Genomic DNA, 288358 nt, shown 5'->3' on the forward strand with positions numbered 1-288358 from the left:
ACCATTTCCTTGCACTTGACCCATATCCTTGAATGTTATGATATTTCAAGTGTTTATCCAAATATTTTTTAAATATTGTAAGGTTTCCAGCCTCCACTACCTTCCCAGGCAGTGTATTCCAGATCTCCACCACCTTGTGAGAGATAACATTTTTTTCTCAAATACCCTCTGGATCTCCTGCCCCTATGCCAGTTAATACTGTAAAAGGGGGGCATGTCTTTCCCCTCTGAGCTCCAGTCACCCTGTGTCAATACAGTCAAGGGTGCCCTTCACTACTCCCTCTCCTCCAACCTGAGGGAGGATGGTCAGATGAGACAGGGACTTTGGAATCTCAGTGAGAGTAGGTCCCTCCAGATTTTTAAGTATATTTAAGTTTTTTTTATAGTTTTAGAAATAGTCTTACTTTAGCACTGAAATACTGTGGAAATCATCCAGTTGCCACACTCCAGTGCCTGTTCAGGTACACTGAGGGAGAATTTAGCATGGCCAATGCATCTAACCAACATGTCTTTCAGACTGTAGGGGGAAACGGGAGCACCTGGAGGAAACCTAAGCAGACACAAGGAGAATGTGCAGACTCCACACAGACAGTGACTCAAGCTGGGAATCGAACCTGGGTCCCTGGTGCTATGAGGCAGCAGTGCTAACCGCTGTGCCACCGTGCTGGCCCGGTTGGCAATCTGCCAGTGATTGCCACTCCAAGAAAGATAAAAACCATGTTGTCCTGTCGGCAAAAAAAGCAGACAGACCTAGCGGAACTGTGCAATATGTTGGATTGTCACAGGCAACCAACGTGAGGATGCTATCAGTAAGATCATTGCTTGGAGTGCTGTGAAGCAAGGAACAAGATTTAACACTCCTGTTCCCTCTTCATGAGGATCTGACCCTTCTAAGTGTAGAGAGAATTGTGTCTCCATGTTGTGATACATTTTGGGTAGAATTTGGTTGGCTCGGGTTGTTTTCATTGGATAGAGAAGACTGAGGAGCGACCTGATTGAGGTCTGTAAGATTATGAGGGACATGGACGGGGTGGCTAAGGAGCAGCTGTTCCCCTCAGTTGAGGGTTTAGTCACGAGGGGACATAGGTTCAAGGTGAGGGGCAGGAGGTTTAGGAACGATGTGAGGAAAACCTTTTTACTCAGAGGGTGGTGATGGTCTGGAATGCGCTGCCTGGGACCGTGGCAGAAGTGGTTGCCTTACATCCTTTAAAAAGCATTTGGATGAACACTTGGCACATCATAATATTCAAGCAATGGGCCAAGAGCAGGTAAACGGGATTAGGTGGAAGTTCAGTGTATCTAGCGTGTTGGTGCAGACTTGTTGGGTCGAAGGGCATCTTCTGCACTGTATAATTCTATGCTTCTTTACGAATGCAAGCATGAACCTCAATAATGAAACTGGTACGGTCTTTGAATCTCATTCACACCCAGGGATGGGTTATAACCCCATATATAGTTTCAAACCATTTATATTCTGTGTTCCATTTTTACTGACCTCGACTGTACCCTCTAATTTCCTTCACTCAACTGTTGGTGGCCTTGCCCCTACACTGGAGTCCTCTCTCTAAATCTCTCTGCCCATCTGTCCTCCTTTATGAATCTCCTTAAAACCCCCCTCTTTCTTCAAGATTTTGGCTGTTAGTTCTGATATCTTATGTGATTTGATATTGAATTTTGTCTGGTATTGCTCCTGCGAAGTGCCTTGGAAAGGCATCATAAGTGGATGTGGTGATGTACTGGTACTGAAACAGGACAAGGGGACTGCTCTGGCGACCCGGATTCGAATCCCACCGTGGCAGATGGTGACATTTCAATTCATTAAAAATGTGGAATTATAAGTCTAATGATGAGCATGAAACCATTATTGTAAAAGCCCATCTGGTTCACTAATGTCCGTTAGGGAAGGAAACCTGCCATCCTTACCTGGTCCGGCCTGCATGTGACTCCATTTTAGATGATTTGGCCTGCAGGGGCCAGCATGTGGCAAAAATCTATTTCTCCTTCACTGAGTTCTGGTGCTTCCTGTATATGTTGCAATAAAATCAATCTTTTTTCTTATTTATTGTTGTCACAAGTAGGCTTATGTTAACACTGCAGTGAAGTTACTGTGGAAATCCCCGAGTCACCACACTCCAGCCACCTGTTCGGGTACACTGAGGGAGAATTTAGCATGGCCAATGTACCTAGCCAGCACGACTTTAAGAGTGCGGGAAGAAACAGGAGCACTCGGGGGAAACCCATGCAGACATGGGGAGAGGGTGCAGACTCCACACAGCCACCCAAGCCGGGAATTGAACCCAGGTCCCTGACGCTGTGAGGCAGCAGTGCTAACCATTATAATCACTGACAACCATCGCCAATCTGAATCTTCTTTCCTCCCAACTGCCTTAAAAGATGGTGTGCCTCCTCAAAATTCCTGTTTGAATTTTGTGAAATTGTAATTCTGCCCCTCTCCTGTCACTCAAACCCATCTAAATAAATTCTTGAATGATACTCTCTGTGATTGTAAACATGGTGCTTTGCCTCAACTCCTTAATCTCCTCAACATCTCTGTGACCTTTGGCAATGTCAACCACACTCTTTTTCTTGGCAACATCTTCCCTTGATCAGATTGGAGGGTCTACTCTTGCTTGTTAGGGATTATTCTTGCTTGTTAGCTTATCCATCTGATTTTCGATAGTAACGGTTTCTCATCCCATTGTTCAAACTGTCAACTCCTGAGGTCCCCTGGAATCTGTACTTGGTTCTCTTCTTCTTCCTCATCTGCATGTTACCCAAGTGTGATATCCATTGAAGACATGACAGTAGACCTCACCAGCAACTCTAAATCCTCCTGCCCAGCCATTTTCTTAAGCTTAATCAGATAGTTTGATATCCTGATTGATTCCAAGTTGGGTTTCTGATCTCATGACCTTTTCATCATTATCATCTGTATCACTTCCTGCCACTGTCTGCCCTGAACTGAACTCTTTGGTTTTTGGCAAATATGTTCATTTCAATGTCCTCCTAGCCAACCAAGCATTCTTCACCACCTTTAAAGCCAAATCATCTAAAATTCTGAGGCTTATATCAAATATTCCCAAAAGTCTTGCTCACCCAATTCCTTCTCTTTACAAGCATATGTTTGTTCCTGGTCTGTGATGCCTCAAAATTAAAATTCTACTCCTTGTATTTAAACCACATGCTGGTTCTGTAACCTCAGCCAGCCTCCACAACCTCTCCCTCACCTGAACTTTCCATTTCTGTGACTCCTGCCTCATTGCCCTTCCATTAGTTCCTGTGCCTTCAGGCACTTAGAGCCCATGCTCTGAAATGCTTTCCCCAAACCCCTTTGCTTCTTTAAGAAATGTCCCAAAATCCACCTCAATGACCATGTTTCTGAAAATCAGTTCCTAATCTCTCCTTTGGCCCCAGCATCTGTTTTTCCTTAAACCTCTCTGTAAAACACCTTGAAATGTTTTTCCATGTGAAATGCGATTACATAACTGTAGATCATTGTTTGTTGTTGTTACATTCAATTTATATATATGAAAAAAAGAAATCGAGAGAGATGAAGTGGAAATTCTCACTGACCTGCAAAGGAGAATGAGTGAGACAATAAGTGCAAGTGTGGACTGGTGTGTTTCTTTTTTAACTGAGATGCCTCACAATACAATATTCTAAAGTTTAACGTTTATTTATTAGTGCCACAAGTAGGCTTACATTAATGCTGCAGTGAAGTTACTGTGAAAACCCCATAATGCAGGTTAGGTGGATTGGCCATGCTAAATTGATCCTTGTGTCAGGGGAATAAGCAGAGTAAATATGTGGGGTTATGTGAATAGGGCCTGGGTAGGATTGTGATTGGTACAGACTCGATGGGCTGAATGGCCTCCTTCTGTACTGTAGAGATTCTTTGAAATTCCAGTTGCTATACTCCACTGCTTGTTCGGGTACACTGAGGGAGAACGTCAATGCGCCTAACCAGCACCTAACCATTAGGACTGTGGGAGGAAACCAGAGCACCCAGAGGAAGCCCACACAGACACGGGGAGAATATGCAGACTGCGCACAGACAGTGACCCAAACTGGGAATCGAGCTTGGGTCCCTGGCACTGTGAGGCAGCAGTGCTAACCACTGTGCCACCATGCCGCCCTATGATAACTGAACAGTGGAAGACAGAGAAGGGAAGAGAGGTGTGAGTGTAAAAAGTGAAATTAGTTACTGAAATATTTCACCAGAAGCTTGGGCAGAAGTTGCTAGAATTAAATGGAATACAAAATCAAATTCATAGTTACCTGCTCTATTGTGCCTGAATTTGATGGAGTGAGGAAAACCAATCTGAAATCAGCAGAGCAGTTGGCAGGGAATTGAAGTGAAATGTTCATGACGGAAAATGAAAATGTTAGCATAAAATACAATTATCCAAAAGTAGTGTCATGTCAGAGGTTCCATAACAGACATCAGTATGTAATCCAGTGAAGCATACTCGAATTTTTACAGCATGGAAAGTTCAAATTAGCTGAATTTATTGAACGTCAGACCATTTCATAACAGTGTTCAGTGAGCCCAGATGACAGGGAAGTGAGGTGGAAAGGTTTCTCTTATCCCTTTGTGATACTGTAACATATTTGGCAATGTATTTATGATGCTGCTGCAGATAGCGAACAGACTAATTCTTTCCCCATGTTCCGAGGTCAACTCAGGTGGCCCAAATCTTGCACCAAACATTCCAAATTCAAGAAGTTGACTCAGTCGAGCCGAACCAACTCAACATCCTGATCACTAATGGGAGGATGCGCTCCACTCACAGAGGAAATGCATAGAGAAGCTCACCCACAGTCCACTTCAACAATTTCTACTCTAACACACTTGCTTCCACCTCTTGCAATACTCTTTCCCCCAACTCACGTGACTTGGCTATTGCTTGGTGGGGAATCATAGAATCACTACGGTGCTGAAGGAGGCCATTCAGCCCATTGAGTCCACACCAACCACAAAGCCATCCAGACCCTATCCCTGTAATCCCCAATTACCCCTGCAAGTCCCCCTGACAAGAAGTGGCAATCTACCTTGGCCTTGGGGCAGCGCGATTGCACAGTGGTTAGCACTGCTGCCTCACAGCACCAGGGAAGCAGGTTCAAATCCGGCTTTGGTCGCTGTCTGTGTGGAGTTTGCATGTTCTCCCCGTGTCTGTGTGGGTTTCCTCTGGGTGCTCTGGTTTCTTCTCACAGTGCAAAGATGTGCAGGCTAGGTGGATTGACCTTGCTAAATTGACCCTAGTATCAGAGGATTGTTGGGGTTTGTAATGGGGGGTTGCGGGAATAGGGCCTGAGTGGGATTATGGTCAGTGAAGACTTGAAAGGCCTAATGGCCTTTTTCTGTACTGTAGGATTCTATGGTTCTAATCTGCCTAACCTGCACATCTTTGGACTGGGGGAAGAAACTTGAACACCCGAAGGAAACCCACGCAGACACAGGGAGACCATGCAAACTCCACTCCACACTGATAGTGATTCAGGGTACTTGGCACTGTGAGGCAGCACTGCTAACCACTGTGCCACCATGCCAAATGAGCAGAAGAAATTCCAACTTGGAATATGCCAGAAAAAGAAAAATATGGTTGCGTACGTATGTGCTTTTGGGAGCACATGATTCAGCTTTGGGTGTTTGCTTTACTAAAAACTTGTGTTTTGCCTACAAGAATGATCTTGATCCCCTTGTGAAATGACACCATAACTTTTTCTTCTAGACCCATTATAATCCTGTGCATCTGGCTTTCTGTACTTCAAAGCAGGACCCACAATTTACCATCACCTTGGTACACTGAAGCATTCTATTCTAACATAATCTGTTTAAATCAGGCTGTGTGGTATACATTTTGACTCCAAGCTTAGCTATCCCTCCCCGTGTCTTTTCTCTTACCAATATACAATTTCAATCTCTGCTTCCAGCGCTGTCAAGAATTTAATCCTTTCCTTCCTACCCCAAATCTCAACACCTCTGCACTCTCCTCAGCTCCTTTCTACCTCAACCTAATTTGAAATACCGACATCTCGTCTTGCACGAAGTGCATTCCCCAGTATCTTCACACTCTCCAAATTTCAGTGGCTCTTCTTCTTGCTCCAGCCAGTTGTGTTCAATAATCATGTTCTCACTTTGCTTCACTCATAGAATAGAATCCCTACAGTGCAGAAGGAGGTCATTTGGCCCATCAGGCCTGCACCGATCACAATCCCACCCAAGCCTGATTTCTACAACCTCACACATCTACCTTGCTAGACCCTGACAGTAAGGGGCAATTTAGCATGGCCAATCAACCTAACCTGCATATCTTTGGACTGTGGGAGGAAACTGGAGCACCCGAAGGAAACACACACAGGCATGGGGAGAACGTGTAAACTCCACACAGACAGTGACCCGAGGCTAGAATTGAACCCGGGTCCCTGGAGTTGTGAGGCAGCAGTGCTAACCATTGTGCCACCGTGCCACCCGACCTAGACTAGACTGTCAGCAATATAAATGAGGGAGTGCCACATAGTCAGTCTTTTGGATGGGATGTTAATTCAGATGGGATGTTAAGTGGATGTTAAAAAGCCCATGGCCCTATTTGAAGAAGAGCTGAAACATTCTTTCTGTGTTCTCGTCAATAAATGTCCTCAATTAGCATCTCCAAAACCAGATTAACTGGTCGTTTATCACATTGTTGACTGTGGAACTAACGCTATGTGACAACCCCATTGTCTGCACTCTCCTTTAATGGCCATCACAACAACAGCTGATTCCATGAATCTGAACCTAAAAACAATACTTCAAAATAACATCTGCGTTGCACTCTTGCACAAAATAGGCATAGCAACATGACAAGTTTTAACATCCTTGCCTGCTGGCCAAATAGCAGAGACTTCAATTTTGTTGTTATTCTGTTTTGATTCCTCAATTTTCAGCGTGTCTCTGTCCGATTGCAAGGTAAATATTGCCTAATGCAGAACTCCATATGAAAGTGGCCTGGAATGAAAGTTACTCAGTGATTGTAATGAACCAGTCTCTAAGAACAAACATTGAAAAGCTGTTAAAATTTTATTTATTGGTGTCACAAGTAGGCTTACATTAACACTGCAGTGAAGTTACTGAGAAAATCGCCCTAGTCACCACACTCTGGCATCTGTTTGGGTAACTGAGGGAGAATTTAGCATGGTCAATGCACCTAACCAGCACGTCTTTTGGATTGTGGGAGGAAACCCATACAGACATGGGGAGAACATGCAGACTCTGCACAAATTGTGACCCAAGATGGGAATTGAACACAGGTCCCTGGTGCTGTGAGGCAACAGTGCTAACCGCTGTGCCACCGTACAATGAATGAGTAACCAAAAAGGCTCATTGAATGTTTGTTTTGTTCATTCATGGGATGTAGGCATCGCTGGTTAGACCAGATTTATTGCACATCCCTAACTGCCCTCCATTTTATAGCTTTTGAAAATCAACCACATTGCTGTGGCTCTGGAGTCACGTGTAGGCCAGACCAGGTAAGGACGACAGATTTCCTTCCCTAAAGGACATTAAAGAACCAGATGGGTTTTTACAACATCGGTGGTCTTTTAATTTCAGATTTTTAAATTCAAATTTCACAACCTGCCATGGTGGGATTCAAACCTGGGTCCCCAGGCCTTGCTCTGGGTCTCTGGATTACTAGTTTAGTGATGATACCACTTAGCCACTGCCTCCCCTTGTTGGCATGTAAAAGGGAGGAAATGGTCCTACAGTTGTACTAGAGTAAGGTTAGACCATGTCTGCAGTATCTTGTTCAGCTTGTAGGTTAATATGAAGAAGGATATATTGGAGGGGGAGGGAAAACAATGCAGATTTACTAGTACAACACCAGGGTTTAGAGGATTAAATTATAGAGGAAGGTTGAATATGTTTAGCTTGTATTTGCTTAGGTTTAGAAGGTTGGAGAGTGATTTTAATTGTGGATTTTGAAAGCAGTCTATATAAAATCCTCCTTCGAAACAAATCTTATTTTCGCAACAGGAAGGGCACAGCCACTGCAAATCAGTAGAAATCTAAAGAATACCAGCCTCCTGCACTTAAGGAGGCACGGTAAAGTAAAAATAAAGTTTATTTATTAGTCACAAGTAAGGCTTATATTAACACTGCAATTACTGTGAAATTCCTCTAGTTGTCACAGTCTGGCACCTGTTCAGGTTAATGCACCTAACCAACACATCTTTCAGATTTGTGGCAGGAAGCCCAAGCACCCGGCGAAACCCTCGCAGATACGGTGAGAATGTGCAATCTTGGCACAGGCAGTGACACAAGCTGGAATGGAACCTGGGTTCCTGGTGCTGTGAGGCAGCAGTGCTGACCACTGTGCCACTGTGCCATTCCACCACCTTGTTCATATTCCCCTTTCCAACATTTCCTTTCTCCCTCCTCCTGCCCTGCCCTTCTGTGCTCCTTTCTGCTCCCTGCCTGACTCCACCATGCGAGCTTGGAATATTCCTCATAGCCAAAGTCATAGTCATAGAATTTACAGCATGGAAATGGGCCCTTTGACCCAACTTCCCCATGCCGTCCAGTTTTTACCATTAAGCTGGTCCAAATTGCCCACATTTGGCCCATAAACCTCTATATCAAGCTTACCCATGTAACTGTCTAAATGCTTTTCAAAAGACAATAGTCTCGCTGTCTCAAGAGTGAGTCAGGTGGACTGAGTTTTTCAAACACAAGTAAAGTTTCCATTTAAGTATTTTTTAGCAATTTATATATGTTGTGTAGGTTTGAAATGCTATGTCTAAAAGTGGCCAAACTTAATTTACTATTGCTCAAACTTTTCCAGTAGAATATACGTATCAACCATTGTATGCTCAATGCGACTGTTGCCAGTTTTCTTTCATGGGGATCTGGGCTTTGTTGGCAAGGCCAGCATTTATTCCCTGTTCATTATTGCCCTTGAACTGAATGGTTTGCTAAATCATTGCAGAGAACAGGTAAGAATCAACCACACTGAGCACAAGAACACAAGAAATAGGAGCAGAAGTAGGGCCAATTGGTCCGTCAAAGCTGCTCCTCCATTGAATATGGTCATGGCTGATCTTGGGCTTCAGCTCAATTTTCCTGCCTCCTCCCCGTCTCTCTTAATTCCCTCATAGGCCAAAGATCTGTCTATCCCACCCTTAAATATATTTAATGGTGGAGCATCCACAACCTTCTGAGCTGGAGACTTCCAAAGATTCTCAGTCATTTGAGTGAAATCATTTCTCCTCATTGCAGTCACAGAATTATTACCATGTAGAAGGAGGCCATTTGACCCATCTTGTCTACACCAGCTCTAAGTGATCATTGTGTCTTAAAGCCATTACCATGTCTTTTCCGATGTTTCTATTCAAGAAATCATCTAATTCCCTCTTGAATGCCTTAATTAAACCTGTCCCCACCTCACTTCCAGGCAGTGTTTTCTAGATCCCAACCACTCACTATTTTTCTCATATCACATTTGCGTCTTACGTAAATCATTTTAAATCTGTACCCTGTTGCTCTTGATCCTCTTGCAAGAAGGAACAGTTTCTCCTAATGGAAACACAGAAATCTGAAGCAGGATTCAGCCATTTGGCCCTTCATTTTGATCATGGCTGATCATCAAATTCAAAATCTGAATCCCACCTTACTCCCGTATCCCTTGATCCCTTTAGCCTCAAGGGTTATATCTAATTTATTCTTGAAATCACACAATGTTTTAGCCTCGACTACCTTGTGTGGTAGTGAATTCTGTACATTCACCGCCCTCATGGTGAAGAAATTTCTCCTCACCGGAATCTTAAAAGGTTTATCCCTTATCCTCAAACTATGACTCCGAGTTCTGGACTCCTCCACCATCAGGAGTGTTGTTTCTGAATCTACCCTGTCTGATCCTGTTGGGACTTTATAAGTTTCTATAAGATCCCCTCTCACTCTTCCAAGCGCTAATGAATACAGTGCTAACAGACTTAGCCTCTTCTTAAATGACGGACTTTCCATCCCAAGAGTCAACCCAGTAAACCTTTGCTGTGTTCCCTCTATATCAAGGACATCCTTCTTCAGATAAGGATACAAAAACTGCACACAATACTCCAGGAGTAACCTTACCAACATGCTATACAATTGCAGTAAAACATTTGTATTCCTTTACTCAAATCTTCTTGCTTTAAGACCAACATACCATTTGCCTTCCTTACAGCCTGCTGGACCTATGTGTTTACTTTTTGCAACTGATGCACAACAACACCAGAGTTTCACTAAGGACGCACCTCTCTCAATTTGTATCCATTCAAATAAGAATCTGCCTTTCTATTACTGCTACCGAAGTGGATAACCTCACATTTATCCACATTATACTGTATCTACCATGCACATGCCCACACACTCAGTCTGTCCAAATCATGTGAAATATCTCTGCATCTTCCTCTACCTTGCCCAGCCGCCTCATGATTTTTGACACCTCTATCAAATCTCCTATTTACCCGACTATTGATTCTATCCCAGAGAATTGTTTTGAGAAGCTTTTCAATCACCAAAATTAAACTGACTGGTTTGAAATTGCTGGGCTTATCCTTACTACACTTTTTGATCAAGAGTGTAATATCTGCAATTCTCTAGGCCCTTGGCACCTCCCTGAGTCTAGGAAAAACTGAAATTATGACTCTGCCCTTGTTCTGAGATTGTGCCCCGAGTTTTAGACACTCCAACCAGTGGAAACAATCTATCAGTGTCTACCCTATCAAGCTCCTTCAGAATTTTGGAGGTTTCAATGAAGTCGCCTCTCATTCTTCTAAAAACCAGAGAATATAAACCCAATTTACTCAGTCTCTCACAATAGGGTAACCCACTCAACCCAGGAATCAATCTAGTGAATCTTTACTGTACCGCCTCCAATGCAATATATCCTTTCTTAACTGCACACGTTATTCTAAATGTGGCCTCACCCATAGCTAAACTCCTTTATTCCTGTATTCCAATCCCCTCGCAATAAAGGTCAAAACGCCTTCATAATTGCTTGCTGCATCCATTTGTTAATTTTCTGCATTTCTTGTACAAACACACCCAAATCTCTTTAATCATCAACACCTAGAAGTCTCACACCTTTTAAATAATATTCTGCTTTTCTCCTCACAACTAAAGTGAATAACTTCACACCTCCTTGCATTATTTTCCATCTGCCACTTTGTTGCCCACTCAGTTAGTCGGTCTGTGTCTCTTTGCAGCCTCCCTGTACCTCCCCCTAGCTTATCTTTCCATCTAGCTTGGTTTAATCAGAAAGCCTTGTTATCTTGCTGTCTGTCTTTTCATTAAGTCATTAATATAGTTGAAGCCCCAGCAAAGATTCTTGTGGCACTGTGCTATTCATTGCCTGCCAATTTAAAAAGACCCTGTTTATGCCCACTCTCTGCTTTCTATCCATGAACCAATCTTGTAACCATGCTAAAATATTGCCCTCAACTCCTTGAGATCTTACCTTGCCATTAATCTTTTGTGTGACACTTGATCTAATGCCTTTTGGAAATCTAAGTTTATTTCATTTATTGGTTCCTTTTTACTTACCCTCTTACATCCTCAAAAAACTAATCAATCTGTCAAACAGAATTTCTCTTTAGTAAAACAATATTGACTTGTTCTAATCATACTATGCTTTTCTGAGTTCCTTAATAATGGACTAGTTATCTGGCAGTATAGGATTTGAGTATTGCTTAAAAAAGGGACATGTTGAAGCTTTTCATCTTGTACTCATCAAGTTTTTTACACAGAGGGTGGTGGGTGCCTGGAACTCGTCACCGGTGGGGGTAGTGGAAGCAGATACGATATGACTTTTAAGGGCATCTTGGCAAATACATGAATAAGATAGGAATAGAGGGATATGATCTCCGAAAGGGTTGGGCAGCATGGTTGGTACAAGCTTGGAGAGTCAGAGGACCTGTTCCTGTGCTGTAATTTTTTTTGTTCCTTGTTGGGACATTTCACAAGAATACCAGTGTAAGGGGAAAACAATAGTTTATGCTGCATGAGAAAAGAGTGCTGAATGGTTGGCAAGTGGACTCTTTTTTGGTAGAAGCACTGCCATGGATATTTGCACCGATTGATGTTGACTGTTAGTTAACTGCCAGGCATTATTTGAAATTTAAATCAGGCAGCTTAACCCTGACTGGTCAAGCATTGACCAAGGGAACTAATCACACAGCATAAATTGTTGTTTTCCCTGTATGTTGGTATTCTTGTTAAGTGTCTGATGAGTGCAAGATGAAAAGCTTTGACGTGTCTTTTATTAAGCAATAGTAATAAATTCCAACATTTTCACAACAACTGATATGGGATAACTAGTCAATAGTTCATGGTTTTCTCACACCTCCTGTCTTGAAAAGCGGTTTAATATTTGTCTACTTCCAATCTAATGGGACCATCCCCAAATCTAGGGAATTTTGGAAAAGCATAGCTAATGTATCCACTATCTATGCAGCTATTCATTTTAAAACATGGGGTGGAGGCCATCAGGTCCTGGAAATTTGTCAGATATTAGTCCCATAAGTTTTGCATTACTTTTTCTCTGCTGGTATTAATTTCCGGGCTTTTTAGCTTCGGAGTCACCATTTATTTCAGACTTAAACTTGCGGCTTCTCCTGTGAAGATGGGCACAAAATATTTCTACAATGCATCTGCTATTTCTCCTTTTGTTATGGAAATTTCTTCTGGCTCTGGTTCTATAGGACCAATGTGTATTTTAGCTACTCTTTTCCGTTTGTATTTACTGTCAGAAGCTTTTGCAATCTTTTTTAATATTTCTTGCTCATTTGCTCACATGTTCTATCTTTTTTTGTCAACTTTTTGCTGGTTTTAAAAGCATTCCAATCCTCAGGTTTGCTACTGTTTTATTTTGCAACATTGTAAACCTGCTGTGGATTTGGAGACATGTATAAACCAGACAAGGTAAGAACAGCAGCTTTCCTTCTGCAAAGGAAGTTTCATGGTTACTGAGACTAACTTTATATTCCAGCTTTATTTGCTGAACTCAAATACCACTAGCTGCCACGGTGGGATTTGAACCCAAATCCCTGGAGCATTAGCCTGGATCACTGGTTTATTAGTCCATGATAAAAGTTATAATTAGAATATTATCAACATTCCTTTCACAGATTTCATTTAACTGTGAATACTTACTGTACTGCAAGTATAACTGACTTAAGTACACATTGCAAACAAATCCTCTCACCTGATAGACTCAGTGATCTATCATAGTGATAATATATATTCATGGCATTTTTGGCAGTACATGTATCTTCAGAAATGCGTACAATCTGCCCAAGTATTATTGCAGGAGTACCTTATAGTGCACAAGACTGTTTTGTAGTTGACCGCTACTTAAATATTAAATAAGCTCTTGTTACAGAAAGGATTTGTTTCATGCTTGCACTGGCCTTGGGAAGTGATAGCTTGCATCACTTACCATGAGCTAAAGCTTTCTGTTCTTAAAATAATGATAAGTGAAGGCGATTACAAAATTATGGGTTTTCTGCCTTAATATTGCAGCATCTGCAGTACTGGTTGAAGCTAGGAGATACTTGTTTATAATGTCCACATTCCAATTTATCCCAGTCTGATCTCTGTGTGGGTGCGGTTACAATGCTCCCATCCTCATGATTAGCATGTTAATGTTTAGAGAGCACAGATATATTTCCCCCATCTCTCTGAATATTTAAAATCAGGTCTATGTGTGTTTACAAAAAAATGCTCAGGAACTGGCTTAGAACATGTAAAATTAAAATTGAGACTATAGCAGGGTGTCAGTCTTTGGCAATTGGTAGCACTTTTGCCTTTGAGTCAGGTAGTGATGGGTTCCTGACCCACTCAAGAGGCTTGAGCCCATCATTCAGGCTGACCCATTACTGCTGTACTGTACTGAAGAAATACTAAGCCATTGAAGGTGCTGATTTATTAATGAAAAAAACTCTCAGATGGATGCTCTTTTAATCCGAACAAGGGAATGATCCTTGTGATTTGATTTGATTTGATGTATTATTTTCATGTGTATTAGCATACAGTGAAAAGTACGGTTTCATGTGCGCTATACGAACAAAGCATGCTATTCATAGAGAAGGAAAGGAGAGAGTGCAGGTTGTAGTTGTACAGTCATAGCTAGGGTGTAGAGAAAGATCAATTTAATGCGAGGTAGGTCCATTCAAAAGTCTGACAGCAGCGGGAAAGAAGCTGATCTTGAGTCGGTTGGTACGTGTCCTGATGCTTTTGTATCTTTTTCTTGATGGAAGAAGGTGGAACAGAGAATGCGGTATCCAGGACCATAGTGATCTCTCAATTAACATCTGGAATAGATAGATGTTGTAGTCATTACCATGTTGCGGTTTGTTGAAGCTTGCTGTATGCAAATTGTCTGTCACGCCTCCTTACATTATAAACACGTTCACACCTCAAAAGGACCATATTGGTAGTAAAGTGATTTAGAATGTTCTAAGGTTGTGCAAGGTGCTATGTCAATGCATATTCACAGTGGATTTGTCAAGCACGCTGGGTCAAAACAAAGCATTGTTATACAGCCTCCTCTAAAGGCTCTTGTATTGCTTCTTCTGGGAGTCAGGATAAATCCTGATGGAGCAAATTAAAAGTTGTACTGCCATTGCATCCGAGGGTACATGAAATAGAAGCGACCTGGCAGAGTCTAGGCTAATAAAAAAGATTATGGGCGGAATTTTCCTGGCCCGTCTGCCATAGGAATTGTAGCGGGCAGGACAGGACAATACACACGTCTCTTGACCTCGAGTGGGATTTTCCGATCTTGGGATGAGCACAGCCAGAAAATCCTGCCTCTATGTGTTCTCCCTGTATCTGCATGGGTTTCTTCTGGGTGCTCCGGTTTTCTCCAACAGTCCGAAGATGTGCAGGGTAGGTGGATTAGAAATGGTAAATTGACCCTTAGTGTCCCAAGATGTGTAGGTTAGGGGGAATGAGTGGGATAAATTCGTGGGGTTACAGGGTAAGGATCGGTGCAGACCCAATGGGCCAAATGGCCTCCTTCTTCACTGTAGGATTTCTGTGTAGGGATTCTGATTATCATGATTTCTCCAGGAACGTTTAGCGGTGGCACGATGGCACAATAGTTAGCACTGCTGCCTCACAACACCAAGGACTTGGGTTCAATTCCCAGTTAGGGCCACTCTCTGTGTGGAGTCTGCACGTTCCTCTCCTATCTGCATGGATTTCCTCTGGGGGTGCTCCAGTTTCCTCCCACAGTCTGAAAGATAAGAACATAAGAACATAAGAAATAGGAGCAGGAGTAGGCCATCTAGCCCTTCGAGCCTGCCCCGCCATTCAATAAGATCATGGCTGATCTGTCGTGGCTCAGTTCCACATTCCCACCCTCTCCCCATAACCCTTAGTCCCCTCTCTTATCAAAAACCCATCAACCCGCGTCTTAAAAATATTTAGCGAGGCAGCCTCCACCACTTCAACGGGCAGAGAATTCCAGAGATTCACCACCCTTTGAGTGAAAAAGTTCCTCCTCAACTCCATTCTAAACCGCCCCCCCTTTATCTTGAGGCTGTGCCCCCTAGTCCTACTATCCTTTCTGAGCGGGAAGAGTCTCTCCACCTCTATCCTATCCATCCCATTCATCATCTTATACGTCTCAATGAGATCTCCCCTCATTCTTCTAAACTCTAACGAGTACAAGCCTAGTTTATTCAGCCTCTCCTCATAGCTCAACCCCCTCAACTCCGGCATCAGCCTAGTAAACCTCCTCTGCACTCCCTCCAAGGCCAAAATATCCTTGCGTAAGTACGGCGCCCAAAACTGCACACAGTACTCCAGCTGCGGCCTCACCAATGCCCTATACAGCCGCAGCAAGACCTCCCTACTTTTATATTCAATCCCCCTCGCTATGAAGATGTGTGGGTTAAGTCGATTGGCAATACTGATAGGATCTGGGTGGGATTGTGGTCAGTGCAGACTCAATGGGCTGAATGGCCTCCTTCTGCAGATTTAGGGATTCCATGAACATTAGGAAGAATTGCTTTTAATGTTTCCAGTACATTTATGTACAATTTAATTGCAATATCTGTTTCAGGCTGAAGGTATAACTTTGAAACTTTTGATTGGGTTTCTTTTTAATTTTCCGGAAGGCCGTGTTATGCTTAAAGCTACAAAAAGGTACTTAGCATGAAATAACCCCATTGTGGCAACTTGTGCTGAGTTAATAATGAGTAGCCCAGCTAAAATGATCAATTTAGCTTCTCCTGCGTTTTCTGCAGTGATTTTATTTGAGATTGTAGGAGTTAATGTTGTTCACCTACAGGAGCGTGTGTGTTGTGTGTGAGGAGGCAGGGGCGTCCCAGACTGTCAGTCAAACGATATTGAACCAATTGAGAGCTCCGTGTTGCCTCTGGGGGACGGCGGCAAGAGATTTTGAGTGCAGCCACAGAGAGGGATGTGAGTGTGTAAGAGTGCGAAGTGGAAGGCACTGAGAACAGGCTCATCACCTCCCCCACTTGCTAAAACATTTCAAGCAAAAGCCCACCGAGTCCTCTCCTGGCATCAGATGGCTGGGTGCAGTGCTCCGGCTGCCCGTCTGGCTCTCGTTCTGTGGATTACAGCCGGATGGAGCTGGGCTGCTCGCAAACAGGAGGAATCGCTGGCCACCGACAGTGTGTCCAAAGCCAGATGCACATCCCGTTGTCTGAGCCTTCACATCACTCGCCTCTCAGCCTTGTTCAAGAACTTTCAGGTAGACCACAGATCATTTACTTGCACACAGCCGCGGTGGAAGTGGCCCTCGGTGCGGGCAAGCTATTCCCCCCCTCCCAGGCTGGTCTTTTAAACACTTTCGTGAAGTTCTCATTACTTTGGAATGGTGCAGGAAGTGGTGATGTGAGGATATTCAGGTAGAAGACAGGTTCACGGTTCCCAATTAAAAGGGAGGTTTATTTGATCTCAGCGGGCAGAGTTTTATTTACAGGTTGAATGTGGAGGGTAAACTTTGCCTACTCCATCCCTTAACTGGAATCATTGCACTTTTGGAAATTGGGAGTGGAACGTTTTGATTTGGAGAGGAGAGACTGATGCTGGGTCCTGTTTTGTAAGGTGTTCTTTCCTTCCGACAGATAACTCCTGTAAAGAACTGGTGGGACATGTGCAGATGGGAATAGTTGTCCTTTCTGTCACACCAGATGAATTGGCAGTGTGTGTGTGTGTGTGTGTGTGCGCGTGTGAGAGGTGCAGTCAGGGGATGACTGGGCTGTGGGTTACATGCTATTCAGCGCATCAGGTACATTATTGTCTAACATGCCAGTACATGTACTCCTGAAGGAAGCGCTGGCATTTCCCCCACATTCCCCTAGCATCCACTGAAATAGTTTAACATCATTTTCAACAAAAATCCCGAGGAAAGACACCTCGATTTTTAAATGCCGGAGATATTGCTGTTTGCCCTCGGATTCTGCCTCTTCTCCAATAAAAGGCGCTGGCAATATCAGCCGGTTTCCTTTCCAACCTACATGGTGCAAGCGGCTTCAGTATCGGGGTTCCTTTTATATTCTTTAGCTCTGGGTATGTGTGTGTGTGGTGAGGGGATACTCGGCTGCCTGAAATGCAGCACACTGTTATTAAAGTTCCATGTTTCAGCAGCCGGAGTATCATCTGTCACCCTTCCTGTAATTGTGATTTGTCGTAACTGAACTAAAGGGTAACACAGGCGGGAGAAGTGTGTCAGGGTATGTATGTGTATATATGTCTGTGTGCATATCTGTGTCTGTGTGTACTGTGTCTGGAGTGTGTGTGTGTCTGCGCGTGTATCTCTGCATCCGTGTATGTCTTTATATACGTGCCTCTGAATCTGTGTCTTGTATGTGTGTCTGTGCGCCTATCTGTATGTCTGTGCGTGTGTGTGTGCATGTCTGTGTGTCTGTATGTGTATATTCTGTCTCTGTATATGGGCTTGTCTCTTTAAAGCTTATTTATTAGTGTCGCAAGTAGGCTTACATTAACACTGCAATGAAGTTGCTGTGAAAAATCCCCTAGTCCCCACACTCCTGCGCCTGTTCGGGTGGACTAAGGGAGAATTTAGCATGGCCAAAGCACCTAACCAGCACTTTTTTTCGGACTGTGGGAGGAAATCGGAGCACCTGGAGGAAACCCACGCAGGCACGGGGAGAACGTGCAGACTCCACACAGACAGTGACCCAAGCTGGGAATGGAACCTGGGTCCCTGGCGCTATGAAGCAGCAGTGCCAACCATTGTGCCATGGTACCATCAGTCTGTGTATGTGTGTGGGTGGTGTGTTATGTGGTGGTGGCGGGGCGGGGGGTGGGGGGCTGATTTCTAAATGACACTGAGTCACTGGAGTTGGGCTTTTAACCTGCAGTCAGTTGTTCATCCACACTCTGCAGGGAGCATTCCAATTATTCCCCCCACCGTTACTGACAAACAGCAAACACAAGTGTTGAGTTAGAAAAGAACCCTGAGCAGGTCAGGTAGCATCTGTGGGAGAAGAAATAGAGAGTGATAACAGAACTCTTTATGAATTAGAATTAAAGAATCAGTGCAGGAGAGACCATTCGGCCCATTGAGTCTGCACCGACCCTCGGAAAGGGCACTGCTCTGAGGACCAACCCCTCGGGAAGAAACTCAACTGTTAAAGAGTGTATATTCCTTCGTGAGGGAGGCTGCTTTGGATTTTAACATTAGTAAGCACGGTGCCTAGAAAGAGACTTTTGATGCAGTTGTTTGGCGCTTCGTATTTTTCTCGAAGTTAAAGAGTCCAGATTTAAGTTTGTCAAAAATTAAAAAGAAATTTCAGCAGAATAACTCCTGGTCGCGCTGTAACTTAATCAATGCAGAATGGGTAGTTGTAGCTGGGTGGGGAATTCTCAGAATGATCTCCACTGATAGCATTGCTTTTGGGGGTTACTGTTCTCCAGCCCTACCCCTCTCTGCAATCGTCTGGAAAGCCCACACTGCCAAATCGGGGCATTAAATCAAAGGGGCGCCGAGAATCTCCAGCAGGACGCTCCCTGTGGGACCCCCGGCTTTTTGTGTTCTGATGTTGCAAGCATGCTTTACATTACAATTCCCCCAAAACGATATTCTGCGGAATGCAGAGTAATAGGAGGCACAATGGGCGAAGGCATTACACAGCCGTACACACACGTGGCTCTGTTTATAAATTACAGCAGGCAAGCTCTGAACTCAGAGAACTCGGTCTGATATAGCGGCCCTCCCCTAGCTATTTTACACTACAATTAGTCCTTTTTAAAATTACATGCAAGGAGTGACTATCGATTAACTCCACACAGCAGTGTTACTGGTTTGTGTTAAGGGAAATAAATAAGACAAGCAAAGATTTGATTTGATTTAGCATTGTCACGGGATGGCACAGTGGTTAGCACTGCTGCCTCCTGGCTCCAAGGACGGCTTCGATTCCGTGTCACTGTCTGTGTGGAGTTTGCACATTCTCTCCGTGTCTGCGTGGGTTTCCGCCGGGTACTCTGATTTCCTCCCACAGTCCAAAGATGTGCAGGTTCTATACGTTGGCCATGCTAAATTGCCCTGGAGTGTCCCAGGATGTGTAGGTTTGTGGGATTAGCGGGATAAATGTGTGGGGTTGTGGGGATAGGGCATGGGGTGAGATTGTTGTCACTCGACGGGCCGAATGGTCTCCTTCTGCACAGTGGGGATTCCATGATTCTATGTATTTGTATACAGTGAAAAGTATTATTTCTTGCGCGCTATATGGACAAAACATACAGTTCTTAGAGTACATGAGGAGATGGAAAGGAGAGGGTGAATAATGCAGTGTTACGTAGCTTCTGGAAGAAAAACTAAAAGCAGAAACTTGCTGGAAGGATTCAGCAGGTCTATCAGCATCTGTGAAGAGAGAAGTGGAGTTAATGCTTCCAGTCCAACATGACTCTCCATTCGAATTCATACTGAACTTGAAATGTTAACTCTGCTTCTCTCCCTTCACAGACCTGCTAAGTTTTTATTTCAGATCCCCAGGATTTCACTCTTACGAAGGGAGATAGGCCACTCAGTCCATCGTATCCGTGACTGAGCCCCCACAACGAAGCCCGGTCCTCTTATGGCGAGAGGCTTTTTAGCATTGAAATGGTTTGAAATATTGCTAACTCGCAGAATAAAGGTGACGCGAGAATCCCTGTGGCCTTCTGTCGGAGGGGAACCTTTATCCATAGGGAGGTGGAGCTTTTCTGGCACTTGTCTTTGACTTGACCACATGGCAGGCTGCAGTTCCGGCTGGTAAAACCATTGATCCGCCTCGTTAACCAGCTTGTGGCCAGGAAAGGTTAAGTTCACCAGCGAGCTGAACAAATATCGAAAGGTAGTGTCTTACAACAACATGTCACAGCGAGTTCCTGATTTCAGAACATCAAACCCTGGAGCCTTTATTGACCCTGGGTGGTCCTTGTGGCCATTTAACGTTCATTGCAACTGTGAACCAACCTCTCCCCACCCACCAAAATCAGCCTTTAGGGAGCGGGTTAGCGCATTTACAAAGGAATTCATTACTGCTGAGATTCTTGGTGACTTTTCTATCTGTTGTCCCAGCACTCACCACTGTCAGTGTCAGAACCCAATGCTTTGTACCTTGTCCTGACACATTCTTCCTCACACATCATCATGTTTCCTTGTCCCACCCCACAAGCATCTCCATTCATTCAGCCCCCATCCTCACTCCCAAAGCTCTTACTGACTGCTTTCCTAATCTCCCTACTCCCTCCACAGCTCTTAACTTAGTGACTGCCCCCCATATCTCACAACCTTCCCCTCAGCTTAGCAACTGCCCCTACTCCCTACTCCCCCCCAACGCTCTTAGCTTAGTGACTGCCCCCCACACCCACACCTCCCCCTTACCTTAGTGACTACCCCCTTCTCCCCACCAGCTCTTAGCTTAGTGACTGCCCCACCATGCCCCGCAGCCCCCCATTACCTTCGCGACTGCCTGCCCCCTACTCCCCACCAGCTCTTAGCTTCGTGACTGTCCGCCTACTCCCCACAACTTCCTTCCTTGTCTTAGTGATTGCCCCTATCCCCACTCCCCCAGCTCTTAGCTTAATGACTGCTCCCTGCCCCCCCACAACCTCTCCCTTACCTTAGTGACTGTCCCCTTATCCACCCTCCCCAAACTCTCCTAGCTTTTCTGACCTGCACACTTTGCCTATTCTTCCTTTTCAGCTGATTTTGAAACACAAACTAAGAGACTGAGAGATCATTCATGGTCAATGTAATTTTACCTGAAGATGAGATTCTTCATCCAAATAAAGAATACAGCCTCTTATTGCCAGCTCAATGTTCTGCGGTGAGCCTGTACAGAAAGAATTCTCTTCCTGTATCACCGTGCAGAGGTGACCATATCAGGGAAGCTCAGTGGCTGCTGTGATCATTACTGGGCTAAGGCAAGGACAAAATGTGACTCTAAGTTGAAACATCCTCTGGGGTTACTTTGACCATTGCTCAGGTAATCGGATGGACAGAGTGAGTAATGTTTAACAGTGGATCTAAATTGAGGGGTGATAATTATAGGACGGATGTCAGAGGTAGGTTCTTTCTTCAGAGGGTAGTAAGGGAGTGGAATGCCTTGCCTGCAGCAGTTGTGGACTCGCCAACTTTAAGGGCATTCAAATGGTCAGCGGATAGGCATATGGATAACATTGGAATAGTTTAGGTTAGAGGGTCATTAAATTCGTTCCATTGGTCGGTGCAACATCGAGGGCCGAAGGGCCTGTACTGCGCTGTTATGTCCTATGTTCTAGATTGGAGAGATATGTACATAGTTAAAAAGAAGTGAAATTTAGTTATTAGTCACAAGTGAGGCCTACGTTAACACTGCAATGAAGTTACTGTGAAATTCCTCAAGTCACCACAGTCTGATGCCTGTTTGGGTCAATGCACCTAACCAGCACGTCATTCTCAACGTGGGAGGAAACCAGAGCACCCAGAAGAAACCCATGCAGACATGGGGTGAATGTACAAACTCCACACAGATAGTGATCCAAGCCAGGAATCAAACCCTGGCACTGAGGCAGAAGCGCCAACCACTGTGCCACTGTGCTGTCGATGTCATTGCACCCAATAGTTAATGAGTATGATTTCATATAGAACAGACACCATACTCACAATCTGTCGCACGTCAATCTCTAAATATTCAATACCAGCTGAAAGAATGAAAACATTCTTATGTGCGGGTGCTCCGTTACAGACTGTGTGGATTCATTCTGCAATATTACAATGTCATTATTTTCTGTGTCTTTCCTGGAGAGGGAGCTAGATTGTGGTTGTAACATACTACAGCCTTTCTTCTAAGACACACAAACTGTTAGCTGCAGTGGGTTAGTCATTTACCAGGAACGATCCGTGAGTGACTTATGCTATATACAATATGTACGACTCACCGAAATCATCATCTAGAAAGCAAAAGTAGGTTGTATTACTGGTAGACAGTGTGGCTCACAGTTTTAAAACATCTCAGAGATTCATTTCAATTAAAGTTACATGTGAATAATAAAGGCTGACCTCCAAGCAGTAAAACTTAGATTCAAAATGCTAAGTGGACCTACCAAAGTATTCAGTCTGATATCATAGCGCATCATAAAGATATACAGCATGGAAACACGCCCTTCAGCACCAATCACACAGTAGCACAGTGATTAGCATTGCTGCCTCACAGTTCCAGGGACCCGAGTTTGATTCTCAGCTTGGATCACTGCCTTGTGGAGTTTGCATGTTCTCCCTGTGTCTACGTAGGATTCCTCCGGGTGCTCCAGTTTCCCCCACAGTCCAAAGATGTGCAGGTTAAGTGCATTGGCCATACCAAATTTTTCCTTAGAGTACCTGGAGTGTGGCGACTGGGGTTTTCACAGTAACTTCATTGCAGTGTGAATGTAAGCCGAATTATACCATTAATAAATAAACTTTAAATTCATCCATTCCAACCAGGTTTCCTAAGCTAAACTAGTCCTATTTGCTTGCGGTTGGGCGATAGAGTCATATCGCAGTATGTTAGGTCTTTATTAGAATTATTTAGATTTCTCTCATCCTCTTCAGAGGCATAGAGCATTGTTCTACTGATATTTGCTAATTCTCTAACCACATGGCTTTTTTTTATATTTGAGCTGTGAACAGTAGGTAGAAGTCAAGTACCTTATAGGTGATTTGACTGTGCAAAGCATCTTCTAAACATGTTTCCGTTGTCACTCAACATCTGCAGAGGCATGCTTTCGAGCCTGAGTCCCTGGTCAGTGGTCAGGAGAAGAAACCCATTCTTGTCATTGCCACCAGTGCTCCAGTTGGGCACACTCTCAGCTCTGAATCAGAAGGTTATAGGTTTAAGTTCCACTCCAGAGGCAATCTTGGTTGATATTCCAGTGTCATTGAGGGGTGCTGCACTATTAATAGTACCAACTTTTGGATGAGATATTAAACAAGCCCCCATCCATCACCTTAGGTGGATGGAAGTGAGCCCATGGCCATCACATTATGTTGAAGACTTTGGCCAGCATCCTGGCTAATATTTACACCACAACCAACATTGCAAAATGTCATCTAGCCATTATCTCATTGGCATGACTTTGCTGTATGTCATTTGGCTGCCGTGGTTTCTATTCTAGATCAGTGATCATCAATGTTCTCTCAAAGCTGTGTCAGTATATGGCAGTGCAGCAGTTGTGAAGGTACCACGCAAGCCACCCAGAAGCTCGATATATCCTTTAATATTACGCATGTAGCTGTACAAAATAAAAGGTACGGTGCATTGAAATAATCAGGCAGCATGAAATAAGGACAATCATTTGGGCAATCATTGATGGTTATATTTCAGAAGTATTTAGTTGACTATAAAGTGGGATGAGTGATGAAAGATAAAGTCATGAAAGACGCTATATAAGTGCATCTTTCCTTTTTGTTCATAAGAGCTGAGGTAAAGTCAAGAACACAGATTAGCAATCCAGCTACAATTAACCAACTCCACATTAGCTGGAGACCAAGTCTACGATCGAGGGCAATATGGTGGTACAATGGGTAACACTGCTGTATCACAGCGCCAAGGCCCCGGGTTCAATTCCAGTCTTGGGTGACTATGTGGAGTACGCACATTTTCCCCGTGTCTGTGTGGGTTTCCTTCAGATGCTCTGGTTTCCTCCCACAGTCAAGATATGCAGGATAGGTTAATTGGCCATAGTAAAATTGCTCCTTAGTGTCCCAAGATGCGTAGGTTAGATGGATTAGCCATGAGAAATATGTAAGGTTATGGGAATAGGGCAGGGTGAGAGGATCTGGGTAAAGGTACTCTTGATGTGGAGATGCCAGCATTGGACTGGGGTGAACACAGTAAGAAGTCTCACAACACCAGGGTGGCAAAAGCCACCAAATAAAGATACTCTATCAGAGAGTCAATGCGGACCTGATGGGCCAAATGACCTCTTCTGCCCTGTAGAGATCCTATGATTCTATAATCTTTACATTTCATATAGCTTGGTTCCAAACATATCAGTCCCTTTACCAATAAAATAGGCTATTTCTAATTGTCATCAGTATATGTTGAGACCATCATATTACCAGCTATTTTAGTAACTGTCAAGGTAAAACATTTATCATTTTAAATAAATGTAAAAAAGTGCTGATGTTCAATGTTCCTTTATTTAGAGAGTTGAGTTGCTACACACCGATTGCATATATGCTGTAATGAACCATGGTGGGGTCATTTGTGTTGTAGCAGCAATGTGTTGTATAACTACCAAACATATAAAATATGACCACTGTGGGAGGATAGGCTCCTTTATACTAAAGTGGCAAACTGAACAGCTTGTGTTAATTTACATTGAAGTTTTCACAAATTGCATTTATTTGTGTAGCTGGTGACATAGTGAAAAGGATCGTGTGGATATGAATAATTCATTTTTTAAATTAAGTTTTGAAAAAAAGCACAATAATCACATGTGATAATTAGTGCTATAACCGCTCTGGGGAGTGGTATTGATTTACTGATGAAAAATGAGTCACACAATAGATTTACCCATGTGTGCAGTGTCAGTGAGTTATAGGGTCTATAATTCATAAATGAAAAGTCAATATCACACTTGCGATGACCTGTTGTCCTCCAATTTATCAAAGGTTGTCGGGGGGGCTTTTCCTGAAATTACAAGTCCCCCTTAATGATCATTGAAACTACCCACCTTTTTGAGAATGAAGCCTTTTGATTCCCATGTACCTCAAGGGACCCAGCTGGTTAGTTCAAGTGATAGGAGAGAAGCATGACCCTTGATTTTTTTTAATTGGCATTTCTTCAAATATTTTCTGAATCATATGTGTGTGATTTTAACCAACCAGCTAAGACATCATTCAATAGAATGTAATTTTCAACTCATCAGAAATTGCAATGTTGGTAAAGACTCCTCCAGCCCAGCAATGGTCATGTTCCATTTGAATCTTTGGCCTCTCTATGGAATGCTAGCAGCAAGTTTAGCATTGTTACTGCTATATGAATGTTTCATATTAAGCAAATGTTACACTCGTGAACTGCTTTTCTGTGTTGATGATTTATTGTTATTGGGAAAACAGAGGTAGATTGGGGTTGTCTGGTGGCACAGTGGTTGGCACTGCTGCCTCACAGTTCCAGGGAGCTGGGTTCGATTTCTGGCTTGGGTCGCTGTCTGTGTGGAGTTTGCATGTTCTCCTCTTGTCTGTGTGGGTTTCCTCCACGTGTTCTGGCTTCCTCCGACTGTCCAAAAAGATGCGCTGGTTGGGTGCATTGGCCATGCTAAATTCTTCCTCAGTGTACCCAAACAGGTGCTGGAGTGTGGTGACTCAGGGATTTTCACAGTGACTTCATTGCAGTGTAATGTAAGCCTACTTGTGACACTAACAAACTATAAAAAATTTTAGATACATTATTACTAAGTGGAGAAATTCCCCTTAATATTCCAACTTTAGCACTGTTGGAAAGAAGGGAATACTTCTCTCATTCGTATATGAACACTTTCCTCTCCATTTGTCCTTTATACCTTTCATCACTTTGTCTGTTTTCTGTCGCCACCTTGTTTCCTCACCATCTTTTTCTCTTCTCCAAAGCCTTCACTTTTTTATTAGTGTTTTCTTCATTTTTCTTTTTTGATGTCCTTTCCAGAACCGTAATCTGTCAGGAAGTTGCCGTCATTACTTTAGCTTACTGTTGCTATGGGAGACATCTTGTCCTAAGAACAAAGAACAATACGGCACAGGAATAAGCCTTTTGGCCCTCCAAGCATGTGGTTGTCCCATCCAGACCAACCACATATCTCTCTATTCCCGGCCTGTTCATGTGTCTGTCCAGTTGAGTCTTAAATGTCACTAATGTATCTGTCTCAACCACCTCACTTGGCTGTGCATTCCAGGCTCCCAGCACCCTCTGTGTAAAAAACTTCTTTCACACATCTCCATTGAACATTTCCTCCCTTACCTTGAACTTGTGCCCCCTTGTAATTGTCATTTCTGCCCTGGGAAAAAGCTTCCAATTGTTCACCTTACGTATATTCCTCATAATTTTATAAATTTCTATAGGTTGCCCCCTCATTCTTTCCAGGGAGAACAATCCCAGTTTATTTAATCTCTCCTCATTGCTTACACCGTTCATACCAGGCAACATCCAGGTAAACCTTTTGCTCACTCTCTCCAAAGCCTCCACATCCTTCTGGTGATGTATGGTGACCAGAATTGGACACAGTATTCCAAATATGGCCTAACTAATGTTTTATAGAACTGTAACATAATTTGCCAACTTTTGTACTCAATGCCCTATCCATTGAAGGAAAGCATGCCATATGCTTTCTTCGCCACCTTTTCCACCTGTGCTGCCACTTTTAAGGACCCTGTTCCAGATCTTGTACCCATCAAAACAAATTTGGGATTAATGGCTCTTTTATTGTGCCAAGCAAAGTCTTAAGACAATAACGATTGGAGACTGCAGCCCTTAGATCGGTACGCATCTTTTCAGTAGGAACCCAAAAGTGGTAAAGCAGTATGTAAAGGGTTTTCCATTCTGTCTCTACTGAGAATGAACGTGATTCAGTGCTCCCTAATTATCAGGCCCTGCGAAGGGATCTTGAATTGTGATTCATAGTTATTTCATAAAATGTGCAGTGCACTTCTGATTCATTAGTAATTCAGAATTCTTGAACTATTTTTGTCTAAGGTAGTTGAAACAGGAAACTTTGTCAGCAGTGAGTGATGTTCAAGGTTGCCACGCAAGCTGCTGTATCCATGCTTATGCACTTTAAATAGTAGATTTGGTGGTGCAATGTGCGCATCCCCCAAGACTGTTCACCTTTTTGTGATGATTGTCTCACCACAGTAAAAACGACACTGCTGATTCATATCCGAGAATCTTTATATCTGAGATATGCTTCCAAGTAACGGGAGTCTGGGAGCTAATTTGTGAACGAGTGCGACGGAAATATTCAAAGTACACAGGGATGAGAAAAGGATGACATGTCTGATGATTGATAAATGACTACCACTAACTAAATTACGTTCATTTATGTTGCTCTTTCGGTAGTGTGACGTGGCAAGGATATTCTTGTCAGTGAATTAATATTGAAAAATAAATTGCATGCTGTAGGAGAATGGAACGGACAACTCTCAGACTTATTTGAGTAACATGATGGTTAGAAGGTTTTAAATAGTTTGCCTAGTTTTCTAAATTTTTTGTTTTAGAATCCCTACAGTGCAGAAAGAAGCCATTTGGCCCATCGAGTCTGCACCAATCACAATCCCACCCTATTCCTAAAAGACCACCTATTTCATCCTGCTGATCCCCCTGACACCAAGCGGCAATTTAGCCTGGCCAATCAACCTAACCCGCACATCTTTGGACTGTGGGAGGAAACCCATGCAGACACAGGGAGAACATGCGGACTCCGCACAGACACAGATCCAAGGCTGGGAATTGAACGCGCGTCTCTGTGAAGCATTCACAGAAAATGTTTGAATAACTCAGCAGGCCAGGTGGAGAGAAACAGAGCAGTTTGTGAGGACCACAGACTTTCATTCCCTTTTATGATGAAACGTGTCCTGTCTGATTTGCTGAGCATTTCCAGCATTTTCTGTTTTATATTTGCAAGTCTACACTGAAGCCTCAAGAGTGAGCTTTAGAGTGTTAGTCACTGTGCCACCATGCCGCCCACCATTTCATTCTGCTCCTGAATAATATTCTTATTTCTCTTCACATCCTTATTGTGCTGTAGTCAAAACTCTTCACAATATCTGACCCATTCTTTTTGAAGACCTTACACTGTGGCCTTTCGGGCCTTTTCTTCAAATAATTGATTGGCATTTTAAAACACAAACTATGGTGCAACATAAATTCGGCATCTTGATTCACTTCGGGCTTTGCTCATTCACCTTTCATTCATGGTGGTGTCCAGGTCAGCGACCCTTCCTCCTTCAATTAGGATTCTAAGTGAAACATTTGACAAGCCTATTTTTTATAATAATATTTTACATCTTATTGCAGTCATTTTAATGAATTAACTTTCCAGTTCTTTCACTTGATAATATATACACATGTGAACCTTGCGTGTTCCCTGTTGTATGGTGTCATCTGAAAATTAATGATCTGTTTTGATGACCCATCTGTGCCCACGTAAAGAGGAGAAGTGCGAACAAGTCATTTGGCAGCAACAGATTGGATTTCTGTTTTTAGTTGCGTTTGCAACCCCAGTTTTCTCCTTGTTGGGTAGCGCAGTGCCATTATTCTCAGTCACCTCAGGTACGTGATGGTTCTTATGTTCGGGGGCCGGGAGGTGGGGGGGTGGGGGTGCGGGGAAGGGAAGATGATGCCTCCTGTTGCATTCCACTTCCTGTGGGAAGCTTACATTGGGTGTCCACTCTTCCTCTCTCCACCCTTTGAAAGTGATAGGAAGCCAACAGGCTGGCTTGCAGTCAGCTGCAAAAATACATGGGCCCTCTCAGCACCAAATGTGAACCTGATGGGTTGCCTGGCTTGTGTAAAGGTGAAGTCTGAAAAGTGACAAAATGTGTTCCTTTCACTCACTAGCTAGCAAGTGACTATATACCTGTGGACAAAAATCAGAACTTCTTTCAAATGTAACAGATAAAAGTGTGTGCGTGCATGTATGTGTGTGTGTATGTGTGAGAACATAAGAACAGGAGTAGGCCATCTAGCCCTTCGAGTCTGCCCCGCCATTCAATAAGATCATGGCTGATCTGAAGTGGATCAGTTCCACTTTCCCGCTTTCTCCCCATAACCCTTAATTCCCCTGAAACCTATCTACCCGTGACTTAAATATATTCAGCGAGGTAGCCTCCACCACTTCAATGGGCAGAGAATTCCAGAGATTCATCACTCTTTGAATGAAGAAGTTCCTCCTCAACTCTGATCTAAACTGCCCCCCCGCCCTTATCTTGAGGCTGTGCCCTCTAGTCCTGCTGTCCTTTCTAAGCGGGAAGAATCTCTCAACCACTACCTATCTATCCCCTTCATTATCTTATATGTCTCTATACGATCCCCCTTCAGCCTTCTAAACTCCAACGGGTACAGACCCAGTCTATTCAGTTTCTCTTCATAGGCTAACCCCCTCATCTCCAGTATCAGCCTAGTGAACCTCATGTGTGTGTGTGTGTGTGTGTGTGTGTTTGTGCATTTGTGTAATAAAGAAAATGGCAATGTTGCTTTTGATCATTGTTACACATAATTATGAACAAGTGCTTTCTGTGACATTGAGTTTTGTTTAAACAAAGTAAATTTGTTCATTATTGGCCAGCTTTGTTAATTAGGATGTGACTTGCATGGATGCCTAGCATGGACTTCCTACCTCATGCTGTTGTCGGATTTGGAAGAATTATGAGAGATTCCAAAATTAATAGAAATTTCATTCCAGCGTCAGGAAAGAGTTGATTTGTGGCCCCTCCCCCAAATATCAGGGAATGTCTGTGCCCATGGCACAGCACCATCTGTCCCAATGTGATAATGTCTAATTAGTGACAACTTCTAATTTGTTCAAGAATTGAGAATTCCAAAATTCATTATGTTTAACAGCCTTAGAACTCACCAGAAAGAAGAGATGTTTGTCCTATTTGTTGGGTTGGATTTGAACAGGAGCCAGAGGTGAAAAGTATATGTTTCCCAGTCCCTTTTCTGTTCTTAAACAGGAGACACTTGAAACATTATTTGTTACCTTCATTGCATTACTGATATGGTTTCCACAGGTAAAATGTCATGCATGTTATAGACATACCTGCTGCGCCAAAGCATGCTTAAAAATAAATACAGTTCTTTATCACTACTCCATTGTTGTGTTAGTGCTAATTAAAGATAAAAAAAAAGCAAAACAAAAGACACGCAAGTAGAGCATCAGTTTCCACGAGAAAATAATCATTATCTTCTATTGAAAAGCTTGTTCACCCAATACTTATGCTAAACTGGACAGTTGAATCTTTTAAGAGTGTTAAGTGTATTGCATTTTGATACAAGCCTCTCTCTACACATAGGTGGTTGATGCTTAAACAGTTTAAAATACTAGAAAGGACACTTTCTTTCCTGGTACAACAGGTTATATTCCTAAGACTGTTGGGTAAGCAAAGATACATTGTACCCACTCTGTAGTGTGGTGTTGTCTAGACAGCATTTATATTTAAAAAAACTTTACATCCCTAAAACAATGGGAAGCTTGAATCATTGACATGAGTGGAGTTAAACAGGAGCTGAGTCATAAAATGTTTAAAGCTATCCCCAGTACTTCCACGGTGGTGGTGTTAATGGAGACCCTTGTTTCTATTCAAAGCACTGTTTCTTTTCAACGCTACAAAGCTTTAGTTTGAAGAGAACATCTACTTGAAGGCCTTTTTGTTCTCTGTCCACTCTGCAGTGTTTACCAAGTACGCATGATCAGATAAAGAAAGCATTTTGCTTGCTGGAGGATGTTCTAATTGAGAGGCTACTGTATACTTGAAGTGTGTTGAAAATGATCTTGCTAAATTAGGGTGTTCCATTGTTTGAAAATAAATTAGAGTTCCACTAAGAGTCATTTGATGGAATCACAAATCTTGACACATTGGCTTTTGTAAAATAGGCTACTGTAATGCTCAAGGATCTTTGAAACTACCAACTGAAGAACACTCAGGGAGTGTTACAACTGGTGTGATCATGATTTTTGACAGAGAAACAAAGGTGAAGACATCAAGAGTGGGGTGAATGAGAATTGTGGAATGAAGGAGAACAAAATTCTTCCAGTTTACATATATTTTATTTGTAATATAGCACACATTTTAAAAGTACTTTGCCCAAAGACTTTATTGTTACAGGTGCTTAATGGCTCTTTTATAAACTTTATCAGGATTTCAAGTCTTATTTAAGTTCAGACTATTATAGGATTGAAATTCCTAATACTCTGATGGCTTAAACATCCACATGACAACACATCTCAAATGTTAGAAGCACATTTTTCCCAGTTGTTTTACGTGACTAAACTACATAGGGAAATTAAAGTCTGCATCCTGTGCTGAAGTTATTTTACCCAGGGGGTGGTGACTGTCTGGAGTGCGCTGTCTGACGTGGTGTCATAGGATCCCCACAGTGCAGAAGGAGGCTATTCAGCCCATCAAGTTAGCACTGACTGCCCAACAGAGCATCTTACCCTGGCCCTATTTGCATTACCCCACATATTTGCCCCACTAATCCCTTAACCTTTGGGACATGAAGGGGCAGTTTAGCATGGCCAATCTACCTAACCTGCATATCTTTGGAGCGTGGGAAGAAACCGGAGCACTAGGAGGAATCCCATGCAGATACGGGGAGAACATGCAAACTCCATACAGTCATCTAAGGCTAGAGTTGAACCCAGAACCCTCGCACTGTGAGCCAGCAATGCTAACCACTGTGCCACCATGCTGTCCATGGGTGGTAGAGGCTAGTTGCCTCACATCCTTTAAAAAGTACCCAGATGGACACTTGGCACATCATAACATTCAGGGTTATGGGCCAGGTGTAGGTAAATGGGATTAAGTGGGAGGTCAGATGTGTCGGTGCAGACTCGATGGGCAGACGGGCCCCTTCTACACTACATGATTCTATGATTCTTAGTAGTTCATCTCAGCTGGTCCCACATTGACCTCAGTGCCTTCTAGGCTGAAGAGGCAAAAATTAGTCAGCAGCCTCCTCTCCAATTACTATCCAGTGACCCACACCTTGAAGGTGTGTCCACACGCGAATTAATATAAGCAAGGACAATATCAGAGTCAACCAGGATACTTTCCAGTGTCAACATCCACTACCTAGGCTTGTGTGACATGTAAGAAGGCTGCCAACACCGACGAGAAAAGTACAACAGCTTGTATTTATATAGCACCTTTAATATAGTAGAACTATATTAAAGGTGCTATATTCTAAAGAATATTATCAAACAAAATTTGGCACAAACCACATCAAGAAATATTAGGTACGGCAACCTAAAGCTTGGTGAAAGAAGTAGCTTTTAAAAGAAGGGGAAAAGAGGTGGAGAGGTGGAGGTGGAGTGGGGGGGCACGGGGGTAGTGGGGAGAGGGGGGTAGATGTTCCAGAGCTTAGGGACCAGGCAGGCGAAGATAACAGTGCTGATTAAAATGGGGGCTGCTTATGAAGCCAGAATTGGAGTGCCGATTTCTTTTGATTTGATTTGATTTATTATTGTTACATGTATTTGTATACAGTGAAAAGTATTGTTTCTTGCGCACTATTCAGACAAAGCATACTGTTCATAGAGACGGAAAGGAGAGAGTGCAGAATGTAGTGTTACAGTCATAGCTAGGGTGTAGAGAAAGATCAACTTAATGCCAAGTAGATCCATTCAAAAGTCTGATGGTAGCAGGGAAGGAGCTGTTTTTGAGTAGATTGGAACGTGACCTCAGACTTTGTACCTTTCTGGTGGGATTGTAGGTCTAGAAGAGTTTATAGCAATAAGGAGGAGTGAAGTCACAGGGGTACCTGAAAGCAAGGATAGGAATTTTAAAATTATCATGTTGCTTAACCAGGAGCTAGTGTAGATCAGTGAGCACAGGTGCGATGTGTGAGAGGGAGCTGGAGCAAAATAGACCACATCTGTCCTGATCTAAGCTCAAAGTAATGGCTTTCTGGGCTTGACTTTGTCACGCTCAAGGTTATCAGTCACACATGTCAGGATCCTGCATGACAGATCACACATATGGGATGGAATGTTTCTATCCCACCTGCCTCTGCAATCGTAGCGGGCGGGGCACAGACCATGCAAAGATTTGTTGACCTTGGGTGGGATTTTCCAGCCATGGAGTGAGCACGGCTACAAAATCCTGTCCACGATCTTGAAAGTAAATGGTTGTTCTTGATTCTCTCTTAGAATATTTTCAGTACGATTTTGTTTATATTTTTCAGTTAATACCTTCAGTGCGTTTATCAACCAAACCACCATTAAGCGGAACCCATAGAAGCAAATTGGAACTTTCCAACGATAAATTATAATAAACGTTTGTGATATTTGCTTTTATATCATGTCAAAAAAAAATCATAAAATGCTGCTTATTTTTTAAATGCACTGACTGTTGTTGTGTTAGAAAGTACATTGGCCATTCTCTATTTTAAACCCTGGAATTGCTTCCCTGAACTTCTCTACCTCTCTCCTCTCTTCTCAAACCTACTTCCCAGGCGAAGCTTTTAGTCACCTCTCCTGCTATTTCCGGGTGTGGATCGCTATCAAACTTTGTTCGGTAATGCTCCTGTTAAATGCCGAGGGACCATTCCAGCATTAAGGGTGTGGCATGAATGTGAGTTGTTGGTGTATCCGCAACATTTCACAGACATCAGCGGCATGAGTGACCAGTGAAAATTGGTACTTTTGATTGAGTAAACTGTGCTGTTTTTTCAATGGGAGTTGAGAGAAGAATCTCCCACACTCTGTACACTGCTGAGTGCGTCAGGGAAAATTGCATTAAAAACCACTGGGTGGGGCGTATCTCCACTGGAGAGGCGGGCAGCATAATGCTGGGGGGCCACTGTGCATGCGCTGATCTGTCAACGCCGAGATCAGACCATGTGCTGTGGCCTCTGTCTGCTGGCTTCCTCCTTGGTGGCCAGTCCCATGACCCCTACATCATCCTGCACCTGTATTTTATTCTCATTCTGTGCTTCTAAAACTTAATTCTTTTTTTTGGATTGAATATAAAAGTAGGGAGGTCTTGCTGCAGCTGTATAGGGCATTGGTGAGGCCGCAGCTGGAGTACTGTGTGCAGTTTTGGGCGCCGCACCTGCGCAAGGATATTTTGGCCCTGGAGGGAGTGCAGAGGAGGTTTACTAGGCTGATGCCAGAGTTGAGGGGGTTGAGCTATGAGGAGAGGCTGAATAAACTAGGCTTGTACTCGTTAGAGTTTAGAAGAATGAGGGGAGATCTCATTGAGACGTATAAGATGATGAATGGGATGGATAGGATAGAGGTGGAGAGACTCTTCCCGCTCAAAAAAGACAGTAGGACTAGGGGGCACAGCCTCAAGATAAAGGGGAGGCGGTTTAGAACGGAGTTGAGGAGGAACTTCTTCACTCAAAGGGTGGTGAATCTCTGGAATTCTCTGCCCGTTGAAGTGGTGGAGGCTGCCTCGCTAAATATTTTTAAGAAGCGGGTTGATGGGTTCTTGATAAGAGAGGGGATTAAGGGTTATGGGGAGAGGGCGGGAAAGTGGAACTGAGCCACAACAGATCAGCCATGATCTTATTGAATGGCGGGGCAGGCTCGAAGGGCTAGATGGCCTACTCCTGCTCCTATTTCTTATGTTCTTATGTTCTAACAATGCTCTAATTCACTACATTCTGCACTCCCTCAATTCCTTGTCTATGAGCGGTGTGCTTTGCCTGTATTGCACGCAAGAAACAATACTTTGCACTGTATGCGAGTACATGTGACAATAATAAATCAAATCAAATCAAGTGAAATGATAAGGATCAGACTGTGTGCTCACAGGATAACTTTCCAGCATTCCTGGTCTAGTCTGATTCAGGAAAGATGGCTATATGAACATTGGCACCATACTCCAGCAATAATTACAGCAAAGAACAAGGGAAATTAGGGAAGAAAAGAAAATATCTGCATGCTGATCAGAAAGTATAATAGCAGAACATAAGAACTTGAGAAAAAGGAAAAGTATGTTTGACACTGCAGATCTTCTCTGTAATTCAATTCATTTTGGCTGATCACCTATCTAAATATAATCTCCTCACAGTAAGTTTTAAGTTTATTTGTTAGCATCACAAGTAGGCTTTCATTAACATTGCAATGATGTTACTGTGAAAATCCCCCAGTTGCCATACCCAGGCGCCTGTTCGGGTACACTGAGGGAAAATTTAGTACAGCCAATCCACCTAACCACCATGTCTTTCAGATTGTGGGATGAAACCAGAGGAAACCCATGCAGATACAGGGGGAATGTGCAGACACCACACAGACAGCAACCCAAGCTGGAAATTGAATCAGGGTCCCCAGCGCTGTGTGGCAACAGTGCTAACCACTGTGCCACCATGCTGCTGTAATCCCAATCTCGCTTAATTTTTTTAATGACCAAAGATCCATCAGTGAAGATGGATAACTTAATAGCAGTGACTACTCATTGAATACATCTCACTAACAATGAATATTTTCAGATATCAAAAGCATTATGTGCACAGTTGCTAAGCTGTTCGTGACAACAGAACACTTAGATCACAACAAGTTGACCTTTAACTGATGTGAGTGATGTATATTTTCTTTTGGCTGAAATAATGTTCTCATGTTCCTTTGCTTCTTGTGGATTGAGAAATAACTCACTCCAGATATCAAATGACCAAGAGGACAAGCTTTCATCTTTCCAGCCGCTCCTTCTGAAAGGTAGCTTATTTTGTCATTGTTCCTGAATAGCTGTGTTTGAAATATGTCAGTAGATACCCAGCTTTCACCTACCACCTGCATTTTGACAATCAGCCATTCTATACTTACTTTTATGTCATGGCTTTATGACATTTTAATAATGTTTGTCCCGTGTCAATTACTTTTCATCTTTTCGGGCACAGTATTTAATTATAGTCCAAAGATGTGCATGTTATGTCGATTCACCATGCTGGAATGCCGCTTAATGTTATGGGGACTAGCTAGGCTAAATGCATGGGGTTATGGGGACATTGCCTGGGTGGGACTGTGGTGGGTGCAGACTCAATGGGCCAAATAGCCCCCTTCTGTACTCTGAATTCTATGATTTTATAGGAAGCTGCAATTTTCATTCTCTAAGCCATCTCTCCACATGTTCAGTACAAACTGCTTAACATATAGAATCATAGAAACCTAAAGTGCACAAAGCTATTTGGCCCATCGAGTCTGGACCGACTGTATGGCAGGGCATCCCTATCCTTGTAATTCCCAAATATTTAGAACATAGAACATAGAACATTACAGCTCAGAACAGGCCCTTCGGCCCACGATGTTGCGCCGACCAGTTAAAAAACAATGACCCACTAATCTAAACCAATCCCTTTTCGTCCATAAACCTATCCACGGATCTCTTAAACGCCCCCAAACTAGGCGCATTTACAACTGCAGCAGGCAGGGCATTCCAATCCCTCACCACCCTCTGGGTAAAGAACCTACCCCTGACATCCGTCCTATAACTACCCCCCCTTAATTTAAAGCCATGCCCCCTCGTGCTAGCTTTCTCCATCCGAGGAAAAAGGCTATCACTATCCACCCTATCTAAACCTCTAATCATCTTATATGTTTCAATAAGATCCCCTCTTAGCCGCCTTCTTTCTAGCGAAAACAACCCCAAATCCCTCAGTCTCTCCTCATAGGACCTCCCCTCCATACCAGGCAACACCCTGGTAAACCTCCTTTGCACCCTCTCCAAAGCCTCCACATCCTTCCTGTAATGTGGGGACCAGAACTACACACAGTACTCCAAGTGCGGCCGCACCAGAGTTGTGTACAGTTGCAACATGACGCTGCGACTCCTAAATTCAATCCCCCTACCAATAAACACCAAGACACCGTATGCCTTCTTAACAACCTTATCTACTTGATTCCCAACTTTCAGGGATCTATGTACACATACACCTAGATCCCTCTGTTTATCCACACTATTCAAAGTCCTCCCGTTAGCCCTATACTCAACACATCTGTTATTCCTACCAAAGTGAATTACCTCACACTTCTCCGCATTAAACTCCATCCGCCACCTCTCGGCCCAGCTCTGCAACCTGTCTAAGTCTCCCTGCAAACTATGACACCCTTCCTCACAATCTACCACACCTCCGACTTTGGTGTCATCAGCAAATTTACTAATCCACCCAACTATACCCTCATCCAGATCATTAATAAAAATTACAAACAGCAGTGGCCCCAAAACAGATCCCTGAGGCACACCACTCGTAACCGAACTCCATGACGAATATTTACCATCAACCACCACCCTCTGTCTCCTATCTGTTAGCCAATTCCTGATCCAATTTCCTAGACTACCCTCAATCCCATACATCTGCATTTTCTGCAGAAGCCTACCATGGTGAACCTTATCAAACGCCTTACTAAAATCCATATATACCACGTCAACTGCCTTACCCCCATCCACCTCTTTGGTCACTTTCTCAAAAAATTCAATAAGGTTAGTAAGGCACGACCTACCCGCTACAAAACCATGCTGACTATCTCCAATCAATTCATTACTCTCCAATTCATTTACCCCACTAATACCCCTAACCAATACATTTTGGGACACTAAGAGGCAAATTGGCATCAATCCACCTAAGCTAAAGTTTAAATTTTATTTATTAGTGTCGCAAGTAGGCTTACATTAATACTGCAATGAAGTTACCATGAAAATCTCTGAGTTGCCACACTCCAGCGCCTGTTTGGGTACATTGAGAGAATTGAGCATGGCCAATGCAGCTAATCAGCAGGTCTTTTGGACTGTGGGAGGAAACTGGAGCACCTGGAGGAACACGCAGACACAGGGAGAACGTGCGGACTCCACATAGACTTTGACCCAAGCCGGGAATCAAACCCAAGTCCGTGGCACTGTGAGGCAGCAGTGCCAACCACTGTGCCAACGTGCTGCCCTGCACATCTTTGGAGTCATGATGTGGAGATGCTAACGTTGGACTGATGTGGGCACAGTAAGAAGTCTCACAACACCAGGTTAAAGTCCAACAGGTTTATTTGGACTCATGACCTTTTGGAGCACTGTCCCTTCATCAGAAGAATCATCACTCAGCTGTTGAAGGAGCAACCGTATGAAAATTCATGATTCCAAATAAACCTGTTGGACTTCAGGCTGGAGTTGTGAGACTTCTTACTGCATCTTTGGACTGTGGGAGGAAACCAGAATATCAGGAGAAAATACATGCAGACACGGGGAGAACGTGCAAACTCCACAGTCACCCAAGGTTGGGTATAAATCCAACAGTCACCAAGGTTGGTGCTGTGAAACAGCAGTGCTAACTATTGTGCCAGCATGCCAGCCTAAAATATAGCATGATTTAAGCAAAAAAAGAGTCACTTTTTGAACAGATTGAGGTATGTGAAGTTGAAAACGATTGAGTTGTGAGTTTCTGATGGGAATGGGGTGCAGCAGGAGACCTAGATGATTTTATTCAGTTATTTTGTTTTTGCTATTTATGGGATGTACAGTTGAGGCAAGACTGCTCTTTGGAGACCCATATAAGACATTCTGTGATAATTGGAAAGGGACCCATGATAGGACTGATTAGACATGTGGTTTCAGGAATGACAGGTCTTTTCTCATTCCACACTTTCTTAACATGTTTAAGCCCTTGCGACTGAGCGCTTTCTATCTGGATTTGTTATGATCAATATCAAGATTTTCCATTTTATCTCCCAACAAAGACATTGGAAGCAAAGTGCTGTTTCACAAATCACCATTAAGTTGCATTTCAGAATGACATAAGAACATAAGAACATAAGAAATAGGAGCAGGAGTAGGCCATCTAGCCCTTCGAGCCTGCCCCGCCATTCAATAAGATCATGGCTGATCTGTCGCTGCTCAGTTCCACTTTCCCGCCCTCTCCCCATAACCCTTAATCCCCTCTCTTATCAAAAACCCATCAACCCGCGTCTTAAAAATATTTAGCGAGGCAGCCTCCACCAACGGGCAGAGAATTCCAGAGATTCACCACGCTTTGAGAGAAGAAGTTCCTCCTCAACTCCGTTCTAAACCGCCCCCCTTTTATCTTGAGGCTGTGCCCCCTAGTCCTACTGTCTTTTTTGAGCGGGAAGAGTCTCTCCACCTCTATCCTATCCATCCCATTCATCATCTTATACGTCTCAATGAGATCTCCCCTCATTCTTCTAAACTCTAACGAGTACAAGCCTAGTTTATTCAGCCTCTCCTCATAGCTCAACCCCCTCAACTCCGGTATCAGCCTAGTAAACCTCCTCTGCACTCCCTCCAAGGCCAAGAATGCCCAAGATTGTTAGATTTGCTCAGTTTTTCAGGGCAATTGTACACCTCCACCCCGCAGCCCTTAAGCGATGCTGCAGCACTAAGTTGACGCTCCTGTAATGTAAAACTTAGTGGGTGGGGAAATTGGGAAATGGCATCCTCGAGGCACCCAGACACCAATTAGATTATAAAATGATGCAGTAATTAAAATTAAATGCTCCCTGGAAAAATGATATGTTGGGAAAATGACTCAAAATGTTCCATGAGAAGCTGTGCACAATAGCTTCAGTGATTGATTGTTTTATGTCTTCTTGAGTGGGGTATTATTAAAATGTCTCTCAGAAGGCAGTTATGGTCATGCTGTATCAGAGCTAATGATGTTCTGATTCTGTATCACAGCCAAGTGATACTGATTTATCTTCATAATGGTGCATTTGAAAGGACTGCGGGTATATTTTCATTACATTATGATTCCCAAGTAGAAAGTGATTGGATGTGCTGCATATGTGAAGGATATACAAGTTGGAGAGACTGCTTAACAAAATGTTGCGCTGTACTGAGTCACAAAATAAACACATCTTGAAGCATTAAGGGGCAATTTAGCATAGCCAATCCCACCCAAGTTAAAGTTTAAAATTTATTTATTAGTGTCACAAGTAGGCTTACATTAACACTGCAATGAAGTTACTGTGAAAATCTCCTAGTCACTGCACTCCGGCACCTGAGGAAGAATTTAGCATGGTTAATGCACCTGACCAGCACATCTTTTGGAATGTAATCTTTTTTAACCATGTAGTTGTGTCAACTTTCCCTAAAGATCCTCATCAAGCTATGATTGCAGGCATACAATCTGCCTTTTGGGATCTAACTGTTACTTCTGTCCTGAAAGTGTGCACATTCATAGAATCATAGAACCCCTACAGTGCAGAAGGAGGCCATGTGACCCTTCGAGTCTACACTTACTTTCCGATAGAGCATCTTACCCAGTCCCTATCCCTGCAACTCTTCATATTTACCCCGTTAGTCCCCCTAACTCACATATTTTGGGACACTAAGGGGCAAGTTAGCGTGGTCAATCCACCTAACCAGCACATCTTTGCACTGTGGGGGGAAATGGGAGCACCTGGAGGAAACCCACGCAGACATCGGGAGAACTTGCAGACTCCGCACAGTGACCCAAGCTGGGAATTGAACCCGGGTCCCTGGCGCTGTGAGGCAGCCGTGCTAACCACTGTGCCATCGTGCCACCCAAATTGATTGGTATTTGTTCTTGAGTGGCAATTAAGGTTAGTGATTCTTTCCCTGACCCCTGGTGAATTTTTTGGGGCTATTTATAGGCAAACCCAATTTTACTGTCATTTATTTGTGTTAGTTCTTTTGCAGCACTGCATGATTTAATTTCTTCTGCCCAAGTTGATTGGTATTTGCTCCTGGGGCCAGCAATGGGAATCATTCTGGGTGGGACTGGAAAATTTAGAGAGAAGCCAAAAGGCCATAGACTTTGGGTGGAAATTTGAAAACCCCATTTGCCACTCAGCTGCAGGAATGTTGTGGCTTATTATAATGCCCCTTTCCCCACTGCTGCTGTAGCTGAGAACAAATTAGATGCAAATTAGTGTTGGCGATAGGATCTCACCCTTCAGGTAGAGAACTGGCAGGAGCCCCATATCCCCTCCACTGGGGAAGTCCCAATGGAATCAAGTGCCCAGACCTTCCCTGGGATTCAAGATCTTGGGCACAAAACTCCCACCCTTGAGATCTGCCAATCAACCAGAGCTCTCCATTACCCCATTGTCGCCATTAGGAGCAGTGGTTGCTGTGTGCACCAGAGGTTTGGAACGGCCGAGGAGCTGAGGTCTCAGCTGTGTGAGGACAGAATGGAAGTCACGGAGGGGGGGTGGTTGGAGGAAAGAGTGGGGGGAGTAGATCTCAGCACCCACACCCCCCTTCCCCTCTTCAACACCCTTTCCAATGCTGAGTCCCTAGATTCAGCATTTAGTGCCTTTGAACGAGGGAACCTCTCCTCCCTCCCCATTCCCTTCCCTCCACCCGGGGGCCACTTGGATTTGCCTTCCAGGATCCCTGTGTGGTGACTTCTCCTGAGAGCTACTGGTTGAATACCAGCAGCAGTGGGAGATCCTCAGATGGGCTTTATGTGTCCATCTAAGCTCCTTAGTTGGTGCATGGGTAGGAAGGCAGCCCACCACCCTTCTGGCCCAGGATTTAACTGGGCAGAGGCAGGGTGATGACGTGGAAAGGGGGCAGCATGGTGGCACAGTGGTTAGCACTGCTGCCTCACAACACCAGGGATCCAAGTTTGATTCCTGGCTCGGGTCACTGTCTGTATGGAGTCTGCACATTATCCCCATGCCTGCATGGGTTTCCTCCGGGTACTCTGGTTTCCACCCACAGTCAGGAAAGATATGCTGGTTAGGTGCATGGGCCATGCTAAATTCTCCCTCAGTGTACCCGAACAGGTGCCGCAGTGTGGCAACTAGGGGATTTTCACAATAACTTCATTGCAGTGTTAATGCGAGCCTAATTGTGATGCTAATAAATAAACTGGTTGCCATCACACATTGTCCCACCCAGTTCAATACCCCTGTGCTTCCAAACTCTCCGGTGGGGCAGGGGGCATTAAAATCTACCCATCAGGTTCGAACCCAGGACTTAGCTGACCCACATGGGATAGTGGGAACAGCAGGCAGATGCTTGTGAAAGTTTGGAATATCAGTGCTAGTGAGAGTACAAACAATTATTGGAAAAGTCCTACTTCCACTTCTGCACATTTGATGTTAAGTTCGCCTTGCACCGCACACGCCCCCAACCCACCGCCTTGTGATCACATAACAGGAACACTGGATTCTGTTAGTGCAGTGTTTTGTTGCTGTGGGCTTGGGGTGGGTTTGGAGGGGGAAGTGGCACTGTGAGAGAGGAGAATTTATATTGGAACATGAATTTTTTCTTGCAGAACATTCAAGATAGTACCTGCTGGAAACTACCAACATGTAACAGAAATTATTGCAAGGCTGAGCTCAAAGAAGTAGTTAAATACTGTGTAGGGTCCAAAATGCATTACTGATTCAAAATATAAAAAATCCTGCTCTGGTTTTAACATTTCCCCTTTTTCTTTGCAGAATAATGGATCCCTGAACTGGTGTCAAAATCACAAGCAATGCTCAAAGGTGAGTGCTCCACAAACAAGATGTATGATGTGTGATGTAGGACTTCCTGCACCCAAATTAATACAGTGAATATAACGAGCAATTTAACATGCATTATACAAGAAGCACATTTAGTTGAAGCTAAACTGGCACTGCCCCTTCTCTCTCCTCCTCTCTAAAAGACACTTACTTGCTTGTGTTGGGGCTACCCAGCACCCCAGTCAAGCCACTATTCTTCCTGACACAATGGGCCTGATTTTAACATCAAGTTGCACCCATTTTCGGGCGCGAAAGCTTGGTAAAGTCGGGCGTGATGTGGGTAGTATGATCTGTGTCCGTCTCTGCACCAGCTCCCCCTCTACCAAGGTCTGAAAATGGACGCTGTTGGGACCGTGCCTGAAATAGGTGCGACGTCAATTTAAATGCATTTACCCTTTTACCATTGCGTTTGCCCGTCCAGAATCAGCGCGAATCAGATATGATCCGCAAAGACCTGAATCGGGCACTGCAGCTTCTGAGGAGGTAAGTTCAGAGCGTCCGGTGGCTCTCTGTTTCAGATTGGTGGGGGTGGGGGAGGAGGTGGGTCAGGTGGCTCCTTTCAAATAGGTGGTGAGGGGGGGGAGGTGGAGGAGGGAGGTGGGTCATGTGGTTCCACTCAGGTCAGTGGGGGGACGTGGAGGGATGTGCGGGGGGGGTGTCCACTGCTACTCTGCCTCTGCTCAGTGAGGGGGAAGGGGGGTCCGCTGCCACTCTGCGTGTGATTGGTGAGGGGGAAGGGGAAATCCACTGCTACTCCACTTATGATCGGTGGGGGGAAGGCAGCAGGGGGTCACAATCGGTCTGGATAGTGGAAAGGGGGAATAAGGAGGGCATTAATGTTTTGGGGGGGGGTGCAATGTCTGTGGGGGTCGGGGCGGGGGGAGGCATTAGCCGGCCTGGGAGCGATGTGGCAGGGGAGCATTTTTCTATCTTTTTATTTCTGCGCATTTGGAGGCACTGATCGGAGCTGCAGCATTTCAGGCGTGTTAAGCCCAGCCCACAGGCTTCTGCGACTCAGACTCACTGATATATTTTCAGCAGAGTGCGTTAGGGCGGCACGGTAGCACAGTGGTTAGCACTGCTGCTTCACAGCTCCAGGGTCCTGGGTTCGATTCCCGGCTTGGGCCACTGTCTGTGTGGAGTTTGCACATTCTCCTCGTGTCTGCGTGGGTTTCCTCCGGGTACTCCGGTCTCCTCCCACAGTCCAAAGATGTGCGGGTTAGGTTGATTGGCCATGCTAAGAAATTGCCCCTGAGTATCCAGGGATGCATAGGTTAGAGGGATTAGTGATTATAATATGTGGGGGCAGGGCCTGGGTGGGATTGTGTTTGGTGCAGACTCAATGGGCCGAAGGGCCTCTTCCTGCACTGTGGCATTCAATGAATGGGGGCGCCCGAGAACAGGTCTAAAAGTTGGACCTGAAACACTCCCAGTTTCAAGTCCGCCCAGCACTTAGAATCCAAATGAGTGCTGTCAGGTTACCTAACTGCGGCCAGAAACTGCAGCAAAGTCTACTTTCAGTCTCCCCCAGTGTCCATGCAGCTACATTTCACAGCAAGGTCTTATCGACCCATGAATAAGAACCATTGCTGATATTACTGTCCCTGCCAGATGCAGCGCTGCAGAAATTAATGGCAGCTCCTCCGTTAGCAATCAAACTATCTCTGGGGAATTGAATACAGGCCTTTCCATAACGGGGAATGTGTTTACAATCTCAGCCATGGAGCCAGTACCTAATCTCAACATTTGGGGGGGGATAAAAAGTATCAGATTTAATTTGTGAATCTCACTCGACCCTTCCTTTAACCAATGATATGGTTACAGAATTAGTTATTGATGAAATATGTTTCCAGAATTAAAAGATTTTTGAGGGGGATAAAATAGCAACACAAGCTCCTCAAACCAAACAATTTAAATTCATTCGAGGAGCGGCAGAGATCTACATCAGTCGCTATTTGTCTGTGTTTCTCTGGTAAAGTGTCCGACACCTTTTGTCCTGATCCTCGCTGACTCTTTGACCCCAATAGATCACACAGTAACAAAGCCCATATCTTCCCGGTCAGATTGTGTTCAGGGCTCCTGGTGAGAGGGGACAATGTGCTGGCATCATCCAGGGTCAGGACGACACTAGAAGCTGCAGGCTCCGGTTGTTTCTTTCACACTGATACAATGGGGAGGATTGCCCTTCTGTAGCTCCCGAAGATTATTTCACTCAAAGACGCGAGGAATGAGTGAGGACAGGCTGTCAGCTTCTTTGTCTTCACATCAGTTGTCTAGCACATCAGTGACAACAACAGAAGGGCTTGAGATTCAATCATCTGAAGCAAGTGCTCGCACTTTGAAGTGACTCGATTATAATGTATTAAAATTTATCAATTCATATTTAATGCATGATTCCATTCGACTCTCTATCACACTTGTCTGAATTTTACCTCGAACTGATGAAGTTTTTTTTCCATTTGTTAATTGGTAGTGCACCAGTGAATATCTGTAAAATAATTAATACCTCAGTCTGTCATCTAAAAAGAGGACAGGTATTGCTGGAAATGGTGAGAATGAAGTTCAAACAACTTAGAGATATTTAATGCGAGTTATTTATTATCTTTGCGAAACTGAGCCTAACCAGTTTCCCTCGACATTAGGGATTAGACTGTGGCTTTGAAATCACTCCGAGTTAACCCGACATTATTTATAATAAAAGCCTGTTTCAATTATCTGCGAGCTTTATCTTGTTTCCATATCAGTAAGGTCTTTCTATAACACCCTCCATATGATGGGGTTAAATTTGTCTTGTTGGTAATTGTAATGCAGGTGGGGGGAGGGATGGTGGGGGATTCTTTGCTTTCATGACAACTTTATTGAATGGAATTATTGATTAAAACAGCTTCACTCATCCCCGTATGTGATGATAATCACACAAGATAATTAATTGCTAGAGGTTTATCTCGAAATGTTTTGCAATTTATTCATAAGGTTTGTGTATGTATAAAACTGGGTCTATGTGAATCCATGATACCATAACATTTTAAACCCTCACTCATCCAAGGTAAAATTAGGTGGGCGCGAGGCCTAAACATGCCTCAAAACCTAGTTGCACAGAGCTTGGGGCATCTCCATTAAAGGGGTCCCAATCACAATCTTTATAAATCTCCCTCCTAATCCATGACGGGGCTGATCTCACCCCCTTGTATCACCAGCCCCTTGCTTTTTTGACCAAGCTTTTAGTAAGTCTCTTATGCCATTCGGTACTGTATCTTTTTTTAATCATGCTCCTGTGAAATATCTTGGGATGTTTTGTGACATTAAAAACTCTACTTAAGTGTAAGTTGTTGATGTAAAAATTGCTATTTTGATAAAGTGAGAGAAATAATTGTGATCACACTTTATTTAATGCGATGTGGGGTTTGATATTGTATGTGGGATTTCATTTAAATATGGTTGATAAGGTAGCATTCAAAGATTGTTGGATGGAGAGGTCTGGGTTATAGCAGCAGAGGGCACAGATGCCTTAACTTGGTATTTCTTGAAGTCACTTTCTTTTCTTGGCAACCAGTTTATTTGCTGTGATGATTTTTTTTGGAATTCCTGAGGTGAAGAGTTTCACCTTGATGTACAGTTGAAAAGTGAAGTGGTTAAAATGTTAGAAGAAGACTACGAAAATTTGGTATGTCAGCTACGACTCTCAACAACTTTTACAGATGCACCATAGAAAGTATAGGTTGGTATGGTTCCTGCTCTGCCCAACACTGCAAGGAACTACAAAAGGCCGTGAATGTAGCCCAATCCATCACGCAAACCAGCCTCCCATCCATTGACTCTGTCTACACTTTCTGCTGTCACGACAAAGCATCCAGCATAATTAAGAACCCCACGCACTCCAGACATTCTGTCTTCCTCCTTTGTCCGTTGGGAAAAAGATACATAAGTCTGAGGTCACATACCAACCAACTCAGGAAAAACATTTTCCTTGCTGCCATCAGACTTTTGAATGGGCCTACCTTACATTAAGCTGATCTTTCTCTGCGCCCTACCTATGACTGTAGCACTACATTCTGCACTCTTTCCTTTCTTTCTCTATGAATGGTATGCTTTGTATAGTGCACAAGAAACAATACTTTTCACTGTATGTTTATACATATGACAATAATAAATCAAATCAATTCAAATGCCTGTGGTCAAAAAGTTGTTGATTGATACCTGGCTCAGCTGTTGTGGAGGACTGTTTTCTGTGGGTTACACCACATTCAACGTTGAACTGACGAAGGACCCAGTTATTATGTTTAATTTGAGTTTTTTCGACATGAAAGTATACTCTATTGAACATCTGATGAAAATATGCTGAAACATTGCTATCTTCTAGCTACTTTAAAACACAATAGTGTAGAAAGTGCTATGAATTTGATGATCAGCCGCAATCAAAATGAGCGGCAGAGCAGGCTTAAAGGGCGGAATGGTCTACTTCTGCCTCTATTTTTTATGTTTCTATGGTCCCAGCTGGTGTTATGACTGGACGAGTCAGATTCTATGGGCGGATCTCTCTGGCCGCACTGGTCTAAAAGTCAGAAAATCCCCCTCCCCATTGTCAAAGGGGTTTCATATTGTCTAAAATTCCAGTGGCGGGTGGGATGGAAGGATTTTGGCCTATATTTTTTGTTTGGAAACGTGGAGAGTAGCTACTGAACAGAGTCACCGAGTGCACTGATGAACCATTAACAAAAGAATGAAAATATTTATTGAACAAGAACAGATGAAATATATTACCTCCCCCCTCACCCCACAACCGTAACTTTACAGATATATACAGGTTTGTAAGGAATTGCAAGTTACAAAATCCATCTTATACTCTAATGTTCACAGTAAGTGCACAGTCCAGTAAACCAATTGCTAACTGGTGGTCAGGCATATCACATTCTGAAAACCAAGGGATAGATGTCATCACAAACAGCTGATATGGATCTCTTATCAACTTCCCCCCAGATGTTTGTCACACTGTAAGCCAACTGGTTTTATTGGATCTCTGCCTTTCACACAAGGGTTTCCAAACTCAACATTCAAATACTTTTCTTGATGCCTTCTCAAAGGTCCACCTCCAGGGTTTCAAACTCTCCTTCCGATGTTCTTCTCTCCTAGATCGCCACATGCATTCAAGCTTTGCCTCCTACACACTCCCTCAGATATTCAGCTGTGCCAACAGAAAATCATTGCTTCACAGGTCCACAGTAAGGAGTTACAGACCTTTGGCTGTCTCCTTGGGCCTCTTGCTTCTGACAGCTTTCTCACTTTAAACTTGGGGCCACTCTCTGCACCTCACTCTTAATTTCACCGAACAAGATCTGTTCCAGATTCCCTGTCCTTGCCCTTTGACTTAACTTAAAAGTCTTCTTGGGTCCTTTTCCTTTTCCTTTATGATCAGCTCCCTGTAGTTCCCCGTCCCAGTATACTGCTCACAACTTGGATTGTCCGTTTGAGATCCAGAACTCAACTGACATTGACTGTTACTTAAACTTTAGAGCAACTCATCTAAGTTTCTGAGACTTGTTTTGCTCAGTAATTTGCTGGTGTGTCCAGTTAGAGATTTAAAATTCTCCCTTCACCTTAGAACAGAATCACCAACTCAACTAAAAACTGCTTGATTCCATGAGTTCCCCTATTACTAGGCAACAGCACAGTCTCCCTAAATTAGAGTCATAAAACTTCATTAAAATGCAGATATATAAACAGCTCCACACTTGATCTCTCCAATGTAGAATAAAAACTAGACTCAGTTTTCACCTTCTTAATCCAGAAATAAAGAATATCAATTAAACTTAAACTTATAACTTATTTCAGTTCACATAAATACATATAACTTACTTCAAATTATCTCTAGTTTCTAACACTGGGCATGATGGTTTCATATTGTAAGTGTACTCCTGTGGATTTCTTGGAAAACATATTCTGACATCAATATACACAATAGAATAAATATATAATGTTCATCCTCTGCTCCGAAAGCTTGTGATGCCATATAAACCTGTTGGACTTTAACCTGGTGTTGTGAGACTTCTTACCGCATGGCTTTGGCATCAGTTGGACACCAACTTGAAGTTGCCTTCATGTTTTACCGTGCATCTCATTTTCCTCTATAGAATCATAGAATCCCTACAGTGCAGAGGAGGCCATTCAGCCCATCTGCACTAACAACAATCCCACCCAGGCCCTAACCCCATATTCCAAAGTATTTACCCTACTAATCCCCCTGACACTAAGGGTCAATTTAGCTTGCCAAACCAACCTAATTTTGGACTGTGGGAGGAAACTGGAGCACCTGGAGGCAACCCACACAGATATGGGGAAAATGTGCAAACTCCACACACACTGTCACCCAAGGCTGGAATTGAACCCGGGTTACAAGCACCATGAGGCAGCAGTGCTAACCACTGTGCTACTGTGTCACCCTATATATTCCTCAGAAACTTCATGGTCTTACAGTTACCTCAGTTGTGATGAGAAAGTATAGTGTACAAGGGACTAACAATATTCTCTAAAAAGACTACTGTTTATTGTTTATGGACTCCAAAGTTTCCAATGTGTTTGGCATAAGGACAAGCACAAACACCGCCAATCCTCTTCATCAGTTAGAGTTTTGCAATGTGTCAAGTGTTAATCCAATAAATTCTGAATGACAGCTGCCTGTTTGGAGTAATGAATAGGCAAATCACTTTTGGTGTCTGCCTGTTATTTCAAGGGCAGAGGTGAATATCTGACTCGCCATCACTGTCAAATAAAAATAATTCCTGCTGCGGCTGGAATTTGTAATGCACAATCCCTCTGCCAATGCTTATCGACTGAAGGAAATGTTCCTTATTGTTATGTCAAACATACTGTTACTGCATCATTTAGAACAACGTTAAAATAGGGAATTGAATATGGCCAAATTGAAAAACAATGCTCGGCTGCAACATGTAACATAACTTCATTTTGCAAGGTGTTTTATCGATCTGCTTTTAAGTGCAACAAAGGATCATTTGTTTAAAATGATCAAACAGTACGTTTTTGCAATATCTGCTAAAACATAGATAATAAAACGCGTTTTTTTGTTTAAAGTTTGACAGTTATTGCCATAAAATGTTTTATTTATGAAGTTATGAATAAAGGATATGTTATATGCATGCTAATCTATGTTTTGTAGCCATGACAGCTTCTTGTCATTGTGTAGAATAATGACTCCTGTTGCGGATGTTTCCAGAAACAATCCTTCAGTCACAAAGGCATATTTTCTGAATGAGGAAATGTGTATGGAGCATCATTATCCTTTCTGCAATGCTTAAAGCAAAGTTCACTTTCAATTAAGGATGCATTCAAGAGCAAGAATCCCCTGACTGTAAATTGTATAAATCCACTCCCGCGCCCCCCCCCCACAACCCCCTAACTGTTTTTGCACTGACTGTACAATTCTGTTAGAATTATTTCAAAATCATACTTTAATAAAATAACTTGAAAGCAATCTTTTGTTACCTTTTAGGCCCCCCATTCAATTTCCTCCATGTTTGTTGGGCAGACGCTCGGCCAGTTGCCTTCCTCCTCCTAGCCTTGGCTGTCAATTTTGGTTGATTCAGCCATTAATTTTTTATCCCTCCATCTTTGGACTTGGAATCGGCCTCTTGACTTCTTGCAACAAGACTAGTTTTAGGCTGGCACGGTGGTATAGTGGTTAGCACTGCTGCCTTACAGCCTTGGATAATTGGTTGGTGTGGAGTTTGCACGTCCTCCCCCTGTCTACGTTGGTATTCTCCAGGTGCTCCTGTTTCCTCCCACAGTCCAAAGATGTGCAGGTTAGGTGAATTGGCCATGCTGAATTGCCCCTTAATATCCCAAGATGTTTAAGTTAGGGGGATTAACCATAATAAATGCATGGGATTACAGGCATAGAGTCTGGGTAAGATACTCAGTCGGAGAATTGGTGCAGACTTGATAAACCAAATGGCTTCCTTCTGCGTTGTAGGGATTCTATGAAGACTGGAAACATTACTGTGTAAAGCATCAATGTAGCTCAAACCTGGAAATGACGAGTCCATAAGACATCACAAAGGCCTCCCTCACCCCAAAAATGGGGTCGATTCTCCATGCTAAAATGCCCCTTAGTGTCAGGGCAATTGACAATGTAAGTACATCGAGTTACAGGAATAAGGCCTGGATAGGGTTGTTGTCCATGCAGGCTCGATGGGCTGAATGGCTTTCCTCTGCGCTGTCGGGAATCGATGTTTGTCTGACTCTAAGATTCCAACCAATGTGCAATTCTATTAAGCATGTTATTCTTTTTAAATGTTCAAATTTAACATGGTCAAGAAGATAGCAGGTAACTCCGTCCATTCCCTTCTTTAACCCATTCATCCCAAAAAGTTCAGGTGGATAAAAAGGCCACAACTTTATGATAGATGCTATACTGGCAATATAACCACTGCAAAGCATCTGCCAGACTGCACAAAATATTCAGTGGGCCACACGACAGCCAGAAATCTGTGGTTTGGTAGCTGGTGACCAAATGGGAAACAGAGTTACTGATCTCACCCTGCATGATGTTAGGAACCAGGCCAGAAACTCCAGGTGTTTTATGAAGTTAGCCTACGTTCTAAGTTTTATATTGAATTTTACGTGCGTGAACATAAAGGGGGCAGTTCTCCCAAAAAAAGTTCTAAATGCTGAATTCACGGGAAAACTAATGTAAATCACAATTGTTTTTCAGTGGGAGTTCAGACTCGAATCTCCCACATTCTGTGCAATGCGAAGGTCATAATCATGGATATCATTAAAAGCTTGTGGGCAGGGCCTATTGGCGCCAGAGACTGACAGTTCCAGTACTCTGCGCATGCGCAGAGGCCTGAAATGTCAGCCTGCTGGCCAGTTCGATCGCTGTCCAGCCCGAAATCCCCGCAATGCTGCCCCTCCACCCCTCCATGGCCTGGTCATGGCCCCCCTGTCCATTCACAGGCAAACCCTGATCACCCCCCGTCCCCGCCCCAGAGTACCCCGATCTCCAGCTTGTCCTCGCCCACAGCAGTCCCGGGCCTGATAATGACATTTAAATAACATTAAAATAAGATTAAAACAACTTACCTGCTAGTCCTGCTGATTCCCAGCGCGGTCCCAACCCACCAGATATCCGGTATTCAGAGATGCATGTGCGTCGGGAAAGCATGTGCAAATCCTGTGAATACCTGATTCTCCTGATCCAATGCGCTAAAACCTTCATGCGTTAGGATGGAAGAATTGCCCCCAAGGTGTTTCAATCCAGTATGATTCAAGTGACCCACTAGGGAGCTTTGTCAAACAAAGTGTATTTAAGAAAGGAGTTAAAATATAACAAAAAAACAAGCAAAACCTTTACCAATTACAAGACTCAAACATAACATGGTATACTCCTAACTACTAACTATCTCTGCTGTTCCAAGTTAAACACCATCCCACAGGCATACACCCTTCTTCAGACTTGGCATGCATGAAGCTGAATTTGAAGCTTTTTAACACCTATATGAATTGGCTCTTTGAATGTTGGATCAAATCCCTGAGGCTTCCCAGCCCCGGAACTTTCCAAAAAGCCTCTGGAGAGAGAGAGCGCGAGAGACACAGAGTCATAGCCTTCTAGTAGCAACTGAGATATAAAACTAAAAACTGGACTTTTCTCTGAAGCATAGTTGCCCCTAAAGGTGTGACGTACGCTGTCAATCAATCGCTCCGCTCTGCAATTCCCAATGGACCATTAAAACCCCAGGACACTGCATTGGTCCAGATTAAAATCAACATGGTATCAATTATACCGCCTCAGCAGCAATCAAGGATACAGACAACAGGGCACCAACAAAATGCTGGGGCTTGCTTGAAATATCCTGCAGAGAAAGATGGTCAAAATATCTTTTTTAAAGGTGCAGTATTGTCACAATGAACAGAAATTGCTTCCATTGAGTCAATGTTTTGGTGTTGTCTGAAACTAACCACGATGCAAGCAAACCTTGTCATTTCAAAGCTTACTAACTGATAAAAGTCACCTTACTGTCAATGTTTAGCAACTTGTAGTGTCCTCATGATTGAGTAAATGGGCACCAATGGATCTTGCACTGAACTGAGACTTGTTTTACCCAAGTTAAAGGCTAAGTTTGTATAATGGGAAATATGTTCTTGATTATCTTCATGCTGCAAGGTTTCTTCTTACAATTTCTTGAATTATAATTTTTGGGGAGCTGAATGTGGAAGATTTTCATGTTCCTTTAAAATCTATAAACAGAAGGTTGTCTTTTGAACAGACATCAGAACAGGACTAGACCATTCAGCTCATCAAGCCTGCTCCACCATTTAGTATAATCATGGGTGATCGGACGCTTCAATGCCTTTTACACCCACTATCCCCATAAACCTTTGTTATTGTTAATCAGAAATCTATTAATCCCTACCTTAAATATACTCAATGACTGAGCTTCCACAGTCTCCTGGATTAGAGAATTCCAAAGATTTGAGCAAGTTTCTGAAATTTATCAGCTTCTGTAAAAATTTGCATTAAATCTTTTTTATCCACAGCTAGTGAGATAAAACTTATTCAGTGCACAGCTCTGAGACCACTGCTCTCCATTCTATGTAATAAGGCCAAAGGTAAAATGTTAAAATGTCTCTGGTATTGTCTCACATTTAGCCACAATACCCTAATTCTCACAAAAATAAGCAATATGAAACTAATGCCCTAGATGAACATCCTTTAAGGTGGTGATTTAACCTACAGATCACCACATCTCAGGCAAGGGGCAAGGTTGAGTCTTCATAAATAGCCTTAGCTAGTAGGGGAATTGAACCCTCAGTGTAACATTGACTCTATATTACTAACCAGCTGTTCAGCCAACTGAGCTAAATTGGCCACCAACTATTTAATGGGCTAATATGTAACTCAGCATTGTCACAGTTGCAAGTACAGCAAGCAGCCTGAGGTATTCAGTAGGTGATTTGTTGTTGGAGGTCAGCTATAATGGAGAACTTTTCCTGTTGCTATCTGCTCTTTTGTGTGACGACAGAAATCAGAATATGATTAGCTTCAACATGAGAGGAATACAGCTAAAGATTTAAATTTTACACTGCCATGTGGCAGGATTAGGCTATTGAGTTGGATGATCAGCCATGATTGTAATGAATGGCAGAGCAGGCTCGAAGGGCCAAATGGCCTCCTCTTGCTCCTATCTTCTATGTTTCTATGTGATCAAAAAAACCTGTGAAAGGTGAGCAGTCAAGCTGGTCCTTGAACCTCAGACACAGAGGAGGAAAAGGGAAATAAACGTTCAAGAAAATACTGCAACATGAAAATGACCAACCTGATTTTAATCTTTCTTAAAAAGCAAAACCTTTAAAGAACTGAATTACATATAAATAGCAGATTGATCACCCTGACATTCACAGAAATTGCAATGTATCAAAAAGCTATTTGTTTTCAGCAGTTTTTGTTTATTTAAGTATTATGTGGATGGTGTGAGAAAGTGGAGTTAAAGTAGGAAAGCAGCCATGATGGTGTTGAAGGGTGGAGCAGCCTTGAAGGGCTCCAATTTTACATATTCTTACGTTCGTTATCAAATGATAGAAGCTGATTTGCCTCCAGAATGGCTTGTGTTACAGCTCATTGCGGCTTAATCTCAGTGTGTTTTTGAGCCTTACGCTGGTTCAAATTCAGGGTAGATATCAAATTAAGGATGGTTTGTACGGCTGCTTCACAGTGCCAGAGGCCCGGGTTTGATTCCCAGTTTGGGTCACTGTCTGTGTGGAGTTTGGACATTCTCCCTACGTCTGTGTAGGTTTCCTCTAGTTGCTTCAGTTTCCTCCTACAGTCCAAAGATGTACAGGTTAGGTGGATTGGCCATGCTAAATTACCCCTTAGTATCAGGGGGAACGAGCTAGGACAAATGCATAGGGTTATGGGGATAGGGCCTGGCTGGGATTGTGGCCAGTGCAGATGTGATGGGTCAAATGACCTCCTTCTGCACTGTAGGATTCTATGATTCTATCTGTGAATCTTCCTGAACAGCCTCGCACTCCGTGGACCTACCACATTGATCTTTCTCTACACCCTAGCTATGACTGTAACACTACATTCTCCACTCTTTTCCTTCTCAATATACAGTATGCTTTGTCTATATATCGAGCACGAAACAATACTTTTCACTGTATGCTAATACATGTGACAATAATAAATCAAATCAAATCAAATTTCCACAACCATGTTTGCACCCAGAGCAATCCTGGCAAAAACCTGAGACAAGAACAAAGCTTCATCGCACAACCCTTTCACATCAGCATCAAAACAGACGGAAAGCTCATCTATTTGCCTCTTGACAGTACGATTGCAAGATTTTGATGTTCTCTGGCCAGTCCATGATTTTGTTGTTTGGCTGTAGGTGCTTTTGTACACTGAACAGATGGCAGGTAGTTTGGGGCAATTGACCATTATGGAGTCGAGGCAGCTGAAGCAGGATGGGAGGAACAGAGCAGATCTAATTCAAAATTCTATTTGTATTGTTCTGTCTCCAAGTGAGACCTATCTTCCTCGGAAGAATTTGAACAAATATGTGCTATGTAAGACCAGGAATTCATATTTTGCTGAATTGTACCTGCATTCCAAGTCTCAACTGCAGTTGCAAATGGGCTATTGGATATATGCCATCTGCTGGATGGGGCAGTTTGCAATCTGATGTGCAATCCAGGTGCATTGGGTTTCTGCTCTGTTTACATTTCACTCTAAGGTCCTGTGAGTGGAGAGTAGGCATAGCTTCTGCCCAACTGTGCCTCCATATGTTGTGGGGATATCTGACAAAAGTCCCTGGCCACCCTGGTATTTCTGCCACTGAGCTCCTGTTCATAAAATGGAAACCTCCTGTGCATTATATTCAGGGCCTAGTATCGCCCCCAAAAGTCAATGGAACAAATGGATTAATTGCAAAATAAAAGAGCTCCCTGTGATGCCAACGGAAAAGCTAATTAACCTTTCTCATAGAAATTTCACAGAATCCCATTCGGCCCATCGAGTCTGCACCGACCACAATCCCACCTAGGCCATATTCTTGTAACCTCACATATTTACCCTGCTAATTCCCTAATACTAGTGTCAATTTATCACGGTCAATCAACCTAACCCCCACATCTTTGGGCTGTGGGAGGAAACCGGAGCAGATACAGGAGAACATGCAAAATCCGCAGAGACAGCGACCCAAACTGGGAATCAAACCCGGGTCCTTGGAGCTGTGAGGCAGCAATGCTAACCAATGTGCCACTGTTGCTTTGGTCTGGGAAAGAAGTCTCTGGATCATTCAGCAGCCTGACTGTGGATTATAATTTCCATCAGCCTCCCTCTTTAAATAACCCTGTTCTTGCAATTCTGGGATGAGGAATGCTTCACCTGCTGTGAGTGCATGGGATTTCTGAATTACTGTGCCTCAGGCAGAGCCAGAATCCTCAATTCAGGGATGAGTGAAAATCTCTATAAATTCAAATTTATTTATTAGTATCACAAATAGGCTTGCATTAATGCTGCAATGAAGTTACTGGGAAAATCCCCTAGTTGTCACACTCTGGCACCAGTTGGGGTACACTGAGGGAGAATTTAGCATGGCCAATGCACCCAACCTGCACATCTTTCAGACTGTGGAGGGAAACCAGAGCACCCAAAGGAAACCCACATAGACACATGGAGAATGTGCAGACTCCACGCACAGTGATCCAAGCTGGGAATTGAACCCGGGTCCCTGGTGTTATGAGGCAGCAGTGCTAACGACTGTGCCACCTCACATCTTAGCCTGGGTTTTACTTCAGAAACCAATGTTAGTGGGGAATAGTTCACATGTTTAACTGGCCCATACTTCCTGGTGCCAAAAGCTCACAAATTATGTTATTCAGCTGTCTAAAGTGAGGGGGGGAGGCAATGGCCTAGTGATATGATCACTAGAGTATTGGTTCAGAACCTCAACTAATGTTCTGGGGACCCAGGTTTGAATCCTGACATGGTAGGTGGTAGAATTCAAATTCAATAATAAGTATCTAAAATCTACTGATGACAATTAAACCATTGTTGGAAAAGAGTAGGCCCTTTGTGCTCATTCTGCCATTCTACATGATCATGGCTGATCTCTGTCTTGTCCTAACTCTACTTCCCTGCCTTTTCCCCACAGCCCTTTACCCTGCTTTTGATCAAATATTTACCTATCTTGTTCTTGAATCCATTGATTGATTCTGTATCCACCACACTCTGGAGCAGTGAGTTCCAGATTCCCAACCCACTGTGAGAAGTAGCTTCTCCTTATCTCTGTCTTGAACCTCCCCCTCTTACTCTACAATGATGATGTCTTGTCCTAGGTTGTTCTAGAAGGGGGAATGTTTGGTTAACATTTACTTTATCAATTCCATTGAGTATTTTATTTCACTCAATCAAATGCCCCCTTATTCTTCTGTACTCCAGCGAATACAAGCCCAAGCTACTCAACCGCTCCTCAGGCAATAGCCCCTTCAAACTTGGAATCAATCTAGTGAACGTCTTCTGAATCATTTCCAGTGCCACCACATCCTTCCTCAAAGAAGGTGACCAAAACTGAACACACTTCTCCAAGTGTGGTCTCACCAATGCTTTATACAATTGTAGCATCACTTCTCTACTTTTATACGCTAGATCCTTTGCAATAAATACCAAGATTTCATTTGCCTTCCTTATAACATTCTGCACCTGCACACCCACTTTCTGAGGCTCATGCACAAGAACACCAGATCTATTTGCACAGATGCTTTAAAAATCTGTTTCCCATTTAAATAGTAATTTGCCTTTTTATTTTTCAGACCAAAATGGATAATCTCGTATTTATCCACATTAAACTCCATCTGCCAGATAAAAGCAAGTTACTGTGAATGCTGGAATCTGAACCCAAAAGAGAAAATGCTGGAAAATCTCAGCAAGAATGCCAGACCTGCTGATGTTTTTCAGCATTTTCTCTTTTGGTTCCATCTGCCAGATTCTGGCCCATTCCCCTAGCCTGTTGATATCCATTTGTAAACTTTTTATCACCTAATCACAGCCTGCTTTCCCACCTACTTTCATGTCATCAGCGAATTTTGATATGTGATGCTCTGTTCCTGTTTGTAGATCATTGATATAGATTGCAAACAGGTCTGACAATTGAACCCTGCGGGATCCCACTAATTACAGATCACCAACTGGAGAAGGACCCATTTATCCCAACACTCTGCTTTCTATCAGTCAGCCAATCCTTAATCCAAGCCGCTACTCTACCCCCAACCGCTTGGGATCTAACCTGGATTAGTCTCTTGTATGGCACCTTATCAAATACCTTCTGGTCCCAATGGCCAATCTTATTGAATAAGCTTGCATATGTCTTGTATCCTAGTCATAGGATCCTTACAGTGCAGAAGAAAACCATTTGACCCATCAAGTCCCCGACAGAGCATCTTACCCAGGACCTATCACTAGAACCCCATGTACTTACCCTACTAATCCCCCTAACCCACACATCTTTGAACACTAAGGGGCAATTTTGCATGGCTAATTCACCTAATCTGCATATCTTTGGACTGTTGGAGGAAACACAGTAAAAAGTCTGACAACACCAGGTTTTAGTCCAACCTATTTATTTGATAATATACTCACAAGTAAATAGGTTGGACTAAAACCTGGTGTTGTCAGACTTTTTACTGTGTTTACGCCAGTCCAACGCCGGCATACCCACATCATGACTACTGTTGGAGGAAGCCAGAGCACCCAGAAGAAATCCACACAGACACGGGGCGACCGTGCAAACTCCACACAGTCACCCAAGGCTGGAATTGAACCCGGGTTGCTGGCGCTGTGAGGCAGCAATGCTACCCACTGTGTTACTGTGCCACCCTATCGGTATTAGTAATCTCTGAGGATTTATTCAGTAAGCTCCAGCCCTACTCCGTTGAAGTCCAGAAGCCTTGGCTGTTGTGATCTGTATGCTAGTTCGCTGAACCTGGTTAAGATCCTACAATAACTAGAAAAGCAAAATTCGTACTGGATAATAAGCAGCTTGATTTGGGTGATTGATATCTCAGCAGTGTCTTTTGGAAGTATTGTGTGGATGTGTGCTCACGTCATGGTCCATTCCACAGAACTTACAAAGTGTCAGCCAAAAAGACTGTTTACAAATGGACCATCCTGACAATTGGTCTAAGCAAGCGGTTTTTATATCCATTGCAGTTGGATGTGCGAGCCTGCGTTTGAAGAAGACTGCAACATGAGCATGATGTTAAGTGTCGTAATGAGTATGCATGTAAAAATGTGAGGTGACACGGTGGCAAATTGGTTAGCACTGCTACCTCACAGCGCCAGGGGCCTGAGTTCAATTCCAGCTTTGAGTGACTATCTGTGTGGAGTTTGTACATTCACCCCATGTCTGCATGGGTTTCCTCCGGGATGCTCCGGTTTCCTCCCACAATCCAAAGATGTGCGAGTTAGGTTGATTGGCCTTGCTGAATTGTCCCTTAATGTCAGGGGGAGCAGCAGGGTAAATATGTGGGGTTACAGAGATAGGGCCTGGGTGGGATTGATGTCGATGCAGGCTCAATGTGCTGAAAGGCCCCCATCTGCACTGTAGGAATTCTACGAATATCCACAAATATCTTTACAGAAGTATTTCCTCAGTTAGACAAGTGGACAAACATTAATCTTTGTTGATGTGCTTTCCCCTTTAATTATATTACATGTTTGCACGTTCCCCGTACTGTTCACACCAGGAGAATTGATTACCCCTGCAACATTAATAAAGGCCGGATGATTAGAGTTGCCCATTGTCATACTTTCATTGAAAGTAATTTATTATCTCCAGTGGCCCCTAAAGGACGGAAACAATCACGTTTCTTATTTAGATTAGGCTGCAAAGCGATTCATTTAATCGCAGGCAACTGAGTTCGTGGCAGAGATTAAGGTTGTAGCATTGTTAATGCCCTTTTAATATCTCTACAGACACCACTTTAAACAATCCGGGGACCTGTGAGCAAATGATTTAACTGAGCAGCTGTTTCTGGATCACTTTTTGTTTATAGTCCTCCAGAGACATATTTATCCAGTGACCTCAATGGCCAGCAGGCCACCTGGGGCATCCATTAGCGAGTGTAGCAGCAACCCTTTTTACCCTAGGTGTTGCCAGCTGACTTGAGGATCCCTGTTGATTCACCGGGGATCAGAAATAGAAGCTGGTGTGGCTTGTTAAGAATCGCACCTGCGGAATGGCGGGCAGGATTTTCCCATATTTTTTCAAAAGCTCGAGCTGAGAACTCTCTCCAGCTGTGCAGCCGTTTCTTTCGTCTAAATCTTGAGTCAATCTGAAGAAAAAAATGAATGGGCAGGGTTTATGGCGTCACTTGGACTGGAGCGGGGCCTGAGCAAGGCAGCAAGGCCGGCTCCACAGAAGATTGGGGTGCCATCTTTAAAGGGCGCACCCACCAGAACTAAAAGTAAACGCCCCCTCACCATGGAGATACCAGGGGCTCACTCTATGCCCCCCCGAACCTCTCACCCCTCCACACAATCATTGGGGTTCTCTCACCACCATCACCTTCCCAAAGATAGGGGAATCTAAAACTCGAGGTCATGAGAGGGGAGAGATACAAAAGTGTCCAGAGGGGCAATTTTTTCACACAAAGGGTGGTGAGTGCCTGGGACAAACTGCCAGCGGTAGTAATAGAGGTGAGTACAATTTTATCTTTTAAAAAGCATTTATGCGGTTACATTGGTACGATGGGTATAGAGGGATATGGGCCAAATATGGGCAACTGGGACTAGCTTCGGGGTTTAAAAAAAAGGACAGCATGGACAAGTTGGGCTGAAGTTAGACTCCATGACTCTAAGTATCGCTGGTGTTAACACCCCACCTTTCCCCCCCCAGCCACCGGCTCCCATCAGCACCCTCTTTGCCTTCAAGTTCCCCCTTCACTGCCTGCTGCATCCTTCCATGCCTGCTCCTAAAATAGCATTCTGCACCCCCACCACACATAATGGCACCCTCCACCCCTCCCTGGTTCTACAGAGAGGCTGCTCCCAGGTCTGCCCCAAGGGCCAGTGCTGGGGGGGGGCATTGTCAGGGCATTGCCTGGGCAAGTTCCTCTTTCTCCCGGGGGCGGGGGAGGGGGCAGTGGGGTCTACTTACCTTTATGCCTCTGGGGAAGTGGGGAAGGGGGTGGATTCCCCTGACTGATTCACATCTTCAAATACCTGTTGTAAACATATCTGAGGGATATGTTACTGAGGGAGAGCTGGAGGGATGACTCCTCGGGGACAATGAGTACCCACTCAGGAACTGGTTGATGACCCCAAGCGGAAACAACACCGGATCCCTGTCATTGTGAGGCAGCAGTGCTAACCACTGTGCCATCCTGCTGCTAACTAGTATACATTAGAAAGTAGCATCACAGCCAGATGCTCACCATATCTGTGCCAGTACATGGCTTTGGTTAGAAGATTTGCTTTGGACATTGCGTTCACTTCAGATTCTGCAGTAATGGGAAGATATCTTGTCGTAGCTTCTCTCCACTAATGTTAATCCATTCTCTGTATTTTTGGTGTTATTCCAGTTTTAATTGAAAGTGGCTGTTTTAAAGTGATTCTTGTGTGTGCAGGATTTACTCTGAAATCACTGGCAGAAATGATTTGCCTGTGAACGGGTGATAACTTGTAACTCAGAGCAGATGGGGAACGCAAGTAAAATGGCACAAGGCTTTCAGTCAGTGGTCAGGCTCTCAATGTCAGCTTGCATTAACACGAAGCATGAGCAGTCGTGTCACAATAGTCTCCCGAACATCATTTCGAGCCTCTTCGCATGCTGATTGAAGAGCGAGGGTGCGAAAGAAAAGATAAACAGGATTACAAAGGCTTTAGCCAAGGAAACATCCTACACAACGTTCTGGTTACAGGATAATGTAGTCAGTCTTCTCGAGTCCTTTTCGCAGGTTGTTATATGTGGTGAGATTAGTTAACCGTTGACACAAACAAGTGAAGATTTCCAACACTGCGCCATTTGTCGCTTTGCTGTGGAAATAAATCTCTGCTATTGAAGTGAAGTTGGAGCCTTGAATGCACCTAGAATGGTGTTAATGGGTTGGGTTGTCTTACTCACAGTTTGACAATTGTTGGGGGCAATTGTTAAAGTGCCCTCAGAATCTGGGACTTGGGTAAAGAAATTACACACATTTGGTAAATGACTTGCACATTATTGTACCAGGTTTTCTAGCCTTATCAAATTCTTTATGAATAAATGGCCATCCAAAAATCTTTCTTAATGATTTTAGGTCTTAGTTTTGAGGTGAGCTGTTGCAATCAGCGATGTGGAACTGGCAGTAGTTTAGTTGTGTTGGTTTACCTTTACTCATTGTTCCATTCCAGTTCAGCCAGGTGAAGATACACTATTCTATCTGAAGGACTTTTCAGAGCTGATGGAATGCATGGCTGATCTGCTTTCATGAAGGAACTTAAACAAGTTGAAGAACATTCAGTTGGACTCCTTGAAACTTGGCGTGTACAAAGAACAATACCGTACAGGAACAGGCCCTTTGGCCCACCAAGCCTATGCCGATACGTGGCTTCTATCCCTTTGTTCACCTCCCGTTCATGTGTCTATCAAGATACACCTTGAACATTGCTAATATGATTCTGCCACCTCCATTGGCAATGTGCTCCATTCACTGTCTGTGTGAAAAACTTTCCCCACGTATCTCCCCTAAACTTTACCCCCTCTCACCTTAAACCTGTGCTCTCTTGTAGTTGACCTCTCCACCCTGAGGAAAATCCTCTTACTATTCACCTTATTTATTCTGCCTCTGATTATTTTGTAAACCTCTATCAGGTCGCCTCACAGCCTCTGTCTTTCCAGTGAAAATAATCTGAGTTCAGTGTAGTTGATTGGAGTTGTACTGTAATGACTGTGAAGATGCTCAGTGAGTGAGAATCTTTGACGTTGGCTGTGAGGCAGTGAACTGGAAATAGAAATCTGGAATTGGGGTCCATTCAGAGCTTCAAACTGAGAGTTTCTGGAGTGGGGTAAGCCACTTTGGTATGTCTACATGTTCTGCAAATCCATTATGGTGTCAAAGCTAGTTTTCAGAGTGCTCTTCTGGACACTTTTGTCAATTTTAAATTGGACTCCCCCCGCCCCCCCCCCCCCCCCCCCCCCCTCAACTCCTTAAACAATTAATCATCAAATACCTGTCAAACAGTGCAGCCTCTGGGTGTATGCAGCATGCATTGGGCTCTCTCTCTCCTTTACACAGGACATGCTCCAGTCAGCTAGGTGCTAGGTGATGTGAAACAATGCTGCAATCTAATCCCTGGTTGCTCCTCTCAAGATTGATATTTGCAGTGGATGTTCACCCTTTGACAACTCTAAGGTAGCCTCACACACAACACCTGACAAAAATTCCAACTGGCTGATTTCTTGACAGAGCTGTAATCTTTGATTGGTGCAAAGTCAAGATTACATGGCATCAATGTAAGCATCCTTAGCATGTGCTTAGCATGATAACATATAACATACAAGATCCTGAGGAGGCTTGATAGGGTAGATGGTGAGATGTTTTCACTAGTGGGAGAGTCTTGAGCAAGGAGGCTTAACTACAAGATAAAGAGCTGGTCATTTAAAACTGAGCTGTGTAGAAATTTCAATTTCTTCTCGCGAAGATGAATCTCTGGAATTCTGTGCCCAAAGGGTGGTGGAGGCTGGATCATTAGAAGTATTTAAGAGAAGTCATAGTGGAGGTGGATAAAGGGATTTGGTAGATAAAGGAACAGAGAGACGGCTTGGGGAAATGGCACAGAAAGGGAGCTGAGGCCGGCATAGATCAGCCTTAATCGTATTGAATGGCAGGGCAGGCTTGTTTATGTTTATTGCTTATTGCCACAAGTAGGCTTATATTAACACTGCAATGAAGTTACTGTGAAAACCCCTGAGTCGCCACACTCTGGTGCCTGTTTGGATAACACTGAGGGAGAATTTGGCATGGCCAATGTACCTAACCAGCACATCTTTCAGACTGTGCAGGGTGTCGAAATTTGCTGATGACACCAAGATTGGGGGAACGGCAAATTGTGCGGAGGGTGTGGAGAGTCTGCAGAAGGATCTAGATAGGCTGGGCGAATGGGCCAGGAAATGGCAAATGGAATTTAATGTTGGCAAGTGTGAGGTGGTCCACTTTGGTAGGAAGAATGGTAGGAAGGACTATTACTTACGTGGCGAAAAACTGCAGCAGGCGACGGTGCAGAGGGACCTCGGGGTCCTTGTGCATGAGTCGCAAAAACCCAGCTTGCAGGTGCAGCAGGTGGTCAGGAAGGCGAATGGGATGCTGGCCTTCATAGCGAGGGGGATTGAATATAAAAGTAGGGAGGTCTTGCTGCAGCTGTATAGGGCATTGGTGAGGCCGCAGCTGGAGTACTGTGTGCAGTTTTGGGCGCCGCACCTGCGCAAGGATATTTTGGCCCTGGAGGGAGTGCAGAGGAGGTTTACTAGGCTGATACCGGAGTTGAGGGGATTGAGCTATGAGGAGAGGCTGAATAAACTAGGCTTGTACTCGTTAGAGTTTAGAAGAATGAGGGGAGATCTCATTGAGACGTATAAGATGATGAATGGGATGGATAGGATAGAGGTGGAGAGACTCTTCCCGCTCAAAAAAGACAGTAGGACTAGGGGGCACAGCCTCAAGATAAAGGGGAGGCGGTTTAGAACGGAGTTGAGGAGGAACTTCTTCACTCAAAGGGTGGTGAATCTCTGGAATTCTCTGCCCGTTGAAGTGGTGGAGGCTGCCTCGCTAAATATTTTTAAGAAGCGGGTTGATGGGTTTTTGATAAGAGAAGGGATTAAGGGTTATGGGGAGAGGGCGGGAAAGTGGAACTGAGCCACGACAGATCAGCCATGATCTTATTGAATGGCGGGGCAGGCTCGAAGGGCTAGATGGCCTACTCCTGTTCCTATTTCTTATGTTCTTATGTTCTTATGAAATCGGAGCACCATGCAGACATGGGGGGAATGTCCGCAAAGACAGTGATCCAAGCCGGGAATCAAACCTGGGTCCCTGACACTGTGAGGCAGCTATGCTAACCACTGTGCCACCGTGCAGAAGGCCTGGTGGCCTAATCCTGCTTCTATTTCTTGTGTTCTTGTGTTTAATTTTGGTGTAGGGAGCACGGTACTAACTTGCACATAGCAAGACTGCACAAATGTGAAGAATAAAATGATGCCGTGGGATACTTCCTGCACTGGAAAGTTGAGATGGGACTTCCGTTAATACCTCATCGAAAACTGGCACCTTCAACAGTACAGCACTGCTTCAGTACTGCGCAGGAGTGTTCGCCTGGAATTTTGTGCTGAATTCTTGGCAGTGGGAGTTGGACCCACTGAACTCTGATGCTGAAGAAAGAGAGACCCCATTGCCACCAGGATGTGTAGGTTAGCTGGCATATTATGCATTGAGTCATTGCCTAATTTCAAGACAATCAACATCTTCGTGGTTGTAGCATAATGTTAACCTATCAATGCCATGTGGTGGACCCAGCACGGATTAACATTATTCAATCACCTGGCATGCATATTTTGTTAAAATCTAAAATTGTATGGATTTAAAACAGATGTCAGCTCTTTCTGAAGGGCTTCCGAGAGCTCAAGGGGAATGGAAGTTCTGGCCAGAGAATCAAAGTGTAAGAAGTTTTCAGAAATCTGGAGTTCATCAGCAATTAACATGCAGCTGCCTTACATGGGCACGTTTCATTGAAGCTATCACATCATAAATTAACTACACTTGAGTCAACTATTAAAATGACACCACCTTCAAAATGTGTGACTTGTGCATCTGCGCCAGAAAAATACTTAAGAGTCGCACCTGATCCGCAGATTTAAAGTGGACAGTTGAAAGAACCTGAATGTGGCTGAGAATTGAGCTTGCATATGTAAATAATAGACAGCCCAGCACTGGGGTTATATGGAAAATAATGTACACACTTCAAAGATAACTGAGCTACATGTTTCTCACTGATGATTCCCCCTGTCTCATCATTGCCAATGCCCCTTATTGCCGATCAGCTGGCTGGCTTCTCATTCACCATCCTTCGTTGTCTCCAAACCCAGCTCATCCTAAGCTCTGCTGATCCTATCCTATCCTGTCTCAAATCCAGTTGGCCCAAGCCCTCTGTCCTCATTGGCCTTTGTTAGCTCATGATTTCCCCTCTCCAGGCCTCAAATTTAGTCTTTCCATTCTTGTGTCTAAATCTCTCCGTTGCTCACTCCCTACCTCTGTTCCATCTGTCTGAGCCCATCAGTTCTTCAGACTTGGGCCATTTCTCTTTAGCTGTGCTGCTAATGCTCTACACTCTGGAATTCCCTCTCAAAACCTTCCGGCCTCCTCACCTCGCTTTGAAAACTCACCTTTCTGATTAGATTTTGGCCACCCTTCTTCTCAATCGCTTCTTTGGAGCCTCTGTGAAGCAATGAAGGATGTTTTTCAACATAAAAAGTGTCGGGTCAATGAAGCTTGTTGTTACATACCACACGTACATTTGCTGCATAAAACAAAACAGACTTTTCTTTGATAAAGGTGGTGATGTAAAATGACCCAAGATTATGCAGCACAATCAGCCTTACTTCTGGGTTAAAGAAATAAAACCATTAAGTTTCAGACCAATGTTTGCTTTATTCGTTCCATTCATTGTGCAAAAGATTTACGTCCTTCTAAACGGGAGGAACCTAAGGAGAATGGGAGGCCTGCTGGAGGTGGGTCGTCAACTATTACCCTTGCAACATGCTCGCTAAGACTCAATCTCATCAGAATATTTTAAAGTTTGTTTATCAGTGTCACAAGTTAGCTTACATTAATACAGCAATGAAGTTACAGTGAAAATCCCCTAGTCACCACACTCTGGTGCCTGTTTGGGTACACTGAGGGAGAATTTAGCATGGCCAATGCACCTAACCAGCATGTCTTTCGGACTGTAAGAGGAAACCGGAGCACTCGGAGAAAACACGCACACAACACAGGGAGAACATGCAGACTCTGCACAAACAGTGATCCATGGTGGCATAGTGGTTTGCACTGCTGCCTCACAGCACTAGTGACCCGGGTTTAGTTCCTGGCTTGGGCCACAGTCTGTGTGGAGTTTGCATATTCTCCCAGTGTAAGTGTGGGTTTGCTCTGGTTTCCTTCCCCAGTTCAAAGGTGTGCAGATTAGTTGAATTGGCCATGCTAAATTCTCTCTCAGTGTACCTAAACAGGCGCTGGAATGTGGCGAGTAGAGGATTTTCATAGTAACTTCATTGCAGTGTGAATGTAAGCCTACTTGTGACTAATAAATACACTTTAAGTTGGGAATCGAACCTGGGTCCCTGGTACTGTGAGGCAGCAGTGCTGAACACTGTGCCACCATGCTGCCTTGCACAATCCATGAATTTTTACCATAGTTAAGAAGTGATTTCAAAGGGCGATGTCGAACTGTAAGCCTTACTGGTACTTTAATTCCAAACACCAACTATTTGAAACGCTTATTGGCACTTTCATTTTAAATTGGAAGCAGTGAGCCTTCCCATAACCATAACCCTTTGAGGAAGGAGAGACCCTTTCATTTTCAATATATAATAGCCCATTTGTAAAACATCTGGAAAAATTAGTCTTCTGAAGACAATGTGCTCAGTGGCAGAAGATTTAGCCACTGAACGAATGAGACTTGAGGTAATTGGTAAAAGAGCCAGAAGTGACATAAGGGGAAAAAAATACGTAGCAAATTATTATGATCTGGAATGCACTGCCTGAAAGGATGGTGGAAGCAAATTGAATAATAACTTGCCAAAGGGAATTGGATAAATATGTTAGAGGGAGAAATTTGAGGGCAGTGGAAAAATAGAAGGCAGTGGGGCTAATTGGATAGCTTTTTTCAAAGAGCTAGCACAGGCACGATGGGCTAAATGGCCTCCTTCTGTGCTGAGTCATTTTGTGATTCTGCAATTCTGTGTAGTACAGAGCCTGCGGTGATTTCTGAATTCACAATACAGCTTGCTTAATTGTGAGACCATGCAATTCTGTTAGTTTTGGGAAATATTTTGATGGTGATTTGGTGACATTTCTCACAAACAATGAACTGAATGTTGTTGGGTAAATGGAACATGTGAGGAGAATATTTTACACATATTAAGCAGTACAGGCAAGACACACGACCTTCAGCATTGGCTACGGCATGCTGGTCATGGCTACGATCCTACTTATAGATTGGCTATTTGAGATCAGTGAGATCAGTTGACTAAGAATACAATTGGAATTGTCTAATCACTGGGGGTAGGGGGCGAAGATACAGGTATTTTCACATTATTTGTAACAACATGTCCTTTTGAATATTTCCCTTCTAAGCTGTTCTACCATCCTCACATACTCTCCATCAGAAATACTGTCCATTTTCAACTCTCAGACAGCCTCCTTCCTCAGCCCATCCACTGTTCAGGGCATCATGGTTTTGTCAACTTTGGACTAGGCTGCTTCCTTGGGCAGTGTCTCATTCCCCACGCTCCATAAACTTGAGCTCATCTAAAACTCTGTGCCAAAAGCCCTTCACCTTCACCATGTCTTTTGTCCATCAGCACTTCAGCTGTAACTTCATGTATCCTTGCTCTTAAATCTATTATTCATCTGACCCTTCCCTATTCCTGTTCCAGCCTGATAAACCATACCATAAATCCCTCTGACTTTGGCCTCCTGTGCTTAGAAGGGTGAGAGGAGATCTCATGGAAACTTATAAAATTCAAACAGGATTAGACAGGGTAGATTCAGAAAGAATGTTCCTGGTGGTAGGGGAGTCCAGAACGAGGGATCGTAGTTTGAGGATAAAGGATAAATCTTTTAGGACTGAGGCAAGGAGAAGTTTCTTCACCCAGAGAGTGGTGAATGTGTGGAATTCACTACCACAACAAGTAGTTGAGGCCAAAACTTTATGCGATTTCAGGAAGACTCTTTGGGATGAAAAGGGATCAAGGAATACAGCAGTGGGGGGGTAGGGAGGTGGGGGCAGGGTCAGGATATTGAATTTGATGATCAGCCATGATCGTAATGAATGGCGGAGCAGGGTTGAAGGGCCGATTGGCCTACTCCTTCTATTTTCTATGTTTCCATGTGCTGTTGCTCCAGTGAACATATTCCATTTTATGATGTTTGGTGGCTGTTTTTATCACATTGAAAGCGCGAAGCATATGCATGTTGTAAGAACGTGACTGTTCATTTGTTCCGACCTTACTCATCCTCATTGCGCAATCTCCGAACATTCTGTCATCAACTCATTTATTTGGATCACATCCCCTGTGAATTACATAGAGCCACACCAGGGAATGAGAAACATGTCTGTCTGCCTTTATTCTTCGAGAGACTTTGGTATTGTTAACCCAAGAGATCTCACAGGGAGACTCATCTGTGCAATCGTGCAGCAGAACTTTCAAAGGCGCCCTTAAGACGAGCACACTGAGACATTAATTGTTTCTTTAACTTCACTTTATCTGCATCAGTGAATATAATGTGAGGAGTCAGGGAATTACATGAAGTGGCTCTTTTTATGTGTGGCTCCTCCATTGACTTTTAATTTATCCAGTCAAAAGTCATTGCTTGAAAGCAGTCTATACTAACTGAGCTGTGGAACTTAATCAACTGTAAATTCCAGTCAATTGGTATGAAGATGTTGATTAGCCAGCTCTGAAGTACCTGCCAAAACACATCTAAGGTGAGGAATCTCCTTGGTGTTTCCACACAATGCAAAGCAACTCCCACTGAAACAAAACTCATTTAGTGAGCGCTTTCAAAAAATAATTACGCATGTCTTAAACTCACTTTCATATATCTTTTCAAAGGTTTGACAAATATCCTTCTCCTGAATAGCCATTCAGGAATTCTCCAAAGCCTCTCAGATCTGAGCCAAGTATTATTTGAAGTTTATTTATTAGTGTCTGAAGTGTTACATTAACACTGCATTGATATCATTGTGAAAATTCCCGGATATATAAAATTGGTGGTCTCAATTCCATTTCAAGCTCCCTTACATCTACTTCACTTTTTTTTGCCACTTTTACCTCAGAAAACAGCCTAATTTATCACACAAACCAGCCTCCCCATCCATTGACTCTGTCTGTACTTCCCACTGCCTCGGAAAAGCAGCCAGCATAATTAAGGACCCCACGCATCCCGGACATTCTCTCTTCCACCTTCTTCCATCGGGAAAAAGATATAAAAGTCTGAGGTCACACACCAACCCGACTGAAGAACAGCTTCTTCCCTGCTGCCACCAGACTTTTGAATGGACCTATCTCGCACCAAGTTGATCTTTCTCTGCACTCTAGCTATGACTGTAACACTACATTCTGCACTCTCTCCTTTCCTTCTCTGTGAACAGTATGCTTTGTCTGTATGGCGCACACGAAACAATACTTTTCACGATATACCAATACATGAGACAATATTAAATCAAAATAAATAGTAAGTATGGTTACTGGGTGAGACCAGGGATGTGGTATCATTTACAGGGTTGGAAAGCAGGGAAATAAATCAGCCATCTTTTTGTCATAAAAGGAAAGTTAATTTATTCGTCGTAAGTACTCTTACATGAACATTGCAATGAAAGTATTATGGAAATCCCTTAGTCACCACACTCAAACACCTTTTCAGGTATACTGAAGGAGAACTTAGCATGGCCACTTCACCAAACCTGCACATCTTTGACATGTGGGAGGAAACCAGTGCACCTGGAGGAAAATCACACAGACACGGAGAGAAAGTGCAAACCCCATTACGGACACTGACTCAAGCCGGGAATCGAACCCAGATCACTGGTGCTGGGAAGCAGCAGGGCTAACTACTGTGCTACTGTGCCACCCCCCATGTCCTTTTCTTTAAAAAACCAAGTGCATCATGAAGGAATTTTATCCTTGATCTGTGGACCTCTTGTACAATTGGATTTCTCTCAGGTTAAATAGTTGACTTGCTTCCAGTCCCTTAATTTGAAAAGGCAACAGTGACTAAACAAAGCAACTGATGTATTTAATGAAAGTTTACATTAAAAATGACTCCTGCTGCAGGAACACTCAGAGCTGCTCAAGTGTTGCTTCAACACTGAAGTACTTCAGACGGAATATTTTTGAAGAGATTTTGCTGAGTTATCCAGCCACCATAATTAACTTGATGGTTTACTACGAAACAAATGGAAAATGTTCTGGAAGTGAGGGAACATGACTAACAAAATCCTTGTGCCTGTGTGAGATTTCAGAAGGAGCCACAGCTTTTGGGTTGAAATCACGCTGTGTTATATTAATATGAAACCTGTTCATTCTGTTTCTTTGTATGAAGTTCCTTGGTTGATATTTTGATGGAAATTTGATCAGCGCAACAGCTGTTAAAATGACAACAGAATAATTTGATAGGAAGATGGTAATATTTGTTAAAGAAATCGTGATGATTTGATTTAAAGTATCATTGAAATAACGTCAGCCGTGATCACAGTTTTATGTGACATGTAATAAAAGGGGAAATATCTTATGAAGAATCTCCCAAGCCTGTCCACTGTCATAGAATTCTACAGAGCAGAAGGATGCCATTTGGCCATCATGCCTGCATTGACCACAATCCCACCCAGGCCCTATCCCCCATAACCCCATGCATTTACCCCAGCCAGTCCCCCTGACACTAAGTGGCAATTTAGCATAGCCAATCCACCTAACCGGCACATCTGTGGAAGGAAACCAGAGCACCTGGAGGAAACCCACACAGACACAGGGTGAATGTGCAGACTCCGCACAGACAGTGACCCAAGCCGGGAATCAAACGCAGATCCCTGGCGCTGTGTGGCAGCAGTGATAACCACTGTGTCACCACGCTGTCCCTTCCTTGAAATCTAATTCTTTTACCTGACTATTAATTAATCTTCCAAACTACACTATTTGCTTTTTCAATGACTATATGCCTCATATCTACCCCTGAAGTTCCTTGGGAAGGTTTTCTATTAACATTAAAATATAGATATATGTTAATGTTGTTGATTGTATAAATTATTCTTATTTTTGTTTAATTGTTCAAGGGATGCAGGTATCACTGGCTAGGCCAACATTTATTGTCAATCCATAATTTGCCTCCATAAGTTTAAAGTTTATGTATTAACGTCACAAGTAGGCTTATGTAAACACTGCAATGGAGTTACTGTGAAAATTCCCTAGTCGCCATAGTCTGGCGTCTGGCCAGGTACATTGACGGAGAATTTAGCATGGCCAATGTACCTAACCAGCAAGACTGTGGGAGGAAACCGGAGCACTCGGAGGAAACCCATGGAGACATGGGGCGAACATGCAGACTCCGTACAGACGGTGACCCAAGCCAACTAATCACTGTAATAGTGCCACACCAGAAGGTGATGGTGACCCTCTTTGAACTGCTGCAGTCATTCTTGTCGAGGGTAATCCAAGAGTATTTCTGTTACGGAGGAAGTTTTAGGATTTTGATCTAGTGATCACTGTTTGGCACAGTTTGTGACCTGGAGAACTTTGAAGTGCCCACTGCTCTTGTCTGTCTTGGTGGTAGATCACAGGTTTGGAGGATGCTATTGAAGAAACCTTGATGAGCTGTTGCAGACTTATATGCTGCACAATGCATGCTGCACATCAAGTGCTGGTGGTGCAGGGGATGACTGTTAAGTTGGAGTGCAAATGAAGAGGGCTGCTTTCTCCTGGATGGTGTCAAACTCCTTGAGTGTTGTTCGACTGCACTGAAACAGGGAACGTAAGTCTGACAGTGTCTCTCAGTCATATCTCATTGCTCATTTTATGCTTTGGGAAGTGGATTAAAGGCATGAAACTCCTCAATCATATCATTGAAACAGAAAGTCACAACACCTTGGAGATGGAATCCGACACAGAGTATCTGTTTCCAGGGTCCCTTCGCCCAGCAGTCCTAATGTGTAAAACAGGGCAAATAGAGATAGCAGAGAGAGTAGACCCGAGATCACTGAAGGCTTTGCAATCGATTAAAGGGATAAGGAGGATACATAAAAGACTGGAGTCAGAGGAATGTAGATTTGAAGGAGTTTGTGGGGTGGGTCAGAGCCTGGAAGAATTAGTTAAAGACGAGGAAGAGATTTTTAAATTGTGAGGCATGGTGGGTTGGAGATTCAGTGCAGGTCACTGAGGTGGGATGATGGGTGTTTGGGATTTGCTATGGTAGCGGAGGCTCGGTCATTAGAAGTATTTAAAGTGGAAGTGGATATATGTGTAATAGCTATAGGGAAATGGTATAGGAAAGGAACCAAGGCCAGCATAAATCACCCGTGATGGCATTGAATGGGGGGCAGGCTTGGAGGCCTACTCCTGCTTGTATTTCTTGTGTACTTGTGTATAGGATGTACCACTAATATTTTAGACAAGCTGGAGTTAATGGAAAGAAAATGTTTAGAAGCCACCCTAAATAGCATTAGAATAATCACTTCTACATTTTTAAATTTATTTATTAGTTCACAAGTAAGCTTACATTAACACTGCAATGAAGTTACAGTGAAAATCCCCCAGTCGCCACACTCCGGCACCTATTTGGGTACGCTGAGGGAGAATTTAGCATGGCCAATGCACCTAACCAGCACGTCTTTCAGACTGTGGGAGGAAACCAGAGCACCCAGAGGAAACCCACGCAAATATGGGGAGAATGTGCAGACTCCACACGGGCAGTGACCCAAACCGGGAATCAAACCTGGATCCCTGGAGCTATGAGGCAGCAGAGCTCACCACTGTGCCAATGGTGGATAGGGCTGGTTGAGAGAGTCTGAGGTCTGAGACGCAGCTTAGTGTTAAATGAGACTGAGGTTATGAATAGTCTGGTTTAACCTGACATAATGGCAAAAATAGGATGACATCAGTACCAGTGAAGTGGGATTAGTGACAGGTCATGACAGTTCCTTTAAAACAATGTCATACTGAAAGATGACCTTGTGTATTTGTTCTAGGTATTGTGTATTGAGCCACTAGCTGGTGTTAGACAGTGTTTGCTTCAGGAATCAAGCATTTGTCAGAGATACAAGGTAATACTGAAAAGTTGTTCGCTGGGTTGGTATTCTGTATGTGCGAACATAGAAAAACACCCAAACAGTATTGTTCAATCCTAAATGCTTGGCCTTGCTGATAAAAAGGTTAGCTGAATTAATATGGAACACTTCTGGTAATAAAATAGAAGCAACACCTGATAAGTTAATGATGATAACGGGAACCTGGCCAAAACAGTGAGGCTGAGTGCCAATGGGAATGAGCGGAAAAGAGTGCTGGAGCATCCAAGGTTTATCTGGTTAGACAGTAATCACCAAAAATCCTTGGATTTAAAGTTAAAGCTTTGAAGGGGATTTAGGTAAGGGAACTCTTTTGTTCAAACTGTGGCCCACCATAAACTAAACATACTCACAAAAATTAATGATCACTTCTCCCTCAAAGAAACTCCTAATTTCTCTGTCTAACTGTGAATGACCATTTTGTCTCTGTGACTCCAGTCCGGCAAGGAGATATGTGGGTACTGAATGAGCAGATTCGTTTCAAAGGAACCTACAATTTGAATGTTAATCCAGAACCATCTGCTAATAAGAATATCCAAACGACTGATGTGTGGTTGGAATTGGTTCCAAATCTCTATTGGATCAGAAAGCTTTGTAGCAACTCTGAAGTGATGATTCTCAAAAGTGAAACCATGGACCACTGGTGCTCCACAAAGGTGTCTCCTGAACTGGTAAAAAGAAAGAAGTCTCACAATGTCAGGTTTATTTGGTATCAAGAGCTTTCGGAGTACTGCTCCTTCGTCGTGTGAGTGAAGTGGAGTACAAAGTGGTTTGCACTGATACCCAATGCCATGGCCAAGGTTACACGACGGAATAAACCTTAGCTCTCATCCCCACCACTCACAAAAAGCCACACAACAAGACCGGCTTCCACATGCATGGCACAAGTTCATCATTAGCACAAGTAGCAACATCGTAGTTTTAGAAACACAATTACGTTACCGTGACAACGCAAGATCTGCAGGATCATCCTTTTAACGCCTGTGGGGCTGGGAGAGAGGAGAATCTGGCTGAACCCAGAGTCCTGACATGAGACCGAGATTCTCCAGCTTGTAACCAGATTTCATCTCATTGATGTCTCTTCAAAGGAAGTTCCATTCTTCCCGTTAATTCCGCTGAGTTCTTTTTGCAATGCGAAGTGAAAGCAGGTGGGAGTGAGTGGATGCTCCATGGGATCTAAACATGAGGGCCAGACCGTTCAGGAGAGATGTTAGGAAGCACTTCTACGCACAAAAGGTGGGAGGGGTTTGGAACTCTCTTCCGCAAGCAGCAGTTGATGCTAGATCAGTTGCTATTTTTAAATCTGAGACAGACAATTTTTTGTTAAGCAAAGGTATTAAGGGTTTGATGAAGGGCCATTCAGACTCGAAACATTGGCTCTATTCTCTCTTCGCATGCTGTCAGATCTGCTGATTTTCTCCAGCTTGTTTTTGCTTGTTGAAGGTATTAAGGGATTTGGTCCAAAGGCAGGTATATAGAGATACCTGCCACAGATCAGCTTTGATCTCATTGAATGGTGGAACAGGTTTGAGGGGCTGAATGGCCTACTCCTGTTCCTGTGTTCCTATGTCTTTTGCTCCTTTATATGGTCGGCAGCAGAGAAAGTTTGCCAACCACTGTTTTAATAGCAGGAAATCCAAGATGTCAAGTTCTCATCCAGCAGCACATCCTGAGGATTGGTGGAGTCTATCAATTATTTTTGACTTATGTTTCAGCCGTGGCTCAGTCCTTAGCACACTCATCTCTGAATCATAAGGCTTTGGGTTCAAGTGGCCTGAACACTGACCCACCAGTGCAGTGGTGAGGGAGGACTCTCCTTTGGAAAAGAGATACGTGCTCAGCGGGGTCGTAGAAGTCATAGAACCCCTGCAGTGCAGAAGGAGGCCATTTGGCCCATCGAGCCTGCACTGACAACAATCCCACCCAAGTCTTATCCCGTAATATTTACCCTGCTAATCCCCCCCGAAACAATTTAACATGGCCAATCAACCTAACCTGCCCACCTTTGGTGTAACAGACCCTGGCACTGTTTCAAAGCAGAGGAAGGGATTTAATTCTAAATGCCCCTGGTCAACATTTCTCCCTCAATCAACATCACAAAAACAGAATCTCATTGTCACATTGCTGTTGAGGGGGTTTGCTGAACGCAAATTGATTGATTGCCATGTTTCCCACGTTTTACCACAGTGACTATACTCCTAATAGTAAGTCACGGGTAGATAGGTTTCTGATAGACAAGGGAATTAAGGGTTATGGGGAGAAAGCGGGAAAGTGGAACTGACCCACTGCAGATCAACCATGATCTTATTGAATGGTGGGGCAGGCTCGAAGGGCTAGATGGCCTACTCCTGCTCCTATTTCTTATGCTCTTACGATAAAACACATCGGGCAGGATTTTCCGGCCACACTGGCCCCAAAACTGGAAAATCCTGCCCAACGCATCTTTGCATAGTCTGGCTCCCTCCCCACCCAATACAATTCCTATGGTGGGCAGGAGGAAAACTCTCCCATTCAAGAGATAGGTTCATAAAATCCCTACAGTGCAGAAGAGGCCATTCGGCCCATCAAGTCTGGACGAACTCTCTGACAGAGTATCTATTGTTGTGGAGATGCCGGCATTGGACTGGGGTAAGCACAGGAAGAAGTCTCACAATATCAGGTTAAAGTCCAACAGGTTTATTTGGTAGCACAAGCCATATGCTTTTGGAGTGCTGTTCCTTCATCATCAGGTGAGCGGGAATTGTGTTCACATGACACCTGCTTACCTGATGAAGGAGCAGCGCTCCGAAAGCTTGTGGCTTTTCCTACTAAATAAACCTGTTGGACTTTAACCTGGTGTTGTGAGACTTCTTACAGAGTATCTACCCAGACACCCCTCCCTCTGCCCTATCCCCATAACCTGACACATTTATCATGGCTAATCCATCTAACTTACACATCTTGGGACACTAAAGGACAGTTGAGCATGGCCAATTCACCTAACCTGTGCATCTTTAGTCATGAAAAGTGCTACATGAATACAAGCCTTTCTGCTTTTTACTTTTACATATAGGAAGCTGTCAGAATAGAGAAAAAAAATGCTCCCCTAGACTCCCTCCTCCTTTAAAGAGGCAAAATTGGAGAGAAAATTGATGAAAAACAGACCTGTATATTCAAACACCTCAGGGTCAACTGGAAACTGCAGAAAGGATCGCGTTCTCTGTCGCTTCAAAATGAAATTGTTTTAATGATCAAAGAGGCATAAGTTTCAGATTAAGCAAATTGATTGTCCTCGTGTACATGAGGAATGCCGCTGTACATCATGCTATTGCACTGTTCGTATTATTCCAGCTGCAAGTCATTGGGAATTATTGAGGTGAGATTCACTCGTGTTGCATGTGTAGGGGGGAATCAAAGGTCCCTTTCTGGAGCATCCGAAGTGGGATGAAGCAGCGACGGTGAGCAGCAGAGCGCAGGAATCCACAGTGTGGAGACTCAATCCGCAGACCCCAACCAGAGCGATGTGCCAGAGCCAGCTTCTGGGTGGTGTGAGTGCTGATGCGGGATCGCAGCAGGAAGAGCCAGATCTGGTTACGGTTGTTAATTTTCATTCTGGTCCTGGGACTTAACTGCTGACTGATATCTGTGAGACTCATTATTCACACTCTGGGTGGTGGACCTGGATGCGAAATGTGTGTGTTGGGATCGTCCGAAGACTCGGCTCGAAGGCTGGGAAGGAGACTTTGAGAGAAAGAAACTGGCAAGGAAATAAAAGAAAGATAAATCAAGTTGTTCTTTAGAATGAAACCAATGTTGTAAAAGGAAATGTTTTCGAAACTGAGCTGTGAGTGGAATCAAACCTGCAGAGATGTCATTTGGATGACGTTTTTAATGAACCCCTGCAAAATCATATGAAGTTCATTATTTTTACCTCAGATTTGATGGGACTCAGTAACTCCCAGTATATCTGTTATTGTTATTTATCTGACAAAACCCTTCAGTAGTGAGTACCTGCACACAGATTTCAGCAGCCAAAGATTTTGGCCTTACACAGCCTCTGAGTGAGAAAGACAAGCCAGTACTGTAAGTTGACAAGTCCTTGACTATTGAGTGATCCTTTCACCCTTTCCAACTCTGCGGACTTTTTGAAGAGATCTTTCCAGTTAGTTTAAAGTTTATTTGTCAGTGTCACAAGTAACATTAACACTGCAATGAAGTTACAGTGAAAATCTCCTAGTCACCACACTCCTGTGCCTGTCCAGGTACACTGAGTGGGAATTTAGCATGGCCAATGCACCTAACCAGCACATCTTTCTCACCTGTGGGGAAACCCACACACAGACACGGGGAGAAGGTGCAGATTCTGCACAGACAGTGACCAAAGGCAGGAATTGAACCTGGGTCCCTGGGGCTGTGAGGCAGCCGTGCTAACCACTGTGCCATTGTGCCGCACCTACTGTCTTCATAAAAAATGTTGGCCAAACCTTCTGGTTGCTTCAGAAGAACTTTGTGTAAATGTTTTTCTTTGTCCCAAGTACAATCTGTGCAAGTAGATCCACAGCTTGTATCTAGTTTGTTGACGGTCCTGTACAGAAATCAAACACAATCTATTGTAAAATGTTGCTTTCCACTTGTAAAATGACTTTTTAACAACAAAAGTCAATCCTAGTGTTGAATAGCGTGGTGATAAAAATTCCACGCCTCCATTTACAAAGGTCCCCATTCCAGCTGCACCAGACTTTCTCCCAGGTGCTGTCAGACTAGTGATGTGAACTGACCCTGTCACAGTGGGGCCAGATGAAAGTTTATGGCGTTGGGACAGATGCCTGGCGAACAGCAGTAAGGTGATAACAGAGAGTTTGAAGATGTCATTATGCCCGAGTGTCTCAGCTGCCTGTTAACAGCAAGGGTCCTGATTGCTCTATCAGTGCTCTGTCACAAGCCATGTTTATACTGCCTCCCTTCCGATATAAAACTGGCACTAAATCTATGACAGGGGTATGCTTCATTTGCAACCAGAGCATTCTTGGCAGGGTTGACTCCTAGTAAATTCAGGAATCTCTAAATGGGGTCATTCAGCCACTGCTCTCCCTTTCCCTTTTGCAGCACTGCCCTCCATTTTAACAAATGTTTCCAAATGTGTTAGATTTAATGACCGAATGGTGAGAGGTCTTAGCACTTGTTGAACGTCAGACTTGGTATGGAATGAGCACTGAATGATTCAGTGGGAGAGAGGGGTCAGGTTAGGGTGTGCAAATTGTCTTGACCTTTTTACTCTTCATTACATGCCCTGAAATCCCAAATGTCAAATTACCTTTCCCCCTCTGTTGTCGTCTGCTCTACCCCACATTTAGCACTTCATCCATGTACTGGTGCATTAGTTTGCCTGAAAGAGTTTGTATTCTATATTCAACAAGCATTGGGATGAAAAGAAAGCGCTATTCAGCTGTCAAGCCTGAACTAAACGGCAAACTAAAGAGACTGTGGCTGCATAACAGATCAGGAGACACACATAGACAGCAGGCAATATTCTAGATAATGATGCCTGACACTCCACTCATTACTATTAGTCCCCCCAGCACAGTTAGGTCAGTTAAGGTCAAATTCTCACTGGTTTACGATGAGAGTGGAAGAGTCCTTTGTCAAGACACATGCAATGCCGGAGTCAAATACCACCGTCCTCCTAACACTAACTGGACATCAAACAAAGTAGCTTGAATTGATCCAAAGTCCACTTATTCACAGGATGCCATGAGCTAGTTGCGTGTTTTTGAGCAGTGCGTGCTGGCTGAGACACTAGGGCATAATGACAACTTCAAACTCTCTGTTATCACCTTACTTGCGGTCATTATAGAAGCTTTGTCTGTCAGTTTTGATCAACGAAAGGTATTGCGTTGAGAAAGCATCAACAACAAAAATGTGAAAAAAGTCAGGATTCACAACAGCTCATGCTGCAGAGTTACATTCCAAAGAAAGAACCAATCCTACTTTAAGCTTTCCTTATACTCAATACTTTAGCTATAAATGCCAGGATTCCATTTGCCTTCCTTATTACCTGCTTTACCTGCATACCAGTTTTCTGCGATTCATGCACGAGGACACTTAGATCCCTCTGCACTGAAGCACTACAAAGTTGCTCTCTATTTGGGTAATAACTTGCCTTTGTATTTTTCCTACAAAAAAGGATAACTTCGCACTTATCCATGTTAAACTCCAACTGTCCCATCTTTCCCCATTCACTTAACCTATCCATATCCATTTATAAATTTTGCATCTTACCATCCCACCTATTTTAGTGTCATGGTATGGAAAGTGAGTGGCTGGAACTTGTTGCATACAATGTTGGTGGAAGTGAAGGTAATTAATGATTTGAGAAGGAAATTGGATAGCCACTCGAGGCAAATAAATTTGCAGAACCATAGGAATAGAGCAGATTGGCCGGATTGCTCTACAGGGAGCTGGCATTGATTTGATGGAGCGAATGGCCTATTTCTCTATGTAACTGATGTACTCTATGTAATGCACCAGCATGTTTTAGACAATAAATATACACCGTTTCAATCAATGTTCAAAGGTTACACATCTGCATAGCCTCAGTTGTGAACTTAGGCAGGGAGTACAATAGCTGTGGGAGCAGAACATCAATTTGAAGGCAAGTGGAAAATTAAAGGCGAATGCGAGAATCAGGGGACAAAAGGTCTGAAAACCATCAAGAAGGCACAGAAGACAATCTAACTCATTAGCACCCCTTTGACAAGGCTAAAGAAGTCACACATAGAAAAGGATACCTAAGTCTTCAGGCAGGTAATTGGGATTGGCAACCTTCCAGGATTGTCCCAGTGTCTCTGGAAATTAAGAAAAAAAGTAAAAGTTAAAGTTTATTTATTAGTGTTGCTAGTAGGCTTACGTTAACACTGCAGTGAAATTACTGTGATAATTCCTTAGCTGTCACACTGTTCGGGTACACTGAGAGAGAATTTAGTATGGCCGATGCACCAAACCAAAATGTCTTTCAAACTGTAGTGACAGTGACGCAAGCCAGGAATTGAACCCAAGTCTCTGGCGCTGTGAGGCAGCAGTGCTAACCACTGTGCCACCATGTAATAAGAGTTTTTTATGCATTCACAGAACATGGGTGGCATTGGCTGGCCAGCATTCATTGCCCACCCCTGGTTGCCCAGAGGCAGTTGAGAGTCAACCACATTGCTGTGGCTCTGGAGTCACATGTAGGCCAGACCAGATTTTCTTCCAGATAGGACATTAGTGAATTAGATGGGTTTTTCCAGGAATCCACAATGGCTTCATGGCCATTGGTAGATTCTTAATTCCAAATATTTTTTATTGAATTCATATTCCACCACCTGCCGTGGGTCCCCAGAACAATAGCTGAGTAGCTGGATTAATAGTCTAGCAATAATACCACAAGGTCATTGCCTCCCCTAAGCTATTTGGCTCCTTAGATCTGTTGCAGCATTCAATAAGATCACAGCTGATCTGATCTTGCCATGATCTCCATTTTTCTGGCTGCCCCATGACTCTCATACCCATTCTCATATACAAGAAAAACCTATTAGAACGAGGCCATTCAGGATCAAATTGAAAAAATATGTTTTCATACAAAACGTAAAAGGAATCTTTAGTGTCTGACCCAAAAGGCTCTGGGTGAAAGGAAAATTTCAAGGCTAATAGTGATATAATTTTGCTATGTACGAGTATTAACGTATATGGAGCAAGGGTGAATGAATGAGATTGGAGTTGTTGCAATCCCTGTAGAGACCAGTAACATTTAAAAACAAATTATTTGCCCAACAACCGACTGAAAGAGCTGAAGGATAAGATTCCATTTTTAAGACTTTTACTGTAACAAAATAAAATCAAGGTTGATCAAACATTAATTAATCAGCGACTAATAAACCAAAGAAAAGATATTTTCACATTAGCTAATGAATGTGACCAGAATATGTTTTACAAAATTCTTTCACTGTGTGTTGCACTTTTAGCAGAAATATGGCATTATAGGAACAGCCACATAGTTACCCTGAACTCTCAAGTGGAGGTTAACTATTTCCCACCATGCCAAGTTGAAATTTCCAATGTCCTTTGACAATCGGTGCACTCAGCCTGAGTTTTCCTGGATATGAGTAACCTTAGTTTTGACTCTCTTCCCTAAATTTCCATGAGCTCCATCCATTTTGTTTCCCTTCTTTTAAATGGAAACAAAACTCTTACAAGCATCCTGCTTGGTTGTTAGCACAAAAAAAGTCTGCCATGCTGTCCCACAGCATGTAGCACCTTTGTTTCTCTGTCACAAATAACTGTTGTTATTTTTCAGTGAGATACTGTGGAAAGGTGTTCAATGGGTTTCTGTTTGAGTTTCTCTCCCCATGGCAAACAGGTCACATGGGCTTGTCTCTGAGATGAGATGTTTATCTGCAATTCTCCATTTAACTCCGTGTTAAACATACATTTCAAAACATGATTGTCTTGTAAAGTTTGGCATGACATGAGGAATAGATCTGCCAAGATCTGACTGAATGGTAGGAAGCTGTGGGCTGAATGGCCTACTTTTCTTTCTATGTTATAAAAATAAACAAATAAGGCTTGAAATATTTAGCATGTCTGGTGGAAACTGTGGAGATAGAAACAGAATTAACAGGCTGGATTTTCAAGTGGGTGTTGAGACTCGGGCAGGATTTTCTGGGTGGGCTCACCCCGGTACTGGAAAATCCCACCCGAGGTCAATGGAAATTGCATGGTCCTGTCCTGCCTGCTGTGATTCCCATGGTGGGCAGGATGGGAAAATTCCTCCCCCTGTGTCAGATCCAAATGGAGATCCTGAGCTTGCTCTTGCTGGTAGCTGTATGGGCAGTACGGTCTATTGGGAAGTGCCTCCCAGTTGCTGCCTCCATGCTCATCATCCTATTAAGGGTGGCTAAAGGGAGGCTGGAGGTAGTTGTAGATCCATTAGGAGAGGCAGGTGCTGCTAAGGCAGGTTGGGGCCAGCCTCTCTGATCAACAAAGAAGGGCTGCACTGAAGAATCTTGGAGCTGTTGGAGCTATCCGGTGGAAGGGAAACTATTCTGCAGGATTGCAAGACTGAAACCTCTCCTGTGGTGCAGTCACTGGGCATTGAGCCTCTGGTTCTGATGGCTCCCTAGTCTGCTGCAGAGATGCTGCCTCCAGTCATCTGTGATGATGAGCTGTCTTCTTGAAACGCTGCAGAATCACTTGAAATTAGGGCCTTAACGAACCAAATTGGCCGTCCACCTCCATGGATCAGGTAGCTCTATTCGTGTCACCAGGCCACCCTGGGATAGGTCCATGGCAGCGGAAGTGGGTTATGGAGCCTTTTTGATGTGGCTCCCCTCAATAGTTTCCTGACAGCATCTCCGCCTCGAAGCCCATCTCCATGCGGCTGGGAAAGTCCAGCCTTTGGGCGACACGGTGGCACAGTGGTTAGCCCTACTGCCTCAAAGCGCCAGGGACCTGGGTTCGAATCTCGGCTTGGGTCTCTGTCTGCTTGGAGTTTGCACATTCTCCCTGTGTCTGCAGGGGTTTCCTCTGGGCGCTCCTGTTTCTTCCCACAGTCGGAAGATGCTAAATTGCCCCTGGGTTGGGCGGGATTGTGGTCAGTGCGGATTTGATGGATCGAATGGCTTCCTTCTACACTGTAGGGATTCTATGATTCAATGTTTCAGGTTTGTGTCCTGTTTCTATGTTTCCTGTTCAAGAATGGCATATTCAGGCACCCTTTTGTAAGCAATGTTCTCATCTGTCCCAACCTATTGCACATAATGGAATCCTACTGAGTTATTTACACCATTTCTTGCTTCATTACTTGCCTGACAAGTACAATGAATTGGCTAGCTGAATCTGTACGGCTCTTTCAAACCGTAACTCTTCTGTACAAAATTAAATGAATAACAAATGAAATGATGAATGCTCCTTCACTTTAATTCCTTTCCGTATTCCAGCACCATTTAAAAGGGCTTAAAGAGATATTTGACCCAACATGGCTGTCATCCCAGAGTGACATTTACAATACAATGCTAAGCGGACTTAGAGAGCTGAACTGAAAGAACTTTTGAGCAGTCCACAAACCCAGACAGAGACAACTGGGTAGATACTTGACTTTGGACAATAATGTGTAGAGGGTGGGAACAGAAACTGGCACAGATGTAACGTAAGTTGCCAACATGCTGCCATCTTTTTTAATACCTTCACAAGTCAAATTAGACCCAAAGTGTTTCAATAATTGGTATCTTGAACCAAATAAGAGGTTATTGCATGCTCCAAAATTGGCTGTCCACAACGAAAAGAAGCCATCCTTAATTTTCTTTTCATCAATATTTTCTCTTGGTGTTTCTATGGAAGTTAAGTTGTCAAAATGAATCCCTGTCAACCTATGAAAAATGTTTTTCAGTATACAGGCCTTCAGTGGGGTCAGTGCTTGCCTATTTAGCATGATCAGTTAATCCTTACCAGCGTAAGCCCCGTAAACGTTCTGTTTTTGGCCTTCACCAGAGGATGAGAAAATGCAGAGTTTTCCATAACAGAATACCAAAGGTAAGATATGGGGACATGCTATACAAATGAAGGATTGGCAGGAGTCAGTTTTTCATCGAATAAGAAAGGGTGAAAGTCTAGGTGAATGGTAGTCTAGGTGAAGTCTAGATTGGTGAATACGTATGAAGGATTAGAAGCAGTGCTTGTTTCTTATTTGCTGTAATTAACTATAATTTCCACTTTGCCCGTATATAACTTCAGAAACACTCTGCAGAGGGCTGCTAGTCTGTTTCTCCCTGTGCACAAGTAATTAAAGCTTGTAAGATTGAGTAGTGTTAGGCCGCGATTCTCCCATCTGCGCCCGCCACTTTTCTGGCGGGTCTGACCAGGAGACATGTGTCTGCGGCCTTGAACAGGATTTGGGCCTGCGTAGGGAACACATGCGCATCTCCCAGAGCCAGCAAACAGTCACCGGTCAGACCGTGCTAGAAACTGGCGGTAAGGCAAGTAAGTCATTTAAATCTGTTTTTAAGCTGTTTTAAACATGTATATTAGGTAATTATTGGGACCTTTCCGATCGAATCTCCCACTCCAACAGGAGTACTTCATTCTGGCGGGGTTCAGACTAACTCTTAACATTCGGGGAACTAGCAAGAGACCCCGCTGGAATGAAGGGGGGGGCCAATTGGAGCCCTCCAGGGGGTCGAATGGCGGTGGGAGAGGGGTGCCCATGGGCATAGGCACCCTGGCAGTGCCAGCCTGAGCCCCTGGCACTGCCCAAAAGGCAAAGTGCCCGTGTCCAGGAAGCATTTTGGCACTGCCCACTTGTCATCGGACAGTGCCAAGGGGGCGGGGCCTATTTTGGGCAATGCCTGGGTGCTATTGGTGAGAGTGGGAGTGTCCCACTTGCCACTCTGCATTGGGATTGGTCTGGGATGGAGGGAGTGCAGCGATTGGGGCAGGCTGGGGAGGGAATAGGGGTTAGTCTGCCGGGGAAGGGGGACCTGCCTCCGGGGGTGGTGGGGGGGAGCGGGGGGGGGGGGGTGTCTGAGCTGGGGAAAGGCGGGTCTCGGGGGGGGTATTTTGTTGGGGTGGGCAGAGTGGGGGAATCGCCACTGCTGGGGCGTAGGGGCCTGGGCATTAGGGTGCTCCAGGACAGCGGGGGAGGGGGTCAGAGCTGGCCTGGGAATTGTGGTGGGGGCTGCGATCTGACCATGGGCGGGGAGAGTGCTGGAGGGGCAGCACTGCAGGGGTCCTGGGCTGGCCAGCGACTGAGCTGACCAGCAAACGGGAGTTTGACAATCTGGGGCCACTGCTCACGCGCAGAGCTCCAGAACTGTCAGACTCCGGCACGAATAGGCCCCCTCTCCCCTGGGTTTTTAATGAGATTCATGACTGGGCCCTCTGCAGTGCACAGAGTGCGGGGATTCAGGTGAGAAGCTGAACTGTGAGAACTAGCACGATCTAGAACAGTTTTGCCACCAATTCAGCACTTTTGGGAGAATTGCCCCCATAGCATCTAGTGCTCTTTCTACCCAAGTCGATTATAGTTCCTAATAGAGCCTAATGTTGCTGGCACCCTCGATCTCCCACATTTCTTTTCTCTGAAGGCTTGTTGCAACTTCTCCACAGAGCACCTACGACAAATTGTATTTGTATATACTTTTCACAGTGTAAACTGCCCCAAGATGCTTCACATGAGCATTATATGAGCCATGCAAAGATGCTTCCAAGCAGATGACTAAAAGCTTGGTCCAAAAGGATAAGTTATAAGGAGCATTGCAACAGAGGAAAGAGAGGTAGAGAGGCAGAGAAGTTTAGTGAGGGAATTCCAGAGATCCTGGCAGCTGAAGACAGGGCTGCCAGTAGTGGAGCGATTAAGGTCAAGGAAGCTCAAGGGTGCAAAATTAGAGGAGTGCAGATCATAGAATCATGGAATCCCTACAGTGCTGAAGGAGGCCATTTGGCCTATTGAGTCTGCGCTGACCACAATCCCACCCAGGCCCTCTCCCCATAATCTTACTTATTTACCCTACTAACAAGATTATGAGAGGCATGGACAGATTGGATAGTCAGAAGCTTTTTCCCCAGGGTGGAAGAGTCAATTACTAGAGGGCATAGATTTAAGGTGCGAGGGGCAAGGTTTAAAGGAGATGTACGAGGCAGATTTTTTACACAGAGAGTAGTGGGTGCCTGGAGCTCATTGCCGGGGGAGGTAGTGGAAGCGGATACAGTTGTGACTTTTAAGGGGTGTCTTGACAAATAGATGAATAGGATGGGAATAGAGGGATATGGTCCCTGGAAGGTTAGGGGGTTTTAGTTAAGTTGAGCAGCATGGTTGGTGCAGGCTTGGAGGGCTGAAGGGCCTATTCCAATGCTGTAATTTTCTTTGTTCTTTATTGTTCTAACCCCCTGACGCTAAGGGGCAATTTACCATGGCCAATCAACCTAACCAGCACACCTTTGGACCATGGGAGGAAACCGGAGCACCCGGAGGAAACGCACGCAGACACGGGGAGAACGTGCAAACTCCACACAGACAGTGACCCAAGCCGGGAATTGAACCTGGGTCCCTGGCATGGTGAGGCAGCAGTGCTAACCACTGCGCCACCGTGCCTCCCTCAGAGAGTTCGTTGTAAGACTGGTGGAGATGGGGGAGGGAGACTGTGAAGGAATTTAAATGAGATACGGATAAAGGGAGTAACAAAGGGACATGTTCTGTATCACTATAAATTTGAACTTTCCACTGAGCTACGCCGTGGGTGTACTGCCACCACAAGGACTCCAATGGTCCAAGAAGGCAGCTCACCAGCACCTGCTCAAGGGCAATTAGGAGCTGACATTAAGTGACTGAGGTGGATCACTGCATCTGAGGAAGAGCACTGTACACCTTGTTGACACTCATTTTCGAGGCTTGCTTATGAATGAAAGGCATCAGGGAGAAGCAAGTGTGGCCCATTATCAACACAACTTTCTTTCAGAAGTGTTGGGTGCAGAAAACTGGCACAAAAGTAATCAGAAGCATGGGAATGATCAAAGGAGTGACATTTTCAGTTTTGTCAGAACAAATGAGTTATCAAAGAGTAGTCACAATAAACATTTGTAATGATTGAATAATCATTGGTATTAGCAGACCAGCATCTGCTACTGTCCAAAGACATTTACTGGCTGGCTGTCACCATTTTCTATTCAATTTGCGCAATTTGAGTGATCTCTCAGCGTGGGATTGCAACACTTAGGTTGAATGTATTGAGCGTTCTTGAGGAAAGCAGATGGCCTGGCTGCAGTGGGGAATTTTCCACTCACATCTCTTCTCTCCAGATCCTCTTAGTGTTTGCAGATGTGGCTACATCAGTGCTGTAAGCACACTCACAGGGATTCAGCGGCGCGTTAAGCTGCCTGAGGCAGTGAGGGAGGCCCAAGGGTGTTTTAAAAGCCACATTGCGAATTCAATTGGAAAGTCCACCCCTAATTCTGAGAGGTCCACGGCAGGAAGTCCTCTTGGGCCATGAAGTGTGGTTTACTCATGCGGCGGATGCAAGGCTTCAGGAAACCCCCTGCCCCGCACCCCCTGAGGAGAATTAAAAACCTGACCTGGATTGCAATGCAACCATCCGAGAGCACATTATGGTGGCAGAGTGCAATCCTGTAAGTTGTTGCAGAGCCAATAAAACCTTCCACTTTAAAAAAAAACTTTCCAATCGCAAAACAATGAGGATAGAGAAACAATTGTGGCCAAAGCTTTCAACCTCACTTTACTTTTGAGGCAGGATAGCACGAGGAAGACGCAATTAGATTCGAAATTGAATTGAATTGCTTTTGTGGCAACTTGCTCAGTGAAAATTGGCTGCATCATTCTGCTCGATAATAACAATGCCTGCATTACAAAATCCATTGTTCCCATCCGAAAATAGACAAAGGGAGCCAAGAGGAAGAAGAAACAAGTGTGGTAAAAATCTTAAACCTCATTTTATTTTTAGGAAGAAAGGGATGAGGAAGATTATGTACAATTAGATGAAGCAGAACAACATTGAAGTATAAAAATAAATAAGGCAATTGGAACATGCGAAGCAAGAGTGAATGGGGGAAAGCAGGGACATTTTAATCATTTCCTAAAGATAAGGCAAGTCTTTCATTATTGAATCAACTGATTCCAGTTAGGTCAGGGTGCTTGTAATGGCTGAAAAATTGCCCCTAATATCGGTGGCACAGTGGTTAGCATTGCTGCTTCACAGCGCAAAGGACCTGGGTTCAATTCCAGCCTTGGGGGACTGTCTGTCTGGAGTTTGCGTGTTCTCCCCATATCTGTGTGGGTTTCCTCCGGGTGCCCCGATTTCCTCCTATAGCCCAAAAATGTGCAGGTTAGGTGGATTGGCTAGGGTAAATTGCCCCTTAGTGTTAAGGAGATAGCAGGCTAAATGCAAGGGGTTACAGGGATTACAAGGGTTACTGGGTGGGATTGTTATCAGTGCAAGCTTGATGGGCAGAATGGCCTCCTTCTGCACTGTAGGGATTCCATGATTATTGCTCAAGTGAATTTCACTCACTAAACATGAAAAATTACTCAGTACAAGAATGAGTGGAGATCCTAAGAAAAGGATTATCAATACTGTGATTCGGAATGTTGCATTATATGGGGCTAAAATGTAGACCATGAGAAAAGTGGACATCCAAAGACTGGTGAGCTGTGAAATGTGGTTCTGGAGAAAGATGGAGTGGGTCAGCTGGAGAGAACACAAGAATGATGAAGATGTTGTTAAGATGGTGGAGGAGGAGAGATCATCAGTGAGTAGCATCAAGGAAAGGTTGGATGGCCATGTTCTGAGGCATGAGATCTTGCTGAAGGATGTGATTACAGGCAAGTTAGAGGGACATAGACCAAGAAGGAGAAAGAGAATAATGATGTTCCACAACTGGGAACGGAAAATGGGGGAGGGTCCTATGGGCAACCGAAGAAGAAAGCATGAGGTCATGTGCAAAAATGAGCAGTGGACCTGCCCTCAAGAAGATCACTATGACTACTGCTCAGGTGACCTAGCATCACTGTTCAACTCCAGCCAGTGATCTAGGGCTGGAATTGAACCCAGGTCCCTGGTGCTATGAGGCAGCAGTGCTAATCACTGTGCCACCATTACTTTCTCCCTTACTCTGACTTCACTTATTAACTTACTATTCTCTATACGAGCACTATCCATCCCTCCTAGTATTTTGTACATGCTGGTATTCTCTAATATTTCCACTTGGTTCCCACATCCCTGCCAAAATAGTTTAAACCCCTCCCGATAGCCTGAGCAAAACACTTCGCAGGGAACTCAGTCCCAGCTCTGTTCAGGTGCAACCTGTTCAGTTTGTTCAGATACCATCTCCCCCAGAGCCAGTGTTTCAGGAATGTAAAGCCCTACCTCCAGCGTCACCTCTGCTGATGATGCTGTATTGTTGAGAGTTGTGGGGAAAGGGGATTGAGATGAGATATTCAATATAAACCCAATGTTCCTCTTCAAATGAATGCTAATGATCTCAAGGTACTTATTGAAGCAGTTATCCCGATATCAGGGCCAGCATTCCTTTCTCAGCCACCAATTATGGATTTCGCAATCATTCATCATGTTCCTGCCTGCGGGACTTTCTCATACAGAAGTTACCTGCGCTTCAGAAATTCATTTGTAAGAAGAACTTTGTAATGTGTCCAAGATGTGAGAAGTGCAACAATGTTAAATCTTTCCTGGGGAAAACTGAGGGGAAATCTCTAAACACGTTTGAGTAAAGTACAATTTTAATACTTGGGTTTGTGTAGATCAGAGTTTTAAAAAAAATGTTAAGCATGTTATTTTAAACATCCTGCCAACCTAACTCTTTCCCTTTCTGTCTATGGCGTTACCGTTCTATTTTGGGATACGGTACAGGAATAATTTGAGACATGACATGTGGTGAGTGTAGCAAGTCGGGGAGGAGGAAGATGGCTTTGAACCTTTCTTTGAGTCTCAGAGCTGTCCACCACTGGTGTTTATCCCATACCAATTCTTGACCTGTTGTAGACTAATGGTTTGCTCTGATTGGGCAAAGGCACCATTATTGTTGTGTCGTGTGACCTGCAGGATGGTAGAAGGTGACTTAGATAGACCTTGGTCTTTCTTTGTCTGTTAATTCCTATGTTTCTATTGTAGTACTAACTAGTTAGGCTGTTGACAGCTAGCCCCATAAAACAGTATGTCACACCTCTCTCGAATGTGGAATGGGGGAAGAGCTGTGGGGTTATTTAGTGAGATAAATGTCAATGTAGAATAGATTTGAGATGGAAAACATGGCTGAAAAATGATTTAAACCACCAATATCTCCCTATTTGAAAACACCTTTTGAATCGTTGTGCAAGTTTAGTAAATACTTACATGGAAATATTTTGAAATACATTGGAATACATCTTCAGAATTTATGAATAGGTGAGTCATTGCAGACAAAAATAGTAACCCAGAACACCAACTGAGTGACAGTGGGTCACATCACTCACCAGTTGCGCTGCACAGCAAGTCCTTCCTAATCCCTTTCAACATTGACCCAGATATTTTCTGTTAATCCAGTGTATCTTTGTGAGCTCAAATGATCATCGAGAAAGAATTATTCCAGCAGTTAGGAGCGCATGTGGCAATAAATCACTGTTGCAAATGCCATTCATTGGATAACTTAGTGAAGCCCGAGATCGGGCTCACGGCATACCCTATAGGAGTCAAATGGATACACTGGAGATGCAAGGAGAACATTGTATAACGCGTTGGGATGTGTTGCTACATTGGAGGTACTGTCTAGATTCAAATTGTTGTTATACAAAAATATTTGGTTGCAAAATAATTGCACATGTTTGAAATAAAAAGCGAAACAACTTAATGGCTGCACATTGCAAAATGGGACACATTATCCAGGAAATTGCACTGTTAGCAATCACTCTGTCCTGTCAAATTGCTCTCTGATATTTTAATACAGGTGTTAACTCATTTGTTTTAAACAGTTCCACTCCTCAGCTAAGATAGCGGTCAAGTAATTTTAGAACATAGAACATAGAACATTACAGCGCAGAACAGGCCCTTCGGCCCACGATGTTGCGCCGACCAGTTTTTTTTAAAAAACACTGACCCACCAATCTAAACCAATCCCTTTTCGTCCATAAACCTATCCACAGATCTCTTAAATGCCCCCAAACTAGGCGCATTTACAACCGCAGCAGGCAGGGCATTCCAATCCCTCACCACCCTCTGGGTAAAGAACCTACCCCTGACATCCGTCCTATAACTACCACCCCTTAATTTAAAGCCATGCCCCCTCGTGCTAGCATTCTCCATCCGAGGAAAAAGGCTATCACTATCCACCCTATCTAAACCTCTAATCATCTTATATGTTTCAATAAGATCCCCTCTTAGCCTCCTTCTTTCCAGCGAAAACAACCCCAAATCCCTCAGTCTCTCCTCATATGACCTCCCCTCCATACCAGGCAACATCCTGGTGAACCTCCTCTGCACCCTCTCCAAAGCCTCCACGTCCTTCCTGTAATGTGGGGACCAGAACTGCACACAGTACTCCAAGTGCGGCCGCACCAGAGTTGTGTACAGTTGCAACATGACGCTGCGACTCCTAAATTCAATCCCCCTACCAATAAACGCCAAGACACCGTATGCCTTCTTAACTACCTTATCTAAAATAGATAATTTTTGATGCAGATGTGTGCAGAGTTCCTATGATAATATTGATAGCATAATTTTCAGGCTTAAGAATTGAGATGTAAAACATTTTTTCTTAGTTATATTGAAAGCTGACAGTGATGTTGGTTGTGCTGAATCAGGAATTAGCTTTGGGAATATTCCATTCGAACATTTTAAAATAGCTTTATCCTAGAGTTAGCAGTATGTTCAAATAACTTCATATTTAATTAGCCCTGTTTATATCTGAGCTGAGTTGTAGAGTTCTATTTTATCATTTTGATTCCAAGTGCTGAGCAGACATGAAACTGGGGGCGTTTCAGATCTGACTTTTGGCCACTTTCTGAGGTGCTCCCATAAGCACTCTCCCATAGTCCAAAGATGTGCAGGTGATGTTTATTGACTAAGCTAAATTAATGTCCTAAGATTAGGGGGATTAGCAGGGTAAATACGTGGGGTTCTGGGATATTTTGTCAAGAGTCGGTGCAGACGGTCCAAATGGCCTCCTTCTGCACTGTAGGGATTCTATGATTCTGTGATTCTAACTTCAATGCGCCTATTTTAATATTCTCCTGTGTAGAAACAGTGCCAGGAATTCAAGAAACAAACTTTCAGCATCTTTCATCTCTTTAACTGTGCTTTACGATCACGTGAGTAATTCAGATAATAATGAACAAGGGGCTGTTTTCACATTTTAAACCTACAGTACTGGCCAGTCAGACTGAGGGAACAATCTAATCTTTCTTGCTAAGCTGCGTCCTTGTTAAAATTCACTGAAAGATGAAACCTTTGAAACTGAATGGTGTGTGATTAGAAACAATGAGGTTTCTTAGCTCCAAGAGCGATGTAAACTCATACTGCACCTGTCCAATATATGTAGTGCATTTCGATATATATTATACATAAAAATATACACACATACACAATGATCCCTGACAGCCAGGATGTTGGTTCATAATAATTACATTCCCTGTGCGTCTGGTTCTGTTAGTCTTTTTTTCAAGTCAAATAAGAAATATCCAGGTGCTCTGTTACTAACAGGTATTGTAATGTAAACCAATCTACAGTTAAATATTAAAAGAAAATCCTTTTTGCATGCAGAATCTTAGTAGCGAGCAGAAAGCCCTGGTAAACCATGCCATGTGTGGCCAATATTGTATTACACTCAGAAAACACAAGGCTTTTTGTTCCTCTTACAAGTCAAGTGATAATGCTCCTGTAATGTGGATACCAGACCCAGAGGTTCCAGACTTCCAACTGTGGGTTATTGAGGAATTTTATTCGGATTGGGAAGCGTGTGGTATTGCCTTGCTGCTGAGTTTCAGCTGCAGACAGTTTCTCGACAGAGCTGCAGTAATGACTTTGTCGCAGCCTATGCCACAGTGCTGCCATTATCATGCATCAAGGGCAGGAGGAGGTGGACTGACAGCTAGCTGGCACATTGGAAGTTACCGCAGGCACAAAAAAAAACTGCTCGAAAATAGAACGTCTGCTCTGAAATAGAACAAAATCTAAGCAATGAAGATGACAAGCAAGGACAAGTGCCAGTGAGGGATGTCAGGATTGCAGCCTATTGCAAGGCTTCCAACAATGGTTGGAAATATTCCAGCAAAGAAGCTGAGGACATCGTGACTGAGCCCGCCTGCTCTCCCTCCCAGCAAATCTCCGTGTCAGCATGGAGATTTCACAGTATGAACGGCTGAATTATGTCACGAAGATTGTCCTAGATGACCAAGTGACAAGATGACCATTGACGTTCGAACTGGGCTTGAGACCGAGGACGGAATTCTCCAGCTGCTATGATCTAAAAGCCGGAAATTCCTGTCCGACCGTCAATGAGGTTTCACATTCCAGTGGCAGGCGGGATGAAAGAATTCCAGCCCTCAGGTGGGGCCTCGACGCTCGTTAGTGCAAGCAAGCTGAAACTGTGGGCAACATTGTGGCCTCCAAGACGACACTCCAGCTGGGGCTTGGGGGGTGATGAAGGGCACGATTGTTTGGATAAAATCATTCATAGGACATGGGCGTCACTGGTTGGCCAGCATTTATTACTCATCCCTTGTTGCCCAACTGCAGTTGAGCATTAACGGCATTGCTGTGGCTTTGGAGTCACAGGAAGGCCAGGCCACATTAGGAAGGCAGATTTCCTTCCCTAAAGAACCTTTTGCTGGACCTGTGGGTGAATTCCAGATGAAGGTGGTGCTTTCAAAAGGTGGGGGGTGCACGTGGTGGTCAGTCGAAACCCACATTGTTCCTGTAGAATTGGTAGGAGACCTCCCTTGAAGGACCACTGGTCTTACGGACCAGGTGATCCAGAATGAAGCAGGTCTGGCTAATTCAGAGCTTGGTTCCCAATAGAGTATTGGGCTCCCTGTTAGCATATTCAAGATGTCTGAGGCTTGCATTAGGGAGACTACCAGGAACACCTCTACAGCACCATTATAACATAGGATGTGCTTTTGAGGTTATGGAAGTAAAATGAGAGTAAGGAGGTCCAACGAGGATGGCACAGTGGTTTGCACTGCCGCCTCATAGCACCAAGGACCTGGATTTGATTCCCAGCTTGAGTCACTGTCTGTGCAGAATCTGCACGTTTGCCCCATGTCTGCATGGGTTTTCTTCAGGTGCACTGATTTTCTCCCACAGTCTGAAAGATGTGCTGGTTAGGTGCATTGGCTATGCTGAATTCTCCCTCAGTGTACCACGAGCAGGCGCTGGAGGGTAGCAACCAGGGGATTTTCACTGTTATTTCATTGCAGTGTTAATGTAAGCCTATTTCTGAACTAATAAATAAACGTAAAGGTAATTTCACCTTCTAAATTGTTTTAAAGTAATTGAATTATTTTGGATTACATGTAAAATAGGAGGAGCAAAATCATGCGCTGAACTTGCTGTGGCAGGTCCGCGGTGGTCCTGCCAAAGTGTTAAATCTGTGTGGTACTGTCGGTTTGTGAGCCTGATGGTATCATGTTAGTCCACCAATAAGGGCAGGTGGGCTCTACCCAACATTTTGATATCATTAATTAAGGGCTGATTTAGCTGCTAATGGTAGAACTGGCTGTGATAAAGTCTGCCCATGCTGTAATGAGGTGGGTGTAAATGAGAATCACATTTTCGTTCAAGGAGATCGAGAACTGGTGAACTGGTGTGACAACAATAATTTCTCCCTCACTGTCAACAAACCAAAAGAGATTGTCATCGATTTCAAGAAGTGTAAAGGAGAAAATGCCGGTCTCTGCATCAATGGGGATGAAGTAAAAATGGTCGCGAGTGTCAAGTTTTTAGGTGTCCAGACCACCAACAACCTGTCCTGGTCCCCCCATGCCAACACTATAGTTAAGAAAGCCCACCAACGCCTCTACTTTCTCAGAAGACTAAGGAAATTTGGCATGTCAGCTACGACTCTCACCAACTTTTACAGATGCATCAGCGAAAGCACTCTTTCCAGTTGTATCACAGCTTGGTATGGCTCCTGCTCTGCCCAAGACCACAAGGAATTACAAAAGGTGATGAATGTAGGCCTGTCCATCACGCAAACCAGCCTTCCATCTATTGATTCTGTCTACACTTCCCGCTGCCTTGACAAAGCAGCCAGTATAATTAAGGATCCCACTCAACCCAGACATACTCTTCTCCACCTTCTTCCATTGGGGAAAAGATACAAAAGTCTGAGATCACGTACCAGCCAGCTCAAAAACAGTTTCTTCCCTGCTGCCTTCAGACTTTTGAATGGACCTACCTTGCATTAAGTTGATCTTTCTCTATACCCTAGCTATGACTGTAACACTACATTCTGCACTCTCTCGTTACCTTTTCTATGAACGGTATGCTTTGTCTGTATGGCGTTGGTGGGCTTTCTTAACTATAGTGTCAGCATGGGGGACCAGGACAGGTCGTTGGTGATCTAGAAACCTAAAAACTTGAAGCTCGCAACCATTTTTACTTCATCCCCGTTGATGTAGACAGGGACATGCTCTCCATTACACTTCCTGAATTCAATGACAATCTCCTTTGGTTTGTTGACAGTGAGGGAGAGATTATTGTCACCACACCAGTTCACCAGATTCTCGATGTTGAACGAAAGAAACAATATTTTTCAGTGTTTACGAATACATGTGACAATAATAAACCAAACCAAATCAAAAAGATGGGATACAAAGGATTACATCTGTCTTTGAAGCAGAATCTGGCGACAGTTAGATCCAGGTGAAATTTTGCTGTTTGTATATGTCTGGTCTGATCAAGGCAGTTCCTGAGGGAAGAGGCCTGAAGGGTAGGGCTCTGGTCAGCATTGAGCATTGCAGAATTTGTCCTGTGATACACTGTCTCCTATTGGAATTGTACTTTCAGTGGGAGGGACCTCCCCCAGAGACAAGGGGAAGAGGAGGAGAAGGAAAAAAGGAGGCCAGTTGGCCAGGGGCAAGGGCGACTCGAGTTGTAGGCAACCTGCTGTGGAGAAAAGGGCTGCAGAGAGGTGGCAGCAGCAGGCACACAGAGGTTGGCAAGGGCTCTACAATGCCAACCGAGTCTACCTTTGGATGGTGGAGCAACAGTGCCAGCAGAGACACCATCGTTCAAGAGGGATTGTCACATCCCTCTGTGACATGCTGGAGGGTGGTGTGTGTGGCTGTTTGATGCCTGTGACCTCAAAAGTCACTGTCGCACTGACACTTCCGGCTCACACCAGGCTGCCTTTGGAGACCTCAGTTTGATCCCCCAGACTGCAGCACAACACTGCATGAAGGTCTTCACTGATGCCACCTTTAGATATGCTCGTCAATATATTTCCTTCACAACAGTCAACAGCAGTCAATTAGAAAGAGTTGAGGGTTTACAGCCATGGCTGCTTTCCCACGGTTAGGAGGGGGTGATTGATAGTACCCAGGTCACTATAAAAGCATTGGCAGCGCAGCTTGGGCATTTCATCAACCGAAGAGGGATGCCATTGATAAATGTGTGGACCGTGTGCGACTCAACAGACTCAAAGAATTATAGAAGTGTGTGGGCACAGTACTCAGCCATAATGCATACATCCTTAGACATTCCCACGTATCTGTGGACCTGGAGTCTTTAGATGGATGGCTGCTCAGAGATGAAATATATCCCCTCAAAAAATGGCTGATGACTTCAGTGTGAAGTCCAGGTATGGAGGCTGAGCATTGGTACAATGAATCAGCACCATCAGTGAGCAGACCATTGGTCTAGAGGACGCGTGGATAGGTCATGTGAGTCATTCTTATATGCACCAGCTAGGGCCTCCCTCGTGGTAAAAGTCTTCTGTGCATTGCACAACCTGGCCCTGAGGAGAGAGGAATCCCTGTCAGAGGAGGAGAAGAGGGAGACAACTGGTCCTCTGATGAGGAGCCTGAGGGAGAAGAGGGAGTCTCTGAGGCAGCTATCCCAGCCGGCCACAATGAGGTACGCAGGAAGTTTGGATCATCAGAACACTCCAGTAATTTACAGTAGCCACCTCAATATCACCATCCTGGCCAGCACATCTTCTCCACACAGTTCCCTGATATCAACATGAATACTGGGTTGGGGCAATGTGAGTCGGCCAATTAATGTCGAACAGAAGGATCTATGTAGTCACAAACTCAGACAGTTACACAGAGATAACGAACAAATACAGCCAGTTAATCGCTGGAAAGAACAATCTTTTGTGTGCATAATAACTCAGTAAGAAGTCTCACAATATCAGGTTAAAGTCCAACAGGTTTATTTGGAATCACGAGCTTTTGGAACACTGCTCCTTCATCAGGTGAGTCTTGCTCCTTCACTGAGCTGATGAAGGAGTGGCGCTCTGAAAGCTCGTGATTCCATATAACCCTGTTGAACTTTAATCTGGTGCTGTGAGGCTTTTTACTGTGCCCACCCCACTCCAACACTGGCATCTCCACATCATAATAATTCATTACAATGTGCAAATCTCAAAAATAAGAAAGACACCCATGTGAACCCAAGTATTACTAATGATTCTTTTCCAAGTGCTGTGATGTGGTGCTTGTTTTGAACTTGTGTAGCACTGAATTCACATGTTCTGGTGTTCCAGGTGCAACTTTGCTCAGCTTTCAATAAGGTTCTTGATGTGGTTTGGTACAGGAAGCAGGATTACCATAAGCAGTGTATATTACTCTGATCTCAATTACCATCACAGGCAATGCACCACAAATTGGAGTTAAAAGAGAGAGAGCAAAGAAGAGATGATGGCACCTGGCAGTAGAATCTATCAATGATCATCAGTTATTGTTAGGGATTAAATACTCCACCAGAAATGGTGGCAGCTACAGAATATAGACATCGGTTTCAAAAGGAATGAGAGCTAGTGCATTTGCAATGAGTTTGTTTTCTGTGCGGTAAGTTTAAAAAAATGCAGTGGACAAATTAGGTACAATTCTTAAAAGTAGAAATGTAAACGACACCGAGTTAACTTTGAGTACTCTCGATAACAACCTCTCAAATTCCACTTTGCTGGGACCAAGGCCAGGATTCACCCACTAGCCCCTATAGAATCCCAATGGCCTATTGAATCAGGACATCGAGTCTAATGGGATTCCAGCAAACCCATTACAATGTTTTTGTCAATCCTGCCGGCCCCAATCAGGTTCCTGCCCAGGATAGCTGTTCCACTATCTATCTTGTACAGGGTAAATGTTCCATTACCCATCTGTGTGCAGGGTAGATGCTCCACTATCCATCTATGTGCAGGGTAGATGTTCCACCATCCACCTGTGTACAAGGTAGATGTTCCACCATCCATCTGCATACAAGATAGATGTTCCATTACCCTTCTATGTACAGGGTCCATGTTTCGCTATCCATCTGTGTACAGGGTAAATGTTCCACTATTCATCTGTGTACAGAGTAAATATTCCACGATTCATCTATGTGCAGGGTAGATGTTCCACTATCCATCCATATACAGGGTAGACATTCCACTATTCATCTGTGTACAGGATAGCTGTTCCACTATCCATCTGTCTACAGGGTAGATGTTCCACTACCCATCTGTGTACAGAGTAAATGTTCCACTACCCATCTGTACACAGGGTAGATGTTCCACTATCCATCTGTCTACAATAAGTTGTTTCAGAACACCAGGTTAAAGTCCAATGTGTTTATTTGGTAGCACTGTTGTACTTAAACCTGGTGTTGTGAGACTACTTACTCTGCCTACCCCAGTCCAATGCCGGCAATTCCACATCATCTGTATACAGAGTAGATGTCCCCCTGTCCCTCTGTGTATTTGATTAATAGGTCAGTCATCCATTTGTTTAGCGTGTAACCATAAGCAATGAGACTCCTGTAGTGAAATTACAACCCAGTTATATTAAAGTCTACCCTTTTATAGTTATTCATATTGAGATATTGTTAGTAATCTATTGGTGAAGTGAATTTCAAATTTAATAGAAAGCAATTTTTTGAAACAGCTTGCTTTCACAGCAGGCCATCCTACAAAAGAGTTTCCCTGACTGTTTCTGAAATTGGTTTGATCGCTAATCCTCACATTCTGAACATTCCACTTTCCTCTGTAACTGCACATGTAAGAAAGGTGCTTGTTTTAGAGACATGACCAACCTGTCAGACTCTATTCAACTGTTTCAAGAAAAGGGTAGATATATTTCTGATTAAAAAAAAGGGTTAAAGGGATATGAGGAACAGGTGGGGAGGTGGATTTGAGACCAGGAAGAGATGAGCTATGATCTGATTGAATGGTGGCGCAGGCTCGAAGGGCTGAAATGCCTACTTCTGCTCCTAACTCCTATGTTCCTAAGATCCAGTTGTGCTATTGGCATCCATTTTATCCCTTGGTCACAATCCTTTGCTTCAAAACCATAAAATGCAAAAATTTCTATTCCACAATAATAACAATATCTTAATAATAATAACAATATCCCAATATCTCATGGGGAGGCAATGGCCGAATGGTATTATTATTAGACTATTAATCCAGAAACTCAACTAATGTTCTGGGGCCCTGAGTGCGAATCCCACCACGGCAGATGGCGAAATTTGAATTCATTGAAAAATATCTAGAATTAGGAATTTACTAGCAATTGTGAAACCATTGTTGATTGTCAGGAAATCCCATCTGGTTCACTCGTGTCCTTTAGGGAAGGAAATTTGTCTTCCTTACCTGGTCTGGCCTATGAGTGACTCCAGAGCCACAGTAATGTGGTTGACTCTCAACTGCCCTCCAAGGGTAACTAGGGATGGGCAATAAATGCTGTCCAGCCAGCGATGGCCATGTCCCATGAATGACCATCTCATCAGCAAGTCAGTAACCTCTTTCAGCTGGAGGATGGGATTAACCCCCACCCAGCTGCAGTACTTTGCAGTGGTGGACATGAAGTTGTGAACATTGACTATGTGCTATTTTATGTCTACCATTTACAATTGCTGTTGTATGCTGAGCAACTCAGCTTTAACATGTCCAATTAGGATGCCAGTACTGGGTGGTTGGGTGGGTTGAGTAATGGACTCCAACATTACCAGACCTGAGTTCAGCTTCCAGCAGCGTCCATGCAGTCTTTCACTTTTTCAAGGTGGATAAAATAATTAGAATGAACATTCAGGGTGGTTTCCGTGAATTGTCGCAGACCTAGTCTCCGGCACAAAATGTAGCCAGTGGAGGATGGTTACACTATGGGCAGGATTTCTCTGAAGCTGAAGTTTCCATCCCACTGCCTGAAGAGTTGGTGAGGGTGATCACAGAGGGCCCACAGCCATCTAACAGTCCCAGCATTGGAATTATAGAATAGCAACTGACTTTAGAATCAATAGAACCCTAACAGTGCAGAAACGGGCCATTCAGTCCATTGAATCTAATAGAGCACCTTACCCAGGGCCATCCCCAACCTAACCTGTAACCCCCATACATTTGCCCAAAACCCTAACCTGCACATTTTTGGACATTAAGGGGCAATTTAGCACAGCTGATCCACCTAACTAGCACATCTTCGGAGGGTGGGAGGAAACCGGATCATCTGGAGGAAACCCACGCGTTCACAGGGAGAACGTGCAAACTTCACACAGTGACCCAAGCCGGGAATTGAACCTGGGTCGCTGGCGCTGTGAGGCAACAGTGCTAACCATTGTGCCGTCCCTGATGGACGAACCTGCTGAATAAATCAGGTAACAAATCGATGATTCGAAAGTGCCCCATTACTTTCTCACTCCATTGAACACGTGTGGCCTCCTATCATTCATCTCCCCTTGAGCGACCAGCCCTACAATTGGAGTTGTAATTATTCCTGTTCAAGGTGAAGATCCACAACAGTTAAAATCTGGATTTGTGGTGACTGAAAAAGAATTGAGAACAGACCACCATAGCCAAGCGCTGAGTTTACAACTCCATCTCTTCCTTTATATTCTGCGAGATTTAATTAGTCTATAATCGATTGCTGGTTTACTATGATAAATGATTGCTGTGTGAATAGAGATAACAGGAGGCTTGACAAGTCTTAATTATTTGTACACTGCATTATCTTATCATTCCTGCAGTTGAGTGATATTGGTGGACTGCCTTTGGTATCTCGAGCATTATGAAAATCTTTCAGGAGTAATTAACTTGTGTATTATATATGTCAGAGTCAATACGCGAATGTTTCCCATATTCCAGGAAACCGAAACAGAAATTTGGCTCAAAACCTGCATGCTTATTTGTTACTACATTCTTAACCCTGTGTAGATGAACTCAACAAATTTTTCAGTCGCTGGAAAATGTCCAAGATTCAGGACATACTCAGAAATCAACTTCAGAATGTCACACGACATTAAGCACCTCCGCACAATTGTTTAGACCACACATGATTTAATATAATATACGTTCTGCAAATAATGTATACTCGGGGTCTCAAAGCATTTTACAATGTGCAAGAAAGCTTGCCGTTGGGACACATGCACTATGTCTGCCATCCTCTGGAAACCAGAGTCCTCTCCTGCGTTTTAGCGCAGGCAGGTTTTCAAAGGACGTAAAGGCTTGACTGGGACTCTTCTCGTCGCTGCCTGATCTGGTTTCTGTTAGCACTCCATTGCCAAAGGGTCTCCTTTCACTTTCTGTCAATTGCATTAACGCTGCAATTAAACTGCGAGCCAGTTTGCACTGACTTTCACCCAGCACCTCTTGTTAACGTCAACCTGAATTAACCTGATTGAAATCCTGGCAATAGCTGGAAGCTTAGAGAGATGGAAAGGGATACAGATAGAGGCAGGAAGGAAAACAATAGAGAGGCAGAAAAAGAATAGGTGGGGGTGAATTGAGGAAAGGTAGAGTTTGTGTAGGGTGATTGAGAGCTACAGCGAAATGGGGATTGAAAACAAACTGGAGACAGATTTAGAAATTGGGAGAGTCTGGAGAAGCTGGGATTGTTCTACTGAGACCAAAAAGGAAATTTAATAGATATGTTTCAAATTGCAGAATAAAGATAAAGGGCGCAATATTGAACAGCGGAGTGCCACAACACCGCTACAAAGGCTGATTTTGCTTTGCTTCAGCTTGCATAGTCCACATGGCGTCCTCCATGACACAGTTGTGTTCTCCCATTGGGAATGTGATCGGAAATTAATTGCAGAGGTTAAGACTTAGGGTATGAATTTTCCACAAATAGACAAAGGCCTGTGGCGAATGGGAAAAGCGGCATTGAAGCCGCCAACAACAATGGCGTCTTTCTCCGCCAAATAGTCCAACGCATAGAGAGAAATAAACACCAAGAGGTGGGTCCCACAATATATTGCTGGCTTCTGATTCACCCATCCTGCTAGCAACTTAGCCTTGCGAGGATCGGGTCGCCACTTTTAAAGGCTGCCCCAGTGCAAAGTTTGAAGTTTATTTATTAGTGTCACAAATAGGCTTACATTAACACTGCAATGAAGTTACTTTGAAAATCCCCGAGTTGCCACATTCCAGCGCCTGTTCGGGTACACTGAAGGAGAATTTAGCGTGACCAATAGACCGAACCAGCACATCTTTCAGACCGTGGGCGGAAACCGGAATACCTGGAGAAAACCCATGCGGACACGGGGAGAATGTGCAGACTCTGCAGAAAGTGACCCAAGCCGGGAATTGAACCCAGCTCCTGGCTCTGTGAGGCAGCAGTGCTAACCACTGTGCCACCGTGCTGCACTGCTGGAACCAGTTTTGGGTGAAATGCGTGGGCAGTTTCAGGGAGCAGTAATTGGGTATGATTCTCTACCCCAGTGTGGTGCACTCACCTGAGCTCCCCTGGGAAATTTGCTTGTCCGGTGCACGCATTGGGAGTCCAGTTGGGTTTCACTATGTCTTGCTGTCTTGTCGATGCAAGAGGATCTTCTGGGTGCGGGGGGAGGTTTATTAACTCAGGTGTAGGAGCCTGATAATGATATGTTAATACATACAAATGATATTCCTGATGTTTAGTATCAGGAAACACACCCTGTTAGTGGTGCATTTTCCCTCAGTGTTACATATTATGCAGTTGTCCAATTGTGTAATGTGTGACATTGCAGTAAAACGGGATTTGACTATCCTTGTGTTATTTTCCGCTCCCGTTGGTGAATCTGCTCAATACCATCGGGAATGGAAAATCCCGGCCTTAGAATTTGTAAAAAAAAGTAAATTGAATGATTGCTCATGGAAACTTTTAGGAAAATACTTTAATCCTGTGTCTTATAGAGTGAGAAGTCATTACACTTTGTTTTAATATGACAGGGAGTTGGACAATTAGAAGTGTTTGTTAAAGTATGAGCAAATAATCTCAGGACCTCCTAGTTGTACCAGTTGGACTTTTGTGGCCTGAAGTAACATAGAATCCCTACAGTGCAGAAGGAGGCCATTCAACCCATCGGGTCTGCACCGACCAGAATCCCACCCAGGTCCTATCCCCATATCCCTACATATTTACCCACTAATCCCTCTAAGCTATGCATCTCAGAACTCTAAGGGGCATTTTTTTAGCATGGCCAATCAATCTAACTCACACATCTTTAGGCTGTGGGAGGAAACCGACGCAGACATGAAGAGAATGTACAAAGACAGTGACCCAAGCCGGGAATCGAACTCAGGTCCCTGGAGCTATGAAGCAGCAGTGCTAACCACTGTGCTAACGTGCCACCCAAGTAAATAGGATGGATTAAACAAAATCACAGTTGAGTGATACATTATACACGATGCTATGCTTCATAGAGTCATAGAATCCCTACAGTGCAGAAGGAGGCCATTTGGCCCTTCAAATCTGTACCGACAACAATCCCATGCAGGACCCATCCTTGCAACCATATATATTTACCTGCTACTTTCCCTGACACTACCGGGCAATTTAGCATGGCCAATCAACTTAACCAGCACATCTTTGGAGTGTGGGAGGAAACTGGAAATTCCTTGAAAGTGGAGTTTCAGGTGGACAGAGTGGTAAAGAAGGCATTCAACATGCTTGGTTTCATTGGTCAGAACATTGAATAGAGAAGTTGGGACATCATGTTGAAGTTGTACAAGACATTGGCAAGGCCACACTTGGAATACTGTGTACAGTTCTGATCACCCTATTGGAGGAAGGATATTATTAATCTAGAAAGGGTGCAAAAAAGATTTACCAGGATGCTACCCGGACTTGATGGCTTGAATTATAAGGAGAGGTTTGATAGACTGAGACTTTTTTCTCTGGAGCATAGGAGGCTGAGGGGTGATCTTATAGGGGTCAATAAAATAATAAGGGGCGTAGATCAGCTGGATTTTCAATATCTTTTCCCAAAGGTAGAGAACGTAAGTTTAAGGTGAGAGGGAGAGATGCAAAAGGGTCCAGAGGGGCAATTCTTTCACACAGGGGGTTGTGAGTGTCTGGAATAAGCTTCCAGAGGTAGTGGTAGAGGTGGCACAATTTTGTTTTTTGAAAAGTACAGTTACGTGGTATGATGGGTATAGAGGGATATGGGCCAAACGCAAATGATTGGAACTAGCTTAGGAGTTAAAAAAAGGGGCGGCATGGACAAGTTTGTCCGAAAGGCCTGTTTCCAATGCTGTAAAGTGCTATGACTCTATGGATCACCCGGAGGAAACCCACACAGACACAGTGAGAATGTACAAACACTACACAGAGAGTGACCCAAGGCCTGAATTAAACCTGGGTCCCTGGTGCTCAGAAGCAGCAGTGCTAACCAATGTGCTGCCAATATATTTGTATACTTTCCATGAAAGGGTTGGGGGGGTGTCTGGGTAAAATGTCCTTTCAAAGAGTCTGACTGGAGAGTTGGTGCTGAATGGTCTTCTTCTGCACTATAGGGATTCTGTAAGTTATATAAATTTATTCTCTGATTTGCCACGATCAATGCTGTTACTTCTGTTGAAGATCATCTAAAATGTAACTTGGCTTCTTCAGCATCTCAGTATGAAATCTCGTGGCGTGTTGCAGAAAGCTGATACATTGGTTTTTGTGCAGAACCTTTCATTACAATCCCTCCTTCCAATCATTCTGTTGCTCCAGGAGACAGAAATTGCTTTTTTTTAAATGACTGAGGCAGCAAGCATGCGTTCAAAATGAAGACACATACCATTATCGGTTCCTTAAATAATGTATCAGTTTGACTTTCAGAGCTGTCAACCTCTATCAACAGTTGAGTGGCGGTGCAAATATTTTTACAAGTGTTTTGAGTTAGGGGCGAAAAGAAATGTGCACGTGCTCAGTTCCTTTCGAGTAATTTTTCGATACATTTTTAATAACTCCAAAATGAAAATTTTTGGAGGCCACATTTGGCTTTGTTGAACTCGGCTGCTTAATTCACATCACGTGTGAAACACCGAATGCACAGCGGAATGTACCGGAATGTTATTGTCATGTACACAGGTGCTGAAAGTCCACGCGGGGGACATTTTAAATGTTACTCCCTCTCTTGTTACCACTTATGTCGAAGACTTTCATCGCAAAGCAGACAAACTAATCTATTTATTTTCAGTGCATTACTCGTCTGGATCACTGCAATTATATTTAGCCAACAATTCCTTCCTGCGTGGCGCGTGGCTTTGTGGATGATTCTATCAGGCAAGCTGTCTGCGAAGCTTTCAGCTATTGTTTTGAAGTCGTACAATTTTCAAAATGCATTTGCCAAGCTAACTCATTTTCCTCCCTCCTCTGTGCTTACCACCCAAGCTCCACTCACTGGTGCCTCTGTGCTGGAAGTGCAGTTCCACGGACAACAGCTTTGTTCGCTCGCTTGTCCAATAACCTTTCTTCCCGATGAAAGCCTACATTGAGCATGGGAAACTGTTTAACGCGCACACTCACCCACACATACCCCAAACAAGAAGGATGGAGTGGCATCGCTATCAGTTAGAATTTAGATATACCAGTCAATGATTATTATTGTCACATGTATTGTTATACAGTGAGAAGTATTGTTTCTTGCGCGCTATGCAAAGTGTACCATTCATAGAGAAGGAAAGGAGAGGATGCAGAATGTTGCATTACATTCATAGCTAGGGTGTAGAGAAAGATCAACTCAATATAAGGTAGTTCCATTCAAAAGTCTGATGGCAGCAGGGAAGAAGCTGTTCTTGAGTCGGTTGGTGCATGATCTCAGACTTTTGTATCTTTTTCCTGATGGAAGAAGGTGGAAGAGAGTATATCTTGGGTGTGTGGTGTCCTTGATTATGCTGGCTACTTTTCCGAGGCAGCGAGAAGTGTGGTCAGTATCAATGGAAGGGAGACTATTTGCGCAATACATTGGACTACGTTCACAACCCTTTGTAGTTTATTGCGGTCTTGGTCGGAGCAGGAGCCATACCAAGCTGTGACACAACCAGAAAGAATGCTTTCTATGGTGCATCTGTAAAAGTTGGCGTGAGTCGTAGCGGACATGCCAAATTTCCTTAGCTTCTTGGGAAAGTAGAGGCATTGGTGGGCTTTCTAGATGAAGGCCAGAATTCTCCAGTCATTTACCCCTAACTGCCACTGCCAGAGAGGATGAGGAATTTGGCACTCAGCCAAATCTCCGCTCACTGCAATGGGACGGGAGAATCCTGCCTGGAGTGTACACTGTCACTTCTGTTGGTGGTAAGTGCCGATTCTCTCTGAAACTTTGCCTGAAGGTTTAGACCATTGTCCCACCAGAATTATTTTTTATTTGATGTTTTGAAGCATGTGCACAGATCAAAACTGCTGCACCTGTTTAGAATGAGAAAATAGTCGGTTTGAAATGTTTGAAAAATATGATACATTTTTCTGTCTAGAATTCTATCGATTTCCTTTTTAAAAATATCTTCAGTGACTTGGCCTCCACAGCCTTCTGTGTTAGACAATTCCACAGGTTCACCACCCTCTGAGTGAAGAATTTAGCTTGATTTTCTGCTGGGTGTTAAATGATTGCCAACGGTAATCAGGTTATTTCAATTAATTGGCAGAAAATCGAGAGCGGTGTGATTTTCCATGGGTAGATTGTAGCAGAAGAATACATCCAAAGAAGGTGGATTGGCCATGATAAATTGTCCCAAGATGCGTAATTAAGGGGGATTAGTGGGGTAAATAGTTGGAGTTACGACGATAGGGCCTGGGTAAGATACTCTGTTGGAGAGTCGGTGCAGACTTGATGGGCTGAATGGCCTCCTTCTGCACTGTAGGGATTCTATGATTTTATGATCATAAAAGGAACAGACAACATTTACAAACTGTTTTAGCAAAAATCTTATACTTAATATAATTAGTGATTGATTGGGTCTGTCACTGACTGTAACGCCACTTGTTCAAGAAGAAACTGCATCAGTTTTAAGAATGTGTACCTTCCCAGGAGTTCTGTTTAAATCTAACACTAATTGATGGGATTATTACTTCTTTCTTTTGGCTGTACGTAAAATAAATTGCAGCCGTTTCGATGGGGTTGTTGCAGTTGTGAACCTTCGACTCAAAGCTGTTAATAATTCAGTAGCAATCGGCAGTTTCAATTAAAATGTTTGTGCTGTTCTGGAGTTAGTAATAAAGTGAGTTGTTGTCTCAAATCTGTATCTAAACTGAACCAGGAGTGACAAATAATTACATCACATCATAAAGTGTGAAAAATGCTTAATACTTTAATCCAGGAGGAATTGCCACAACACATCAGGAAAACGATATAAAATTCTATGGTCACGTAACAACCAACTCAAGAACAGCTTCTTCCCTGCTGCCATCAGACTCTTGAATGGACCTATCTCACATTAAGTTGATCTTTCTCTACACCCTAGCTATGACTGAAACACTACATTCTGCACTCTCTCGTTTCCTTCTTTATGAATGGTATGCTTTGTTTGTATAGCACGCAAGAAACAATACTTTTCACTGTATATGAATACATGTGACAATAATAAATCAATCAAATCAAACCAGGTTAAAGTCCAACGAGTTTATTTGGAATTATAAGCTTTCAGACTGCTGCTTCTTCATCAGGTGCTCCCTCACCTGAGGAAGGAGCAGTGCCCCAAAAGCTCATGATTCCAAATAAACCTGTTAGACTTTAACATGGTGTCGTGAGACCTCTTACTGTGCCCACCCCAGTCCAACACTGGCATCTCCTCTTCCCACCATCATCTCGATGAAGTCCATGGCAGTAAGACCCCTGCCCTGATGCCTGATGCAATCAATGCCTACTTAACAACCTCATCACTGTTATTAACCCAGCAGCAAATGGGAAGCTTGCCTGTGGAGAGAATGAGAAGCAAACCTGTTTGTGGTAGTTTACAGGCTCTGGGGGGTGGGGGAACGAGGTGTCCTTCATTTAAATGTACCTCAATACCTAACCGAAGGGTCTGACATCAGGGAGGATGGTTTAGTTGAGGGCCATCTCTCGCTTTTATTGCTAATTCCCCTCAATTCCTACCCACTACCCATCTCCCACCTGGGCTCCAGTGTTGTCATATTGGCAGCTGCCATCAGCTCTCTGCTGAAGCTACTATTTAACAGCAGCTCTCAGTGGGTGGGACTTCTGCCCTTTGAACCAGGGAACGCTCACCACTGTCCAGCTAAATGCCTGAATGGCAGTTAATAAAACAGTCCTTCTTTAAAAGAGGTGATGTTCTAGCCAGTGGATGAGATCACCATTCAATGCAGCTCATTGAAGTTGTGATTGTTAAGAGATGGAGGAACAGTGTGTGTTTGGGAACACTGTTGAATCTACTACATGGCAGCCTACTGTCTCATAAGATGGTGGTTTGTACCATGGGGCTCAGGAGCTCCACTCTGGTATGCCAATCTCTGCCACGTTGGCTGCAGAGGAGGACAGTGGGCAGAGAAGATGCAGGATTGCTGGCCTCTGTGTTCTTTGAGCCCTCTTCTCAGTCAGCTGGGCTTTCCATTTCTACTTGTCTCTTGCAATGTCACCTCTATGTTCCCTCCAACTCATGGGTCTCGCCAACTTGGACATATATCGCCAATCTTTCATCAACAGTGGGCCAAAATTTAACACAACTTTTTCACACTGACTGCAATGGCTCAAGAAGTCCCACCATCACTTTCTTAAGGATGACTACAGAAAATTAGTTTTGTAAATTGGAAGCGTGGGGTTTATTGTTAGGGTACTTTGGAGCATTACTCTGTCATACTTAGACCTGGATTCCATTCTCTCAGAAGATGATGTGAACGTTTCTTCTCTGACCACTTTTGTGGAGGAGTGTACAATAATTTGAGTCACTCTAGGGTCTGAGTCACTTCAATGTTTACATTTGGTATAAGTGATCATTTACTCAGAGCTTTATTTTGAATGCAAGTCATAACTAAATTAAAGTTATGACAGACATTCAAAGGCAACACGAGTCGAACGAGCCGCAGCACAGATTATTTTTACACAGTTTGATTTGATTTGATTTATATTTGTCACATGTATTAGCATACAATGGAAAGTATTGTTTCTTACACACTACACAGACAAAGCATACCATAAGTAGAGAAGGAAAGGAGAGAGTGTAGAATGTAGTGTTACAGTCATAGCAAGGGTGGAGAGAAAGATCGACTTAGTGCGAAGTAGGTCCATTCAAAAGTCTGGCAGCAGGGAAGAAGCTGTTTTTGAGTCGGTTGGTATGTCATCTCAGACTTTTGTATCTTTTTCCCAATGGAAGAAGGTGGAAGAGAGAATGGCTGAGGTGCATGGGATCCATAACTATGCTGGCTGCTTTTCCAAAGCGGGAAGTGTAGACAGAGTCAATGGGTGGGAGGCTGATTTGAGTGATAGACTGGGCTTCATTCAGGACCCTTTTGTAGTTTCTTGCAGTCTTGGGCAGAGCAGGAGCCATACCAAGCTGTGATACAACCAGAAAGAATGCTTTCTATGGTGCATCTGTAGAAATTGGTGAGAGTCGTCTCTTGGGTTGCAAATCCACCAGGATTGTTTTGGATCTCCAAGAATGAAATATATTTCTCCAGGGCATTGCTGCAAAGAACCCAGGGGAAAAACCCTGGGGATCTTTTTAAACATCTGCCTCTTTCATTTTCTTTAGCACTCTTTTTTTAAATTCTAACCAATTTTGGAGTTGGGTAAAAAGAGTGGCTAAAAACAGCTGTTTGACCAATGGTCCAGAGTCGTCCATTCAGGTAAAGAAGAGTCTGTTTGCTTTCCAGTTGGTGGGGGGGAGGGGGTGGCCATTGACCGTGTGGATGGACAGGCAGAGTGGTCAGTGTTGGGATAGTGGAGGCAGAGCTGTGGGAAGGGGGAGGTCATGCATTAAAACTGGAGTTGGCAACTCAGTGCACTGATAGATTTTGCAATATAAACAGTTAAAGTCAACCTTTGCAGCAAACCTCAACTATTTTACTTGACTAAATGATGTGTTTTGTTTTTTGTTTAAAGTTGACTATTACTTCTTGTTCTGGAAGTTGAGGTTACCTATAATCCCTGAGGTAAAGAAGCCCATTAAAGGGAGTGCCATTAGCGGAATTAATTTAGCATTATTTAATACTTACAGAACATGAAACTACAAAAGGAAACTACACCTTTGTATACTACTCTTGAGCTCCGCGAGGGAGGAAATGGAAGAGCAATCCCTGAACGGCAGGAAGTGTGAATCTGAGGTTGCAGTTAACATACATTGTTGGGAATAAGATAGGGAAATTCATGCCATATTTGACTTGGATCTAGAAAGCGTCAGCTGAGGTTCCTGTTCCTGCCCCATCATCATAATGGCACATGCCAGGGAACACAAATCATCTACAGTTTCTTTTGATTCACCGTACAAGTTTACCCCTTATCCTCAAACTATAACCCCTAGTCCCCACCATTGGGAACATTCTTTCTGAATCTGCCCTGTCCAACCCTGTTAGAATTTTATAAGTTTCTATGAAATCCCCTCTCACACTTCTAAACTCCAGTGAATATAATCCTAATCGACTTAAACTCCCCTTATATGATAGACCCACCATCATAGGAATCAGCCTGGTAAACCTTCGCTGTACTCCCTCTGTAGCAAGGACACCTCCCTCAAAAAGGATACCAAAACTGCACACAATGCTCCAGGTATAACCTCACCAACACTCTATACAATTGCAGTAAAACATCCCTACTCCTATACTCAAATCCTTGCACTATGAAGGCCAACATACCATTTGCTTTCTTTACTGCCTGTGGTACCTGCGCGCTTACATTCAGCGATTGATGCACGAGGAGACCAAGGTCTCACTGAGTATCCACCTATCTCAGTTTACATCCATTCAAGTAATAATCTTAATCAATCAAGTAATAATAGAGTATAACGCTAATTGGGGTGCAGGAGCACAGAGACATGGCCGTATATGTGTATAAAACATTGAACGTGAGAGGACAGGTTGACCGTGGTTAATAAAGCAAAAAGTTTCCTTTACAATAGGGGCATAGAGTACAAGAGCCAAAAGGTTATATTCAATTTTTATAAGACACTAGCCTGGCTCCAGCTGCAGTGTTGCATCAGGTTCAGGATGCCACAGTTTAGGAAGAATATGAATATATCAGAAAGGGTGCAGAAAAGCATTCATGAGAATGACCCCAGGGATGAGGAACTTCAGTTATGAAGATAGTTTGGAAAAGTTGGGATTTTTCCTTAGACAAAAGAAGGCTGAGGGGAGATCTGATACATTCAAAATCATGAAGGTTCTGGCCAGAGTAGAAAGGTAGAAACTATTTGAACTCATGAAAGGATTGAGAATGAGGGGGCATAGATTTAAAGTAGTTAATGAATGGAACAAAAGAGGTAGGAGCAAAGGATTTTGCACTGCATGTAGTTAAGGTCTGAATGCACTGCCTGTGGTGGAGGCAGGTTCAACAAAAGGGAATTAGGCTGTTCTCTGAAAGGGAAGAATGTGCAGGATCACAGGGAGAAGACACAGATGAGGGGAGGGAAATGGCAGTCGGGGGGATGAGGTGGTGGAGTGGTGATGTTGCTGGGCTAGTAATCCAAAGGCCCATGCTAATGCTCCAGGGACACAGCAGCTTCATCAATGACCTTCCTTCCATCATGAGGTTAAAAATGAGGATGTTCGCTGATACGTGCACAATGTTCAGCACCATTCACCACTTCTCAGATACTGAAGCAGTCCATGCCAATATGCAGTAAGACCCGGACAATGTTTAAGCTTGGGCTAACAAATGGCAAGCAACATTTGTGCCACACAAGTGCCAGGCAATGAGAGAATCTAACCTTGACATTCAATGGCATTACTATCGCTGAATTCCCCCCAGTATCAATATCTTGGGGGTTGAACAGAAACTGAACTGGATTAGCCATATAGATACTGTGGCGACATGATCAGGTCAGAGGCTGGGAATTGTACAGTGAGTTATTCACCTCCTGAATCCTAAAAGTTCCAGTCTGTCCTTATAACTCAAGCCGTCATGTCCTGGTAGCATCTTAGTAAATCTTTTCTGCACTCTTTCTAATTTAATAATATCCTTTCTATAATAAGGTGTCCAGAACTGTACGCAGTATTCCAAATGTGGCCGTATCAATGTCTTGTACAACTTCAACAAGGCATCCCAACTCCTGTACTCAATGTTCTGACCAATGAAAACAAGCATGCTGAATGCCTTCTTCACCACTCTGTCCACCTGTGACTCCACTTTCAACGAGCTATGAACCTGTATCCCTAGATCTCTTGGTTCTATAACTCTCCCCAACAACCTACCATTAACAGAGTAAGCCCCGCCCTGGTTCGATCAACCAAAATGCATCAGCACGCATTTATCTAAATTAAACTCCATCTGCCAATCGTCAGCCCATTGGCCCAATTGTTCAAGATCCCGCTGCAATTGGAGATAATCTTCTTCACTGTCCATATGCCAGCAATCCTGGAGTCATCTGCAAACTTAGTAACCATGCCTCCTAAATTCTCATCCAAATCACTAATATAAATGAATAACAGTGGACCCAGCACTGATCACTGAGGCACACCGCTGGTCACAGTCCTCCAACTGGAGGACAAACAATTGGAGGAGACCTCCAACTGGTAACTGTATCATTGCATCAATTGAGGTTAAGTACATAAAGGTGGTGGGCATTGGATGAGGGACTACTGAAGCAAGAGTAGAGTGGAGTTAGGAAGATGTGCTTGTAATCTTTAATTCTGCAAGTAAAGCAATTCCAAAACTAGCTCTGGTTTCTTCCTACACCAACTAGTTGAGCACTTAGAATGTTCGACACCATCCAGGTCAAAGCAAACGTCTTGATTAGTACCCCATAAACATTCACCATCTCCATCACTGACACACAGTGGCAGCGTCTACAAGAATGCACTGTATGTAACTTTCCAAGGCTCCTTTGACATCATCTTCCAAACCTGCAACCACCTAAAAGAATACGGCCAGCAGGCACGTGGGAATATGGCCAGTAGACAACCTGGAAGCTCCCCTCCGAATCAGAAACCATCCTGACACGGATGGAAATATATCGCCGTTCCTTAAGTGTTGCAGGTTTGAAAACTTGGAATCCCTCTTCAACTGCACTGTGGGTGTATCTACAATGATGTGGAGATGCTGGCGTTGGACTGGGGTAAACACAGTAAGAAGTCTCACAAGACCAGGTTAAAGTCCAACCAGTTTATTTGATAGTAAACTCACAAGCTTTCGGGGTTTGCCCCTTCGTCAGGTGAGTGGAGAGTTCTGGCCTCAAACAGAGCATATAAAAGGCACACACAGTTAACAGAATACTGATTAGAATGTGAGTCTTTACAGCTAACCTGCTATTCAAGACTGAAAGATGCAGACAATGGGAGTGGAGATAGCATCAAGCATAGGCTAAAGAGATGTGTATTGTCTCTATACAGGACAGAAAGTGAGATTTTACAAATTCAGGCAAGTCATGGGGGTACAGATAATGCGATATGAACCAAAGATCCCTGTTGAGGCTGTCTTCATGTGTGCGGAACTTGGCTATCAGTCTCTGCTCACTCAACACACGGGCTGCAGAGGTTCAAGAAGGTCGTTCACTACCACCTTCTCAAGGGCAATTAGACATGGACAATCAATGCCGCTTTTTCAGTTACGCTCTACAGCCAACGAATGATCAACAAATGAGGTTCTCCATTGCTAGTGAGCCAATGGTTATTTTGAAAAGTATCCTCTAGAATCTTGTTTCTTTTGTGGGAATAGTGCATTTAGAACAAGATTCTCGAAATCTCTGAACTATCCCCCAGCACTAACATTCTTTGATGAGTGCAGAGCTAACAAAAGCAGTTCTTTAAAGAAAGGAGATCCTTAATGCATTGTTGATGGTTGTGGATCTTTAATTGTAGTGCCCAAAGCAAAGACGAATGGGAAAAAGCAAATCTGTAATCAATGAATATGCTGTATTCATTCTCACCCATTGTAACACTAATGCTACTTTACCTTATTTCTTTACCAAGTACGCACTCCTGCTCTTTGTGTTTCACAGGTTTATAGTAACTACTCTTTAAGTATTTAAAGGAACACCACTGTTTCGCTTTGTGAAGGCTAAAAAACCTCTGATTTGTTGGTATGTAAATTGTCGCTACCTGGCCGCAGGCAAGTGCAGTGTATTAAGGGACATTTGTCACAGAAACAAAACTGTAGCAAATCACAGATCAACATGTGGATCAATCACAAATTTGTCCTTTGAATGTAATTTTGATTGATAATCTATTGTAACGAAAGAGTTTTGTCAGAAATTACTCAATAGGTACTGACCAAAATAGTTTCTTTGCTTGACTCCATCCATTTTATATCAAGGTAGTGGGGGCCGTTTCTCCCCAAAACATTCGAAGTGTCAAATTTGTGTAAAATCTGGAGTAAATCACACTGTCCTTTTCAGCTGGAATTTCAAAGTGAGTCTCCCACACTCTGTGCACTGCAGAGTGCCTCAGTGTGAATCACGCTGAAATTCAGTGGATGGAGCCCATTCCGACAGGAGAGGCTGGCAGCAGAGCACTGAGCGGGCCTCTATGCATGTGCCAATCTGTCAGCTCCAAGATCGACACATGCACAGTGACCCCCACGCTGCCAGTTTCCCGATCGCTGGCCAGCTCAATCGCTGACCAGCTCCACGACCCTCACCTCGCTGTCCCTCTGATCCCCCCAGGGCCCAATTGCTGGCCTTCCCAGACAGGTCTGAGTCAGCCTTGACTTCTCGCCCCCCCCACCCTCGCACCCTAGCCTGCTTTAATCTTCTCCCAATCCCCTCCACCCCATTTTCCCCCCACCATCGGCAGCCCCAACCCCCCTCCCCAACAGGCTGACACCCCCCTCAGCCCCGATCGCTAGCCTCTCTCTCTCTCACTCAGCCTGAGTACAGAGTGGGAATGGGACCCTCCCTCACCTCCACCAATCGCCCCTCAGATGTCCTGTCCCCATCAAGCTCTGCCCCCATTAGGCCCCACCCCCTTGAGGCTGTCCAATGCCCAGTGGTCATTGTCAAGTTGCCCCCTGAAGTTGGCACTTTGCCCTTTGGGAGATGCTAATGGGCCTGGAGATTTCAGTCCTCTGTCCTCTAATGAGATTTAAATAAAACTTAAATTGTGATTTAAATAATTTATGCAGCTCTGCGCATATTTCTGGTGCGGAGCTGATGACGCTGGAAATCGAGCTGCCAGAGACGCAGAGAGGCTGTGACGCCCAGCAGGGAACCCACGAAATGGCCTTCGCTAGATTGTTCCGGCTACAAAAGCAACGCAGCGGACTGGGAGAATTGCCCCCATGATGTTTAAAGAAAGATGTAAATATGTGAGAAGCAACTCGGAGCAGGTTTGTAGTCTAAAAATTATCAGGAATGGGCAGGTTGTCTTGTGAGGAAAGGTTGGAGAGGTTAGATCCTGAGGTATATTGACAGGGCGGAGGTGGAGAGGATGTTCCCTCTTGTCGGAGAAACTAGAACTAGGGAGTCACTGTATGAATATAAGGGCTCCCTCATTTAAGACAGAGATGAGGAGAATTTCTTTTCACAAGGTTATGAGTCTTTGGAACTCTCTTCCTCAAAAGGCAGATTCTTTGAATATTTTTAAGGCAGAGTTAGATAGATTCTTAATTAATAATGGGGTGAAGAATAGGAATATGGGGTTGAGGTTACTGCCATGATCTTATTGAATGGCGGAGCAGATTTGAGGGGCTAAATGGCCTACTGGTCCTCCTAATTAAGTACCTAATTCAGGAGGTGTTATAAGCTAGGATCTACCAGCACGTTTGTCATCCTTGTAACACATTACGATGTGATGGCGGTCACTTATCTATCCAGTCCTTTCACAACAGAATGGTAATTTGATTTGGTTTATTATTGTCACATGTATTGAGTATACAGTGTTTTTTGCATGCTGTACAGACAAAGCATACTGTTCATAGAGAAGGAGAGGGTGCAAAATGCAGTGTTCCAATCATAGTCATTTACCAATACTTTCAAAAAATTAAATGGTGCTTTGTTATAATAGAAGTGGTAATTAGACTTGACAAGAACTTCATCAAACATGCGGAGAAATCTGCTTCCATGGTAAGCTGACAGAAGGGGCTGAATTGCTTTCTCTCAGTGCTGAGCAAACCCATGGAAGGACCAAGTAGTTGATATGTGGGACCACAGCCTCATACTTACGCTCTGATTCCTGCTGTCCACACATTGACCAGGTTGGGAAATGTTACCGGTTGCAATCTGACACCCAGGTCATGTGACATCTGATTTTTGATTTGATTTGGTTTATTATTGTCACATGTATTAACATACAGTGAACAGTATTGCTTCTCGCATGCTATGCAGACAAAACATATCGTTCATAGAGAAAGAAGTGAGAGAGTGCAGAATGTAGTGTTACAGTCAAAGCTAGGATTAGAGAAACAACAATTTAATGTGGAGTAGGGCCATTCAAAAGTCTGACAGCAGCAGGGAGGAAGCTGTTCTTGCGTCAGTTGGAACGTGACCTCAGGCTTTTGTATATTTTCCCTGAAGGAAGAAGGTGGAAGAGAGAATGTCCAGCATGCGTGCAGTCCTTGATGATGCTGATTGCTTTGCCGAGGCAAAGTTGGTTTGTTGGTTTGCGTGTTGGATTGGGCTACATTCACGACCTTTTGTAGTTCCATGCGGTCTTGGGCAGAACAGGAGCTGTGATGCAACCAGAAAGAATGCTTTCGCTGATGCATCTGTGAAAGTTGGTGAGAGTCGTAGCTGACATGCCAAATTTCCTTAGTCTTCTGAGACAGTAGAGGTGTTGGCAGGCTTTCTTAACTATAGTGTCGGCATGGGGGGACCAGGACAAGTTGTTAGCGATCTGGACATTGAAAAACTTGAAGCCCTCGACCCTTTCTACTTTGCCCCTGTTGATGTAGACAGGGGCATGTTCTCCTTTATACTTCCTGAAGTCGACGGCAATCTCCTTCATTTTGTTGACATTAAGGGAGAGATTATTGTTGCCGCACCAGTTCACTAGGTTCTCTCTCTCATTCCTGTACGTCATTGTCTGAGATGTGACCCACTATGCTGGTGTTGTCAGCAAACCTGAAAATTGAATTGGAGGGGAATTTGGCTGCACAGTCATCGGTTCATAAGGAGGGGGGCTGAGATCACAGCCTTGTGGGGCACCGGTGTTGAGGATGATCGTGGAGGAGGTGTTGCTGCCTATCCTTACTCATTGTGGTCTGTGAGTTAGGAAGTTCAAGATCCAGTCGCAGAAGGGAATAATGGTGTTGAAGGCTGAGTTGACGTCAATAAACAGGAGAATGGCACAGGTGTCCTTGTTATCTAGGTGTTCCAGGGTTGAATGCAGGGCCAGGGAAATGGTGTTCTGCTGTGGACCTGTTGTGGCGATAGGCAAACTGTAATGGATCCAGGCAGTCTGGGAGGCTGGAATTAATTCATGCCATGACTAACCTTTTGAAACACTTCATAATGATAAATGTCAGAGCCACCGGCTGATAGTCATTAAGGCACGCTGCTTGGTTTTTCTTAGATACTGGGATGATGGTCATCTTCTTGAAGCAGATAGGGACCTCAGATTGTTGTAAAGGAAGGTTAAAGATGTCTGTGAATACCCCCAGCAGCTGATCCATGCAGAATCTGAGCGCACATTCAGGTACTCCACCCGGGCCAGTTGCTTCCCGTGGATTGACCTTCCAAAAAGTTGCTCTGACATCTGCAATGGTGACCCCAGATACAGGTTCCAGGGTGGACGACATGCTCTCACTGACCTGTTGCTCAAAATAGAATGCATTGAGCTCATCAAGGAGGGGTGTGTTAGAGCTGGCAATTTTACATGCCTTCATCTTGTCACCTGTTATGTCTTGCAGATCTTGCCATAGTCGGCGGGGGGTCGGTGTGGCTAGCTTGGAACTCTAGCTTGACTATTCAATTTTATTTTCTACTAATTTATGGGATGTGAATGTTGCTGGCTAGGGCAGCATTTATTGCCCATCCCTAATTGTCCTTGAGAAAGTGGTGGTGAGCTACTTTCTTGAACTGTTGCAGTCCATATGATGTATGTATGCCCTCAGCGCTTTTAGGAGAGAATTACAGGATTTTACCCAAGTGATTTTTCTTTTATTATTCATTCGTGGGACATAGGTGTTGCTGGTTGGCCAGCATTTATTGCCCATCCCTAGTTGCCCTTGAGGGCAGTTAAGAGCCAACCACATTGCTGAGGCTGTGGAGTCACATGTAGGCCAGACCAGATAAGGATGGCAGATTTCCTTCCCTAAAGGACATCAGTGAACCAGATGGGTTTTTCTGACAATCGACACAGGTTTCATGGTCATCAGTAGATTCTTAATTCCAGATATTTTTTATTGAATTCAAATTCCGCCATCTGTCATGGGGGGATTCGAACTCAGATCCCCAGAACATTAGCTGAGTTTCTGAATTAATAATCAAGCAATAATACCACTCAGCTATCACCTCCTCCTTACAGTGAGGAAATGGTGATATATTTCCAAATCAGAATGGTGAGTGACCCGGAAAGGAATTTCCAGGTGATGGTGTTATCAGGTATCTGTTGCCATTGTCCTTCTAGGTGGTAGTGGGTATGGGTTTGAAGGGTGCTGCCTAAGGACTCTTGGTGAGTTCTTACAGTGTATCTTGTAGGTGTTCATCAGTGGTGGAGGAAATGGATGGGGTGCCAATCAAGCAGGTTGCTTTGTCCTGGATGGTGTTGAGCTTCTTGATTGTTGTTGGAGCTGCCCCCATCTAAGCAAGTGGGGAATATTCCATCATACTCCTGATTTGTGTCTTGCAAATGGTGGATAAGGTTTGAAGAATCAGGGACAAGTTAGTTACCACAGGATTCCTAGCCCCTGACCCTTTCTTATAACCACAGAGTTTTAAGAGCACAGCTGATGTTCCAAACCCAATAGTGAGCTTTGAAACTTTGTAGTGTTGCAGTCATAGCTAGGTTGTAGAGAAAGATCAACCTAGTGTGATGTAAGCCCATTCAAAAGTGAAATCTTTGAAAGTTTGGGGGCGGCACAGTGGCTAGCTCTGCTGCCTCACAGCTCTAGGGACCCAGGTTCAATTCCTGGCTTGAATAAGTGTCTGTGTGGGTTTCCTCCGGGTACTCCAGTTTCCTCTCACAATCCAAAGATGTGCAGGTTAGGTGTATTGGCCATGCTAAATTATTCCTTGGTGTCAGGGGACCAGCTTGGATAAATGCATGAGGTTAAGGGGATAGGACTTGTGTGTGATTGTGATTGGTGCAGACTTGATGGGCTGAATGGCTTCATTCTGCACTTTATGATTCTATGAAAAGCCTACTCCTAGCTGTATTTTTGCAATTTGTATAACACAAGGAAAGATGTGAAGACTGGGGAAGTATTTCAAAGTCAAGTCTTTGCTAATGCAAACTCCAAAGGCCAACTCCACAGTAGAACATCCATAACTGTCTGTGTGAGTCAACTGAGAACCCTCTAAGCAAAGAAGTTTCTTCTCATCTCAGTCCTGAATGATCAACCCCTGATTTCATGACGGTATTAGATACTCCAGTCAGAGGAAACAACCTCTCAGTGTCAGTCCTGTCAAACCCCTTCAGAATCTTCTGTTTCAACAAAATCACCTCTCATTCTTCTAAGCTCCAGAGAATATAGGCCCAATTTAATCAATCTCTCATCATGGGCAATCCTCTCATCCCAGGGATCAATCTTGTGAACCTTCTTTGTACCTCCTTCAACGCAGGCACACATTTCTTTAGATATGGATTTTTCAGCCTTGCCGTTAGCGACCCACCACAGGTTGCGAACAACAGGATACCTTGTTGACAGTGGCAGGACTGGAAGGTCCTGCTGGGAGCAAATGTTGGGCTGCCTTTGTTACTGCAAAAATGCCATGGGGGAGCACGAGGCAAGTCCCACTTATGGAGACCAAAACTTCACGCAGTACTCCAGTGTGATCTCTCAAAAACTCAATACAATTAAATCAAGACTTCCTTGTTCTTGAACCCCAGTCCACTTGCAATTAAGGCCAATAAATCATCTCCTTTCTCAATTGCTTGCTGCACCTGCATGCTAACTTTCTGGGCGTTCTTGGTGCAAGTAATCCCAAGCCCCTCTGGACATCAATATTTCAAACTTACAGACCTTTTTCAAATATTCTGTTTTTCTATTCTCCCCACCCGTATAGGAAGAATCGACACATCTCCACATTCTACTCCAACTGCCACCTTGATGTGCACTCACTTAATGGACAGAATTTTCCCCTTCCAGCTGTCATGGGAATCGTGGCAGGCGGGGGGTGGATTATGCAAAGATTCGTTGACCTCTGGCGGGATTTTTTGGTCCTGGGGCAAGAGCAGCTGGAAAATCCTGCCCAGTGTGGGGCATAGTGATTAGCATTGCTACCTCACAGCGCCAGGGACCCGGGTTTGATTCCTGGATTGGGTCACTGTTTGTGTGGAGTTTGCACATTCTCCCCATGTCTGCAAACCCCGTGGGTTTCCTCCGGGTGCTCCAGTTTCTTCCCACAGTCCAAAGATGTGTGGGTTAGGTACATTGGCCATGATAAATCGCCCTTTAGTGTAGGGGGTCTAGCTAGTGTAAATGCATGGGGTTATGGGGGTAGGATCTGGATGGGATTGTGATTGATGCAGACGCAGTGGGCTGAATAGTCTCCTTCTGCACTGTAGGAATTTATAAAATCTGTCTATATTTGATTTGATTTGATTTGATTTATTATTGTCACATGTGTTAACATACAGTGAAAAGTATTGTTTCTTGCACACTATTCAGACAAAGCATACCATTCATAGAGAAGAAACAAGAGAATGCAGAATTTAATGTTACAGTCATAGCTAGGGTGTAGAGAAAGATCAACTTAATGCAAGGTAGGTCCATTTAGAAGTCTGACGGCAGCAGGGAAGAAGCTGTTCTTCACTCGGTTGGTATGTGACCTCAGACTTTTGTATCTTTTTCCCAAAGGAAGAAGGGAGAAGAGAGAATGTCTGGGGTGCTTGGGGCCCTTAATTATGCTGGCTGCTTTGCCGAGGCAGCGGGAAGTGTCAACAGAGTCAATGGGTGGGAGACTGGTTTGTGTGATGGACTGGGCTACCTTCACCACCTTTTGTAGCATCTCATTTTTGTGTCCTCTCCACAGTTAACATTCCCACCTCGCTTTGCATCATCAGCAAGCTTGGGTACATTATGCTTGGTGACTTCATCTATGTTATTAATATAGATTGTAAGTAGCTGAGGAAGAATCCAGTCAGGATAAGAAGGTTGATTTTTGTAACCGGGAGAATTTATTACCTGTGACATGAACTCTGAAATGTAGAAGAGTCTTCAGGAAGGAAAGAGCCAGTAATAATACTGCTGGCTCTTGTTCAACTGACACAGAGGAACTGTTACCGTGCTTTATTGAAAGCCTGCTGAAAGTAATTCGTTCAACATTCCCACACGAAAGTTGCAGAGACCCACCATTACATTTTGTTGAAATCCCAGTGACATAGCTGAGTGCTTGTTTTTAAATAATTTAGATACCCCGGCTGCCCTCAGTTCAAATAAAACATCAGATGCTGGCCACGACGTGAGAGCCTTCCGAATGCACCTCATTTCCATTCACCATAGTTTCAGTTGCAGTGTCGTTCAGAATGGAAGGCACCAGTGTTACTGTTTCCAGATTCTGACTCGAGTGGCAGGATATAATTGCAACCCCCCTGGGAAGTGCATTTGGAGACAGCTACTCCGTCCGTGCCATTGGTACATGAGGAGGCACAGATGCCTGCTGCCAGAATGTATCATTTAAGCTGACTATCAAACCTGACGTACATAATGCGCCATTCAGGCTGTTTCAGTGAGGCGACCTCTGCATATTTTGTTCTGATGTGAAATCTAGACTGAATAGTCTCCTTTGGCTCTTACTGCTTGCTGATACAGAATATATTGCTCCAGGGGAAAAAAAAACAATTGCTTTGTTAATTATGTGCACTGACACTGTGTTCGGTTGCATGAAAAAACACGAGCTTTGCCTCTCTGTGCATTCCAATAGAACTGTGTAATTTTGACAGTCCCACCAAAATAGTAGGACGCAGTACATCGCCTCTTACTTTAGTCTGGTATAATAACTAGCAGAAGCATCCAGCAAAGCTTTCATTATGCAATGATGCAGGCTGTATAATGAAAGCTTTGCTGGATGCTTCTGCTAGTTATTACATTTTCCTCGTTTATATAGCAGTCATTAAAGTAAAGTTTATTTATTAGTGTCACAGTTAAGGCTTACATTAACACTGCAATGAAATTATTGTGAAATTCCCCCCAGTAGCCACACTCTGGCGCCTGTTCGGGTCAATGCACTTAACCAGCACGTCTTTCAGACCATAGGAGGAAACCAGAGCACCGGAGGAAACCCACGCAGACACGGGGGGGAAAGTGCAAACTCCACAGAGACAGTGACCCAAGCCGGGAATTGAACCCGGGTCCCTGGCACTGCAAGGCAGTAGTGGCGCCATGCTGCACATTAAGGAAAATCAAAAACTCTGCATGTTACAGGGCAAATGGCACTTAGAAAGGTGCAGATGTATGTTATACATTGGCCATGCTAAATTGCCCCTTTACTGTCCAAAGATGTGCAGGTTTGGGGTAATTAGTGGACTAACTATGTGGGGTTTCAGGGTTTGGTCCTGGATGGGGTGCTCTGTTGGAGTGTCAGTGCAGATTCAATGGGCCAAATGGCCTCATTCTGTGCTGTAGGGATTCTATTGTGCTATGATTTGTGGTATATGTAATATTCATGGTGTACCTTCATTGTGAGTCATACATCAAGTATGATGATGTGAGTGAGTGCAATACTTAAAGGTTTTGTCATCATTTGAACTTGAAGGTGTGCATCGTACATCTTTAATTTTAAATAACTAGATGAGTCACTGGATTTTCTGGGCACCTTGCAGCTAGAATGTTGCCTTTAGCTATGAAATATATGGAACTCTAAATGGTTGGTTCATCGGAAATACAGAAGTAAAAAGAAAAACAGCTAAAGCAAACTTTTAACTCTTTAAACCAGTATATTTTAAGACATAATAACCATTCAAATGTATCAAACAAAATTCAGTCCATTGCAGTGTGTGAGGCATGTTTGCACAGTGGTTAGCACTGATGCCTCAGAGAGGCAGGAACATGGGTTCGATTCCGACCTCGGGTGGCTGTTTATGTGAAGTTTGCACGTTCACCCTGTATCTGCATGGGTTTCTTTCGGGTGCTCCAGTTTCCTCCCACACTCCAAAGATTTGTGGGTTAGATTGATTGGAGATGCATAACTGCAGGGTAAATACTTGGCATTATGGGGATAGGGCCTGGGTGGGGTTGTTGTTGGTGCAGGCTCAATGGGCCGAATGGCAACTTTCTGCACTCTAAAGGATTCTATTCTATGAAAGCACAATCTGGTCTATAACTGCAAAAGCATCTCAGGAGTTGGACAAAATGCCGCACATAGAACTCAATGGTGCATGTTATAATGTTAATGCTATGATGTTGTAATGAAGTGGCCATCACTCTGACACACACATGAGGAAATTGTAGGCAGCAGAGTTCACTGGTGAGGTTCCATTTATGAGGAAATATGAGGCATGATTTCTTGGGCATAATTCTTGGGCAGGTATTCTTCATCTCAGAGTAGTTAAGGAAGCGGCCCTAGAAATAGTAGATCCATTGGTGGTCATTTTCCAAAATTCTTTGGTCTCTAGAATAGTTCCTACAGATCGTGGGTAGCCAACATAAGCTGTCTATTTAAAAACGGAGGTAGAGAGCAAACAGGGAACTATAGACGATCGCGCCTGATGTCATCTCATAGCGTAGCATCTGGAGTAGTTACAAGTCTCACAACACTAGGTTAAAGTCCAACAGGTTTATTTGGAATCATGAGCTTTTGGAGCGCTGCTCCTTCGTCAGGTGAGTGGCACCTGAGCAACAGAGTTGGCGAGGCCACATTTGGAGTATTGTGTGCAGTTTGGTGTCCTTATCTAAGAAAGGATGTCCTTGTTATAGAAGGAGTGCAGCGAACATTTACCAGGCTGATTTCTGGGATGGCAGGTCTGCCATATGCAGAGACATTAAGTTGGTTAGGCTTATATTAATTGGAATTTAGAAGAGTGAGAGGGGATCTCATAGAAACTTATAAAATTCTAAAATGATTAGACAGGGTAGATTCAGAAAGAATGTTCCCGATGGTGGGGAAGTCCAGAACTAGGGGTCATAGTTTAAATATAAGGAGTAAAACTTCTAGAACTGAGGTGAGGAGAAATTTCTACAACTAGAGAATGGCGAATATGTGGATTTATTGCCACAGAAAGTAGTTGAGGCCAAGACATTGTGTGATTTCAAGAATGAATTAGATGTCACTCATGGGGCTAAAGGGATCAAGGGATACAGGGGTCGGGGTGGGGGGCGGGCAGTGGGGACAGGCACTGAATTTGATGATCAGCCATGATCAAAATGAATGGTGGAGGAGGCTCAAAGGGCCAAATAGCCTCCTCCAGCTTCTAGTTTCCACATATGTTTCTAAGTAAGTCATACATGCTAAATGACTCAACCTGTTCTGATTCCGCGATTGTTAATCCAATTATGTGAAAACTCATTTAATTAAATGGAACAGAAAAGCAACTTAACTTCAAATCAAGAACAAGCCTGTCAGCATCTGAAAAAAAGGATCTTATGTAACTGCAGATTAACAGGTCCTGTCTTTGCTTTAGATTTCCAACATTGCTTTCTCGTTTAAGTTGTGTACCCTACGTGTGACAGATTAGTCCTGCTTTGCGGATAGAATATTGAGTGCAGTCCTCCACCTCAACATATGGCACAGGGGTGGCACAGTGGTTAGCATTGCTGCCTCACAGCGCCTGGATCCGGGTTCGATTCCCGGCTTGGGTTATTGTCTATGTGGAGTTTGCACGTTCTCCCTGAGTCTGTGTGGGTTTCCTCCGGGTGCTCCAGTTTCCTCCCACAGTCCAAAGATTTGCACGTTGTTGAATTGGCTATTCTAAATTGCTACTTAGTGTCAGGAGGACTAGCTAGGGTAAACTCGTGGGGTTACGGGAATAGGACCTGGTGGGATTGTGATCAGTGCAGGCTCGATGGGCCAAATGGCCTCTTTCTGCACTGTAGAATTCTATGATGCTAAACATCAGTTAATGATAGGGCGTTGGGGAGAGTTACAGAACAAAGAGATTTAGGGGTACATGTTCGTGGCTCCCTGAAAGTGGAATCACAGGCTGATAACGTGGTGAAGAAGGCATTCGGCATGCTTGATTTCATCGGTCAGAACATTGAATACAGGAGTTGGAATGCCTTGTTGAAATTGTACAAGATAGTGGTAAGGCCATACCTCGAATACTGTGTGTAATTCTGGTCATCCTATTATAGAAAGGATATTATTAAACTAGAAAGAGTGCAGAAAAGATTTACTAGGATGCTGCTGGGACTTGATGGATTAAGTTATAAAGAGAGGCTGGATAGATTGGGACTTTTTTCCCTAGAGCGTAAGAGGCTGAAAGGTGATCTTATGGAGGTCTATGAAATAACGAGGGGCATAGATCAGCTGGATAGTCAATATCTTTTTCCGAAGGCAGGGGAGTCTAAAACTAGAGGGCCATAGGTTTAAGATGAGAGGGGAGAGATATAAAAGTGTCCAGAGGGGCAATTTTTTCACACAGAGGGTGGTGAGTGTCTGGAACAAGCTGCCAGAGGTAGTAGTAGAGTCAGGTACAATTTTGTCTTTAAAAAGCAGTTAGATAGTTACATGGATACAATGGATATAGAGGGATATGGGCCAAATGAGGACAATTGGGATTAGCTTAGGAGTCTTCACGAAAAAGGGGGGCATGGACAAGTTGGGCCGAGGGTCTGTTTCTATGCTGTAAACCTCTATGACTATATGATTCTACACACTGATGGTCATTACGAACTTGACAGAAACAATATTTATTCTTGTCCTTTCTAGCGATGGATCAGTCACTCCTCTGCATTCAAAGGGCACCCATAAAACAAACCTGTTTTCAAAGATGTATTGTACTGACATCATGTTGAAACGCACCAGTACATATGCAAGATTACTGTGCTCATTGGAATACATGGGGGTAAAGCTCAGCTCAGTGTGATGTTGTAAATTGGATGCTATGAGTTAACAGCTTGGTTTATATTCCTCCTGATTCTGAAATTTTGAACTCACTGGAAATCAGAGCGATGCAAAGCAAGCTGGAGACAGATGGTCCCGAATCGTTTCCACTAGTGCATAAAGTCAAAATCTGTGACATATGTAATCATATATTTGTACGGTATGTTGGGGTTTAGGGCGCACACTGCCGTTTTAAGAGTATTGGGTCAGGTGACCTCTGGGGTGTTAGCCCTGCACAGTGTGGGACCCTATTGGGCACTCTTAGACCTGACTGTGAATGAGAGCATGCATTTAATAAACAGCTCTCTGTATTTGATTATTCAAGCCTACTCTGTAATTCTTTATGGCCCTTAGCCACAGGGACAAACATAATGGAGGAGATTCTCCAACTCCGGGCTGTGTGTTTCCTGCCAGTGGGAGGCAGCGCATTGTTTGCTAGCAGTGGGATTCTCTGGTCCAGCCGCTGTTAATGGGGATTCCTATTGATATTACCCAATCCAGCATGAAACCCATGGGAGGGGTGCACTGCTGGCGGGACTGGAGATTCCTGCTGCTGTGAATGGCCGGAGAATTCTGCCAATATATCCCATTGTCATATATTTTGGTGCAGGGCACAGTGGTTAGCACTGCTGCCTGACAGCGCCAGAGGGACCCAAGTTTGATTCCTGGTTTGGATCACTGTCTGTGTGGAGTTCACACATTCTCCCCATGTCTGCGTGGGTTTCATCCCACAGTCCAAAGATGTGCGGGTTAGGTGGATTGACCATGCTAAATTGCTATTTCGTCGCAGGGAAACTAGCTGGGGAAAATGCATGGGGTTATGGGAATAGGCCCTAGGTGGGATTGTGGTCGGTGCAGGCTCAATGGGCCGAATGGCCTCCTCCTGTATTGTAGGATTCTGTGATTGTTTTGTCCATAGAAACTTTGGCAAATAGTTTCAAATGTGAAACTTTGTCTCTCTTAACTTGGCTTCTGTTCAGATTCTGCGCACATGATGATGACGTTGCCTGAATGATCATCCCTGTTTGATCCAAGGATCTTGCTGCCTGTGAAGTTTAGCTACTCTACTGTTTCATTTGATGAGTGCCACTTGTAATAACTCCAGCAGTTGGAGTTCCAGCCATTTGTATATGCTGACGAAGCAGCAAGATAATATTATTGGGGTAGCTTTAAAATGAAGTAAAGCGTACTCTGACAGAAATGTTGGCCATCCTGATTTGTTTAACATGTTCTGTCTTTCCTCCCAATTTTCTGCACCTTTTCTTCTGAAGTGATTTACTCTTGCTGGATCCAATACCTTGTCCAAGTTGCAGTTGTACAGGATGTTGGTGAGGCCACAGCTGGACTATTGTATTCAGTTTTGATCGCCTTGCTATAAGAAAGATGTTATTAAATTGGAGAGAGTGCAGGGTTGGGGAATTGTGAACTAGAGGGCACAGGTTGAAGAGGGGAAAGAATTAATGGAAACCTGAGGAGCAACTTTTTTACACAGAGGGTGGTACATATGTGGAATGAGCTGGCGGAGGAAGTGGCTCAGGCAGGGACATTGACAACATTTAAAAGGCATTTGGACAGATACATGGATAAGAAATGGTTAGAGGGATATAGGCCAAATGCAGTCAAATGGGGTTAGCTTAGATGGGCTTTTTGGTTGGTACAGACCAGTTTGGGCCGAACGGTCTGTCTCCATGCCATGGATTCTCTGATTGTATGATTCTATGAAGTCAAATTTTACATGTATGAGGTTGGAGATGGTGATTCTGTGGTCTCCAGAACACCCAACTGAGCTATTAACTTCGACATACTTCCTGCCATCACCAAAAAATTACCACCTATTAAAGTACCTTACTACTTGGCCAATAGTCAAAATGAAGTGGCCCTTCAAGTATAATCATTTGATTTTATTTTGATTTGATTTGATTTGATTTATTATTGTCACATATATTAGTATACAGTGAAAAGTATTGTTTCTTGCAAGCTATACAGACAAAGCATACCACACATTGAGAAGGGAAGGGGAGAGTGCAGAATATAATGTTACAGTTATAGCTAGGGTGTAGCGAAAGATCAACTTAATGTATAAGGTAGGTCCATTCAAAAGTCTAATGGCAGCAGGGAAGAAGCTGCTCTTGAGTCTGTTGGTATGTGATCTTAGACTTTTGTATCTTTTTCTCAACAGAAGAAGGTGGAGGAGAGAGTGTCTGGGATGCATGGGGTCCTTAAGTATGCTGGCTACTTTTCTGAGGCAGTGGGAAGTGTAGACAGAGTCAGTGGATGTGAGGCTGGTTTGCATAATGAACCGAGCTTCATTCACAATCCTTTATAGTTTCTTGTGGCCTTGGGCAGAGTAGGAGCCATACCAAGCTGTGATACAACCACGATGTGGAGATGCCGGTGTTGGATAGTCAGGTTCTGAAGACATGAGGACGGTCTCAACCGGGATGTTGGGTTCATGTCACACTATCTGTGACCACCATGACTTGCCTGGGGTTGCAAAATCTCACTATCTTTCCTGGTTTGAGACAATTTACACCTCTTTAACCTGTGTTTAACCCTCTCTCCACTAGCATTGTCTGCACCTGTAAAGACCTGATTACCTGTTAAGACTCGCATTCCAACCATTATCTTGTAAATTGAGTCTGTGACTATATATGCCCTGTTTGTGAGCCCCACTCTTCACTCACCTGATGAAGGAACAGGGCTCCAAAAGCTTGCGCTACCAGATAAACCTGTTGGACTTTAACCTGGTGTTGTGAGAGTTCTTACTGTGATACAACCAGAAAAGATGCTTTCTATAGTGCATCTGTAAAAATTGGTGATTGTCATAGCGGACATGCCAAATTGCTTTCGCCTCCTGAGAAAGTAGAGGCGTTGGTGGCTTTTCCCATAACTATGCAAGTTGTATCATTATAAAGGAACTTATGGTAATTGCAAAGGTGCCAGTGATTGGAAACTGGTTATTGTTGTGTCCCCATTCCAAAAGGATAACAAACCAGACATATTAATCTTATTCTAATTTGTCAAATTGGTTATCTAAAGTTAACTTCGCTACAGTATCACCCTAGTAAACAGCAGTCAACCCAGCTTTAGATAGGAACTAATGTGACAAATTCCACCTTTGTGTAATTTTAAAGCTAAGATCTAGTGGTTTTAAAACTGCAACAATGTGCATTCAAATCTGATTCACAGAACGGGAGAATGAGGAATTTAGCCACCAGCCAAATATTATCTTGTGAAAAGAGCAAAGAGCTTCCAGGAATTAACTTGTCAAGGTGCCTCAAGAGTGGCTGTGAGTCTGTCGTCCCAGTTAACATGTTCAAATGAACATTAAAACTGACAAGTTCAATTATGCCCTCATTAGTTGCTGTCAAAACAGTGCTGTCATGGAAATTAATCTGTTAGTTTTGTTTAGGCTAAACAATGATGCTTCTTTGCAGTGTATCATTAGAAATGCTTATTTGGCCAATTTTGTCCATTAGCACCGAACGGTAGCAGTAGAACTCCTTGATATTTTTGGAATGTGTTTGAGCATTTTGAGAGACATGGCAAAATTTAATGGCCATGGCAGTGGGTCAGCCCACCAGCCAGAAAGCCGGACTCGACACCTTGGTGGCCCCATCCGGGAATGCTGTCGGGGAAACAGGCTGGTTTACGTGGGGGTCCTTGGCTTCACCGGGGTCAATGTCCTAAAAGGCTTTCCTGGGATGAAGTGAATGCCCCCGTCTCTGAGAGCTGCCATCCAATCAGAGGCCAGAAGTTCTCCAATACTGGCAGTGCCTCCCTCCTGGTGCAGTGCCCGCTGTTGTGGGACTGATGCTGGAGTACTCAGTCCAATATAAATGGGGTGGGATTGCCGAGATCAGTCAGGGAGGGGGATCATTGTGAAGAGTCAGGTTGGGGGGGACTCCCTTAGGGTCCCTCTCCCCCAAAACCTGGCTGTAGGCATATCTGCTGGGGTTTACCTGGCTATTTGTCATGGACTTACACAATGAGAGAATGAAGCCCTTATGTTTGCCACTTACTGTCCTCAATTGGCCTTCAGGTGGGAAGGTCTTCCTCGGTCATTATAATTGGCCCTGCATCCTCCCGCTGTATTATACAGCTATTGTTCCTTCCAACCTGTCTCTAGGACAGGGTGGGGCGATGGGGGGAGGGGAGAGGGGCGCATTAGATTCCACAGGCTTATTGTAGAGCATATAATTTTTCTAACCACAGAGATTTTTCCAATTCATACCCAGTGATTAAGTTTTTTAAGTTTATTTATTAGTGTCACAAGTAAGTTTATATCAATACTGCAATGAAGTTACTGTGAAAATCCCCTAGTCGCCACACTCTGGTGCCTATCCGGGTACACTGAGGGAGAATTTAGCACGGCCAATGCACCTAACCAGCACCCCTTTCAGTTTTTGGATAACATTGTAAAGATCCTTGTCTACTTTATTCTTGATCATCTTTACGGACAGGGCTGATGGAATCAATTTTTAAAAAATGAGGCAGGGCTTATTTGCTGCCAAATTTGGATTAAAAGAGGGAAAAGAAAATAAATCTAAAATTAGCGATACAGCGATGGATTTTTAAAATCTATGTATAGTTGGAGGCAGGAGAGAGACTGCAGAAAGTGCGGAGTTCAATGCCTCGGGGTCCTGGGAAAGATGCCTAAAGGAGCAGATTGGGTCCGATATTTTTACTGGGATACTGTCATGACATTGTCAAAGACCAACTTGTTCCTTTATCAGAAGTTTACTCAGATAATAGGAAACTGATTAAAAGTAATCCCTGGGGCATGAAATTATTTGCTTCAAAAAAGGCGAATTAGCTTTGTAATTTACTGGGCCACTGGCATTGTGGCATCCAGCCCATTTGGACTATCAGGAGGATTCTGCAATGCCACCAATAGCGGTGCAAAATACAGTGGGCCACACATTTTTCTCCATGATTGGAGAGGGTCCAAGAAAGCAACTGATGGGAAAACCACACTCCTGAAAAAATATGCCCTGTGCAGCCAAAGCAAGCTGTTCACATTTGCCACCACCCACAGTACTGCCTCTGAAGAAGTAGTCAAGCACTACCTCCACAAACACTAGCTCTCTGCGATGCTCACAATCAACTCAAGGCAGCTCTCAGTGACAGTGCGGCAGTATAACAGGGTGTCATTAGATACTCATAACGGAGGAATCAATCTATCCAGCAGAATAAGCTTACATCGTGCCTGCTCATCGCGGCATCTAGTTGCATCTTAACTGATTCCAGGATTATTGCCCCTAACAATCTGCCTGTTCCAAGTACTAATCACTCTTTGCACTTCCCATTATTTGAGCACACTATACCTGCAATTACATTACATAATTGGAGTGGCACGGTGGCACAGTGGTTAGCGCTGCTACCTCACAGTTCCAGGGACCTGGGTTTGACTGCTGGCTTGGGTCAATAACTTTGTGGAGTCTGCACACCCTACCTGTGTCTGGGTGGGTTTCCTTTGGGTGCTCCGCTCTCTTCCCACAGTCCGAAAGACCAGTTAGGTGCATTGGCCATGCTAAATTCTCCCTCAGTGTACCCAAACAGGCTTCGGAATGTAATGACTCGAGGATTTTCACAGTAACTTCATTGCAGTGTTAATGTCAGCCTACTTGTGACACTAATAAACAAAATACATAAATAAACATTTCATCCCCTCCCCCATTCAGCCCTCTCTTTAGTTTAGCTTATCCTATAATTGCTGCATGGACACCCAGGCTATCCAAGTTTCGTGTCAGCTGCAAATTTTGCATCTGTAAACTTCAAAATTCCAGTCATTAGCATCAGGTGGAAACAGCAATGATTCCAATAATAAGCCCAGGGACAATCCAGTCAACACTTCCCGCCCTCCCCAAACCCTGCCTTACCATGATCCCTCGAACTGTTGCCTTCTACCCTGTCAGCAGATTCCTATCCAAACTGAATCCCCAGATCTCCGAGAAGAATAAAGCCCATTTCAAGTGGAACTTTTTAAAATGTTTTTTGTATGCCTTCAGTACATGACGGGTTTACGAATGTGGGCTGGACGCAGTGAAAGCAAGGAGGATGATTAATAAGGACCTTCCCTGTCTAAAGTTGTGTTGACTGTTGTATACTAGGCTATGATATGAAGAAGTTGGCACTGGACTGGCCTGGGCACAATAAGAAGTCTCACAGCACCAGGTTAAAGTCCAACAGGTTTAGTTGGAATCACGAGCTTTTGGAGTGCTGCTCCTTCATAAGGTGAGTGGAGATAGGAACACAAACCAACCTCCACTCACCTGATGAAGGAGCAGCGCTCTGAAAGCTCGTGATTCCAAATAAACTGTTGGGCTTTAACCTGGTGTTGGAAGCTTCTTACTGTGTTTACTACACTGTTACTGTACAGCTAACACTGGATGACCAAACTTATTATTTTATTCAAGTTAGAGTAGGATTAATATATATGTATATATAAATGTATATTAATATATTTAGTTGCTTACATCCATTTTGTCACCCTTTTAAATAGGAGTACCACAATTGCCTATTTCTAATCTGTTGGCAGCTGTGCAATGACCATTATCTCTTTATAATGATGGTTTGCAAATCTTCCCATTGGAAACCAGGCTCCACGCGCTGGAACACAGAATGTTTACTGGGGGAATATTTACCTCTTTGAGTGTAAGGTCTCTCTTTGCCCCTTTGTTTGCCCTTTCAGAAAGACTCCTGCATGATTTGCGCTCATCCTTTCTTCTGCAGAATTGCTAAAGATAATGTTCCCTCAATCAGTTAAAAAGGACCACTCAGCCCATCAAAACCCACTGATGAAAGGATTCCCATGGCTTCCTGCACAATGGGTTTTTGTACTGAATACTCTTCTCAAAACTCTACTCCTTGGAGGAATGTTCCTGTCCCTCCTGGGAATTGTAGCAGCCAGGGGAGAGGGGCAGACCATGCAAAGACCCATAGACCTTAGGCGGGATTTTCCAGTTTTGGGGTGAGCCTGGCTGCAAAATCCCGCCCATAGTGTTAGTAACTTTGTAATAATCATCCGGGTTTCCTCCAGGTGCTTCGGTTTCCTCCCACACTCCAAAGATGTGCATGTCAGGTTCATTGGCCATGTAAAATTGTCGCTTTGTGTTCTCCCAAGATGTCTAAGTCTGGGGGGGATTAGCAGGGTAAATATGTGGGGATAGGGCCTGGGTCTGTTGAAGAGTCTATGCGGACTCGATGGGCCGAATGGCCTCCTTCTGCACTGTAGGGATGCTGCTATGATTACTGCTCAATTTGGCTTGATGGCGGGTTCTAGATTTTCCTTTCCTGTGCTGGTTAACATGAAGTGAAATAGCTGCCACTTGCACAATGTTGAAAAAGATTCTTGTACCTGCAGAGTGCAAGGTTTGATATGCTTCACACAGGGTGCTGTTGAATGGAGCTCTGCAGCCCTGATTGCTTTGGAATAAGCTGTAACTGTGCCCTGTCGCCCTAAGGCAAGTTTGTACATGACATAAATACCATGCGGTCATTGAAGCAGAAGGCAATAATGGCCCAAGTGAAAGAAAAATGATCCATTGACAGAGACAATGTTCAAAAGCTTTGTCGCCATGTATACAAGTTAATCAAATATGTAATGCAGCTGAATCGTACAGAGGTTGCTCTGTTACGGAGTAATTTACAAGTCCCAGATAAAAGCAAATTACTCCGGATGCTGGAATCTGAAGCCAAAAGGGAAAACGCTGGAAAATCTCAGCAGGTCTGGCAGTATCTGTAAGGAGAGAAAAGAACTGACTTTTCGAGTCCCAGTGATCCTTTGTCAAAGCTAAAAGGCATAGAAAGTGGGAGACATTTGCACTGTAGGGTGAGGGAATGAAAGGTGAATAACAGCCACACAAGCAAGGGAAAAGACTGCTAATGGCAGTCCATAGAGAGAATAGAAGGTGTGAAAGGCCAAATGGCAGAGAAATCAGAGGCTACGCTGTGACAGATGAAGATCTAGGGAGAGGAGGGAAATGGGTGGGAGAGAGGTTAAATTGAGAAAAAGGGAAACAAAGGGGAAGAAAATGTAAGAAAAGGGGGGATAAAATGGGGGGAAAGAGTGGGGGGGAGGATAAAGAAAGACAATAAAGAAATTTACAAGTCCTGTTGGAATTAAGGTTTTCAAAGTGTGTTGGATGATTGGATGAGGTTATTTGGATTCTGTCTGTCAGGTGACAGACAAATGGTGGGTGGAATTCTACCAAAAAATGATCAGAAGTGTCATAAAGGTGAGAAACCAGGAGCAATCCGTGGTGGTCTCTCAGCTGCTCTGCACAACAATCCTCTCACACTTAGTCATTTTTTTGGGGAGTGGTGTGCCAGTATGGGGGGAGGCTTGGGGGAGGGCAGGGAGGACACAAACACGCCAGCGAGCCTGGCTTCAGAGCACTTGGGTCCCATTAAACAAGGGCACCCTGATCTCACAGTGCACTGGGAGACACCTTCTTTCCTTCCCCCGCCACTCCTTTTACAGCATATTCCCCCACTCCCTGCTCTATGTGGGTCACTGGCATTGGGGCATTAGGGCTCTCTCCATGGATCCCCCAATCTGAACCTTGACATGTCTGCACTTCATGGGCTCTGACATACCCTGCAGTTCCTCCCCTCGCAACATGGGGGCAACATAGCCTCCACCTAGGCCACACCCTCTTGGCACTGCCCTGGCACACTGGTGTACCCAGTGGCAGTACCCAGTGGCCCATTGCTGGGATACCTAGTGGGCACTGCTAAGGGTGCACTGTCCAATGAGCACCACCCAGTCATGCCCCCGGTCAACTGGGGGCTTCCATGAATTCCTTGATGTGACCTCCCACCAGAGAGGTGGCAGCATTCCGAGAGGGGAGAACGATTACATGCCGACCTCGCTAATGAGATTGAAATCCAGTCGATTTTACGCCAAACGGCCTTGCGCCATTTCTGGGTGCAATCCGGTTTCCTGCCATTGGAAGTGTGCCAGGGTGATTGGGAACTGTTTGTTGTTGGGCATGAACACAATTTTTTAGGCCTGCACACTATTCTCTGGGAGCAGTGTGATCTGTGCCAGGCTCAGCGAGACTGGAGAATCTTCCACCAGTGTCTTGAGAAATCTGTGTGCTATGTGTTTTCTATATTTCCTGACTTGGTAATATGCAACTAAGGCATAGCATTTTATTTTCCTTTTGTATAGCCCTTGTGAAACAATGATACGAATCACTTGCAGGAAGGGTGCCAGTGTTTCCAGAGACTCCTCAAGGACTGGGGCGGCATGGTGGCACAATGGTTATCATTGCTGCCTCACGGCACCAGGGACCTGGGTTCGATTCGCGGCTTTGGACACTGTCTGTGTGGAGTTTGCATGTTCTCCCCGTGTTTACATGGGTTTCCTCTGGATACTTTGGTTTCCTCCCACACTCCAAAGGTGTGTGGGTTCGGTGGATTCTTCATGCTAAATTGCCCCTTAGTGTCAGGGGGATGAGCTAGGGTAAATGCATGGGGTTATGGGGATAGGGATTATGGTCAGTGCAGACTTGGTGGGCTGAATGGCCTTCTTCTGCACTGTAGAATCCTATGATTCTATATCGTGTCAATATTTCCTAGGGTTCCTACGTAGCAAGATTAGAGAAGAACAATGTGAGAGAGGACTGACTCCACAGGTTATCTGTTTCTTTTGTGTTATTTAATGAGGTTGATTCCTTGCCATCAGCTAGCACAGCCATACTCAAAAGTCAGAGGGTTCCAACACTGGATCAGATTTTCCCTGTGAGTGGAGTCCTCCATTGGGAGAGGAATTAACCATGGAGTAGTTCTGTTTCAGGAAAGGACATTCTCTCCAAGCACCGTAAAGGTTCTGAAAAAAAACATTGGTGCAGAGATAAGAGCGCATCTTCCTCTATCCGGCATTACCTGTAGTCCTAAAGTATTTTCAAAAAGTTTCTCATGTAATTTACATGGCACCCATAACATATGAAACATTGTAAGAGAATAAGATACATAGATGCACAAACGTTGAGTGTAATTAAAAGAAAACAGTCTCATTGTAATAAGGGCTAGATTTTCTTGCAGTCTTCAGGCCCAGATGTTGGGACCAAATAGCACTGCCAGCAGTGAGGGCAGAAACACAATCTTCTGAGAGGCAGCCACCTCAGCGACCGCCTCAAAGCATGAGACTCCTCAGAGTGGAGGGAAAGCCTCCCTGGGGCAATGATTTGGGATGTGGATGTGGCTTCCCCTGCCGGTAGTCTTCCCATTGGGGCAAAGAGGCTCCAACTCCATTAGCCCCATCCCTCCCCCTGGGCCCATCGGCGGGTGTCTGCCTCCAGTGAGCTGAGGGTCCTTGCAATTGGCAAGGGGGCTGCTGCACCGGTGGAAAATGTTGCTGTGACCAGTGAATCACCCTCCTATTGGGGCACTGTAACCATTGTAATTGGCTGCTCACCAACATGGAGTAGGCAGTTGAGAATCCCTAACGGTGCAGAAACAGGCCATTCAGCCCATTGAGTCCGCACTGACTCAGGCCCTCGCTCGCTCTATCCCTGTATCACCACACACTTAATCCCCCTACCCAATATATCCTGGGACACTAAGGAGCAATTTAGCATGGCCAATCCACCTAACTTGCTCATCTTTGGAGTGTGGGAAGAAACTGGAGCATCTGGAGGAAAATTCCTGGGAAAGTTACCCCAGGAAAGTTTACTGTGAGTAGGAGTGCATCACGGCACAATGTTGACATGCCTCCCCTCTGTTGTACCAACTCCTTCCTTCCCAGATGCCATGGATCTGGGAAAATTCAGTCTGAACACTGAGCACAGAGCCTGAATCACGAGGTGCTGTTATTTTCCATATCATCCCTCCCACCCAAATCCTTTTCACTTTTTATCATATACATGGGATGTAATCTTACCAGCTGTTCATACCAGGCACCGCTGTAGCAGGGCTGGAGAATTAGGCCCCCCAGCCAAATCTCTGTTCACTGCAGTGGGATGGGAAATTCCAGCCATAGTGTTAATTTGAAAAAGTTTCCAGGGCTTTCCATTTTTAAGAAGTCTATGTATACCCTGGTGGATGGATATCCATTGGAATATAAAATGCGAGGCCCCAGCATTCCATTCATACGTGATGATGGCTTCGACTGAAGGATTAAATTAGTGACATTATTATCACTGCAGGAGTAGTGGAATTTGATCATGCATGCACTATTGGGAAATGACATGACACCATGGCATAAGTTTTATGATGTGGCACTCTCGGCACAGAGCTTCAGATGACAGGTGTATATGTTAGGAATTGAGACGTCAAGGTCAGCGTGCCTAATGCATCGCCTGCTGCTTCATAAAAAGAACTGGGAAGTGAATTTAACATTGTAATGTGTCATATAATCTCAGACTCCTGATGTAAATTGAAGAGGATATGGAATAAGAAAAGGCCGTGCATTTCAATCCTATATGGCAGTCCAAATTGGTTAGCACTGCTGCCTCACAGCACCAGGGACCTGGGTTCGGTTCCCAGTTTGGGTCACTGTTTGTACAGAGTTGCTTCTTATCTGATTCCAGGATTACTGCCCCTAATAGTCTGCCTGTTCCAAGTACTGATCGCTCTTTGCTCCTCCCATTGTTTGGGTACCCTATATCTGCAATTACATTACAGAACGGGGGTGGCATGGTGTCAGAATGGTTAGCACTGCTGCCTCACAGCGCTAGGGACCCAAGTTCAATTCCCAGCTTGGATCACTGCCTGTGCAGAGTTTGCACATTCTCCCTGTGTCTGCATGGGTTTCCTCCGGGTGCTTTGGTTTCCTCCCATAGTCTGAAAGACCTGCTGGTTAGGTGCATTGACCATGCTAAGTTCTCCCTCCGTGTGCCCGAACGGGCGCTGGAGTGTGGCCACTAGGGGATTTTCACAGTAACTTCATTGCAGTGTTAATGTAAGCCTACTTCTGACAGTTATAAATAGACTAAACTAAATAACAAAGCTTGTATGCTGTCTTATGAATGCTGGCCAGCTTAGGTCACTGTCAGTGTGGAGTTTGCACATTCTCCCCATGTCTGCATGAGCTTCCTCTGGATGCCCCATTTTCTTCCCACACTCCAAAGTTGTGCAGGTTATGTTGATTGGCCATGCTAAATTGGCCTTTAGCGTCCCAGGATGTGTAGGTTAGAGGGATTAGCAGGATAAGTATTTGGGGTTACGGGGATAGGGCCTGGTTGGGATTGTTGGCGGTGCAGATGGGCCGAATGGTCTCCTTCTGCACTGTAGGGATTCTGTGATTCTATTTTTACTGGTTCTTACAGTCTGGAATGTAAATACTGAACCAGTTGACATGACATTGCATGATCCCAGCAGCTCAAGTTCCATCATGTTCCATACAACATTTAATTGCTTCTAGCCTTACATGTTCTTTTGCCTCTCAGCTTTTTTCTGACATTGTTAATCAACATAGGATTAGCTCTGTTAGCTGGGAGTCTGTTCCATCCATTCCACATATCTATGACTCTTGAGGCAGGGTTGCGGGGTGGGGGTGGGTGGAAAGAAATCCTTCTAATCCCAGGCCTTGCTTTATGCTTGTTAATTTTATACTCATGTCCTTTAGTTACACTTGTGTCCTCTGAATGGGCATTATAAATGGTTTCTTGTGGTTTGCAATGTCATTGGAGCCTTTCGATTAGATTACAGTATACTAACTTGCTCAGGGTTATAATATTTTCAATGTCATTCGCAATGGGAGACCAAATACCACATGCGTCCACATAAATAGGGATATCGACCGCCCTGTGTCAAGAATCAAAGATATAAAGGGGTATGTTGGAAATGGATAGAAATGGGACATGATCCAATGGAGCTGTGTTGGTTTACAGATCCAGATGTACTCTGAGGGTAAAGATCTTTTGTTCCAATGTTAATTTTTCTTTCGCTACAAATTCCTCTGTTCCCTTTTACCTCAATTTTCATCCTGGTTCTTCTAAAGGCACGGACCTATGGTTCCATGAGCGCTAACTACCCAACTCCTCACTCAAATGTTCAGTCTGGACTTGCTGATAGATTAGTGGCTGTGTCGAGTATTGCATCCAGCCCCAACACTTACCTAACATCCAGTCATTCTCCCTGTACTGTAGAAGAGTCATCCAGACTTGAACTGTTAACTCTGTTCCTCTCTCCACAGATGCTGCCAGACCTGCTGAGATTTTCCAGCATTTTCTGTTTTTATTTCAGATTTCCAGCATCCGCAGCATTTTACTTTGATCCGAACATCCTCACTGTGCAGCAGTGGGGATTGGAACTAATATTTCCTATCTCTGGCCTAGTACACAGAATCATACAGTGCAGAAGTAGGCCATTTGACCCATTGAGTCTGCACCAATCACAATCCCACCCAGACCCTATCCCCATAACCCCATGCATTTACCCTAGCTGGTCCCCCGACACTAAGGGAAAATTTAGCATGGCAGATCCACCTAACCCGCATATCTTTGGAGTGTGGGAGGTAGCCGGAGCACCCGGAGGAAACCCATGCAGACATGGGGAGAATGTGCAGACTCAGCACTGACGGTGACCCAAGCCAGGAGTCGAACCTGGATCCCTGGCGCTCTGAGGCAGCAGTGCTAACCAGTGTGCCACCATGCCATCCTATGGTTGAAGTCTCTCAGTGCCCTGCTGGAGATCAGGAATCAAAACTGAGACAGTGGGGCTCCTTGGTACTTTCAACATCCCTTTGCCCCTCATGCAGGGATCTGAAATTCGGAGAGAATCCGAAGCGAGCCGTGACTAGATGAATCCTTCACTCGATTTCAGTTAAACTTGTGGGTTGAAGGTTGTCACCATTGAAAATTGAATTGTTTTTGCAGCTGCCCAGTGACAGGGGGAAAAAAAATAAGGAGAAAATGATGTAACCAGAATCAGTTGTTTTTATCTTGCTAGAATTTGTAATAAATCTGGATGCTGGAAAGCAATAAATCATTGATATTGTATTGTGAAATGTCTTAAAATGAAAAGAATTTAATAGAAAGTGACACCTAGCCCCCATTTGAGGAACATTTTCAGATTCCCATTTGATTTGCCTTGCTTCTTGGATTATATACCCAAAGGAACCCTAAAATATTGCAGCTGACATTCTTCAAGAAATGATTGTAAGTGATATGTAGAAAGGAAGGAAGCAGCAGCTCTTAACTTGAAGATCAACGCAGGGCTGACTACAGTGCCCAGCTGGTGTCATGAGAACTGGAATGTGTAAATATGCAACAAGGAGTAAGAATTGTTACCATCCACATGACCAAATGGGTAGACACAAACGGCTGACAGCACCGTCACCAGAGGAAATCAGTACAACTTGGGGAATTGGGACTCCTGGAGCTGGATTGTCATTCTGGAGATAGGAATCGGAAGTCAGGAAATTACCCAATGTCATGATCCTGCTCCCCCCCAACCCCCCGAGCAGCAGTGCCCACCCATGGCATTTTAATGACATGGAGGTTAGGGACTGGCTGTGCCTACCACCTCTGCAGCAAATGGAGGTGGGCTGATGTCAAGATGGCCAGGTTATAATGTTGCCCCCTGTTCATTGAGACAGTTCTGAAGTTGAGTATGAGCTCTTCCAGCCCTTTCCCTGCATCAGCCCCCACTACACCGCCACAGCCCCCATGTGCCCTTTCCTAGTAACCACCATTAACAGAACTCATGAGTCCTATCGTAACATTAAGAAATCTTTGAGAATTTGATAACTCTGTCAAAGTAAGTAAACATTACTTGAAATCCACTTCAAAACATAAGCCTCTTGACAGTTTATAAATCTGTCCAAATAATTTATCTCAAATTCCTCTTGACACCTGGTAAAAAGCAAATTACTGCGGATACTGGAATCTGAAACCAAAAGGGAAAATGCTGGAAAATCTCAGCAGGTCTGGCAGCATCTGCAAGGAGAGAAAAGAGCTGACGTTTTGAGACCAGATGGCCCCTTGACACCTGAGTCAACTAACCCTGCTGCACAGAATGCATTAGTGACTTTACAACTCAGACAAGCATTCAACAAATCTTCATGAGCTGAATACATTAAAGGTAGCCAGAAACTGAGCCATCTGTCAAGGCTTTGAAACAGGCAAAAGGATGCTGAGCTGAACTTCAGTGAAACATGTCAAGGCATTAAACACTATGTTACAATGCAGAATAGCTCATTATCCAGTGGATAATGCACTGGAATACATCTGAAGACATTTCCACTTTCATATTGGCAAAAGTCAGAAGTGACAATCTAATAAACACATCTTATGGTATTTTCTGAGCAACCGGGCTGTGGTATCGTGGAGGCAGCCCGACATTGATCAGTGGTGGGATCTTCTGATCCTGCCATTGTCAATGAGATTTGCCATTGAATGCACTCTTGATGCCGGAAACCCACTGTGGGTTATGTGGTTGGGTGGGATTGGACGATCCTGCTGGTATGAATGGCTGGAAAATTCCAGCCATTATTTAATGATCACTTTTGAAAAAAAAGCCCAGTCACTGTATCAAAAATATATATAACAAATGACGTATGATACAACATCTCATTATGAGAAAATTGGCAATATATTTTGAATTTCCCTTTCGAGCAGTTCCACATGGCTCATGATACCATTGTGCTGGTGTGAAACAGGTTCTCTTCCAAAACAGACCCAAATTCATGAGAACTGTGGAACATTGTCTGCAATGTCCACTTGTACAATGGAGCTGACAATGTTAGGGCAGCCACGCGCAGGCTCATGACCTGCCCCTTATCCCACCCCACCGATAATCATCTGCGCCAGGAATAGGAGTAGAAATCCGGGAACCAGAGCCCAACCACCATCTTTAAAGCCCACCAGGTGATTCGGCTTCTTGTTGGGATGGAAAAATCTGGCCCCAGTCATGGTATCAGTGGGTGGGTGTGAAGGCTGGACTGATGCTTCCATCATTTAGATCAAAGGAATGGAACAAACATGAAGGTGAGTGATTAATGTCACTCCGATATAGCAGATTAAACCGGGCTGGTAATCTTGATGAAGGTTTTGATTGATGTTTCAAGCCTGTATTCCTATAATGCTGCCTAGGAGGTTTAATCATAGAATAGAACCCCTACAGTACAGAAGGCGGCCATTCAGTCCACTGAGTCTGCACCAACAACAGTACCACCCAGGCCCTATCCCCGTAACCCCATGTATTTATCCTGCTAGTCCCCCTGACACATTTAGCATGGCCAATCAACCTCATCTGCACATCTTTGGACAAGATAGTTATCATAATGCAAATTTCATTGCATCCGTGTTAGAGTAGCGGTTTATCAAGATGTTAACAGTGCTCAACTGCATTGCTTGCCTTTATCTCTGTGCTTGGCTCCCTTTAGCATCTTCACCAAAAACATATGGGTATAAATTTTTTAAACTGTATAATATTGCAGTTACATGAATTTTGGACAATAGGAATGACAATATGGGTGACATTTTACGACTTGCCCTGAAAACCATAAAATCCCACCCAAGGACCTCTATGGTCTGCCCCCCCCCTCCTCCAACTCGATTCCCGTAGCGGGCGGGGCGGTAAAATTACAGTGCATGTTTGTATGGAGAAAATGCATTGTCGTGCAAATTGTTAATCAGTAATTTGCCTGTGGATAGGTTAAAGTAAATGACAGGAGAGGAGGGGGTTCATTTGTGCAGTTAGTGATTTTAGTGGGAATAGCATTTGGAAGTGGAGAATTGTAGAATGGTGGATGATTTCTCCATTGTTATCATTGCTTTCAGTATTCCCACTTCTCAGCAAGAGTAACGATAGCACAGGATGTGAGGGGCAGAATTTTATCCCCCCTCCCCCCCGCTTAGTGGGTTTCAAGGTGGGCGAGCTTATGTATTGAAACCAACCCGATAGGAGCAGATGAAGGGTGAGATTGCAATCATATAGTCAGTTACAACAAAGGGTTTAAGCTGATTGGCACAGTCCTTGCTAAAATTGCTGATTAGGGACTTTCTGCCGCTTCCAAGGTCATGGCCCTGAAATGTTAACACTGCTTCTCTCTCCCTACAGATACTGCCAGTCCATGTTGAGTATTTTTAGCATCCTGTGTTCTCAGATCAGATTTCCAGCATCCGCAGTATTTTGCTTTTGCCGTGAATATAAGATAGTCACCAACTAATCCACTTGGGAATTCAGAAAGGATTTCTTTACCCAGTGAGAATGTGGAACTTACTACAAGAAGTAGTTGTGACGAATAATGTTGACATACTTCTGGAGACCCTGGATAACTACAAGAATGAGAAAGGTAAAAGCAACATACTGCGGATGCTGAAATCGGAAACAAAAACAGAAAATGCTGGAAAATCTCAGAAGGTCTGACAGCACCTGTGGGGAGAGGATGGAGCCAACGTTTCGAGTGTAGATGACCCTTTGTCAGAGTGAAAAGGAATATGTTGATCGGATTAGATGACGAAGGCAGGAGGGCTTAGATATAAGAACTAGGAGAAGGAGTTGGCCATCTGGCCCCTCCAGCCTGCCCCGCCATTCAATAAAATCATGGCTGATCTTTTTACGGACTCAGCTCCACTTACCCGCCTGCTCACCATCTTAATTCCTTTACTGTTCAAAAATGTATCTATCCTTGCCTTAAAAATATTTAAGGAGGTATTCTCAACTGTTTCACTGGGCAGGGGATTCTACAGATACGACAGATTCGCAACCCTTTGGCTGAAGAAGTTCCTTCTCAACTCAGTCCTAAATCTGCTCCTCCTTATTTTGAGGCCACGCCCCCTAGCTCTAGTTTCACCCGCCAGTAGAAACAACCTCTTTGCTTTTATTTTATCTATTCTCTCCATAATCTTATATGTTTCTATAAGATCTCCCCTCATTCTTCTGAATTCCAATCAGTATTGTCCCAGTATACTCACCCTCTCCTCATAAGCCAACTCTGGAATCAACCTAGTGAATCTCCTCCACACTCCCTCCAGTGCCAGTATATCCTTTCTCAAGTAAGGAGACCAAAACGGTACACAGTATTCCAGGTGTGGCCTCACCAGCACCTTCTACAGCTGCAATATAACCTCCCTGTTGTTAAGATGGAAGAGAAGGCTCATCTGGAGCTAATACACTACCATGGACTAGTTGTGCTTTGTTCTGGTCTCTGGTGTATGTTAAATAATATCCATTTCTACCAGATAAGATATGTGTTGCTATTCAAGTGCAGTTTCCACGCTCTGTGCAGAGAACAGTTAGTGTACGCTATTCAAGTGCCACATTGTAATTTTGAGCAAATACATACAGACACAATAACTTCAAATCCGGTACTCTTGGGATCGAGGCCCTTGCCAGATTGTGAGTGTTGCCGGTTTTCAGGGCGGGTAGGCAGTTCAGGACAATGAGATTGGGTAGGGTCAAGGGTCACTTGGAGCAGAGTGTTGCGTGAAGTGGTGAAGCGAGGAACGTGTGTGGAGTCACACCGCGCCAATGCAGCATTTAGCTGGACTGTCCAGATAAGATATATTTTTAATTATACTGAATTAAAGTCAATGCATGGAACATTATAAAAATGTCTGGTTGTCAGACACCATCAATTTTCAGGTAGCCGGTTTGGAGGTACCCTCCCTGTGATAATGTATTTATAATCGGCATGTTTGGGCAACATACTGAAGGAATTCTGGCATATATCATTAATGTGGGGAGAAACAGTGTTTCCACATGCATCTCTTATAATATTTCAAAACTAAATAAATCCCTGCTCAAATAACCCCAGGAACTGCTGGAGGAATGCAGCAGGTCAGTCAATGCATGCAAAAGAAAAAGTTCTGTGTTCCCTTCATCAGTTCTGAAGTGGGAAGAATAAACAAGCATTTTAATTAGCTTGGAAGATGGAAGGAGAGGGGAAGGCAAGAGGGTCAATTAATAAGGAGGGGGCTGGTAGTTCAGTGGACCTGCGGTCAGATCAATGGAAAGATTTCAATGGTCATCTGTGAGAGGGTGCAGAGGTATAAAAAAGGACAAGGAGGGGAATTTTCCTGTCCCGCCCCCCATGGAAATCATAGCGGGTGCGGGACAGACCATGCAAAAGCCTGTTGAGCGGGATGTTCTGTCTTTTTAATATCCATTCGTGGGGCATGGGCGTCGCTGGTTGGCCAGCATTTATTGCCCAACCCAAGTTGCCCTTGAGAAGGTGGTGGTGAGCTGCCTTCTTGAATCGCTGCAGTCCCTGTGCTGTGGATTGACCCACAACGTCATTAGGGAGGGAATTCCAGGATTTTGCCAGACTACCAGGATCTCCCTCCATCTACCTGTCTATTTGTCTGTATCTATTTAAAAATCTAACCTACCCACAAGAATTTGATTTTTTAAAATTTATTAGTGTCATGTGCATTGAGATACAATGAAAAATATTGTTTCTTGCATGATACAGACAAAGCATATCGTTTATAGAGTACATAAGAGAGAAGGAGAGGAGAGGATGTAGAATGTGGTGTTACAGTTATAGCTAGGGTGTAGATAATGGTCAACTTAATATGTGATAGGCCAATTCTGATGGCAGAATGGAAGAAGCTGTCCTTGAGTTGGTTGGTACGTGATCTCAAACTTTTCTACCTTTTTCCCAGTGGAGGAAGGTAGAAGTGAGTATGGCTGGAATGCAGGAGATCCTTGATTATGCTGACTGTTTCTTCAAGGCAGCGGGAAGTGTAGGCAGTCAATGGATGGGAGGCTGGTTTATATGATGAATTGGGCTACGTTCACAATCCTTTGTAGTTCCTTGCAGTCTTGGGCAGAGCAGGAGCCATACCAAGATGTGATAAATCCAGAAAGGATGCTTTCTATGGTGCATCTGTAAAAATTGATGAGAGTCATAACTGACATGCCAAATTTTCTTAGCCTCCCGAGGCATTGGTGGACTTTCTTAACTATAGTGCCGGCACGTGGGGGACCAGGACAGGGTTGTTGGTGATGTGGACACCTAGAAAGTTGAAGCTCTCGACCATTTCCACTTCAGCCCTTCGAAGTAGACAGGGGCATGTTCTCCATTAATTTATACACTCGGGAAATACATTCACATGCGTTCGAGAAGTGACACTTTAGCCATTGCAGTTTGAGGGGCAGCCATTGGAAGTGTTTCTGACAATTTGTGGAATGGTTTAGATCGTAGCGACTTCGATGCTTTTTCCCCCTGAAAAGGGTTTGGGTTTTTTTTCTGGCTTGATTGGATTTCAGCCAAAATATTTATTTTTGGCCAGACATTGTACAGGGTTCAATGTTTCAAACGTAAGCAGCTTTGCCTCAGATAAAAATAGTTGAATGTAAGGAGATTTCTTTTCCTGTCAGCGTGAGTTATCGGGAATGTTAAATCTGGGGTTAGATCAACAGTTGTTTCAATCTTTTTCATTATTGGATAGGGTTCAGACACAGAACGTTAAACTCACTTGTCATGAAGTCCCTGGCACTTGAAGCAGCATTATAAATATAGCAGCAATCATTGGCTTTGTCTCTTTGTCAACAGCGGCTACTAGTTTCTAACTTTGGTTCATGAGATGTACAAAACCAAAATCATCCCAGTTGATTGTTTTTCTAAATAAAAGTAGGGTATGGGGAGGACAGTAAAGTTGTTTGTTATACCTAAGTATGTTGGTAGTCGCATAGCTCCGTGACTGTGAATGCAGCACATACAGGACTGAATGTGGATATAACAGTTGTTTATCTTCAGCTTTTAGTTAGAGCAGAGATTATATTTAAAAAGCAACAGCTCGTTGGGTGGCCACAGAAATATCCATCAATCTAATCTAGCATGCAAAAATGTAAAGATCTATCTCATCAAGCAGCACGGCAGTTACATTTTATTTCAAGACTGTAAATTTTATTCAGAGCCTTTTTTTTAATTAGTGAGTTGAAAACATCATAATTCTTCCTTGGAAAATGACTTTGCCAAAGAAAATATTGCGGTATCTCTAACCGCATCAGAATAGATTTGACAACTCAAACGGAGTTAATGTGAGTTTCCAATTTTTTTTAAGACATCATTCCTGTCACCGAGGGTATCAGTGTGTAAGAGGGAGCCACAGGCATGGGTAGACATGCATCTTATCCCTTTGATGTGGCTTTTGACACTAAGAGGCACTTTGTTCTGCTTTCAGTGCCTGGAGCCCTGCAAAGAATCCTGGGACTTACAGGAGACTCATTGCCAAAGCAAGTGTGAGGTAAGGTCCACCCTCGGGTGGTTTATTTCAGCTATTATCAACTTTGAAGATAAATCAAAGTGCTGGCTCAATTTGTAGGATTACTAAACTTAAACGCCAAGGGCAACACCGAGGGAAAGATATGAATTCGCATTCGGAAATGGAAAGGCAGCACAATGGCTTTCATCACTTGGGACCGCACTTTTCTCATGTAGCTACAAATGTTCAAAAAGCAAAGGCATTAATTATGGAATTGCCCCTGCCTTGCAGGTTACTATATAAACAACTGGTTTTGTAAAGTATTCAGCTTTGCAGAACGGAGGCAGTGGCATAGTGTAGTGGTATTGTCACTGGACTGGTAATCAAGAGACCCAGGTTCAAATCCCACCATGGCAGATAATGAAATTTGAACGATTAAAAACCTGGAACTGAAATTACAGTTGGGTGGCACAGTGATTAGCAGTGCTGCCTCACAGCGTCCTGGGTTCAAATCTACTGTGGGTGACTGTTTGTGTGGAGTTTGCACATTCTCCTTGTATTTGTGTAGGTTTCCTTCCACAGGCTGAAGATATGCAAGTTATGCTGATTGGCCATGCTAAATTGCCCCAAAGTGTCATAGCATAAATAGATGGCGTTACGGGTTGATGCAAGGATCATCAACCTCCAGAACACAGTAAAAGAATTTGAGAAGTCTCTGACAGAGCTCAACAGCCTTTTACAGAAGTATGATGACATCCTCTTTATCCAGGAATTTAACTCCATTGAGTCACAGAATCATACAGTCGTAGAGGTATACAGCATGGAAACAGTCCCTTTGGCCCAACTTGTCTATGCCACCCTTTCTTAAAAAATCCCTAAGCTAGTCCCAATTGCTGCATTTGGCCCATATCCCTCCATGTAACTGTCTAAATGCTTCTTAAAAGACAAAATTGTACCTGCTTCTACTATTACCTTTGGCAGCTTGTTCCTGACACTCACCACCCTCTGTGTGAAAAAAATTGCCCCTCTGGATACTTCTGTATCTCTCCCCTCTCACCTTAAACTTATGCCCTCTAGTTTTAGGCTGCCTTACCTTTGGGAAAAGACATTGACTATCTAGCTGATCTATTCCCCTCATTATTTTATAGACCTCTGTAAGATCACCCCTCAACCTCCTGCAATCCAGAGAAAAAGTCCCAGTATATCCAGTCTCTCCTTATAACTCAATCCATCAAGTTCCAGTGGCATGCTAGTAAATCGGTTCTGTACTCTTTCTAGTTTAATAGTATCCTTTCTATAATAGGGTGACCAGAACTATACACAGTATTCCAAGTGTGGCCTTACCAATGTCTTGTACAACTTCAATAAGATGTCCCAACTCCTGTATTCAATGTTCTGACCAATGAAACCAAGCATGCTGAATGCCTTCTTCACCACTCTCTACATCTGTGACCTCACTTTCAAGGATCTAAGAACCTGTAGCCCTAGATCTCTTTATTCTGTAACTCTCCCCAGTGTCCTACCATTAACTGAATAAGTCCTGCCCTGGTTCAGCCTACCAAAATGCATCACCTCGTATTTATCTAAATTAAACTCCATCAGCCATTTGTCAGCCCACTGGCCCAATTGATCAATATCCCGTTACAATCCGAGATAACCTTCTTCACTGTCCACTATGCCACTAATCTTGGTGTCATCTGCAAACTTACTAACCATGCCTCCTGTATTCTCATCCAAATCATTAGTGTAAATGGCAAGTAACAACGAACCCAGCACCGATCCCTGAGGCACACCGCTGATCACAGGCCTCCAGTTTGAAAAACAACCCTGTATAACCGGCCTCTGATTTCTGTCATCAAGCCAATTTTGTATCCATTTAGCTACCTCACCCTGGATCCCGTGAGATTTAACCTTATGCAACAACCTACCATGCTGCTTGCTTGAAAGATGTCTCGCTACCACGATCAACACCCTATAGTTTGGGTAGTACACAAGTAAAAGACCCAATAAAATGTACAGTTGAAGGGAATGAGGAGCTGAGAAACAGACAGATGATGGTCGTATTATCATCATGGGTAAAAGAGTCAGCGCAGACTTGATGGGCCAAATGGCCTCCTTCTGCACTGTGGTGATATGCTTAGTTCAGCAAACTTTTTTTGAATTAAATAAATCAGTTCTTTGTATTTAATTTCCAGTCTCTCTTTCCAAAGAAACACTACGAGTGCCTGACCAGCTGTGAGTTCCTCAAATCGATCCAGTCAGCGAAGCAAGGTGACTGTCCCACTCCAGAGAAGGCCAGTGGCTTCGCTGCTGCCTGCGTTGAAAGCTGTGAGGTCGACGATGAGTGCTCGGGACTGAAGAAATGCTGCTCCAATGGCTGCGGTCACACTTGCCAAATACCACGGAACCTGTTCAGAGGTACGCACCAGCCTTACACGTTGAAACAAATGCTTTCTGAAATATTAAAATGTTTGTTCCATCTATCCAATAATATCCTAACCCGTTGGTGGGCTTATAGTGGCACAGTTTTAAAGCACCTGCTGCTGTCTTATCCTTCAATAACTTGTATTAACAACATGCATTTATATAATGCCTTGCACGTGTTAAAAAGCATTTCACAGAACAAGATATGGCACAGACGTTGATAAAGACAATGGTGATTCGTTAAGGAGAATGGACATTGTGTGTGATTTGTAAAAAGCCTCTTCTCCCAGGTCTCTTGCCATTCCCCCTTCTTAACTCCTATCTTTCTTTCCCCGCTTTACCTCATTTTGCAATATGAATGTGTCTAACTGGACAGGATAGACTGAGTGACAGTGGGCGGCACAGTGGGCAGCACGGTGGCGCAGTAGTTAGCACTGCTGCCTCACAGCGCCAGGGACCTGCCTTCAATTCCAGCCTCGGGTCACTGTCTGTGTGAAGTTTGCACATTCTCCCTGTGCCTGCATGGGTTTCCTCCAGGTGCTCTGGTTTCTTCCCACAGTCCAAAGATGTATGGGTTAGATGGATTGTAGTAAGAAGTCTCACAACGCCAGGTTAAAGTCCCACAGATTTATTTGGTAGCAAAAGCCACTAGCAGTGGCGTGTGGTTATGGGGATAGGGCCTAGATGGGATTGTTGTTGGTGTAGGCTTGATGGGCCGAATGGCTTCCTTCTGCACTGTAGGGATTCTATGATTCCATATATATTTGAAACGGTCATGGGTTTCAATGAGGAGTTTGATTCTGCGATGTTGCACTCCAGCAAGAAGCCGCACTCAAAGGGAGCTCCGATTGTAGATAGGGCAACAACATTAGAACCCTGACTCTCTGACCCAAGCTCTCTGTGAGCTTGGCTCCCTGCTGAGAGTCAGGAATCTATGAATTCGCCCTGGAGTCTTTCAGGAATTATACATTTCACCGTGCGAGCCATTTTCCGTAGGTTGCAAAGCAATCCGGCCATCAATGCACACTAATAATATAGAACAATAGAGGTCTTTGCTGTGGTTAGGATGGACTACTAAGCTTAGGAATTCAGTAAAATACTTCAGGGAATTAGGCAGCACGGGCTCAGTCTGCATTAGGACATTTGAAAATGTGATCTGATGAATTGCTTAGTAGTAACTGTCGAGACTGAACAATCTATGTATTACTGTGAAGGAATTTCAAAAATTCAAACTTCAAAACAATTAAACGATCAAACAAAGGCTCCCCTGATGACTAGTTGCACTGAAAGTGAACAGTGGAGCTGTATTGACCAGGACAGAGACTAGGTTGGACTCCTGTTCTACAATGTTTGTTCAGGTGGGCAGTAAGAGTGGCATTACAATTGACCTCACAGCCAAAAGTTTCAATTTATCATCCCAAGCAACCTCTGCTGAAAGTTAATGTGTATGGACAGAGGAGAGTGCTAGTGAAAGGCAAGAATGCACATTTCCATCCTGTAATTTTTCCAATTTAGATTTCAGTGTCAAAGGGCTAGATTTTATACCCAGTGAGTAGGCGTAGTGACTGGCTGGGGAGGTGCTGGCATAGTGGTATTGTCACTTCATTAGTAATCCAGAGACCCAGGGTACTGCTCAGTGGACCCGGGTTTAGAATCCCACCACGGCAGATGGTGAACTTCGACTTCAATAAAAATCTGGAATTAGAAGTCTATTGATGTCCGTGAAACCATTGTCGATTGTTGGAAAAACCCATCGGGTTCACTGGTGTCCTTTAGGGAAGGATATTTAGGTGGCACAGTGGTTAGCACTGCTGCCTCACAGCACCAGGAACCTAGATTCGATTCCCAGGTCACTGTCTGTGCAGAGTCTGCACCTTCTCCCCGTGTCTCCATGGGTTTCTTCTGGGTGCTCTGGCTTCCTCCCACAATCTAAAAGATGTGCTGGTTAGGTGCATTGGCCATGCTAAATTTTCCCTCAGTGTACACACCCAGGCGGCGGAATGTGGCGACTAGGGGATTTTCACAGTAACTTCATTGCAGTGTTAATGTAAGCCTACTTATGACTAATAGGTAAATAAAACTTTAACTTTTAACTTTATCTGTTGTCCATATCTGGTCTCGCCTATATGTGATTCCAGATCCACAGCAGTGTGGTTGACTCTTAAATGCCCTCAAGGATGGACAATAAAAGTTGGCCCAGCCAGTGATGCCCACGTCCCATGAACAATTTTTTTAAATTGGGCTTATTGCCCACTACAGCCCAGTTTCATGGCCCCCACAGTGACTTAATGTCCATTGGGTCATTAAGTACCTTGAGGTGAGACTTTCAGGAGGAAGTCCTACATCTAATAGCCACCAGCCAATCTGATGGCTGGAACTTCTCTGGTCCCAGCAGCGCCTCCAGGAGTGGTGGCCTCTGATGGGACTGCATCCAGTTCCCACAGTGTTCAACCTGGAACCAGATGCAAGATTGGGGAGGTGATGCATGCTGGGACAGTGTTGGTAGTCCTGGTGGGAGGGGGCAGGGAGGGAGATTGGGGTCTGGGCAGGGTGACTGTGAAATGTGGAACAAAACAAGGGGGCCTGCAAAGGAGTCAGACTCCACCACCTTTCCTACCCAAAGCCTGAGCAGTGTTACCTGTAAGATTTCTGCCTCTGCCATCCAAAAAATTGCTGCCAGGATGAGATGAGGCCTTATGTGTGACATCTCCCCCTGATGCATGTAACATTGTGGCGGGGCAGCTAGGTAGGCCACAGGCCTGGCAGCCACGATATGCTACAGATCTCCTGTCTGAAAACCTGCTAGAAAGGGCCTGTGAAATTCTGCCCAGTGATAATATACGTAGGGTAAAAGTCACATATGCTATTATATTAAATTCTGGAGGCCTGGGAATTTAATAAAAATATCTGTCTTTCTGTATGTCTATCTTTCATCCATCCTTGCTGTGGGATTTGGCTGTACTATGAACAATTTTTCTCCATTGGTTTCTATTCTCTGCTGCTTTGTCCCATAGAGAGGACAGTCCACATTCTGATATCGTTCAATCGTGAGTATTCCTTGCGTCCGAGCGTTTTGCCTTGTATTATCTTTTTTTCCAAACACTCCCCTCCTCTCCACATCATGCATCCAAAACATGTGAGCTTTCTTGATAACATTGCCCCTTACCCCTTCTTAATAGCAGCTTCCTCACGCACCAAATCGTTTGTCCACTTGGCTATCCATGACACACATAATATTGGTCCGATCCCCTTCATTTCAAATACTTTGAGTTGAGCCTCTTCACTCTACCTTCACAGCCACACATTGGCACAGGCCACATGAGGGCTTTCAGAAGACAAATTTCATTGTAATCGAGATGCTGTGGGTACTCCATACCCTTAAGTGAATTCACAACGCCATGGCCCTTGTTAAGTGGAGCCCAAATTTCTTTGACAGACCTCTGTCTTTTCCAAGATAGCAGAAAGAATCATCCCGTTTGTTAACCAGAATCTTGTTGATCCCTCTACCCATCATCTTTGTCCTGTCAACATTCATCAGTCTTCCGCTTAATGTGCTCAAGACAATCCACCAACTCCTGTAGCTCCTCGACTGAGTTGATGAGCGGAATAAAAATATCATTGATAACATTCAGGGGATCTAATTTCAGGCAGTAATTATTTAAAATATTTCAAGGACATTTCTGTGTGATGAGAGCTCCATAGGAATGATGGATTAAAATGCTGCTCATTTCACAGTCATATTAAAAGATAACCATTTATAATCAATCTGCAGCAGTTAACAGGACTTTAACAGATTGAAATCACCATCAATCACTAAATCAATTTTAAAAAATAGTCAAAATACTGCGGATGCTAGAATCTCCGACAAAGGGTCATCCAGACTCGAAATGGTGGCTCTGTTCTCTCTCCATAGATGGTGTGTGTGTATGTACATGTACCTGAGTGTGGCATATATGCGTGTGTGTTTGTGTATGTGTGTGTGTGTTTGTATGTGCATGTGTTGTGTGTGTGCATGTATGTTTGTGTATGTACACATGTTGTGTGTGTGCATGCATGCGTGTGTTTGTGTCTGTCTTTGTATGTGTGTTTGTGTTTGTATGCACATGTGTTGTTGTGCATGCATATGTGTGTGTCATGCGTTGTGTGCATGCATGCGTGTGTGTGTTTATGTGTGTTTGTATATGCACGTGTTGTGTTTGTGCATGTGTTGTGTGTGTGTTTGTATGTGCACGTGTGTGTGTGTGTGTGTGTGTTTGTGTGGTAAAACATTTTTGGGAGCTGCTGCATTGTTAATGTAAGTAACACTGATTGAGAAATTCACTTTACGTGGTTTGTAAAGGAATGCATGAATGTGAAAATACAAACTATATTCAGGCTTGATTCTGAGATTCACACAGCATGAACCTCCCGTTGCAACAACTCACTCTGTCACGAAGTACATATCTGAGTGTGAAGCACTTTGGGACAGGCTAAGACCTCAGAATGAGCTCAGAGAGGGCATGGGATAGGAAAGAAAACCAGAGAAAGGGCAAGGGCAAGTGGGAATCCTGGAAAGTTCGGCAGTTGGTAGAGGCAACTGAACAGTCAGGCCCTGGCTCCGAAGTCCCTGAGCATGAATGTGAAATTTCATACAATTTCACATTTATACGAAAGGAATATCGAAAGCTCTGTTGTGCAGCCATGTCCTGGCAAACCCCATCTCAGTATGTCCAAAAGCATCAACTGACTGTGAAGTGTATTCACTGTTTCACTACATAGGTAGATGAAGCAACTTCCTCATACTGAGTGAGATTTCACCAACATGGTGAAAGCTCACTGAGTGTGGGTGGCGCAGTGGTACAGTGGTTAGCACTACTCAGCGCCAGGGACCCGGGTTCGATTCCCGACTTGGGCCACTGTCTGTCAGGGGTGTGCATATTCTCCCTGTGTCTACATGGGTTTCCTCCAGATGTTCCAGTTGCCTCCCGCAATCCAAAGGTGTGTGGTTTAGGTTGTCAGACTTTTTATTAGGTTGATTGGCCATGGTAAATTGACCCTAATGTCAGGGGATTAGCAGGGCAAATATGTGGGGTTATGGGAATAGGACCTGGGTGGGATTGTGGTCAGTGCAGACTCGATGGGCTATATTGCCTCCTTCAGCACAGTAGGGATTTTATGAGCACAGGACTGAGCTGATCTGTTTTTTGGTCTTATTGCTGAGAGAACATTGTGGGCAGGACTGGGGCACTGTTCCCGGTCCAATTTGAAAAGTGCAGAAGATTTTTAGTATCACAGGGAACAGACAGAAAATGCATCCATTTGATGATATTTTTACGTCTAGCCTCATTGTACTCTTGTGAGTAGAGTTGCATTGCTTTTATTTGCAAAGTGGCTTCCAAACATAGAATATGGTCCTCACCTTCAATCCACCCATCCAGTCCTACCTCTATCCTTCTGAGACCATTCAAAGCTAATGCCAGTGCTTGGAAATAATGCTGCCCACAAGTGTGGCCCCCACAGCTCTGTGAGTATTTGCTATCTGCAGGGTAGCTGCTAGCCTGAAATATTGCTGCCAGCATTTGAATAGTGCAATAGTATATCAGCACCTCAACCCTGTTACCTTGCAGTCTTTTTCCAAAACTTGCAACACTCTCTAAATTTCTGAATGTAATAATGAAATGTTCTTTGGATAGGATTTCAAGAGGTTACTTTTACACCATGGAATTGTTGCAGGCGGGACGGAAAATTTGACAAATTATTGACAGGTCTGTTGGTCTCAGGGTAGGCAGGACTGGGATGCTGAAACAAAAACATAAAAATGCTGGAAAATCTCAGCAGGTCTGACGGCATCTGTAGAGAGAGTAGAGCCAACGTTGAGAGTCTAGATGACCCTCCGTAAGATCATCCGCGGTATTTTGCATTTATCGTAGGATTGGGATGGTCTTCGAAGCAAAGCAGAGCCCAGTAGAGCTGGAAATTATAGTGTTGTCATGTATAAAATTCAAAGAATGAAAATGGAATCTATTATTAGGCTTTCTACTTGTTTCGTACTGTCTGTGTCTATGGTGAAGATTTTAATATTTATTCTATAAAACCCCGGAAAGTCAAAGCAGATGTTATTTTTAGTTGGGTTTTTGTTATGATCATAAAATTCCAACAGTGCAGAAGGAGGACATCGTGTCTGCACTTCAACAGAGCATCTCATCTATGCCCTATCTCTGTAGCCCCACATAGTTGTCCCATTAATCTGCCTAATTTACACACTTAAGAGCAATTTTGTATGGCCAATGCACCTGACCTGCACATCTTTGGAGTGTGGGAGGAAACAGGAGGAAACCCATGCAGACATAGGTAGAACGTATAATCTCCGCACAGACAGTGACCCAGGGCATGAATTGAACCCAGGTCCCTGGCACTGTGAGGCAGCAGTGCTGCGTTGCTTCCTACATCATGGTTGAAATTTAAAACTGTCCTGGGCCGTTTGTTGTGGAAATTGAAGAAGTAAATCATGTTTGAAGTGCTAGAGTTACACTGCAGCCTGGAGGTGTTTGTACCCCAATGAAAACTTGGAAGTGACCTTGTCTGAAATCCCACTGATGAGAGTAAAATGCTGCTGGGATTCTACCCATACATCTTCAAGAATATTTTTATAAAGATGCTAACAAAACAGCATTCCCTTCTGAACCAAGATGTTGAATGCATCATGGAAATAAATTAAGATGACGATGTAACAAGACTTCCAAAAACAAAATAGGACAATATTAAGCAATAAATGATTTGACATTTACCATTTATCTCATTAAAATCCATGCCTTTCCACGTCTGACTCCTACAGATTGATGTTAGCTGATTCTCCTGCGGTTAAAAATATCTGTCACGTTGCTATGTACACCTGCTAACCTTGGTAACGGCAGAATGTTTGAACGATAAGTCAAACAAAATTGGATCTTAATTTCCTGTGCTATTGAACGACCATCTTCAGTAAATTCAGTGCTTGCCATTAGCAGTGTTCTGATGCTTATTTTTCTACTTATCAGTCTGGCACTAAATGAACCCTAGCCCTATGATGTCCTGAGTCAACATCAACTCACATTTCCATGGTGTTTATCACAAGGGAATGTTTCAGTGTGTGCCTTCCAAAGTCTTGATCAATTTGTCATTAATCATAGAATCCTAACAGTGCAGAAGAAGAGTATTTGGCCCATTGAACCTGAACTGACAACTATCTCATCCATGAACTATTCCCGTAATCCTCCCCCCATAATCCCCTGACACTAAGGAGCAATTTAGTGTGGCCAATCAACCTAACCAACACATCTTTGGACTGATTAAAAGAGAAAATGCTGGAAAATCTCAGCAGAGCTGGCAGCTTCTGTACCCTTTAGAGTCATCTGGACTTGAAATGTCAACTCTTTTCTCTCCTTACAGATGCTGCCAGACCTGCTGTGATTTTCTAGCATTTTCTCTTTTGGTTTCAGATTCCAGCATCCACAGTCATTTGCTTTCATTTGGAGTGATTAAAGCTGCTTCTATTTCTGAGTGCCTTGTTAATCCAACAAATCTCCCTATCTTTGACTCAGGTTCTGACTCTCAACATTTTAACTATCTCTTCACCACTTTGCACTACTGTCAATCTTTTGAACCCATTTAAATCTCGCACAGAGTTACATCAGACCTAAGTCTTATATCCATCTATAAAAGAATACCTTGCAATGAATTATGCCCTGTTAAATCCTGCTCAGCTCTAAAAGGTATAGTTTTGAGCACTGCTGAAGCTGTTACTGGAGCAAGCTGTCGAGTTGTTTGCTAATTTAGAACCGTGCACACCGTTATTAAGCATTCAATTATTTCAAACATATTATGGAATCCAGGCAGGAATTTTCAGAATCCGTGCTGTCGATCATACCAGTGCTTATTGTACATTTGGGCAGAAGGGATTCAAGGAGCAGAATCTTTAGTTTCTGCATGGATGCTTCTGTGGACATGAAAGAGACTCTAAGATGGTTTATTGCCTCCCTGGTGCCAGGGTCCAAGGTGTCTCTAATGGGCAAAAAGCATTCTGAAGGGGGGCGTTGAACAGCCAGAGATTGTGGTACATATTGGTTCTAACGATATAGGCAGGAAAAGTGATGAGGTCCTGCAGCAGCACTTTAGGGAGTTAGGTAGAAAGTTAAAAAGCAGGACCTCTAGGGTTGTAATCTCAGGATTACTCCCTGTGCTACATGCCATGAGGCTTGAAATGGGAAGATAGTACAGCTCAACACATGGCTAAACAGCTGGTGTAGGAGGGAGGGTTTTTATATATCTGGACCATTGGGATGTCTTCTGGGGTAGGTGGACCTGTACAAGAAAGACGGGTTGCATCTAAACTGGAAGTGCAAAAGTATTCTGGCCGGGAGGTTTGCTAGTGAAACTGGAGCACCCGGAGGAAACCCACGCAGACATGGGGAGAATGTGCAACCTCCACACAGACAGTGACCCAAGCTGGGAATCAAACCCGGGTCTCTTGCACTGTGAGGCAGCGGTGTTAACCATTGTGTCACCATGCTAGCACTTAAATGCGTACTGAGTAAATGCGTCTGTATTCACCAAAGAGAAGGACTTGGTGGATGATGAGTCTAGGAAAGGGTGTGTAGATAGTTTGAGTCATGTTGAGATCAAAAAGGAGGAGGTATTGGGGTTCTTGAGAAACATTAAGGTAGACAAGTCCTCAGGGCCTAATGGGATATACCACACAATACTAGCAGAGGCAAGGGAGGAAATTGCCGGGGCTTTGAGAGAAATCTTTTATCCTCATTGGCTACAGGGGAGGTCCCAGAGGACTGGAGAATAGCCAGTGTTGTTCCTTTGTTTAAGGAAGGGTAGTAAGAATAATCCAGATAATTATAGGCTGGTGAGCCTTACGTCAGTGGTAGGGAAATTATTGGAAAGGTTTCTTCGAGACAGGATTTATTCTACTTGGAAATAAGTGGACGTATTAGTGAGAGGCGACATGGTTTTGTGAAGTGGAAGTCGTGTCTCACAAACTTGATTGAGTTTTTTGAGGAAGTGATGAGGATGATTGATGAGGGTAGAGCAGTGGATGTTGTCTATCTGGACTTCAGTAAGGCATTTGACAAGGTCCCTCATGGCAGGCTAGTGCAGAAGGTGAAGTGCATGAGATCAGAGGTGAACTGGCAAGGTGGATACAAAACTAGCTTGGTTATAGAAAACATAGGGTAGCAGTAGAAGGGTGTGTTTCTGAATGGAGGGCTGTGACAAGTGGTGTTCCTCAGGGATCAGTGCTGGGACCTTTGCTGTTTGTAATACATGTAAATGATTTGGAGGAACATGTAACCGGTTTGATTAGTAAGTTTGCGGACGGCACAAACGTTGGTGGATTTGCAGATACCGCAGGATATAGATCAGTTGGAGACTTGGACAGGGAGATGGCAGATGGAGTTTAATCTGGACAAATGTGAGACAATGCACTTTGGAAGGTCTAATACTGAGGGGAAATATACAGTAAATGGCAGAACCCATAAAAGTATTGATAGGCAGGGAGACCTGAGTGTCCAGGTCATTGGAAGTGGCAACGCAGGTGGAGAAGGTAGTCAAGAAGGCATATATGATGCTTGCCTGGGGCATTGAGTTTAAAAATTGTCAAGTCATGTTGCAGCTTTATGTTCTATAAAGCAAAGTTAGGCTGCACTTGGAATATAGTGTTCAATTCTGGTTGCCACACTACCAGAAAGATGTGGAGGCTTTGGAGAGGGTACAGAAAAGATTAACCAGGATATTGCCTTGTATGGGGGGCATTACCTATGAGGAGAGGTTGGAGAAACTTGGATTGTTCCCACTGAAACTCAACGGATGTTGAGGGGCAACCTGATAGAAGTCTACAAGATCATGAGGGGCATGAACAGAGTGGATAGTCACAAGGGTGGAAGAGTCAATTACTAGGAGGCATGGGTTTAAGGTGTGAGGGGCAAGGTTTAAAAGAGATGTATGAGGCAAGTTTTTTACACAGAGTGGGGTAGTGCCCGGAACTTGCTGCTGGGGGAGATAGTGGAAGCAGACAACAAAGTGACTTTTAAGGGACGTCTGGACAAATACATGAATAGGATGGGAATGGAGGTATCTGGTCCCCGGAAGGATAGGGGGTTTTAGTTTGGTCGGGCAGCACGGTCGGTGCAGGCTTGGAGGGCCGAAGGGCCTGCTCCTGTGCCGTAATTTTCTTTGTTCTTTGAACAAATAATCACAGTTGTGATTATTCATGGAACTGATGAGCTAGGCAATGGTTTTGTACTTTTTGTGACCCCAAAGAATATCTGATCAGAGTTAAATAAGGTGGTAGCCATGAAATGGAGATGCCAGCGTTGGACTGGGGTGGGCGCAGTAAATAGTCTCACAACACCAGGTTGAAATCCAACAGGCTTATTTGGAATCACAAGCTTTCGGAGCACTCACCTGATGAAGGAGCAGTGCTCCGAAAGCTTGTGATTCCAAATAAATCTGTTGGAGTTTAATCTGGTGTTGTGATACTTCTTACAGTAACATCGAGGAGAGATGTTCTATTACATAGAGGAGAGGCATTATATTACACACAGGAGAGATTTTAGATTACCTCCAGTGAAAGAACTAACAAATTCTAATTAAAACAGAACAGAAGCACTGTACTTTCACATGTAAATTGCAGTTTCATTGCACGTCACAATTAAATTTAAAGGCTATGATTCAGGTTGACAGGAAGGTTAACATGATAAAAATCACCTTCAGGCAGTGAGGTTGCTTGAAGTACTCTTTATAATTGTAACTGAACTGAATGCTAGCGTCTGTCACAGACAATAAAAGTAAGCTACAATGAGTCAGAATTTGAAGCTATATCTCCTTCTGTGAATTATTAACCCCATATTTAGTTATTTGTATGTTCAATATTTGTCCAGGAGGAATATTGGCCTATTCTTTTGGGGTTCTTATACCAGTGTGTAAGTTACACCTTAGAACCATAGAAACCCTCCAGTGCAGAAGGAGGCCATTCGGCCCATCGAGTCTGCACTGACCACATTCTCACACAGACCCTATTCCCATTATCCCTCATATTTATGGTGCTAATCCCCCTGACTCTAGGGTCAATTTAGCACGGCTAATCAACATAACCTGAACATCTTTGGACTGCGGGAGCACCCGGAGGAAACCCATGCAGACATGGGGAGAATGTGCAAAGTCCACACAGACAGTCACCCAAGGCTGGAATTGTTCCTGGGTCCCTGGCACTGTGAGGCAGCAGTGCTAACCACTGTGCCATCTTCATGCATGGTTTTATTTCACTATATGGATGCAACTTGCTTTTTTATTTGCTATTGGGAGGTGGGAGCTGCTGGAAATTTATTACCCACTCCTAATTGCCCTCTAACAGATAGTGGTGGGCGACCTACAACTGAGTGGCTTGCTCAGGCCATTTCAGGGGGCAGTTCAACATTATCCATAATGCTATGGCTCTGTAGTCGCATGTAGGTCATACTGGATAAGGGTAGTAGATTTCCTTTCTGAAGGATGTTAGTGAACCGAATGGGTTTCATTTTGTGACAAAATAACACAGCGCAACACAAAAGCAAAAGACTGCAGATGCTGAAAATCTGAAAGAAGAACAGATAGTGCTGGAAATACTCAGCTGGTCTGTCAGCATCCATGGAGAGAAGAAAGGAGTTAAGCTTCTGGGCCAAGGCAATCTTTACAACAATCTGATCATTATTAATTAGACTAAGGGCAGAATTCCCATCCAGCGGAATTGAATTGGGTGGGACATGGACCATACAAAAGTCCATTGACCTCAGGCAGGATTTTCCAGCCTTGAGATAAATGCAGCTGGGAAATCCCACCCTAAGTCTCTGGAGCAATGGCCTGGATTACTATTATCACTACACTAATGCCCACCTGAGCTTACTGTGTTTCCTCAGAAGGAACGCATCAAATGCAGACAATGAAAATATAACAAAACTTATAAATCAAAGAAAGGGTTTAACAAAGAAACTTCATTACTCCAAACATGGGGCTTTGTCCTAGGCCACTCCAAATGCCGCACATTTCCGCACAGGTTCTTATTTATACTGAATCAGCCGGTCAGCGGACTATTACATCATTCTGTAATTGGTTCCATGGTTTACTGGGTCAGCTGACCCTTATATCTTGTCACCATTCGTCACATCCAATACAAATTTGTCACTGGTTACATGTTGACATACAGTGACAAATGGAGTGAACTTATTCTGTGTTCGAGGTTCAGACTCAATACTCATTCATGTTTGTTCACTGTCACTGACAATTCCAAAAATTCCTCTGGAGACCAAACCAGATTAACACAATTCAGTGCACAGACTCTGGGATCATTATTTCTTTGGGTCCTTGAGTATGAATTGAAGGCAAAATTTTACACACTTTCAAACCAAATCTTGTTGAGGCAAAAAAATGGGCAGCACGGCAGTTAGCACTGCTGCCTCACAGCACTGGGGACCTGTTTTCAATTCCTTGGGTGACTGTCTGTGCAGAGTCTGCATTTTCTCCCAGAGTTTGCTTGGCTTTCCTCCAGTATTCCAAAGAGCAAAGACCAGTACAACACAAGATCAGACCCTTTAGCCATCCAAGCCTGTGCCAATCACATTTACCTATCTAGCCAAGAGCATATATCCCTCTATTCCTCATTCGTTCATATCCCTAACAAGATAAGTCTTAACTGTGGCTAATGTAACTGCCTCAACCAGTTTCCTCCCACAATCCAAAGATGTGTAGGTCAGATTGATTGGTCATGCTAAATTGCCCCGCAGTTTCGCAAGATGGATTAGCCATGGGAAATGTGTGAGGTTATGGGGAGAGGGTGGGGGGAGAGGGCCCATGTAAGCTACTCTGTCAGAGAATCACTGCAGACTCGATGGGCCAAATGTAGGGATTCAATGATTCAATGGACAGAGTCAGTGGCAATGGGGCGGAGTGGATGCTAAGATAGCTCAGCTATTTCAGTCAGACCACACAGCATTATAAATGCATTACCAAGTGCCACTTTATTGGTCATATTGGAGGAGAAGGTGCGACTGAGTGGCAGCCTTGGGGAATTGGTGGCATGGTGATACTGACACTGGATTAGGATACTAGAGACCCAGGGTACCAAGTATTCCAGAAATCCAGATTTGAATCCCACCACAGCAGAGAATGGAATTCAAAATCAATTTAAGAAATTGGAATTATTCTGACGGTGACCATAAAACAATAGTCAATTGTCATAAAAGTCAATCTGGTTCACTAATGTGAAGGAAATCCTCCATCCTTACCTGGCCTGGTCTACGTGTTTACTCCAGATCCACATCAATGTGATGGACTCTTAACTGTCCTCTCAAATGACCCCACAAGCCACTCAATTCAAGGGCAATTAGGGATGGACAACAAATGTTGGCATTGCCAGTGGCACCCATGAAAGGATGACGAAAGAAACTAATAGGTAGGAAAGTCAGAGGAGACTATAAGAATTAATTTACCACCAGTGCGTGATCTTTCTACAATTAGAGCAGTTCCTTAATATCATTCAAGGAGCAAGGTGTGAAGGAAGCAAAGTGCAGCAGGGCAGCCATAAGAGGACTGTTGTTCACTTGCAGGCATCCACAGAGTAATATTAACATAACTATGAATAAAACTTGGTGAATATATTCAAATTGTTCAGCAGCAACAGGAGAGACTATTGATATGGCTCTGACAGCACGTTCATGATTGACTGCAAGCTTGACTTACCTCCTTATGCTTGTGTGACATTCCATGGCAATCCTCAGTTAATGAACATCCAGATGGTATGTAACCATCCCAAAGTCATTAACGGCGAATTACAGAGATTGACTGCAACCCCCATATTTTCAGGGCATCGTGAATTGTCCACTTACTTGCTTGGAAATTATTCCCGGCTTGTTAACTCCTCCGAGTTATTCGCTTGAGTTAAGAATTATGGCATTGCTATGCAATTCTCCACCAGCCCAAACAAATTGCTTACAGCTAGCAGGTTTCAGAGGGCCGGGACATTGTTCAGAAGACAGTGAGTGCACTAAAATACTCCCAGAGAACATTAGAAAAATTGCATTGCAGTACAACATAGTAATTGGAAGAAACATATCCATGTTTCTGGAAGATAAACAATGACAAGTTGTACTCAGCAAGAAGAAGAGTTGCCCAATGCGTATCTTTGAGAAGAGAAAGGTGAGAAATGAAAGCACAACGGTTACCATATGACTGTTTCACACCTCAGTTGAGCAAACATTTGCCTGTCAACAAGGAGTCAAAAAACTGTGGTGTCCTTCCCTGATTCTGACATATTCTTCATTCCACATTTAACTGTGTGTCCTGAAGCGTGAAGTGATACACTGGGGCTTATAGCAAGGCAGTGGCTTTGCTCAGCAGCATCCAGTCCTCCCTCTCACACCATCTGTGTTCTTTTTCACATCTGTGAGAAGGAAGTTACCTTCTGCCTCCTGATCTGTGTGTCCCCGGGCAGAGGTATGAGTTTCATGTGGTGATGATACTGAATGTGGTGATGTGGATTTTTCTGACTGTGAGGCCTATATACCAGATATACCATTGAGCCCAGAGCCGTTTGCCAATCTCTTCAATATTTGGACACGCTATTGCTCAATTCTTCTGCTGCTTGGAAATGTAGAGTATACCTCAGAACATTTGTTATGTGAAAGGTGCATGTTGCTGTGCTTCTTAAATACAGTAACACAACAGTATTCTGAGAGATATTTTTCATTTGCCTACTTAGTGGTGTTTTTATTATGCACCTTAATGGGCTTGAATGTGTTTTTTAGGGTACATTTGTGAATTTATGTGTATAAGAGAAAAAGAGCAAATATTTTCAGTCACATTTAACCCTCCACTTAGTTCTTGAGTGGCGTCACCCCTGAGGATAGGTGTTCGAGAAACTCAGCTATAAAATCAATATAGATCACAATACTCTCCGAATGTCTATTTCTTGTTTTTTTTATTTTATATGTATATGTCTATTTATTATGTCCGTGGATTATGGATTTTCATCCTTAAGGTTGGTACAAGATGTTGGGAAATTTCCCGACTCAGCCTGCCTGCCTCGGAGAAATTGCCCACGTTGCCGGGCATGGACTGGGTTGGAACCTTTGGAGACCACCACAGGAGCCACCGGGTATGGAGGCGGGCTGGTTAAAAGGACCACCTTGGGGCTTTGGGATTTCTTCCAGGTTAAAATAAAATCACAAAGGTCTTCCAGTCCTTACCCTTCCAAGCCCCCTCACCCTCCAAACACTCCTCTTGCCCTTCCCATTCCACCTCATGCCTCCCACACCCCCTTTGGGGTCCCTCTTGCCCATTATGCCAAGCTCTGCCCTTCCACCTATCCCCTGTGGACTCTCATGTCCCCATACCAAGTTATGGTACTTCCGACCCACTGTAGGTTTCCCAGAAACAATGAACCATATAGCAAAAGCAGGATGTGTTAAAAAAAAGCTTCGAAAGAAAGTAATTAATTCATAACATTTTTCTCTGTTGAAAAATATATAATTTCACTAAAAGCTAATAGATGTGTCTATCATTCAAACACTTTAGAATATGGCAACAAAAACCACAAACCCTTGAAACTACATAAAGTTGTGCAAACACATGAAATTTTGTTTTCTCTGGGGTGAGGATGTTTTAATATTCCGATGTTGTCTGGGCTCTTAGCCAAACATAATAAGAACCCCCAGGCATCTAGTTGAACAGCTGTGCCCCAGTAAAAACATGGGTTTGATTGACTGTTCGGGTTCTCTGATCTTTGCTGTCAATTTTACAATGGTTCAGGATTCCTCCGAGTGCCACGAACCAGAACTCTTTAAAAACCTAGTCCAACTCCGTGAAAATTGTGGAAGAGTAGGACATGCCTATCTCCGCATTGGAGCAGGCCAGGAATGCCGGATGCTAACTTTTGACAGGAACCAGCCTGCACCCTTTAAAGGCATTCCTGAAAATCAGACAGCCAGGGAATGGAGTGGGAAATCCAGCAATTGGGAGCTGCTTGCCTTTTTTGAGGAGCTTCTGAGTCATCCAACTCAGTGAAAATCGAGGCGTATGTCTCCCTTTTTATATGCTCCTGAATTCATAGAATCCTACAGTGCAGAAGGAGGCCATTCGGCCCATCGAGTCTGCAACGATCACAATCCCACCCAAGCCCCATCCCCATAATCTGATGTATTTACCCTAGCTGGTCCCCCTGACCCTATCCACCTGGCCTGCACATCTTTGGACTGTGAAAGGAAACTGGAGCACTCAGAGGAAATCCACAAGGCACAGGGAAAACATGTAGACTCCACACAGGCAGTGACCCAAGCTAGGAATTGAACCCAGGTCCCTGGTGCTGTGAGGTAGCAGTGCTAACCACTGTGCCACTGTGCCACCCCTGCGTTCTTTAACTAATCTACTGATGACCTCCTGTTGTACCCTCTGATGCAGGTGTCCCGCTGAAACCCAGGAAGGAGCTGAGTTTTACAGAGTTACAAACCGGAAACCTGGAGATCAAATGGTCATCAAAGTTTAACATTTCTGTGGAGCCAGTTATCTATGTAGTGCAGCGAAGATGGAACTATGGCATCCACCCGAGTGAAGATGAAGCTTCCAACTGGCAAACTGTAGCACAGGTCAGTAATCAGAAACAAACCGCTTGTTCATTTTTCAAATCACGCTCAAATAACAAATGCTGCTTGAATATTTGGTTTGATTTTTTATTGTCACATGTATTAGTATACAGTGAAAAGTATTCTTTCTTGTGCACTATACAGACAAAGCATATCATTCATAGAGATGGAAAGGAGAGAGTGCAGAATGTAATGTTACAGTCATAGGTAGGGTATAGAGAAAGATCAGCTTAATGCGAGGTAAGTCCATTCAAAACTCAGCAGGGAAGAAGCTGTTCTTGAGTCAGTTGGTATGTGACCTCAGACTTCTGTATCGCTTTCCCAACGGAAACTGGTGGAAGAGATTTTGTCTGGATGTGTGGGGTCCTTAATGATGCCGGCTGCTTTTCCAAGGCAGCAGGAAGTGTAGACAGAGTCAGTGGATGGGAGGCTGGTTTGCGTGATGGATTAGGCTACATTCATGACCTTTTGTAGTTCCTTGCGGTCTTGGCTAGAGCAGGAACCATACCAAGCTGTGATACAACCAGAAAGAATGCTTTTTACGGTGCATCTGTAAAAGTTGGTAAGAATTGGAATTGACATGCCAAACTTCCTTAGTTTTCTTCATTTCACCAAGTATCTGTAGCATTGGGTGAGTGTGTTCTTGATTTCCAATACCCTTCATTTGAAAAAGATACTACAAAATAGCATTGATCTTATTTTAGGCAATGTTATTAATGTTGATTACAAATTCTCCCATCACAGGAGATGTTTTCTCTGTATTTAGGTGTGACGTGGCCAGAAAATTGTGGCCGTAGAGTCATACAGCACAGAATAGGCCCTTCGGCCCATTGAATCTGCACCAACAAAACTACACTAAATCTATACTCATCCCACTTTCCAGCATTTGGCCCATAGTCTTGAATGTTGTGACATTTTAAATGCGCACCCATGCACTTTTTGAAGTAAGTAAAGTTTATTTATTAGTGTCACAAGTAGTTATATTAACATTGCAATGAAGTTACTGTAAAAAAATCCCCTAGTCGCCACACTCGGCCACCTGTTCGGATACAATGAGAGAGAATTTTGCATGGCCAATGTACCTAACCAGTACATCTTTTGGATTGTGGGGGAGAAACTGGAGCACCTGGAGGAAACCCACGCAGGCATGGGGAGAACATGCAGATTCTACACGGATGGTCACCAGAGCTGGGAATTGAATGAGGGTTGCTAGCACTGTGAGGCAGCAGTGCTAACCACTGTGCCACTGTGAGGTTTCCTGCCTCTATTAACCTCTCAGGCAGTGCATTCCGGACTCCCACCACCTTCTGGCTGAACAGCAAACAGTCACTCTGAATACATTATTCAGCTGACTATAAGATAGAGCGCACTTTCCTTGAGCTTTTGAGGATCAGCAAACTGTGTTAAGCTAAGAGCAGATGAGAAACGATTAGTAGATAGCTATTTGGAAGGTGTGCTGTTTACCTCAACATGTAATTTAATGACTGTAATCAGCTTACCGATTGTAAACATTCCCGATGGGATTGTCAATGATTTCTATTTTAAACTGCAGAGTATCATTACCATACAAAGACTCGCACTAGCGCGACACTGACAGCATTGTCTACTTCTAGCGAGCTCATGCCAGCAAGCTTTGAGAAATTGCAGCTTCTGAGTTTAGCAGAATAATGTCACCAGTAGTGGGAAGCTTGGTGGGCGGGGGATCTTAGTTTGGCGGGAGGCTAAAGATCGATTTCCTGATGGTGGGATAAGCTTAGCATGTCATGCACACTCATTAACAGGTCAACCTACTGGAATGGCCCTCCAAAATAAGATCCCCCCTCCCCAGTGAGAAATTAGCACATTAATTAGCATGTACTTGGTGAGGTAAACTTCTTCCAAGATTATTGGTGAGTTGCCACTGCATTGTCCACTGTGGGGGGTGCCTGGACTTGCCAGCCTGTGTTTGAGACTGAATAGTGACAACGCAAGCTGCATTGAGATTGACCAAGGAAGGGTGAGTGCGGAAAGGGTGGAGCAGTGACCGGGCAAAGATGGAAGATACAATGCAGGCTGGCCTGGCACCCGTTAAATGTGGCACCCTGACCTTTGACCCCAGGAGGTAATGGCAGAGTCAGCGACTCTCTGCCTGGCCCCATCGTGAGAATTGGTGACCTCTTCGCAGGCGCATATTTAATGAGCTAAAGAGTGCAAGATCGGGTGCAGTTAGTCATCCTGCTTTTCCACCCCACCAGCCAAAATCACTCATCGCTCTTCCTCACCCATCATCAAACTAGACTCCAGAATGGAGCATACTGTGTGCAGGTGGCGTGTTCTCCCCGTGTCTGTGTGGGTTTCCTCTGGGTTCTCCGGTTTCCCCCCACAGTCCAAAGATTAGGTGGATTGGCTGTGCTAAATTGCCCCTTACTGTCAGGGGGACTAGCTAAGGGAAATACTTGGGGATATGGGGATAGGGCCTGGGTGGGAGTGTGGAGACTTGATGGCCTCCTTCTGCACTGTAGGGATTCTATGATTCTGGCCACTTCCTTTGTTGGCCAATGCTTGAATATTTTATCAGCAACTCACTGAGTTAAAAGTGGATCTTTCTAAATAAAATAATTTTCCGGGCTTTGACTGCCTTGCTTTGACTGTGGTCAGGTCTGAGTAGCTGCTGCTGCTAATGCTGCCCACCTCTGTTTCACTCAGTGCCCAGGGGATGAAAGGCAGAGAAACACAGGGACATACAGGGGTGAGAGGCAACTCTTCTTCAAACACTGACATTCACAGGGGAGGTTCGTTGCTGTTATTAGCGCAGGCAAAAATCTTAAATTGACTTTTCATTCCATTTAGTCTTTCACAGCTTGGCATTATAATGCGGTATTTAATACAGAGGATCTCTCAATGGTGCTGTTGTTGCATACCCTCCCTGAGTCTGAGTTTAGTTATTACTGAGATTGTTTATCCCAGTCATGTTGGTGCTGAAAACACTATATAAATGGCCTAAGCAAAAGTTTATGGCAGGTCTGTCAAAAGAGGAGAGACCGAGTTGGTTAGGATTATATTCATTGCCGTTTAGAAGAGCGAAAGGAGATCTTATAGAAATTTATTGGGCGTGAATTTACGGCCTCATTCATCCCGAAATCGTAAAATCCTGCCCAAGATCAATGGATCTTCCCATTGCCCACCCCTCGCCCGTTCCGATTCCCGTGGTGGGAGGGGCAGGAAAATTCCAGCCATAAAATTCTAACAGGATTAGACAGGCTAGACTCAGATAGAATGTTCCAGATGGTAGGGCAATCCAGAACTAGTTTGAGGATAAGGGGTAAACCTTTTAGGACTGAGGTGAGGAGAAATTTCTTCACCCAGAGATTGGTGAATGTGTGGAATTCACTCCTACAGAAAGTAATTGCGGCCAAAACGACACGCAATTTCAAGAAGAAATGAGATATCGCTCTTGGGGCTAAAGGAATCAAGGAATATGGGGGGAAAGAGAGATCAGGATATTGAATTTGCTGATCAACCATGATCAAAATAAATGGTGGAGCAGGCTCGAAGGGCCAAATGGAAACTTCCAGTTTCTATGTTCTGTATTTGATCAATGGCAAGCGACACTTGAAAGAGTTTGAATGTTGAGTGAGGATAAAGGAGGTCTTGGATACAATGCCCCACGTTGTCCATTAATCTGCTGATCCTCAATACCAAGCTGGTGATACTATATGGTGGGATTTTTGGGAAGTTCTCGATGCTTGTGGGTCTGTACTGCAATATATGCACCTTAAATTGAGTAAGCAAAAGAAAAAAATCGCAAGTTGAGTCTATATTGAGGAGCGCTAGAACTCAATGTCATTTACCAGACACAGTCAATATTTGAGGCAAGGTTTAGACGTTATGCCCACAAAGGTGCTTCAAGCGTAGACTCATGTATTTCGTGTTGGCACTGATTTGATTTCTATGCCACCAGACCACAGAAGAACGGCTTCAGCTGCCTGACATCCGTCCCAGTCGGTGGTATCAGTTTCGAGTCGCTGCTATTAACGTACATGGCACAAGAGGATTCACTGCTCCCAGCAAACATTTCCGCTCCTCAAAAGGTTTGTGCTATCCTTCACATGTTACTCCAGCTTCGAGTCTGGCCAAGAATGAGAATTGCCCTTGTCTTTTTTGTTCCCTCCCCTTTTTAAATTTTTTTTTACATTTGATTTATTATTATCACATGTATTGAGATACAGTGAAAAGTATTGTTTCTTGAAAGCTAAATAGATAAAGCATACCATTCATAAAATGCATAGTAAGAAGTCTCACAACACCAGGTTAAAGGCCAACAGGTTTATTTGGCAACATGAGCTTTCAGAGTGCTGCCCCTTAGAATCTAAACTGGTGATTTGATAGTATGTTTTTTTTTAGGATTCTCCCAGATTTTCTGTAGTAATTAATGAGGATTGAGAACACAGTGAGTGTGACGGCTTAAACATTAAGATGGCAGGTTGTAAAAATAACCTGTTTTGGTTTAGAATTTGAGGTCACGAAGGGGCAGCGCTCCAAAAGCTCGTGCTAACAAATAAACCTGTTAGCCTTTAACCTGGTGATGTGAGTCTTCTCACCGCGCTTCCCCAGTCCAATGCCAGCATCTCCACATCTTAGAGTACATAGGGAGGAGGAAAGCAAAGGGTGCTGGATATATGCCGATATTTTGCAACCTCGTTTGGGCGAGGCTCGTAAAATCCTGCCTGAGGCCAATGGAGAATTCTGTTCTGTGTGCCGCACCCATCCTGATTCCAGGGCAGTAAAATTCTGGCCACAGTGTTATGGCCATAGCTAGGTTATAGAGAAAGATCAGCTTAATGTGAGGTAGGCCCATTCAAAAGACTGATGGCAGCAGGGAAGAAGCAGTTCTTGAGTCGGTTGGTACGTGTTCTCAGACTTTTGTATCTTTTTCTCGACGGAAGAAAGTGGAAGAGAGAATGTCCGGGGTGCTTGGGGTCATTGATAATGCTGGCTGCTTTTCCAAGGCAGTGGGAAGTGTAGATGGAGTCAATGGGTAAGCAGCTGGTTTGTGTGATGGGCTGGACTAAGTTCACAACTTTTTATAGTTTCTTGTGAAGTTGGTCAGAACAGGAGCCATACCAAGCTGTGATACAACTGGAAAGGGTGCCTTCTATGATACATCTGTAAAAATTGATGACAGGCATAGCAGACATGCTGAATTTCATTAGCCTCCTGAGAAAGTAGCTTTGAAACAGAGTTGGATTTTCCCAGATTTAGTTAAGTGCTTGAAATAACTTGTGGTTTCTGTGGCGGATATCGTTCGTAGTCAAGTCAGAATTAAGCATTCTTTTCAACTCTCCTCATAATCCTGGGTAAATCTACACCATACAATGAAAAGCACTTGATCCCATTACTTTCTTTATGGATGACACTGTTAAACATTAACTTTCAGATTGCAAAAGTCCAGAAAACTTCGAGAGTCTCCGGTTCTGCGCTTTTGCAACATTTTCAGTCCATGAAATGTGAAACTCAAACAAATATTCAGGTGTTATCAAATGTTAACTATTTCCAGTTGACAGAAATTACTTGAAAATAATGTCGAATAAAACATCTTTAATACAGGCTTTATCTAGCCTCGTGGGCAATTACTGGGGCAGGACTTGCACCTCAGAGGTGGAAAATAGGAGCCAGGTTTATTTGTGTGGGAGTGAACCCTTAATTCATAGACTGCATAGAATCCCTACTGTGCAAAAGGAGGCCATCTGGCTCATCGAGTCTGTACCGACACAGCATCCCACCCAAGTCATATCACTGTAACCCCACACGTTTACCCCGCTAATTCCCCCTAACCTACACATGTGGGGACATTAAGGGGCAATTTAGCATGGCCAATCCACCTAACCCACACATCTTTGGAGTGTGGGAGGAAACTGGAGCACCCAGAGGAAACCCACGCAGACATGGGGGGAACGTGCAAAGTCCACACACTCACCCTAGCCGGAATTGAACCTGGGTCCCAACCTCCCCATATTCTACTTTTATAGAACCTCTGTCCTGATACAAAAGGACAGAGTTTCCAGCAGTGGAGAGCTGAAGTAATTGCTGTGATTTGAGGGAGATGTGTGGAACAAAGCTGTGATAAATGACTTGGATGAGATACCTGTGTAAAGCACAACAGTCACATGTAATCAGAGATTAGAGAGAGGGACTTACAGGCTTTAGCCTTCTTACTGGGCAGACCTTTCATTTCCAGAATATTCTGGCAGCAGGCCACTTTGCTGTTAGTCCAAAAGCTTTTAACGTCTTGATTTCATCTGCCGTCTCCAGTTTTTTTTCAATGTTTTCTCTTTTTTTTTGCTTTTTATAAAACTTCTGTGTTATTGTTAAAAGGAGCAACTTCTCCCAGCCTGTTTGGAAGGCGTTGTAAAGTTCAGAGCTGTCAGCTGAGATGTCTCCACCAGATTTCTGCCGGTTCCATATCAGTGGGAAATGTTCGGAGTTATTTGTGATGGATTTGGAATAATGGGGGGAGCAAATGATAATCTCATTTGTATCTCATACTATGCTTATGGTTGTCAGTGTTGACCGGAGGGCTGCTCAGATAGCTTGTTCAGAGTGGGACACAAAGGGGCCCTATTTTACCATTTTAACTCTAAGTGCTGGGCAGACTTGAAACTGGGAGTGTTTCAGGTCTGACTTTTAGACCCATTCTGAAGTGCCCCTATACGCACTCTGACTGTAAAAATATCAGCGAGTTCGTATCACATTGCAAAAGCCCGTGGACGGGGCTTAACCCACCCGAAATCCTGCAGCTCCAATCGGCACCTTCAACTGCGCGTATGCAGAAAAAAAATGATAGAATGCTACCCCCCGGCCACACCCTTCCCGGGCTGCCTCCCTATGGCCCCCACAGGCATTGCCCTACCCCCACAACATTACTGACCCCCTTATACTCCCACCCCCTCTGCACCAAGACCGATCACAGATCCCTCCCTCCCTCCCCCCTCGTTGACCTCAGGCAGAGTGGCAGCGGCAACCCCCCGCCCCCCGCCTTCCCCCTAACTGATCTCAGGCAGAGTGGCCGAGGACATCTTTTGCACCCCTCTGATCTCAGGCAGAGCGGCAGCAGACCCCTCTTCCCCTCCACTGATCTCAGGCAGAGTGGCAGCAAAATCCCTCTCCCTCCCCTCACTGATCTCAGGCAGAGTGGCAGCAGACCCCTCTCCCCCCCTCACTGATCACAGGTAGAGTGGCAGCAAAATCCCTCTCCCTCCCTCACTGATCACAGGTAGAGTGGCAGCAAAATCCCTCTCCCCCCTTCACTGATCATAGGCAGAGTGGCAGCAGACCCCCCTTCCCCCCACCAATCATCTCAAGCGGACAGCCATTGGATGCGAGGTGCCTCCCTCCTCACTAATTGGAGTGTCCGAATCAGACTTCTATGGAGCATGTCTGTTTTGCACCGATTCTGGATGGACGAATGGGTGATAAAGGGGAAAGCGCTGGTAAAGTTGGGCGTGCAGCCCATTAAGTCAATTTAAATGCATGTAAATACACTTAAATGGCCATTGTGCCCATTTTGGGCATGCTTGCAGCCATTTTCGGGCCTTGGTAAAAGGGGAACCGGCATAGAGGTGGGCACAGATCATGCTACTCACCTCACGCCTGACTTTACCAAGTTTTTGCACCCAAAAACAGGCGCAACATGATGGTAAAATTGGGCCCAAGGACCTTGGTCGCAGTACAATAATCTAAATAAATGGGCGGCCTGCTTCGTGGTGGCGGGAGGCAGCATGCCACTCACTTTCAGCCAGCAGGACTTTATGCTGTTATCAGTGGGTCTTCTCGTTGAATGCACTCCTTGCCATTGGGAAGAGCCTGTACCTGTGCTGTACTTTTCTTTGGTCCTTTGTTCTTTGTTCTAACTTTGTGACCTTAACCCTAGCAGGAGCTGGGCATGTCAAAAGCACAGATTGGAAATTCAGGCATGAACCATGTATCTTATAAACCATCCCTTTTACTGACAACTTTACTGGAGTGTATGTTGTGGTTTATAGACTTCTCCACATAAAGGCTATTCTCATGAGCGAGTGAGAGATCGATCAATAACAATTAAAAAAAAGGAATTATCTATGCACAGAAAGCCTGAAGGGTAATTAAATTTTAATCTGTGTGCACTTTGACAGTCAATGGTGCTTCCCAAGAGTGGCCAGAATATCAGACTTGCTGAAGTATTAAATGCTTGAACATTTCAAATCATGTTCCTGGGTGTCTTCTGCCTTTAACAGCAGCTGGGAGTTCACTACAGCGCGATGTTGAATCTTAAGCTTTCGCTGATATCCTCTCTCTCTCTCTCTCTCTGTGGTTTCAGATCCTTCAGCCCCACCCGCGCCATCTAATGTGAGGGTTGGCAACTTTACCGCAAACAGCGACGGCACCATCACCACCAGGATCGTCTGGGATATGCTGGAAGAGCCGGATATCCCAGTGCACCATTACAAAGTGTTCTGGAGTTGGACCGTCAATGCTAAGTCGATAGTGCCAGCCAAAAAGAAAAGAAGGAAAACAATAAGTGGGGTGAGTGTGGTCAACAAAAACAAAAGGTATGGGACACAAAGGCTTTTGTGTGGCAGTGCCTTTCCCGTGCAGTGAAACAGTAACATAACACATTGCAACGTAACTGTACCCACCTAACAATTTATGATGATTGTATACTATTTTAGTTGGCGAGCGAGGGTTAGGTTTGGACTGGGGAGTTCAAGAAAACACAGGAGTCCTTTTTTTACCCCAATGGTGGCCCTTGAATTTTCTGCCTATGTTCTCAATGCTAGAATTTGAATGTTCTTAATCAGACTGTCTGCTGCTGGTGTGTCAGTAATGTTTGATTCTCTTACAGTCTCAAAACCATGTGGTCCTGGAGGGTCTGCAGCCTAACAGCAGCTATATGGTGGATCTGCAAGCTGTGACCTACTGGGGGCAAGTACGTCTGAAAGGTGCCAAAGTCTCCCTGTATTTTGGCACCCCTCGGGCACCCAGCACAAGTAAGGAGATATTTTATTTTCTGAAGTGTGAATGGTAACTTGAGGTTGCTAAAATGAGATGGTGATTCAATGCCCAGTGTGTTGAAGGTCTTGAATATTATTCACATTCCAACCCCCTATGCTTGGAAAACTTGTGTCAGCGATGTTAGTGTTTGAGGGTTTTGATGCAGTATTATCAAATTCTCTGTCTCTTCCTTCAATTCCCTGCCTCCAGATTTCTCCTGTGACTTTTGACCCCCACCCCCTCCCCTCCCCCAACCCCCCTCCCCTGGAAATTCACATTTTTTTAATTCATTCGTGGGACATGCTCATCACTGGCTGGCCAGCATTTATTGCCTATCCCTGGTTACCCTTGGAGGGCAGTGGGGAGTCAGCCACAGTGCAATGACTCTGGAGTCACATGTAGGCCTGACCAGGTAAGGAGGGCAGATTTCCTTCCCTAAAGGATGTTAGGGAACCAAATGGATTTTTATGACAATCGATAATGGTTTTCATGGTCATCAGTAGATTCTTAATTCCCAATATTTTTTATTGAATTCAAATTCCACCATCTGGCGGGATTCGAACCCGGGTTCCCAAAACATTACCTGAGCTTCTGGATTAATATTTTGACGATAATACCACCAGGCCATCATCTCCGCAGGATTTGGTTCTTCCTTCCCATTTTTCTCTTTCTTTTTGTCTTTATTTACCTCACGTATGTCCTGGGCACCACAAGGGGATGAAGAAAGCAACAGAATTGGGAGTCAGTTTGGCAACAGGGGCAAGCAGCACTGATTCAGGCAGGTGGGTAAGGGGAAACAGGAGGTCAGGATTTAAGCAGACAAGCTGAGAGAGGCCAAGAATCATGTTGAGGGAGAGGGAGGGATTACACTCAAGTGGATAGGCAGAGTGAGATTTCCACTCTTGCATACATATTTTGCCACAACTATCTACAGATGGTCCTCGACTTTACAATGTTTGAGTTACAAGGCACATATGTTATCCATGAATCGATACTGGTTTCGACTTCACAACATCAGTTTTGACTTCATGACACCATGCCAGCACATTGAAAGATGTACATTGATGTTCTGTGCATCTATCTGTACATCTGGATAATGTTCCTCCAGCCACTGTACCACCTTTATTAGGTTGGAGTATCTTTATTAGACTGGAAGTTTGGAAACTAGTGTCTTATTCTGTTAATCTACCTGTAAACTACTGTTATGGTTTTTATTGACAAATTTGTCGCGACAGCAGTCAATACATCGTCTAATATGCACTCAGATTCACAAGATTAAATACGAAACTGACAGCGATTGATGGCTTCCTTATTTCCTCTGCACTAACCTCTTGTGCTGAGGTGTGCAGGCATCAATAGTTGCCTCAGTGAGCTTACAAGGCGAGAGTTGAAAGCACTTTACACCACTGGGCATCCTATGAATGATTTCCAGCCTTGGGTTCAGGAATCAATCCCCCATTTATACCATTATTCCCATGGGGAAATCAGTTCCGACTTATGGTGTTTTGGCTTAAGACATGGTTTTCAGGAACCGATAGGGTTATAAGTCCGAGAACTGCCTGTATAATAGTTTGCTCCATACCACGAGGCTACAACTGTGTACATTAACACACACGATAATCACCTACAGTGCAGGAGGAGGCTATTCAGCCCATTAAGTCTACACCAACAACAATCCCATCCAGACCCTATCCCCGAAACCCCACATATTTACCCTGCTAATCACTCTATCATACACATCCTGGGACAATTTAGCATGACTAATCAACTTAACTTGCACATCTTTGGACATGGGAGGAAATCGGAGCACCGGGGGAAACATATGCAGACACAGGGAGAATGTGCAAACTCCATACAGCCAGTGATCCGAGAATCGAAGCCAGATCCCTGAAGCCGTGAGGCAGAAGTGCTAACCACTGCACCACCCTGCCGCAGAAACAAATCTTATATATGTTTGATGATTTTATGATTAGTTTAAAATTTCTGGAAGCAAACACTAAAGACTGGCAAAAATAAGAATGTTCAACATTCATTTCTTTATACCAGTAAACAGATGCATAGAATTCCTTTACTTTTCTCCTAAATCATGTCAAACAGATATTAAGCAACTTCAAAACCTTCTACAGGTGAGATCAGAGGGTAACAGAAGACAAGAGCTTTTCAGGCAAAATTACAAAGACATGACCTTTGACTCCCTGGCAACAATGAAGTCTCTTGTCCTCTGAATTCCTTAATATCTCATTATACCGACCGTGTAATATTTTAGCGTCGCAACTTTCAAAGGCAGGCTATTTGCACATAAACAAAAGGATGTGCGGATCACGAAAGCTGAATGTGACTTGTTAAATGTAATCTTATTTTCAATACAGGTTATTGACTAGTTGGGATTCTTCAGAATGTATCATCAGAGGTGAGGAGAACAGCAAACACCATAGGGTGACCTTTACCCATTTTATCTCATAGAGAAAAGGTGATTGCTGTCAAATGCACTGAACTGATGTGTCTAATGAGCTGAACTTAGTGAATAGAGCCAAAAAGTAAATATAACTAAAACAAATAAAGTACTCGAGTACTGTTGTATTTGCAAAGCTTTTGGCATTAGGTCCAATAATAAACCCAGAGTCAACTTTCTAATCCCACAAGGTAATATGTAGAGCCTTTTAAAGCAAATAATATTTGTGTAAAATAACACAAAGTTGTCACTCTTCTAAGAAACAAATTGGAGTCAGATTTAGACGTCTATTTGCACCTTAACTGATAGCCATATTAAGCACAGACCTGAAAGTCATTGAGTAAACAGATTTTACTGAGTAACCAAATGCACAGATACAGCTGTGTAAAAACTGTGTTTTGATACTTAACATGCTATGGTACTGGTGCATTCACTTTAAACAGGTTTGGACAAAAAAAAATTAACATGCACCGTGTAAGAAATTTTGTGTGACACAAAGGGTCTCCAAGCCTCCTATTTTTACTTTTGCGGAGAGCTGCGTAATGTTGCTGTGACATTGGCCTGAATTTTCCCGCACAAAGTAATCCTCCTCATCACAAAGAAAATGACACCAGATGCCCAAATGAGGAAGTCCCATCCCAAACCCTGCCCCCATCATTTTTACAGAGGTAGGGTGAGATAAGGGGATGGGGAGGGCAGATATGTAATGGAAGCAGGTCAGGATTTGAACAGAGGTGTTTCACGGACAACCTGGAAGAGGTAACAAATAGCCATGGTGGGTTGGGCGAGGGAGGGGAGACGGTGGTAAGAGAGAAAAGGACTCCTCCATTCTAGAGCTCCTACTGCCCTCGGGATCTCCGCCTGATGCCCACACATCTATATCCGATTGTCCAAAAGTTGTGCACCTAATGGTGATTCGGAAAGCTCCACGTTATTTCTCTCTGCAGCATCATTGTGACTTTCTGCCCTCCTCTGCAGGGTACTGTGCAGAGATGTCTCTGACTCTGATACCTCCTCCTGCACTCTGTATGCCATTAACCTAAACATATTGGCACAGTGCTTAGCACTGTTGCCTCACAGTGCCAGGGACCCAGGCTCAAATCCAACCTTGGGTGACTGATTGTATGGAGTTTACACATTCTTCCCATGTGGATTTCCTCCGGATGCTCCGGTTTCTTTCCACACTCCAAAGATGTGCAGGTCGCCTGGATTGGCCATACCAAATTGCCCCTTAGTTTCTCAGGCTGTGTAGGTTAGATGAAATAGACATGGGATAGGGTGCTATGGTGGGCCTAGATAAGATACTCTGTCAGAGAGTTGGTGCAGACCCAACGGGCTGAATGGCCTCCTTCTGCACTGTCGGGATTCAATGATAGTTTAAGAGCTAAAAAGACCTGAAAGAGTCCTTCAAACCTGATCTTTCTATCATAGTAGGTTGCCTTAACAAGGTGCGATTGTTTGAAAATCTATATCCAACTGTTCCTCAATATTACTACCATTGATGGACTGATTTTTGAAGTATCCTTCACCCAGTGCCTCAGACTGTATTTGCTCACTAAATCCCTCCCGAATGGTGGTATCTAAGTTGGAAGAGTGTGGGCTAGTCAGATATCTTCTTCCTCTTGATGTGTATGATCTGGTCCAGGGATGGGGATGAGAGAGGAAGCTGTGATCAGTGAACTGACAGTGTGTGATCTCCATTACCACCATGTTCCAAAGTGCTTTCACTACCGCCTTTATCACTTGCTATGGGTGATTCAGTATCACTGACAGCCAAGTGGACAGGCACACTGGTAACTCCATGACTGAGTGCTCGATGGAACTAATACTTAGCAGCGTTGCTGAGCCACTCCCATTCCGGGCCCTCCTAGACTGCAATGACAATCTGATTTGATGTTAAAAGCGAAATACTGCGGATGCTGGAATCTGAAACCAAAGGAGAAAATGCTGGAAAATCTCAGCAGGTCTGACAACATCTGTGGAGAGAATAGAGCCAACGTTTCTAGTCAGGATGACCCTTCATCAGAAAGAACTGGAAATAGGATATAATTTAAAATGTTTTGGAGAGGCGGGACTGGGTTGGAGGTGTAGGAACTGGGTGGTCGGCCAGTGATAGGTGGAGGCTAGGGAGGGATTAACAAAGATGTTATGGACAAAAGGATACAAGGAATGTAAATGGTGGTGATCATGGCTTGGAAGAGTGTTAATAGCGGCCCGTTAAGAGATCAGAATATATCAATGGCAGAATAAAGATGAGCAGTATGACAAAGAACAATCTGCAAAATGTAACAAATGGCCCTCGTGGGGTGGGGTGGGGGTGGGGAGATGATGACAAGGGGTAAAAAAGATGGAGAGCAGGTTGTAAAGTGCCTAATCAGAAGATGAGGTGCTATTCCTCTAGTTTATGCTGGGCTTCACTGGAACATTGCAACAGACCCAGGATGGACATGTGGACAGGAGACTAGAATGGTGTGTTAAAATTGCAAGCAGTATAAAAGTCTGGGTGCTGCTTGTGGATGGACTGAAGGTGTTCTGCAAAGCAATCATCCAGTCTGCATCTGGTCTCTCCCAATATAGTGTAGACCACATTGGGAGCAGCGAATACAATAGACCAAATTGAAGGAGGTGCATGTGAAGCTTCACCTGAAAGGGTGTTTAGGACCTGGGATAGCGAGCAGGGAGGAGGTAAAAGGGTAGGCATTGTACCTTCTGAGATTGTTTGGGAAAGTTCCGTGGGCAGGGGATGAAGTGTTGGAGGTGAGGAAGGAATGGACCAAGATCTCTCTGAGGGAATGGTCCTTGTGGAATACTGACAGGAGGAGTGAGGGGGACATGTGTTTGGTAGTGGCATCATGCTGGAGTTGGTGCAAATGACGGAGAATGATCCTTTGAAAGTGGAGGCTAGCAAGCTGAAAGGTGAGGACAAGGGGGACCTTATTCTGGTTTTGGGGGAAAGGGAAGGGGTAAGAGCAAAGCTGCCGGAGCTGGGTTTGACATAGTTGAGAGCCCCATCAACCATAGTGGGTGGGAAGCCACGATTGAGGAAGAAGGAAGACATGTCTTCAGCTTTTGGAAAGTTGGAACAGATGTCATGATGGTGGAGGGTCTAAGAGAATGGATAGGAGTCCTTACAGGATGTGGAGTGTGAAGAACTGTAGTTGTGATTGCTCTGGGAGCCTGGAATGGAAACCAGTGGATAGTCTATCACCAGAAATGGATTCACAATGATGCTGCAGTGGGCAGGGTGAAGAATTTGTCTTCTCTTCTTGATTTGATTTATTACTTTAAATCGTGGAACGTGAACATCACTGGTGGGACAGCATTTATTGCCCATCCCTTGTGGCCATTGAACTAAATGGCTTGCTAGACCATTTCAAAGGGCAGTTGAGAGTCAACCACATTGCTGTGGACCTGGAGTCACATGTAGGCCAGATCAGATAAGGATGGCAGATTTCCTTCGCTAAAGGACATTAGTGAACCAGATGTGTTTTTAGGACAATTAACAAGCATGGTCTTTAGTAATTCTTAATTCCAAATACTCTTTATTGAATTCAATTCCACCAAATGCCATGGCGGGACTCGAACCTAGGTCCCCAGAACATTAGCTAAGTTTTTGGCTTAATAGTCTAGCGATAATACGACTAGGCCATCGCCTGTCCTTACTTGGCTACATTGTCTACATTGTCACATGTATTAGTATACAGTGAAAAGCATTATTTCTTGCATGCTTCTGTACCCCCTGCACCAAAATCTACAAGCTCTTGTCATTGCACGTTTACACTGCAGCACAATCCTCTCATTCCCTACGCCTCTATGTGACAATCCGGCAATACAAACCTAAAAAGAGGAGTGTGGTGAGCCATGCAGCTTACAATGCCCACAATCATGTTTGCATCCATTTTCTCCATATCATCAGTGAGTACAGTTGAGGGTTAGGGAAGGAAATGGCTATACACAAATGTATGGTGCCACGAATGTGGCATTTGTCACTCCCAAATAACGTTGCACTCCCGGTCACCACTACCCCACTGGTTCACTCCTTCTCAGTTGCACAGTTGTGCCATGCCGTTGCATAGCTGTGAGGGATCTGGTGAAGGGGCAACTGTGTGGGTGGCAAGAGGGCAAATTGATGGGCTAAGGACCATGGCACTGTTCATCATACATCCACTGAGACATAATGTTTAACAACTTCACTGCAGAATACCTTTAGGATCTAGTGGTGCCATGGGTCCTTGTGCATGAGTTGCAAAAATCCAGCTTGCAGGTGCAGCAGGTGGTCAGGAAGGCGAATGGGATGCTGGCCTTCATAGCGAGGGGGATTGAATATAAAAGTAGGGAGGTCTTGCTGCAGCTGTATAGGGCATTGGTGAGGCCGCAGCTGGAGTACTGTGTGCAGTTTTGGGCGCCGCACCTGCGCAAAGATATTTTGGCCTTGGAGGGAGTGCAGAGGAGGTTTACTAGGCTGATACCGGAGTTGAGGGGGTTGAGCTATGAGGAGAGGCTGAATAAACTAGGCTTGTACTCGTTGGAGTTTAGAAGAATGAGGGGAGATCTCATTGAGACATATAAGATGATGAATGGGATGGATAGGATAGAGGTGGAGAGACTCTTCCCGCTCAAAAAAGACAGTAGGACTAGGGGGCACAGCCTCAAGATAAAGGGGGGGCGGTTTAGAACGGAGTTGAGGAGGAACTTCTTCACTCAAAGGGTGGTGAATCTCTGGAATTCTCTGCCCGTTGAAGTGGTGGAGGCTGCCTCGCTAAATATTTTTAAGACGCGGGTTGATGGGTTTTTGATAAGAGAGGGGATTAAGGGTTATGGGGAGAGGGCGGGAATGTGGAACTGAGCCACGACAGATCAGCCATGATCTTATTGAATGGCGGGGCAGGCTCGAAGGGCCAGATGGCCTACTCCTGCTCCTATTTCTTATGTTCTTATGTTCTTATGATGCTGTCATCTCCATGGCTGTGTCTTGTGAAGCCATTCAGTGCTCCCAGTGGTCAGTGTACTGCTTCACTACAATGTGAAAAAGCAACAACAATGACAACTCTTCCCATTGGGAAGCCCATGAAGAGAATTCAATTCTCTTCCCTGTGTAATGTCTATGGATATTTAACTTCACCCGAACCAATGGAGGGAACAACTAGACACGATTTCATTTAACGTCTCATCCAAGGAAGACATTTCTGAAAAAATGGCACACCTTCAGGACTGTATCAGAGTGTCAGCCTAGGTTGTATCTGTTCCAGGACCAGCAGCCAGTTGGACAACGTGTGAGGAGTTTGAACTCACCTGACTTCTCCTCTGATGCACACTCTGATAATCAACTTCCTTGTTCACCAAATGGCCTTCCTAATGACGCACTTTATATCCCGGACCGATTTGCCCAACATATATTGGGCCTGCCTCTGCCTCTACACAATTCCAGTTGGGTCATCATGACTCCCACTACACCCTGCACTCCCTGAATGACAACTAGAAGTCTGGGGACACCAGTGTTGGGGGGGGGTGGCTTAGTGGTATTATCACTTAGGTTATTAATCCAGAAACGCAACTCATGTTCTATTGACCCGGGTTCGAATCCTGCCATGGCGGATGGTAGAATTTGAATTCAATAAAAACACTTTTAAAAATCTGGAATTAAGAATCGACTGATGATCATAAAACCATTGTCGATTGTCGGAAAATGCATTTGGCTCACTAATGTCCTTAAGGGAAGAAGATTGGGCTACATGTGACTGCAGAGCCACAGCAATGTGGTTGACTCTCAACTGTCCTTGGGCAACTAGGGATGGTCAACAAATGCCAGCCAGCCAGCGATGCCCATGTCCCATGAATGAATAAAAAACCTTTTACAGAATTTGGTTTCTTGGAACCAGGTCTTCCCGATGAGAGAGGGAAAATTCAGGTCACTGTCTCCACTGTATGGATATCTGTGATTTAACATGGTAGCTGGATTGTTGAAATGTGGGGCATGGGTTGCACACACCTCACTGACAGTCTGAACCATCAGCGACTTGATAATGTATCATAATGACACATAATGATATACACACAATGCAGTTAGTTCATGCTACCTCTGTCATGACTAGTACCTCACCCAGTTCCACTGAATCAAAAAATTGTCTTCAAGTCCCACCACAGACTGAAACATAGAACCTAGGCTGATACTCTGGTACAGTGCTGCAGGAGTGCCGCTTTTTCTGAAATGCCTCCCTTGGCTGAGATGTTAAATGCAACCCTGTTCAGCTGTTCTGTTGGTTCGGGCGTGGTTAAATATTCCACATATCACCGCACAGAGAAAAACGTTCTCCCACTATCCCGGACTGTATTGCTCCCTCAATCAATCACCACTAAAACTTGGTCAGTTATCTCATTGTTGTCTGTGGCATCTTGCTGTGCAGACAATGGCTGTTGTCCACCTTCTCTCTGCACATCTCAATGCTTCCCTGCTTGCCTTTATTTCAGCACTGTTTCAGGTTGGAGCTGCGTAGGAGGAGTGAATATTCTGCTTTGTGTGATGGATAAATACTGCTGCTTCTATAGGTGCTGGGGGAAAATAAGAAACATTTACGATAGTTCTCGATATTCCAGAGCCAGTGACATTATTTTATTTGATTTAATCTGCTGCTGCTGGAGTTGGGCCTATGGGCAAAAAATGGAAATGACTTATTAATAGCAACAATGAGTAGCAACCAAAGTGGCCATTTTTCAAACATCCCCCTCTGCAGGGTATTTAGAGGCACCTTAACTTGTCTAAACTAATGAACAGATCTTGCTTTTTGATGGCGTCATCCATCAGCTTGCTCAAGGCATGTGTTGTTCTGCAGCAATTGGTTTAACACTGGCCTTATTTCTTCAAAGGATCATCTTCAGCAACAAAGTCCAGACACGGTGTTGTCAATGCCCTCCCATCGTCTCACGGGAAAAGAACTATGCGACTCGTCGATGTTGGGGCCCCTTTTTATCAGGATACTCAGCTTCAGGTTAAAGTTTACTGGAAGAAAATGGAAGGTATGTATTACTATAAGATCCGTATCTCCAAACCTTCAGTAACTCGAGATGTTTAATCTCACCTTCTGCTCAGCGTAAGAATGAAACTGTGAGATTCATCATTCATTGGGGAAAAATATTAAGAGAGTGATGGAACATTGATATTAATTTTGGCTATCTTTTTAAACAAATTTGATTTATTATTGTCACATGTATTAGTATACACCGAAAAGTATTGTTTCTTGCGCATTGTACAGACAAATACTGTACATAAAGAAGAGGAGAGTGTGCAGAATGTAGTGTTACAGTCATAGCTGGGTGTGGAGAAAGATCAACTTAATGCGAGGTAGGTCTATTCAAAAGTCTGACAGCAGCAGGGAAGAAGCTGTTTTTGAGTTGGTTGGTATGTGATATCAGACTTTTGTATTTTTTTCCCAACGGAAGAAGGTGGAAGAGTGTATGTCCGGGGTGCATGGGGTCTTTAATTATGTTGGCTGCTTTGCCGAGGCAACGTATTCTGACAATTAAAGGCATATTCTCTTATATTAATGATTTATTTTCCATTAAGCATTTTACTCCTTTTTTTGTCCTTACTCTTTTTGGAATTGCAATGTATTTGACCCATTGACGTACTGGGTGAGCGCACCTTCACCTCTTAAGTTTGAATCCAGTCTGGGCAATAGGATGAAAAATTCTTTCCTTTTCTCCTAAATATGTAGGTCTTTTGGGAAATGAGTTTGCTTAACAAATTCCCAGCACCAAAACGCAATCCCAGCCTATCAGAGTAAAATGTCCCAAGTTGCTTCAAGGTGCATTAGAAACAAAATTTGACACTGAACCATCTGAGGCACTATCAGAGCATATGATGAAACCAGGGTTTAAGGAAGGAAGTTTCACGCAGCATCTTAAATGCAGAGAGGAAGAGAGACAAAATGATCAGTTACCTTGATGGAACACCAAACTGAAGCATCGTTGGGTGATATTTGTTTTAGGCAAAGGTGAGGTAGTACTGATCTAGTAAGAGGTGTTATTTTGAAACTAGCATACATGTCATAGAATCATAGAATCCTTACAGTACAGAAGGAGACCATTCAGCCCATCGAGCGTACATTGCCAACGATCCCACCCACACCCCACACATTTGTCTTGATGTTAAGGGGCAATTTAGCCAATAAACTATACCCTGAGTATCTTTGGAGTTTGGGAGGAAACCCACACAGATGGTGGGAGAACATGCAAACTCCACACAGACAGTGACCCAAGGCCAGAATTGAACCCGGGTTCCTGGCACTGTGAGGCAGTAGTGCTGACCACTGTGCCACCATGCTACCCATAACTGTCAACTGATTAGAAGGTGCTTCACTTGACACTTAACCCATAGAACCCTTCCCAGAGAGCACTTAATGTTGACATTGAAAGAAAGGAGGAAAACTGTTTCGTAAATACCTTTTAAAATTGCCGACTCAATACCCTAATTGTTGTACCACCTGTGTGTTCATTTCCCTTGTGTGCTAATTGTAAGATTGTAGGTGTGGCAGTAATTTACTAGAAGTCTAAAAATAATTAGGAAAGGAAGCTAAAATACTTGTTTCAAACGTTTAGCTGGGATAATGTTTTTCTAGCTGGCGGTGCTGTTGTGTATGTTTAAAGAGCACATGTTCAGAATAAAAATGATTTATCTAAAAGAAATGAACATTGTAAACATTATTGTAATATCAAAGCCAACACTGATTATGAAGCTATTCATTAACATCATTTGAACTCCCAAAATTAAATGGCAACTCACTCCTTGGTTATGAAGTAATATTCACTGTACAGAAAAACATTTTATTAGGGACATTTTAAGGAATTCTAGTCATTGTTGAAACTTTTATTTTAGTCTATTTATTAGTGTCACAAGTAGGCTTGCATTAACACTGCAATGAAATTACATAAGAACATAAGAACATAAGAAATAGGAGCAGGAGTAGGCCATCTAGCCCTTCGAGCCTGCCCCGCCATTCAATAAGATCATGGCTGATCTGTCGTGGCTCAGTTCCACTTTCCCGCCCTCTCCCCATAACCCTTAACCCCCTCTCTTATCAAGAACCCATCAACCCGCTTCTTAAAAATATTTAGCGAGGCAGCCTCCACCACTTCAACGGGCAGAGAATTCCAGAGATTCACCACCCTTTGAGTGAAGAAGTTCCTCCTCAACTCCGTTCTAAACCGCCTCCCCTTTATCTTGGGGCTGTGCCCCCTAGTCCTACTGTCTTTTATGAGCGGGAAGAGTCTCTCCACCTCTATCCTATCCATCCCATTCATCATCTTATACGTCTCAGTGAGATCTCCCCTCATTCTTCTAAACTCTAACGAGTACAAGCCTAGTTTATTCAGCCTCTCCTCATAGCTCAACCCCCTCAACTCTGGTATCAGCCTAGTAAACCTCCTCTGCACTCCCTCCAAGGCCAAAATATCCTTGCGCAGGTGCGGCACCCAAAACTGCACACAGTACTCCAGCTGCGGCCTCACCAATGCTCTATACAGCTGCAGCAAGACCTCCCTACTTTTATATTCAATCCCCTTCGCTATGAAGGCCAGCATCCCATTCGCCTTCCTGACCACCTGCTGCACCTGCAGGCTGGGCTTTTGCGACTCATGCACAAGGACCCTTGAAAATCACCTAGTTTCCACACTCCAGCACCTGTTCCAGTACACTGAGGAGGAATTTAGCACAGCCAATCCACCCATTCAGCACATCTTTCAGACTGTGGGAGGAAACCGGAGCACCTGGAGGAAACCCACTCAGACACAGGAAGAACATGCAGACTCTGCACAGACAGTGACCCAAGCCAGGAATCGAACCTGGCTCTCTGGCACTGTGAGACAACAGTGCTAACTATTGTGCCATCATGCCACCCCTAGTATCTGAGTGATTGTTACTAAAGGCCAGCCTGCTCCTGGGACAAAGACACTTCAATGTTTTAATGAAAATTGGATAAATATTTGAAATAGAAGTTAATGGGGAAGAGAGTTGCAAGGCAGTTTGGTTAATTTTGCATTGCTCCACTGACAGAGGCTAAATGTCACCTTCATTTACTATTCAATGATTTCTTTGTGTTTTTTTAAGAAATTGGTATGAATTGCGTTACCTCTTAATATTGCCCATATAGCCCAGATGCTATGGCCACCTCTGAAACACTGACAGTGGACAGGAATGTTGGGTGTACAGTTCCAAGATTCTATTGAGGAGATTGCACAGTCTTTACACTGTCACACTAAAAATAGATCAGTGCCAGTTGATTGCTATTGAGCTGCCTATTGTTAAACACATACAAAAGGGTTCCTCTAGACTAGTGGCAGTGACAGAAATGTCTGATGTCCTTTGATAAACTGCTTGGTTACATCTTAGTTGAGATATTTAGTCACAGGTAATGAAGAATCGCTGGAGGAAAAAAATTAAGTTCGCATAGTACTTTCCCAATTGGAAACATAACTCAGAATTCTCCCTGTACTTACTGTATTGGGTATAATACCTACCCTAACAGCTGCTATTAGTTCACCAACATGTCTATTAGTAAAAGTTATAGAATCTCCTTGTCCACCTCTATAGAGATTAATGGATGGTGAAATGGCTATAAAGAGGCCTTGAAACCTACAAAGGCATTCTTTACCCTGAATCTGAGCACCAAGGTATGGTTAGAGGCTAAAAATGAATCATTATTTTTGTCCCGCAACTTTGTATTAGAATGATCATCACTTTGTGTTCATCTTACCACATTGTCTGTATCTGAAAAATGAAGACAGCTTTCAAGGCTTTATTTCATAATGCTTTGATTTTCATGTCAGGAAGTAGATTCACCTATTCCTTCAAAGAAGCAGGTGTGTGTATGTCTGGGTTAACAATCATTGTGGCATTTATCAGGCTGTTGTAAGCTTCAAGGGTTGCTGATGATTGAGAGCGGGGCAGCATGATGTTAGCAGAGGAATATTAAAATTAAATTCAATTCAGTTCAACTTTATTGTCATTGTATAGTGCACAAATACAAATACACAAGAAGTGAGGTTGCAGACTCCAAAGATACAAAGGAAAAATCAAAACAAGAAGTCATTACAAACTAGTGCTAATAATCATTAAGTGCATATGTGCATATTGCACAATGCCCAATGCCTGGGAATATGTTAAAGGATGGAGTTTGGCTGGGTAACAGCTCTGGGGAAGAAGTTGTTTCTGAGCCCGGTCATCTAGGCTCGCATACATCTGTAGCACCTCCCAGATGGCAGGGGTGGGGGGTTGCAAACAGTCTGTGGCTGGGATGGGTGGGATCTCCACTAATGCTGAGATATCTCCGTTAGACAGTGTTTATGATAATTGTCTTGGATGGCTGGTAGCTGGGTGTCAATGATGTATTGGGCAGCTTTGACTACCCGCTGCAGAGCTTTCCGGTCAAAAATGGTACAACTGCCAAAATACACCATAATAAAGTTTGGCAAGATGCTCTCTATTATGCACCGGTAGTGGCTGTTGCTGCAGTTTCACAGATCCTGAGGAAGTAATGCCCATTGTCTATAATTTTCATATTATTGCAAATTAGCAATCAATCACGATTATCCTCTTTGTGCCTGAGAAGACATTAGCGACTCCTTGCTAGCCCTGAGAGCCAACTCTCTCAATCAGCCACACAGCTATACGGTTACTGACAATAAGTACTGAGAAAAGAATAATTTGCTGAAGGAAATGGAGGGATGCCAGTTTTGAGAGTAAATGGTTGGGAGTAGGCACCTACAGGAGGAGGAGACGTTGCGGTGATGACATATTGGCCACCCTACTTTCCAGGACAACAGTTGCCAATGTCAGCAGAGAGAGAAGGAGAGATGCCTCACAATCTAGGCACCTTCTAAAGACCAAGTGGAAGAATTTCATTTAGGAAAGGCCACTACTTTTCAACTTAACAGCAGCAAACCCAGTTATGACCTGACAGCTATGTTGGTTGCAGGAGGTAGGATCCCTAGCAGGGTGGAACAAAGCACAACTGTAATCCCTATCGGATGATTGTTTTGTTTAGCCAGCTTTGTTTCGTTCGATGTAGGAAATCTGCCTAATGACTAGAAAATTCCATTTGCTTTGGGAGAAAGACCTTGATGTCCTTCTTATTTGCCTCAAGTTGGCTCCCCATCCAGATAAGAGTGGGTAGATGTTCTATCCTGTGACCTGGCCTTGCAAAAAAATGGCCCAGGGGGGCAGGATGGTGCCAGCCAAGGTGCCTGCCTCCCCCATTTGCTTCCAAAATCCTGACCTTAGTTATTTGAGTTAGAAGGCTTGAAACGGCAGAAGATTTCGGAGAACTGCATGAGGTTTGATATTGGTCTTGGCGGATAAGCTAAACTAATACCATCTGTGAGTTTCTTAGTATTCTGCAAGGCTGACCCGTGTAAGTACACTTAATATTTGATTTTGTACAGCTTGTCAATCTAATACTTAGCGACATTTATGATCACCTAGTGTGGCAGTCACCCATTGTAATTGTTCAGTGTTCTGTCACAATTACAATCATGAGTGTCACATGTATCCAATAGACATATCATATAGGTCGCATAACTGGCCCCCTGTCATAACAAACATCAGGTATGTAATTATCCAGACATCCTGCCTCTGCAGTTACTGATCAGCTTGGACAAGAAGAGCACTCAATCTTCCCCACAATTATAGTAATCCACACACACAGTTTTGTTACACTAAGTTACTGACTTCGATCATTTACCTTCAATGCTTGGCTACAATCTTTACCTGCCACCTTAAATGTTGCCTCTGGCCAGACACGCAGTAGGATTTTGAATCTGTTCTTGAAGACTTTTAAGAGATCATAAAACAGCAATAAATGCAGTTAGTTTGTCAATAGGATCCCATGAACAATTTTCAGTATTCATCCATTATTTAGAGATATTTCTCATGTGAGTGACAGTTAAATGAACTGGTGGCTTAGTGTCTTCCGGAGGAGATATAATAATGCTGAGGTGATGTTTAAGCTCAAGTTTAAAAGGTCTAGCTAGACCTGATGCATTCTGAGTACAGTCCCAAATGTTTATGCAGTAGAATGGAATAGGTCTCATAGACTAATGCTCTGTTATTGAACTTTGTTTGACAGGAGACGTTAATTGTAATTAAGACATGGGATAGATTGCACCCCATACATTTTATATCCATTAAAATTAGCTTTTCTATTTAGCTCTCATTAACTTCAACTGATCTGGGCACCTGAATTTGCAAAAGGCACTTCAGTTGTATTGAGGTCAGCGCTGGGAATACTGATTTGTAAAAATTACCACAATAGTTTTCGTAACTCATTACCCAATTTCATGACTGGCAGGGTTAGGAGCTTTGTCCACAACAGTGGTGATCTGGAAAGTTCCCAGGTGTCTCCTTTTTCAATCTTCTACACTGTCTATAACTCCATCTATATACTCCTTCAGCTATAAATGCCAAGATTCTATTTGCCTTCCTTATTCCTGCCATACCTGCATACCAGTTTTCTGCAACTTGTGCAGAAGGAACCCAAATCCCTCTGCACAGAAGCACCCCGAAGACTCTCTCCATTTAGATAATAAGTTGCCTTTCCATTTTTTGATCATAGAGCATAGAGGTTTACAGCATGGAAACAGGCCCTTCGGCCCAACTTATCCATGTCGCCCTCTTTTTAAAACCCCTAAGCTAGTCCCAATTGCCCACATTTGGCCCATATCACTCTATACCCTTCTTATCCATGTAACTGTCTAAATGCTTTTTAAAAGACAAAATTGTACCTGCCTCTAATACTACCTCTGGCAGCTTATTCCAGATACTCACCACCCTCTGCGTGAAAAAAATCACCCCTCTGGATACTTTTGTATCTCTCCCCTCTCACCGTAAACCTATGCCCTCTAGTTTTAGACTCCCCTACCTTTGGGAAAAGATATTGACTTCATAGCTGACCTATGCCCCTCATTATAAGAACATAAGAACATAAGAAATAGGAGCAGGAGTAGGCCATCCAGCCCTTCGAGCCTGCCCCGCCATTCAATAAGATCATGGCTGATCTGTCGCTGCTCAGTTCCACTTTCCCGCCCTCTCCCCATAACCCTTAATCCCCTCTCCTATCAAAAACCCATCAACCCGCGTCTTAAAAATATTTAGCGAGGCAGCCTCCACCACTTCAACGGGCAGAGAATTCCAGAGATTCACCACCCTTTGAGTGAAGAAGTTCCTCCTCAACTCCGTCCTAAACCGCCCCCCTTTTATCTTGAGGCTGTGCCCCCTAGTCCTATTGTCTTTTTTGAGCGGGAAGAGTCTTTCCACCTCTATCCTATCCATCCCATTCATCATCTTATACGTCTCAATGAGATCTCCTCTCATTCTTCTAAACTCTAACGAGTACAAGCCCAGTTTATTCAGCCTCTCCTCATAGCTCAACCCCCTCAACTCCGGTATCAGCCTAGTAAACCTCCTCTGCACTCCCTCCAAGGCCAAAATATCTTTGCGCAGGTGCGGCGCCCAAAAATGCACACAGTACTCCAGTTGCGGCCTCACCAATGCCCTATACAGCTGCAGCAAGACCTCCCTACTTTTATATTCAATCCCCCTCGCTATGAAGGCCAGCATTTTATTTTATATATTATTTTATAGACCTCTATAAGATCATCCCTCAGCCTTTTACGCTCCAGAGAAAAAGGTCCCAGTCTATCAAGCCTCTCCTTATAACTCAAGTCATCAAGTCCCGGTAGCATCCTAGTAAATCTCTTCTACGTTCTTTCTAGATTAATAATATCCTTTCTATAATAGGTGACCAGAACAGTACACAATATTCCAAGTGTGGCCTTACCAATGTCTTGTACATCTTCAACAAGATGTCCCAATTCCAGTATTCAACTCCTATGAAGTTATCCAAACTGGATAACCTCACACTTTTCCACATTAGACTCCATCTGCCACATCTTGGCCATCACACCCAACCCATTCCTATCCATTTGTAAATGTCTTACTTCCTCATTGCAACTACTATCCCACCTATTTTAGTGTCATTTGCAAATTTAGCTATGGTATCTTCTGTTCTTGTGTCCAAGTCATTAATCTAGATTGTAAATAGTTGGGGCCCTCTGGCATCCCACTTGCCAATCAGAAAAAGACCCATTCATCTCTGTCTTCTGTCAGTTATGATGTGGAGATGCCGGTGTTAGACTGGGGTGGGCACAGTAAGAAGAGTCACAACACCAGGTTAAAGTCCAACAGGTTTATTTGAAATAATGAGTTTTCAGAGTGTTGTTCCTTTGTCACCTGATATTAAAATCACCCATGATTATTGTCATATCTTTCTTACAAGCCCCCAGTCTTTCCTGCATCCCACTATGGAACTACCGTCTGGGGATCCATAGATTATTCCCAACAGGGACTACTTTCCTTTGCTATTTCTTATTTCTACCCAGACTGATTCCATATCTTGACCCCCAGTACTTATATTATTTCTCTTGACAGCTGGACCTGTGCTCTCACAAGGGAGTGAAGGCCCAAGCCTCACGCTGTACTTAAGAACATAAGAACATAAGAAATAGGAGCAGGAGTAGGCCATCTAGCCCTTCGAGCCTGCCCCGCCATTCAATAAGATCATGGCTGATCTGTCGCTGCTCAGTTCCACTTTCCCGCTTTCTCCCCATAACCCTTAATCCCCTCTCTTATCAAAAACCCATCAACCCGCGTCTTAAAAATATTTAGCGAGGCAGCCTCCACCACTTCAACGGGCAGAGAATGCCAGAGATTCACCACCCTTTGAGTGAAGAAGTTCCTCCTCAACTCCGTTCTAAACCGCCCCCCTTTTATCTTGAGGCTGTGCCCCCTAGTCCTACTGTCTTTTTTGAGCAGGAAGAGTCTCTCCACCTCTATCCTATCCATCCCATTCGTCATCTTATACGTCTCAATGAGATCTCCCCTCATTCTTCTAAACTCTAACGAGTACAAGCCCAGTTTATTCAGCCTCTCCTCATAGCACAACCCCCTCAACTCCGGTATCAGCCTAGTAAACCTCCTCTGCACTCCCTCCAAGGCCAAAATATCTTTGCGCAGGTGCGGCGCCCAAAACTGCACACAGTACTCCAGCTGCGGCCTCACCAATGCCCTATACAGCTGCAGCAAGACCTCCCTACTTTTATATTCAATCCCCCTCGCTATGAAGGCCAGCATCCCATTCGCCTTCCTGACCACCTGCTGCACCTGCAAGCTGGGTTTTTGCGACTCATGCACAAGGACCCCGAGGTCCCTCTGCACCGTCGCCTGCTGCAGTTTTTCGCCCCGTAAGTAATAGTCCTTTCTACCATTCTTCCTACCAAAGTGGACCACCTCACACTTGCCAACATTAAATTCCATTTGCCATTTCCTGGCCCATTCGCCCAGCCTATCTAGATCCTTCTGCAGACTCTCCACAACCTCCGCACAATTTGCCGTTCCCCCAATCTTGGTGTCATCAGCAAATTTCGACACCCTACACTCGGTTCCCTCCTCCAGATCATCTATATAAATGGTAAAAAGCTGAGGCCCCAGCACCGACCCCTGGGGCACTCCACTAGTCACCATCCGCCAATCCGAATAGCACCCGTTGACCCCCACTCTCTACCTCCTATTTGACAGCCAATCCTCTATCCACGCTAACACCCTACCCCCAACTCCATGTCCCTCGACCTTCTGCAATAACCCCTTGTGAGGTACTTTGTCAAACGCCTTCTGAAAATCTAGAAAGACCACATCCACCGGCTCTCCTCTATCCACCGCCCTAGACACATCCTCATCGAACTCCAGTAAATTTGTCAGACACAACTTCCCTTTAATGAAACCGTGCTGCGTCTGCTCTATCAAGCAATTCCCTTCAAGATGCCTCGCAATTTCCTCCTTAATGACTTATCCTCTGCCCCAGTACAGTGTGTCCCTCGCAGGTCCAGCTGTCTCCAGTCCCTGAAGATGACTAAAGGCCTCAAGCCTCACGCTATATTTATCTCCTGCCCCATCATAGTGTGTCCCTTGCAGGAGAAGTGATTTATTTATAATGCTTGTGGGACCTTGATGTTCTTCAGCCTGAGACTGTCTTAAATGCAGACCCTGTTCTCCACTACATCTCTCTGGATGAAGATCACCAGTGAGAACTCTACCCTAGGGTGATTAAAGTCTTGTCAATGCACATATTGCAAAACCACAGATTCATTCAGAAGCTTCCCAAATCTGTGTGTTAGTCCCAAACTGTACGATACATTTACCCAGTTTTTTGGGGTGACGGGAGTAGGAAACCCTAACTGGAAAATGCTTATACAATTTTTTTTGGGTGGGGCTATTGGCTTTGACTGAACTCTGTGCTCATCGCATTTTAATTGAACTTCCAGTTTTAAACAACGCTGCCAACACTTTTTGTCGGATGGCCAAACATGCAGCTGAGAAACAGTTGGGCCATTGTACACTACATTTTCCAAAATGTAACTCTACAAGCCCATCAGGTCTTGTTGAGTTAATAACAAGACATTCCCCTGGAGATGTATATTCCTGGATAATGCGGTGTTGGATAATGAAAGCCGTCTCTGATTTTAATACAGTTTGAAATCGTAGAATCCTACAGTGCAGAAAGAGGCCCTTCGAGTCTGCACTGACCACAATCCCACCCAGTCCCTATCCCCATATCCCTACATATTTTACCAGCTAATCCCTCTAACCTACACATCTCACGACACTAAGGGGAAATTTTAGCATGGCCAATCAACCTAACCTGCACATCTTTGGACTGTGGGAGGAAACCGGAGCACCCGGAGGAAACCCACGCAGACACGAGGAGAATGTGCAAACTCCACTCAGACATTGACCCGAGCTGGGAATTGAACCCAGGTCCCTGGAGCTGTGAAGCAGCAGTGCTAACCACTGTGCTACCACACTGCCCAATTATGCTGCCTACCATGCAGAAATGGTCAGAGGAAAGCACTCGAGATTGAATGGCTACATCAAGCTTGGGTAAGAGTGATAAAAGTTAAGGACGAACTTGGTTGCTCTCAGCTGTGAGCAGCAGGTTAGGTTGGACTGACATAAGCCCACACACACGCGGACCATTTCCCTCAGCCAGACAATCTTGTATAACTATAGGGTAACTAGGAACACAAAAAAAATCAGAAAAACACCACTTCAGTGCTACAAACAAAGTTTTATTTCTTCAAAACATCTTTTTTTTGTTGGAAGGAATAACAGGTGAATTTTAAAAAATTGACCACTTTAATGCTGTGATGGGGGCAAATTTCTACTTTACCAAACTGTAAAAACTCAGGGTGGAATTATCCCAGCCCCTATCGTGGCAGCTCACCATTGGCTGCCAGTTGGATCGTCTGGGCCCACTGATATTTTTTAAGTTTATTAGTGTCATAAGTAGATTTACATTAACACTGCAATGAAGTTACTGTGAAACTCCAAGTCGCCACACTCCGGCGCCTGTTTGGGTACACTGAGGAAGAATTTAGCGTGGCCAATGCATCTAACCAGCATGTCTTTTGGACTGTGGGAGGAAACCAGAGCATGCAGAGGAACCCCACGCAGACACGGGGAGAACTTTACACAGACAGTGACCCAAGCCAGGAATTGAACCTGGGTCCCTGGCACTGTGAAGCAGCAGTGCTAACCTCTGTGCCACTGTGCTGCGTGTACCTATAGCATTTTGCGTGGCTTGTTCACCCTACTGTCAAGGAACCTGCTGCCTTTGGCAGGACTGGAAAATTCCGCCAGCTGGAAGGGCTGCAAAATCCTGCCCTCTATCATCATCGTATGAAATTATATTTAGGCTTTTACATTGTGAATTCCAACGTAAAATATGTCAGCTTCTTTCTGCGAGGAATTCTTGGGCCTGTGGGGTGGGAACCATAGAATCCCTACAGTGCAGAAGGAGGCCATTCGGCCTACTGAGTCTGCACCAACAATAATCCCACCCAGGCCGTACTCCTGTAACAACTCATATTTACCCTGATAATTCCCCTAGGGAATTTAGCATGGCCATTCAACCTAACCCGCACATCTTTCAGACTGTGGGAGGAAACTGGAGCATCCAAAGGAAACCCACATAGACACGGGGAAAACAAGCAGACTCCACACAGACCATGACCCAAGGCTGGAATTGAACCTAGGTCCCTGGTGCTTGAGGCAGCAGTGTTAACCACTGTGTCATTATTCCACCCATGGGCAATGAATGGAAGCAAGGTGCATATATTGCACAGGGATGTCTGGATTGATTTAAGAACTAAACAGTATCTTGAGCTATTCGGATATGTACATGTAATGGCCGATTGGGTGGTCAGTATGAGGGGAGGAGGGTGTGGGGATCGGGTGTAGAGGAGTTTAGAGCAAGGAATCAAAATCACGATGTGGCTCTCTTGCAAAGAAGTAAGCAGACTGAGAATGGAAAATGTCAACATACAACTGTCTGAAGGCCAAGCCAGACCCCACAAACTCAACATAGAGGCCACACACAATTACACTGGTTCCCGGGAGCAGATCAGAGAGGGTCATCCAAAGTCATGTTGGCTCAACTCGAAAGAGTTCTGATCCCATTCTCCTCAACTCGACCTCTGGATGTCTCTCTGTAAAGTTCTCCTTCTTTAGGGTGCTGTCCTTAACCAGGCTTTTGATCACCTGTTTTAATATCACATTGTGCAGCTCAGTGTTGAATGTTGTTTGATAATACTGCTGTTTAGTGCTTTGGGAATATGATGTTAATGCCAAAGTTGCAGATGAATAATGATTACAGAATCACAGAATCCTACAGTGCAGAAGGAGGTCATTCAGCCATGAGCCTGCACTGACCACGATCTCACCTGACCCCTCCCCATAACCCCATGGATTTATCCCAGCTAGTCCCCTGACACTAAGGGGCAATTTAGTATGGCCTATCCACCTAACCCGCACATTTTTGGACTGGACTTTGGGAGGAAACCGGAACACCCGGAGAAAATCCATGTGGAAATGGGGAAAACGTGCAACTTCCACACAGAGAGTGACTCAAAGCGGGAATCAAACCCAGGCTCCTGGCGCTGTGAGGCAGCAGTGCTAACCACTGTGCCATCTGTGCTTTACACTTCTAAAAAAGGCACAGGAATGCATGGTGGGCAGCCCTTCTAACCTTCAGTGCAAGTTTTCTCAGTGAAAGAGTAAAGAGTGTGGCACCTCAGAAAATCACAGTATGGAGGTTGGATATCTGTTAACTATCCAATTTTCTGGTCGTTAATTTTATTGAAAAGGAAATCGAGTAAGCTGTGTTACAGCAATTGGTATCCCCCTCTCCTGATGTTGATATGATATTGTACACCAGTGTCCTCTGGTGTGTTAGTTTCATACATGGGGTCAGCGGCCAGTATTTTGTGACCCCGCTCGGGCGAGACTTGTAAAATTCCACTTGAGGCCAACGGAGAATTCCGTTCTGCAAGCCTCACCCGTCCCGTTTCCGATGCCAGTAAAATTCCGGCCAGAATTTCTGCATTAGGAGCTGATGCCTCCCTGTTTTGCAGTGAACAAAAAGAGAGTTCAAATTAAAACAGGCACAATGCAGATATTGTTCAGATATACACAAGCATTGTAACCTGGGCACAGAGAGACCAATTTGACCTCTGTGGATGTTGAGCCTTGCCTCTCTCTCTCTTAGTGCTGCCAATAAACCTCGATCAGTGCTGAGGTAGGAGGATTCAGAGGTAAATATAGCTCATTTATCCAAATATAAAAGATAGAATTCATACTTCCAGTGCAAGTGCTAACCTTGAACTGATCAAGCCTTGGAGTAGAATCCTAAGCTAAATATCAATTGCTAACTTTAATTGCTCATTTCCATTTGTTAAAATCTGTTGAGGATTCTTATTGAATTATGCAAAATATGAAATTTAGAAGTTATAATTTCCTATCGAGGCCTCAAAGATAGCACCAAGTCCTGCAAAAGAGTTAATAGGAACCCAACTTGAAGGAGAATGCTGGATCTGTTTACAATTCTTGTCAACATTTTCTTGTTCAGAAAAAAATAAGAATATTTGGCATCCTAGTTCTTCAGACCAAATGTTTCATTGAACGTATCTGTCATATCAGATTAACACATGGCTGGAAACAGCTTTATATTCGCACATGTGAATTCAGCAAAGAGCATCTGCTGGATGATAACATGCAAGTTGTCTTGTTCCTAGATCCAGGGGACATTGCGGAACGATACCTTGTCCAGTGGATGCCAGAGTCCTGCACACACAATGAGACCAAGATTTCAAGAAAAGCCATCTCCCATGTAAGTTCCAACCTCTCTTCTTCATGTTCATCTTCTATTGTATTCATTTCAAGCACAATCATTTTCTTTACAAACAGTGCAGCAAGAGGCCATTCAGTCCATACTGACCACAATCTCACCCAATCCCCATAACCCCATGCATTTCCCCTAGCTAGTCCCCCTGACACTAAGGGGCAATTTGGTATGACCAATCCTTCCTAACCTGCACACAGACAAGGGGAGAACATGCAGACTCCGCACAGACAGTGACCCAAGCTAGGAATTGAACCTGAGTGGCTGGCGCGCTATGAGGCAGCAGTGCTACACTGTGCCTTATCCCCTGATTTTCTCTCTGCAGACTTCCCACAGACAGTCACCCGAGGCCGGAATCATACCTGGGTCCCTGGTGCTGTGAGGCAGCAGTGCTCGCCATTGTGCCACCGTGCTGCTTGTCACCATCTGATAACCATACAAAAATACTTCCTGCAGAAATCATTGGACAGTAATCAGGAGCTGGAAATCCAGTGGATTTTTTTTACTCAGCCTGGCCTTAGGCATGGCTCACTTGTGTTGGCTCTGCTGACACTTGCACTCTCCCCTGGGGGCTATACTCACTTTTACATCCCTGGGGAATCCCCCATGACAGGTGAACCTATTGTAATCTATGCTTGTGTATCATTACGTTGGCACGGTGTCAATATATGGCAAGGGATTAATATACAGCAGTTAATGATATTAGAATCAATTCAAAGTGATGTAATGCAGGTTTACGCCTACTACGGGTGTGTACCTGATAATGTCACTGGCAAGGCGTGGGGAAGATTGAGGTCACGATCTCACCAGCGAGACCTGACACTTCCAGATCTCCAGTCCCTGCTGCACTCGCACAGATAGTGAATGTGGATTCCAGGTTTCCCCTCAGATAGCAGTTCTCCTAATGCTATGTGATATTTGTTTGAAGTTTTACAAATGTAAAAATGTAAAACCAGATTCTTATTCCTTCACTGATTATTAATTAATTACTAATTACTCAAAACAGATCATTGAAATATTAATTTGCTTCACGATATAATTACAATCCATCCCAGAGCTGTAACTTCAAGAGCAATCCAGTAAGCAGAGTGTTATTTTATCTTCTGCACAGGAAAATTACATAATTCTCCCAGGATTATTGTTCTCTTGCAAATATAAAGTTACAGTCCAAGCAATAATGGCCAAAGGTCATGGAAAAGCAGAGGCTGTGATCTTCACAACTCCACTGTGCTCGTCCCCTCGAGGCAAAGGTCACAAGCACAACAGCTGCCCTGGTGACGGGGGTAAGTACAACGCCAATGTTTTTTCAGAAGGAAGTCTTCAAATGCATAACAAAACATAATCCAACTTATAAATCAAAGAAAGGGTTTAATACCCCAAACTTGTGACCCCAACCTGGACCAATCCAAGTTCTCCACAATTCCCAACAGAGTTCTTATTTATAGTGAGTCAGCTGGTCAGCTGACCATCACATCATTCTGTAATTGGTTCTATGGTTTACTGGGTCAGCTGACCCTCACAGCTTGTTATCATTGGTCACATTACATCTGATACAAAGTTGTCACTGGTTACATTCTATCATCCAAAACTGAATCATTGCTTCCACTGAACTTTCTGTTTTATCTACATCTGTGTTTCAAAAACAGGCACAAATATAGGTCAGCTCTGTAGTGGATGTGGTGTGAAACTTGACTGTCCATCAAAATTGTCATGGATTTCAATTCTTGTCACTTCTACTTAGTTTCTCTCAATTGGGGCAATTAAGTGCGGATTAGATTGATAGGATTCTAGGATAATGGGGCCAATCCTAGCTTGGATAAGTGAATCCCAGATGCCTGAACTCTCAAGCTTTCCATCATCCCAGATTTGGTGACAAGTTTTGATCCTTTCTTGTGCTTTAAACCAATGGTTTGACAGGAAGCCTTGAGGGCGAAATACATTTGGAGCCTAGCAAATTGGCACCAATTCTCAAACTGCCCAATTTTTTTTTCCATTATTTTCGATGTGACATTGCTTCTGCAATTTATAATTGAAAGCAGAAAAATGGTAAGACACCAAGAAAAATCTAGTCGGTGTATGCAATGGTGTCAAAATGATGAAAAGTACATGAGAGATCTGACTCAAGGAAAAATGACACAATCCCATTATATTTGACAAGGTTTTCATGGGTAGACAGAGTCACTTGATCATGGGGTTAAGTCCTGCTTCAGACACTTGAACCGACAGATTAGTGCCGCACTGCGCTGTTGGAGGCACTGCCTTTCAGATAATGTAGTCTCATCTAGATAATATTTATCATTTAACTTGTGTCACCACTGATCTGGAGGAGGGAACCGAGTGTAGGGTGTCGAAATTTGCTGATGACACCAAGATTGGAGGAAAGGCAAATTGTGCGGAGGGTGTGGAGAGTCTACAGAAGTATCTAGATAGGCTGGGCGAATGGGCTAGGAAATGGCAAATGGAATTTAATGTTGGCAAGTGCGAGGTGGTCCACTTTGGTAGGAATAATGGTAGGAAGGATTATCACTTACGTGGCGAAAAACTGCAGCAGGCGACGGTGCAGAGGGACCTTGGGGTCCTTGTGCATGAGTCGCAAAAACCCAGCTTACAGGTGCAGCAGGTGGTCGGGAAGGCAAATGGGATGCTGGCCTTCATAGCGAGGGGGATTGAATATAAAAGTAGGGAGGTCTTGCTGCAGCTGTATAGGGCATTGGTGAGGCCGCAGCTGGAGTACTGTGTGCAGTTTTGGGCGCCGTACTTATGCAAGGATATTTTGGCCTTGGAAGGAGTGCAGAGGAGGTTTACTAGGCTGATGCCGGAGTTGAGGGGGTTGAGCTATGAGGAGAGACTGAATAAACTAGGCTTGTACTCGTTAGAGTTTAGAAGAATGAGGGGAGATCTCATTGAGACGTATAAGATGATGAATGGGATTGATAGGATAGAGGTGGAGAGACTCTTCCCGCTCAGAAAGGATAATAGGACTAGGGGGCACAGCCTCAAGATAAAGGGGGGGCGGTTTAGAACGGAGTTGAGGAGGAACTTCTTCACTCAAAGGGTGGTGAATCTCTGGAATTCTCTGCCCGTTGAAGTGGTGGAGGCTGCCTCGCTAAATATTTTTAAGACGCGGGTTGATGGGTTTTTGATAAGAGAGGGGATTAAGGGTTATGGGGAGAGGGCGGGAATGTGGAACTGAGCCACGACAGATCAGCCATGATCTTATTGAATGGCGGGGCAGGCTCGAAGGGCTAGATGGGCTACTCCTGCTCCTATTTCTTATGTTCTTATGTTATGTTCTTAACTGATAATTTACTGCATTGTGAGCCCTTGATATATACAACTTGGATACAGCAACAGTGACTGCTCTTCAAATCACTTCACTGGCTTTGCAGCACTTTGAAATATCTTAAGGGATGTGAAAGGCTTTATAATAGTGCAGTTCTTTCTGTAATATCCTCTCAAGCAGATGTCAAGGAGAGACTAGAAATATCATCCACCTCTTAATCAAACCACGTGTAATATGAACACCATGTTAGACCTGACATTGATACTCAACTTGTGGCATCAATGCCAGTGTCACCTCTTTTGTTTATTCATGGGATGTGGGCATCTCTGGCTGGGCCATCAGTTATTACCCATCCCTAATTGCCCTTTAATGGAGTGGCTTGCCATTTCAGAGGGCATTTTACGAGTCAGCTTTGCTTTGGATCTGGGGTCACATGTAGGCCAGACCAGGTAAGGAAGGCAGATTTTCTTCTCTAATGGACCAGTTGGGATTTCACAACAATTGGCAATGGTCATTGTTGGACTTTTAATTCCATATTTTTTATTGAATTCAAATCTCACCATCTCTCATGGTGGGATTCGAACCCAGGTCCCCAGAGATTTAAGCTGGGTCTCTGGAATACCAGCCCAGTGACAATACCACTGTGCCATGACCTTCCCTTACCTAGCAGTCTGGAAACCTTTTGAATCTCATGCTCTCCCCTGCTGTGCCATTCCTCATTCTTTCTCAGATCAGATTCTGTTCAGCCCTATCAGCACCAGCTTCTGCCGCAGTGCACTTCTCAGCAGGGCAGACTCACATTAAGTGGTGGTCTGCTCACAATGTTGGCAACCTGCATCCAGCCAAGGAATAGTGATGTTAGCACTGACTGGATACAAGAATTCAAATCAGCAGACAAAATAATGTTGGCATTTTGCCTGCATTGCAATCAACAGGCAGAACTCATTTTGAGACACTATCTAATTTAGCCCCTTAAATGATGTGGCTCCACGGGAAGCTGTATCTCATTCTACCTGGAAGCTGTCTGTTCGAGTGCAGCTAGTTAAGAGTTTAAGTTTGAACTTCATCAAGAAGGTTTCCTGCCACAGTCCAGAGATGTGTGGATTGGGTTGATTGGCCGTGCTAAATTGCCCCTTAGTGTGAGGGGGATTAGCAGGGTAAATATGTGGGGTTACAGGGACAGGGGCTGGGTGGGATTATTGTTGGTGCAGACTCAATGGGCCCAATGGCCTCTTTCTGCATTGTAGGGATTCTATGATTTTAAGAATGTTGGAGTAGTGGGGCACAGTTTGGTGATCTTAGACAATGTCATCAGCGGACTGCCAAGACATACAAGATGATTTGAGGCATACAAGATGATCAAAGGATTGGATAGGGTGGACAGTGAGAGCCTTTTACCTCGGATGGTGATGGCTAACACAAGGGGACGTAGCTTTAAATTAAGGGGTGGTAATTATAGGACGGATGTCAGAGGTAGGTTCTTTACTCAGAGGGTAGTAAGGTCGTGGAATGCCCTGCCTGCAGCAGTTGTGGACTCGCCAACTTTAAGGGCGTTCAAATGGTCAGTGGATAGGCATATGGATAACATTGGAATAGTTTAGGTTAGAGGGTCGTTAGATTGGTTCCACTGGTTGACGCAACATCGAGGGCCGAAGGGCCTGTAATGCCCTGTAATGTTCTATGTTCTATGTTTGAGACTATTGCCAGGACTTTCCCATCGTGCCATATTGAGTTTTCCCATGGCGAATGCAGCAATCCATTTAAATTCCCCAGTTGACTTTGGCAGGACTGAAAGATCCCGCCAATGGGAGGGCCCAGCAAGTCACGTCTTGGGTTATAACTGCCAGTAGCAGATATAAACAACAAAGGACCAATCATTCCAAAATGCAGGAGCATAGAAACTAAGGCCCTTTGAGCTTACTTCACCATTCAGTGGGATCATGGCTGATCTGCTCCTTCAATTTCGAAGAGCCGGGGTAATGTAGTAGTAATGCCACTGGACCAGTAAGTCAGAGGTCCAGGCTGAAGCTCCGGAGACATGGAGTCAAATCCCACCATGGTAGCTGGTGGAATTTAAATTAATTGAAAGAAATATCTGGAATTGAAAACTTGCCTCAGTAATATTAGCCCCAAAGGTATTATCGATTGTCATAAAAGCCTATCTGGTTCACTGATGTCCTTTCGAGAAGGAAATCTGGTCTCGGTGTCCCAAAAATGATCTATCTTTGACTCCAGACCCACAGCAATTTGGTTACTGGTATCTGCTCTGAGGGGCAGTTAGAGATGGGCAACAAATGCCAGTGATGCCCGCATCCCATGAATGAATAAAATAAAGAGAAGGTCCTGGCGTTTGGTGATTTTAAAATTATTAAGGATTTAGATCAAGTATATGATGATAAACTGTTCCCAATGGATAAAGAGTTGACAGAGAGAGCGCACAGATTTAAAGTAATTGGCAAAAGAACCAGAGGGAACATGAGGAGAAGACTTTTTATTCAACAAGTTAGAATGCACTGCTTGTTGCGGTGGTGGACACAGATTCAACAGCACCCTCTAAAAGGGAAATGGATAAATATCTGAAGGAGAGAAAATTGTAAATGGGAGAAGAACAACTCCACTTTGTCAAGATGATTACAGAAAAGTAGGGCTCATGGAGTTGGGAGTTATATTAGACATGGATTGGGTTAGCAAAGAAAGAAAGGGAGTAATAATAAATGTGTCATATTCTGGTGGTGTACCCGCCAAGCCGTGTGCTTGGGCCTCAGCTATTTACAGTATATATCACTCACTAACACCAACCTGACTGACTCGTAAATCAAGTGACACAATCTCAAAGGTCAAGACATTCGGTATAAGAATCATGAGTTGCTGGGCTTCTTTTCAAGCACAAACCAATATAGATTGACAGTTGGTTTGTAAACCACATGAGTAGTTTATTAATCCTCTGACAGATCAAATGAAGCTACACTTAATCCCTCAGAATACCCATGGCAAAAGTATGCTGTTGAAAGATCCTTATCTCCACGTACCCCTCTCCCCATTTAATTTTCTTCAAGCTCTAATTCTAATTAAGCTAATTAACATTTCTATATGGAGAGAAGCCAAGTTCCATGATTCTTAATTTGGCAGTTTTGGGCATGAGAGTGAACCCTTTTCATTAATGCACCCTTGGTTAACATTGGTAAAATGGTCTCCTGCTTAGAACTGTTGATTCCTGATTGGCTGGCAGCTTTCGGTAGATGGGACTCCCAACCTAAGCCTGTAATTATGGAGAATGCACAGCTATCCATTTAAGTACCTGAGTGGTGCTTACCTTCCCTAAAAGAGGCAAGGCAGGAGACTCACACCAGCTCTCCAGCCAGCAGGCAAGACGCCCATTTCTTCCATGAAATAATCCCTAATACATGTCTTCATGAAGCCAGGGATGGACCAGGATTTTCAAGCCTTTCCCGCAGGCAATTCCCCAGCAACCAACTCAAACAGTCATTGTCTTCTTTGGGACTGGAAGAAGAGCCTATTGGCGGCCAATGGAAAACTGCTGCCACGATGGCACAGTGGTTAGCACTGCTGCCTCACGACGCCAGCGACCCAGGTTCAATTCCCGGCTTGGGACACTGTCTGTGTGGAGTTTGCACGTTCTCCCTGTGTCTGTGTGGGTTTCCTCCAGGTGCTCCGGTTTCCTCCCACAGTCCAGCGATGTACGGGTTAGATAAATTGCCCCTTCGTGTCAGGGAGACTAGCAGGATAGGTTGATTGGTCATGCTAAATTGCACTTTACTGTTAGGGAAATGTCAGGTGGATTGGTAGGGTAAATATGTGGGATGACGGGGATAGGGCTTGGATGGGATTGTTGTTGGTGCAGGTTCGATGGGCCGAATGGCGTCCTTCTGCACTGTAGGGATTCTATGATTCTGAAACACAACCAGGGCAGGCAGGCGGGGCGGGGGGCGGGGGGGAGCGATGGAGAATCCTGGCTGTATGAGAGTAAATTGTTTTTAATACAGCCTGTCATTGTTGTAATCTTTTCTTGGCTCCTGCTTGTGGCCACTTATATAATTAGGTTTCACTGTTTCAGACACAAACTCCAGTCTGTGGGACTGGCTGCTCCCTGACCTGATCGCTGACACGTAGGTTAACTTCGAAGCCCTGGCTGATTTTGTAGCTGCAGAATTGGTTCAGTTTGGTCCAATTTTCATCTTTTTCCTTTGATGAAAATGATCCAGGAATAACAGACAATCATCCAACTGGGAAACTTGTTCCAAAAATAGGCCACATTGTTCAACATGGACAGCTGCCAACTTTACTTGTGGATAAGCTTCAGTCACAGAAGGCACACACAAAATGGCTTGTGTTTTCTATACGTTTGATTCATAGCCTCCCGACAGTGCAGAAGGAGGCTACGTGGCCCATTGAGCCAGCATTGACCACAATCCCACCCAAGCCCTATCCCCATAGATTTACCCTAGCTGATCCCCCTTACACTGAGGGGCAACTTAGCATAGCCAATCCACCTAATCTGCACATCTTTGGACTGTAGGAGGAAACTGGAGCACCCGGAGGAAACCCACGCAGACATGGGGAGAACATGCAAACTCCACAGAGACAGTGACCCAAGCTGGGAATTGAACCCGGCTCCCTGGTGCTGTGAGGCAGCAGTGCTAACCACTGTGCCGCCTCTGTCGTTTTCCCGATGTAAATTCTGGTAAACTATAAAGCTTACATAACCTGGACTTTTTGTTTGGGGTCCTGTTTCTCTTTGTTGTACGATGTCCCACGTTTGAAACGAAACACCTTTTTTGCAGCACAGTGGGCTGGACCTTCGCTCCCCCACCGGCGGGTTCAAAATCGGGGAGGGCTTGTGAAACCAGTAGGCAGTTTGCCCGTCATGGACCCACTCACATCCAACCCGTCTGAAATTTCGCAGGAGAGGTGTTGGCTAGCCTGCCCGCCCTCAGGCCTAACGAGGCCCTAAGGGACCGATTAATGGCTGCTTAGGGGCCTCATCCTCCCTCTGCTGATATTTTACCTGCGCGAGGGTGAGGCCCATGCCATGCAGGACGCCCTGTAGCTTTATTGGAGCGTGCTGCTGTCGGTGAGCCTCCTCCTTGGGTAAGTGTTTAGATTACTGCAGGCCAGCTGTCAGTATCATGGATCCCCCCCTCACTAACTTTTTAGCGGGTGGGGGGAGGCGGGGAGCTGGCAATCAGCCTTATATTTTGTTCTTCGGGTGAAAAACAGGATCACAATTGTCCACTTCAGTTCCATGGCTAGGTAGTAACAGAATAGGCTCGGAGGGCTGAAGGGCCTGTTCCTGTGATGTAATTTTCTTTGTTCTTTGGGGTTTAGTTCAGATGGGCAGCATGGTCGGCGAAGGCTTGGAGGGCCACAGGGCCTGTTCCTGTGCTGTAATTTTCTTTGTTGTTTATTCTTTGGGATAAGTTCAATGAGGATTTGACAGAACTTGTCTGAAATTGTTACTCGTCGGCTATTTTATTGCTGGTGTCCCCATTAAAGGCTTTTGTACAGAGGGATGACAGTTGTGTGACCCTTGTTCCTCTTTTACAGTGACAACCATCCCCAAAGTGCTGGCCAAACCGGAGAACCTCTCCGCGTCATTTATAATCCACGCCGGGAATATCACCGGACACTTCCACTGGAGAGTATTTAAGGCACAGCTTCATCAGCCCATCACAGGGTTCCAGGTTACATGGGCAGAGGTGACCACGGAAAGCCGGCAAAACAGCTTACCCAACAGCATTATATCCCAGTCGCAAATATTGCCACCAGTAAGCCACTTACCGTTATTTGATTGTCGTCCCACGAGTACATTTTTGACACTCTTTCCCTTTCCAATGCTCCTGATGCCTGACATCTTACCTAGCCAGGAGCATGAGGAACCCACCCGCTACCGAGTTTTGCATGATCGGAGTTTATTTATTTATGGGGCAGCATGGTGGCACAGTGGTTAGCACTGCTGCCTCACAGTGCCAGGGACCTGGGTTTGATTCCCAGCTTGGAGCACTGTCTGTGTGGAGTTTGTACGTCTCCCCATGTCTCCATGGGCTTCCTCCGGGTGCTTTGGTTTCCTCCCACAGTATGAAAGACGTGCTGGTTAGGTGCATTGACCCAAACAAGCACCGGAGTGCGGCAACTAGGGGACTCTCGCAGTAACTTCATTGCAATGTTAATGTAGGCCTTACTTGTGACTAATAAACTTTTTTTTAAAACTTTAAAGTTAAAAGCCTTTATTTATTTTCATTATTAGTCACAAGTAGGCTTACATTAACACTGTAATGAAGTTACTGTGAAATTCCCCCTAGTCACCACAGTCTGGCACCTGTTTGGGTACACTGAGGGAGAATTTTGCATGGCCAATGCATCTAACCAGCACATCTTTCAGACTGTGGGAGGAAACCAGAGCATGCGGAGGAAACCCACGCAGACATGGGGAGAACGTTCAGACTCCACACGGACAGTGACCTGAGCCAGGAATCAAACTTAGCTGGAGCTGTGAGGCAGCAGCGGTAACCACTGTGCACCCAGAGTGGGCTTTATATCATGTCATATAAGCTGAGCGTATTCATGGCAGTGAACTTTTGGGCTGAACTCGTGAGTCTGTGGTATAGAAGTGTAGCACTCAAAGAGAAACAATATCAGTGAGGATTTGCCCAATGGAATTCGATTATCATAAAAAAGTCATAGAATCTCTATAGTGCAGAAGGAGGCCATTCGACCCATCAAGTCTGCACTGACCACAATCCCACCCGAGCCCTATTCCTGTAACTCCACATATTTACCCTTGTAATCCCCCTGAGACTAGGGTCAATTTAGCATGACCAATTAACCTAACCCGCACATCTTTGGAGTGTGGGAGGAAATATATGAAATACCTGCGGTAAAACTTTAAAGTCTATTTATTAGTGTCACAAGTCAGCTTACATTAACACCACAATGAAGTTACTTTGAAAATCCCCTAGTCACCACACTCCAGCGCCTGTTTGGGTACACTGAGGGAGAATTTAGCATGGTCAACGCACCTAACCAGCACATCTTTTGGAAACTGGAGCACCTGGAGGAAACCCTGCCAACACAGGGGGGACATGTAAACTCCACACAGACAGTGACCCAAGCCGGGAATTAAACCCAGGTCCCTGGTGCTGTGAGGCAGCAGTGCTAACCACTGTACCACCCTGCTGTCCTTAGTTATAATGCTATTTTCTTGATTCTAATATTGAACTCCGTTGATGATGTCTCTTAGCATAAGTGCTAATTTAGTGTTCTGTAAATCCACTGCGTTGACCTGATGTTCTATAAAGCCGATTTAGATTCTACATTTCGATGAAGAATATGACAACCATTAAAATACTGTTGTTTTTCCTATTCAGGACCACCACTCACTCATTGTGCCCAATCTGAGACCATCGACGTGTTATAGGTTGGAGGTACAGTTACTGACTACAGCTGGAGAGGGCCCAGCAACTGTCAAAACATTCCAGACACCAAGCTTATCCTCATCCCTCCTAAACAGTAAGCTTCAGTACCTCTGCTATCTGAACTATGGAAGAGAATCATAAGTCATAGATTTCAATCTTGTCAATACATGGAATGCAAGAGGAAATGATTATTTTGATTCGATCTGATTTGATTTATTATTGACACATTTATTGGTATACAGTGAAAAGTATTGTTTCTTGAGCTATACAGATAAAGCATACGTCCATAGAGAAGGAAAGGAGAAAGTGCAAAATGTGGTGTTACAGTCATAGCTAGGGTGGAGTGAAAAATCAACTTAAAGCGAGGTAGGTCCATTTAAACCTCTGATGGCAGCAGGGAAGAAGCTGTTCTTGGGTCAGTTGGTACGTGACCTCAGGCTTTTGTATCTTTTTTTCGATGAAAGAAGATGGAAGAGAGAATGTCTGGGATATGTGCGATCCTTAGTTGTGCTGGCTGCTTTGCCGAGGCAGCAAGAAATGTAGACAGAGTCAGTGGATGGGAAGTTGGGTTGCGTGATGGACTGGGCTACATTCACGACCTTTTGTAATTCCTTGCGATCTTGGGCAGAGCAGGAGCCATACCAAGCTGTGATACACCAGAAAGAATGCTTTTTATGGTACATCTGTAAAGGTTGGTGAGAGTCGTAGCTGACATGCTGAATTTCCTTAGTCTTCTGAGAAAATAGAGGCATTGGTGGGCTTTCTTAAATATAGTGTCGGCATGGGGGACCAGGACAGGTTGTTGGTGATCTGGACACCTAAAAACTTGAAACTCTCGACCCTTTCTAATTTGTCCCTGTTGATATAGACAGGGGCATGTTCTCCTTTACGCTTCCTGAAGTTGATGACATAGAATCATCAGTGGGATTTCTGGCCGTGTTCGCCCCATAGTCGGAAAATCCCTCTCGAGGTCAAGGGAACTTTGCAGAGTCCGTGTCCCACCCACTATGATTCCCATGGCGGGCGGGACAGGAAACTTCCAGCCATAGAACACCTACAATGCTGGAAGAGGCCATTCAGCTCATCAAGTCTGCACTAGCATTCTGAAAGAGCTTTGTATCCAGGCCCTCTCCCCCACTTTATCCCTGTAACCCCTCACATTCACCATGGCTAATCCATCTAACCTACACATCTTTAGACACTATTGGGGAATTTAGCATGGTCAATCCATCTAACCTGCATGTCTTTGGGCTGTGGGAGGAAACCCACACAGACATGGGGAGAACATACAAACTTCATACAGTCATCCAAGGCTGTAATCAAATCCAGATCTCTGGTGCTGTGAGGCAGCAGTGCTAACCACCGTGCCACTGTTGATGAATTGTGAAAATTTAGTAATACTTAATAGTAAATTAGTCAGTGCTGAGTGTCGCCTGACAACTCTGTTTCTCTAGTCTTTTCTTTTCATTCACAGGTTTTAAGTCGGTCCACCTCGTGTCCAACGAGGGGCATACACGTGATGGGTCATACTGGGGCTGCTCTTGGTTGTTCGAGATCAGCCTAGTGCTTCATGTCGTTAGTGTGTGCCTAAACTGGACCAGATACTGGGCAAGACGACAGTTCAGTGACTATCACTGATTGCTGTGCAGACACATGGATTTGGGCCGGTGTCTGTGGGAGTTTGCGCATTCTCCCCGTGCTTGCGTGGGTTTTCTCCGGGTGCTCCGGTTTCCTCCCACACCCCAAAGATGTGCTGTTAGGCTGATTGGCAGGAATAAATTGTCCCTAAATCAGATTCCCTCAATCTGGATGGCCATAAAACATTAGACAGGGGTCGTGGGTGGAGAGGGGGACTGGTGGTGTTGAAATGGCGGCAGGGGCCATTGTTGGGCCGAAGGGCCTGTTTCCCGGGCTGATTTTGTTCTTTGTTCTTTGTAATTATTGATCTTGCTTCTTGTCTCCAGTAAAGTGATGTGACTTTAGCACTATCTTATAAGATCATAAGATATAGGAGCAGAATTAGGCCATTCGGCCCATTGCGTCTGCTCTGCCATTCGATCATGGCTGATATGCCCTTCATCCCCATTTTCCCCATAACCCTTCAACCCATTCCCAATTAAAAATCCGTCTAACTCATCCTTAAATCTACTCACTGTCCCAGCATCCACCGCACTTTGGGGTAGCAAATTCCATAGATTCACAACCCTTCAGGAGAAGCAGTTTCTCCTCAACTCTGTTTTAAATTTGCTACCCCTTACCCTAAGACTGTGACCTCTTGTCCTAGAATGCCCCACAAGAGTAAGCATCCACTCCATGTCTACTTTATCCATTCCTTTTATCATCTTGAATACCTCAATGTGACCTCTCCGATTTCTGTGTGGTGTTTATGCGTGGCTGAATCTTATCTGTGCCACTGTTGATCAAATTGTCAGAATTTAGTAATACCTATTAGTAAATTAGTCAGTGCTGAGTGTCCCCTGGCAACTCTGTTTCTCTACTCTGTAATTATTGATCTTGCTGCTTGTCACCGATAAAGTGATGTGACTTTAGCACTTTTTCTGTACGGTGTTTATGTGTGGCTGATTCTTACCTGTTTTACTCTAGGCCCTCGGCTGAAACATCACCAGCAAAAACCAGTCTCCGTAAAACACTGAAACAATTATGAATGACGTGACAAAAGATGCTTCAGGACTGTTGACGTGACAAGAATCAGTAGAAAAGAAGGCCGAAGAATGTTTCCCCCCCAACACCCCCTTTAAGATTAGATCATTGAATCAGTGCCATAAAAATTGTATTCTCTCCAATGTTATCATCACCGTATTGTATCTTCAGAGGGTGGCTTTGAAATTGTGCTATTTATTGACCCGTTTTGTTGAATGTGCTGATCCTGATATATGCAACATTTCCATATTCCCCGTGGATATCTGTGATTGACAGCTCAGAAAATGTGACTAGAATCTGAATATTTTAACTGGGAATGAGGATTATGTCAATTAATTAATCTAATGCATGTAATAAAGTTATTAAATTATAAATGTAAATGAATCCTATCAGATGTTGGCAAAATATGGTTGCATGGTAGACTGTCAGTGTTTTATATAGGCATGAATCCTATGTCTATGTTACCTCTGCTGAATATATTAACATGATACCGTTTACAGAATAATTAACAAAGTCTATTATGTACAAATTATTTACTTTTTAATATTGGAATGATAATGTAGTGTGGAAATACCTGTACTGTTTTGTCTATTTACTGAACTGGCTGTAGAAATCATGTTCCTCATTGCGTTCATTTTTAGATCAATATTTATTTTGTATAACACTATTTTTTGGTCCATTTAGTGTGTCTCTGTTGTCTTTGAGATAATGAACCTCTTGTAAAGACATTTTTGTAAAAATGGAATTGTAAATAGAGTTTGTTGTAAGTTACATTACCCAATATTTACATGTTAGACTTTGTACATATTGTCACAGTATTAAAGAACTCCCCTAAACATGGACGTGGATGAATGTCTGTGAGTGGAACTAGATAGATTTTTTTTACCAGATTAATTCAGTTTTATAAAAATTTAAAGTTTTTTTTAGTAGGTTTACATTAACACTGCAATTATTGTGAAAATCCCCTGGTCACCACACTCTGGCATCTGTTCGGCTTTTAGGGAAAATGAATCGCATTCCCCTCAGAAATATTGATACACCATTGAGTCTTAGAGTTATAGAGATTTACAGCATGGAAACAGGCCCTTCGCCCATGCTGCCTCTTATGTTAAATTAACTTGAAACCAAATGAAATGAAGAAGAGCAAATATAAACAGTAGTTATCTGAAAAGGAGAGTGTGCAGAGCTATGAGAAGAAAGGCCGCAGAGAATCAGACCAGATAAATTGTACTTCGCACAGTGAGCACAGACATGATGGGCCAAATAGCCTCTTTCCATGCCGTAACTAGTCAGGGATTCTGGGAAGTGGTTAATAGTGTAAAATACAGCAGTAGGTGTATTGTTCATACTGTGGAAATGTTACTTAAGGAATGCAACTGGTTAGGATAATATCAAGCAAAATGATAAGATCAATTGATTCAGTTGCACTAAGATGCCAAAGAAAAATGTCAATAGCTATGCTTCCCATCATAAAGAAATGAAATAAGATGGTGCTCGCTCGTAATAATTGTACATAAAGATGTAGCTTTGAAAAACCTGAATATTTGGGGATGAGGGTATGTCAATTTCAGCCAATCAACTTTTGTCTTAAAATAATGCGTATTAACATTGATAGTATTCTGCATGTCAGTTTAAGAATCAGAGAATTCCTACAATGCAGAAGGGGGCTATTTGGCCCATCAGGTCTGCAGCACCTCTCTGACAGAGTATCTTACCCCAGTATCCCCATTGCCCCAGACATTTACCAAAGTTAACCCAAGTAACGCAACTGGCCCGGGTTGGGTACTCAGATGAGCTCTCAGATCCTGCACTGGAATAGCTGGCAGGTGTATTTGGAGATATCTCTCCTCATTTGATCTGAGATCTCTATTTGCTTCAAGAAGATGACAATCACCCCAGTACCAAACAAAAGCCAGGCAGTGTGCCTTAATGACTACCACCCTGTGGTTCTGACATCCATCATTATGAGTGCTTCGAAAGGTTAGCTGTGGCACCAAGCAACTCCAGCCTTCCAGATTGCCTGGACCCACTACAGTTCACCTACCGCTACAATAGGTCCACAGTAAACACCATCTCCTTGGCCCTACACTCAATCCTGGAACACCTGGATAACAAGGACACTTATATCAGTCTCCTACTTATTGACATAATATAAAGGCAAAACACTGCGGATGCTGGAATCTGAAACAAAAACAAAAAATCCTAGGAAACCTCAGCAGGTCTGGCAACATCCGTGAGGAGCCAACGTTTCAAGTCTAAGTAACCCTTAGTCAGACTATTATTTACTGACTCAGCTTTCAACAACATAATTCCAACAAAACTCACCACCAAACTTCATGGCCTTGGGCTGTCCTCATCGCTGTCCACAATTCCACGAATTGTGTCGTCCGCAAACTCACTAATATTTCATGATGTTTGAAAAAATGGCTCAAGAATTAAAGAACACAAGTGGTATCACAGCTTGGTATGACTCTGGCTCTGTCCAAGGCTGCAAGAAGCCACAAAGGATTGCCAACAGAGTCCAGCCCACTATGCAAACCAGCCTCCCAACCATTGACTCTGTCTATACTTCCAGCTTCCTCGGAAAAGCAGCCAGCATAATCAAGGTCCCCACGCACCCTGGACATTCTCTCTGCCACCTTCTTCTGTTGGGAAAAAGATACAAAAGCCTGAGGTCACGTACCAACCGACTCAAGAACAGCTTCTTCCCTGCTGCTGTCAGACTTTTGAATGGGCCCACCTTATATTAAGCTGATCTTTCTCGACACTCTAGCTATAACTGTAACACTACATTCTGCACACTCTCCTCTTCTTCTTTATGAACGACACGCTTTGTCTGTTTAGCGTGCAAGAAACAATACTTTTCACTCTATGTTAATACATGTAACAATAATAAATCAAAATCAAATCAAATCAAATTAAATAGTGACAGGGGATTCAATAGTTAGGCACACAGACTGATGCTGCTGTAGCTGCCAACATGAGTCAAGGATGGTATGTCGCCTACCTGGTGTCAAGGACTGGGAGGTCATGGAGCAGCATCAGGGCTTTCTGGGGAGGGAAGGTGAATAGCCAGTGGTTATGGTGCACATTGGTCCCAATGACATAGGTAAACTAAGGGATGAAGAGCTGCAAGATGAGTACAGGAAGTTAGGAGATATATTAAAATGCAGGTCCTCAAATGTAGTAATCTTAGGATTACTTTCACTTCCATGCACCAGCGACAGCAAGAGTAAGGAGATCGACCAAACAAACACGTGGCTAGAAGGATAGGGCATCCAGGAAGGATTTAGATTCTTTAGGCTCTGGGACCAGTTGTGGGGAAGGTGTACAATCCAAATGGGCTGTAACCAGGCAGAGCTGGAACCAACATCCTTGTGGGGGCATTTGCTAATTCTGTTGGGGAATGTTTAAACAGTGTGGAAGGGGGATGGGATCTCAGGAGTAGGATCAGATATGTCAGATTCAGATCAGGAACATGGAGTTAGAACATTAGCTGGTGATGTAGTAATAGACTTGGAATTACAGGTGAAGTAAAGTTTAAGAAGTGTCCAGCAAAGGAAATTGACAGATTATACTTCAATGCAACAGGTATGACAAACAAAGTACATAAGTTAAGGGCAGAGGTGGACATAAGACAGCATTGCTATAACAGAAACCTGGCTAAAGTAGGGACAAAATTAGCAACTCAATGTCCCTGGTTATTAGGTCCCGATAGAGTGGAAGAGAAAAAAAGGAGGAAGGGTAACACTAATGGTTAAAGAATCAATTCCAGTTGTGCCTTTAAGAAATCCTTCTAAAATGTTGTGAGGGCTGCTGCCTCTACCATCTTTTCAGGCAGTGAGTTCCAGATATCCACCACCCTCTGGATGAAAAGGTTTTCCCCAAATCCCCTTTAAACCTCCTTCCCTTTCCTCAAATCTATGCCCCCTGGTTATTGACCCCTTTACTAAGGGGAAAATTTACTTTCTATATAACTTATCTGTGCCCCTCATAATTTTCTACAGCTCAATCAGGTCCTCTCAGCCTTCTCTGCTCGAAGGAAAACAACCCCAGCCTAACTAGGTTCTCTTCATAGCTGAAAGGTTCCAGCCCAGACAACACCCTGGTGAATCTCCTCTGCGCCCTCTCAAGTATACCATTTTGCAATTCAAAACATGTTGCCTGCTTTATTTTAACTAGGTCTATACCTTCAATGTTATTTTTGTCCACTGAAGCTAAATATTTACCACCATGTAAACCTTATCAGATTTTCCAATTAGTATTAGTAAGATGAAAACTCGTCTTAATGACTAGATGGGATCCATCAATGATTTGTCAAGCAACCAAGATTCTGCTTGATATTTTTAAAATGCCTCTTAATTGAAGAACTGTACTTAAGAACTGGAGGATAGTGACTTTTATCATAATGTTCATGAAAGGATTGAGACAGGAATCTGGTACTTACAAACTGGTGAGTCCAACAATTATAGACAAATACATTCTACAGGATGCTATCAATGTTCATCTAAAGAGTTGGAGGCCGTAAACAGCAGTTAAAAAAGTTTTTTGAAGCAATAGGTCATGCTTCGTGAACCCACTGGAATTCTTTGAGGAGGTAACAACATTGCAGAAGGCATTCAATTCAAAGTACTACAAGTGAATCTTTTAAAGAGAATTGCAGCTGAGGAATTAATAATGCATTAGCTAGTAAGATTGAAAGCTGGTTTGGCAATAACTGGCCTTTCACGATAATTGATGAGAAATCTCTGTTGAGTTGTGAAGTTTTCCTGATGCCAGCATTATTCATAAATGATGCAGAGAATGCGTTTGTAGTCGTATAACATGTTTTGATGATGTCAAGTTACGTGGATAAATGGACCAAGTTTAAGGGAGATTGATTGCATCAAGACAAATTAGAAAGTTAAATAGAATATTACAAGTTATGACAGTCCTTCCAACTCACCACTTAACCAGGTGGTAATACTGAGACTCCCTTATATACAAGTCTTCTCATGTTAATGCAGAGGACAGATATAACAGAGTGAGAGAAACTGCTATTTCTTATAGCACAGCAATTCTTATACAGCACAGAATTGGTATGCTATTCACTTCAGAACTTGGATAAGGCTGATGTTATTTAATGGGGGATCCTAATGAGATAGGCGATAGATGTGGTGAAAGAGAAAATGAGAAAATTGTAAAGGAAGACTAGTGTTGTGAATTGTTCTCCAAACTGTATGTGCACACATCAAAATTGACACTAACAGGAGTAGCCAACACTGAGATTGATTTAATTAACACTTGTGACGTACTACGGATGTACAATGTCATGTATGTTGGGGCATAGCCCCATTAAGAGAATGAGGTGTAAGGTGAGCTGGTTAGGAACACACATGATTGACAATCAATGTTTCGAGTGTGGAGTGAGTAGACAAAATAAAGATCAGTGCTCCCTGTCACCTGTCAATGGAGAAGGAGACATCTCAGTGCTAAGAGATTTAACACAGAATATGCTTGATTTTTATAGGCAAATGAAGGGCAGATTTCAGTTGAAGTTGTGAAGGATCTGATTTCTTTTTTGCCGCTCTAAGTAAATCTTTATATTACTTCTGAAACATGGAGCTAACCAGAAAAAAGGTCCATGGATCATTGGAACCAAAGAAAGCTGAATTGTCCCCAAAACTGCTAAATTAGGAGACCTGAGTCAGAATCCTTCTGAGTCAGCCAGCCTCTTTAAGCTGATCCTTCTACACATCCTGCCAACTTACAGAAGCACTAATTGAAAAAAATAATAAATAATGGTAAGAACAGACCCCCAGCAAGGAAATTCCAGCATTGCCAGGAAGGAGCACGTCACCCTAAGAAAACATTTTCCTGCCCAAGTAATAAACGTGATTGATTCTACTGTAACTAATGCAAGCCCAGCTGGTATTACAGTTCAGGCACTCCCCCACCACTTCTATTCTACACTCAATGCAAAAACAGTTTCATCTGCAGGCCAAACTTGCTATGAGTCAAAACCTGTAACCCTATGCATGGCGTGAATGAAATAGTACGCCACGGACCTAATGATTACCTTATTTATGCTACATTACACTGGAGCTAATGTGGAATTTTCAGTATGTTCAACTGTCTGCTTGAAAAAGTGCCAGATAGCAGCCTATCAGACCCTATCAACCAAGCATGATTAGGCTATGCAGTTAGGCTAAAACTAGTAGTCACATTTCTTCATAAAAAAGATGATACAGAGACGTTTGACTAGATAAGTTGTTCATAATACAAATACCTAGAAAATAATAAAGACACAACAGATTCCACATGGTATTAAATCCAATGGAGTATGACCTGATGAGTACTTAATCACATCTCATGTTTACATACCTGTTAATACTTTCATTATAGTTCGAGGAGCCAATATAAATTAAATCACTAACATATGGAAAATAACCAACAAACTGAGAAATATATAGGTACACAATGAATCAGTTGTGATAATTATTTAAGCATTTTTGGTTAGATTTTTGTGTGAGGCTCTGGAAATAGGAATTGAGCAATTTGCGACTTGGGAAACATGTGTCTGTCACACTTCTTCATATCCACTTTTTTCCAAGACCTAGAAATGTGAGAGGGAACAGTTTGGGTTTTCCAATTTCTGAGGCAGGGTCAGAGGAGAGCAGGTGATGAGGTGGGCTGGTTAAAAGAGCTGCCCCCTGTTTTTTCAGGACATCAACCTAGCTCTCCAATACCAATCCTTGTCCATTTACCCTCAATCCCAATCCCTACTCCTCCACAAAGCCTCAAGCCTTCTCCATGTCCCCTCATGCACCTATTCCCCTCTATTCCACCATATTCATTATGCCCTCCCAATTGCTACCATACCCCCTCCATGCCCCCTCATCACCTCCATGCCCCAATGCTTCGTCATATCCTGCTTCCTGTGTCCCTTCAATGTCCCCTTATATTCCCCATGACCTGTGCACATACCCCATATCCCCAATGCCCCCTCAAACACATGCCCTCACGTATCCTCCATCACACTTACTTTGTATTCACAACCTACTATCCTCAAGGTCCAGGTACTAGCAATGTAAAAACTTTGAAATTGACACTTTAAAAGTATGCCTCAAACAATCCAGTACGGTGCTCACTGAAAAACACAACCAATCATATTTTTAAAATTCATGACACAAGGAAAAAATGTAAATCTCCTGAAATGGTCATTCAGCTATAAAAACAAACAAACATCCATTCAGTAATTACATCAAAGACAGATATCATGTAACAACCTCCTAAAACTGCCAGTCAAGCTGCCAACTAAACCCTGCTGAGCTAGGTTGTGCTGTAGCTTCTGAAACTCAGCCTCACATTCGCAATAGTCTCAGCTGTCAAAGCAAACTATTACAGCTCCAAACAATGGCGCTTACTGAAATAACAAAATCAGATGATTAGTTTTTTTTCCTAAGCTACTGGCTGCTTTTGTCTCTATATAATTGAAAGCTGCAAGCTTATTTTGCTCAAATTTAAAACACTGTGCGCATTTAACTCACTTCAAATCATAGCACTCGAGTTTCCAAGCACTGCTTTTCTTCAGTTTAGAAAGCATAAAAACACTTTTCCCAATGTGGAAAGTACTCTAATGCATCTCAACACATATACAATGCTGAACAACTTATTGATCCACATATTTTTGTGGGACAGAAACATGTAACCAATCACTTCAGTAAAAATGCACCTAACTACTTTCTAACAGACAGCATCTAATAATGACATTTGAAACTGTCACACCATATATCATTTGCCTGTCAAAATGTTCCCTATTCCTAAGTCATGTTCACAAGCTGGAAAATAAGACAAGTTTTCAGAAATTTTGCAAAGCCCACCTAAGCTGGAGAAAGATTTTAGGGGAGACAGGAAAAACAAATTTCACCTGGGGCTGTCAGTGGTAACCCCAGCGCCAGAGGACGTGTGCATAGTCTCAACCTGAATCTGACCTGAACCTTTGCCCGACTGTGGGAGGTTTCTGTGAGTTGCATTTCCGATGGGAAGTTCAGAATTGCAATCCCAATGACTAGTGTTTTCTTTGTTTGACCCACACTCATTCAGGACACAAAAATCTGGGCCATTATTTAAACATAGCAGATTAAACACTGGGTGTAAATGGTGTGCAAATGCATATAGTCCTGGGGGCTAAAATAAATTTAGAGGTAAACTGAAATTATAAAGATCATATGATAAATGTAGCTGATGAAGAAAGAACATTTAAAATACGTAAAATGGACAAAGGAACATCAACAAAGAGCTTAGAATGGCTAAAGATTGTGGTCAACATTAAGGGAAATAACAGTACATTTATGTACATAATAAAGAAGGAATATGACCATTTAAAGTTGAACTTAGCACCTTGCAGTTGAGAATGAGGAAATAATGCAGATGCTTTAAGTGATTCATTTCTATTTTTACTATGGAGGGAGAAAATAAACCTGCTGGTGTGGGGAACCAATGGCCTCATGGTATTATCACTAGTCTATTAATCCAGAAACTCAGCTAATGCTCCGTGGACCCGGATTCAAATCCCCCCACGGCAGATAGTGGAACTTGAATTCAATAAAAATTATCTGAAATTAAGAATCTACTGATGACCATGAAACCATTGTTGATTATCATGGAAAACCCATCTGATTCACTAATGTCCTTTAGGGAAGGAAGTCGGCCTCCTTACCTGGCCTGGCCTATATGTGCCTCCACAGCCATAGCAATGGGGTTGACTCTCAGCTGCCCTAGGGCAACTGGTGATGGGCAATAAATGTTGACCAGCCAGCAACACATATGTCCTACGAATGAATAAAAAAAAAGGTGCCTGAAGGGAATACACTGGAGATAAATACCAAAACCTAAATCTAAACATGGAAAAGTCATTAGATGTTGGTGGTACTGCTGCCTCACGGTGCCAAGGACCCCGGTTCGATTCCCAGCTTGGGTCGATGTCTGCAGAGTCTGTGTGGGTTTCCTTCTGATGATCTGGTTTCCTCTCAGTCTGAAAGGCATGCTGGTTAGGTACATTGGTAATGCTAAATTGTCCCTCAGTGTACCTGAACAGGCACTGGAGTGTGGCAACTAGGAGATTTCCACAGTAACTTCATTGCAGTGTTGACATAAGCCTATTTGTGACACTAAAAAATAAATTTTAAATGTTATCCTTTTCATTTTTAATCTCAGGATATAGGTAATGTTGGCAAGGTTGCATCTCCATCTTGAGTTGTCTTGAGAAGAGAATGAAGGAACCTCAGTTTAAAGTGCTATAGCTCTTGTCTTGATGACGGAACTGGGAATTGTGCCGAAGGACAGCATGGTGGTAAGTTCTTTGTGTGCAGGGGCTGCTATTAGCCAATCAATTTTACCTCAGTTGGGGATAAACCTCTGGTGGAGAAATGGGGCAATTGGGCAAAGAATATCAATGGCACTACTTTCATAACCTTGATGGAAAATTGGTGCAAATGGCCACTGATTTTGTTTCAATGGGATTCTTGTTGAAGCTTGACTGGGGGCTCAGGGGAAATTCGATCTGCTGAGGTCAATTATATTGGTATGTCGGTAATGAACAGTGAGAGGATTGTGGACTCATAGATGAATTCTTAAAGGGTACAATATACTTAATTAAATTGATTTTGTAAGAAAACCACAAGATTGTATAAATATAGGCAATGTAGTAAATGCATGTTATGATTTTCAGAAGACCTTTTGCACATCGCTGCATTAGATTATTACAGATTAGATATCCCTTATTCAAAACTCTCAGGGGTGATTGCATTTTAGAATCATAGAATCCCTGCAGTACAAAGAAGGCCACCAAATCTGCAACGACTCTTATCCACGTCCTCTCCCCTGCCCTAGCATCGTAACCCCACACACTTACTATAGCTAATCCATCTAACCTACACATCTTGGGACACTAAGGGACATTTTCTTTTACCAAGGCCAATGCACCTGACCTGCACATCTCTGGAGTGTGGGAGGAAACCAGAGCATCCAGAGGAAACCCACGCAGACACAGGGAGAACATACAAACTCCACACAGAGAATCACCCAAGGCTGGAATTGAACACATGTCCCCGGCACTGTGAGGCAGCAGCGCTAACCATTGTGCCATCATATCCAATAATTTTGTGTTTGGATACCACACATAAACTTAAATTACAATAAGACTCGAGTAGCAATAGTCTGAAGTAAAGAAAATGGTTTGAAAAGTAAGATGCATCACTGAATAGAAAATACAGGGTAACTGTAATAGGTTTCTTTTTAACATGTTCACCACAAAAAAATCACAAAGTAAACAGTGCAAACAAACAACTAGACTTCCCATGCTGAAGGTCGATTCAAAAGAAGTTTGGTTTTTGAATGTGCTAGGGTTCTTTTGGATTTATTGTTGAAGGCCACTCATGTGATCTGTATAGTAAGAACTTAGTCACATGCTATTACAGAGAATGTAATTGTGTGGAAGCATGTGAAGCTAAGGTATGTGGCACAGCCCTGCATACAACAACAGAATTACATTTCTGTAGAGCCCTGAACATAAGGATTAGGATGCAATGGGGATTGAGGCTGGATAGACTAGGACTTTTTTCCCTGGAGTGTAAGAGGCTCAGGGGTGATCTTATCGAGATCTATTAACAATGAGGGGCACAGATAAGATAGATAGTCAACATCTTTTCCCAAAGATAGGGGAATCTAAAACCAGGGGGCATAAGTTTAAGGTGAGAGGGGAATATACAAAAGGGTCCAGAGGCGCAATTTTTTGACACAGGAAGGGTGAGTGTCTGGAACGAGCTGCCGGGGGCATTAGTAGAGGCAGGTACAATTTTGTCTTTTTAAAAAGCATTTAGGCAGTTACATAGGTAAGATGGGTAAAGGGAGATATGAGCCAAACGTGGGCAAGTGGGACTCACTTTTTGGTAAAAACTGGGTGGCATGGACAAATTGGGCCGAAGGGCTTGTTTCTATGCTGTAAACCTCTATGACTCTATTTTATAATGAAATGTCCCAAAGTGCTTCATACAAGCATTAGAAAACAAGTTTTCCATAATTTGACAAGTATAGAGAGATGAATAAGTAAATTAGGAAATATTCATGAGATACTGTCAAATATAATCCTAGAATCCCATGGTTGGCAACTTTCTTTTATTCATTTTTATGGGAAGTGGGCGTCGCTGTTTGGGCATTTGGAAGTAAATCACATTGTTGTAGGTCTGGAGTCATGTGTAGGCCAGACCACGTAAGGATGGCAGATTCCCTCCCCTAAAGGACATTAGTAAAACAGATGGGTTTTACCGACAATCAACAATGGTTTCATGGTCATCATTAGACTTTTAATTTGAAGGGCTTGATTTTATGGGTCACTCACCCCATGCTCTCACTGCAGTGTGGTCAGAGAATCTGGTGCCCAACCAAATCTCTATTGCAGCGGGATGGGGAAATCCCACCAACGTGAACAGTGGTAACATTCCAACGCAGGTATTTATAGAATTCAAATGGGATTCAAACCTAGGTCCCCAGGGGATTACCTTGTGTCTCTGGATTGCTAGTCCAGTGATAATACCATTAGGCCAATTGTAAATTGGCCACTGAACTTTTCATATTTGTCACAGTCATATTTGTCTTTGTATAGATTCAGGGAGCTTAATATTAAGGTAAGTCCTTGGATCCAAGATCAAAATGGCCACAATCATTTTACTGAGGGTTATTTAGAACAGAGTTGAGGAGGCACTTCTTCTCCTAGAGGGTAGTGAATCTTTGGAATTCTCTGTCCAACGAAACAGTAGAGGGTACCTCGTTAAATGTGTTTAAGTCACAGATAGATAGATTTTTAACCAATAAGGGAATTAAGGGTTATGGCGAGTGGGCGGGTAAGTGGAACTGAACCCACTATCAGATCAGCCATGGTCTTATTGAATGGCGGAGCAGGCTCAAGGGGCTAGATGGCCTACTCCTGCTCCTATTTCTTATGTTCTTATTCTGGAAGTGAAGCTGGAGAGAGGGAAGAGTCAAGTCTCAATATAAAATATGCTTTGCTTTATATTTATGCAATCGTTATATGGCATTCATAATAAATATTTCCACATGGTTTATATTTTCTCCTCTCCAACAATTCTATTTGACTTAAGCTGGATAAGGTTCCACAATCCCAGCGATCTATTCACATGCCACCAGGTAGGATCTCAGGCTGTCAGTAAGAAGTCAGTTATTGTTGTCATCTTCAACGAAGATCAGAGAACGATGTTGGGACCTCCCTCATCTTTGCAGCAGTGGAAGTCACAGAGCAGAACACATAACGGAAAAAAGAAGCAAAGACTTACCACAGTCCGGTGAAGCGAATTTTAAAATTCACTTGTAACTTTCATCTCAATTATAAAATTGTTCTCATGAGTAAACTCAGCTGGGTGCAACCTGTTACCCAGTGTGTGTCCAATATATACATAGATATTATAAATTTGGTTCAGACTTTAGCCAGAGGGTATTTTTTTGTTTATTTTTTGTCTATTTTAAAATACAAAGTTAAATAATTGAAAACATGACTGAAATAATTACTGTTACATATACAGGAACATGGAAAAGTAAAGACAGCTGCAAAAACTGAAATATTAGAATAGTGCGCCGTGGAGAGCATTGTGAGTTAAAACACACATTTTTGTCATTATAAGGTAAAATAATAATTTATGAGATGATTGCCGAACTTGGCCACAGCTCAGATATTTTCATCATCCATGTTGTGTTAACTGATGGCTTTAAATGTGGCATAACTTTGTTTGTTCCCAGTTAAATGGAACATTTTTGAAGATGCTAATTTAACATTAGATTACCTCACTTGGCCTACTTGCGAGATTACAATGCCTCCCTTGAACGATAAAATGTTGGGGTGGAGATTTAGTTTATTGTGACAGTTTAATTAGTGTCTTTGTGCCCCACCCTGGTTGATGACAGTTTTAATATTGGCAGTCAGCGGAAGGGATGGCCTTGTGGTATTATCGCTAGACTATTAATCCAGAAACTCAGCTACTGGTCTGAGGACCTGGCTTCGAATCCCGCCATGGCAGATAGTGGAATTTGAGTTCAATTTAAAAAATTCTGGAATTAAGAATCTACTGATGACCATGAAACCATTGTCGCAAAGACCCATCTGGTTCATTAATGCCCTTGAGGGAAGGAAATCTGACCTATCTGTGACTCCAGAGCCATAGCTCTGTGGTTGACACTTAACTGTCCTTGGGCATCCAGGGATGGGCATGGCCAGCGATGCCCATGTCCCAGGAATGAATTTAAAAAAAATTTGCATCAGCTATTTTAGAATTCCATGCTCCAACTTTAAGAAAGCCTCTTTTTGCAGTTCTCCCCCCACATCAAGTGCCCTGCCCTAAGAGGACACTGATAACCATGGGCCTACATTGGATTGGTCCATGCTTGGCAAAGTACCACAAGTGTTTTGTAATTGTCCTCTGCAATATGGCTGACCAGGAAGATCTCCGTCTCTTACCACCTGCCATTGGAAGGATAGATAAGCTGCTAATCACCCTGTTTGGCCAGGTTATGGGCACAGTTCCATGGCCATCATGTCCAGGAATGGGACTTGAACCCAGAGCTTCTGATTCAGAGATTGGGATACTACCACTCTTTGCAGTGAAAGTTACATGGAAAGCTATCGTGACTCCAAATAAGATCTGGAAGGTGTTGCCCCTGGGTTAATAGGATTGCAGAAACTAGGCTTGTATTCCTTTGTGTATAAGAGATCAGGGGGTGATCTAATTGAGATATTTAAACTGATTGAAATATTTAATAGGATAGATAAATTATTTTTCTGGTGGGTAGATCAGAACGAGGGGGCATAATCTTAAAGTAGAGTTAGGCCATTCAGGGATGATGTCATAAACACTTCATAGCTTATAGAATGCCGACAGTACAGATGGAGGCCGTTCAGCCCATTGAGTCTGTACTGACCACATCCTACCCAGGCCCTATTGTCCTAACCCCACACATTTACGCTGCCAAACCCTCAGAAATTAGGGTCAATTTAGCATGGCCAGTCAACCAAACCCTCACATCTTTGGATTGTGGGAGGAAACCGGAGCATCTGGAGGAAACCCACACAGACAGGGGGATTAAGTGTAAACTCCACACAGACAGTGACCTGAGGTCGGAATTGAACCTGGTTCCCTGGTTCTGTGAGGTAGCAGCGCTAACCACTGTGCCACCATACCGCCCCAAATTTTTTTTTTATTGACACCATTTGGTACTTGAATTCAAATCAAAAAAGCCAATACAAATTAAGTCCAAAGCTGGTCCCCAGATGAGGGACAAACCAGATCCAAACTGACAAAATGACCCATTGCAATTCATCTTGGGCTCAATCAAACAAGATTCAATTTGACAGAATGAGGCATTGCACTTCTTCCCGGGTTTCATCTAACACTTCACCTTCGCCCAAAGGCGGGATGGCTTTGAAAAATTGTATCAGGTAAAGCTTCAATTTGACTTCATTGGCTCCCCTCGTCCTTTACTCTAGCCCAGCCTGGGCAAACTACCATCGTGTGCTTCAGCACACCCACGGTCAGTGGACTAAGCTCGCACCCCACATCCCCCCACCCCCCCCCCCCCCCCCCCCCACCGCCACCCCCCGCCTGATCATGGTTTTACCTCCATACCTACTTCTTTAGGTAATGGAAATTGGGATCTCATTCCTCACCAAAAGCTATTTAATCAGTATGGTGTGAGTGGAGTGTTAATAGAAAATGTTAAAATTAGACTTTTTTTTAGAAAAGGATATTAATGGATATGAATCAAGGTAGGTAGCGGAAATTCAGAAACACATTAATCATGATCTAATTGATTACAGAACAAGCTTGTGGGCTGAATGGCCCATTCCTATCTCTATGGTCCTGCATGTACACTACATTCTAAATTTTCAAAATATATCATGGCAGTGAGGAAACTTGGGTTCTGCAAATGTTGGAAAACTATCAACATCCAGCATGAAGCTTTCCCACAGGAACTGGCTCTGGGCCAGGTTCCTATTCCCACACATCCCTGGTATTTTATGTGCCCTCTCTGTGTATTCAAAGGGAGACTCATAGAATCCCTACAGTGCAGAAGGAGGCCATTTGGCCCAACAAGTCTGCACCAACTAGGCCCTATTCTCGGAACCTCGCAAATTTACCCTGTTAATCCCCTGACACTAGGGTCAATTTAGCATGGCCAATCAACCTAACCCGCACATCTTTGGACTGTGGGAGGAAACTGGAGCATCTGGAGGAAACCGACACAGATACAAGGAGAATGTGCAAACTCCACACAGACAGTGGCATGAGGCCAGAATTGAACTCAGGTCCCTGGCACTGTGAGGCAGCAGTGCTAACCACTGTGCCAGATTGTCATCCAAATTAATGGTGAGGGGCATGTGGAATATGGGGATGCCTATCCCACTACTTTCCCACCCCCACCCCAAGCTCACCCCCAGGGATTGGTGGGTGTTGAAATCAGCCACCTACCCACCTCATTTAAATGGACAACGATGGGTAAGTGTGGCTTGTTCCTAAGGCAACTGACCCCAATAATATTGGGCTCATGCCTTAAAACGTTTGACGTTGGCATTTGGGCAGGTGTGAGCAACACAATCTTTCAAATAAATTCTTCAAAAGACACGAAGAAAATGGACTTGGAGCACCACGGTGGCACACTGATTAGCACTGCTGCCTCTCAGTGTCAGGGGCCCAGGTTTGATTCTAACCTTGGATGACTGTGTGAAGTTTGCACATTCTCCCCATATCTGTGTGGGCTTACTCTGGGTGCTCCAGTTTCTTCCCACAATCCAAGGATTGGCCATGCTCAATTGCCCCTTAGTGCCAAGGGGATTAGAGGCTAAATGCGTGGGGTTACAGAGATTAGGTGGGTTTGTTGTCAGCGCAGTCTCAATGGGCCGAATGGCCTCCTTTTGTACTGTAGGGTTTCTATGAGTGGAGCGGTTGTTCTTTCTTTGAAGGCTGCCCTTTGTGGATCAGGATCACTATTTACTGGGATCCATTGGACTTTCTTCTAGTTCCTCGTTGCAGTCCTGGCAGCGCCCATTAATGTTCTCTTGGCACTGCTGGGAATTGAGACTGATGAAGCTTTTGGCCAATTAGATCAATTGCCAGCCCCTGAGGGCAGGGTTTCCCCATAGTGAGGTGCAGGGCCTACACAATGACCCTGTTTAGAGCCCGCCCACAGTGGTTTATGGTTGAGGGCGACATGGTGGAACAGTGGTTAGCACTGCTGCCTCACAGCAGCAGGACCCGGGTTCAATTCCCAGCTTGGTTCACTGTCTGTGTGGAGTCTGCATTTTTTCCCCATGTCTGCATGGGTCCCCTCTGGGTGCTCTGGTTTCCTCTCATAATCCAGAAGACCTGCTGATTAGGCATATTGGCCATGCTAAATTCTCCCTCAGTGTACCCGAACAGGTGCTGGACTGTGAAGGCTAGGGGATTTTCACAGTAACTTCATTACAGTGTTGATGTAAGCCTTCTTGTAACTAATAAATCAACTTCAGGGGTGGGCTGGGGTAGAATGGGTTGACTCAATGCTGAATTTGCTCCTGGGTAAGTGTGCTAGCTATCTGTGTGCCCCCACCCCTCCCCACCCCGCACTCCATGATTTTCAGCCTGTGGACTCTGGAACTGTGTGTGCATTTTATAGGGATGGTGGGTTCTGCTACTACCCCATTGGAAGAAAAACAAGTTTAAAAGAAAATGATGTAAATCACCAATATTGATGTTTTCTCCAAGGGTTCTGGCAGTCTCCTTCCCATGGTTCTGCCAGCAGATCAATTATATTCCCACAGAACTTTGGGGCACTGATAGTTGGTAGATTCTTGTAGATTCAATCAGCTGTTCTCAGATCTGTTCCATCAATGTAATTCTTCTCTCAACTTTTGTTCAGAGTCTAAGTCTCCTTGATAGACACTTGGAACATTTCACTACATTAAAGGGTTTTTTTGTAGAAGGATCATTCAGATATGAAACACTAACTTTCCATAGGTCAGATCTGCTGAGTTGATCCAGCATTTTCTGTTTCAGATTTGTGGGTGGCACAGTGGCACAGTGGTTAGCACTGCTGCCTCACCATGCTAGGGACCCGGGTTCATTCAATTCCTGGCTTGGGTGATTGTCAGTGTGGAGTCTACGCATTCTCCCTGCGGATTTCCTCCGGGTGCTCCGGTTTCCTCCTACAGTCCAAAGATGTGCAGTTAAGTGGATTGGCCATGCCAAATTACCCCTTAAGTGTCAGACAGGCTAGCAAGGTAAACATGTGGGGTTACAGGGATAGGGCCTGGGTGGGATTGTGGTCAGTGCAGGCTCGATGGGCCAAATGGCCTCTTCTATGGGATCCTACGATTCCATTTCCGGCACCCATGGTTTTTAATTCCATAAATGCAATAAATTGTTGCTGAGGAACCGAATCAGTGAGTGCAAAGCTGAGTTTCAAACATTGCGATCACTCAAAGTACAGACGCGGGAAGGTTTTGAAAACTTTTAAAATGAAATTGGAACTGAAATCCATTCCAATGAAATTAGAATGGATTTGAAGAAATTAGTTTGGCTGGTGAAAATCAGTCTTTAAAATTGTACCTTCAAGAATCTGAAAAGGGGCTGTCAGTAAACTCATCCCATCACAAAACAAGAAAGATGATTTTTTAAAGTTAGCCAGTGGATTTTGTAACGTTGAAGATTCTAAGGTCCACAGAAGCAGTTCAGGCTCCTTGTCCAATATTGGTCAGGTGCTCATGAAGTGACTTTGCTGCACTTGCAAGATACTGAGGACATTGTAATCACGTGAACCCAGAAATATTGGCTGGTTCAATTCAGCTGGAGCAGAGTGTATTTATCCAAGTAAGATGCAAATTGTAGTTCAGTGGACTGGAGGAAGAACATTGTTCTTCAGCTGTTGAAAGCTGAAGAAGGAGTTAGATCAATTTTGGGCAACCTAGGCTAGTGAGAGAGTCACAAGAGTGGCCTTCCTTGATCTCAATGGCCACGAGATTGACATTGGGCTTGTTCACTAACTATGACCTTTGAAGGGTGGCAAGGTGGCACAGTGGTTAGAACTGCTATCTCACAGCTCCAGGAACCTGGGTTCAATTCCTGGCTTGGGTCACAGACTGTTTGGAGTTTGTATGTTCTCCCCATCACTGTGTGGATTTCCTTTGGTTGCTCCATTTCTTCCAAAGTGGGTTCAGTGGATTGGCCATATTAAGTTGCCCCTTAGAGTCAGGGGGATTAGCTAGGGTAAATGCATAGGGTTATGGGAATAGGGGCTGGGTGGGATTGTGGTCGATGCAGACTTGATGGGCTGAATGGCCTCCTTCTGCACTGTACAATTCTATGAATGTTCCATAACAAGCTACAGAAAATGCTCAAATCATTCATATATTAATAGAACAGTTATCAGCTTCAAGTGGTAAAAACACAATAAATATTTAATATTGATTGGACGCGGAGGTAGCACATGGCTCTCACAGTCAATGTTGTGTGCAATCAGCATGCATCTCACTTTGCTTGCCCTTTCATTATGGGCATTTAATTTTAGTCATACTGGTAGGAAAAAAAAATGAAAACCAGTGGAATGTGGCATCTTTTTGTGTGGGCATCGGTCTACAAAACGTCTCATGGGCCACACTCAGATCAGCCACTTTTGCCCTCCCCAACCCTGAGCCAGAGGTTGCCCCCCAACTAGACTACATGATATTAAAGTAGAAAAACAAGAAATTGGCCTCAATGCATCTGCCTGGATTTTGCTCCTATTTGCTTACTTCCCCACACCCTTCGCAATCCTTTTAAGGATAACTTTCTAATTTATTTTCATAATAATTCAGGAACTCTGCTTCAATAACTTATGGCACAGAATGCCGTGTAACTTCAGTTTGGACACTGGGCTTGATTTTAACCAGAAATGGAGGAGTGGGGGGGGGTGCAGGGAGGATGCAGAGACACAGGGAAGGGGGTGGGTGGAGGTGGCAATAAAATTTGAGTGTTGAACTTAACAACTTACTCGCCACTCCAATCAGGTTGATTGGCACCATTAATTCGATATAGGAGCAGAATTAGGCCATTCGGCCCATTGAGTCTGCTCCACCATGGCTGGTGAGTTTGTCAACCCCATTCTCTCGCTTTTCCCTGTAACCTTTGATCCCTTTACCAATCAGGAACCTCGCTATCCCTGTCGTAAGTGCACTCAATGGCCTGGCCTCCACAGCCTTCTGTGGCAATGAATTCTACACATTCACCACCCCCTGGCTGAAGAAATTCCTCCTCATCTCAGTTCTAAAGGCTCGTCCCTTTACTCTGAGTCTGTGCCCTTGGATCTTAGTCTCTCTGACTAATGGAAACATCTTCCCCACGTCCACTTTATCCTGGCCTTGCATTATTCGGTAAGTTTCAATATAAACCCCCCCCCTCACCCTTCTAAACTCCATCGAATATAGACCCAGAGTCCTAAGATGCTCCTTGTACATCAGTAGGCAGTAAGGACACCAACTCCAAACTGGTGGGTCCCACAATAAGTGTTGCATACGCTCTGATTAGCTGGTGGAAGATGGATTAGTTTAAAAGAAAATGTAAGACGACATCGTAAGAATGAAGTTCATGAGCCACAGCCCTTTCTTATAGCCTTCAAATTGCACCATTCTTGTACCGGGAGAGAGAGCAAAGATTGTATTCAGGATGGAAAGGGAATAGTTGGGCTAGTGGCAACCATCACCAGTTTCTTCTCTTGCTTCTCACGAAGCCAGCCAGAATGAAAGAGGTAGCAGTGTTACCAGCATGGGGTGAAATCACAAATGAACAGAACTAATTTGCAATGTGCCAGTGGGCTAAATACAGTAATAAAAGATTTTATTCCAACTGAAAGCAGTCCCAGGTCAGGCGCACGGCCTGAAGATCCAGAGAAGGCAGAGATTTTTTTTGTTTTATTTATTAGCCTTTGAAGCAATATCAAGAAGGTGAGAATTTTCAGCTTAGCTGAACATTCACCGCAAGTGAACTTGAACCCGAAGCCTCTTCCACTTTATCAAGCCGTCAGTCAATAACAATCAACAGTCTTGAGGGATAGTTAAGGTTTCTAACGCAGTAAACTGTCACAGAAAATAATTATGCCCTATTAGAGGATATCAAATAAATTTCACAACTTTTATCAAATGTCTTGCACATCCACAGTACAGGACGTACATTTCATTATCACAGCCCATATTAAGCATTCATAAAAATAATGGTTTGTAACCCCTTTCATTTTTCATCTTGATAAATACAAAAATCTCAGGACGTAGAGGAAATGCGGAGATTGTTTATGATCATTTTAATATGCTGTGGGCGTAAACTGGGAAAATGGTTTAATCGATGCAATGCACCAGGCTATAACCTTTGATTTCAGACTTCTTGTGAAATTTATTATGCTATTTGATTAATGGTTTTATTTGAAGTGTCATTATTCAGAAATTGTTAAATATGCTTTAAATGCCAGGGGTGCAATTTTTACCGCAGAGTGATGGCAGTGGATTTACTGCTGCTGCTGTTATATGTAAATATATCACATCCAAAAAGTTTTATTCTTCAGAAGGAAAATATTCTCATCTCCTGTCACCGTCTTTCGTAACTTCCTTGTTTTATATCTTCCTTTCTGAACTCCCAGTGCTGGATTATTCTCTGGTAGTTTAGGGGCATTTTGTGCCTCACTTCAATGACTACAAGTGACTATTACGATTTTAGAATCAGAGATTCCCCAGAGTGCAGAAGGAAGCCATTTGGCCCATCAAGTCTGCACCGACCACAATCCCACCCAGCCCCTATCGCCATATCTCCACTTATTTACTCTGCTAGTCCCCCTGAAACTAAAGCCCCCCACCAGACAATGATCTAACCTGTCTCCCTCCCCCCACCCACCAGGGAATGATCTGACCCGTCTCCCTCCCCCCATCCACTAGAGAACGAATTAGAGTCATAGAATCATAGGGGATAACAGCATGGCAACAGGCCCTTCGGCCCAACTTGTCCATGCTGTCCCTTTTTTTAAAAGAAACCCTAAGGTAATCCCAATTGCCCACATTTGGCCCATATCCCTCTATACCCATCGTACCCATGTAAATATCTAAATGCTTTTTAAAAGACAAAATTGTACCCGTCTCCACTACCACGTCTGGCAGCTTTTTCCAGACACTCAGCATCCTCTGAGTGAAAAAACTGCCCCTCTGGACAATTATGTAACTCTCCCCTCTCAACTTAAACCTATGCCCTCTAGTTTTAGACTCCCCTACTTTTGGGAGAAGATATTGACTATCTAGCTGATTTGTGCCCCTCATTATTTTATATAAGATCACCCCTCAGCCTCCTATGTTCTGGAGAAAAAAGTCCTGTCTCCCTCTCCCCACCCAGCAGAGAACGATCTGACCTGTCTCTCTCCCCCCCACCCGCCAGAGGATGATCTGACCTGCCTTCCTTCCCCACCCACCAGAGAGCCATCTGACCCATCTCCCTTCTCCCACCCACCAGAGAATGATCTGACCCGTCACCCTCCCTCCACGCACTAGAGAGCCATCTAACCCGTCTCCCTTCCCTCTCCCAGCAGAGAATGATATGACCCATCTCCCTCCCTCCACGCGCCAGAGAATGATCTGACCCGTCTCCCTCTTCCCACCAACCAGAGAATGATCTGACCCGTCTCCCTCCCTCCACGCGCCAGAGAATGATCTGACCCGTCTCCCTCCCTCCACGTGCCAGAGAATGATCTGACCCGTCTCCCTCCCTCCACCAACCAGAGAATGATCTGACCCGTCTCCCTCTTCCCACCAACCAGAGAATGATCTGACCCGTCTCCCTCCCTCCACCAACCAGAGAATGATCTGACCCGTCTCCCTCTTCCCACCCACCAGAGAATGATGTGACCCTCCCCCTCACCCAGAAAGCCATGTGACCCACCTCCCTCTGGAAACCGGAGCACCCGGAAGAAACCCACGCAGACATGGGGAGAACGTGCAGGCTCCACACAGACAGTGACCCAGGCTGGGACTCGAACCTGGGCCCCTGGCACTGTAGCAGTGCTAACCACTGTGATATCATGCTGCCCGAGACATTAGGACAATGCCAGCTACAACCAAGAAGTAACAGAATATTTTGAAATTATTTTACTGTTTCTTGGGAAATCCCTTTAATAATGGCAGTGACTTTTTCTTTGCAACACTGCAGTAGTTAGGTGTCAGCCTTGGATTAGTGATAGCACTACTGGGTCTGATGCAGAGGGGTTACGGGTTCAAGTGCCACTTCAGAGTCTTAACTCCTAATCTGGATTGATTCTTCATTTGCAGTCCTGCGGGAGTGCTGCCTTGTCAGAGGTGCTGTTGTTCAGATGAGTGGTTAAACAAAAACTCTGCCTGTCCTTGCATGTCGATATAGTGCAATTTGAAGAAGAGTTTGGATATGTTGAACGATATGGAATTCTAATCCAATAGCATTGAAAACAAACAGATTTTTCATTTCTGCAATGACTGTTTATAACTCCTTGGTGTGTCTGGTCACGCAAGAACAATGTTAAAATTCCAAAAGACCTCACTGATGGAGACGTGCTTTGAGACATCCAGAAGATGCCAAAGATGCCGCATTGATTTAAATATTCTTCCCATATTTCTTGATAACGTGCAACCTGTAGTTAGAAGGTACTCCTAAGGTCTTAATTTTACATCATTCTCTTTAACTGAGAGGCGAGGAGGGTTACAGACATCTGTTAATTCTTTCTGTTTTTATTTCTTGTGATATTTAGACACCATTCTGCTATGCTGCCAAAGATTTGTTCCTCGCAATTTAATTTTCCTCCCCTGTGGCTGCCTATCTGCCATGGACACTTGACTCACATCAAACCAAGAATTGTGTAATGCTGAGTGCTTTTGTGCCTATGCATGAAATGCAAATGAAATGGCATATTGCAAGCCAGAAAGCATAACAGATTACAGTCATTTTCCACTGTGAGAGTGACTGATAGTATTCAGAAAGAGCCCAGGAAACAATTGCAATGAATCTATCTTGTGCCAAATGAGCCTCTGTATCCCTACAATCTTTCATAAACTCAAAGCTGATGACACCTATCTGTTGCTTCATGATTTATCTCACCACTATTCCCGTTCCTTTTCACCCAGGAATTTGCACCCTTGCACTAAGGGCCATGACCTTTTACCTATCATAGAATCATTGGCTTCCTTCTGCACTGAAGGGAATCTATCAGCCCATCAAGTCTGCACTGGCAACAATCTCATCCAGGCCCTATTTCCGTAATCCCATGTATCTACAGTCCAAAGATGTGTGGGTTAGGTTGATTGGCCATGCTAAATTGCCCCTTATTGTCAGGGGGATTCGGAGGGTAAATATGTGAGGTTAAGGGGTTAGGGCTTGTGTGGGATTGTTGTCAGTGCGTGCGCGATGGGCCAAATGGCCTCCTTCTGCATTGTAGATTCTATGATTCTTTGTTTCTAATTCCCTCCTGACAGTAAAGCACAATTTAACATGGCCAATCAATCTAACTTGCGTATCTTTGGAGTGCGGGAGGAAACCAGAGAACACGAAGGAAACACATGCAGACATGGGGAGAACGTGCAAAGTCTGCACAGTCACTCAAGGCCAGAATCAAATCCAGGTCCCTGTCGCTGTGAGACAGCAGTGCTAACTACCGTGCCACCCTCAAATATTTCTCATTAATAAGCATTTTTGATCAAACAAAATGTCTATTTTACTATAAAATAGAAACGAAAACCACCAAATCCTCAGCTGCTGTTGGATTGGTTTCAGAACGCCGGCAGCCCAGTTTTGGCAATTAAATTATACTGAACAAACTAACCATTTGAAAAAATTACACTGATAACTAAACCTGTGGAAAACTGCATTCAACAAACTCTGGATGGCAGATGATTTGGGAATGTTATTATGGAAACAAATTCCATTAGATTTCATGCAGGCCGTTTAAAAACAGTAAATGCATCTTCCTTTCATAAAATGCATTGCACCTTGCCCCAGATATAAATATATTGAAAACATAAGCATAAAGTGAAATTCAAGCCACAAACTGAAACTACAAAGATTATTTTATCACTGGCTTAAATCTGTCACACCTAAATCCTAAGCTTTCAGCATTTAAGACTCAGATTAGAGATGTAATTGACCATACAGTGGAATTTCTAAGTCTCCTATGAACATGCGGCTCTTAAGCTTTCTTTTCCCCCTGCTCAGTTCCAGTTTCAGTCTCCTGAGGCTAGAGCTGTGGGACGCTAATCCTTTTGGAAGTTATTGACCATCGTTTTGTTCCTGGCCGTTCATCAGCCAGCAGGCAACAACTCAACCTTTGGCTTCAACCTGGTTTCAGATTGAGGAAAAAAGCACTTGTATGAAAGGGTCACAGTAATTCCCGGCAATAAAAAGGAATGCAGGAACAGAGAAGCAAAGTTATTGCTTTGCTTTTTAATCCACCAGGAAGATCTTTCAGGTGAATGGCATGATCCAAATGGAAGATCAAATGATCCTACAGGAGTTTAAAATACTTTGATGAATTGCTTTCCAAACCAGTTCTTCTGCCCAGTTTAAACTGATCCTTCACTAAGTGACTGACGTACTTATCTTCCCATCAAGTTAAGAAAAAGTGTCTCTTTCAGCACCAGAGATTTCACAGTGATACAATGATTTATAGCTTTCGCCCCTGTTCTCTAGTTATACATATGAAACGCTGAATGATGGGGAGGTATATCATGGTGGCACAGTGGTTAGCACTGCAGCCTCACAGCATCAGCTACCAAGTTCAATTCCTGGCTTGGGTTGCTGTCTGTGCGGAATCTGCATGTTCTCCCCATGTCTGCGTGGGTTTCCTCTGGGTGCTCTGGTTTCCTCCCACAGTCCTCCCATGTGCTAATTAGGTGCATTGGCCATGCTAAATTCTTCCTCAGTGTACCCAAACAGGCGCCAGAGTGTGACGACCATGGTAACTTCATTGCAGTGTTAATGTAAGCTGACTTATGACACTAATAAACAAATGTTAAACTTTTACCATAGGTATTTCATATAAATGGCCATATTTCACACATATGCCAGGGCATCGAGGGCAGTTAAAAACCAAGCAGAATAATGAAAGACCATGAGTTACACCGTCCCACCTCCTTCTGTCAGGGAAAAATACAAAAGTCTGAGATCAAGTACCAACTGACTCAAGAACATCTTCTTCCCTGCTGCCATCAGACTCCTGAATGGCCCTACCTCGCATTAAGTTGATCTTTCTCTACCTTGGCTATGACCGTAACACTACATTCTGCACTCTGTCCGTTCCTTCTCCCCTATATACTCTATGAACAGTATGCTCTGTCTGTATAGTGTGCTAGAAACAATGCCTTTCACTGTATCTCAATACATGTGACAATAATAACTCAAGTCAAATCAAATCAAATCGAAGTGGGATAATTCTGCTCCCTTTTTCAGGGTAAGGCTAATTTTAATGCAGGAAATGAGCTCACTGCTGTGTCTGAGGTTTGCCATTTGGTAGGTGGGAAATTGTATTCCGCTGATGTAAGATATAAACTGTTTTTTAACTGGAGAGCTATCTCCCCCTGTTTCCTTACACGTGATGAACACCAAAGATATTTGGGAGGCACTTTGGCACGGTAGTTAGCACTGCTGCCTCACAGCGCCAGAGACCCTGGTTCAATTTTGGCCTCGGGTCACTGTCTGTGTGGAATTTGCATATTTTCCCCATGTCTGTATGGGTTTCCTCTGGGTGCTCCGGTTTCATCCCACAGTCCAAAGATGTGCGGGTTAGGCTGATTGGCCATGGTAAATTGTCCCTTAGTGTCAGGGGGATTAGCAGGGCAAATACATGGGGATACTGGAATAGAGCCTAGGTGGGATTGTGGTCGACGCAGACTCGATGGGCCAAATGGCCTCTTCCAGCACTGACAGGATTCTATGATATCTCTTTAAGTTGACACTCATTCACCAGGGTCTGATAGACCACGCAGCCTGGGGAATAAGCAGAATAGAATAAGCAGTTGCCAACTGTCAGGGGACAGACAGAAGCCCGGAGCTGTCAATAAATGTTGACTGCCCAAAGAAGGTCATCGCATGGCTGCATGTTCCATGCCCCCTCCCTCACCACCATCACAAACTCCCTCACTTTCCAACACTTCTGCTGAGGATTTTTAGCAGATCGAATTCAGCATGATCCCCGTTACCATTCAACACCCTGACATTAAAAGCAGTCACAGAAGGAAAGTTAAATAAAAACAGACAATGCTGGATATACTCAGCAGGTCAGGCGGCCTTTGTGGAGAGCACAGCAATTTTCCCGGCCTGCTGCACCAGTCGATCGGCATTCCTGGAGAGGAATTTTTCCTGCATTTGGCAGAGTGTGACAGCGGGCAGGAAAGTGGTATCAAAACAATGGCAACGACGGTGGCTTTCTCCGTTGTATTGTTGGGACCATTGAAAAAAAATGGCAAGGGGTGTGCCCCATGATATCCTGCCCACAGGGGATGGGCAACATGCGTCTTTCAGGGTGAAGGCACCATTTTTAAAAGCTGCATGTGGAAACAAAACCCCACCTCCCTCCAGTCAACCCAAGAATTGCCAGAGGGCAGTGCAGAGGGCAGTGCTCTGGTGGAGTCCAGGTAGCACCTGGGCATGACCCTCTCCCTCCTGAGTGAAGCACTCACCTGGGCTCCTCTGGGAGATCTGCCCGCCTGGTGCATGCCTTATAGGGGCAGTGCTGTTGCGGGAGGGGCAGATTTGATTCAGAAGCCTGATACTGGGCAGCACAGTGACACAATGGTTAGCACCGCTACCTCACAGCACCAGGTTCCTGGGTTCAATTCCCAGCTTGGGTCACTGTGGAGTTTGTATGCTCTTCCCATGTCTGCATGGGTTTCCCCCAAGTGTTCCGTTTTCCTCACACAATCCAAAGGTGTGCGGGTTCAATGGATTGGCCATGTTAAATTGCCCTATAGTGTCAGGGGGACTAGCTAGGGTAAATACATAGGTTATGACGATAGGCCTGGGTGGAATTATGGTCGGCGTTGACTTGATGGGCTGAATGGCCTCCTTCTGCACTGTAGGATTCTACGATTCTATGAAATGTGTTACAGTGATGTTCCCAATGTTGATCAGTAGGAGTCCCTGGCAGGGGGCGGGGACAATCGTAACACACTTGTACATCAGCGTGACCTTGATTTGGACATAGCTTCAAAGAATCATAGAATTCCTACAGTACAGAAGAAGGCCATTCAGCCCATCAAGCCTGCACTGACAACAATTCCACCCAAACCCTATCTCTGTAACCCCACGTATTTATCCTGCTAATCCCCCTGACTAGGGGCAATCAAGCATGGTCAATCCACCTAACCCGCACATCTTGCGAGACTTTCTGCTTCTGTCATCACCAATCCCCCATCCCCCCCAAATGAAAACGGGAGTGGAAAATCCTCCAGACCCAACACCCTCCCCTCGCCCACCCCCTCCCCCCAACTAGAAATTGGGTGGTGAAGCACTCCATTTACAGGGATGCATCTAACTGAGTGCCAGCAGATTTCAAGAGTCCAGTTACGGCCTGTATCCTGGCTAAAGTGTGTGAAAGTTCATTGAAAGGGCTGTCCCTGAATAGGAATGCAGTGCGTGCTTTGATACACCTGGAATACTGTGAACTCTTTGGGCCCCATTATCTCAGGAAAGATAAACTGGCATTGGAAGCAGTCCAGAAGAGGTTCGCTAGGTTGATCCTGGGTGTGGAGGGAATTCTTATGTGGAGGGGTTGAGTAGGTTGGGCCTGTACTCATTGGAGTTTAGAAGAATGAGAGGTGACCTAATTGAGACATACAGGATTCCAGAGTGTTTGACAAGGTAGATGCTGAGAGGTTGTTTCCCCTTGTGGGAGAGTCTAGGACTACAGGGCATAATCTCAGAGTAAAGGGGGGGCATGGGGTGGGGGTGGGGGTGGGGAGAGGGTGGAGGGGCCATTTAAGACAGAGATGCGGAGGAATGTCTTCTCTGAGGATAGTGAATCTGTGGAATTCTTTCCTGCAGAGGGCTGTAGAGACTGGGTCATTAAGTAGGTTCAAGGATGAGATAGACAGATTTTTAATCAGTAAGGGAATTGAGGATTATGGTGATAAAGCGGGAAAGTGGAGTTGATGATTATTTCAGATCAGCCCTGATCTCATTTAATGGTGGAGCAGACTCGATGGACCGAATGGCCTACTTCCACTCCTATGTTTTATGGTCTTATGGGTCAGTGCTGTCATAGGCCACTGAGTGAATGTCCCAGCATAGGAGCTGGGGAAACAAACCCTGTACTACTTCTGAGTCAGTGGAATATGTAGCTGATGTGAAGGAAACGCTCAGTGAGTCCAGATAATGATAATTGTTATTCAGGCTGGAAATCATGATGCTGAATTTCCCTCTGAGCACATCATGGAGGTGAATTTCCCGGGTATTATTCCGATCGACCGCTCCAGCTTTAGTGGAAGAACCATGGAAAACCTGGAAAAGTGGTCTCGGATACAGTTTGATGTGATAGGCAGGAAGTGTGTGTGTCTGTATGACAGGTGGATCACTGGTTGCTGGAAACATACATCTGGAATTCCCCTGCTGTTTGTCTGATTGATTGCTGTAACGCTAGGAGCAGATTAGCAGAAAAACCTCTCCCTCTTGCTGGAGTGATGTAAATCGCTGTTTCTAACCACTTATGTGATTCCTCTGGGAGTTCTGCAAATCCTCAGGCGATTGGCCCTTAACATATTCAGTACGGGGCCTGTGGTGCCTGTTTGAAATCACCACTATCGGGTCTAGAAGCAGACAAGAAAATCAGACCTTTGGATTGCCTCTTACCAAAGTATTATGCTTTTAAAATACCATAGCACCCCTCCCTGGCTCCATGGCATCATGATGTGGGGATGCCGGCATTGGACTGGGGTAAACACAATAAGAAGTCTCACAACACTAAGTTAAAGTCTAACCAATTTATTTGATAGTAAACTCACATCCCCCACTCCCCCTTCTACCACCACCCTTCCTGACCACAAACCCCGACCTGTCTCACTTCAGGTGTCAGATCTCCCTCAGTCCTGGCCTCCAATTGCCCTCACCCCGGGCTTTTAACATTTCTATACTATGACATAGAATCCCTTTAGCGTAGAAGAAGGCCATTCGGCCCATCAAATCTGCACCAATAACAATCCCACATAGACCCTATTCCCATATATTTATCCTGCTAACCTTTCTGACACTGCGGTCAATTTAACATGGCCAATCAACCTAACCTGCACATCTTTGGACTCTGGGAGAAAACCGGAACACCCAGAGGAAACTCACACAGAAATGAAGAGAATGTGCAAACTCCACACAAACAGTGACCCTCAGCTGGAATTGAACCAGGGTCCATGGCGCTGTGAAACAGCAGTGCTAACCACTATGCCATCATGCTATCCCTTCATGAGATCTCCCCTCATTCTTCTGAATTCCAATGAGTATAGCCCCAGTCTACTCAGCCTCTCCTCATAAGCCAAACCTCTCAACTCCAGAATCAAGCTAGTGAATCTCCTCTGCACCCTGTCCAGTGCCAGTATATCCTTTCTCAAGTAAGGAGACCAAAACTGAAAACACTGTACTCCAGATGTGGCCTCAGCAGCACCTTATACAGCTGCAGCATAACCTCACTGTTTTTAAAATCCATCGCTCTAGCAATGAAGGACAAAATTCCATTTGCCTTCTTAATTACCTGCTGCACCTGCAAACCAACTCCTTGAGATTCCTGCACAAGGACACCCAGATCCCTCTGCACAGCAGTATGCTGCAATTTTTTACCATTTAAATAACAGTCTATTTTGCTGTTATTCCTACCAACATGGTTGACCTCACATTTACCAATATTGTACTCCATCTGCCAGACACTCGCACACTCACTTAGACTATCTATAATCCTATGTTATTTGTAGGAAAATCGTTAGTATTACAGCACGCTAAAGTAAAATTAGTCAAAAACTGATTCAACACTTACTGACATTTGCTTAGCGAGCAGCTTAAGAATAATTGTGCAAAGTTTTTTTAAAGGATTTTGACAATGTGATAGAACACTTTAAAAATTCTCTTTCATTTCTGCCTACAGACTATCTGATGTTCACAGCTATGATCGTTCCTCTGCTTTTCAGATGGAAAATTAACTGCACATTGGATGTTGGGTGGAATAAGCTCGTCACTTGTAGCAACATCATTTTGAATCAGTTTACAATCTCGCTGTTTCTATTTTTCCCCCTCAGTTGGTCTAAAATTGCTGACATGCGTTTGATGTTTATACCAACCATCCTGCCTCATGGTTAAAACTGACTGTGTTCATTTTTTAAAATATAGGGGGGTGGGGGGGAGGGGACTTTCTCCTATCCCGCCCACCACAAGAGTCATAGCGGGCAGCGTTGAACCTCGCAGAAGCCCATTGACCTCAGGTTGGGCGCTCTGGTTTTGGGGCGAGCGCGGCCAGAGAATGCCATCCCTATTTCTTGGGAATGAGGGTGTCACTGGCCAGGCCTACATTTGTTGTCTATTCCTAATTGCCCTAGAGAAGGCAGTGGTGAGCTGCCTTCTTGAACTGATGCAGTCTGTGTGGTGTAGGTACACCCATGGTACTCTTAGAAAAGGAGTTTGAGGATTTTGACCCAGCCAGAGTGATACATTTCCATGCCAGGATGGTGAGTGGCTTGGAGGGAAACCTCCAGGTGTTGGATAAATGCAGATAAATCTCCAGGACCAGATAATCTTCATCTCGGAGTACTTAAGGAAGTGGCCCTGGAAATAATAGATCCATTGGTGGTCATTTTCCAAAATTCTTTGGACTCTGGAATGAATCCTCTGAATTGGAGGGTAGCTAATGTAGGCTTGCTATTTAAAAAGGGAGGTGGAGAGTAAACAGGGAACAGGGAACTATAGACTAGTGAGCCAAATGCCAGTAACACAGAAGTCACTAGAGTCCAAGGATTTCATAACTCAGCATTTGGAAGGCAATGGTATAATCAGACAAAGTTAGCATGGATTTACGAAAGGGAAATCATGCTTGACAAATCTATTAGAATGCTTTGAGGATGTAACTAGTTGACCAGGGAGAACCAGTGGATGTGGTTTACTTACCAAGGTTCCTTTGAAAGCACCTCCCAAATCCACTATCATCTGGAAGGAAAGAGCAGCAAATATCTGAAAACACTGCCACCTGGAGGTTCCCCTCCAAGTCAGTCATCATTGTGACTTAGAAATATATCACCGTTCCTTCACTGTCACTGGGTCAAAATCCTGGAACTTCCTCCCTCATTGCACGATGGGTGACTCTACAGAGGAGCAGGGGATGCAGGGGGGGGCGTGCGTGGTGTAAGGGAGATGGGGATGGGGGGGAGCGGTTTGCATAGGGGCACTTGGTGGGATGCTCTTTCAGAGAGTCAGTGCAGAACTTGATGGGCCAGATGACTGCCTTCTGCACTTAGGGATTCTATGTTTCTCACGACAGCTAGGGACGGGCAATAAATATGGGATGGGTGACACCCACATCCCATAAAATAAATTGATTAAAAGGATACTTGGAGGATGTTTGCTCTGGTGGGGAGGCTAGAATGTAGGGATGTTTTTTAAAAGTAAGATGTCTCCACTTTAAAGTAAGGTAAAGTTTATTTATTAGTCAAGAGTATGCTTACATTAACACTGCAACAAAGTTACTGTGAAAATCCCCTAGTCGTCACACTCTGGCACCTGTTGGGATACACTGAGAGAGAATTTAACATGGCCAATGGATCTAACCAGCACGTCTTTGGATTGTGGGAGAAAATCGGAGAACCCAGGTGAACCCACACAGACAAGAGTCGAATGTGCAGACTCCATACAGACATGACCCAAGCCGGGAATCGAACCCGGGTCTGCTGGTGCTATGAGGCAGCAATGCTAACCACTGTGCCACCAATGCGAAGAGGAGAAGAATTTTCTTTCTCCCAAGGCCTGTTAGTCTGTGGAATCTGGGTCATTATTTAAGGCTGACTTAGATTTTTGATACAGTCAAAGTTTCTGGAGGAGGACTGGAAAGTGGAGATAAGACAACAACCAAATCAGCCACAAGCTTACTCCTCACTCACCTGATGAAGGGGCAGCACTCTGAAAGCTTGTGATTCCAAATAAACCTGTTGGACTTAAACCTGGTGTTGTGAGACTTCTTAAAAGTTTACTGAACAGTGATGCTAAAATCTCTGTCCATAGAACATAGAAACATAGAAAAGTACAGCACAGTACAGGTCCTTCAGCCTTCGATGTTGTACCAAGCTATGTCCAAACCCAAGATCACTCCTTATCATTCTGGTGTACTCCATGTGCCTATTCAATAACCGCTTGAAAGTTCCTAAAGTGTCCAACTCCACTATCACAGCTGGCAGTGCATTCCACACCCCAACCACTCTCTGAGTAAAGAATATACCTTGGATATCCCTCCTATATCTCCCACCAGGAGCCTCATAGTTATGCCCACTAGTAACAGCTACATCCACCCGAGGAAATTGTCTCTGCATGTCCACTATATCTATCCCCTTCATCATCTTATTAACCTCTATTAAGTCGCCTGTCATCCTCCTCCACTCTAAAGAGAAAAGTCCCAGTTTCCTCAACCTTTCCTCATAAGACTTACCCTCCAAACCAGGCAGCGTCCTGGTAAATCTCCTCTGTACTCTCTCCAAAACTTCCACATCCTTCTTATAGTGAGGTAACCAGAACTGCACACAGTATTCCAAGTGTGTTCTCACCAAGGTCCTGTATCATTGCTGCATAACCCCACGGCTCTTAAACTCAAACCCCCTGTTAATAAACACTAAAAGACCCTTTATAACTTTTATACAATCAGCTTGCTTTTCAAGTATGAGTGCAAATATCAGAAGACAGAGTGAATCACTGCACTGGACTTTTGGGGGTGAATTTTCCCTTTCCGCCTGCCAAGGGAATCGGAATGGGCGAGGGGCAGACCATGGAAAGGTCCGTTGACCTAGGGCGGAATTTTCTGGTTTTGGAGCGAGCGAGGTCGGAAAGTCCCACCTACGGTCTTTATCCACACAGGTATTTGCTTTAGTTATATGGTCTGATAGTTGCTTAAATCTAAGATGATCAATCAAAGCTGAACAAACATACAAACATTTGCTGCTTTGATTGCATAAAGAATGGGGTAGAGTAACACAGTGGTTATGTTTCTAAACTACCAGGAAACATGAGTTCAAATCTCACAATTTAAATCAAACTAATTGAATTAACAACAAAGGAACTACTGGTTTATTATAAAAGTCCATCCAGTTCACTAGTGCTCTCCAGGGAAAGAAAATTCAGTTATTCTTGATGGATCCAGTGTCATTCTGAATTGATTCAGCTTATCCGTGACTTCTGGACCCACAGCAATGTGGTTGACTCTGAACTGCCCCTCTGAAATAGCCCAGCAAGTTACTTAACTGTATTCAAGAAGGCAGCTCTCCACCACCTACTCAAGGACAATTAGGGATGGTCAATAAATTCTGGTCTTGTTCGTGACACTAACACCACATGAATAAATTAAAAATTGACCAAAACCTTGTATTTCTGTTTGTTGATAATTGGAGCGCAATAGCACGGGGATTAGAGCATCAATTAGACTATGTTAAAGATTTAACCCAGCTAATGAGAAATTTGTATCTTTGCCAACAGCAGAGAGAGAGAGACAACATCACACACATACAAATGCAGAAAACCTTGGGAAGATTGTGCCAGACGAAGCCTTGAGACTATTTACGAGTGTAGGACACCTGCACACACAAATAAAAACACATTAATTGATCCTCCAAGAAATCTAAACAAAGAACCCCAAGAGTACAATAGACAATGGTTATGCTATTCTTAAAGTAAAAAGATTTTCTTTAAATTTAACTCGAAGGGTAAACATCAAGGTCAGCTGTATGGGCGACGGAAGAAAGTGTAGCTCTTCCGTCAGGGGAAAAGAATACAAAAGTCTGAGGTCACGTACCAACCAACCCGAGAACAGATTCTTCCCTGCTGCCGTCAGACTTTCGAATGGACCTACCTCGCAAAAAGTTGATCTTTCTTTACACCTTAGCTATAACTGTAACATTACATTCTGCACTCCCTCGTTTCGTTCTCTATGAATGGTACCCTTTGTATAGCACACAAGAACCAATGCTTTTCACAGTATACTAATACATGTGACAATAATAAGTCAAATCAAATGAAATCAAGGTCTCATAGATAACCCCCTAACTGTGAGAAGACAGAATCTATGCATAGGATTCTCCAGGCATGACTGTCCCAAGATAGGAAACTCTTCATTGAGGTCAACGGACATTTAAATGACCCGTCACACTTTCTGTCCTGCCCATGACAATTCCTGCGAAAGTTGGGATTGGAAAATTTACTGCTGTGCTTTATAATTCAATTGTGAAACACAACAAATTTAGCTTGTTACTTTGTTTGAATACCCTTATTAATTTAGGTGGATTTGTAACTTCCATTTACATCCAGGTGGATTAATTTGCACTTATATTTTAGATGGATTAGTTTATTCTATCTGCTTTGCAACCATTACTATAAATGTAATGTAAGATTCAAGCTTGTCATTAAGGAGCCATTACAAAACATTATGGACTCACTCTGGATACATCAGGAACTTAGTTTCTCTCGAATTCTTCAATGGGGAATCTGATGCGCTGCAAAAGTTTAACTTAGAAGAGTTATTTCTGCTACAATATAGCTCTTAAGTACATTTTATTCCAAGGTATCTTTGTTTAGTCTAAATATTCTGGGGAGGGAGAACGTTTTATTATAAGGCCATATTTATAGCTAGAATAGTCAACTAAGCTCATTAACACATCTCCCCTAGCCAAGGATTTAGACAATAACTCAATTGAATACATTTACCTTGCTGTGTGGTAGGGGGTGGTGGGGACAGGGGAGGAGGCAGTGTGGGGGTAGTAAAGATAGCACAGCCCAAACAACTGGTATATAAATGGTCATTTATTTGAAAAGATAGAATGTGCCAGTTTTATAGGAAGAATTCAGGAGAATAGTGTCCAGTGCATCAGTCACTGAAGGTAAGCACACAGGTACAGCAGGTAGTAAAGAAGGCAAATGATAGGTTGGCCTTCATGGTGAGAGGATTTGAGTATAGGGGAATAAGGATGTTTTACTGCAATTGCATAACATCCTGGAGTATTATTTTGGAGTCCTTATCTGGGGATGAATGTCCTTGTTATAGAGGGAGTACAGTGAAGGTTTAAAAGGCTGATTCCTGGCATGGCAGGCCTGTCAGATGAGGAGAGACTAAGTTGGATAGGATTATATTCATTGGAGTTTAGAAGAGTGAGAGGGGATATGATAGAGACTTATAAAATTCTAACAGGGTTAGTCAGGGTAGATTCAGAAAGAATGTTCCCAATAGTGGGGGAGGCCAGAACTAGGCCAGAACTAGATAAGGGGAATAAAAATTAGTGATATAAAAACAAATGTCAGAGAAGGCTTGAAGGGCCGAATGGCCTACCCCTGCTTCTATTTCTATGTTTCTATACCTAAGTACGTTGGTCCGAGGAGCTTTGCGGGAGCATTATCCAACAAAATTAGGCACTGAGCCACATATTAAAGCACAAGAGGTTGGTTTTAGGGAGCATCTTAAAGGGAGACGAGGGAGGGCTAGAAAAGCAGAGGATTCAGGACAGAATCCGGACCCAGGCAACTACCAGTAATGCAGCTATTAAAATAGAAGATGAGTAGCAGATCAGAATTAAAGTAGTGCAGAGACCTCAAAAGGTTGTAGGGTTGGAAGGTGTTTCAGTGACAGAGAGGAATGAAGCCACAAAGGTTATTTATTTATTTTTTTTTACTAGTGTCACAAGTAGGCTTACATTAACACTGCAATGAAGTTACTGTGAAAATCCCCTAGTCGCCACACTCCGGCGCCTGTTTGGGTACACTGAGGGGAAATTTAGCACTGCCAATGCACCTAACCAGCACGTCTTTTGGGCCGTGGGAGGAAACCAGAACACCCAGAGGAAACTGGAGAGAACATGCAGACCCCACACCGGCAGTGAGATTAAGAAACAAGACAAAGAATTATTAAATTGAGACACCCAGGAGCATAAATGTTGATCAAAAACAGAAGTTTGAAAGATGAATAAATGAACAGTGGGTGGAAAAATCAACCCTATTCAATTTTTTTGTTCACCAGGTAATTATTTCCATTGGCGTCATTGGCTTCATCAGTCACTTTATTACTCCAAAGGCTTTCAATTTAGTAAGATTTATTGTTATCAGTCTCTGGGTCGTTTCATCATACCACAAGCTTTGAGGTATCATAAACTGCAAGAAGTGCCTTTGACAAAGAAATTGTTCAAATGCGACCGCTCTGAAAGTGAGGAGAGTTTTCCAAACTCACTCACCTTTCTGATTTATGGATCTTTGACAATCCTGTAATAACACTTCCAAACCACTGCCACTGTGTTGATATTCTGTGTGAATTCCCTTGATGCTTTTATCTGAGGCTATTTGTAAGGTGCCAAGATAACCACATCAATAAAAGAATAATTCATTGGGTAATAACCAGGTGGTGATAGAAGAATATAAAGCTAGTCATCATTAAAAAGCAAAGTTTCCGAATTCCTTTCTCGTTCTTTCAAGTCTTGTGTCAACAAAGCACAAAAGTTAACTTCCAGCGACTTAAGAACAGAGAAAATATTTCTGAAGCTTTCAATTTATTGAATTTGATTCTGATGGGATAATAACACAAAATCCCAAAACAGCTAAAAGCAAATGTAAAAGCAGTTGCTGGAATCTGAAACAAAAACAGAAAATGCTGGAAAATCTCAGCAGGTCCGACAGCATCTGTGGATAGAGAATAGAGCTAATGGTCAGAACTCTATCACCTCGCCCGCCATGAAATCAGAGCGGGCAAGGGTTCACCAACAGAAACCTCTGTTGACCTCGGGTGGGAATTTCTGGTCGTGCTCAAGTGAGGCTGTAAAATCCCACCCTATGTTTTGAGTTTGGAAGGCTCTTTGTCAGAGTGTCAACTGATGTTCACTTATGACAGTGAGATAAGGAGGTGTAAGAGGAGACTTGTATGAAGCATAGACACCTGCATGAATCAGTTGGCCTAGGTGGTCTGTTTCCGTGCTGTGTTTTTGTCATTGCTGAAAGATGCAATAAAATTTATCAAGCTGTAGGTTTCCTGCCCTTATTTCCCTCCTTCTCCCAAACTGGCCAAGCAAAAGTGGTGAACTCACCACTTAAGGCAGGCTGCAGCATGAAATATCATTCAGGTCTGGGCTGGAATTCTCCAGGCGTTCCTGCTGGTGGGATTCTCCGGTCCCCCTTTCTCAGGTTTCCCATTGACAGTGGCAGGACCAGAGAATCCTGCCACTGGAAAGCAACAGGCCACCTCTTGCCGGCAAGAAGCACACGACTGGGAGGCTGGAGAATCTCACCCACAGTGTTTCTTATAGAAGTGAGTCCAATGTCTTTATGTTGTTGTTAATGGGCCATACCTTATGGTAGCATATAGCAAAGCATCTAGATGATCTTATCAACACTTTCCATCTGCTTATCCGAGGCACAACCTCCTCTTTAAACTTAAAGACATTTGTGTGTAAATGTTTGCAGTGTAGGATGAAGATTGTTTCCTTCTTGTGTTCCCCACTGTGCCTCTACAGCTGATGTGGTTGATAGCTGCAGTAAAACAGTCTGTGTGTCACTCTCAGTCCACCTCCTCCCTCCCTCCCTCCACCTCCCGTTTCACCCCTCACTTCCCCCACCTCTATCACCCTCCCTGTGGTATGTTTGTGTGATCGCAATCAGTGTTTACAGTCTGGGGAAAAGAGGGAATCATTATTGTTTACGTGATCCATTTGAGGCAGCGCCTTCAAACTGAGACCAATTTTCTCAACCTGCGGGTTTGATGGCTTCCAGAGCAAACAAAGTCCAAGACGCTGGCGTGTGTTGGGAGATTGAGTGCGTGTATATTTATCCACAGCAGTGGGGGCCATCTTCTCCCAAGCACATTATCCAAATGGCTTCCAGAGAATAATGGGCAAAGCTCCAGCGCTGGATTATCGAGTGCAGTGGCCAGAGATGGAGCATTGCACGAATTGCTGTAAACAATTGCAGCAGTGGCATCCCTGAGATAGTCGCACAAAGAATGTACCCATCCATCACATTACTACAATCATCCTGACATGAGGATGGGCACTAATTAGTCCTCTGATGTGCACTTTCCTCTTTTTTATATATAATGTCAATAATTTCCAAATGTTTCCAACAAGCAGATGCAATAATAGACCATGGGAATGGTTAATTAGTTTTTAATGAACTCTTGTTCTGCAGATGTGAGCGAATGCCTAACAGGTGCTGGTAGCTGCTCTTGAGGGTCTATTTTCAGAGGGCAAAGAGGTGGGTTAAAAATAAAAAACAGATTGCAGCTGCACTGAAGGCAGGTCAGGTTTTATTGGTCAGTAGTATCGGCTCACCGCAGGCCGTCTTCAGCTGTTCTTTGTCGAGGAAATTAAAATAATTTTTGAAAATATTTGGAACCTGATGAGATTTATGTACTGAGGTGGACAACCTTCAGTGCAGCTGCCTCCATATTAAAAGCAGATGATCGTCCCCCCCGCGACCACAAAGGGCAGCGCGTTTGCTTTCTCCTATATATCTTGCTCAGAAAGCGCGCCTACAAATGTCTGACTTGAGGTTGGGAAGGGAGCTGCTTCAACAAGAACGAGGTTCTCCTTTAACAGGAATTGTCCATTATTATGAATACGACGGCCGAGATGTTGACTTGCTGTGATAATGTGGAACAGGTGACAGCAGCCTATTTTTCACCACCGCTGCTTGTTTATTTGCACTGGTGTTCACACGGGATGGAAAGTAGTCTGTGGGCCAGCTTTCACCTGTTTTACGCTCATGCACCAGATCAGCCCTTGAACACTTGAACAGTCTGCCAATGCTTTACTGAGTTGTCCTGCACATAAAAAATGTGGTCACCTCAGAGTGCAGAATCTATAATCAACGTACAATGACAATACAGTGACATATTGGGCGGCACGGTAGCACAGTGGTTAGCACTGCTGCTTCACAGCTCTAGGGGCCTGGGTTCGATTCTCAGCTTGGGTCACTGTCTGTGTGGAGTTTGATGTGGATGTGCCGGCGTTGGACTGGGGTAAACACAGTAAGAAGTCTGACAACACCAGGTTTAAGTCCAACCGATTTATTTGATAGTAAACTCACAAGCTTTCGAGAACTCTCCATTCACCTGACGAAGAGGTTAACCTCAAAAGCTTGTGAGTTTACTATCAAATAAATCGGTTGGACTTAAACTGGTGTTGTCAGACTTCTTACTGTGTGGAGTTTGCGCATTCTCCTCGTGTCTGTGTGGGTTTCCTCCCACAATCCAAAGATTGGCGGGTTAGGTTGATTGGCCATGATAAGAAATTACCCCTTAGTGTCCAGGGATGCGTAGGTTAGAGGGATAAGTGGGTGTAATATATGGGGGTAGGGCCTGGGTGGGATACTGTCCTGTGCGGGATACCGTCCTGTGCAGACTTGATGGGCCGAAGGGCCTCTTTCTGCACTGTAGGCTTCTATGATCTATGATCTATAACATGGTGGCAGGGGGTGGCACGGCAGTTAGCATTCATAATGCCAGGGACCTGGGCTTGATTCCCGGTTTGGGTCACTGTCTGTGCAGAGTCTGCATGTTCTCCCTGTGGATTTTCTCCGGGTATTCTGGGTTCCTCCCACAGTCCAAAAGATGTGCTGGTTAGGTGCATTGCCATGCTAAATTCTCCCTCAGTGTACCCAAACAGGCACTGGAGTGTGGCGACTAGGGGATTTTCACAGTAACTTCATTGCAGTGTTAATGTCAGCTGACTTGTGACGCTGATAAATAAACTTAAAAAAATGAGATGACGCAGCCAAGGAGAAAGTGCTTAAAATTGATGGATGGTGGTGTCAGGGAGTAGGTGAAAGAAAGGAAAGGCACCAAAGCAAGTTGATAACTAGTAATTAGATGTTGTTTGCGGAAAATGTTCCAAAGAAGAATTTCAAAGAATCTATGTCTGTGAGACAATAGAATAGCTGTTAACTCTAAACAGCTGCTTCTGACATTAGTACTTCATCTAAAATAACAACACCGCACTCAGTACTTTTAAACATACCCAGTTTACCCAATGGATGTCACAGGGGAAAATGATCTGCTGGTTTCTATTAATTTCAATAACACTTAAGGCTGCAATGAATAACACCATTGATTATGAAGGAGGTTTGTTATTTTAAATGTGTGAAATCTTTTATAGGGGCTGGCGCGCGCAGCAATGCTGCCAACGCTTTATCAACAAACCCCACGCCTCACGCGCACTGCGGTGTTTGAGGCGACATCTTTTATTCTGGGCTGTTGGTTCAAGTTCGGCCAGAAGATTGAGGCCCAAGTGACTGCTTTTCTCCGTCATATTGTCAGCAACATCTGAGGAAGTTTGAAAGAAAAATAATCTGTTTTTGATTAAATAACTCTTAAGCACGTCAATTTTTCTTACCACGTCAGAAGACACATCCTAAGCAAATAAGCAGTTCCATCTCTCGATGTCTAATTATTCATCCTCAGCTTTGCACTCGTTAACCAAGGGTTCCAAATGCTAAACAATTGAAGTTTGGTCCCACTTTCCATCCAAAGGACTGTTTAAATACTTCATAATGAGGAAGAACTGGCCAATGGAAGCAAAATGCTTGGCTTTCGCTCATTAGAGATGTACCAGGAAAGAAGCAAATAAATGGGTAAACCTAACAAGGATATTTTGGCCTTGGAGGGAGTGCAGAGGAGGTTTACTAGGCTGATACCGGAGTTGAGGGGATTGAGCTATGAGGAGAGGCTGAATAAACTAGGCTTGTACTCGTTAGAGTTTAGAAGAATGAGGGGAGATCTCATTGAGACGTATAAGATGATGAATGGGATGGATAGGATAGAGGTGGAGAGACTCTTCCCGCTCAAAAAAGACAGTAGGACTAGGGGGCACAGCCTCAAGATAAAGGGGGGGCGGTTTAGAACAGAGTTGAGGAGGAACTTCTTCACTCAAAGGGTGGTGAATCTCTGGAATTCTCTGCCCGTTGAAGTGGTGGAGGCTGCCTCGCTAAATATTTTTAAGAAGCGGGTTGATGGGTTTTTGATAAGAGAGGGGATTAAGGGTTATGGGGAGAGGGCGGGAAAGTGGAACTGAGCCACGACAGATCAGCCATGATCTTATTGAATGGCGGGGCAGGCTCGAAGGGCCAGATGGCCTACTCCTGCTCCTATTTCTTATGTTCTTATGTTAACTTAGAGGTTGGATCCGAACTCAAAAAAAATTGTTCAGTCATTTAAATGCATGAGTGATTTGATTCTAGCCATCTAAAACTGCAGCTCCAGACCCATACTGTATATTTGTTAGTATTGTCAGACCTTCACGGTAGCACAGAAGGAGGCCATTTGGCCCATCATATCTGCACTGGCTCTCTGAATAACTCACCAAGTTCATAGATCTTAGGAACTAGAAGCAGAAGTAGGCCATTTGGCCCTTCGAGCCTGCTCCACCATTTATTTTGATCATGGCTGATCATCAAGTTCAATATCCTGATGCCCCCTATCCCCAACCCCATATCCCTTTAGTGCCAAAAGCTTTATCTAATTTTGACTTGAAACTGTTCAATGTTTTAGCCTCAAGTGCTCTCTGGGTGAAGAAATGTCTCCTCACATCAGTACTATAAGTACTATATACCCTTTTCCTCAAATTATGACCCCTCATTCTGGACTCCCCCACCATCGGGAACATTCTTTCTGTCTAACCCTGTTAGAATTTTATATGTTTCCATGAGATCCCCTTTCACTCTTCTAAACTCCAATGAAAATAACTCTAAATAACTTATGTCCATTCAAAAGATGATGTCAGCAGGGAAGAGGCAGTTTTTGAGTCAGTTGGTACGTGATCTCAGACTTCTGTATCTTTTTCCAAAAAGAAGAAGGTGGAAGAGAGTGTGTCTGGGGTCTAAGGTATCCTTGATTATGCTGGCTGCTTTTCTGAGGCAGCGGGAAGTCTTTTGTGACCTTGGTAAGAACAGGAGCCATACCAAGCTGTGGTTCTTTCTATGGTGCATCTGTAAAAAATTGGTGACAGTCATAGTGGACATGCTGAATTTCTTTAGCCTCCTGAGAGAGGAGGGGTGTTGGTGGGCTTTCTTAACTATATTGTCAGCATGGGGTGTTCTGGACAGGCTTTGGTGACCTGGACACCTAAAAACTTGAATTTCTTGCCCATTTCCACTTCGTCCATGTTGATGTAGATGGACAGGGGCATATTCTCCACGCTTCCTGAAGCTGATAACTATCTCCTTCATTTTACTGACATTGAGGGAGAGATCATTGTCATTGCACCGGTTCATCAGATTCTCGATTTCTTCCTGTACTCCGTCTCGTCATTGTTTGAAACTGACTCATCCAGGTGGAGTTGTCAGCAAACTTGAAAATGGAGTTGGAGTGGAATTTTGCCACAGAGACATTAGTGTAGAATAAGTATTGTAAGCAGCTGAGGACACAGCCTTGTTGGGCACAGCATTGAGGATAATCATAAGGAATACTGAAATGCAAAATTTAGCACCTCGCTCTGTAGGGAGATATCAGGCAAATGACCAAAAACTTTGCTGAAAAGCTTCTTAAAGAGACATAGAAGCATGGAAACTGGAAACAGGAGTTGGCTATTCAGCCTTCAAGCCTGCTCTGCCATTCATTTTGATCATGGCTGATCATCAAATTCAATATTCTGATCCCCCTTCCTCCATATCCCTTTGATCTCTTCAGCCCCAAGAGCTTTATCTAATTTCTCCTTGAAATCAGACAACGTTTTGGCCTCAGTTACTTTCTGTGGTAGTGAATTCCACACATTCACCACCCTCTGAGTGAAGAAATTTCTCCTCATCTCAGTTTTAAAAGGTTTACCCCTTATCCTCCAACTGTGACCCCTAGTTCTGGACTCCCCCACCATTGGGAACATTCTTGCTGAATCCAAACTGTCTAATCCTTTATTTAAGGTACTGTACAAATGCAGGTTGTTCTTGTTATTTACATTTCTTTCAATGCAAGATGGAAATCGAATTGGGGAGATTCAAACATGGTACTGCAGGGAAGGATTCCTGAGGTGACGTTGGCCTGGATTCTGCCATCCATGGTGAACTGACTGCATCGACCTCTCACCTCAAAGGAAGCTGCACGTAGAGGCCGAATGACCTTTGTGACATAGCTTCTTTAATCTGAGACAAGTCAAAGGCATCACCAAACACCCAGCAACCCACAATGTCAGCAGGCAAGGTAAGCAACCAAGACAGGTCTGGCTTCAGACTGCACCATTTCAGTGCGGGCGGCAGCAGTCTAGACTGACTGGCTGACAGACAAGAGCAAGAACACTTATGGTAATTGTGGCGACTGTCCCTTTAAGGGACAGCAGAAGAGGGTCACCTGGCTTGAGGGCCTAACTGAGTCTGAGTGTGGGCATTCACCCCAGGGGGTGGAGAACTCTCTCAGGTAGAAGACATCTGAAGACATGTAGGGACTGGGGTAGCTGGGGGGTTGCCGCAGGCCAGCCAGGGGGTTACCGGTCTCTGTGTGGTTTTTCCGAGTTAACAAATGCCCTTTGTGTTCCTGACAGAGCCTGTGAGTGTGCATCATCACAACACTAGTGCAGTGGCAGGGGTGGGATCGAGAATGTTGATGCCCTGAGAAAGGAGAGCAGGTTACCCCCCTGGGTAATCCTACTGGAGGACAGGTTGCTGTGGCACCAGAAAGGTCCTTTGAATAATGACACCCATTTGATGATTACAGTAAAATTTTGTGTGACAGCAGTTTGCACTTCCATTGTAAATATTCAGCACCATTAAAATGTGCAGACATATCTCGCCTCTTCTGGTTAGGTCCGACATATTTGCCCCATTAACCTATATATCTTGGGACACAATGGGGCAATTTAGCGTGGCCAATCAACCTAACCTGCACATCTTTGGACTGTGGGAGGAAACCAGAGCAGCCAGAGGAAACCCACACACACACGGGGAGAACGTGCAAACTCCACACAGTCACCCAAGGCCGGAATCGAACCTGGGTCCCTGGTGTTATGAGTGCTAACTAACCACTGTGCCACCCGCAAATATCTCACTCCTTGCAGCTTCCAGTTGTGGCCACCCATTATTCTCTGTCACAATTCCAAACCTCTCTTGTCCAGCAAGAGAGAGACAGAGAATTATGCCAGTTATTGTTTTGTGATTTTTTTGGGGGGTAATTTGGCTGTCATGGTCAAAAAGCTGACAGACCACACGAGGTGTGGGGTGTTTGCGGGTGCCACAGTGGTTAGCACTGCTGCCTCATAATGCCAGGGACCCAGGTTCGATTCGGGCCTTGGGTGACTATGTGGAGTTTGCACGTTCTCCCCATGTCTGTGTGGGTTTCCTCCAGGTGCTCTGACTTCCTCCCACAGTCCAAAGATGTGCAGGTTAGATTGATTGATCATGCTAAATTGCCCCTTTATGTCCCAAGATATATAGGTTAGTGGGGCAAATATGTCGGATTAAGGGTCGGTGCAGACTCGATGGGCTGCACTGGAGGGATTCTATGATTGTATATTTGAGTGAGGCTTTCAGGAGTCCCAAGTATTTGATGCTGAGGTGAAGCATGTGATGAAATTGTTGGTAGGTGTGGTGATTTACACAATGGCTGAGGCTAGTCCTCTACATGGTAGGCACAGCATTTGAAGATGCATTCACTGGCCTTGATCACTCAGGTGAGGTCATTACGTTTCTCACAACAGGTTGGCCACCCACAGTGCAATTCCAGACCTCCAGCAGCCACACTACAAGCCCCCTTTAAGAGGTGGATTTAAGCAGTGCTAGCCAATAAACAACACGGTTAATGTTGGTTCCATGCAACGATCATGCTGGTGAACAGGGAGCTCAAAGATGCTGCGCAGACTACAAAGCAATGAATGGAAGCTGGATAATTGTACTATTTCCCTATGTAATTGCTGTGTTTTACTGATCCCACCCCTCCACTTGTACAGCACACGCTACTGCATTCTTAATATGTTTCACTGCTGTCTATTCCCTTCAATCAAGATTTATTATTGGTGGGTCAATATATGGCCAACTTGTCAATTGTGGGGACCTGTTCCTGTGATTAATCCTGTTGTATTTTTTGTATGATATTTTAGTTAAGTGAAACAGTACTTACAGCGATTTGCTCTATACTACACTGGGCCTGCTGCTTATCTAAGTGACAGCTACTCCTATTTGGGGTGTCAGATCCATTGGTCTGTGTCAACATCCTATCAGCGTTAAGAACTGACTCCTCCAACCCTTCAACCTAGCAAGAGCGAAGCCAAGACTTGACTTGGAATGGTATAATCACTATGCTATACTCTGATTTCCAAATGAAAGATTGGATTTTTGCACACAGCCGAGTGAGCCTCATACAGCAGCTACAGGGGTTGCAGGAAACAACTTGTCATGCTGGATTACTATGTGCTTCAGTGAAAAACTGATTAGAATCAGCCTAATGTCACATGGCCCATTAGCGACAATGTCAATAGGTTGAACTTCGGATTAAGAGATCCGAGTTCCATTGACATTGGCCCTTTGAGTTTTCCCAAACCAGCCAACTTAACAGTGTTGACTCACAGAAAAACAGCTGCTAGTTCAGATGATTTTTAACGCACCTTCAGCGCCCATCTATTCAATGCAGACAATAAGGGATGAATGAAATCATAGGTTTCTACTTTGGATTTACAAATTCATCATTAACCCACATACAGAGGAACTTTCCCCCAAATATGACTTTTTCTGGTGTGCTTTGCATTTGTAAAAGGGCACAGTGGTTAGCACTGCTGCCTCACAGCACCTAGCATTGCTGCCTCACAGTGCTGGAGACCTGGGTTCAATTTTGACCTTGGATGTCTGCCTGTGTGGAGTTTTACATGTTCTCCCCGTGTCTGCTCTGGTTTCTTCCCATAGTCCAAAGATGTGCAGGTTAGTGGATTAGCCATGATAAATGGTCCTTTAGTATCCCAGGATTGTGTAGGTTAGGAGGATTAGTGGGCTAAGTAGATGGGATTACGGGGATAGAGTAGGATACTCTCAGGGAATCAGTGCAGACCTGATGGGCTGAATGGTGTCCTTCTGTACTATATTTATTCTATTCTATGATTCCCATTGCCCTTACAACCAAGCACGGGACCTCAATAATCATGCTCTTTAATTCTTTGATAGTTCTGCTCTTTAATTATTTACATTGGAGTGAAAAAATATTTTTACGCAATTAAAATTAGTCATTATGCCCAAATGAACACATTCCTTACTGATTGATCAAAGAACAAAGAACAAAGAAAATTACAGCACAGGAACGGGCCCTTTAGACCTCCAAGCCTGCACTGACCATGCTGCCCGACTGAACAAAAACCCCCAATTTCCCCTGGACCATATCCCTCTGCTCCCATCCTATTCGTGTACTTGTCAAGACACGTCTTAAAAGTCATTACCGTATCTGCTTCCACTACCTCCCCCGGCAATGAGTTCCAGGCATCCACTACTCTCTATGTAAAAATGCGCCTTGTACATCTCCTTTAAACTTTGCCCCTCTCACCTTAAGTCTATGCCCCCTAGTAATTGACTCTTCCACTTCCGGGAAAAAGCTTCTGCCTATCCACTCTGTCCATGCCTGTCATAATCTTGTAGATGTCTATCAGGTCTCCCCTCAACTTCCATTACTCCAGTCAGAACAAACCAAGTTTCTCCAAACTCTCCTCATAGCTGTGGAAATAGATTACTGAGATTCTATAAATTTTAAAGTTTACAAAAAATTGCGAACAGTCCAACTACTTGCCATCTGATAGCTTTGGTGCAGTTGGGACCAATCTTGTTTCTGAGTCAGAAGGTTGTGGATTCAAGTTCCACTCCGAGAGTGAGCACAATCACAACGGACACTCTCAGAGGTGCCACATTGTTGTAGGAGCAATTTTTTGGTTGAAATGTTCAGCCAAGCCTGATACTTGCTCTCTGGTGACAGGCACTACACAAATGCAAACCTTTATGTAAAGACAAGGTAAAGTCGCCATCGTCCCAGGTGACCAGAGGCTGCTCTCTCCTTTGAGGGGGAGAGCTGACTGGTGGTGATTTAACCTGAGGATCACCACACCTCATAGCAAGGGGCAAGGTTGAGAAGGTTTGTGAATAACCTCAGCTGGTACAGGAATTGAACCCATGCTGTTGACGTTGCTCTGCATCACAAACCAGTCATCCAAGCTCACCGACCTTTTGTACTTGGTAATATAGCATAAAATATATTAATACATGGGCATCATCAGTTATGTCTGTAGTAAGAGCAGGTTGCTAGAATGGCTTAGGTTTTTTTCCTGATTCGTTTGATTTTAAGAAAAAAACAATTTACTCCATCTTTAAAGTTACAAAGCCAGTGCTCAGAGTGGACCAGGCAAACCCAAATCCATTCCTTGTTTGCTCCAAAAGCCAAATTCAATTTCCAGTTGAATCTAGAATCGTAGAATCCCTCCAGTGCAGAAGGAGGCCATTCAGCCAATCAAGTCTGTACCAACCACAATCCCACCTACGCCTATCCCTATAACCCTATGCATTTACCCTAGCCAGTCCTCCTGACACTAAAGTCAATTTAGCATGGCCAATCCACTAACCCACACATCTTTGGGCTATGGAAGGAAACCAGAGCACCCGGAGGAAACCCACATAAGCATGGGGGGAATGTGCAAACTCAGCACTCACCGGGAATCGAACTTGAGTCCCTGGAACTGTGCTAACCACTGTGCCACTGTGCTGTCCCCACAAGAGAGAAAAACAAGATCCTTGTTGGCAAGATAAGCTAATACACCCCATCTTGGGCTTGACCTGATGCTTGATCTTAGCCAGAATTGATTTTATCCATTGACTGATGCATGCAAGTTTTATTCTCCTTTTTGTTGTGAAGCTTGAAAATACTTCTGGCTGTTTCTGAGTTCCTGTGCATCACTGTGCCTGCTACAGTTTAAAATAACTTGCATATTATTAAGCAGCAACATGGCTTAAAAACAGACCTCGGTGTACTTAATGTGAGGGCAGCCCTTAGTCATTTGGAACATAATTAAAGAAAAAGATTTGCAATTATGCAGAACAGGAATGTGGGAGCAGCAGCTGTGGCAAGGCCAGAATGCTGGAAGTAACTTCCAGACATCTGAATAACTGAACAAATCCAAGGTTGGGAGCGTAGGAATAGATGGATAATGGGAAACAAAGTTAAGCAATTGTAGAGACAAGTTCTGGAGAGAGAAGATTAAGAAGCTGGAGGCACACAGATAGTCCCAGTGAATGGAGAAGTAAACTGATTTCAGTAAATGTTGAACAAGAAAAGCCACATAAAAGCTGATATCTCCATATCAGGGACTGTCGGAGAATGGGATGGGGAATGTTTCCCACTGCAGTGGTCAACAGTAAACCGTGCCCTCTCTTCCAGCCCAGCCCCAACCTCATTCATTATGTATCTGGGAGTTTAACATCATGTTCCATGGCAGGGAGGGCCTGAGTACACCTGCCCCCTCCCATCATCATATCAGGGTGCCATATTTAAAAATTGCCCAACATCACTGATCCACCATTGAAGAAAGAAGATGGATGTTCCTGAAGAAAGAAGGTGGATTTCCATAAACACTCAGAGACTGAAAGAGGGATCTCGTCAGTCTACTGAATCTAGAAGATTGACCTGTTGATCCTTCCTCCACCCAACGCTGTGATGTCCCAGTTCCAGGGCCCCTGGCAGCCTCCATCCCACACTCCAGAGGCAGACCCAGGCATTGCTCATGTGAGTCCTGACTTCTGCACGCCACGTTGTTCCAGGCATGTTCTGGACTGGCATGTTTTCTCGCCGGCATCGAGGAGAATCGGGAGTGGGAAGGAAGATTCCGGTTGGGCCTTCATTGTATCCTATTAACATAAATGCAAATCTGTTTCATGCTGGCCACCAACAGGTTTTGCATTCTACCCAGGTAGCACCAATGGAAGATCCCGTGGGAAATTTGCACCACGTGAAACCAATTTTTGGTCCTCCTGATAAATTCTCCTTGTTGACCGCCATTGAACCTCCAGGTGGGGCATGGGAGAATTCTGCCAGACATGTGCAGGTTAGAGCTGGCAGGAGCAGGTTTGAACTCTGACGAGTCCTTTGGACAAGTCGGGCATCCTTTTGGAGAAATAGGGTACCCTTTTGTGTCTGGTCGTGGGACATCATTGAGGGAAGTCAGGTGCCCTTTAGGAGAGGTCCCTTGGGACTGTTAAAAATTAGGGTTGAAGGTGTGCAAATATTGTATAAACCTATTTATCAGAATTCTACCAGCCCACCCACCTTGGAATCGGAGTGGGCAAGGACTGCACAATGGAAATGTCCATTGACATAGGGTAGGATTTTCTGGTCTCAGGTCGAGCAAGGTCATAAAATCCCGCCCACTAACTCTCATCGGAACTCTCAGATGTGCCCAGAATTATATTTTATTCATTCAAAGGGCATTGTTGCTGCTGGCCAGGCAAGCATTTACTGCCCATCTCTAATTGCCCTTGAGAAGCTGGTGGTGAGCTGCCTCTTTGAACTGCTGCAGTCATTATGATGCAGGTACATTTACAGTGCTATGAGGTAGTTCCAGGGTTTTGACCAAGTGACAGTGAAGTAACAATGATATATTTCCAAGTCAGGATGGTGAGTGACTTGGAGTGGAACATACAGTGGGGTGTTCCCATGTGTCTACTGCCCTTATCCTTCTAGATGGTAGTGGTGGTGGGTTTTCAAGGTGCTGTCTATGGAGTCTTGATGAGCTCCTACAGTGAATCTTTTAGATGGTACACATTGTTGCTCGTGTGTTAATGGTGGAGGGAGTGAATGTTTGTGGAAGGGGTTCCAATTAAGTAGACTGTTTTGTCCTGGATGCTGTCAAACTTGAGTGTTTTTGGAGCTGCACTCTTCCAGGCAAGGAGAGAGTATTCCATCACATTCCTGACTTGTGCCTTGTGGATTGCAGACAGGCTTTGGGGAGTCAGGAGGTGAGTTACTCACTGCAGAATTCCTAGCCTCTGACCCGCTCTTGTGGCAAGAAGTCTCACAACACCAGGTTAAAGTCCAACAAGTTTATTTGATAGTAAACCCACAAGCTTTTGGAATGCTGTTCCTTTGTCAGGTGAGTGGGAAGTTCTGATCAGAGATCTTACACTCAGAACTCAGAATTTTCTACTCAGATGATGAAGGAACAGCATTCCAAAAGTTTGTGGGTTTACTATCAAATAAACTTGTTGAACTTTAACCTGGTGTTGTGAGACTTTTTACTGTGTTTACCCATGTCCAACGCCGGCATCTCCACATCATGACTGCTCTTGTAGCCACAGCATTTATATGGCTGGCCCAGTTCAGTTTTGAGTCAATTGTTAACTCCTAGGCTGTTGATAGTAGAAGATTCAGTGAAGGTAATGCTGTTAATTCAAGGAGTGATGGTTAAATCATAGAATCCCTACAGTGCAAAAGAAGGCCATTCTGCCCATCAAGTTTGCACGGACTCTCTGAAAAAGCATCTTATCCAGAAACACACCCCCACTCCCCATAATCTCGTGCATTTACCATGGCTAATCCACCTAACCTGAATATCTTTGGACTGTCGGAGGAAACCAGAGCACCTGGAGGAAATGCTCACAGACCTGGGGAGAACGTACAAACTTCACACAAGGAGTGACCCAAGGCTGGAATTGAACCCAGTTCCCTGGCTCTGTGAGGCAGTAGTGCTAATCACTGTGCTACTGTGCTGCCCTTTGATGTGGAAACCCAACGCTACCTAAAGCAAATGTTGTAATTCCTTTGTGTCCTCACGTAGCTTTCTGCTATTACCCATCAGGTGGACTGGTGAACACTCCAGTGATACGAGATCAGATATAATCCAAGGAATTTGGCCTCTTAATACAAAGTACAAGACCGAGCAGAACATTTTCTTAGCCCTGAGAAATTCTGAATTTGGGTTAATCAAGGAAAAACAGAATCATCGATACAGATGTTTTTACAGCAAATCTTCACATCAGCACTTCTTTCAACACAAGGGAACGCCAAAAGTGAAAGGAGGACGTGATTGTCTCCTTGTTTTAAAAATGCACTGTGCGCTAATAGCAATTTGTAGTTGGTTCAATCTCATGCCAGTCAATGCGGAGGCCGATAGAAGAATTGTACTCAACAGAATCAACTCATCCAAAGGGGAATTAGGGTAGGTTTGCAAGTAAAAGATATTTCTTTGAGCTGACACAAATCCAATGAACATCACCAAGGGGACAACAACACAACAATTGCCCTTTTTGTTTTTGCCATTGATTTCAATAAACCATTTAACTAGATTGATCTGTTTCATCTTGTGGAAGCTGGTGCTAGTAATCGTGCTGCTCTGTGGCAATTCAATCAGATTTGTCTTTGTAAATGGCCACTTCACAGAAGAGTTTTAAATTATAAATGATGCCTTTCAGGGAGCTCTTTTGCTCCCATTACTCATGACTGAAGTTAATTACGTAATTTTGTCTTCAGCATTGACTTTTACACCAACTCGTGCAAATGAAAAGAATTTGCCAAAAGAGCATTTCAAGCAAACAAGAGGATTTATTTTTAATACGTTCTACCATCAAACACGAAGGAGGTGATGTGCTGATAAAGAGAGTTCTCGCCCTAGTGTGGGCCCATATACAGAGTGTAAGACTTGCCAATGTCTCTCAGTAAATGGTCTGATCTATTAGCCATACATCCCTATAGTGCAGAAAGAGGCCATTTAACCCATCGAGTCTGCACAGACCACAATCCCACCCGAGCCCTGTCCTTGTAATCCCATGTATTTACCCTGCTAATCCTCTGGCACTAAGGGTCAATTTATCATGGCCAATCCACCTAACCTGCATATCTTTGGAGTACGGGAGCATCTGGACGGCACCCATGCAGACCTGAGGAGAATGCGCAAACTCACACAGACAGTGACCCAAGGCAGGAATTGAACCCGGGTCCCTGGCGTTGTGAGGCAGCAGTGCTAACCACTGTGCCATCGAGCCACCCTGTCTTTTTCATGGTGTCCACACAACTCAGCAAGTACAGTTTAACTAGAAATAGTGAGCTGTAGATGTTCTTTGGTTGCAGGGATGATCATTCTGTCGTTATAAAAAAAACTATGATAAGTTTGTAGAATCCTAGAGACAGGTAGCATAGAAAGAAAAGAAACAGAAAGAGTTGGAAAAGTTCAGCATCTGTGAAGAGAAATGCTTTGACGCAAACATTAAGCTTCTCTGTTGTTAACATTTAATTTTATTACTGTCACAAGTAGGTTTACATTAACACTGCAATGAAGTTACTGTGAAAATCCCACACACTGGTGCCTGTTCGGGTACACTGAGCGAGAATTTAGCACGACCAATGCACCTAATCAACATGTCTTTCGGACTGTGGGAGGAAACTGGAGCATCTTGAGGAAACCCATGCAGACACGGCGAGAACGTGCAAACTCCACTCAGTCACCCAAGCCGGGAATCGAACCCAGGTACTTGGGGTGGCATGGTGGCACAGTGGTTAGCACCGCTGCCTCACAGTGCCAGGGACCCGGGTTTGATTCCTGACTTGGGTCACTGTCTGTATGGAGTTTGCACTTTCTCACGATGTCTACATGGGTTATCTCCGGGTGTTCCAGTTTCCTCCCACAATCCAAAAATGTGGATTGGCCATGCTAAATTGTCCCTTAGTGTCAGGGGGACTAACTAGGGTAAGTGTATGGGGTTATGGGGATAGGGCCTGGGTGGGATTTTGATCAGTGCAGACTTGATGGGCCGAATGGCCTCCTTCTGCACTGTATGATTCTATGATTCTACCCTGTGTTGTGAAGCAGCAATGCTAACCAATGTTTGGAAATGAGAATGGAGGAGGCCATTTGGCCCATACCATCAGTGCTAGCCACTGTCACTTGTGAAGCATCAGAAGTAACCTCCAACTTGACCACCTGGTAAGCTGGCAGAATAGATTGCCCACAATTGCAGAATTGTGCCAGCCTTGTTCCCTTGGTTGTATGGGCCATAATAGACAAGGCCTATTCCGGTTCGCGGGGTTTTTGTTTGTTTTCTATTACCATAGCGGAAGTTAGGCGAGGGGGTAAGCATAGACATGGGTCAAGGGTGGAGGAGGAAAAACACATTGTTAAGATGGCAGTGTGGGCTCGTTGGGCCAAAGGGCCTGTTTCCCGTGCTGTGTTGTTCTGTTCTTTGTTCTTTGCCACAGGTATAGGTTGATAGATTTAAAACGGAGAGGAGGAGGAACTATTTCTCGCAGAGTGTTGTTAATTTTGTGGAACTCACTACCCTGTAGCGCAGTGGAGTCTGAATCAATAAGTAGTTTCAAGGAGATGGCTATATTTCTGATTTTAAAAAAAATGGGTTAAAGGGATATGGGGAACAGGTGGGGAGGTGGATTTAAGACCAGGAAGAGATCAGCCAGTATCTGACTGAGTAGCGGAACAGGCTCGAAGGTCTAATTTTCCTGCTACTGCTCCTAATTTCTATGTTCCTATGAGCAATGTTATAAATTCTGAATGATAATTGGGTGATCTTTTCTGAAGGATGAGACCACTGACTGTTAATCAAATTGCCATCAGCTCGGTAGCAACCACCTGACTGAATTTGCATTTATTATTGTTATCCATTTATCTGTGTTTTACTTTGACTTCATGTTTAGCCTTTTTAAGCAGATTCTGATAATGCAACTTCATCGCTGCCCTACACCTCTGCTGTTACCCAATTGGATAGTTTGACAATTCAAAGAACAGATATTTACAGTGGAGTTCAAGTATCCGTTAACAAAACTTGATTATGCAAATTGTAAGATTTTAGCTTTCAAATAAATTGCTGTTTAATTATTTTCTATGTTTCTAAAGGTCACAGATAGATAACAGTTCAGCACTCCTGCATTTTGAACAGGATGGCGCAGAATTCACCAGGTCATTACACATTTCTTTAAAATTTATTTGAAAATGCATATTCAACTCGCAGATCTCCCCTGGCACTGCTCATCATGAGTTAATGATTTTTGTTGTGGTCTCCTTGGAGACCTATAAAGTAAAGTTTATTTATTAGTGTCACAAGTAGGCTTACGTTAACACTGCAGTGAAGTTACTGTGAAAATCCCCTAGTTGCCACACTCCAGTGCCTGAACGGGTACACTGAGGGAGAATTTAACATGGCCAATGCACCTAATCAGCATGTCTTTCGGACAGTGGGAGGAAACTGGGGCATGCAGAGGAAACCCATTCAGACATGGGGAGAACATGCAGACTTCGCACAAACAGTGACCCAAGAAGGGAGCCAAACCTGGGTCTGAGGCAGCAGTGATAACCACTGTGCCACTGTTCCGCCCCCTTGACAGCCTTTAAAGAAGATATTCACCTACAGAAAAGATAATTGAAGACATCAGTGGATTGTGACTCATATGATGGATTGAATTCTTGAAGGTTAGTCCTTTTGTTTTAGCAGTGATGGTTCATTAACCATACAATATTTCAAATAAAGGTTTCGGAAATTCCTTGATATCAGACATCATAATCCTTCCAATTTATTCGTGGAAGTGGTGCTTGCTGCACGAGACAGTTTACAAAAGGCTATGGGGTGGATGGACAATCCCAGGTTCATAAAATCTCTGCAGTGCAGAAGGAAGCCATCAAGTCTGCACCAACTCACCAACAGAACATCTCATCCAGGCCCTATCCTGCAACCCCACATATTTACTCCATTAATTCCCCTCACCTTTTTGGGACGCTAAGGGGCAATTTAGCATAGCCAATCCACCTAACCCACATATCTTTGGACTGAGAGAGGAAACCGGAGCACTGGAGGAAACTCACGCAGTCACAGGGAGGGCCAGTAAACTCCACACAGGCAGTCACCCTAGGCCGCAATTGAACCCGGGTCCCTGTGAAGCAGCAGTGCTAACCACTGTGCCACCATCGTACTCGAGCTTGACTGTTAACTTGCTGCTCTGGGATGGTTTGCAAAACCTTGCCCACTGGGCCCCAACAGCCGATGACCAATGAAAAATAGCCCCGATCCAGAAAAACCCTTCCTGTTGTGCATAAGATGACAGAAATTGATAGAAATCTGCCATAAACTGAACACACACAGGCAGAGTTAAACACAAATGATTTAGTAAGTCAGCTTTGTCAAGATTTCTTGGACCCAGACGATGTGTGTCATGAATTCAAGAGTGTTTTCTTCTGTTTTGCTTGGGACTGATTCTCCAATGTCATTCTTGTCAAACAGTTCCAGTGATTTGGCAGTAAGCAGCACAGTACACTGCCGTCCAAACCCACGACATTCCAACAAAAACTTCCATCATATTAAGAAACTCGTTACCAAAGGGTTGTATAAGCCACTTAACTGAAATAGTATTTAACTCGCATGGAGACAAACCAGATATTTAAAAAAAAACAAGCTTGTGAATAATCTGTGAAGCAATGGGGAAAACAAAAAAAAACACATTGGGTAATCTGGTCAGGATTATATTAAGGGGTGTTAACCCTAAATGTTATCCAAAAAAAGATACTTCGGCATAAATTAAAACGGGTTTTAATTTGCCACTGTGTCTGACTTCCAATTCAGAGAATTACTTCTGCTTTGTAAATTCAGCCAGAGAGTAAGTGAGCTGCTCTGACAAAGGGTCATCCTGACTCAAAGCATTGGCTTGAAACTTTCTCCACAGACGTTGTCAGACTTGCTGAGATTTTCCAGCATTTTCTGTTTTGGTTTCAGATTCCAGTGTCTGCAATATTTGGCTTTTTTTTTAAATCATAGTATGTGAGCATTGACCAGTGTGGTCAAGCTCTGTTTACACAAGACCATTTGAAAGATAGACTAAACAGTTATTGAGGTGTTAAATCAAACCATACTCGCCCAGCAGAAACCAACTGGGTGGGTGGTTAGAATTGACCATGTTACCTGACTGCAGTAACTCCTCAGAGGCCAGATCACCAGGTTCCCGTCATTTACACAGTCAATTCTACTCCTAAGGCTGCTTCAGGTACAAAGTCAGAATCCAGACTGTGATTTCTCTGACACTCCTACATTCATAATACAGGTGAGGCTCCCTGATTGGGCAGGCAATTATGGCCTCATTTAGGGACATCTTTTAATGCCCAGCCAAATTAATGAAATCATAGAAACCCTATAGTGCAGAAAGAGGCCATTTGGCCCATCAAGTCTGCACCAACCACAATCCCACCCAGGGCCTACTCCCATATCCCTACATATTCACATGCTAATCCCTCTAACCTACGCATCTTCCGACACTTTTAGCATGGCCAATCAACCTAACCCGCACATCTTTGGACTGTGGGAGGAAACCCACGCAGACATGAGGAGAATGTGCAAACTCCACACAGACAGCGACCCAAGCTGGGAATTGAACCCAGGTCGCTGGAGCTGTGAAGCAGCAGTGCTAACCACTGTGCTACTGTGACACCCCTTATCAACTTAACTTAGGGACAACTCAAAAAGTGCAGATCTCTAAAAGGAGGGGAACCTGCCCGAAACAAAAGACAAAGCGGAAAGGAAACTTAAAAATTCAAATTAAAATGTGATTAAAGGGGTCAATAATACACCCCAGCCCCTGCGCTGCGCAGCGGGCACGGAAGGCATCAAACTGTGCCAGCCTCGATGAGGGAGCTCATACTCCAAGGGACCAATCTCATGGACCATGTTGAAGTCATTACTTTAACATAAAGCTTCCAGGAGCTGACGGACTTCAATGTTCACCCATTCTGCTGAGCAGACTGCAGGGCTGGAGTAATCTTTAATATATGCATGTTAGGTCCTGATGCCATCAATAGGACCTGATAGCAATTTTTACTTGGCAGTAAGTGGCAGCAAGGTTCTGGTAGGCAAATTCATAGCAAGCAAAATTGCTTATAAAATTGAAATTGGGTGCTATCATAGTCAAAAACAAAATGTCTAGCTGCGATCAGGGCTCAAAACAGGCATCAGGCATTTTGCAAGGGCAGCTATGGACCTGAGGTTGGTTAGCATCAATCAAGGGCATGACTTCCTTTGACTAATGGCAGACGTCTGACTCTCAGCTTATTTAGTTTAAAGTATTTATTACTGTCGCAAGTAGGCTTACATTAACACTGCAGTGAAGTTACTATGAAAGTCTGCTAGTCGCCACACTCCGGTCTTGTTCGGGTTCACTGAGGGAGAATTTCAGCATGCACCAAACCAGCATGTCTTTTGGCTTGTGGGAGGAAACCGGAGTACCCGGGGGAAACCCACACAGACACCGGGAGAACATGCAGACTCCACACAGGCAGTGACCCAAGCCAGGAGTCGAACCTGGGCCCCTGGCTCTGTGAGACAGCAATGCCGCCACATGGACCATGTTATCCCTGTGGGGGCACCCATTCTCGGTCAGTTTGAGACTGACCATTCATCTGGCACTGCAGGGGGTGGCGTGTGTGTGTGTGTGTGTGTGTGAGCAGCATATACCATCCCCCCACCCCACCCCTGTAAAATCCAGCCATGGAGGCAGCCTTCTGACTCTCTGTGGCTTGATCCCTGAAGAATTGTGTGCACAGTCTTGCAAGGCAATCTATCTTCGAGGAATGCAACCGCAATTTAAGAGATGTATTGCTGCTTTAAATAAGCCTCAGGAATCTTGCTGGAAATTACTCGCATGGAGTGGGCGGGCTGCCCATTTTTCAGAATAATCAGGTGTGTAACTCATCAATCATATGGAAATGAGGCCTGGGAGTTAAAGTTGAGCCTTACATGCCTCCATCTGCATTGCAGGTTGGGATATACTGTTCACGTAACAGGCTGGAAAGAGCCTGAATGAAAACACTGGGGTAGTGTTAACTTTAGCAGTTATTGGCAAGATATGGCCTTCTGTCCAAGCAGCTGGTAAGTCCTGCTGCAACGGTGCTGCATTACACGTGGCGGCCTGACTGATGGAGTGCAGCATCCTCCTGCAGAATGTCAAAAAGCTCGGTCTATCCCTGTGTGTTGGGGAAGCTCCCCTTATGTATTGTCCACCAAGAAACTGCTGCTTTCTCTCCTACAACACCATGGGGGCAGCACAGCGGTCAGCACTGCTACCTCACAGCACCAGAGACCTGGGCTCAATTCCTGGTTTGGGTCACTGTCTGTGTGGAGTTTACACATATACTCCCCATCTCTGTGCAGGTTTCCACCGGATGCTCTGATTTCCTCCCACAGTCCAAAGCTGTGCGAGTTAGGTGGATTTGCCATGCTAAATTGCTCCTTAGTGTCAGGGGGACTTGGTAGGATAAATGTATAGGTTTATGCGGGATAGGGCCTAGGTGGGATTGTGGTCGGTGCAGACCCGTGGGCCAAATGGCCTCCTTCTGCACTGTAGGGATTCTATGATTCTATGAATAGCTCATCCATTCAACAAAGTGAAGTTTAAACAGCAAGAATTCAAAGTCAAGTTTATTTATTAGTGTCACAAGTAGGCTTACATTAACACTGCAATGAATTTACTGTGAAAATCCCCTAGTTGCCACACTCTGGCACCTGTTTGGGTACACTGAGGGAGAATTTAGCATGGCCAATGCACCTAACCAGCACGTCTTTTGGACTGTGGGAGGAAATCGGAGCACCCAGCGGAAACCCACGCAGACACGAGGAGAACGTGCAAACCCCACACAGACAGCGGCCCAAGCCGGGAATCAAACCTGAGTCCCTGGCGCTGTGAAGCAGCAGCGCTAACCACTGTGCCGCTGTGCACTGAAAGTATATATCATGAAATAGGGGGATTAGCCATGGGGAATATTCGGGATTACGGGGATGGGGGGGGGGGTTGCAGAAAGCCTGGGTAAGATACTCTGTCAGAGAGTCGGCGCAGGCTCAATGGGCCAAATGGCCTCTTCTGCACTGTATTGATTCAATGATTCTACTTATTTTCTTCAGTTATGCCCCACTGAGTTTGCCATTCCCATTTCAGGACGCCTGACTTCTTGCTGATAAGATCCACAGGTCGGTGCTGAACCAATCATCTAAGAGTGTGTCATCAATCATCGGTGTAGAGTCCAATTGTCCAGATGAATCATTCTGTTCTTCCTCTGACTTTGGGACACCCCCATTTAATACTTGCATTGCATTCAACCTGCTAATGCCACCAAAACATTATTTCAGCTCTTATTTTCTGGTTGCTATTAATCTGTGTAGATTTTTGCTTGCCCTGGTAGGTTCCTGCCCTGGGCAGACAGTTAAATTTACCAATCACGTGTAAAAGGGGGTCACTGTTTCTTTAGTCTAATGGGCAAGAGGGTCCAGTTACAGACGTACTGGGGATCAACTGGGGTTTTTGCCCTCAACCCATGTGAAACATCCAATGCATGAGACATCCCGGCCTCTGATCCTGAGCAGCAGAATAATACTGAGTTTGGAATGTGTAACCCTATTTTGATCCCTGTAGCTAAGAAAAGAGCAATGTTGCAATTGGAAATGCTGACACAGTCTGTGCAGCCTTCAGAGTTGGAGGACACGCGTCAGGGAAAAGGAAGAAATGAATCCGACCTAGACAGGGAATCATATTGCTTTGTCTTTGCCATCTTACACCGTAAGATGCTGCCTTTGCAAACACCACAGAAAGAAGCCCAATAAAAAATGGTTGGGTTTTAGTCAGTAAACAATCTCTCGACAGCTGCGGTGAACTGCAGGAAGACCAGAAAACAGTTGTAAATGATTAACAATTGATAAGAAATTGTCGTGGGAATGCAATTCAAATCCAGATGGGGCCAATGAGGCAGTGACAACTCCAAATAAATAAAATTACATTCTTTCCTCATTTGGAGGGTTCGTTTGGCAACCCATCTGTGTCTTTGTATTCTCTCACCGCAATCATTTTTTCCCATAAACATTATCCAATTTTTGTTTTCTTATGATTTTGTTGCTGCCTGCCATAAGCTTCATTTTGCTATTTACTCGTTCTGCTCCCCTTTTCCCCATTTAGAGCAGTGAGGAGCATTGATGACACATGCTGCTGATGCACTAACAGTGACCTGCATCTACCTCGCACCATCCCGTTTGCCTTAGTGAGGTTCGCTTGGAGTGTAGGTCTAAATGATAATGCAGGCAGGGCGACATGGTGGCACAATGGTTAGCATTGCTGACACCCCCCACCCCCCCGCTGCCCTGCAGCACCAGGGACCCCGGTTCAATTCCTGGTTTGGGTCACTGTCTGTGCGGAGTCTGCAACGTTCTCCTCTGGGTTTCCTCCGGGTGCCCCAGTTTCCTCCCATGGTCAGAAAGACGTGCTGATTAGTGCATTGGCCATGCTAAATTCTTCCCCACTGTACCTGAACAGGCACCGGAGTGTGGCAAATAGGGGATTTTCACAGTAACTTCATTGCAGTGTTAATGTAAACCTACTTGTGACACCAGTAAATAAACTTTAAAACCATACAACTTTGGGTAGAATAAAAGAAATTTTACCCATGTGCTTGTCTGCCTGTGGTATCTCTTTCACTGTGTCCTTATGCTGGTTACACTTGGAACCTTAACAAAGGATTGCCAAAACAATCAGTTGTTAAATAAGAAAACATTTTTCACCATTTGCCTTTCACTGGTTACAAATTGCAGTAAACTATTTAAACTGAACACAGGCTGAATCAACATCAATGACAGCCTATATTTAGATAGGACCTGTAATGAAATGTCCCTGGTGCTTTGCAGAGACAGTATAAGTGTAGAATTTAGAATACAATATAGAATTTATGGGGAGGCGATGGTGTAGTGGTATTATCACTAAACTATTAATCCAGAAACTCAGCTAATGCTCTGTGGACTCGGGTTCGAATCCCACCATGACAGATGATGAAATTAAAATTTAACGTAAAAAATCTGGTATCTACTGATAACCATGAAACCATCGTCAATTGTCGGAAAATGAGAGGAGAACACGCAAAGCTTTGGCTAAAATGCCCTAAGGAGCTACAGTGAGTTCTCCAGAGGTGTGGAAAAATGATAGGCTGCAATGGAAAAGCTCTCAATCAGAGCAGAGTCTGGGGGGGTGGGATTCTGAGGTTGTGGTCCCTGCACTGATATACTCCAGGTAGTGAAGTTCCAAAGCTTTAAAAAGAAAAGTCATGTTTAAAAAAAAAGTTCAAATGTTGGAAAAACAATGGCCCCAGTGAAATCAATAAAACAAAATCCGGAACATCTAAGGGAAGAAAACTTTTTGAATGGCCAGAAGAAGAAAAACAGCAGCAGAGATCACTGTACCAGCGAAGTTTTAAAAGTTTTTAAAAAGTTTAAAAGAGAACAGCCAGGTTTGTGCTCAAACTTCAAAATAAGAACAAGTCCAGTGAAGAAGTGAATGGGGAGAATTAAGCACTTGAAGAAGGAAGCTTGACAATGAGAAATTAATTGAAAAGCTCAAAACATTGAAATTGACAGCAGAATCGGCAATTTAGACCAAGAAAGAAGCCAAGATGACATTCCAGAATAAGATTGCTGAAGTGGTCACGTGAATGGAAAAGTTATTATTATGAAATGTTAAAATGGTCGATGAAAAAGATGACAAACTGAAATGTCGGAAAGAGAAGAAACCTTTTCACACAACCTAATTACCAGAAACAGAAGCTTATGTCCATTCCTTCACATGTGACAGACTGAGATTGTGAAAGAACAGTCACGACACAGGGCTGCATTGTCTTATGATGAGCTGTGTTTGGCAGAGCAAGAGTCAACATGGGACTGGAGAGTGGTACCGCCCACAGAGTGAAAGGAAGTAGTCAGATGGTCAAAGAACAGTCTAGAACAGAACTGGGTAAGCAACAAGCCTGCATGGAACAGCACTGTGAAAGACTATATTTGGAACTGTACATAGTTAAAGCCTACCAACAAGATCTCATCTCTGAGTCATCGCCACTGTGACAATAAAAAAAGCCCGTATTTATGTCATAATGGTTAGGTGCATTGGCCATGCTAAATTCTCCCTCAGTGTACCCAGAGTGTAGCAACTAGGGGATTTTCACAGTAACTTCATTGCAGTGTTAATGTAAGCCTACTTGTGACACTAATAAATAAACTTTAAACTTTAAAATATGAAACTTCTGTAGGTCCCTGGAATTATTGAGCAGAATTCTCTGGCACCCCCTCAGCGTGTTTCTCAACACTAGGAGGAGGCTTACCATTGGCAGGCAGTGGGATCTTCCAATTCCACTCTTATCAATGGGATTTGCTGCTGGGAAATGCAGGGTGGTGATATGTCGGCTGCGGGACTGGGAGATCCTGCCAGCGGAAAGGGCAGGAAAATCGCACCCATAGTCTCGGAGACCGGACTCGTTGGCTAGGCCAGTATTTATTGCCCATCCTGAACTGTCCTTGAGAAGGTGGTGGTGAGCCGCCTTCTTGAACTGCTGCAGTCCATGTGGTATAATTACACTCACAGTGTTGACAGGGAAGGAGTTCCAGGATTTTGACCCAGTGATAGTGAAGGAATGGCAATATAGTTCCAAGACAGGATAATGAGTGGCTTGCAGGGGAACTTCCAGGTGGTGGTGTTCCTATGTATCTGCCCATGTATCAAATAGACATGGAGGCACAGTTTGTTCATAAACATGTGGATCTCATGAGGAGTAGAGAGACACTCCAGCAGCCTGTGTTGCCATCAAGAAATGTTTTTGAATCTGTAAGAACCAAAGTATCTGATTTATAGATGTAATTGATGTCTCCATTGAAGCAAGTAGTAATGAACTGCCTGCACCAGAAGAGGTATCAGTTATTGCAGTTGCTGTTAATGTTGATCCTGTGGGAGCATTTCAGACTACAGAATTACACCACTCTACAAGAAACAGAAAAAAACCCCTCAAAGACTCAATTTATAATATTTGGTTAGAATTTCAGATTGAGTAACTTAGTTATTGAAGATTGTATAAAGGAATTAAAAGGAAGGGATGTGGTGATTTGTGATTATTGTCCCTTTAAAGGCAACAGAGGAGAAGAGACACCTGGCTTTGGACTCAACTGGGACGAGAGTGGGTAATCGCACCAAGGGGTGGAGTTCTCTTCCAGGCAGAAGACATGTAAGCACAAGACCAGCCATATGGGCTGCTGGCCTTTGACCATATTTCTTGTTAATAACTATCAAAATTTCATAGAAACACAATTTTGTGAGACTGAATCATTACAAATCATGGGACAGTAAATTGGAAGGAGAATTTGGTCAAAGATTACAAAGATGCTTCCTCTTGTGGGACATTCTAGGACGAGAGGTCATAGTCTTAGGATAAGGGGTAGCAAATTTAAAACAGAGCTGAGGAGAAACTACTCCCAAAGGGTTGTGAATCTGTGGAATTTGCTACCCCAAGTGCGGTGGATGCTGGGACAATGAATAAGTTTAAGGAGGAGTTAGATGGATTTTTAATTGGTAATGGGTTGAAGGGTTATGGGGAGAAAGCAGGAAAATGAGGATGAGAAGCATGTCAGCCATGATCGAATGGCGGAGCAGCCTCAATGGGCCGAATGGCCTAATTCAGCTCCTATATCTTATGAACTTATGGAGTTAAAGTGGCTGTTTTTGGGGATTGCCAGCAATTTTGAAGGAGAGAGGGACAAAACCTGAAGGGAGAGAATGATTAACAACAATAGTTAACATGGGGGCCAGGAGGGGATATTAGATGATATTCTTAAGGGTGTTATGGGTGAAACTCCTTACCTGACCCAATAGAATAAACAGTCCATCATCATATGACTCTATGGGCAGGCTTCTCAAGCCACGCTCTCCATGAAACCAGAAAATTCCGCCCCAATGTCAATGGACTTTTCCACAGTCTGTCCCTCACCCGCTCCGATTCCCATGGTGGGTGAAATGGGAAAATTTGCCTCTAAGACTCTGAGGTCCAAGCCAGTTTACATCTCCTGCTGTCAGGAATTAACACCATATCAAAGGGGCAGAAGTTACAACCAAGTACCAGCTTCAAGTGTAACTCCACAATGGAGAGACAAAACGTACTGTGAATATGCAGAATATAAACACACAAGGAGACTGTAGAATAATATGCAAGTAAACTGGGCGTATCTGCTGACTCAGATCACAATTCACACGGAATGAACAATATTAGGATTTCATTAAATTTGATTTGATTTGATTAAAAGTATTAGTATTTGGAGAAAAGTATTGTTTCTTGCATAGATTGCATGTTAACATTATTTGACATTCAACGGTAGAAGAATACTTTTTCAACAAGGACACAACTGTGTTTCAAGGCACAATGTGCTGCTTTTATATGTTGTTGATGCGAAGCTCATGCATATTATTCACTGTTTTATTAGGCGATGCTGGGAGCTGCCAAATGGTGGCTTCAGCGTTTTATTTGAAAATCAGCAGTATTCAGCAGGATGCACATTAAAAGCTTTTGTTTGTAACTATCTTGAAAATAAATGTGTCATAATAGAACGGCAGAGGAAGGGTGCTGGACTCTGTTATGCAATCCATGTTCATCCAGGGCACAATCGTGAGAGTTTCATGTCTTGAAAATGAATGGAAGTCACAAAACAATGCAGCCCAACATTTATAGAATTTTCTGCCAAGACATCGAATCATGTTTAAAGCGCAGAAAGGGATTTTTCAACTCGATACATTTTGCTATCTGAAAAATGTATATGCTTTTTCCCATTTCAGCTCTTTCTCCATATCCTGTTTTTATTTTTCAACTTATGTTTGTGTCTTTTATTATGGAGTCTGATGGGTCTTCTTAACCTTTCTTTCTAGGCATATAAACATTTCACCTTTCAGCTTCACAACTAGTCATCAACTCACTGACCAGAGGCAACGATCCCCGCAATCTAACACCCCTGCTGCCCATGGGGCACAAAGTCCTGTGATGGTCACTAAATATCACTAGAAGCCAAAAACGGGATTTGTGTAGGCTGTGATTTCAGTCTGACATCCATCTCCGTGTCCCCATCCACCCCTGTGCCCTCCCCCCACTCCTGACCACGACATTACCCCCCCCCTCCCCCTGCCCCAGCACAGATGTTGCGACCAAGATAATACCCAGGAAGGGGGCAGCACGGTAGCACAGTGGTTAGCACTGCTGCTTCACAGCTCCAGGGACCTGGGTTCGATTCCTGGCACGGGTCACTGTCTGTGTGGAGTTTGCACATTCTCCTCGTGTCTGCGTGGGTTTCCTCCGGGTACTCTGGTTTCCTCCCACAGTCCAAAGATGTGCGGGTTAGGTTAATTGGCCATGCTAAGAAATTACCCCTTAGTGACCTGGGATGCGTAGGTTAGAGGGATTAGTGGGTATAAAATGTAGGGATATAGGGGTGGGGCAGACTTGATGGGCTGAAGGGCCTTTTTCTGCACTGTAGGGTTCTATGATCTATGATATGAGCCTCATTAGCATATTTTAAAATAATCTAATTAGAGGGCCTAACACACTAATGACCTATATCCACCCTCACCCTATCTTCTCATCCAGCCATTTGATGTCATCTCGGCATGAAATCAAGGCGCAAAAACAAAATCCAGCTGTGATGACCATGCCAGGGACGCACAGGTAAGTACAGCCCCTGGGTGGTGAGGGACATGGTAGAGCACTGCCCCCTGGCACTGTCCCCTGCCAGGTTGGCAGCACTAGGTTGGCAGTGCTGGGGCAGGCCTCCTGGAGAGCCCCATTCAGGGTGGGTTCCCCTTGTGTGTGGTTTGAGGTGGGAGAAGGGCCAATGCTTATGAAGTAGGGGGGAGGGGCAATGGCTGAGAAGGAGGGGGGGGTTCTTGCAGGCTGGGGGAAGGGCAATGCCTCTGAAAGAGAAGGGGCTGATGTCTTGCGGGGAATACCCTAATGTTTGCTTGGTGGGGGTTGGTGAGCATTCCCTGGTGTTTGCTTGGTGGGAGGGTGGGGGAGAATGCAGGTATACCCTAATGTTTATATCATGGTGATGGGGTTACCCCAATTTTTCTGGGGGGTGGTGGGGCAGTCTTCCTTGTCCATGGGAGAGCATGGGAAGGTTACTTTCAGTGCAGATCAGGAAGATGGTGGCCCAATATCTGCAGAGCTGGCCTTGCTGGCTCTGTCAGGGCCCAGGCCTGCCAGGCTGATGATGTAAATGACACCCCCAGACTCTCTGTGCACTGAGTGCCAGAAAATCTGGAGTGACAGCTCGACATCTGGAGAGATACACAGTCTGAACTTGACAATGTGCGCAATATTTCCCAATTTACTGGATCAAAAGCTCTCATAATTTTGAATGACCCCAATGTATGATATCATTCCCGAAATAAGGCATCTTCAACTGGACACAATGTTCTACCTGCAGCCTAACTACTGAAGAGTATAAGAGAAACAAGTAAGCCTTATATTTAAATGGCCCTTGGCACAACCTCAGAACATCCCAAAGCCTGAAGTACAGGCACTGTTGCAATGTGGGAAACACAAGGTCACACCAATATAACATTGATCTGATAAACTGTTGCAATGACGTTGTTTGAAAGATAAGCGTTAATAAAAATGCAGGGAAGGTCTCCACTTCTCCTCTTTGAATAGTGTGTAGAATCTTTTATATGTAGACATGCTGGAATGGAACTCGAACCCACAACCTTTTGCCCTCAGAAATGAGAGTGTAACCATAGCTAACACTGTCACTTCATCATTTTAAACATTATCGCTTTGCTTTAAGTACACAATGCCCCATTAAGGATTTGGGTCTGCCCACATCTGTACATTGGATACAGAAACATCCATCATTTCCCAAGAGGATGTGTTTCATCTTTCACTGTCTGATAACTACTTGTGTGACATTGTTAGCCGGGAATATAAAACAGAACTCTTCCGTAACCTGAAACAGATATTTTTGTCATTTCCAAAGTGAACTGCTTCAATGGGGCAATTTTGATGTGGGTCATGGAGCAGGTGTGGGTGCTGGCTGGAGGGGTGAAGGTGGGTGAAGTGTGAGTGCATTGGGAAGCCATGTTAATGGATTGAACTCAGAATTGAACTGCAGTGACTTTCACTGTGTGTGAGCATTGCCCTTGGCGAGAGGCAACTTGTCAGCTTCAGAATGTTAATTAACTGGGACGATATTAATGTTGCTTTTACTTTTGTTCCTTGGATTTTCCCGACTTTCCGAAATCTCACCAGCGAAAGCGAGGCAAGAAAAAAGTGACAACTGAGGAAGCTAAAGCCATGACAGGAAACTATGTCCATAATTACTGAGCTGCTTTCTTAGCTGCTGGTGTGAAAGGGTTTCTTCACGGTACCTGTGCTGGGAGGTTAACTTTTTTTTTATTCATTCATGGTATATCGGTGTCACTGGCTGGCCAGCATTTATTACCCATCCCTAGTTGCCCTTGGAGGGCAGCTGAGAGTCAGCCATATTGCTGTAGCTCTGGAGTCACATGTAGACCAGACCAGGTAAGGATGGCAGATTTCCTTCCCTAAAGGACATTAGTGAACCAGATGGGTTTTTCCAACAATTGTTTCTTGCTCGTCAGTAGATTCTTAATTCCAGATATTTTAATCAAATTCAAATTCCACCATCTGCCACGATGGGATTCGAACCGAGTCCCCAGAACATTAACTGAGTTTCTAGATTAACAGTCTAGCAATAATACCATCAGGCCATTGCATCTCCCATCGTCACTTACAAAGGTTCAGGTGTCTGATCTAGTCTATACCTGACCTATCATATGATCTTGGAAGGTGCTAATAGAGTCAGTGAGTCAAAGGTCTACAGCATGTAAACAGGCCCTTCGGCCCACCTGTCCATGCCACCTGATTTTTACCACTAAATTAATCCCAATTTCCCACATTTATAATGTTTTGGGCCTCAGTTGAGGATCAGTTTGACTGAAAGCAGCATTATGAGTAGCAGAATCAGCAGAGGTGCTCAGAGCACAGGAGGCCATTCCTGGCTAACAAGATCTAGAGGGGACAGAGCAGAACGCCCAATGCCTCAGGAAGCTCGGGGGAGTGTCACATCAGCTGGGACCAGATTTCTGGAATGCTTTATCCGTGTTTGTCAAACTCAGCACAACCCTCGACTTCTTTGCCGCTGGATATTTCTGTGACACTGCCGGAAACATTTGTAGAAGTCCACAGTTGCCAACACCCAAATCTAATACAAATGGGTGAAAGATTGCTGCCACAGGACCATTGATTCTGCATACAGGACCAATGATTCTATACACAGAGCCAATGATTCTGTCCCCAGGACCAATGCTTCTGTACACTTCACCCCAGAGAGCACTAGTCAGAATTAGTGGTTCTTGATGGTTTTTCGCAAGATGCAGGACATTATCCATTGCAGGTAGGTGGCAATTCCATAGTATACTCGGAGTGTTTGTGGAGAACTCCAATGAAAACCATATGACCACTGGAGGCCAGATTCTGGCTATTAAGGTGGGTACTTCAAGTTGAAAAATTTTCACACTTGCCAGACCTGCCTCCAGTTAAAATGCATACCAATATGGTGGGGGAGGGGGGAGGTGTTTGGTGGCAGGGAGCTCATGGGCAGGGTAGAGTTGTACCTGCCATTCCTGGAAGCAAAAGATAGGCAGCAACAGAGGTGGGTAAGTGCAGAGGCGGGCAATGATTCTCTGGGACTTCACCTCTGGTGTTTTATAGGTTGTTAGGCACTCTATCTCTCAAACTCAAACTCTTACCCAACCCACCACTAATCCCCCCACCAAACACCTCATACCATCCACACCAGCTCAATACCAACTCATGCTCTATGTCTCACCAACGTAGCCCCTCATATCCAAATGACAAATAATTCCATCTTATGCATTCCATCCCCCCTGACCCCAATCACCCAACCAGCACCCAACCTCCCCCCCTTCCCTCCTACCTCTCCCTTATGGTCCCTTATATCTTCCATACCACCTCCATAGCTACTCGCCAAATATTCATCATGAGCTGACCTTATGAATCATGTGCCGATTAAAAAAACTTTTAACAAACTAATACATTTTTCACTTAATAGTGTAAAACTCCCATCCATAAACTCCAAAAATTTTAAATCTCCTCAAGTCGTTGACCTCTCACAAAAGAACCTTCTAATTAGACTCTACATCAAGGACAGCTAATTCTTAAATAGCCACTTCAAGCTGCCAAACAAACCACGGACTCAGAATCCCCTGCCGAGATAAGTGTAGAGTTTGAAACTCAGCCAAACATGCAGGTTAATTTAGTGAAAGCCCTGGCAATGAAGAGCTCTATTGAAATTACATGATCAGATATTACTTTTTCTGTCCTAATGCTTTTCCTTGTGCTTATTAAAGCAGCCAAGTTTTTTAAACTCTCATTGGCAGCAACAGACTGTTTTTTTAATTTAAAGTTTAAGGAGCAGCACATTTAAAGTTTAAGTTGAAAGTTTTATTTATTTATTAGTCACAAGTAGGCTTAAATTCACTAAGAAATGAACTTACTGTGAAAATCCCCTAACCGGTATACTCTAGCACCTGTTCAGATACATCGAGGGAGAATTTAACACGGCCACTCCACCTGATCAGCACATCTTTCGGATTTTGGGGGGAAACCTGTAGGCAACTCATGCAGACACAGGGAGAACATGCAAAGTCCACACAGACAGATCCCACACCAGGAATTGAACCTAAGTCCCTGGCGATGTGAGGCAGCAGTGCAACCACTGTGCCACCTTGCCACCACACTCCCACAGTCCAAAGGTTAGGAGGATGGGCCATGCTAAATTGCCTTCTAGTGTCCAAAAATATCAAAGTTTATTTATTAGTGTCACAAGTAGGCTTACATTAACAATGCAAAGAAGTTACTGTGAAAATCCTTTGTTGCCTGTTTGGATGCACTGAGGGAGAATTTAGCATATGCATGGTGAATGCTGTATAATGTGGATAAATGTGAGGTTATCCACTTCGGTGGCAATAATAGGAAGGCAGATTATTATGTGAATGGGTGTAAATTAAGAGGTGGATACTCAGTGAGACCTTGATGCCTTCGTGCATCTGTCATTGAAAATAAACACACAGGCGCAATAGGCAATAAAGAAGGCAATTCTAAGCAAGGATGGTGTGTGACTTGGGAGGAGACAGTGATGAAGAGAGAGAGCTAGTGATACAGAAATGGGGGGCAGAGAGGGGGGGTGTGGAGAACAATACTGAGAGAGAGGAAAATAATGATGTGAGAGAGAAAGATATCAATATGGGAGGGAGAGAATAGAGATAGAGAGAAAAAGGCAAATAGCGATATGGAGCGGGGGATAGTAAAATGGAGAGAGGGGGGAGATTGATGTGCAGACAGAAGGGGAGAGTAATACAGAGAGAGAGTGTAATATGGAGAGAGAGAAAGGAGAGCAATACAGAGGGAGAGGGATAATGATACAGGGATGGGCATGTGGTTAGCAATACAGAGAGAGGGGGATAGTGATGTCAAACAAAATATGACACTGACCCACATAAGGAGACATAGCAGAGATGACCAAATGCTTGGCCAAAGAAATGAGTGCCTTGAAGGAAGAAACTGAGGTACAGAGGTGGAGACGCTAAGGGAGAGAAATACAGAACTTAAGACTTAGACAGCTGAAGGCACAGCTGCCAATGGCAGAATGAATAAAATAGAGTCCATAGAATCCCTACAGTGTGGAAGGGGGCCATTCAGCCCATTGAGTCAGCACCAACAACAATCCTACTGAGGCTCTATTCCCATCATCCCACATTTACTCCAATAATCCCTCTAATTTATGCATCCCAGGATGCTAAGGGGCAATTTAACATGGTCAATCAACCCATCCTGCATATCTTTGGACTGTGGGAGGAAACTGGCACACCCAGAGAAAACTCAATGTGCAAACTCCACACAGACAGTCACACAAGCCAGAAATCAAACCCAGGTCGCTGGAGCTGTCAGGCAGAAGTATTAAACACTGCGTCACTGTGTGGTTATTAGTCAGCGAGGGAGTTTCCAGGGAAAGAATGGAGTGGTTGTTTAAAGGACAGAGACAAACTGGCTGCAGTCTCCCTAATATCTGCTCCTCTGAATCTGGATGTCAGCACATAGTAGGGGATGCACAAGAACCAGATTTGGAAGAATGCAGAGATCTCGGAGGGTTGTGGGGCTGGAGAGTTTACAGAGATAGGAAGGAGCAAGGATTAGCAAGGGTTTAAAAAGAATGCAAATGTATGTCAGCAAGCTCATGATTGATGAGTAAATGGAACTTGGCGTGAGATGAGTTAGCAAGGAATCAGATGAGCTTAAATTGGCAGAGGAAAGAAGATGAAAAGTTAGCCAGGGAAGAGTTGAAATAGTTACGTCCAGAGGTAATAAAAGTATGGAGGAGAGAATCAGCAACAGATGTGCTGAAGCAAGGGTGGATCTGGAAGTAGACCATCCTAGTGATGGAGCTGAGATGTGGTCAAAAACCCAACACAGGTCAAATACAACACCAAGATTGCAAATAATCTTGTTCAGCCAGGAAGTTTCCAGGGAAAGGGATGAAGTCGTTGGTTAAAGGACAGAGACAAAATAGCTGTGGTCTCCCTAATATCTGCTCCTCTGAATCTGGATGTCAGCACGCAGTCGGACAACTTAGAGAGAGTGGAGGGGTTGAGTAAGATGGCGTAAGGTAGAGCTAGTGTTGCAAGTGTTAATGTGAAATCTGAAATTGTGATTTTAGATAATGTTGCAGATGAGAAAGAGGAGGGCGGCAAGGATAAATCCCCTGGGGGCTTCAAGCATAATGGTGTGGGAGCAGCAGAGAAGCCAAAGCACTTGAGAATGCACCAGGTGAGGCAGTTCAACTGAGCTGGATAGCATTGGAGAGGTGATGGAGGTGCATGAGACTATAGCCATGTCAAAAGCCACAGATTGGTGGAGAAGGGTGCGGAAGGATGGATTACCATGGTCACACTCAGAGTCCTAGAGGTTTACAGCATGAAAATAGGCCCTTCGGCCCAATTTGTCCATGCTGCTCTTTTTTAACCCCTAAGCTAGTCCCTATTGCCTACATTTGGCCTATATCCCTCTATACCCATCTTATCCATGTAACAGTCTAAACGCTTTTTAAAAGACAAAATTGTACCTGCCTCTACTACTACCCCTGGCAGCTTGTTCCAGACACCACCACCCTCTGAAAAATTTGCCCCTCTGGACACTTTTGTATCTCTCCCTTCTCACCTTAAACCTGTGCCCTCTAGTTTTAGACTCTCCTACTTTTGGGAAAAGATACTGACAATCTAGCTGATCTATGCCCCTAATTATTTTATAGACCTCTGTAAGATCACCCCTCAGCCTTCTACGCTCCAGGGAAAAAAATTCCCAGTCTATCCAGCCTCTCCTTATAACTCAAACCATCAAGTCCCAGTAGCATCCTAGTAAATCTTTTCTGCACTCTTTAGTTTAATAATATCCTTTCTGTAATAGGGTGACCAGAACTGTGCACAGCATTCCAAGTGTGGCCTTACCAATGTTTTATACAACTTCAAGACATCCCAACTCCTGAATTCAACATTCTGACCAATGAAACCAAGTATGCTGAATGCCTTCTTCGCCACTCTGTCCACCTGTGACTCCACTTTTAAGGAGCTATGAGCCTGTAACCCCTAGATCTCTTTGTTCTGTAATTCTCCCCCACGCCCTACCATTAAGTGAATAAGTCGATCTACCAAAATGCCATCACCTTGCATTTATCTAAATAAAACTCCATCTGCCATTTGTCAGTCCAATTGATCGAGATCCCATTGCAGTCCGAGATAACCTTCTTCACTGTCCACTATACCACCAATCTTGGTACCATCTGCAAACTTACTAACCATGCCTCCTATATTCTATTCCAAATCATTAATATAAATGACAAATAAATGGACCCAGCATCAATCCCTGAGGTACACCACTGGTCACAGGCCTCCAGTTTGAAAAACAACCCTCTGCAACTACTCTCTGGCTTCTGTTAAGAAGCCAATTTTATATCCATTTAGATACCTCACCCTGGATCCGGTGAGATTTTTACCTTATACAACAATTTACCATGGGGTACTCAAAGGCCTTGTTAAAGTCCACGTAGACATCAACTACACTGCCCTTATCTACCTTCTTGGTTACCCCTTCAAAAAAACTCAATCAAATTTGAGACATGATTTTCCACTCACAAAGCTATGCTGACTGACCCTAATCAGCCCTTGCATCCCTAAATGCCTGTAGATCCTGTCTCAAAATACTTTCTAACAACTTACCCACGCAGGTCTGAGGTTCACTGGTCTGTAGGTTCCAGGCTTTTTTCTGCAGCTCTTCTTAAACAAAGGCACAACATTTGCCACTCTCCAATCTTCAGGCACCTCACCTGTGACCATCGCTGATTCAAATACCATGAGCATTCCTGATCTCTTAGTCTGTCCTTATGAGTTACTGACGTCAAAATCATTTCTCCCCCTGTCCCAACTAGTATCCCAGCATTTATTTCACATCAATGCTCAGAAAGGGACCAACACAACTGGCGTAAATTGTTCCTTGAACTAACAAGTGGCCTACAAAGGGAAAGAAAATGCAAGTACATTAACATCATATCAACATTGCACTGCGGCCTTATTTTGAAGAGTTGAAATAATGGGAGGTAAATTTGGAGATTTGTTTGGTTGCCAATTTTGGCAGTGAAGTGGCCTTTGTGGTTTTGATACGCATTTACATTCAGGAAGCTAGCTGGAGGCTCGCTGAGTGGGCAGCCTGCTGCAGCGCATCAAATGTAGCCAGGAAATCCAGCAGGGCTGCAGCCAGCAAGGGGGGTTGGTGGATCACAATAGCAGAGGGCGAAAGCCTTGGAGCGGCAGCCACTGAGATTTTTTTTTGGACCCTGAAGGTACAGTCCAGGTACCCACAAAAGATAATTGAAGACTTAGAGAGGTTCTAGTCTTCACTATTCCCCTTAGGACTGATTAAACCCCACATTGCAACATGCTCCAGCCAATCCAACCTAAAATGGCAATCGGAGTTCTATTTACGTCATAATTTCCACACTTAAGGTAGCTTAAAGCTTGAAACTGGAGGCACTTTCAATTCTTTAACAATAGAGTCAGTTACACTACATTGGTGCTTATAGAAAAAGGCTACGGATCCTATTTTGAAGGTGTTGTCACCCTCCATTGATGCCAGACAAGAACTCAAAGTCACCCAATCTGCTTTTCAAAACTTGGCACTAAAAGCAACATTCTCTCCCCACCAATATTCTTTATGCAAAAGTGGTTAGAAAAGTCAGGAAATGTCACTCACAGCCTTATCTGTAAAACGCTAACAGCCCAGGACTGCAAAATTCCTCTCTGTAGCACCAACACCTTCTCAAGGGCAACTGTAATGAGTCCTCAGACTGAAAGTCCCTTCACCAAGATTCCTTCATTTACAAGATCCAACACTACAGAGAGTGCTCTCAGTATGCTGTCTCCATCCAGAGTGCAGAGATGCTAGCATTGGGCTGGGGTAAACATAGTAAGAAACCTCACAACACCAGGTTAAAGTCCAACAGGTTTATTTGGTAGCACAAGCCACTAGCTTTTGGAGTGTTGCTCCTTCATCAAGTAAGTCACACCAGAGGAACTGACACTCATGTTTAAGTACAGAGCATGGGGCTCCTTGATTTGAACCATCAACTTGGCCCTGAATCAGGGAGTTCATATTCATGCAGGCCAACCTCAATTGCCTGATTGAAATCATTATAGCAATAGATGGCCAGCCTGCAACACCCATGTCCCACAATGAAAAAAAACATTCACTTTGTCACTGTGGGCACAAATCTAGGTGAAAAGTGGTGCCTGCATCACTCCTGTCCATGTCTTACCCAACCAGCACTGAATGCCATGTTGTTGTGAGCAATAATGGTTGCTCATCCACCAGAAGGAATTCTTCAGTTGTAGGCAATAAAATAAGATTTACTCCAACTTATAAATCAAAGAAAACAATTCAATAAAAAAAAAGCTGAATTACTCCAACACTTGAAGCCTCACTCTAGAGCATTCCAGACCCCCATACACCCCAGGTAGCTTCTTATTTATACTGAGTCAGCTAGTCAGCTGACCACCACATC

The 288358-nt window shown here is 43.9% G+C and overlaps 1 protein-coding gene across 2 annotated transcripts; it reads left to right on the plus strand.

Annotated features, from left to right (window-relative positions):
• The first annotated feature begins 16466 nt into the window (after nt 1-16466).
• Nucleotides 16467-214004, plus strand: anos1 (anosmin 1). 2 transcript variants are annotated; one of them, XM_080197531.1, is made up of 14 exons: nt 16467-16741; nt 42577-42624; nt 147967-148029; nt 150183-150405; nt 166864-167048; nt 170986-171115; nt 175381-175586; nt 175906-176050; nt 185371-185520; nt 199681-199775; nt 200899-201070; nt 208636-208856; nt 210456-210597; nt 213108-214004. In XM_080197531.1, exons 1-14 carry the CDS (start codon nt 16556-16558, stop codon nt 213155-213157), a joined length of 2016 nt encoding a protein of 671 aa, XP_080053657.1. In that variant the 5' UTR covers nt 16467-16555; the 3' UTR covers nt 213158-214004. The 2 variants fall into 2 exon arrangements, with proteins under 2 accessions (XP_080053657.1, XP_080053658.1); XM_080197532.1 differs by having other exon boundaries at nt 150198-150405.
• Nucleotides 214005-288358: the final 74354 nt, after the last annotated feature.

This window comes from Carcharhinus amblyrhynchos, chromosome 10 (genome assembly GCF_965287045.1).
Source record: "Carcharhinus amblyrhynchos chromosome 10, sCarAmb.v2.hapA, whole genome shotgun sequence".
NCBI classification, from domain to species: Eukaryota; Metazoa; Chordata; class Chondrichthyes; order Carcharhiniformes; family Carcharhinidae; genus Carcharhinus; species Carcharhinus amblyrhynchos.

Excerpts from the sequence above, each read along its gene's own strand:
- anos1 (XM_080197531.1), top strand. The coding sequence starts at position 16,556 with ATGGCTGGGTGCAGTGCTCCGGCTGCCCGTCTGGCTCTCGTTCTGTGG. Across the intron at positions 175,587-175,905 it reads GAAGGAAAACAATAAGTGGG|TCTCAAAACCATGTGGTCCT; the intron begins GTGAGTGTGGTC and ends ATTCTCTTACAG. Across the intron at positions 201,071-208,635 it reads CAGCTGCCCTGGTGACGGGG|TGACAACCATCCCCAAAGTG; the intron begins GTAAGTACAACG and ends CCTCTTTTACAG.